The sequence below is a fragment of the Penicillium psychrosexuale genome, assembly GCF_028828465.1.
Source record: "Penicillium psychrosexuale strain IBT 29551 chromosome Unknown utg000006l, whole genome shotgun sequence".
Taxonomy (NCBI): Eukaryota; Fungi; Ascomycota; class Eurotiomycetes; order Eurotiales; family Aspergillaceae; genus Penicillium; species Penicillium psychrosexuale.
Window position 1 is genome coordinate 73,928 of NW_026643191.1, and position 203,088 is coordinate 277,015.

At 49.3% G+C, this 203,088-nt stretch overlaps 64 protein-coding genes across 64 annotated transcripts; 30 read left to right on the top strand and 34 right to left on the bottom strand.

The window, feature by feature from the left end:
• Positions 1 to 892: 892 nt before the first annotated feature.
• N7518_009880 (uncharacterized protein) lies at positions 893 to 2,635 on the bottom strand (the record flags this gene model as incomplete). The annotated part of the gene is made up of 1 exon (XM_057190806.1): positions 893 to 2,635. One exon carries the CDS (start codon positions 2,633 to 2,635, stop codon positions 893 to 895), a length of 1,743 nt encoding a protein of 580 aa, XP_057036942.1.
• A 1,380-nt stretch (positions 2,636 to 4,015) lies between these two features.
• Positions 4,016 to 5,489, top strand: N7518_009881 (uncharacterized protein; the record flags this gene model as incomplete). The annotated part of the gene is made up of 3 exons (XM_057190807.1): positions 4,016 to 4,358; positions 4,427 to 5,045; positions 5,102 to 5,489. The coding sequence occupies 3 exons, from the start codon at positions 4,016 to 4,018 to the stop codon at positions 5,487 to 5,489; spliced, it is 1,350 nt and encodes a 449-aa protein (XP_057036943.1).
• Positions 5,490 to 6,279: 790 nt separating this feature from the next.
• Positions 6,280 to 12,290, top strand: N7518_009882 (proteasome activator BLM10; the record flags this gene model as incomplete). Its single annotated transcript, XM_057190808.1, has 3 exons — positions 6,280 to 6,710; positions 6,770 to 12,167; positions 12,228 to 12,290. 3 exons carry the CDS (start codon positions 6,280 to 6,282, stop codon positions 12,288 to 12,290), a joined length of 5,892 nt encoding a protein of 1,963 aa, XP_057036944.1.
• An 827-nt stretch (positions 12,291 to 13,117) lies between these two features.
• Positions 13,118 to 15,412, top strand: N7518_009883 (DUF3405 domain-containing protein; the record flags this gene model as incomplete). Its single annotated transcript, XM_057190809.1, has 4 exons — positions 13,118 to 13,425; positions 13,495 to 14,331; positions 14,392 to 15,238; positions 15,311 to 15,412. The coding sequence occupies 4 exons, from the start codon at positions 13,118 to 13,120 to the stop codon at positions 15,410 to 15,412; spliced, it is 2,094 nt and encodes a 697-aa protein (XP_057036945.1).
• Positions 15,413 to 15,868: 456 nt separating this feature from the next.
• N7518_009884 (membrane morphogenesis protein VPS13) lies at positions 15,869 to 25,464 on the bottom strand (the record flags this gene model as incomplete). The annotated part of the gene is made up of 3 exons (XM_057190810.1): positions 15,869 to 15,909; positions 15,969 to 16,385; positions 16,440 to 25,464. The coding sequence occupies 3 exons, from the start codon at positions 25,462 to 25,464 to the stop codon at positions 15,869 to 15,871; spliced, it is 9,483 nt and encodes a 3,160-aa protein (XP_057036946.1).
• A 1,110-nt stretch (positions 25,465 to 26,574) lies between these two features.
• On the top strand, positions 26,575 to 27,689 carry N7518_009885 (DUF3429 domain-containing protein; the record flags this gene model as incomplete). The annotated part of the gene is made up of 4 exons (XM_057190811.1): positions 26,575 to 26,787; positions 26,859 to 26,909; positions 26,973 to 27,197; positions 27,261 to 27,689. The coding sequence occupies 4 exons, from the start codon at positions 26,575 to 26,577 to the stop codon at positions 27,687 to 27,689; spliced, it is 918 nt and encodes a 305-aa protein (XP_057036947.1).
• A 2,180-nt stretch (positions 27,690 to 29,869) lies between these two features.
• On the top strand, positions 29,870 to 31,801 carry N7518_009886 (glycerol kinase; the record flags this gene model as incomplete). The annotated part of the gene is made up of 4 exons (XM_057190812.1): positions 29,870 to 30,192; positions 30,264 to 31,258; positions 31,311 to 31,477; positions 31,535 to 31,801. 4 exons carry the CDS (start codon positions 29,870 to 29,872, stop codon positions 31,799 to 31,801), a joined length of 1,752 nt encoding a protein of 583 aa, XP_057036948.1.
• A 1,511-nt stretch (positions 31,802 to 33,312) lies between these two features.
• On the bottom strand, positions 33,313 to 35,933 carry N7518_009887 (i-AAA protease YME1; the record flags this gene model as incomplete). The annotated part of the gene is made up of 5 exons (XM_057190813.1): positions 33,313 to 33,708; positions 33,766 to 35,483; positions 35,541 to 35,655; positions 35,706 to 35,843; positions 35,904 to 35,933. The coding sequence occupies 5 exons, from the start codon at positions 35,931 to 35,933 to the stop codon at positions 33,313 to 33,315; spliced, it is 2,397 nt and encodes a 798-aa protein (XP_057036949.1).
• A 646-nt stretch (positions 35,934 to 36,579) lies between these two features.
• N7518_009888 (uncharacterized protein) lies at positions 36,580 to 37,614 on the top strand (the record flags this gene model as incomplete). Its single annotated transcript, XM_057190814.1, has 1 exon — positions 36,580 to 37,614. One exon carries the CDS (start codon positions 36,580 to 36,582, stop codon positions 37,612 to 37,614), a length of 1,035 nt encoding a protein of 344 aa, XP_057036950.1.
• A 677-nt stretch (positions 37,615 to 38,291) lies between these two features.
• On the top strand, positions 38,292 to 39,561 carry N7518_009889 (mannose-1-phosphate guanyltransferase; the record flags this gene model as incomplete). The annotated part of the gene is made up of 4 exons (XM_057190815.1): positions 38,292 to 38,298; positions 38,349 to 38,392; positions 38,461 to 39,484; positions 39,542 to 39,561. 4 exons carry the CDS (start codon positions 38,292 to 38,294, stop codon positions 39,559 to 39,561), a joined length of 1,095 nt encoding a protein of 364 aa, XP_057036951.1.
• A 749-nt stretch (positions 39,562 to 40,310) lies between these two features.
• Positions 40,311 to 41,690, bottom strand: N7518_009890 (3-keto-steroid reductase; the record flags this gene model as incomplete). The annotated part of the gene is made up of 2 exons (XM_057190816.1): positions 40,311 to 41,565; positions 41,626 to 41,690. The coding sequence occupies 2 exons, from the start codon at positions 41,688 to 41,690 to the stop codon at positions 40,311 to 40,313; spliced, it is 1,320 nt and encodes a 439-aa protein (XP_057036952.1).
• A 387-nt stretch (positions 41,691 to 42,077) lies between these two features.
• On the top strand, positions 42,078 to 43,322 carry N7518_009891 (uncharacterized protein; the record flags this gene model as incomplete). Its single annotated transcript, XM_057190817.1, has 1 exon — positions 42,078 to 43,322. One exon carries the CDS (start codon positions 42,078 to 42,080, stop codon positions 43,320 to 43,322), a length of 1,245 nt encoding a protein of 414 aa, XP_057036953.1.
• A 253-nt stretch (positions 43,323 to 43,575) lies between these two features.
• On the top strand, positions 43,576 to 44,775 carry N7518_009892 (sucrase/ferredoxin-like domain-containing protein; the record flags this gene model as incomplete). The annotated part of the gene is made up of 2 exons (XM_057190818.1): positions 43,576 to 43,968; positions 44,041 to 44,775. 2 exons carry the CDS (start codon positions 43,576 to 43,578, stop codon positions 44,773 to 44,775), a joined length of 1,128 nt encoding a protein of 375 aa, XP_057036954.1.
• A 7,495-nt stretch (positions 44,776 to 52,270) lies between these two features.
• Positions 52,271 to 53,331, top strand: N7518_009893 (putative C2H2 finger domain protein; the record flags this gene model as incomplete). The annotated part of the gene is made up of 4 exons (XM_057190819.1): positions 52,271 to 52,324; positions 52,373 to 52,564; positions 52,619 to 52,698; positions 52,758 to 53,331. 4 exons carry the CDS (start codon positions 52,271 to 52,273, stop codon positions 53,329 to 53,331), a joined length of 900 nt encoding a protein of 299 aa, XP_057036955.1.
• A 3,989-nt stretch (positions 53,332 to 57,320) lies between these two features.
• N7518_009894 (uncharacterized protein) lies at positions 57,321 to 57,653 on the bottom strand (the record flags this gene model as incomplete). The annotated part of the gene is made up of 2 exons (XM_057190820.1): positions 57,321 to 57,472; positions 57,587 to 57,653. 2 exons carry the CDS (start codon positions 57,651 to 57,653, stop codon positions 57,321 to 57,323), a joined length of 219 nt encoding a protein of 72 aa, XP_057036956.1.
• A 1,588-nt stretch (positions 57,654 to 59,241) lies between these two features.
• On the bottom strand, positions 59,242 to 60,853 carry N7518_009895 (pyridoxal phosphate-dependent aminotransferase; the record flags this gene model as incomplete). Its single annotated transcript, XM_057190821.1, has 4 exons — positions 59,242 to 59,843; positions 59,900 to 60,185; positions 60,238 to 60,713; positions 60,769 to 60,853. The coding sequence occupies 4 exons, from the start codon at positions 60,851 to 60,853 to the stop codon at positions 59,242 to 59,244; spliced, it is 1,449 nt and encodes a 482-aa protein (XP_057036957.1).
• A 1,020-nt stretch (positions 60,854 to 61,873) lies between these two features.
• On the bottom strand, positions 61,874 to 64,815 carry N7518_009896 (Rho family guanine nucleotide exchange factor CDC24; the record flags this gene model as incomplete). Its single annotated transcript, XM_057190822.1, has 4 exons — positions 61,874 to 63,231; positions 63,290 to 63,476; positions 63,536 to 63,784; positions 63,844 to 64,815. The coding sequence occupies 4 exons, from the start codon at positions 64,813 to 64,815 to the stop codon at positions 61,874 to 61,876; spliced, it is 2,766 nt and encodes a 921-aa protein (XP_057036958.1).
• Positions 64,816 to 66,994: 2,179 nt separating this feature from the next.
• Positions 66,995 to 69,566, top strand: N7518_009897 (F-box and WD domain protein; the record flags this gene model as incomplete). Its single annotated transcript, XM_057190823.1, has 2 exons — positions 66,995 to 67,232; positions 67,339 to 69,566. The coding sequence occupies 2 exons, from the start codon at positions 66,995 to 66,997 to the stop codon at positions 69,564 to 69,566; spliced, it is 2,466 nt and encodes an 821-aa protein (XP_057036959.1).
• A 1,389-nt stretch (positions 69,567 to 70,955) lies between these two features.
• Positions 70,956 to 71,835, top strand: N7518_009898 (uncharacterized protein; the record flags this gene model as incomplete). The annotated part of the gene is made up of 4 exons (XM_057190824.1): positions 70,956 to 70,976; positions 71,070 to 71,174; positions 71,411 to 71,587; positions 71,641 to 71,835. 4 exons carry the CDS (start codon positions 70,956 to 70,958, stop codon positions 71,833 to 71,835), a joined length of 498 nt encoding a protein of 165 aa, XP_057036960.1.
• A 706-nt stretch (positions 71,836 to 72,541) lies between these two features.
• Positions 72,542 to 74,025, top strand: N7518_009899 (alpha/beta hydrolase; the record flags this gene model as incomplete). The annotated part of the gene is made up of 4 exons (XM_057190825.1): positions 72,542 to 72,733; positions 72,789 to 72,921; positions 72,979 to 73,087; positions 73,158 to 74,025. 4 exons carry the CDS (start codon positions 72,542 to 72,544, stop codon positions 74,023 to 74,025), a joined length of 1,302 nt encoding a protein of 433 aa, XP_057036961.1.
• A 1,018-nt stretch (positions 74,026 to 75,043) lies between these two features.
• On the top strand, positions 75,044 to 76,293 carry N7518_009900 (uncharacterized protein; the record flags this gene model as incomplete). Its single annotated transcript, XM_057190826.1, has 2 exons — positions 75,044 to 75,211; positions 75,265 to 76,293. The coding sequence occupies 2 exons, from the start codon at positions 75,044 to 75,046 to the stop codon at positions 76,291 to 76,293; spliced, it is 1,197 nt and encodes a 398-aa protein (XP_057036962.1).
• Positions 76,294 to 76,839: 546 nt separating this feature from the next.
• N7518_009901 (uncharacterized protein) lies at positions 76,840 to 78,547 on the top strand (the record flags this gene model as incomplete). The annotated part of the gene is made up of 3 exons (XM_057190827.1): positions 76,840 to 76,984; positions 77,037 to 77,345; positions 77,421 to 78,547. The coding sequence occupies 3 exons, from the start codon at positions 76,840 to 76,842 to the stop codon at positions 78,545 to 78,547; spliced, it is 1,581 nt and encodes a 526-aa protein (XP_057036963.1).
• Positions 78,548 to 78,787: 240 nt separating this feature from the next.
• N7518_009902 (uncharacterized protein) lies at positions 78,788 to 81,766 on the bottom strand (the record flags this gene model as incomplete). Its single annotated transcript, XM_057190828.1, has 7 exons — positions 81,422 to 81,766; positions 80,979 to 81,347; positions 80,705 to 80,916; positions 80,168 to 80,639; positions 80,045 to 80,134; positions 79,799 to 79,989; positions 78,788 to 79,745 (listed from the first exon to the last, which is right to left on the bottom strand). Exons 1-7 carry the CDS (start codon positions 81,707 to 81,709, stop codon positions 78,788 to 78,790), a joined length of 2,580 nt encoding a protein of 859 aa, XP_057036964.1. The 5' UTR covers positions 81,710 to 81,766.
• Positions 81,767 to 84,178: 2,412 nt separating this feature from the next.
• On the top strand, positions 84,179 to 91,938 carry N7518_009903 (CAZyme family CE10; the record flags this gene model as incomplete). The annotated part of the gene is made up of 5 exons (XM_057190829.1): positions 84,179 to 84,814; positions 84,866 to 85,978; positions 86,044 to 86,419; positions 86,505 to 90,929; positions 91,004 to 91,938. 5 exons carry the CDS (start codon positions 84,179 to 84,181, stop codon positions 91,936 to 91,938), a joined length of 7,485 nt encoding a protein of 2,494 aa, XP_057036965.1.
• A 314-nt stretch (positions 91,939 to 92,252) lies between these two features.
• N7518_009904 (oxygenase MpaB family protein) lies at positions 92,253 to 93,641 on the bottom strand (the record flags this gene model as incomplete). The annotated part of the gene is made up of 3 exons (XM_057190830.1): positions 92,253 to 92,652; positions 92,707 to 93,293; positions 93,345 to 93,641. The coding sequence occupies 3 exons, from the start codon at positions 93,639 to 93,641 to the stop codon at positions 92,253 to 92,255; spliced, it is 1,284 nt and encodes a 427-aa protein (XP_057036966.1).
• Positions 93,642 to 94,727: 1,086 nt separating this feature from the next.
• N7518_009905 (4-hydroxybenzoate octaprenyltransferase) lies at positions 94,728 to 95,853 on the top strand (the record flags this gene model as incomplete). Its single annotated transcript, XM_057190831.1, has 3 exons — positions 94,728 to 94,833; positions 94,903 to 95,197; positions 95,277 to 95,853. 3 exons carry the CDS (start codon positions 94,728 to 94,730, stop codon positions 95,851 to 95,853), a joined length of 978 nt encoding a protein of 325 aa, XP_057036967.1.
• A 963-nt stretch (positions 95,854 to 96,816) lies between these two features.
• On the bottom strand, positions 96,817 to 97,394 carry N7518_009906 (ankyrin repeat domain-containing protein; the record flags this gene model as incomplete). Its single annotated transcript, XM_057190832.1, has 2 exons — positions 96,817 to 97,279; positions 97,378 to 97,394. The coding sequence occupies 2 exons, from the start codon at positions 97,392 to 97,394 to the stop codon at positions 96,817 to 96,819; spliced, it is 480 nt and encodes a 159-aa protein (XP_057036968.1).
• A 147-nt stretch (positions 97,395 to 97,541) lies between these two features.
• Positions 97,542 to 98,651, bottom strand: N7518_009907 (uncharacterized protein; the record flags this gene model as incomplete). The annotated part of the gene is made up of 3 exons (XM_057190833.1): positions 97,542 to 98,114; positions 98,223 to 98,469; positions 98,527 to 98,651. The coding sequence occupies 3 exons, from the start codon at positions 98,649 to 98,651 to the stop codon at positions 97,542 to 97,544; spliced, it is 945 nt and encodes a 314-aa protein (XP_057036969.1).
• Positions 98,652 to 98,825: 174 nt separating this feature from the next.
• On the bottom strand, positions 98,826 to 100,063 carry N7518_009908 (uncharacterized protein; the record flags this gene model as incomplete). The annotated part of the gene is made up of 3 exons (XM_057190834.1): positions 98,826 to 99,010; positions 99,072 to 99,827; positions 99,853 to 100,063. The coding sequence occupies 3 exons, from the start codon at positions 100,061 to 100,063 to the stop codon at positions 98,826 to 98,828; spliced, it is 1,152 nt and encodes a 383-aa protein (XP_057036970.1).
• Positions 100,064 to 100,607: 544 nt separating this feature from the next.
• On the top strand, positions 100,608 to 101,497 carry N7518_009909 (uncharacterized protein; the record flags this gene model as incomplete). Its single annotated transcript, XM_057190835.1, has 3 exons — positions 100,608 to 101,161; positions 101,212 to 101,283; positions 101,332 to 101,497. The coding sequence occupies 3 exons, from the start codon at positions 100,608 to 100,610 to the stop codon at positions 101,495 to 101,497; spliced, it is 792 nt and encodes a 263-aa protein (XP_057036971.1).
• A 2,347-nt stretch (positions 101,498 to 103,844) lies between these two features.
• N7518_009910 (ankyrin repeat protein) lies at positions 103,845 to 104,194 on the top strand (the record flags this gene model as incomplete). The annotated part of the gene is made up of 2 exons (XM_057190836.1): positions 103,845 to 103,897; positions 103,936 to 104,194. The coding sequence occupies 2 exons, from the start codon at positions 103,845 to 103,847 to the stop codon at positions 104,192 to 104,194; spliced, it is 312 nt and encodes a 103-aa protein (XP_057036972.1).
• A 715-nt stretch (positions 104,195 to 104,909) lies between these two features.
• On the top strand, positions 104,910 to 105,449 carry N7518_009911 (uncharacterized protein; the record flags this gene model as incomplete). The annotated part of the gene is made up of 1 exon (XM_057190837.1): positions 104,910 to 105,449. The coding sequence occupies one exon, from the start codon at positions 104,910 to 104,912 to the stop codon at positions 105,447 to 105,449; it is 540 nt and encodes a 179-aa protein (XP_057036973.1).
• Positions 105,450 to 105,852: 403 nt separating this feature from the next.
• Positions 105,853 to 107,403, bottom strand: N7518_009912 (uncharacterized protein; the record flags this gene model as incomplete). Its single annotated transcript, XM_057190838.1, has 1 exon — positions 105,853 to 107,403. The coding sequence occupies one exon, from the start codon at positions 107,401 to 107,403 to the stop codon at positions 105,853 to 105,855; it is 1,551 nt and encodes a 516-aa protein (XP_057036974.1).
• A 215-nt stretch (positions 107,404 to 107,618) lies between these two features.
• Positions 107,619 to 110,899, bottom strand: N7518_009913 (involucrin repeat protein; the record flags this gene model as incomplete). Its single annotated transcript, XM_057190839.1, has 3 exons — positions 107,619 to 107,729; positions 107,779 to 110,658; positions 110,723 to 110,899. 3 exons carry the CDS (start codon positions 110,897 to 110,899, stop codon positions 107,619 to 107,621), a joined length of 3,168 nt encoding a protein of 1,055 aa, XP_057036975.1.
• Positions 110,900 to 111,667: 768 nt separating this feature from the next.
• N7518_009914 (putative cell surface receptor/MFS transporter (FLVCR)) lies at positions 111,668 to 113,320 on the top strand (the record flags this gene model as incomplete). Its single annotated transcript, XM_057190840.1, has 4 exons — positions 111,668 to 111,787; positions 111,851 to 111,963; positions 112,055 to 112,403; positions 112,487 to 113,320. 4 exons carry the CDS (start codon positions 111,668 to 111,670, stop codon positions 113,318 to 113,320), a joined length of 1,416 nt encoding a protein of 471 aa, XP_057036976.1.
• Positions 113,321 to 114,076: 756 nt separating this feature from the next.
• On the bottom strand, positions 114,077 to 114,838 carry N7518_009915 (cytochrome b-c1 complex subunit 6 family protein; the record flags this gene model as incomplete). Its single annotated transcript, XM_057190841.1, has 3 exons — positions 114,077 to 114,141; positions 114,229 to 114,351; positions 114,559 to 114,838. 3 exons carry the CDS (start codon positions 114,836 to 114,838, stop codon positions 114,077 to 114,079), a joined length of 468 nt encoding a protein of 155 aa, XP_057036977.1.
• A 472-nt stretch (positions 114,839 to 115,310) lies between these two features.
• Positions 115,311 to 116,133, bottom strand: N7518_009916 (GRAM domain-containing protein; the record flags this gene model as incomplete). Its single annotated transcript, XM_057190842.1, has 3 exons — positions 115,311 to 115,817; positions 115,867 to 116,035; positions 116,123 to 116,133. 3 exons carry the CDS (start codon positions 116,131 to 116,133, stop codon positions 115,311 to 115,313), a joined length of 687 nt encoding a protein of 228 aa, XP_057036978.1.
• Positions 116,134 to 119,962: 3,829 nt separating this feature from the next.
• Positions 119,963 to 120,175, top strand: N7518_009917 (uncharacterized protein; the record flags this gene model as incomplete). Its single annotated transcript, XM_057190843.1, has 1 exon — positions 119,963 to 120,175. The coding sequence occupies one exon, from the start codon at positions 119,963 to 119,965 to the stop codon at positions 120,173 to 120,175; it is 213 nt and encodes a 70-aa protein (XP_057036979.1).
• A 799-nt stretch (positions 120,176 to 120,974) lies between these two features.
• Positions 120,975 to 121,997, bottom strand: N7518_009918 (uncharacterized protein; the record flags this gene model as incomplete). The annotated part of the gene is made up of 1 exon (XM_057190844.1): positions 120,975 to 121,997. The coding sequence occupies one exon, from the start codon at positions 121,995 to 121,997 to the stop codon at positions 120,975 to 120,977; it is 1,023 nt and encodes a 340-aa protein (XP_057036980.1).
• A 2,208-nt stretch (positions 121,998 to 124,205) lies between these two features.
• N7518_009919 (putative glycerol-3-phosphate acyltransferase Sct1) lies at positions 124,206 to 126,581 on the top strand (the record flags this gene model as incomplete). Its single annotated transcript, XM_057190845.1, has 4 exons — positions 124,206 to 124,379; positions 124,434 to 125,028; positions 125,079 to 125,347; positions 125,397 to 126,581. 4 exons carry the CDS (start codon positions 124,206 to 124,208, stop codon positions 126,579 to 126,581), a joined length of 2,223 nt encoding a protein of 740 aa, XP_057036981.1.
• An 857-nt stretch (positions 126,582 to 127,438) lies between these two features.
• N7518_009920 (undecaprenyl diphosphate synthase family protein) lies at positions 127,439 to 128,720 on the top strand (the record flags this gene model as incomplete). Its single annotated transcript, XM_057190846.1, has 2 exons — positions 127,439 to 127,663; positions 127,737 to 128,720. 2 exons carry the CDS (start codon positions 127,439 to 127,441, stop codon positions 128,718 to 128,720), a joined length of 1,209 nt encoding a protein of 402 aa, XP_057036982.1.
• Positions 128,721 to 129,230: 510 nt separating this feature from the next.
• On the top strand, positions 129,231 to 131,180 carry lys9 (saccharopine dehydrogenase (NADP+, L-glutamate-forming); the record flags this gene model as incomplete). The annotated part of the gene is made up of 11 exons (XM_057190847.1): positions 129,231 to 129,282; positions 129,388 to 129,441; positions 129,506 to 129,687; positions 129,743 to 129,863; positions 129,914 to 129,986; positions 130,039 to 130,081; positions 130,140 to 130,153; positions 130,209 to 130,255; positions 130,307 to 130,410; positions 130,464 to 131,027; positions 131,085 to 131,180. 11 exons carry the CDS (start codon positions 129,231 to 129,233, stop codon positions 131,178 to 131,180), a joined length of 1,350 nt encoding a protein of 449 aa, XP_057036983.1.
• Positions 131,181 to 132,757: 1,577 nt separating this feature from the next.
• Positions 132,758 to 134,103, bottom strand: N7518_009922 (AHA1 family protein; the record flags this gene model as incomplete). The annotated part of the gene is made up of 3 exons (XM_057190848.1): positions 132,758 to 133,645; positions 133,719 to 133,801; positions 133,881 to 134,103. The coding sequence occupies 3 exons, from the start codon at positions 134,101 to 134,103 to the stop codon at positions 132,758 to 132,760; spliced, it is 1,194 nt and encodes a 397-aa protein (XP_057036984.1).
• A 2,343-nt stretch (positions 134,104 to 136,446) lies between these two features.
• N7518_009923 (uncharacterized protein) lies at positions 136,447 to 140,472 on the bottom strand (the record flags this gene model as incomplete). Its single annotated transcript, XM_057190849.1, has 3 exons — positions 136,447 to 139,907; positions 139,981 to 140,393; positions 140,447 to 140,472. 3 exons carry the CDS (start codon positions 140,470 to 140,472, stop codon positions 136,447 to 136,449), a joined length of 3,900 nt encoding a protein of 1,299 aa, XP_057036985.1.
• Positions 140,473 to 142,864: 2,392 nt separating this feature from the next.
• On the bottom strand, positions 142,865 to 144,567 carry N7518_009924 (uncharacterized protein; the record flags this gene model as incomplete). The annotated part of the gene is made up of 5 exons (XM_057190850.1): positions 142,865 to 143,016; positions 143,076 to 143,703; positions 143,767 to 144,091; positions 144,152 to 144,191; positions 144,260 to 144,567. The coding sequence occupies 5 exons, from the start codon at positions 144,565 to 144,567 to the stop codon at positions 142,881 to 142,883; spliced, it is 1,437 nt and encodes a 478-aa protein (XP_057036986.1). The 3' UTR covers positions 142,865 to 142,880.
• A 739-nt stretch (positions 144,568 to 145,306) lies between these two features.
• On the bottom strand, positions 145,307 to 146,356 carry fbp1 (fructose 1,6-bisphosphate 1-phosphatase; the record flags this gene model as incomplete). Its single annotated transcript, XM_057190851.1, has 1 exon — positions 145,307 to 146,356. One exon carries the CDS (start codon positions 146,354 to 146,356, stop codon positions 145,307 to 145,309), a length of 1,050 nt encoding a protein of 349 aa, XP_057036987.1.
• Positions 146,357 to 147,087: 731 nt separating this feature from the next.
• Positions 147,088 to 149,753, bottom strand: N7518_009926 (H(+)-transporting V0 sector ATPase subunit a; the record flags this gene model as incomplete). Its single annotated transcript, XM_057190852.1, has 3 exons — positions 147,088 to 149,214; positions 149,262 to 149,576; positions 149,628 to 149,753. The coding sequence occupies 3 exons, from the start codon at positions 149,751 to 149,753 to the stop codon at positions 147,088 to 147,090; spliced, it is 2,568 nt and encodes an 855-aa protein (XP_057036988.1).
• A 930-nt stretch (positions 149,754 to 150,683) lies between these two features.
• Positions 150,684 to 151,004, bottom strand: N7518_009927 (uncharacterized protein; the record flags this gene model as incomplete). The annotated part of the gene is made up of 1 exon (XM_057190853.1): positions 150,684 to 151,004. One exon carries the CDS (start codon positions 151,002 to 151,004, stop codon positions 150,684 to 150,686), a length of 321 nt encoding a protein of 106 aa, XP_057036989.1.
• A 598-nt stretch (positions 151,005 to 151,602) lies between these two features.
• Positions 151,603 to 152,287, bottom strand: N7518_009928 (GNAT family N-acetyltransferase; the record flags this gene model as incomplete). The annotated part of the gene is made up of 2 exons (XM_057190854.1): positions 151,603 to 152,059; positions 152,136 to 152,287. 2 exons carry the CDS (start codon positions 152,285 to 152,287, stop codon positions 151,603 to 151,605), a joined length of 609 nt encoding a protein of 202 aa, XP_057036990.1.
• Positions 152,288 to 152,748: 461 nt separating this feature from the next.
• Positions 152,749 to 153,000, bottom strand: N7518_009929 (uncharacterized protein; the record flags this gene model as incomplete). Its single annotated transcript, XM_057190855.1, has 1 exon — positions 152,749 to 153,000. One exon carries the CDS (start codon positions 152,998 to 153,000, stop codon positions 152,749 to 152,751), a length of 252 nt encoding a protein of 83 aa, XP_057036991.1.
• A 4,188-nt stretch (positions 153,001 to 157,188) lies between these two features.
• Positions 157,189 to 158,896, top strand: N7518_009930 (uncharacterized protein; the record flags this gene model as incomplete). The annotated part of the gene is made up of 3 exons (XM_057190856.1): positions 157,189 to 157,415; positions 157,480 to 157,678; positions 157,733 to 158,896. The coding sequence occupies 3 exons, from the start codon at positions 157,189 to 157,191 to the stop codon at positions 158,894 to 158,896; spliced, it is 1,590 nt and encodes a 529-aa protein (XP_057036992.1).
• Positions 158,897 to 161,737: 2,841 nt separating this feature from the next.
• cpcA (amino acid starvation-responsive transcription factor GCN4) lies at positions 161,738 to 163,188 on the top strand (the record flags this gene model as incomplete). The annotated part of the gene is made up of 2 exons (XM_057190857.1): positions 161,738 to 161,741; positions 161,795 to 163,188. 2 exons carry the CDS (start codon positions 161,738 to 161,740, stop codon positions 163,186 to 163,188), a joined length of 1,398 nt encoding a protein of 465 aa, XP_057036993.1.
• A 1,186-nt stretch (positions 163,189 to 164,374) lies between these two features.
• Positions 164,375 to 166,178, bottom strand: N7518_009932 (asparagine synthetase domain-containing protein; the record flags this gene model as incomplete). Its single annotated transcript, XM_057190858.1, has 2 exons — positions 164,375 to 165,445; positions 165,495 to 166,178. 2 exons carry the CDS (start codon positions 166,176 to 166,178, stop codon positions 164,375 to 164,377), a joined length of 1,755 nt encoding a protein of 584 aa, XP_057036994.1.
• Positions 166,179 to 166,723: 545 nt separating this feature from the next.
• On the top strand, positions 166,724 to 169,154 carry N7518_009933 (guanine nucleotide exchange factor VPS9; the record flags this gene model as incomplete). Its single annotated transcript, XM_057190859.1, has 4 exons — positions 166,724 to 168,050; positions 168,110 to 168,363; positions 168,414 to 169,054; positions 169,109 to 169,154. 4 exons carry the CDS (start codon positions 166,724 to 166,726, stop codon positions 169,152 to 169,154), a joined length of 2,268 nt encoding a protein of 755 aa, XP_057036995.1.
• A 449-nt stretch (positions 169,155 to 169,603) lies between these two features.
• N7518_009934 (putative toxin biosynthesis protein) lies at positions 169,604 to 171,137 on the top strand (the record flags this gene model as incomplete). Its single annotated transcript, XM_057190860.1, has 4 exons — positions 169,604 to 169,795; positions 169,905 to 170,043; positions 170,096 to 170,204; positions 170,258 to 171,137. The coding sequence occupies 4 exons, from the start codon at positions 169,604 to 169,606 to the stop codon at positions 171,135 to 171,137; spliced, it is 1,320 nt and encodes a 439-aa protein (XP_057036996.1).
• A 460-nt stretch (positions 171,138 to 171,597) lies between these two features.
• N7518_009935 (ceramidase) lies at positions 171,598 to 172,822 on the bottom strand (the record flags this gene model as incomplete). The annotated part of the gene is made up of 4 exons (XM_057190861.1): positions 171,598 to 171,784; positions 171,846 to 172,362; positions 172,481 to 172,667; positions 172,733 to 172,822. 4 exons carry the CDS (start codon positions 172,820 to 172,822, stop codon positions 171,598 to 171,600), a joined length of 981 nt encoding a protein of 326 aa, XP_057036997.1.
• Positions 172,823 to 173,650: 828 nt separating this feature from the next.
• Positions 173,651 to 174,704, top strand: N7518_009936 (putative mitochondrial carrier protein; the record flags this gene model as incomplete). Its single annotated transcript, XM_057190862.1, has 2 exons — positions 173,651 to 173,705; positions 173,773 to 174,704. 2 exons carry the CDS (start codon positions 173,651 to 173,653, stop codon positions 174,702 to 174,704), a joined length of 987 nt encoding a protein of 328 aa, XP_057036998.1.
• Positions 174,705 to 175,278: 574 nt separating this feature from the next.
• Positions 175,279 to 177,095, bottom strand: N7518_009937 (uncharacterized protein; the record flags this gene model as incomplete). Its single annotated transcript, XM_057190863.1, has 3 exons — positions 175,279 to 175,488; positions 175,544 to 175,609; positions 175,668 to 177,095. 3 exons carry the CDS (start codon positions 177,093 to 177,095, stop codon positions 175,279 to 175,281), a joined length of 1,704 nt encoding a protein of 567 aa, XP_057036999.1.
• A 2,965-nt stretch (positions 177,096 to 180,060) lies between these two features.
• On the bottom strand, positions 180,061 to 180,760 carry N7518_009938 (putative prefoldin subunit 1; the record flags this gene model as incomplete). The annotated part of the gene is made up of 3 exons (XM_057190864.1): positions 180,061 to 180,226; positions 180,388 to 180,554; positions 180,731 to 180,760. 3 exons carry the CDS (start codon positions 180,758 to 180,760, stop codon positions 180,061 to 180,063), a joined length of 363 nt encoding a protein of 120 aa, XP_057037000.1.
• A 1,421-nt stretch (positions 180,761 to 182,181) lies between these two features.
• On the bottom strand, positions 182,182 to 183,790 carry N7518_009939 (transcriptional regulator family: HMG; the record flags this gene model as incomplete). Its single annotated transcript, XM_057190865.1, has 3 exons — positions 182,182 to 183,480; positions 183,528 to 183,587; positions 183,638 to 183,790. 3 exons carry the CDS (start codon positions 183,788 to 183,790, stop codon positions 182,182 to 182,184), a joined length of 1,512 nt encoding a protein of 503 aa, XP_057037001.1.
• Positions 183,791 to 185,271: 1,481 nt separating this feature from the next.
• On the bottom strand, positions 185,272 to 185,586 carry N7518_009940 (uncharacterized protein; the record flags this gene model as incomplete). Its single annotated transcript, XM_057190866.1, has 1 exon — positions 185,272 to 185,586. One exon carries the CDS (start codon positions 185,584 to 185,586, stop codon positions 185,272 to 185,274), a length of 315 nt encoding a protein of 104 aa, XP_057037002.1.
• A 6,909-nt stretch (positions 185,587 to 192,495) lies between these two features.
• Positions 192,496 to 195,318, bottom strand: N7518_009941 (putative PHD finger domain protein; the record flags this gene model as incomplete). The annotated part of the gene is made up of 5 exons (XM_057190867.1): positions 192,496 to 193,689; positions 193,739 to 194,581; positions 194,639 to 194,858; positions 194,924 to 195,021; positions 195,145 to 195,318. The coding sequence occupies 5 exons, from the start codon at positions 195,316 to 195,318 to the stop codon at positions 192,496 to 192,498; spliced, it is 2,529 nt and encodes an 842-aa protein (XP_057037003.1).
• A 983-nt stretch (positions 195,319 to 196,301) lies between these two features.
• N7518_009942 (Rcd1-like cell differentiation family protein) lies at positions 196,302 to 197,644 on the bottom strand (the record flags this gene model as incomplete). Its single annotated transcript, XM_057190868.1, has 4 exons — positions 196,302 to 196,473; positions 196,527 to 196,902; positions 196,964 to 197,119; positions 197,185 to 197,644. 4 exons carry the CDS (start codon positions 197,642 to 197,644, stop codon positions 196,302 to 196,304), a joined length of 1,164 nt encoding a protein of 387 aa, XP_057037004.1.
• Positions 197,645 to 198,383: 739 nt separating this feature from the next.
• On the bottom strand, positions 198,384 to 199,637 carry N7518_009943 (uncharacterized protein; the record flags this gene model as incomplete). The annotated part of the gene is made up of 1 exon (XM_057190869.1): positions 198,384 to 199,637. One exon carries the CDS (start codon positions 199,635 to 199,637, stop codon positions 198,384 to 198,386), a length of 1,254 nt encoding a protein of 417 aa, XP_057037005.1.
• Positions 199,638 to 203,088: the final 3,451 nt, after the last annotated feature.

Here is a 203,088-nt window from a genome sequence, read left to right on the forward strand (position 1 = left end):
TCGGAAGTATTCTCCTTTTCTGAGATCACATTCAGGCACCCCTACGGGGTAAGCATCCACTCGAACACCCACTCGAAACATCCACTGGCTCAGCCACACATTCTCGACAAATCACCCTTTACGGAGTGGGAAGTATACACCTCATAAGCCACCACCTTGGCAAAGGCTAGCTGGTATTCATCACATTTGGACAAGCGCATGCAGATCGCATTATTATTATCTTGGCGAACGCCAATTCGATCGAGATACTAGTAGATAACGGCGTGGCTTAGCGCCCAACACAGGACGATCCTTCCCCGATCTCCTCTAGCGCTTTATGACCTGGGAGGTGCAGATGGACGTTACTCCGAGGTCGCCGGTTTCATGCAGCAAGAGAATAGGCTGGCTCGCAACGAACTGACGGAAGGCAGAACTATTACATCTTTGACTTTGGTTCCTTGATAAGATTAGCAAGATATTTTGAGTCTTTACTTAAAATAGAAAGGCTTGTGGAATTCACTGTGAGTGATGGGTATTATATTCATATGTAGCGTGATTAGATAGATGGGTAGCAATGTGCACAAGTGAGATACAAGCATACATATTTTGACCTCAGGATATGGAAATGAAGATATGGTAAGAAGTAGGTAGGAAAAGAGAAGATGGAGGGGTGCGCAAAAAGCAAAGGATGCTAGATGCTAGTTGGAATGTGTGTGAGAGAGGGAGAGAGAGAGGGAACTAGAAGAAAAACAAACCGGCAAGGATTCGTACCAGACGAACCACACTGCCACGTATGAACGCCCAACTGATGCCAATTGAGATGAGACTCGAAAGAGGGGCTATGATGATGTCTACATGTAGACTAGCCACAAATATGATGCAGGGGTATAGATGGTGATGGGAAATGGAAAAGTCAATGAGTATCGTGTTTTCGGTGGAAAATGCCAAAGAATGTACTGAGGCGGCGGCTGAGTTTGCTTTTGGTTGAGTCGACAGCTCCAGGGAGCGGAGCATCCGACTTCTTCTTGCGGGTGCTATTATGGTGCATGAGGTGGGAATTTGAGGTAGGAGGATCTCGATCTGGCCGCGGTTTTGATCGAACGGTTTCTCTTTCCGGCTGGGCTTTTTCAGGAGACTTTGCTCTTGGATAAACAGCTCGAGATGAATCTTCCACCTCAGCGGACGGTGGGCGAGGGGAAGGGGGACGAGAGACAACGATATCGCGGCCGTTCTCGCCCGAAGTAGTGAACATGCTGTGTCGGTTCAGGCGAGTGCTCAGCCCAGAAGCGGATCGTCGTTTCGCTCGATCCATGAATGCAGCACCGGTGGAGTTGGAGCGCCTGGACAAACTACCTCCCTCCATAATGTTGGAACGGCGGATACTGGAAACTGACAAGCAGCGCTTGCCGTCTTCAGTGACATTCGGGAAAGAGTCGGTTTCATTCTTGGCGGTCGTCGGAGATGCATACTTCGCGGACGTTGGAGACGTATTCGACTTTGCGGGCGAAGACACCGGGTCGCCGTAGCGGAAATTGTCTGACCACCCCTCACGGAAGGCAACCCAGATGCCGGTGACGACAATCAAAGTTCGTAGTCCATCGTCAAGAATGACCGAGCTGCCATCGAGGGGAGTCTCGTCCGAGGCATCACTCACGACTGACATTCCTGAGCTTGGAGTCGTGGGGCCGGTGCCAGACCGAACAGCCGTGGAATATTCGTTATTGACTTCTAACTGATTTCGAGTCATGGACGCGAGCACGGGATGTCGGCGGGTGGTAGGATCGATGACACTGAAGGTGAAGCGCTTGCCGTCCTCGCGCGATTGTGTCGTTGCGGGCATAGTCATCCGTCGATTCCTCCCACCACGCAAAGCCCACCGCACGACTTGCACGCCGCTATCTGTCTGAGCGACAAACTCGTAAGACCCGCTTGGGAGAGGCGCAGCCTCCCAGATCGGCCCGAAGTTCAAGCATATCTCCGCCTTTCCATTCATTCGAGCATCTCCTTGATATTTTTGACAGACGGTGGCGACGACTTCGCGATGATCTTCGTCCTCATCCTCCGAGCTGACACGTTTCTCAGGAATGCTGTCCACCGCCCGGTCGTATTGTTCGCTCAACACCACGATGAGGTCATATGGACCCAATCCGTTTCTTGTTCGATAAATGGCTGGGAATTTGCGGGCCAGTAGCGGGAGGTAAGACGTCGATGGCAGAATGTCCACGACTGGTAGGGGCCGAGGGGTTTGCGACACCTGTTGTAGTTGTAGGAGGAGTTTAGGACGGAATCTGAATCGCTTGTGGCGAGCATGAGCGGCGGGGTGGGCGAATTGATACAATGTTTTGGGTCGAGACTTCCGACCTGTGTTTGAACGGGCAACTCGAGGCCTGGCGACCATGGCTGATTCTCTGGAGAGTTCGCCCGAGTCCGAGGCCGACTCAATCGAATCCATCGTCATAGCGGATACAAGGCCCGGACAATCAGTAGAACCATCAGGCAGCCTAGGAGGGCTGTAAAAGGAGTTCAACAATGGTAGAGCAGACAGTAAGAACGTAGGCGAGTAGGTAGTACACGTGGAAGGCTTGGCTTCTGGTTTCTTAGGTTCATTGGCATGGGCAGCTGCGGCATCCGCTGTGAGGCCAAGATTCAACAGCATGTCTAAGCCCTAGCAGAGCCACATTGGAGTGAGAGAATCAGATCTCTGTGGAATTTCACCCCGATCCGATGTACTACTCATAAACGGGCCGTATTCAAACGCGTCAGCTGCGGGGGTGGGAAGTTCAGCCCCAGAGCTATGTGTGGGGAAGGGCTTATGACGAGGTAAAATGGAACAGATGTAGAGACAAGAATGTGCAAGAGAAAGTATATGCAAGGGCAGTTGAAAGATTTGAAGAAGAGGAATGTTACTGCAGGAGCAATAAAGGACAAAGATGCTCAGTCTGAATGGGGCGGTCAGCCTTATGAAGCTATGTAAGAAAAAAAAAAAAAAAAAAAAAAGACCGAAAGGAACTAGTAAATAGAAATGTCGTAGTGGAACGCCATTTAGTTGCACAAAATCCCAGAATTGACCCCCCCAGTGTGTAATTTATGTTTAATAAACAAATTATAACTAGTCTATATCAAAGTACTCCTCCGTACTAGCAAAAATCGCAGTACGGAGTAGTTTAATGCACAAAACCGGAAGTTCAGCTCCTGTCAGCGGGCTCGGCCATATACGGCCTCCGACTCATCCGGATTCCGTGGCGATCATCAATCCCTACTTAGTATCCAGTCAGGTCTTTTTTGGCCTAAGATCGGGATGGTCTGCCCCTCTTGGCAAGCCCCATCTCATTGAAAAATCGGCAGATTGGTCCGAGGCTGGTTACCTCATGAGCCCATATACTAGGGAGAGCTCCATATATTTTTCTAGGCATGGTGGGACTATCACGTTCAGAAGTTGAATTTTCTTGGGGATAACTTTGAGCATTTCATATCTACGGAGTATGAAATCCGTTGATGACCCGTACACAATTTAACCTTGGAATCGGGCAAATTGTTGTGGCGCAAAGTCCGATGAACTAGCGCTTATGCTGGTAGCTCAGCCTTGGGAATAACGGAAATTCTTGGCAGATTGCTATTTACGATATGTACGGAGCACGACGGGTAGCTACGTCGTTTATTGATTCTGTGTTGATCATTTGTTTCACATATCTAAAATGCCCACAAGATAAAATTTGCTAGATGTCCCCAAATCGCCACGGGAGTAAAGTCCCTACCTCGCTGTGTCTAGCAGGTTCTCGCAAGGACGTCTCTTTTCATCAAACCTTGACGCCCGGTGGATCGGATGACTAATTATGCACAGTTATGCAGCCGAATATTTCAGCGTCCACCTCTTGGGAAGGTCGTAAGGTTACCTCGGTAGATCGGTCGACCACAACCCGGTGAATCGTGAGGTAAACATCCCGAAATCTAGACCGCTAGGCATCCCCTATTGGAAGAACTCCCGAGGTCTCATTTAAGTCACCCGCTTAGTGGCTGAGGTCACTGGAAACTTCTTATGGCTCCAGTTCAACCTACCACGAGGCCACCGCCGTTGTTTGCCACACTGCTACGATTGGACAACCCGATTCGAAGTTTGACGCTAGCATTTTGGGCATGGAAGGTTCTGTTGTATATCGTTGTTGTTGCCTGTCCAGGATCAGGTTATGATACCTCCACCTCCTTGATCTCATATGCTGCCAATCCAACGGCTACCCAGTCCGAGTCTCTCTCCGGACCCCTTAGATTTGCCAGATGGGACAGTATCTACTTCCTAGATATTGCCGAAAAGGGATACCTGTACGAGCAAGAATGGGCCTTTGGCTGGGGCTACACTAAGCTTCTGTCTATTTTTGTTTCAGGTACATAATTCCATCTGGGACTCTTCTAGCATCTCATCATCTCATTCTAACACTAATACTGGAAATAGGTATTCGTCTCTCTGGCGGAGATGCTGGACCCGCTAGCACTGCCATGGTGGCAGTGGTTCTCTCCCATGTCGCCCATTATTTGTCCGTATTGGCGCTCTATCGTCTGTCGGCCAATATCTTTGGCCATGCGACTGCCACCCAACACCTCATTTGTTTCCTATCTGCGGCTCTCCACATCATCTCGCCAGGGGGCGCTTTTCTTTCCGCGCCCTATGGAGAGTCGATAGTCTCTTTTCTCAACATAACTGGCTTTTACCTCTATTCATCGTCTCTCATTGCCGAGCGCAATGGGGCAACTCGTCTGCGAGATATTCGGGTTCTCACATCCGCGGTTCTATTCGCGGTTGCCACCATGGTCCGCAGTAATGGGGTTCTCAGCGGGTTCCTATTTGCTTATGATGCGGCAGTTCTGGGCTGGAAGATCTTGACTAAAGGACCTACACTGCACACCACTGTTCGACTTGCAGTGGTCATTGTCGGTGGCTGTATTGTAGGATCTGGGATAGTCATTCCTCAAATCCTAGCCTACCGCATGTACTGCATGTCCGAGGGCGATCTTCGGCCATGGTGTGAGTGGACTTTGCCTAGCATCTACGGCTGGGTCCAAAATCATTATTGGTAAGCAGTCATTCGCGTCCGAATACCACTGTCCTCGCTCTTACTGACTGCAATAGGAATGTGGGATTCTTGCGATATTGGACCGTCTCCAATATACCTCTTTTCCTGTTGGCGGCGCCCATGTTGGCCATTCTATGCCGATCTACGTTGTGGGCATTACAAAGTCCCTCTTCCTCCTCGACTAGCCCGGGCTCAATGCTCGCTCGCTTAGCGGTTCCCCAGGGTTTGCTGGCTGTCATGGCATTCACCAGCTACCATGTCCAGATCATCAACCGCATATCGTCAGGGTATCCCTTATGGTACTGGTATTTGGTTACCAGTGCGGTAGATCTCAGTTCAAGTACTCCCAAGCAAAGCCGGACTCTTGTAGCCGCTGTGTATAGCATGGTGGCCTATGCGTTGATCCAGGGTGTTCTTTTCGGTTCTTTCCTACCCCCGGCATGAAAAAGAATGACCAGCAGGGATGACCCGGCTCAATATTGGCCCGAGTCACCTGCTGTATACATTGATATGTGATTTAAGTTAGAAAACACGGCCTAGACTGCTTTGAATGACCACAAATGCCGCCTCCCGAGTGTTGGTTGGGCAAAATGCTTGCGTAAGGTGCCTGTCTGCCTAAACAGGGGTGGAAGCCGCAGTCGCCCACCAACTGAACTATTATAAATTGGAAAAGAGGGAAAGAAACGAATCTCACGCATCTTTTCAAACAACTATCAAAAACAAGTCCTACTATATCTTTAGTGTATCTTTCCACGCGGCTCACTCTGCCGGGCCCAAGCTTCGTTACGTATAATTATGTCATCACAACCTCGACTCTCTCCCGTTTGACCTCTTGACCTTCACCATTTAGGCATCTCAAGAAGAAGAGAAGAAACAGAGGCCGAAATCTTGAGCTGCTCAATTACCAAAAGAAATACGAGCCCGTCATATTTCCCCTCGCTTGCCAAGAAAAAAAGTACCCCATGCGAACACAGCCGTGTGAAATACAATAGTATTCGGTTCCAAATCCCGCGCTTTTCGGAGTAGGAGCTTCAGAGTTTCATTAAAAGTACGATTTCCTTCGAAACTTCTTCTATTATTGATAGGGCGCCGGAAAAAAAGATACCCTTGTGAAACATCGACGTTGCTGACATATTGCTTGCTTCTAGAGCTCACCCGACAGCAACGGCTACTCTTCCCTGACCTCCATACCCACCTCGTGTCGACCATTCCCTTCCCTATCCCCCATCCGACGATGGAAGCCTCTGTTCCCAAGGCGGTTCTCACATCCGACAATTTCCATCATGCACAAGAGCTCTCCCGGGCGACCTCGCCCGGTGGTGAGCCCGTCGCCGTGAATAGCGAAGGCGAACCGATAGCCCGCGTGCGCCCCCGTACCTATCCATACTTCAAATACCTCCCATACCACCTCGAGGATGAGAGTGAGCGGAATCAAAATCTGCGAGAGATTTTGAACCAGCTCTATATTGCAGTGGAGGCCGGCGACTTCAATCCCGGAGCCGTGCACTGGACACGCGAGCTACGCGGATGGCTGTCGCTCAAGTTCGATCCAACCAAGGCGCAGCGAATCAGCCTTGTAAAATTGTATTTTGAGCTTGCGCTTGCTCCTGGGATTGACCCATCGGTCGCTGAGCGGTTTGCGAGCATGTTCATGCTTCTCACGAAGTGAGATGGGTTCTCAGTGTTGGTTGCGAAAGTAATGCGGCTGCTAACACATCATTTAGGCGCAAGCATTATCTCAAACCAGTCCAAGATCTCATCTTAGATTGGAAGCCTCTATACAAGGAGCTCAAGGCTTTCGTCCTCCCCACCGAGTCCGGCCTCGTTCACTCGACCAACCTGAAGCGCAATGTTAAGACCTTGACCAAGCTTTGCGCATTCGCTCAATTATTCATTGACCCGTGTGAGCTCCCCGCTATGCTTGAGGAGTTCTTGCCTCATTATACCACATCATTCTCAGAAGGTGCCTTCGTTGTCGCCGGGCTCATTAATTTGTTGCTCCCGACATCCCCGGCTCCCGAATCGCGAGTCGATCTCCTACCGCAGAGCTATCTGCCTACACATTTCCATCTGTGGTCATTGGTCGGTCGGTCAAAAACATTTGACACAACATATCTGGACTATCTTTCCCGATTGGCCAGAGATTCTCTGCCGGCTGCTCACATTCCATTCTCCGAGCACGGTATCTTCACAAAGGAACAGTCCGCTCTCCTTTTCACTGCGATATTGAGGTTGTTGGAGATCCCCGTCGGGCAATCCACTTCCCCGTACAGTGCCTTGGTGGATATCTCGTCTGGTTTGGGTATCATGCTTGATCGAGATGGGCGGAAGCACCCTGTTGCTCATCATATTGCCCGGTGGATTGTGATGTCGCTTTCACCCGCTTGTGTAGATGCCGAGGTTTCAGTTCTCACACAGCTGGAAGGTCTAATCCAAGCTGTCGAGACGTTCTTCCACCCTTCAAACTCAGGTCATTGGACTAAGACCCTGTCCCAACTGGTTTATTACCTGACTGATTTCTTCGTCATGCGTTGGAATCGCGAACAAAGTGGTGAGCTGGAAGTCCCGCCCGAGCGACGATTGAATGAGGCTCTGAAGAGGCGGTTTGTCTTGTGCATCCGTGACGTAGTCTTCATGGGCATATATGCTAAGAGCGGCACTGCAATTACCTTCTCCCTGTCAACCTTGCAAGGTCTGGCCTACTTAGAACCGCATCTCATCCTACCCGGTGCTTTGCAGAGAATCTACCCTGCGATTCAAGGTCTTGTCGAAGTACACCGGACTGCGTCTTCTCTTCGGGCTATGACATCGCTGTCTCGTGTCATTTCGCGTACCAAGGGTTATCGTTGTCATATGACAACTTTGTTGGGTCTAACACTACCTGGAATTGACGCGAATGATCTTGAAAAATCGCTTCATGCTCTATCGTTCATCCAATCGGCCTGTTACAATATTCCAATGGTCGATTTGACCCAAGGGCGAGAGGATATCAACTGCAACATGCTTGCCATGCAATGGATCTCAGGTGAAATGGAGAGGATGGAAGAGCAAGGGTCCGATGTACAGCTTGGTTATGATACAGAGTTAGATGACGAGACCGAGGAATTGATCTTGCGTTCTTCGACATGTGGTTTCGGAGACTTCACGATAGCTTTCCTAGGTCGTGTCTTCACACTCTTGGAGAATCTGCCGGACGTATCCAGGGTTCGAAACGGTTCACCCGAAGAGAATATCGTGAACACTCTTCCCGCCACGTTCATGCCTTTGCTCGCTTCTCTCTCTCCAGAGTATTACGATATCGCCTTGGGGAAGATTGTGGATTTCGTGTCCAACCATGTCATCCACCAGGCTCGTGATGCAATGGCTTTCATCTGCAACGCCCTGTGCAAAGTCAACCCAGAGAAGGCCCTCAAGCGTTTCATCCCTGTCTTGACTTCAGCTATCCGCACTGAGATCGAAGATAATGGTGCTGGATCAACCCGAACCACAGGAACCGATGTTTTGCCTCGTGATCGAAGTCTAGTATGGAATGTCAGTATGCTGAGCATGTGCGTGGTGCATGTTGGCAGCGCCGTCATTAGTCACCGCCAAGAACTGTTTGACATTGCAGTCTATATGCAACAGAACTGCCGTGGCATTCCTACAGTTCATATTTCCAACTTCATTCACCACCTTTTGCTCAACCTGACTGGGACTTATACTAATGATTTCTCACTCTACGAACCTTCAGTCAAAGCGAACGGCATCGAGCCGAAGCTCTGGAGTTACCAAGCCGATGTGAACAACCTCACCATCAATTGGCATGTGCCGACGCACCAGGAAATTGAGTTTGCCGTCGACGTGTTCAAAATCCAAACAGAAACGGCTTTGAAGTCCCTATCTGCACTGACACATGAGACATCAACTGTCAAGCGTGATGGAAGCGGCAAGGACTGGTCAGATGAGGTCACTCGCAACCTCGTACTCCTGCGGCTCGTGTTGTCTGGAGTTTCTGTCCTCTTTGATTCCAAAGCCGCATCAATCACAACACAAGGACCCTCGAACGGTACCTCCGGGGATGTCGAGATGAAGGATGATTCGGGTGTTTCTAATGACCATGAGAATGATGAAGATGCTGTTCTGGACAGCTCTGATGATGCTATAATCAGACAGGCTTTCACATACCCCACTGGGTACGCTCTCAAGGAGGGAGACCCATTATACACCACCATCCATGGACTCCGTGAGCGAACTGGCTGGGTCTTACATGATGTACACCGGTTCTTGAGCGATAAGCAAGAGGATGATGTTCCTTGCTTCGGGGCTTTGTACTCTGCCTTTAGATCGTGGTTTGTTGATGTGGGCATTGAGAGGTCCGCTCATGTACTCGATCGAGTGACTCGCCTCTTAGCCGCGGACATTCATCCTTACAAGATGAGTGGTATGCGAAAAGATTACCCCAGACCCTTGCTTGTGCGCAGAGCCAACGTGTATCACCTCCAACGCCTACGACACAACGCTTCTCCCCGTCCTCGGTCTAAGCTTGATGAAATTCTTCTTCTTGATATTGCCGAATCCTGTGTCTCGCTCTACACAGAAACGCGCCGCAATGCTCAAAATGCAGGCGAATCGGCACTCAAAGCGGTCTATGGCGGCAGACTACTCGTCATTCCTCCTCTGCTCACGGCTCTGCAGAGGGGTGTCAAGGAAAATGATCATGCACGCATTAAGGGAGCACTCTACTCGCTACTTCTGAGCAGTGTAGCCAAGACTGTCGGGCGGCATTGGAAGTATGCGCCTGCCGTGGTCAGAACATTTATTGATGCCAGCGCCGTTGATAAGCCTTCTGTCCAGAAGATTTGCTCCACCGCAGTCTTCCAGGTCATGGATTACGGTCGCGCGATGGAGCGAATGGCTATCCTAGATCAAGAGATTGTAGAGGCAATTGCTCCTATTGAAGATGTCAGCGAGCAGATCGAGAAAAAGCGCGCAGTTGTCAACAGCAAGCGTGTTGCTATCGAGAAGAAGAAAGCCGACCTTTCCGAAGAGCTGGTCAACCTGGCGCGGGTGTCCCATTGGAAGATTGCCAGTCGCGCTGCAACCATCGTTATCACTATGGGTCTCCGCTTTGACTATATCGCCAGCGATAACTTGATCGAACTGATGACACTCGGGTCTATTGACGACCACCCTGGCTTGCGAGGCATGTACTCCCAGGCTCTCATAGCGCTGTTCACGATGATTGATGTGCGGGCCATCTGCACGCACGAGTACAAGAACTATATTCTTGGCCATCAGCGTTTCCCGTCCAAAATCAAGGTTGCAACAAAACCCTTTGAGAAAGGATACACTGAAGAATACCTTTCTAGCTTTGCAAAGCCTGAGGCGGAGTACTACGTTGATCACGACTTCCCGGGCTGGCTTGTGTGGGGCAAGACTATGCCGGCTTACAAGTCCAATGTAGCACGGGATATCGAGTATGACGATGTTGAATGGAAGGTTCGCACCAAGATGGGCAAGTTGTTTACTCGCGAGTGGTTCTCCAAATTCTTCATGTACTTGAAGCAAGAGCCACGGGACCCATCTGCTGACAAGTTCCGCATGTCCTGTGCTATGATGCTTCTCTACGCATTCGAGCTCATGATCCGAGATGGACTTACAGTCGTCTCGTTTGAGGAAATCCAAGAGGAGATTAAGGACGTCTTTGGAGACGGCAGTGATAAGCACCAACATCGTGCCACGGCTGAAATTCTCGGAGCTTTGATATCTTCGGTGACGGATACAGGCGTGGAGAAGCGGACTATGGTCTGGGAATATGCATTCCCTATTGTACGAAAGGTCTTCACCGATGGCCTCACTCCAGAGAACTCTGGCTATTGGACAACATTCCTTCACATGATCCTTCAATGTCGTGATCCCCGCCGCGCTTGGCCGTTGGTCGATTGGTTGTCCAGCTTCCGTCTTGATATGTCGACCAACGCAGCATTCAAGGAAAGCTCTAAGATCAACCTCCTGCATCAATGTATCATTGATTCCGGTTGGCACTACCAGCTCGAGAAGCCCATTGTGAAGGATTTCCTTGCGCATTTGGACCACCCGTACAAGGGCGTCCGTGAGGCAATGGGTCAAACTCTTGCAACGATTTATCGCACGAGATACCACGAGTCGTACCCTGATGTTCAGCATCTTCTCGAGGCCCAGAAATCATCCTCTTCTGTTGGCGCATACCCCTACCCGCCTACTGAAGACTTTACCAAGGTGATTCATGGGGTTTTCAGTCGAATCGAGGAATGGCGGAAGGCCAGAGCTCCTGGCCAACAGACACCCTCATCCTACACCTCGGGTAGCAAAACTGTTCTTCTTTGGTTGGACTCGACCTTGTCTTCTCATGAGTGTACCCAGCTTGTCCCATTTTTCCCTGATGTCTTCACCGCGCAGCTCCTGCACATGATGGATGTGAAGGAGGACCCAGAGCTTCAATCCCTTGCATACCACGTTTTCCGTCACCTCCCTAACATTCCGTACCCTGCGGAGAAAAACTCCGAATTCGTTCAATCTCTCATCCGCATCGGACAGTCATCCCCGTCATGGCACCAGCGCCTGCGTATTATGATCAACATCCAAATCATCTACTTCCGCCGCCTGTTCCTGCTCGACCCCGCAGACCGCGACAAGCTCTTCGAGTGTATCGCCTCCATGCTCGAAGACCCCCAGCACGAAGTCCGTGCTGGCGCCTCGGCCACATTATCCGGCATGGTTCGATGCTCGCCCGTCTTCCTGCGGGAAAAGATGGTCAGTCGCTTCCATGAACGCTTCACGAAGCTTTTGGCAGACAACCCCCTCCCTAAGAAACCGAAGAACTTCCGCTCTGGAATCGCCTCCTCCGCCGTCTCATCCGGCGCTGGAACCCCCACCCCCGAGCACAACCGCTTGATTATCATTCGCCATGGTGCTGTGCTGGGTCTTGGCGCTTTGATCCAGGCCTTCCCTTACAACAGTCCTCCGCCTCACTGGATGCCCGAGGCACTGACTACGCTAAGTATCCGCGCGGCCAACGATCCCGGCATCGTTGGTTCGAGCGTGAAGTCGATTATCAGCGAGTTTAAGAAGACTAGACAGGATACTTGGCATATTGATGCAAAGGTTCGTACTTATGATATAGGTTCAATCCTCGAAGCAAACGGCTAACGATTTTTAATATAGGCTTTCACCTCGGATCAGCTAGAGGACTTGTCAGGTGTTCTATGGAAGAGCTACTTTGCGTAAATGGAACTTGGGTATTTAATTTTCGTGGGTTTCTTTGGATTGGCGGCGGGTATCCTAATGACAATGTGATTAATGGCCGTTCGTACATATTCCAAGCTCTCTGATAGGGTGGTGTATCTTTAGTACGGAAATGAAAGACTTGTGCTATGCTTATTTGCTCTTTGTATAGATACTGTGGGTGGCCTATTGTGTTTAAAGGCTATAATTCACCGTGATAAGCGTCTTTTCTAATAAGCCCAAGAATTGAGTGTGACAAGTGAAAGAACAAGCCAAGCAGTGCTTCATATTCAACGAGCAGCCATATCAGGAAATGAGGGTGACATCCGCTCCTCAATGTAAGACTTTGGAAGTTCTCCTAGGATGTTGGTCACTTTCAATGAAGTATGGTATAGCTCCGAGACCTAATACTATTTACGAAGGACTTGTATCTCCCACGGCGTGATACATTGTATGACAATCACACAGGTCATATATTAGCGACATGATTATTCCAAGAGATATCCAACATATAGCTATTTGGCTTGTACAACTTCAGACAGAATCCTATTGTGTCTATCTATCACGTTGGATTCTAGTGGGCATTACCCAAATCTTAATCGGAGATGCAGTCAACACCGCGTAGTGATGACATCGTAGGACCAAAACCTTCCAGTCATTACGGTCAAACAGATCCGTTGGTTCCTTTCACTGATATATGCTTGTTCATACAGTCTGATTGCTCACCTCTGCACTTCCCTTTCCATCTTACCACGCACACCACGCACATCCCGTGGCTTTCAGAGCCAAAGAATGCAATTATCCGCCCTGTAACTTGACTGCCACTCACTATGAAACTCCTCAAGAGAAACAGGACGCCATCTCCGTTTTACATTAAGTCTTCTGTCTCTCCACGGGATCGCCGGTGGATCTGGTTGCGCTGGCTGGGGTATCTTACCTGTCTGGTCGCCGTTGTCCAAACTAGCTCATATCTCTTTGGGTACCCGGAGACAAACATAATCCAGACTGTCTATGCTTCGTTACAGGGCCCCGGGGTCCTTCGGCCTGGTCAGTATCATGGGAATGTTGGTTTGTGGGACAAGATAGCAGGCGACCACTCACCCGAGCCAGATGCGTTCGGCATGGCACATGATCGGAGGTTTGTACCTATCCCAAGTACCTTATGCGTGAGTTGATACAAGATTATGCTAACAATCAACCTTTGCAGAGACAAGCGATTCTATCAGGGCGGTACCCTAACCCTAACCAGCATCGAGTCTGTCAACGCCTCGCACCCAGTCCCACTTGTCTACGATCCATACCCAGCATACAACAGCCGAGAATGGAAGAAGCGATTCCATGGAAGGTTCCAGCCCTGCCTTGGCCCCAGGGGTCGTAATCTCAACCGCAGGTCTGCAGAAGATATGATGCAAGTCTACAAGGGTCAACAAGCCGGGTTCCCAGCAGCGCGATTCGGGTCATACGAGGCATTGGGCCTGGACGAAAATGTTTGCACGGACCGGTACTCCCGCTACGGGGCATATGGTTATGATGACGATGGCGAGGACGAGGTACCGGGTTTCACGCGCCTTCCCCCAGTTCCGTGGTGCGAGGTTGATTGGCATAGACTGCAAAACCTTTGCCTGGAAAGAAACGCCGACAGATACGAGTCCATTGCAACCGCTAATTCGTCAAACCAGAGCCCATTAGCCTTTGACCTTCCCCAGGATTCTCTCAAATCACGGGAGTCACCTGCAGGTGCTTCGGGTGTGAAGCAGTACCATCCTCGCTCGGCTGTGCTGATTCGGGCTTGGAATGGGCTCAATTGGAAGCCTCACCATCGTGAATACCTTCGGGCTTTGATTATGGAACTTTCTCTGCATTCTGGTGGAGAATATCAGATCTATCTCCTGTGTCATGTCAAGGAGGACGAGATGCCCATTTTCTCTGATATCAAGACCATCAACCGGCTCAGGAATGCTATCCCGAAGGAATTTCGGAATATGGCTCTGTTCTTCAATAACAAACTCTTAGAGGCTTGGTATCCCAAGATCGAAGAGCACAGGTGAATCAATCATCTCCCATTGACCGATGTTAAAGACACCCTTACTAACAGCACTTACAGTCCCCAACTCCAACACCACCAACCTCTGCAAATATTCTCCCAGCTGTACCCACACTTCGACTACTACTGGCAGCTAGAAATGGACGGTCGCCACACAGGACACATTTACCAATTCCTAGACAAAGCAGTTTCATTCGCACGCCAACAACCTCGCAAATACCTCTGGGAACGCAACGCCTACTTCTACACCCCCGGCGCACACGGCAACTGGAGCGAATTCAAACAAATGGTGCACGACAGCCTATCCGACAGGTCCAATCTCACAATATGGGGCCCAGTATCCGGCACCGGGATCAGACCAATGGGCCCAGTCCCACCAGTGCCATCCCCAGACTATGACAACTACACCTGGGGTGTCGGCGAAGAAGCAGACTTCATAACCTTCCTGCCAATATTCAACCCGCAAGGCACGCAGTGGACATTCCCCGATAAGGTCTGGAACTTCAGATACGGCCAGTACACGCCGCGCCGCGCCGCGGTCATCACCATGGGCCGGTACTCGAAACGTCTGCTAGATCTGATCCACAACGCGCAGGCAACGAAGGGTCTCGGACTTGCGTCGGAGATGACGGGTGTGTCGTGGGCTATGTTCCACGGCCTCAAGGCTGTGCATGTTCCTCACCCTATCTATGCGGATGGCCAGTGGACGCCGAGAGAACTCGCGCGCATCTACAACCCCGGTCCGCCGGAAAATGTTAATGGGGCTCCGGATAGTATCTGGAATTTCGATCACATGTTTGATCATATCATGTACCGGCTGTCGTATATGTTCACGACACATAGCGCGGAGGATTTGTACAGGCGTTGGCTGGGGTACAAGACTGCGGAGCATGAGGGTGGGAAAACAGTGAGTATATATATTCGTCAGCTGTTTTTTCTTTGGGATTATGGGATCAATTTACTGACTTGTCTTTTCTAGATATCCGAGGATCGCTACGGTCGACATTGTTTCCCGTCCATGTTTCTTCATACGATCAAGAACACGGCTCCACAAATGGGCCCAGACAGGGCTGTTCCATGATTCATATCCATTTACGGTGGTTGACTTGTTGACATCTCAGTTTCTTATGCTTTGACTTATCGGCGTTGATGTAGAAGGCACATACGACTTGCTTCACTGTCTAATTTAGAGAATCCGAAGTCATTTGATATCATTTGCATTAAGGAACCGCCCATTGTACTACGAAGAGATATTTTGCAAGGCAGATGATGGTTGCGCCATGTTGAACAAATCGTAGAATTGCACTAAAACTGAACTCTTCATCGCTGTATACAAAAAGGAGAAGCAGTAAAAGGCCATCAAAAAGGCCACGACGCAAAAAATTAGGCAACTTATGTACGTGACTGGAACAAGCTGATGAACCAAAAGCAATTTACCGTTCATATGCTCTGTGAATTTTGATAATCCCGGTCCCAAAAATGAAAGTAGTCCATCTCATGACATCATTAAGAACCCCGGGGGAGTGCCTCTTCCTCTCTATCCCCTGGAATTATACTTCTCGTTGAAAGCATTGACCGCTGGAAAAGGATCTGGTTAGCATATGACATCGTTTAGCATGATCGGAGTAACCACTTACCAACAGCAATCTGTCTATAGAGCCAGTTCCGTGAGCTTTCATCTTGGACAGGAATGAAAGGTCCGTTGGCACCACCCTTGAGCGTGATACTCATTCCCGTGCGCTCCTTGGAAATGGTCTGGATATCCGTGAGACGGATATCCCACTCGGTATACAGCTTCTTCGTGCGCACTAGCATGATACGTGCGTACGTCAACAGGACCAGCATATCTCGGCCAGGAAGCTCTAGGTGGGCAATGTAGTCTTCATCGAAGTATTTGCCGTCGTCCGTGGTCTTCAGCCAGAACTGTCCAAGAGCTTCGCGCTGCGAGTACGGCCGCACAATGCCATCGGTGCCAATAAAGCGGGTGAGTCGAACACGGTCGAGACCTTCGGCATCGAAAACGGTAGTGGTGTTTCGAACACCTTCTGCCAGATCTAGTAGGGATTGTTAGTGATGAATATCCAGAGAGAGGGAATGGTTCAACTTACTAGAGGCAAGATCGAATGCGCCGATTGCTGGCTTGGTAGCCAATCCAAGGACACCCTTTCCAACACCTTTGAAGAATCCTTGGATACCTTCTTTCTCCGCACCTTGCAGTGGATGACGTGCCAAGCCGCCGATACCGCTTGCAAGACTAGTTGCAAATGCACTGCCACCAGCCGTGATTCCATACAGAGCATGCTTGGGGCGGTTGCGCACTTTGGACATCCGACGCTGAGTTTGGAACTCCTTATCAAGAGTAGCGGCGGCGAGACCCTTGGACATACTTCCCGTAAGCTTGGCCATACTGTCCGAGAATCCGAAGATGGACTTCTTCATGAAGCTTGTGGCACCCTTTGCGATACCAAGACCCAGCTCTTGGGGACGGTCGGTCATGACCAAACCCTGATATGGCTCATAGAAGATAGCGGCGACACCAGAGCTGACATTGTTGAACAAACCGACAGGGTTACCCAAGAAGTCGGCCGAACCGAGAATGATATGGATCTGGCCCAGGAATTCTTGGGTATAGTGTGCACGGATATTGGCGACCAGGCTGGGGAAAGAAACACGGGCATTCTCGAGCATCAGAGCATTGAGTCGGACTGGTGCATCATTGACATTACCCATCGACATTGTCATGACGTTGACAAAGAACATCAACGGGTTGGAGGGCTGCATAGTATCTTCCACATTGACGCGCTCGGTGCGCATGAAAGAAATATCCATCTGCATCGGCTGGAGATGCAGGAGCTCAAAGTACACATCCTGCCCATTGTCTTCCTGTCGCGGCTCTGGAATGTTGAGGTCTTCATCGCACAGTTTGCCCTCTTGTTCCTCAGCCCATGAAGCACCTGGAATCTTGACAAAGTCAAGCATGGCAAGGACGAAGTCCTCATCCAGTTCAAGTGTCATTTGCTGCAATAGCAAGGTCGCGTACTTGATATAGAGAACACCGTACGAGTCGTCCTTGACACGTGTAACCATTGCATGGAAGATTGGGTGTGCTTCCATTTCCTTGCCAGTCTTCGGAACAACACTGGGGTAAAGCAAGATGGGGAAAATGCCACCGTAGAGCTGGTTGTCGATCTGGATCCATTTGATCGTTGCGTTTAGAGTCTGGTACAGCCTCGACTCCCTGAACTTGAACTCAATCTCGCGGAATGTGAGATACAGCAGCTCCTTCAGGTTCTGGTTGATCAATGAGATTCCAATGCCACCTAGGCGAAGTTGGGCCTTGAAGTTGACGTCCGAATTCATTTCCTTGATCTCGAACCCAGCGGTGGAGCCGACCTGGGAGGATTGTCTACTTTGTTGCTTGTACATACTCTTCGACGGTTTGAAGTTGGATAGCACAAGGGTCTGAGTGGGGCCATCAGCAGCAATGTTGATGTCAATGATCTTCTGGTGTTCGCCAGGCTGCGAAGCTGGAATCCGCATTGGGATCAGGTTTCCTATCTCGGCAAGCTTGATATGGCGCTCTTTGCCCTGGCAGGTCAACACGAGAGACTTGTTCTTCGTCGCCGGGTAGTCCCATGCATACGGCATGATGCTCCGCGCGGGAATTCGATACCGGATAGGCCTCCAGCCGCTAGTCTGGTCTTCTTCGTCATCATCTTCCACATTTGGATTGGCTTGGTAGAAAATGAACTCCATATCACTTTCGTTACGCATGGAGAACGGCCAATTGCGTTGCTCGAGGCTGAAGTGCAAGAAAAGAGTTGCTCCTTCCATGATGATATCAATCTTGATCAGCTTCTGCCGCTGGTTCGCCTTGGCTAGTTTAACGTGCACGGTTCCCACATCGGCGATGTTGAACGGGGAAGACCATTGGTTGTTGACTCCTGGGAAGCAGAGGCACAGCTGTTTCTCTTGTACTTGACGAAGGAAATGAAGTGGTACCAACTGCCCGTTTTTGACCTGGAGTACGTTGGACGAGCCTGGCTCGCGAGCCAGAAGATCTTCGTTGAGCTTGCTCTTTAGGATGAACCGTGGAGCAAGAGTAACCACCTTGGTCATCTTGTACTTGCCCTCGCCTTCGGCAACAGATACTCCGGAGTGGAACTCAGATCTACCTTGGCGATCGGGGAAGATGACCTCAAAGGTACTGCCAATAGCCTCGAAACTCTGCGGCTTACTCCATGCAGAATCGCTAACCTTCAGGATAGATCGGTTGCTTTGATCCTCGTTGGCATAAGAGTACATGTATGGAAGTGCGCGACCCTCGTCTCTTGGATCGGCTCTGAGTCCTTGACCAGCGGCATTTCTCGCAGACTGGAGGAATGCTTTGCTTTGAATGTCCATAGGAAGGCCAGTCTTGTTCAAGACAAGGTATGGGCTGTACACAGAAACCTTGAAAGCACCACCACTGTTAGGGATGTTGAAGTAATGAAGCTGTAACCTCAGTTGAAGACCTCGCTCATCCTTAAGAGTCAAGGTATGCTCTCTGCGGTAGTCTTGGGCATTGCCGTTGACAATAGCAAACTCGCTCTGGCGGAAGACCGAATCTTGCAGATCAATGCTGAGCAACAGCAAGTGGGAAAGCTCCACGACGTGGACCGGGCTGACGCCACCCTTCCTCAAGAAGTTCGTCCAATCCTTCTTGGTGTTCTTGTCGTAGATGCGGTACTTGAAATCGTAGGGCAACAGGTTCTGAATCTCCACGGGAGCGAATATTCGGATCCTCATGTAGGGATACACGCTCGTAAGCGAATCCTTGCTATCAAAAGTTGCGTTGACTTGGAAATAGAAAGGAGGAGCCTGCTGTCCGTTTTCGCTAACGCACTTGACAGTGCGTGTAGGTCGCTTGATGAGGTCCTTCCAGAACAATCGCTCATCTGACCAGTCATATCCGAAGCCCTGATCGGGACGAACAACGATAGAATGGAGGTATGCTGATCCAACGGGTGCCGGTCGGGCATCCCCAGGTAAAATCTTCTCAATCTTCAGCAAGTGGCCTTCTCCGGGGCTGAAAATGCCCAATTCCACAGGAATTTGGGTATTGTTCTCGATAAGAAGCGGCGAGCGGAATGTGATGTACTTGACATTATCGGGTCCCAGTTTGACTTCCACGAGTAGCCGGTGAAGAACACTTTCTTGCTTCGGCTTCAGAGCGTAGATAACCTCGCCCTCACGCACGACAGGAATGCGGCTGATACTATCGAAGCCACTGCCTTCCAATTTGACACCAACCACTCCGCCGTGGCCTTCTGGGGTGAGCGATTCACGGATAGCGGTGGAATCTTCAAATCGCCATGGGGCTTCTTCGCCGTCAGTAAGTTTCGCCGCTGGGCCTTCCACTCCTTCGCTGACATCGGCCCAAACACTGAGGTCAAATCCAGTGTAGTTGCGGATTCTGTATGGGGCATCAGCGCCTCTTGGCTTGGCAAGGACATCCTGATCAGTAGAAAGGAACTGGAAGGATTTGGATGCGAGTGCAATCGTGGCGGATGTTATGGTAAGCTCCATTGTCTTGTGCGAATACACATCGAAAGAGAAAACATCCGGGTTGATCTCCTTGGCCATGTGGAATCCTAGCTGCCAGGGCTCAATCAACGGCTCCCAGGCCGACTTCGAGAAGTTATACACATTCATAAACGTTTCGAAGTTGGTATCGGCATTCAATGTTGATGACCAGTCGCGTACGTCGATGTTGAATTTTTTGACGCTCCAATCGACCAAAGGTAGATCGTGTAGATCACCAATAAGAATGACTCTAACTCCGTCGATCTTGGCAGACATCTCTTCGCGCTTGAGGACAACCGAACTTTGTGACGCAGTTGTCCGATCCAGGTTTCCAGCTCCTTGACTCAAGCGGTTGGGTCTCTTAGCAACGGCAGAGGATGTCTTGCTAGAAGAACGCCCTCTGGTTGTCTTAGTGTCCGTGATTTTCTTCGCCTCTCCGCTCTCAGTCTGTTGGGCATTCTGGGTCATTTCAGAGGCCTTGTTGACAATCTGGATTGCCATCAGAATATCACGCAGAGACAAGCGAAGAACCAAAGGCTCAAGGTGCACCTCAATGGAGGTCAAAGCAGAGCCCTTATCTTGCGATCGGCTATCAATGGACATTTCAAGTGTGAAGTCATCCAGAATGCGGAGTCGAGACGTCTCAAATTTGTCCATGCGGCACAGGAACATGCCCACTTTTTGAATCTGTAGAGTCGACACATTTTGGTGGGAGATGAGAACTTCCTTGGTACCAAGTACGATAGCTTCGGAGTGAGGAATGGCAGGGTTGGCCACCATAATCACCTGAGCGTCGACAAGATTCACCCGGAACGAAACAGTCATAGCCGCTGCTGTGGCATCGCCCGAAGAAGCCTCGGTTATAGCCTTGTTGGAACTCACAACAGTATCGGACCCTGACTCAGACTCCTCGGGTGATTCGCTCTCATCCTCCACCACCTCTATCGGTCCTTCAGAGGCAAATGCAGACTGGCTGAATGACTGTAAAGCAGACAGATAATCCAAAGCAAACATAATGCGAGGGCTGTCAATAGTCAGCATCGCAATGAGGTGCTTCTCTGGTCCTCCAGACATGGACACGCTAGCCATAAACTGCTGTTGGACATCATTGTTGATCAAAGACATGATGTTTCTGAACTTGTTCGAGTCCTGCTTGCGGCTATCGCGGATGGAGAATGAATGAATGAGGAGCTCCGACTCCAATGAGCCATCTGTCAACATACGCAGCTTGACTCGAGTATCATTGAGAGAGAACTTGGACAGACTGGAGTCCTCTAGGCGGCCGACGGGCTGGTCGTCGTTCGCTAGGATAAGCTCCAAGCCGACACTGTCGACCTTAAAGATCATATCAAGTCGTACCCAAGTCTCTTTGTTTTCGTCATCAGGGGGTGCTCCTCCCGAGCCATTTTGTGCTTGGACGGCCTTTGAACTAGCCTCCCTAGTAGGTTCAGTCACCGACGAGGGCAGCGACTCCATAGCCTCGAGCTCTTGCTGTTCGGTATCTGTGGCAAACGCATTCGGTATCGACTTTGATAGCTCCAACAAGAACTTGAGCTGGCTCTGGGAGATACGGAGATTAATGGGAGATAGAGAACCCTCGATTTCCATGTCTGGGCGTGGGTTGTTTGCTTGATGCTCCAAATAGCAGATGCTGAACTCTAAGTTCACCTTCTGAATCATCTCCAGCTCTTCGGATGTACCGTCTTCGAAATGGAAGTTGGAGGTTAGGCGAATATTGCGGACACCAGTCGAGATGACGTTGACAGCAGGGCTGTCCTTTCCATCGTCCATGGGGACAAATTCATTCTTGGCGTAGATTTCACCAAGGTGAGCGATGATTGTGTCTCGAGGGCGGCCGTCCGTCATAACGCGAGGGAAAACTACAATGGGCGTCTTCACAATAATGTCAAGCCGTACACGTGAAGCATTCTCCTGGAGCTGGTTGGCCTGGCTGGCAGCGGCTTGGCGAGCTGCATTGAAAATGGCTTGCATCTTGCCAAACTTGACGAGGAAGTGGATGATCTTCCGGTAGGGCTCCTCTAGGAAATTGATCTTGATGGAGCCAGATCGCAGATAGACCTCGGAATCATAGCCGGGGTGTGTCTCACTATCGGGATCGAATGTCTCGTACTTGAAGTCCGCGAAATCATCTCCTTCTATGGTCAAAAGGCGTCGGATATCAGAGTCCTCCGCGGCACCCAGGTTGACATCGTCGACCAAAGTCAGACTGCCTATCCGAGACTGAATGAGCATCGAGCTGCCCACGAGGAAAACCCCAACGTCGGCAGTGTTCAAACTCAAAGTTGCCAAGCGGACTCCATCATTGTTGAGAATGAGCGCAATACTCTTGAGATTAGCCTTGATGCGAATCTTCCCAGCTTGCTCAGGCTTCTCTTCCACGCTGGCGGTCCCTTCAATAGCCTTGTCTGTTTCTGGGTTGGGTTGAGTCGGTTGTTGAGGATTTGTGAATGTCAGGAGGGTGAAGTCCAGAAGCGTGAGAAGTGTTTTTCTCGTCACGACAAGATTGATAGTGGAGACTGATATGTCAAGGTTCATGGCAACCCCTTCATATGTTGAGTCAAACTCAGGGGACTCGGGTTTAACCCGTACCATCTTCAGCTGGAACAGGTCCTTGTCTTCGTCGGCATCAAAGCCTTTAGAGGAAATGATTCTCTTGAATTCGGGAACCGGATTCTCCTCGATGTGATCATCCACGCTCAAGGACTTCAGAATGACCTCGGCGACCATGTCGTAGGGGCGCATGTAAAAGTCCAGCTCAAATCCTTCGGCAACCAGTTCAACCAGCAACTGATCCCGTTGCGGGTCATGGGGGTCAGAACGGGAGAGTGATCCACGTAGACGGCCAACAGTGAATTTGAATTCGAAGTCTCGGCGATGGATATTAGCCGGTGTATCGACGCGCTTCTTCGCATGTTCGCTGTCTACTTCATCCTCATCGTCGTCAACAACAGGGAGGTCACGTTGGACTGTTGGTTGGAAGGATGATGATCTGTCTCGTGTGGCTGGGGCTGCTTCTTCCTTGGCTGCCGCGGTAACTGAATCAGAGGCAGACTTTTCCGTATCGAATTCCGGGATTGCAATATCAATCAATTTCATCAAGCCCTTGTATTTGGTGTCTGATATTGATGCGTGAAGCTCTGGCAGATGTCCAGATATGCGCGTTCGGGTTAGCTGTGTCACGCTCGGTACGATACACATCTCCAAGGCAAAATCGACATTGATACGGTCGATGATGTGGAAATTCCTAGACTCGACATTCGTGTTGAGCTGCGCTTTGGTTGCATCAACGCCAGGTCCGATGAGGACTTGGGTGGAGTCCAGTTTGATGAGGAAGCGATCGTACATCAGATGCTCCAGTTGCTTGTAATCATCCTCCGCATATTGTTTTTTCTGCTTGGACTGAATTTCTCGCATCGCTTTGCGGTCGACCAATTCGCTGTTGACACTGGCATGACCGGCGTCGATAATCAAGCAAAGTGAACTTGGTTGTGTGATGCTTTCTGGTACAATAATCAAAGGCGCGTGGATATCGAATTGCGCATCAACCTTCTTGTGTTCTTGCAAGGCAAACTCGAGGCCGGCCCGGGTTTGCTGCCGCAGTCCTTCAACCGTGGCACCCGCGGTGTCTAAGAGAGCACCAATCGACTCCATGTGTCGCTCGGGTGGCTCAAAGAACTTCACAATTCCTACGAGGAATCGAGGGTTGTAAATGACCTCAATACTCTTCAGCTTGACCTTCACCGCCGTATCTGCATCGCTGTCGAGCGGGTTCTTCTCCAGCTGCAGATGGAACAAACTGTCCTCATCCTGAAGATCGTCTGCGCTGGTTTGCGAGGCAAGGTCATCATCGTCCTCGCTTAGCTCTTCAACCTTTGTAGATTCAGGGGGAGAATCCTTGACCTTGACGATCTGGGGATAAAGAGTCCCGGCAGTAGTGCCGTCATACATCTTCAGCCCTCCAAGGTCAAGATCAAGGAGATAGGAATCATGGCGTTGAAGTGCCTTGGCTCGGAAATTGTCAAACACTAGCTTCATGACCTCATTGGCCGACCCGTGAGGGTCCTGGATTAACGTAAAGCTACCAGCCCGAAGACTCCAGTTGACCTGGAGTTTAACCCATTCTCGAGGCACATCCACACTCTCGGTGATAGCCTTCTTTTCATCCCAGTCGATGGCGTTATACAACTCTTGTCGCTGCTCTTCAGTCATAGCGGTCTCCTCGGACTCCTCTTTCTTAGCGCCCCAGAGCCAGGCAGACCACGATTGTTGTTCTGCTGGCTTTTTGACCCCGACATTTTCTTTTCGTAGCTGGTTTCGTGCAAGTGAGCGCCAGAATCGGATATCCTCGTAGCTCAGTTTTGCTTCCAGTCTCTGCAGTTCCTTGGTTTCTTCGGGCGTGAAAGCCTCTTCCTTCTTCGTTTTTTTGAACAAGGCAATGTACGCTATGCGGTCATCTCTGCGCTCCTTGATATAGTCCCAGGTCCAGCGCCTGTTGCGTTCGTGGATCTTGCTCAGAACGGCTTCTCCTGCGAACCTCATCCATGCCCGGGGGTCTTCTTTTGGTGAGGCCTTAGGCTGGATTTTCTTATGTTCCTGGTGGCGAATGAAATAATGGAATAGATCGACCAGCATCAACGCGTCGCGATATTGTTTGTCATCAAGAACAAAGCCGAGCTCATCGAAGAGCAACCGTGCTTTGATTGCGGGCCGTTCGTATGTGCCTGACTTGTCCATTTCCAGTCCAGCACGGCCACTGACGGGGCGCAACATGAATTGGTTTCCTTCGTCGGCATCGATTGCAGTTCTCAGTTTCTCTATCAGATCAGCGCGGCTGATTCCCTGGGCCTCTGCGCCTATATCCGAGCCTCGCCCGGTTCCGAGCAATTTGGCATCCGTATTCCAATAAGCCGAAAGAGCACCGAGGACGGCCAGTTTATGCGTGACACTGGAGTCGGATTGGATGAAAGTCGGATTCCATTCCCCGTCTGTGCTGACGGCACTCAATTCCTTGAGTGTCACGCCGACAGCAAATGGGTGTCCAGGTGATGCGATAGAGTCTTCGTAGCGGAAATGCACATTCTTGATAGAAATCTGCAGGTTGTCCACCACGGCCGTGATCATGCTCTGTGTGAAGCTCTGATTCCGGCGCTGTTCCTCTTGGCTCATGCCTTCCGCATTGCGCTCGCGCAGAATTTCGGCGCTCTCAACCCGTTCCATCTTCAGCGCGTTCTCTCTCTTTGCTTCCTCTTCTGGGTCAAAGTCCGCATCTTCTCTGGGCGCCGCGAGTAGGAAGACATCTTGAATATCGACTTTCACCGGTTTGCCTCGTAGGTTTGACCATGGGATTGATAGTGTAAGCTCTCCGAGGTGGCCTTCGACGACGTTCAGAGGGAGACGTAGCTGATCGAGCGCTTCGCGGCGTAGTTCAAGGTTCCGTAGCTTGACGTCGCCGGACCAGATTCCGATGTTGAGCTGGGTCGCATCGAAATTCTTGACGTAGATTCCCAGGAACCGGTTCAGTAGGTTAGCAACCACTCCCTCCAACATGATTGCGGCGTGGAGCCGTTGACCGGGCCTGGTGGTCGGGCTCTATGGCCGGTGCGGGTGTCAATAGGTGGGGATTCCACGATAGTCTGTAATTGAAGGGATTTCGCAAGTCAGTGGCGATCCAAGTGAAAGGAAACAAGGGAGCCTCTTCATTAATTGGACTCTTACGCGATAGAAGGGCTGCTTTTATGAACCCTGGCTGATAGGGAACATCCAAGCCATCCAACTGAGAGCACGCGCGATACTGAGGTGGGACCTTTTTCCCCTCCAAGCAGAGCGGAAATCGGTTAAGATATGACTAGGTGTCAGATTAAGAAGGGATGTAGAGAAATCACAAGCGCTAATTGAGACAAAATGATGTTGGGTATTCCAGCCCAAGTTCAGGCAAGTTAATGGCCCTGATTGCGTGGATCAAAAGAGATGATATCTGTTACGCAAATTGTATGATCGAGGTACTCGATACAAACGGGGTACAGCTTCTTACGCCAGGGGCGGGTATCATTCCCGCCTACCACCAAGTATTTGCAAGGTACAGAGTACTCGAGACACGATACACTTGGCACTACGTGGGAAGTTGGGGGGCCAGTGGTAAGTATTTTGGTTACTTTCGTTATCAAAGCCGTTTACGCACGAGGCAATGGCCCTGAGAATCCCTGCAATATACTGTACCGTACTGGTGGATACACACTTGTTTACCCCAGGAGTGACGTAGCCTCCCTGGTTAGGGCAGCAGCCCCCCGAATTTGATTGGCTGGTGGAGGAATTGGTGCCTGAGGTAACTTTATCGACACCTGAGGCCAAAACCTCTGCATCGAGCTACAATCTGCACTTCTGGTCGCTGCGATCCGCCCTAAAGCACACCACACCTCATCACTCGGTCACTTCATTTCTGGATATTCTTATTTGTTCCCTCCCGGAAAGCCCACGCCGCCGACTTTCTGATCAAAGTCTTTTTCCGGGTGTATACCCTCAATCTCCACTCTTCTACTTCTGTCCAGCTTTTTTTTCAGGTCAATTGGGTGAGTTGACATTGCTGTCCGGCCGTACCCGAGGCTTTTCTCCTCCAACTTGCTAACCCGACGACAACGAAAAGCTCTATATCTCCCCGCCATGTACCGCAACGCCGCCGCCCGCTCCGCGCTCCGCGCATTCTCGAGCTCCAATGCCTCCGTGGCTCGCTCCGCTCTGAGCAAGCAGATCTGCAAGGCCCAGATGACCTCGTCGGCCCGCAGTCTGCTCCGTCCCTCCGTCTCGTGCTTCGCGCTCGCCGCCCACAAGCCCGTTACCACCGCTCTTGTGCGCTACTCGTCTTCTGCGGCTAAGGTGAGATACGGCATACGCCTTGTGATTTGTGATTTGCAAAAGACACTCAATGGCTAATGTCGATACAATAGGAGCACGATGATGATGATGTTGATGTTATGGCGGGTATGAAGTCCGAGGCTGTACGTATTTCCGTTCTCTGTGGATCCGGGTCTGCACATGCTAACTGCGCCTCGCCGATATAGAAAGTTATCAAGGATACCTTCAGCTTGAGTGAGGTCCCCAAGGAGGCCCTCTACCTCGGTATGGCCGGTGTCGTCCCCTATCTGGCCACCTCTCTGCAGACCGTCTTCCTCTCCTACGAGATCAACCGCGCTGCCGCTGTTGGCGAAGGTCTGATCTTCTCTGGCGAGAGTGCTGAGCTGATGCTGCACATGCTCGAGCCTGTCCAGATCGGATACGGTGCCGTCGTGAGTGATCCCGAGTGTCTTGAGTAATCAGTTAGAAGTTTGCTAATCGCCTTCTACGGTTAGATCCTTTCTTTCCTCGGTGCCATTCACTGGGGTCTTGAATGGGCTGGCTACGGCGGTAAGTTCGGTTACCGCCGCTACGCCGCCGGTGTGATCGCCCCCGCTGTGGCCTGGCCTACTCTGCTGCTCCCCGTCGAGTACGCTCTGATCAGCCAGTTCCTCGCTTTCACCTTCCTGTACTACAACGACGCGCGTGCTTCCGCCGCTGGCCGTGCTCCTCACTGGTACGGCATGTACCGTTTCGTGCTGACCTTCGTCGTCGGTGCCTCGATCGTGGCTACCCTGATCGGCCGTGAGCAGATCCAGCAGACCACCGCCTCCGAGCACAGCATCAAGGACAAGATCAACGCTCTGATCTTCTTGCAGAAGAAGGAGAAGGAGGAGGCTGCGGCTCGCCGTCTTCAGGCACTCGAGGTCGAGGATTCCGAGTAAATATGCCTTTTAAGGTGAGGGGCATGCCCCCGAGACTGATCTCGATGTTTGCATTACCGTGATTTCCTGTAGAATATACGCAGAACGAACGCACTAGGCCACTGAAATTTCTTTTGTTCAATTGAAGTGTCGTAGTTGGGACAAAGTATTCGAGTAAGAGTCTTATCGTGAGGGATCTGACATTCCGCATCGAGTGGGGGTAGATATAAGCGTACGGGTAGCAGGATATAGGTATCCATGGGATGCTCCCGCATTAAAATTTCTTTTCTTTTTCTTTTTTTCTTTTTTTCTTTTCTCCAACGGATTCAATAAAGCTACACACGTGCTTGGCATCAAATCTGAGTTAGAGCTGCAAGATTAGGTACGTACAATAGCTACTATATGTCGCAAAAGGGTACAATTGCTAACCGGCATCCTCCTCAGGTCACACGGGTTGCCGCAGATCGGAGAGGGATAATCCAAAGGGGTAAAACGAATCTCACGTACATACTCGAGCGGGTCGATCCCATTGAAACTGTCACGGGGTGCCGAAAATATCGACTAAAGATCTCACGGACGGCGCTAGTTGAAACGGCGCTGGAAATGGGAAAAAAAGAGGGTACTTTTGCCAAAGTGGCATGGCTTTCGTTGCTTTCCTTTGCTTGCAAACGGCTTCGAGGGAAGGTAAAGCGAGACCTGCATGCGAGGTACGCATAGTAGCGCCCAATGGCGCCAGAAAAAACAACGCTGGAATCCACCTGGATCGGCCTTTTCTTCTCTTTTTGTTTTTTTTGGTTTTGCTTATTTTTATTTTTTGGGCTGTTAATCTATGGAGTAATCGTCTACGGAGTCTTTTCGTATTGTAAGTTGTTAGGTACGGAGTACTTGTTCGCACGTCCCTGTTCCTGGCAGGTTTGACAACATCCGCTCTCTCCACGTCTGGAGATAATGGCCTCTTATAGGGCAATTAAGCCGGTTAACCAGACCAGTGCCAGTTCTCCGTGGGGGAAGGAACCTTGTACATACTAGATAACGTCATCTGCTGGGGGTTTATACAATGTACAGATTGGACTATTCTACATCAAGCATAAATGCCAATCTGCCAATCTGCCAATCTGCCCTGAGACAGGGATCTTGAATGAGACCCGGGAAGTAGGGAGTCAAGATCATAGGCAGTTCCCCGGAGGGGTTGACGCACTCGAATGTTCTTGGCCTGGACTAGCCCGTTCTCCAGATGGGATTTCCCTTTATTTCTCTCTCCCTCATAGGCTATATACCACATCCGAGAAAGCTAATAATTCAGTAATTCTTCCATATGGTGGGATGTGATATTCTCCATGAATAGGAATTTAATCATAGAATGTCAACTAATCAGAAAGGGGGGTTCTAGAACGACTCAAGTGAGGAAAAATGGACCGTGTCATGTGTACGATCGACGGGGCTTGTGGAGTGCCCAGGCTTGGATAGACGGGGTTGGAGTTGTATGTGTAATATATACAACATACGGATAGTGACTATGGTAACTACTAACTAGATAGTTATAGGACAGGATAGTTAGATATAGGATGTATAGTTAGTTATTAGATGCTCGCTGTTAATAAGATAGGATATAACCCTATATAAGAATAGATCAAGAATCCTAATCCTATAAACATCCTTCTCCAGCTAATCTCCCATTTATAAAGCCAAATAGTGGGGGAAAGTGACGAGGTCTTCTGATCAAAAAAAAAAATCCCCCGAACCGGATTTCTCATTTCCCCCCCCCACCTGGGCTTTTTCAATGGTCCACCCCTTTGGTTAAAGAGCGCTGCCCTGGTGCTTTGGGAGATCTTTCTTGTTTTCTCCCGATTCTTCCGTTTTCTCTATATACGACTTGATACTGGCGTATACCTCGACTATTTACCTCTTCTCCTTCTCCTTCTTCTCAACCTCTCACCCAATTCTCAACAATTTCCAATCTTCAATCTCCAATCTCACCTTTATCCTTTATAACGGTGAAAGTCAACTGCCATATTTCACTTCTATACCTTGGCCACTGCTCTGATACGTCACGCTCCACTTTTCTGCCACGGGAGCTGGTCCCCATATCCCCAACACCGCCACCTCGTAGTTCTCCTCCCCTCCGTTATTCCCCTCTTTAAATCCTGGACAGTAAAATCGCTCTCTCTCTTAATACCTCTCTTTTTCACACGTTCTGGAAGATGCGAAACCCATTCGATTTGGACTTTGATAGCCTCGATGGAGACTCCGAGCCCGCCCGGGATTTCGAGGCCCCCGAAGAACATGTGCACCAGCGAGTGGAGGACTTACAACGAGAACACCTGAACCTCAACTATCGTCCCAAACAGAGAGACGATGGAGACCGGTCGTTACTGCAGGACGAGGACGAGGATGAAATGAAGAGTCGATTCATTGGCACCATTGACCAGGGTACAACGAGTACACGATTCATCATCTTCGATTGCACAGGTGTCCCTGTCGCCAAATACCAGACTGAATTCCATCAGATTCATGAACATCCAGGGTAGGTGTCACAACCCATCCCTTTGAATCCTCCCCCCGACTCAAATATTAATTTGCCCCGCACCCCCACAGATGGCACGAACAAGACCCTTATGAATTGGTCGAGTCGGTCTATATCTGTATCGAAGAGGCCATGAAATCCTTCCTCGCCCTGGGCTACTCCACATCCGACATCGAAGCCATTGGCATCACCAGTCAAAGAGAAACTGCCCTGGTCTGGGACTGGGAGACCGGCGAGCCCCTGCACAACGCAATCACGTGGACCGATACTCGCACCGTCAACTTGGTCCGGGAACTGAAAGAAAGGCCCGGCGCCGATGAACTCCGTGATATTTGCGGCCTCCCCCTCTCCACATACCCCTCGTCCGTCACGCTACGATGGATGCTCGACCATTTGCCCGACGTCCGGTCGGCCTATGATGATGGCCGCGCTGCATTTGGAACCGTCGACAGCTGGCTCATCTACAACCTCAACGGTGGTCCGAAGAACAAGCTTCTGGTGACCGATGTGACCAATGCCTCCCGAACGATGTTCATGAACCTCGAAACCCTCCAATATGACGATCGCCTCTTGAAGTTCTTCGACATTGACCCGACCAAGATCCGTCTGCCCGAGATTCTGCCCTCGGCCGATCCCGATGGGTTTGGTAGAATGGCCGAAGGGCCGCTGGAGGGTGTTCCCATCACCAGTTGTCTGGGTGACCAGGCTTCGGCCTTGGTCGGTCACTGTGCCTTTTCTCCGGGAATGGCCAAGAACACTTATGGTACCGGATGCTTCCTTCTCTACAATGTGGGCGAGAAGCCGGTTATCTCAAAACACGGTCTCTTGGGCACCGTGGGCTTCCAATTAGGCCGAGACCGCAAGGCCGTCTACGCACTAGAAGGCAGTGTGGCCGTGGCGGGTAGTGGTGTCTCCTTCCTAATGAATAACCTTGGATTTTTCCGTGACTCACGGAAGGTCAGCGATTTGGCTGCCAGCGTGCCAGATAATGGAGGCTGCATTTTCGTCACTGCGTTCAGTGGTCTCTTTGCTCCTTACTGGATCGATGATGCCCAGGGAACTATCTGTGAGTCTGAACGTGCTCGTCTCGCAGAAACCTAAATCGCTAACACTGCCAGGGGGAATCACCGCCCACACACAAAAAGGACACATTGCCCGTGCAACCATGGAAGCGGCCTGCTTCCAAACTAAGGCTATCCTCGACGCCATGGCAATGGACAGTGGCAAGGGCCTGACAGAACTGGCTGTTGACGGCGGCATGAGTAACTCTGATATTTGCATGCAGGTACGTTGCAATGTGTTTACTCTTAACTCAGACCACACTAACGGTTATTTGTTCCAGACCCAAGCCGATATTATTCAAATCCCCGTCGAACGTCCCTCCATGCACGAAACCACTGCCCTCGGCGCCGCAATCGCCGCCGGCTTCGCCATCAATATTTGGAAGGATTTCTCCGAACTTAAGCACATGAACCGCGCCAACCGAGCCTCCTTCACCCCAACGATGTCCGTCAAAGCCAGCGGCCGCATGTATAAAAAGTGGTCCAAGGCCGTGGAGATGTCGCGCGGCTGGATGGCCGACGAGGACAGAGAGGAATACGACGAATAAACACCTTTTTTACATATCCCTTTGAGATGACCCCAATCGGGTCCGTCATCGACCCCGCGGCCCAGTTTGTGCAATTCATACCATGCACGATACATACACACGCGCAAGAAGCAAGAAGCAAGAGAGATTTGAGAGGTTTACATGAAGATCATATCAACCGGATATCGCACATATTCTCTCTTGGAGATACCCGGAATTTTTTCTTTTTCACAGGGACATCTGGAACACCTCGCGTGTCTTCCATTTATATATATTTAGAGAATTTCCAACCCCGACTAGAAAGTCCGTCCTAATAAGGCGTCTTAGCCGCCCACGCCGATGTCCCCCTCCAATCATGACCGTTATGACGGGAAGTCGTTATGACGGGAAGTCGTTTGTTCCAGAAGAAGAGCTGGGGATTTTAACTTTTTTTTTTTTTCATCTCATTTTGCTGTTGGCTAGCTTCCTCTCCTGGAACAAGCTCGACTTAACTACCACTTGTGTACATACAAACCGTTTTCGAGAAGAAATGAAAAAAAAAATTATACACATGTCATTCTCGTTCGTATGTTGGTTTGCAAATAAACAATGAAGCTTAAAACTTTATTACGACATTCCCACCCGGAATCGAGAATACCCCGGAATCCAGTTTCTGTCTCCGGATTGACGTAAACACCATGACATCATAACAGCGGGGTAGTAACTAACCAAGATTACTGGTTACTGGTTCTAACCAATAGTGGAGTGAGACATCTGGTGGTTCGGCGATGTGTTCAATACATACATAGCTTTTCAGATCACATGATCGCTTCAGCCTGTGGTGTCCTACCATAGTGAATAGATCGTAGAGGCCTCACTGTTGAACCCTTGGAAGTGGCTACGATCCATCTAATGCATGTAGAGAGAGATGTTGCCTGGGACATTTATATTCCCTGTCACAGCTTCATTCACGGAATAGGCCGACGAGATTTGGCAATCTGCTTAGGGTTTGGGTTGTTGCTATATTTGGCTCGGGTGCCTTGGGAGGGATATATATTGTACAACATATGTTCATCTACATGTGCACCGAAGTTGGAGTGGAATATATATTTATTTTCATGCTATATCTTCCCTCTCGGGCCTCTTCATGACCGGTTTGTAGATATAACCATATGTCTATAAGAGTACCAAAGAGGATTGGCAGCTTCATTCTACAAATGCGATCGTGGATCACGTGGTCACGTGCAAGAGGGTATATAGATGACCTCATATCGCGGTTATTACATGGCAAATTGACGTCAGATGATCTCCATTCGAGATCTTCAAGCGCGGAAAAGCAGCCGACGATAACCAGAGTCAAGCGTCAATCTGACTGAGACATGATATAGAAGAAAGAGAACCAAAGAGATATGGTATTTTCAATAGACGCCTGAATGATCGAGGATGCAAAATGGAGATGAGAAACAGGATACATAGGTGGTTGTTTGTTTGTAGAGCCAAGAAGAAAATAAGACAAGGAAATGAACAGAAAAGATTACAGAGTCGGAGATGACTTATTCATTGACCGTGGGTGCTCTTCCTGCCGCCGCGGACGAGTTGAGATTGGTCGACTGCAAAGCTCCAGGAAGCTTCAGCGGCGCACTGGGCAAGATCTTGAGTTTATTGATCTTCTCGCCCTTCAGCACCAGCTCCATCTCCTCCTTTGTGAGAGTTTCATATTCGATGAGCGCATTGGTCAGAAGCTCGAGTTCCTTGCGCTTTTCGGTTAGGATGGTGGTTGCTCGGTCACGGGCTTCTTCTATAAGCCGGCGCACTTCGCCCTCGATCTCTTGCTTGGTTTCCGACGATAGGCTGTCGTAATTTGTAGACAGGTCGACGTTGCCGAGTTTCTTGGAATATCCGAACCGGGTGATCAGCGTGAAGGCCGTCTCGGTGGCACTTTGAATATCCTAAAGAGACCATTAGTACTGAGAAAAGAACAAAGACAACTAACTAGTAAGACTTACAGCTGAGATGCCACTAGTGACATTGTCGTGGCCGAAAACCAGCTCTTCAGCAGCCTTGCCACCCATAGAGACGGCGATGTCTGCCAAGTATTCGGTGTAGTTCCTTGAAACGGTATCCATCTCCGGAAGGAAGTGAGTAATACCCAGAGCCATACCACGGGGAACAATGGTGATCTTATACAGAGGAGTGGAGGAAGGAGAGAAGTGTGCAACAAGGGCATGACCAGCCTCGTGGTACGCAGTCAAGAGCTTGTCCTTATCTTGAATGATGCGACTGCGAGCCTCAGCGCCCATCATAATCTTGTCCTTGGCCCAATCGAAGTCGAACGGCCCAACATTAGCCTTGCGGTCACGGCTGGCATGGACGGCAGCTTGGTTGACCAAGTTCTCCAAATCAGCACCAGAGAAGCCGGGAGTGCCTCGCGCAATGACTCCGACGTCAACATCAGGACCGTACTGAATTTCCTTCATGTGATGTCTCAAGATGTCCATTCGGCCGCGAACATCAGGAAGGTCCACAACGACCCGACGATCGAACCGACCAGGTCGAGTGAGTGCCTTGTCCAGCAGTTGAGGGTAATTGGTAGCAGCGATGATGATGACACCGGTAGTCTGGGAGAATCCGTCGAGTTCCGTGAGCAACTGGTTGAGTGTTTGCTTGACATAAGCAGCATCGCGCTCGTTTCGCTTTCCACCTATCGCATCCAGTTCATCAATGAAAATGATAGCCGGAGCCTTGGCACGGGCCTGAGCGAACAAATCACGGACACGCTTGGCACCAACACCGACGTATACCTCATCGAATTCAGATCCAGACATGTAGAAGAATGGGACACCCGCTTCGCCTGCAACAGCACGCGCAAGCAAGGTTTTACCAGTACCGGGAGGACCGACCAAGAGAACACCCTTGGGCAGCTTACCGCCTAGGGAAGAGAAACGCTCTGGGTTGAGAAGAAATTCCACCAGCTCCTGCAGCTCATCTTTAGCCTCGTCACAGCCATGCACATCACTGAAACGAGCGGTTTGCTGCTCAGGCTGAGCTTCTTTATCCTGCGCACCACGAACGTTCTTCAGAACGCCAGTGGTCTCAACCAAGATAGTGACCGTGACCAGAGAGATGTAAGTGAAAAAGCCGAAAATGAGCAAGAATTTGACCCAGCGGAACACTGTGCTTCCGAGAGACTCATCGACCACGACGTAGAGAGGAGCATCCTTGGCACCGGTACCGTTTTGTTTTCCCATTCCGATTTGACTGCCAGTAGCCCGAGCAGCGACCGCTTGACCGACTGCCTGGAGCTGTTCAGGGCTCAGATTGTGGTTTGACCCGCCGAAAGCTCCAGCTCCGGCGTCGGCGCCACCGACGATTGACTGGGCCTGTTGGACTAATGCTTCAGTTGTGAGATCTCCTGCAAAATAACCGCTCCGGTGTCGTTCGAGAACTATGCCCGGCATTTTAGCACGCAAAAGAGCCGAATAAAGAGCATTTTGAGCATCTGCGTTGTTGGGACTTTGATTGGCGACCTTCTCCTTCTGGGCTAGTACATGATGCCAGGACCCGCCGAACAGGAACCGTTGCTGCTGTATCTTCGAAAGACCATTGACCTTCGGGGCCGCGCGGAGGGAGTTAAGACGGAATGGAGTTAAAGTTGAGTATGAACGAGCACCGGGGATAGCATAGCGGATCGGCATAAAAGATGAGGTGGCCCGAAGTGCGTTGTCTGTTATCAATGGTTAGATATGATTCATCAAAGCAATTTTCTCAAGCCAAAACATACTTTGATTGAGCAATGAAGACCACGTTTGCTGCGAAGGCCGGCTGATGATCTCCGCTCGTAGGGCTTCAGTGGAAACGCCTTCCAGGTATTCAGGCAAGGTTGCGCGTTGAGAGATCTGTCTCTATCAGCATGAAGACGCCAAGTGGATAATAGGTTATGCCATACTGTTTCAGTTCCTCGGCTAATATTGCGCCGGAAAGACTCGCTGACATTGGCCGTCGTCGTTCGCCCGGTCTGCTTCCAGGGAGCAGCCAAGATGTTATACATTGAAGGCCAGAGATCCGATGTCACGGCAGCGACATTCTAGCAGATTTTTTGGGTCAGTTGTGGGATCTGGATGAGAAACCGCGGAGTGGTACTCACAGGCATGGGGACCGAGACTTGGAAGGCCATGACTCTCCGATATACAGCGGCACGCGGCCGGATGCGAGGATGGGCGTGTGCTCCTCTTGGTCGATTTACAGCCGGAAATCAAAATTGAATCTGTTAAGCCCGGGTTGAAGAGACTGTCATTGCTGACGCAAGAATGAAGGTAGAGAAGAAGATAGGATGTTCCGCTTTGATGCGGCGAATGGCGACGGCCACTTATGTCCGAATAGGCGACCGAATATATATCACGTGATCTTAAGTGGCACGTGCACGGCATAGCCGGACGCTTCTTATAGCGTCATCAGCTCTGGTCAGCTCCGATGAAGGATGGAAGGACATCTAATGGGGAAAATTTGTATGAATTAATTATGTATGGGCGATTTGGCAGAGCAAATTGGTAGCAAACGGGTAATAGTAGCCGGGAAGGGCCAGGTACACCAGGGCTGTTGCCTTTGACAGAAGCTGCCCATGGTTCGCGCACCTCGATCTTTACAAATTGCAACGTCTTGACGTCCACGAGCATTTGAACTTCATCACCTTCTTGAGGCTCTTAAAAAGGGCCCTGTGACCCCCCTGCTCAATGGCTCCATCGACATTTCGGCCTACGCTTTTTCTCAAGGACAAGCTCCCCTTGACTTGCATATTCATAATTCTTTAAGACAGACTTGCTATGTCTCGAAAATATATCTTCTTGGTAGGAGCTCCGTTGCCAGCAAGTCTGAATTGGGATACAGACGAGCTTCTCAACACGCCCATACCTCCATTTTACGAGAATACGACGAGCACAGAACAACAGCTATCTCTGGAGCAACCACCTGTAAGATGGAGAGTGTTACGGTCAGCATCAGTCGACAAGCTAGGTGAAAATTATGACTCTTTCCAATACTATGAGGACCCGGCCTTTTTCATCTCGCATCAACTGGCTGTTGCGACAGATGCGACACAAGGATCAGAAGATTCGATTCTTCAATTCTACGACCATTCTTTCGCCGTCCACGAAACGTCCGAGGTAGCTGGCTCAGATGTGTACGTAGCAGATTCCACGCAGGAGAGCAGTTTGGACGAGGACAGCATGTTGGCTAGCACTACGGGGCTGGACAAGACAGACACTCCGAGGTCACCTCGCATTCTCCATATCCCTGGGTCCCTCAGCGATTTGAAAGATCTTCCCACGGCCAGGTACATCCAATCGATCGCACCGCAAACGATGACGGTGAATATGATTGTGGGAGTGCTGGCAGTTCACCCCCCACGTCGCATAGTAACGCGACAATGGAAAACCGAACTGGACCTCATCGAGCTTGTCGTTGGAGACGAGACAAGGGCTGGGTTTGGAGTCAATTTTTGGCTCAAGCCAGAGAAGCCGACCGCCAAAAACAATGAACCGGATCGTCTAGGTCGTTCATTGGCATCACTTCGACCTCGCGACATCGTTTTGCTCCGGACCGTCGGACTCAGTACATTCCAAGACCGGGTGTACGGACAAAGTCTGCGCCGAGGGATGACCACGGTCGAGCTGTTGCATCGACAACCGGTGGATGTGACGGATGCAGTTGGATTCTATCAGGGCAGAATGCAAGAAATTAGCTCCCAGGATGATCCGCCGGTCCTTAAGGCCCGCAGAGTACGAAATTGGATGCTGCGGTTTGTGACGGATTCGGTTGGAATGTCGCATCCATGTGGACTACCTCCGGATACGCAGTAGTTAGTTAATTGGTTCAACTAGTAACTATTATTGCTTTCATGCTTTATGTGAAATGTTAACTTGATATCCGTAGATTCCGCAGAGATGTGTCTTTAGTGTACGTACTAGCGCCAGACCAATTGTATCTGAAACGGAAGAGGGGAAACAGGGAATATCCCCCCACCACCAATCTCCCCATCACCTACGGAGGACTCCGTATATGTAGGTTTCAGGGGCGATACCTCATGACCGTAGGAAATTGAAGTTTAGTTTTGCGCCATCTGCATTGTCGTACAAATCATGCGATAGCATTGGACATATTGGCCGGGGATGGCTGAACTAGACCTCAGGAGATCAGAGACTTCACGCGTCAGAGCGGCCTGGTTCCTTGGAATGTGATTAGAGGAAGGCCTAATCCATTCATAGCAAGCAAAGTACAAAGTCATTTCATCCCAAACATCCCAAAGCAGTCACAACAGCTCTAAACAGCCGAAGTCGAAGTATATGGCCCCCTTTTCCCGCAAACAGGCCCCTCCAATCACCGCCACTCACGTGCCCCCACTTGGACAAAAATAAATCCATCAACGGCCAGGTGTTCCCTAAATAACAGAGCGTCTCTCCTTTTGCTTCTCCTAGCCTCTCTACTCTATTCCTAATTTTCTCTAATTTTTCACTATTACTTTCAATTCCAATACATCATGAAGGGTATGTGCTATTGTCAATGCTTCCACGTCTCCCCGCTAACCCCTCTACAGCTCTCATTCTTGTTGGAGGGTTCGGAACCCGTCTGCGTCCTCTGGTAAATATCCCGATTATTATTTTATGGCCTATTGTCTATCTGGCAATACTAATACTGATTTATTTTAGACCCTCACCCTTCCTAAGCCATTGGTGGAGTTCGGAAACCGGCCCATGATCTTGCACCAGGTCGAGAGCTTGGCCGCTGCGGGTGTTACTGATATCGTTCTTGCCGTCAACTACCGCCCGGATGTGATGGTCGCAGCTCTAAAGAAGTACGAGGAGCAATACGGAGTCAACATTGAGTTCTCCGTCGAGTCCGAACCGCTGGGCACGGCTGGCCCGCTCAAGCTGGCGGAGGAGATCCTAGGCAAGGACGATTCGCCTTTCTTCGTGCTCAACTCGGATGTTATTTGCGATTACCCCTTCAAAGAGCTTGCCGAATTCCACAAAAGCCACGGTGATGAGGGCACCATTGTCGTCACTAAAGTTGACGAGCCCTCCAAGTATGGCGTTGTCGTGCACAAGCCCAACCATGCCTCGCGCATCGACCGCTTTGTCGAGAAACCCGTCGAATTCGTCGGAAACCGCATCAACGCCGGTATTTATATTCTGAACCCTAGTGTTCTAAAGCGCATTGAGCTCCGCCCGACCTCCATCGAGCAGGAGACCTTCCCCGCCATCTGTAAGGAGGGCCAGCTTCACTCCTACGATCTCGAGGGCTTCTGGATGGACGTCGGTCAGCCCAAGGATTTCCTCACCGGTACTTGCCTGTACCTTACTTCCCTGGCCAAGCGCAACCCCAAGATGCTTGCCCCTCACACAGAGCCTTACGTTTACGGCGGAAATGTCATGGTTGACCCCACCGCCAAGATCGGCAAGAACTGCCGTATTGGTCCTAATGTAGTCATTGGGCCCAACGTCGTTGTCGGCGACGGTGTCCGTCTTCAACGCTGCGTTATAATGGAGAACTGCAAGGTCAAGGACCACGCTTGGATCAAGTCCACCATTGTTGGCTGGAACAGCTCTGTTGGACGCTGGGCGCGTCTGGAGAACGTTACAGTTCTCGGGGACGACGTTACCATCGCCGACGAGGTATATGTCAACGGTGGCTCGATTCTGCCCCACAAGAGCATCAAGCAGAACATTGATGGTAAGTTTTCGTTTTTGATCACTATCCCTAACAAACATATACTAATTAATTGTACAGTTCCCGCGATCATCATGTAATCCCTTTCCTACTTCCCCCTCTTCCTTCACGTCGCTATGCCTTTTGAAATACCTCCCTTCAACTCTCGTGCCGATACCACCCTCCAGTCCGCCCTCTTGATGCATAGAACCGGAGTCGTTTACTGCGTTTCTTCTGTCTTCTCTTCTATTGTCGGCTTGCCTTTTTCTTCCTTGACGGTTTATCGCCCTCACAACTTCCTCCCTTCCGTCCGATAATGCACTTAGAAACCTAGATGGTGAAAGCGTGCGATTTCGGCTGTTTTGCAAGAAATAACTTCTTTTAGTTTTGTTCGTCTACGTTTATCCTTCGAGCTATCCCCGTTTTAGTGCTACATATTGAGGGTTTCGTGGCTACATCCCCGCTCCCCTGCGCTTGGCCACTTGTTTTCATTCAATTTTTTCGATTTTTTTTTTTATTACTGCTAGTCTTCTGGCAATTGATGGGCAAAGAAATCATGCCATATCCGTTTTAATGAGAACATGGGCGTGGGCTGGTTCTGTTGATGTAAATAATGGGAGGCGAAATTCGCAAAAAAAGATACAAGTTTAGTTGATCTTTAACACGATTCTTCAGATGTTTCATATCAGATATCTTTGTAGAAGTATCATGGGTGGACTATTAGATACATATCTGGGGATAAATTACATACAGTCATTGAAGCTGTTCTGCTTGAATCAGTTAAGCAGGAAACTGACTTAAGAGAAGCATATTGTGTCTTTGACAAAGTCGTTATTTGTCTTTGAACTGTCTAGGAATGAGCCTCAGCTCGATCCAGGATCTCATCCCACTGAATTCTCAACTCTTCCATCTGCTTCCAGCACTGGCGTCCAAGTTCCTCGAACTCTTCTCTCTTTTCCTTGGTAAGATCTTCTGCGCCGCGCTTACGACGTCGGAGCTGATCAGCCTCAACAACAGGTGTGCCGATAACACCTCCATGTCCCCAGCCGTCGACCTCAGTAGAAACCGCGCTTTCAATGCCAAGACGCCCGCAAGAAGAACCCCATTTCGCTCTACCACCACCAGCCCGGTGGTAAGGCTCTTCGGCCGCTTCCACGTCAGCCTGCGATGCCAGCGCGAGGAAGACAGGAGCACATGCGCCGAGATAAGTAGACAATGGATGCCAGGGCGAACCCAGCATCCTCGCAGTCCAGAAAGCAGCGATCATCGCCCACGCAAGGGGAAGAATAAGCGGGATGATCGATGTGGCGCAGATACCAGGGTGGGAGAGATACATGCGCGGGGTCGCGTCGGGGGCATTTGTGTGGATAGCATGTGTGTCAAGTTCCGTCTCGGATTGCAAGAAGCTATCGACGACCCAGGGGGCCGTACTCGGCAGATTGGAAGTCAGCGCGAGGATGTCAGTGAGAGCCTTAGAAGACTCATACGGCGCATCAGTGCGCAAACCCTGAATATCGTCGATTTTGAAAAAGTTCCAAGTCGCTTCGAGACTGGAAACCCAGACCACACGGCCAGGCCCGTTTGTGTGCGCCCGCTTCAGCAGTGGAACCAGGTTGTGCGCTAGCATATAGTGCCCGAAGACATTTGCGCAAAAGACTGCTCCGAGCGCGGGCTCTTCTTCCGTCTTTGTTTGTTTGTCTGTTAACACGCCCGTCGGCGCGAGCTTATAGGATGGCCAAGTCACCGCGTGGAGGAGATCGGTGCAAACCTCCCAAATGGCCGTAGGCCAACTGATGCCGGACCAGCCGCCCAGCCCGGCATTCAGAACAATCGAGTCGAGTCGGGGGAGAGTGTGCACTAGTTTTCGGGAAAGTTCGCGCACTGAGCGGAGATCGCCGAGGTCGACGCTCTCTGAGACGAAGTGGACGCGCGCGGCGGCAGATGCGGAGGGGGAGGTTGATTGGAGGTGTGCTTCTAGTCTGCGAATTGTCTCTTGAGCTTTGCGCGCGCTTCGAGTTGTGAATATTATGGTGAGGGATTCGGATTCTGGGTGGGAGGAGAGGAATTCGTCGGCAAGGCGGCAGCATATAGAGAATCCGAGGCCGCTGGATGGTCTAAGTTAGTATAGGGAATTGAGCTGAGTTGGCATATTGAGAGGTTTGCACCTGTTGGCTCCTGTCACCAGGATGTGCAACATATTTTGCTGCTCAGCGGACTTGACCTGATCCATGGCTTGTTGCTTCGGCGAGTTTGTTGACTCGGCAATTTTCTTGATATCGGAGATAGGGGTTAACGTGATAAGATGCTCAACGATTGAAGCTGAAGCTGGAGGGGTTGTTGCGCGTTGTCGCAATGGAAAAGACACGCGGCAATCAGCAGCACCTGAGATGAAATGAATCCCCCGAAGTGAGCACTGTCAATGTCTCTTGTTGAAAATCCACCGAACGGGGAAAGTGCCCATCGCACAGATCACGTGTTCAACTTTAATCTTATCGTTATCGGATTCGTAGTCCAGGACGGGTTGTTCCAAGGTTCCCGTCATACTCGCTTCTCACGCTTTATGGCTGAGATCTGCTAAATCTCACCCAAATGTCGTGCAGCTGGCATACAGGAAGCCATGGTAGTCAGAATTGAGCGGTTTCTCAACACAACCGGTTTCTTCTTCTTCGCTATCGTCCTTTTCTGCCTCATCCTCCTTACACCAGCGGACGCCATCTACCAATGCTACGAGACTAATCGACTCACAAACATCTTCTTCATTACCGGCGCATATGTGATCACCTTCCTATTTGCAGTCCTCATCTATGCGACACGCATCTACACGAATCGCAGTACACTCACCGGCATACCCAAAGCCTGGATCCCCGTGGAAAAGGAAGATGTGAACAAGAGCGTTAGGCGACTGGTAAAGGAAGGCCTCGTCCGTAGCGCCGTCATCGCATATCAAGCCCGCCCGCGCGACGTCTCCACCGATGAGGACAGCTTCCAAAAATACAGATCGCTTCTCATCGACCCCGAACGACCCCCATGGGGCCATGTCGAGCACCCCGGCTGGTCTTCGCCAGACTCGCCAGACTTACCGAATCTACCATACCGCACAGTCATACACGAACTCCCCAGCTTGATTGAAGCCAAAGCTGTCTCCCTTGCCCCTATTGATTCATTATCGTCTGCGCCCACATACCACTTCGATCCGTCAGGCGACCTTATGATACAGTCTCTCCCGGATACACGCGTGGTGGAAGTATTACAACGTTCAGCGTCAATGGGTCTGAGAGAATATATCCGCCATCTGACGTCCCTCGGGGCTATCAATCCGCCAGAACTCGGTGCGGATTTCCTTGCGCTGTACGAACGAGCCAGATTCTCGACGCGCGATCTACACGAGACGGAATTCCGCGACCTGATGCATTTCTTCGCGGAGATTCTGAGGGGGATGACATCCCTTGCACCACCGATCCTGGATGAAATTCGCGACAGCGCTAGCTCCCGGCGAGCCTATAGCGAATCTAGCATTGAGTCCTCGGATGATGAGAGAGAAACAGATACCGGGACTTATGGTTATGACGGGACTCTAGGGTACATGCGAAGTAACAGCCTTCGCCCATCGAATACGTCTACCTGGGAGACCCAGTCCGGGTACGACACTGCGCCCGCAAGGCAAGGTGCCGCATCGGAATTGTCAACGGACAGTGGATCCTCCGTGGCACGAAGCTCTCTTCATACGCCTTCTACGAGGTCTCTACGACGCGTGGCCTCGGGCCAATCCGGCAGTTCGGGAGGGAGTGTTATTCGTCTGAGGCAGCCACGAGATCCGACAGATTTGCCGTATACAATTGACTACGCTGGACGTAGGCAATGATAATATTCCATTCACACTTGTATATTACCTATAGAGCAACGCTATTTGGACACGCAATTGCGCCAACGGAGCCTTGGAAGTGGGGATGGACTTAGTCAGGCGGAAAACATTCCGAGTCCTGTCCTTGGCAAAACCTGCAAAATGATTGATAAGATCAGTTTATCATTCGACGACTCGTCATCAAAAAAAGAGTCCAAACTAGCAGATCTTCTCCTTTTTTCCACTGTTGAAGAAGATATCAATATCCTGTAAAATGCATCTCTTCCGTCGCGGGACTTCCTCCCTCTTTAGCTCCTCCAATGTCTCTGCCGCCTCCTCCAGGACCGACATCACCACCGACGCTGTGGGTGACAATACCCTCGCTGCAGATGGCTTCCAAAAAGTCTCGTCGAGCGATAAGCTCTTCAAAAAGGTCGATCCAGCGGTAGACGGCGAAGACTGCCTGCACGATTGCGCGACATGTACGATCAAATACCCCGCAAAATTCGATGTCGATCAGCAAGACGAACTATACGGACAAGTCAACGGATGGGCGACACATATGCTCGTCGCAACGGGCAAGTCAGATTGGGTGCGAGATGTGGCAGACGAGAAAGGGAGCGTCATGGAAGCCATTGAGAAGGGAGGACTGGAACCGAGCAACGGGGTATGACAATATCCCGACATCCCTATTCCTACCAAAGTCAATGACATAGAGACTAACAACCCCTTTTCACAGCGACTCAAGCTGTCAGCATCCAATATGCCCGTCCCAGATGAATACCACATAGCCGACGCAGGCAAGCAGCCCACCAACGTGCTCCTGCTGCCGAGCTTCACCGTCGTCGAGAACGTCACCCCACAGCTAGTTCCAGATCTGATCGAGAACTTCATCAATCGGACCCTAACAACAACGACGCCACTAGGTGCAATTCCAGAGAAACCAACAGAGGCCGACCAAAACCAAGACCAAGACCCTACGCAAACAGACCTCCCACACCCATCCACAACATCAGTCCCCACCTCCCTCAAGTCCCACCCCAGCCCGCACGCAGCCGTAATCCTGCTCTGCTCGCAGCGCACGCGTGATGCGCGCTGCGGACAATCTGCACCCCTCCTGCGCCGCGAGTTCGAGCGCCACCTGCGCCCACTCGGTCTATATCGCGACATGGACGACCAACGGCCCGGCGGCGTAGGTATCTACTTCATCAGCCATGTCGGCGGTCACAAGTACTCCGCGAATGTGATTGTGTACCGCCGCCGCAACTTCGATTGGTACAAGCGGGATGCTCCTGCGGACGGGGAGGGGCGGGCCCCTGATGAGGGTGCGGCGCAGGGAATCTGGCTGGCGCGTGTGCGGCCCGAAGAGTGTGAGAATATTATTCGATATACGGTCTTGCAGGGGAAGTTGCTCAAGCCCGGGCAGCAGTTGCGGGCTGGGTTTGATCGTGAGCGTGGGGTGACGAGTTGGTAAAGTTCGAGCTGGGTTGGTTAGTTGGTACTTTGGAGTTGGTTTAGTGGATATCACGGACATATTGCTATTCTCGGCTGAGGTTGATTGCCTGATGTATCTGATTTGTGCTTTTGTCTTAGTATTCTATACATGTGGCGCTGCGCCCCAGGTCAGATCTGCCTTGCGCATCACGCTAATAGCTTTACTCCGTATTCGCAGGCTCTGTACTCCGTATTGTATTTATTATTACGATTGTACGGATTTCAGAAAAGAGGTGTATGCTGGAGGTATCTCCAGTCTCATCAACCCTTGGCCTTGTTTCGCCTCGCGCGCCTCACAGGATGTCATTCGCCACTTGACTACAGTGATATCTATGTACACTTCTATTAGATGAAACATCTACCAACGCCGACAAGCAATCGATGGCTATAGCTGCTCAGGCTCCAGACACGTGCACCATGTCAGCCATGCAAGCCAGATTAACTGCAAGGTCGGCATTTGCCAGCCCTACAGCCATATCAACCGCAAATCTCGGATCTCCCTCTCTTATTATAGACTATAACTAGTTTGTTATGTATGAAATGCAGACAGACACCTTACGTAAACATAACCAAGCGATTACCTAACCTCCCACCTGGACCGTGCACCGGTGGACCTCCCGTACCCGGCGGACCTCAGGGGGCGTGCTCAATTTTACTCGGACGGAACACCACTATATCCCAAGCATCCACCAAAGGATTATAAAGCCACGCTATCGAATGTGCTCCATAGCACGTTAGTTGCAGCAAAGGCGTGCATGCGTACCCGACGGCCGAGACGGCCCTACAAAGAAAAACCCATAGAAAAACGTCATCCACTGCGAATGAGCAAGGTTCATTGCCCATGGCTGGACATCAGATGACTGGCAAATGATGCAAGGCCAAGGCAACACCAGCCGCTAGTTATCCCTCAACCCTCGGGTTTCTCGCTCGCCAGGCTCCACCGGGCTTGTTTGAAAGTAACCTGGGACGGTGATGGTACAGAATAGAGCCGATGTTCCCCCGTGTGTTGCGGTTATCAACACCCCCTTGCACGGAAAACGGTGGGTTGCGGGAATTTCGTACATATTGTTGTCTTATTTTTGCGGGGGAGGACGGAATCAGCTCCAAACGCCAAACTCCAATACGTCATTTCTGGTTTTTCTTTTCTCGCGAGGTATCTTGTATCTTCTATATTTACATATTCGTGCTAGATAGGAGCTCGGAGATAGTGTCTCTTACGGCAAGACACACCCGGGCGTTCAGTAAGGAGGACCGAATTCCTTTGCTGTCAGCTGTGATAGGGGCTTGCGGTAAGTTTTCCGCTCATTTGATCACATTCTTCTCTTCTTCTCACTGGCGTTGTTGGCTTTCAGAACCAACATGTGGTGTCTAACTTCGAAACCAGAGTCAAAATGCCTGCAAGGGGTCAAGTGGTGGCTGTTCGCCTTGTCGCAACATCCTGGCCGGTAAGTTATCATCGAGCGCTGATAGGCAAAGCCCGGCGTTGACCGACATTCGCGCAACGAGAACGAGAGAATGGGAAATGGCGCAGAAGGGCCGAAAAATGCGAGGAATTTGTTCCGGCCTATTCCACTCCGGGGATATTAACATCGATCATCGACCGTACGCACGCTTGGAAAAAACATGACCACATTCATACCGTCTACCGCCTCCTTGGTGAGAAAGCTCGCGGAGTAAACAGCCAGATTGCCGAATCAGAGTCCACAGGTCTCTTAGCTTCCTTAGGTCTAAAGTGGGGGATATGGATAGTCCAATGAGCTGCTCTTATTACTGCGTCGCCATGCGCGCGTCGGAGATTAATTTAGTGGCTTTTCGGAGCATGTGGAGGATATTTGTTTTGGTCCTTGGAGCTGGTAAACTTTTTCCCAATCTTCACATGGGTATAGGTGATCGACATGGAGATATGTCCGATCTGTTTATTTCACGCTGTGAATCCGTTTTGATTGGACTCCGTACTAGGTACTTCGTACATTCGAATGATTCATATTTCGTATACGACCAATTACCAACAATTACCAACAATTACCAATCCTGTTAGCGGCAGACTAAGAGGGCCAAATCAGAGAGCTCCCCGACAGCGTCATATCCTCTCTTAATCGCCAAGATGAAACAAAATGCGGGGTAGTCAGAGCTTCTCAGATCAAGGGGAAAAGGTAGAGGAAAAAGAAAATAGCGAAAAACAGAGTCCCTTATCGAACTCTATGGTAACCGCTTGAAAGCCATTGTCCTTGCGTGATGTGATGCGCATGCAGCTTCGAACAGCTTTCCAACAGCTTCCGACTCCCTTCTCCTGCATTTTACCTATTTCAATCACTTGGGCAAGACGGTGGAGTTATCAATATCCAAATTCCAAATATGATATGGCCCCCAAACGAGCCCGTCCCTATTTGGAAGCCATCCACTCCACAAATAAGACTAGTCTGCACGCGAGAACAAAGAATCCGAACACCAGGCTCATGGGTATCTCTGAATGACGCCTCATTTCTTTTATCTTTTATTCTTTTTTTCGCATGCAAGCACACCGGTTTTGATTTTCTCTTGCCCTACTAGCCGCGCCCTGCTTTACGGCACTATATTTTACTATATTGTATGGAGTATGGAAATATGCATATGTGCCTCAAGTGGAGCATGCATGTGCTGTAGGTACCTACCTGATCACCCTACACTTATCATAGCCGAGCGATTACCGTTTCATGTAGCGTGTATTCAGGGAACCGATAGTCGCGGTTTATCTATGATCGGCGGAGACATTGGCGCTCTTTTCTGATCGGTGGTTTCTGGTCGATGTTTCGTGTTGACAAATCTGGACCCTTAGGGAAATGGTGGGCTGTGCAAGTTTTATGTACACTATACAACATACAATAGCATTTCTTAGTATTATCTCCATTCGTCTTTCTTACAACCGTTTATCTCCATAATTCATTTCCAATTATATTTTGATTCCTATGTCATGTTCGATTACCTCAATGGCTGAGCCGGGCTGCCTCCATTAGCCACTCAAGAGCATTTGTGTGGGTCCAATCCACACATGCTGCTTGCCTCGTACACTGCGTGCATCATCACGATCCGGATATGCAGCACTATTGGTCCTTCGAACGAGATCTACTTCACTCCGCCTACCAAGTAAGCTACCCGCAACAGATCTGCACACGTTAGGCGAAGCTCTTCGAAGTACTTTATACATCCCTCCATACCTTGTAAACAGGGTTTGTCGATCACGCAAAGCGAGCAAGAAGTGCAAAAAAAAAATACAGGGAATCCATAGGTCGGGCCTCATTACTCCGGTGTATTAAGGTTGTAAGATCAGAAGATCACCGCAGTGAAGATGAGCGCGAATGGATTGCCACGTTCAGTAGGAGTAGTAAGTAGTGGTGGTCACCAAAACGCCTCTTCTATTTTCGTTCAGCTGTTGGACTTTGCCAGGAGATCTCTAGCCCGCTCTGGCATTTTCGGCTCTGATCACCGCAGTTGTTGCGCGAATCTCGAAGCCTCTTGCGACACCTTTCGTTGAGTTTATCGATTGGCGATGGGTGACATCCCGCGCTAACCGAGTCTACCCGATGCGCCTTGTGAGGCGACATGCTATCTGTTGGATGCTGAGATGGGTTTGCCACTGGATTTTATTAGAGTCAACGTGTGGATGGGAAGCTAAGTGGTCTATACAACAGACTTTGGATGCGAAGGGGGCTAAGTGATCGACCCAGCTATGGATAAAAAGCAAATATTGTGATTGGCGCTACGGGAGTACGGTGAGAGTAGTGCCTGTTCAGGGATAGCATGGGTATATCAAAGTCTATGGATTGACCATGTGAATGTAAGAAGTACAACATCCAACATATACATATAACATATACACTACAATATACACAGACACAGACACAGACACATACAATTTAGAACAAGTGGAGAGACGGGAACAGCCCCAACCTTATGGAAATGGGACCCGAAGCCTTGGGGTTGTTCGGGGTGGACAAGCGGGAGAGCTGGGGTACCTGATCCATTTGCGAACACCGTTACGGGGTGCAGACGCCGCGTCATAGGACATCCCTTGCATTTGTCGTTTTGTTTCTTACTATGATTTATGTACTTCTTCCTACCTAAGTAATGTTGCAAGTTTTTTTGTGGTTCTTTGTATGGAGACGCGGATATTAATGGAGTCCTTCTAGACCCTAGGGAAATTACTGACTACGGAGTTCTGCACCGCCAATCCCATTTACTTCCTGGAGAAGATCGTTTTTAGCGTCGGTGACCTTACTCCGTAGTGACCCTCTCTCATTTGGAAACTAGATCGGAGGAGTTCGGCCGCGGCTAACCTTGGGAAATTGGCTTGGCTTGATTGTGTAAGTTGTTATTTGGGAGTCTTTGAATGGACGGATTCCCGACCCCCCCCAATGAATGGAGAGGTACATAGTACGGAGGTATATGATATCATCTACATAAGTTATTTGGTGGCTTCTTTAGGATTGTAATTGTATACAGTATATATTCAGTCTCTTATACAATATAATAGTGTTATAGTTAACTAACTAACGTAATTCACATACGAGCCGCCACCACATACGACCCGCCACCCCATCCAAAAACGCGTCCATGAATTAGCACCTAGTTAATTCAACCACCCACCATGCCACCAAAACGCTCTCAATCCTCTAAAGATTCAATAGAGAAAGAGGGTAGGATCTTATTAGCTATCCAGGCTTTTAAGAATCAAGAATTTTCCAATATTTCTACTACCGCCCGCACTTTTAACGTACCGCGTTCAACCCTTCGGGACCGCCTCAGTGGTATACAACAACGCGCGACTTCTCGCGCCAACTTGACTAAATTGACCGCAATTGAAGAGGAATCTCTTCGAAAATGGATAATCTCTATGGATTCTTGTGGATCGGCCCCCCGGCCCTCTATGGTACGAGAAATGGCGGATCTTCTTCTTAAACAACGCGGAACCACCCCGGTTATTTCAGTTGGCCAAAATTGGGTTATACATTTTGTTAAACGGTACCCTACCCTTATATCCCGATTCTCAAGACATTATAATTACGAGCGCGCGAAATGTGAAGACCTAAGGATTATTGGAGAGTGGTTTGATCTGGTTCAAAAAACCATTCTTTAGTATAGAATCGATCCGGACGATGTTTATAACTTTGACGAGATAGGTTTTGCTATAGGATTGACCGTAACGGCAAAGGTTATAACTAGAAGTGAATACTACGGTCGGAGATCACTTTTACAACCTGGAAATCGCGAGTAGGTAACTATGATTGAATGTACAAATGCGGCAGGGTGGGCGCTTCCTCCATGCGTGATTTTTAAAGGCAAAGTCTTTATTGAATCTTGGTTCAACGGCCTTCCAGATGATTAGCGTTTTGAAATTAGTCCAAACGGTTGGACTTCTGATAAAATTGGACTTCGCTGGCTTCAGAAACTCTTTATACCATCGACTTTATCGCATATGGTGGGAAGGTATCGACTTTTAATACTCGACGGCCATGGAAGCCATTTAACACCAAAATTCGATGAAATTTGCGAGTAAAACGATATTATACCAATTTATATGCCACTGCATTCCTCTCACCTTTTACAACCGCTCGATATCGGCTGTTTTGCGGTCTCAAAACGTATATATAGTCGGTTGGTTGAAACGAAAATACAGCACGGGATCAACCATATTGATAAACTCGACTTTCTCGAAGCATACCCCACTATACGAATTGAAGCTTTTAAATCGGAGACAATTAAAAATAGCTTCTCAACAGCCGGTTTAGTACCCTTTTCACCCAATCGGGTACTTTCGAAGCTAAATATCCAGCTTCGAACACCTACCCCCCTCCAAGCCGGGGTAGTGACTCAAGCCGGAATTTTACACCAAAAACCCCTGCTACCGGGAAAGATCTACGTCGATAGGCTTCGTTAATCAATGCTTTACTTCGTACACAATCTCGAAGCCCAACAAGTCCTTCTAAACGTGCATTAAACCAACTTATCAAAGGCTGCCAAGTTGCAATACATAACGCTATTCTACTAGCGAAAGAAAATAAGGAGTTACGGGATGAAAATGAGAAGAAGAAGCAAAAACGGACCCGATCTAGAAGGCAGATACCCACCGAAGAAGGCCTCTCTGTTCAAGAAGCATCTGCATTAATTATGCAGCAACAAGAAGCAATTGAAGCACCTCCCCCCGGCCCCGGCATACCTAGAGAATCGACTATTCAACCACGTACGCGCCCCCCGGGGGTGTGGAATATGCAGATTGCCAGGGCATAGAAGAGAAACATATCCAGATAGACCACTTAGTTAGTTGATTTAATTTAATGGCGTTATGGTTGAGATAAATGTATTTAAAAACTAGATTATTGAATGGGGTGGCGGGTCGTATGTGGTGGCGGCTCGTATGTGAATTACGTTACCAAGTTAGTTAGTTAGGTAGTTCGATATTAAAGGGGCCAAGAACTGGTTTCAAAAATACGGTCATATACACCGTATCCATACCATACCATACCATGCCCAGTCCGGTTAGCATGTCTTGTCATTCGGGGGCCGAGGTGGGGCATTGGTACAGTGGCGTTTCATTAATATTTAAACCCCAGTACTTCCACCACTGACCGCTCTTTTATACCGCCTGCCTATTCCTACTAGTATACACCTCCCGTGCGCACTACGCGTTAGTAGTTACTAGTCAGTATATAGGGGGTTTGAATGTGAAGTTTCCTACCGGCAGAAAATAAGTGGGTCCTCGGCCTTCCGATGTACTGGGGTTTAAATATTAATGAAACATGACTGTAAATAAGCTGGTAATGTGGGGGTTTCTTTTTTTCCATGGGCTATCGCAATTTACCGGTTTTCACTTTCACGCTTTGAGAGGTATCCCGTTGACAGTCAAAGTTTGAGTCTGAAGGTTTAGAAATAAATTACCTCCACAGGTATTAGACGGTTTGCCGATGTGTTACCCTGTCGAGTTGAGACATGTATTTCTTTGTACAAATTGGGAATGAATTAGGAAGAGAAAGAGAGTGTCGAGCTAGGCAGTGATATTTAAGCTGCTCGCTGATAGGCCTGTTCGTATATAGGATATATCAACGAGTGTACCTGGTACCTCAGGGAAATAATAATATAATAAATAATATATATATAATAAAAGAAAATATAATAAATAACCGATATAAAACCAAAATAAAATAAATATGCTCTTCTACGGTCCCATCCGCGCCGTTTTTCCTCCCCCTTCAAGGTTATATTCTAATACTTGAGGCTCCCCTCTTCTGGATCTTGATCTCTGTCAGCGCATTTCGTTTATATTATGCTCTGCATTCGCAACATCCCGGCTACCAATCCAGCCTGACCAGGGATCTCTTTCTCTGATTTCAAGGTCGTCTGCGATCGCATATGCGCTTACGTTCTTTCCCCTCTCCCCCCCTTTGTCTATTTCCTGGCTTTTCAAGTCCACGCTTTAGCTATTCGCGCTCTCGGATCTCACCATGGCTCCAGGCAGTGGGCGCGACTTTAACTGCTCGTGGGAGCATTGTGCGAAGGTGGGTGTCTCTCCGCGGGCTCTACTCGTCATCCTCTAACCGGTTTAGTCTTTCAATCGCAAATCCGATCTCTGTCGCCATTATCGCATTCACACCAATGAGCGGCCGTATCATTGCACTGTAAAGGACTGCAACAAGAGCTTTATTCAGCGCAGTGCCTTGACCGTACACTCGAGGACCCACACTGGCGAGAAGCCCCATGTCTGTGACCATGAAGGCTGTCAGAAGGCATTTTCAGATGTAAGGGCTTGAATCTGTATGTTGCGCATTTACTCCATTTACTGATTATTATAGTCGTCGAGTTTGGCCCGTCATCGCCGAATCCACACCGGCAAGCGACCATATATATGCCATGAACCTACCTGCGAACGCAGGTAAGTACTCTGCGTGGAAAGTCGACAGCACTATTCTAATTGTCTTGTTGAAACTGCAGTTTTTGTCGCAAGACCACCCTCACCAAACACCAACATCGCTCCCACCCCCCAGGGAGCTTGACCCGACCATCCTCAGAAGATGCGACCTCCGAGCACTCGTACCACCAAACACCCGTGCCGGTCTCGGGCCCAGGTGAGCAGTACATGCTCGGCCAGCAACCGTATTACCCGCAATCGGCGACGCCGAGTCATGAGTATTACTCGCCACAGAGCGTGCCGATGGGCTCCGTGCCGGTTCACGAAGCTGCCCCTCCGATCGTGCCGCAGCCTGTACCTGGATCCTCGCCGGTAAACATGCCACACCCGCAACAGCCACACCCGCAGCACCATGCGCATCCGCAGCAGCAGCAGCACCAACAATATCTACAGATGATGCAACAGCGTTACGAGACCAGTCCGCGTGCCAACTACCTCCCAGAACAATACCAACATCCGTCTTTTCAAGGCCATCAACTGCCACCCGAACAGCCAATGATGGTTTCATACCACCCAAACTATGCGTACAAACCCCCAGGCTCCCGTCTCTTGAACCAAGCCGAAGGGACTGACTGGGGCTTTTTGGGAGTAGGCTAAGACGAGACTCCACCTAGATTGTGGACCCAATGTGTGTTTAATGCCCGTTACGACTTTCCCTGCTTTCTCCGGCTGTGCCTTTGCTTTTTTTGCAGATCAGAAATCCGCATATGTTTGTTTCTGGTTCTGGTTCCTATCTCTGCTCCATTTCTAGGTTTCGGCGCTTTGATTATGGATTCCCCCTCGATATTATGTTATTCTTTTTTCTATATATTGTCATTTTAAACGGAGGCAAAGGTGTTACCCTTCTCGGCGAATCTTTTCTTGATACCTGAACATGGGATGTTTTCTTCTTTCTTCTTTTTTTCTGTTCTATTCCCTACCCCTGCGTGTATTGGTCGTCTATTTTCACCCAAGAATTTCCTTAAGACGGACATTCTGATATTGCCCAATGATATATCAGCAACAGCTAGTTGTTTCCCAGGAATATTACTGCGATGGAAACTGCACTCTGATTGGCTCCAAGACTTAGCCTTTGAACAGAAATCCTTTCCACATCGTATATTCACTTCTCTTCTCAGCCTCTCATATTATCCTACATCCTCGAACTAGTTCTCGAACTACGGAGTACATAGTTCATAGAGCATCATGTCTGATTGATCGAAATAAATTACATGGCATGACTCGTGGGCTTCTCCATTCCTTCTGTTCCAGATTCTTTTCTTTTTTTTTTTTTTTACACGCGGTGGCCCCATTTTCCTCGGAAAGCCAAGGACAGAGCCAAGGGCCAAGGGAAATTCGAGGAGCGCAACCCTGTCTCGCTAACAAAGACGTTTTTTTTTCTCGCAATCGTTTTCGCTTACCCTTCTAGAATCGGTGACAATTATATTGATTAATATTCTCTTTTAGGAAGGACACTTCAGAGATCTAGACAAATATTTCCATGACTCGCTAACTACTCTCTAACTAACTACAACATAACTAGTTACAGTATCATGATTCATTTGTCTGCCTTCAACAACACCCCTGTAGAATCCATTCGGCCCCTTCCCCGAAATCCCGAATGCAACAACAAGTTGTTTTATCCCTCAGACATATTCCGTAGTTACCTATTACCTATTACCTACTAGACGAATCCTGGTGGATATCTCGGTAGGGATCTATCTCTACCAGACTACTTAGTCTCCACCAAAGCGGACACGCACTAGTTCCCTGCTCTGCATAGTTATTGAGTAACCGATTTCGATTCATATCCAACGTTGCACTCTGCCTAGAACAATATCGCCACTGGTAGCAAATCAAAATACCACTCGACAGCTCCGTGGGGGTACCGGGTCCAGAATAGTCCTTGGTTAACTAGTGTGTTAGTATTAGTGTTAGTGTTAATGTAGTTACATGGCTCTGGCCCTGGCCCTGGACAGGCCGTGTGGCGAATAGGAAAATTTCTCTCTTTTTTTCTAACAAGGGTCTGTTTGCCTTTGCCGCTTCTCGAGACGAGACGAGACCTTGGTGAGACATCTGCGTACTAGGGAGGTTGTGTAGGTTTGTTTGATTGTATACGGGGTTGGGTTGGGTTGGAAGGTACGTACAAGGTACTTGGGATTCATTGGCATAGAGATATATATACGATGCAGCCAATCAGAATCGAGGAATGGAGGGGAAATGCCAGGAAGTAGATTTAATTCGAATATCTGACCCAAAATAATTGAATTAAAACAACATTCGATCGGACGAGTAGCCCACGCCATTGTACATAGTGCAAATATCGACATCCTTCTATTCGACTATCGTCTGCAGCCCGAAACCGGTTTTCTTTTGGGTTGTCAGGCTACTGTAAGGCTCTCAAACTACAGGCGGATACCATTTCCGATTTGAAATAGAATGGAATACTACAGCCTCTCCTGATGACTGTCTGTCGTTTTACCTCTCCTTTTCGTTTCGCGGGGATCTCTTTCCCTGAATATTCAAACGGGGTCTCCGGTCTTTTGGGCCTAGACACCAACGCAGATCCATAGTCACAGGGGGAGGGGGGGCAGGAGGGGGCACCAAAGCCGTCCGAGAGTGGGGAGATAAACCCCGGTGAACGTGTGGAAGGTGAAAGGGCCGGTAGATCCCGCCTCCAGAAGGATCACCAATTTATTTCCAGCCGGAGGAGAATAAGGACACAAAGACCCGGCCTGTCGGGCCTTTTCCCGGCGGACTGGATGGTATGTATGTATGTACCTGCGCACTATTCCGGACGCTACTACTCTATACTACTCTATAATCTATGTAGGTGGACGCAAAAAGCCTCATATTACTTACTTCGAGCCGAGGTGATCTACGATTTATCTCGTATACTAGTAACAATATAAGTGCCTCCGTGGTGTGTTTCCTCGTGTTTTTCTCGTGTTTCATGGGGCCCCTCCCACATGCAAGTCACAAAACTAACTACGCAAACTGGGCGTTGTGCTAGCCTTGAAAACGGGGTCTGGTTTGACTAGTTGTCTCCAATACCCCCAATCGTGGAGTCTTGACGGGGTCCCGAGAGTTGTTCATCTCGCTTCTACCATCTGAGACTTTAATTTACTGATCCTAGCCTAGCTACTCCGTAGTTAGTGATGTATACTACTAGTATTCATTTTATCTCCCTCCAATCGATCTACCAAATCACAAAGTGGCGCTCCCGTCCTGCGATGGGGCCCAACTTCCCGAGCCGCCATGCAATATAATATAACTAGGTAGTAGGTAAGTAAGTAAGGCTGGACTCCGTGCTCCGTACCCCGTAGCTCCGTAGAGAATCCGCCCCGGCGAATGCAAATCCAGACTTCGGGCGATGATCAGGACTGGAAATGGCATTGGGCGGGCGTACCGGAGTTTCAAGTTCGCTTAACGGGGCAGCTACTCCCGTGGGCGCATATACATTCCCTGGCGAGACTAGGATCTAATCTAATCGCTTGCTGGGTTATATTGTATCAGGATATGTCGGGGTGGGATGAGAGGGAATATGCGCGATGGTGATTGGTTCAATCTTGCGTGTATATGGTGGAAGACGCAAATTTGATGGAACATGCAATCCGAAAACGAAACAAGCTGATTCACTGAATCGAGAAATCAAATGAGGCATGATATCCAGCGACTGCCCAATCCAAGCCAAGCCTTTTCTCCTCGTATCAGGCTACTCGGCCTTGATTTTTCTCCAGGGGCAGGCAATAGATGGAGGACATCATACGAGCGACATCGAAGCACAGCAGTATTTTTGAAACCTATTTTGCAACAAGCGCAATACCGGAGCAGAGAGAAATAGGACAAGAACTGCAAGCCTCAAGGGTTGGAAGGGAAGAGCTATGCGCAACTATTTCCGCTTGTGGGTTGATCGGCTATGGACTCATTTCCTGATTGCAATCTAATACTTATAGTAGGTATAGGAGAGTAAGTAAGTACTCCGTACTCCGTAATAAGCTCCGCTGTGAGATCCCTAGGGTCGGTCCTAAGAGTCGGTGTGGGGGTATTTTCTAACGGCGATCTAAGGGGGATTAGGAGGATGGACCCACCGAAGCTGGACTGCCGTGTGAATATTCAGAGAGCTCGATATGAAGTGCTAGAACCAGGAATTATGATGTGTATGTGTATTTTGTATAGTTATAATGGATATCCCTATGCTGTATATTGTGTATAGGTTCTGGATAGAAAAATGGAAGATGACGACACAGAATGTAACTATATAGCTAGTGTCGGAGTTAGGACATAGGCTATTTCCTATTCCGCACTCCGGAGTACTCCGTAAAACAAAAGTAATTAATAGTAGGCGCCGTTGCACGGAGTCTGGCTTGCCGGTGTTGACGCGGGGTGGAGACGTCAGCTTTTAACTACTTTCCTAAAGGGGTATGTAGTGTGTAAGAACCCCTGGTCGGGTAGTTATCTGAATCGGGGTTATTTCAAACCTATCAAAAGGAAGTATGTAAATGATATACGTACTTGCATTCTATACTATACTGTATACTGTATACGGTAACTACAATATATACTATATACTGTATACTTACTATGTATGTATGTTGTATCCAAAGTCAGGAGCTTGGGCCTTCGGGAGCACCGGGGTACACGGCACAGAACCTGGTAGGTGCGGGTATGGTATTGTCACAACGCTTGACATTGCGGACGCTATGGACCGTTCCCGAAGGTCCACTGGACTCCGGTACTGGTGTATTGGAACGGTAATCTAGTATATTATCGTACTGAATAATCGACCGAACCACATTGGCCCAAAAGCAACAGGAAAGAAACACTTGGCAAATCCACAATGTAACCTGTCAAAGACAATTCGAAACCTCACCTCTTAGCCGGTGAGTTTCTGGTTCCATGTGGTCCCCGATAAGACCTGCGCCGTCTACATCGGGCATGGTAAGAAAAGAGGAGTCCAAGGAGAAGTGGAGTATCCAGTTCGATTCCATTATATTATACATAATGTGAGAATCCCCAACTCATGACCTATTCTATCTAGAGTCAGACTAGCCCGATCCATGAGACCTCCGAAACAAGCTTTGTGGAATGGGGTAGAGGACGCGTTCATCTCAGATCGGGGTTTATCCAATGAGTTGGACGCGAAGTCGTTTCCGAATCGAGGCGATGTCCAGGTACAATGAAGCCGTGGGTCGGACCTTGAAATGGTAAGTTGGATACGAGCGATCGACGGATTTCAGTCCGTTCGGGTATTTTTGCGGCTCAGGCCGATCTCAAAGTTCGAATTTGGTTTTGGAAACGACAATACACAGAAAAAAACAGCGAAAAAACAAATACATCTGAAATTACCGCTCGGCTAGAAAGTTTCAACGTTCTAAAATTATATCTTCTGGAAAGGAGTTCGATGAACCAGAGTTCGTATTGAAGGGATGTCTGGTCTAGATTACGCGGGATCCATAGATCAACATCTTAAAGTGAAGCTATGTGTGCCGAGGAGATACAACATAGACATTCTGTTACATCAGATCAACCCACTCTATCTGGTTCTTCCACCCTAAGGCGTGCTAACCAGATCTGTTTTCAGATCGGATCCTCGTTTTATACGGTTTCTATCGTGACACGAATGAGTCTTAATACGAGTAGTACATGTCCGTCATTCAAGTCCAAATGCAAATCATCTCCTCAGCATTAAAATACAGGACGCCATAGTTAACTAACTTGTAGCCATCCCGTTCTCTGAATTCTCAAGAGATGCCCCAGGCACTCACCCTAACCGCATCTGGAAACTTTAGACGAAAATACCGGCGCCTATCACAGTGTGTGTATCCATATCACGTCCATATCCATATCCACCTGGGCGTACAATAACTTACTCCTACCCCGTACAGTTAATAATAATATAGTTGATCTCAGTGTACGACGCTGGTAACGGCTGCGTTTATAAGCCTTTTTTCGTGCGACGTCATCCGGGCTGGATAAAGATGTTGTACCATGTAGACCAGGCTCCTATCTAGGAATAGCTATCCTGGCACAGATACAAGATGCGAATACCAGTCTTGGATTCCCGAGGTTAAGGCTGATCGGAGATTTTTGGAAATGGGGGCTGATGTGGCTTGGCTGGGGAAATTGGGTAACTGGGGAAATTGGGTAACTAGTTAAGGCTCTCAGTAGTCAGAATGTCAGATTGTCAGATTGTCAGAATGTCGCGAGCACATGGTGAATGGCTTTTTGACCGAGGCTAGCTGGGAGGAGATTGGGCCGGTGCGATATTGACCACCCCTCCTCAGCTTGAACACGAGCACAAGTTGCGTGATATCGGTACTTGCGTGGTACATGCAATGCTGACCTCGTGTTCCGTTATGTTAGGTCGTTATGTTAGGTATGGTTATTCGAGAAAAGACAAGACGCAGTCTGAAATATGTGCATGAATACTCTAACGTAGCTTCTCTAAGCCTTCCTATAAACCCCTTTCCAGCTACCAGCCGAGCTAGCAAGTTGGTGTTGACACAAAAGGTGAAAGTAAAAAGCCTACTCATCCGCAACAGCAACCTCAGCATCCCACTTGGGCGCGCCCATCAGACGAGCACGCTTAACAACACGCTCAATACCATCAAGACCCCGCTTCAACACATCCATCTTAGGCCCGTAACTCAGACGAACGAAGTGGTGACACGGGCTGTCGAAGAGATCGCGACGCTTGGCCGGGTTCAAGTCGAAGAAGATACCAGGCACAACGATGACCTTCTGGGTCAGCAGTGCACTGAAGAAGTTCAGACCGTCGGAAATGTTAGCCTCCTCAGGCAGAGGGGGTTCGATGGAAGTCAGATCGAGCCAGACGTAGAAGGTCGCGCCGGGGACGTCCTGGACACGGAAACCGATATCGTACAGACGGCCCAGGACGTAATCGCGCTTCTCCATAAAGTGCTGCTGCAGCGCCTTCATCTCCGTGCGCACCAGCCACGGCTCCAGCATCGGGATCGCGGCTTCTTGGAATGGCACGTTGGCACCACCGTCGAGGTACGATCCTGCGGAACCCAGGGCGTTGACAAAATCCTTGGGTCCGACCACCCACGCAATTCGCCAGCCCGGAAGGCGGAACCGCTTTGTGAGCCCATCGATCAGGAGAACGTCTATGGGTCCGGTTAGCCCATGATCAAAAATTAGGTTTTCGGCGCGGGTATCGTACCATCCTTGTCAACGTCGACAACGTTCGATGCACCACTGATCGTTGATCCGTCGCAGCCCGTTGTGTAGTTGTATCCGCCGTAGAACTCGTCCAGAATCAGAGTCGCGCGGTCACGGCAGAGGTCCTGGATTTGTTGCAACTCGTCTTGTGGCATGAAGTGGCCCGTGGGGTTACGGGGGTTGGAGGTCAGCAACACCTGGGTGCCACGGGCGATTTCCTCGGCGATCTTGTTGGGGTGGATGTGGTAGTGGTCCTCCTTGGAGAGAGGCAGGGGAATGGGAGCAATCTGCAGGGAATCAGTAAACGGCAATATTCCGGGCTCAGCTCTTCTAACGCACGTTCTTGAACAGAGACAACATCTCCGAGTACGCAGAGTAATCGGGGATGGGGAAGGACAGATACGAGTTTCCGAGAATGGCAGCAATGCGAATCAGACCCGCACGGCCACCGGGGACAATGCAAACATTCTCCCAGGTATACTGGCTCTCCTTGCCCTGGCGGTAGTGGTCGTTGTACAGACGAGCGACGGCCGCGCGTAATGGCTTGATACCGGCGGTCGGGCCATATTCCCGGGAAGCGGATGTGATGGGAATAGCAGTCGGGCGAGGGAAACTTCCCTCAATGCCGTCGTCAGCCTCGGGGGCTCCCTGACCTAGATTGGCCCAGCTGGAAGGATCATCGGCGTAGCCATGCTCGCAGGCTCGCTCTGTGCACCAGACGACACCGGTGGAGGCACGGGAAGCGTCGAGACCGGCGTGGGGACGGTGACCTTCGTGAGCCTCTCGAAATTGCCGATGGGTTTCTGAGTTGAGTTCTGAGGGTTTCCAAAGTTAGAAAGCTAGAAATGTCAGAAACGTGTCATTGCATACCGTTATCCGACAGGTCCTTCTTGGCCGAGGGATTGCGGTTCTCGGACGGGCGTAGGATGCTCAGGCGGCGGCCGGAGAACGACATTCTTGCGAGTTTTCTGGTTTGATTATAAAAATGATTACAGCTCCTTTCTTATAAGGAAAATAGGGAACTCTCGGAAGTGGGAGGGGCAAAAGTGAAGAAAAAAGCCATCTGCAGCGAGCCGGGTCTCTTTTATAGGACGCAAAGGCCGCTTGCCAACACATACTAGGACGAGCTCACCGACTCGACTCCTATTCATAATTCCCTCAATCCTCAGGGGCAACAGGCGCTCCGCGCATATATTAATAGCGCAGACCAATACGGTGTGATCTTGAGATATTTCCTATTTAGTCTTTTAGTGGGCGATCTTCCGAATGGTAGCCGGGAGTGCCGGAACTACGTTTCGGGTATAATATTCAGCTGCTAATATAAATATAGCTATTCCCATACAGAGCTATAACACAGAGCTATAGCTACTCCGTATACATCGTAGCTGTACGGAGTAGACTAACCTGGCCTTGCCAAGAATATCGGCTATCCGACCTGCTCCGGCATCCCGATCTGATAGGCATGTGGATACGGATTATAGGTCTGGTATAAATTCCACCGGAAAATATAGAAAAATAGGCATATATATCATATGGAAGCTTCGTACGTTCGTGGACATTGAGATACTAGTAGATCAGTAAAGAAGATAACAATCCGCGAAATGGGAACGCAAAATCAGAAAAAAAGAAACGGGACGTCTTTATCCCTTCACCTCGTCACCAGGACATCATTCATGCCGTAAACAAATCATTAGATGCTCGCCTGGAGACGCCACAGTCCAACTACATGTTTGCCACGGCGTGGCTCGCTGAAAGTCACAAAGAAGAAGGGGAGATAGAAAGAAGTATCTCCCCCGAGAACGGCTGCTCAACAGTTTCAGGCCAAATCCAGTTGGGTAATAAGGGTCAGGATGGGAGAACGAGCGCCACAGGCGATGCAAAGCATTGAAACGACGAGGATCAATCCTCGCCGGGGGGAATCAAGGGAGGGTATTAAGTCAAGAATGAGCGGAAAGCAAACAAGAAAACGAAGGATCTAATCGACCACCTGGCAGTAGAGTTGAATCTCTCCCACCAAGCCCTTGGCGAGCATATCACGATGTTGTTCCCGCCATTCCAGGAAAGCGAGCTGGACCGCCTCGTCGCTATCGATCGTGACGAAATCACCGTCTTCATCCCGGTAGCGCAGCCGGACGCTTTTGCTCCCGATGGATCGATCAGTGAACCGAGCGAGTTTGGCATCCACGCGGTCCGTCAATGACCGGAACATAATGTTGGTCGCAATTACCAGCGTGACATAGTTGTCCTCAAAATTCACCTTGGCCTTGAGTTGAGTGGGCATGTAGTCTCCTTCCTCTGGCTCTTGGGTCAGGGGCGATGTGGCAGGATCGGAGATTTGCCCAGAATTGCGGGTATCATTATATTCCGGCTCGTTAAAGTGCGTCGTGTGGAGTTGGGGCTGGGTACGAATGGGGAGCTGGGTGTTGGTGGGCGAACCGTTCTGGCTGCGGTTGACGGGGGTTATCATGTTGGCCATGTGCGCAGGGATCGGTGGCACGGGGACATTGTCGACGGTCTGCATAGTGTGCACTCCCATATAACGCCGTGACTCCGGATTGTTACTGTGATGATGAATATCAGGGCTACTAGCCGATCGCATCCGCTGGGCCATGCCATTTGCGTGAGACTGCGAGGCTGAGAGTGGAGGCAATGACGGACGCTGAGCACCTCTTGGAATAGGCTGAGGTGGGAAATATCCGCCAGAGGTTGTTCCATCCCGCGATGTTACACGAGACAACGCTGGTGCTGTGTAGCGAAGGGTATCCTCATTCCAGACCGATGATTGAGTGGTGGAATTGGTATTCTGACGACTGAAGGAGAACCCTGCGGATTGAGAACTCGATCTTGTGGAAGGAGTCTCGGTCGTGGGGGAAAAGTAGGAGCTTACGTTTCGATCACCGGGGGACATGCTTTCGCTCCCGGGGAACTGAGTGTGCAGCGCAATCGTTGGATCGGTTCCCGCATAGCGCGGTCGGGTATTGGGGTGAGCAGCAGAGATGGCGCTACCATTGGTGGCAGATCGGTTTCTCAGACTAGTACTGGACGGATTTCGGCTCATGGGGAATTCGGATTGATATGGATCTTTGTTGCTGGCATCATCGGTATCATACTCTTGTTGATAGGGATTGGGAATGTGCGGCATGCCCTCCATGTATGTGAACTCGCTGTCGGATGTACCGGTATTGCGCATAGTGCGTCGCTCCGCTTGAATCACCCGTTGGGTGTCAATGTCCTTGTACCAAGTCCGCATGGTGTTCTCGTTAATATATCGGATGATAAAATTGTCAACGACACCAGGGTCTCCTTTCCAGAAAATCTGAATACGATAGAGTCCTGTGGGAACCGATTAGAGGTATATTTCTTAACTTAAGAAGCCAAGCGTGATCCTTACCAGGCTTTTGAAGACAAACAATATCTGTAACGTTGGCCATGTAGATTCGACCTTTCAGTTGAAGACGAGCCTTTCCTTTCGCATTCAAAGACGGCTTATCTTTTTGCATCATAAGCTTGGACTTTTGCTTGTTGGGATTGATATCTTTGCAACAGAGAAGTATTCGCTCGAAGAGATAGATATGGAACTAAGAGCCATGTTAGTGACGTGCCATTTTGGGAAACAAAGCACAAGATCAGACAGTACCTCTCTTTCGCTATCCTTTCCACTGTCTCCCTTGACAACTTGGAAGGTACCAAATCGAAGAAGATCTCCGAATGACTCCATTTTCAATGCTTTCCAGTCATCCACGCGCTCGGATAAATCAAGTACCGCCGCAGTCAAATGTTCTTTGTGGATTGCCTCGTTAGCAAAGTCCAACACAGTCTGGATGCAATTGACTGCACGCGTGATATCGGCCTGCAGTTGCTCGTCTTCTAATTGTTTGCGTAGCTCCTGAAAAGGTACAGTTATATTAGCTCGTTGGTCTTGAACCTAGCATTCAGCAAACTTACCAAAAGCATCAGCGGGTATCGAGTCAAACGCTGGAAGGGTTTCACAAAGAATCCATTGAGCGTTTTCGGCTGAGCGACCATTTGCTGCAGATCTATATGGCGTGGCGCACTTTGGATTTTGTCCCAATCCTTCATACAAGCTTCATCACAACGCATCTGGTTGGCAATGAAAGGCTCATACTGCCGGAAAGCATCTTCATGCAGGAAGAAAAGGTGACCCCAGTTCTGCATTTCTTCTGGCAGGGCGTAGTGCTGCTCCATGCGAATCAGGAACCGTTGGGCAAAGTCTAGTAGGTTGTTTAAATTGAGGAAAATCTGATGGCTCGCATCACCTGTCAAAGCACCTGTCTCTTCCAGTTCCTTCTTGAGCGCTTGGAGATTCTGCAGGTGATGAACATAATCACGCTCCGTCTCCAAAAGTTCCTTGAGGATATGCTCTCGCTTGGTAAGCTTCACATTGGTTTTCGCGCTGGGAGCCTCTAGAACCTCGGATTGCTTTAGTTGACCTTGCATCTCGAGAATGTCTACCACGCGGTTGACCATTTTGATCACTTTGATGAATCCAGTGGTACTCTCGCCGTAAAGGTCGGTGATCAAAAAGCAATCCTGCTGAGGGAATGCCAGCTCTTGTAAACAGGCCTGTAGGAACTTGAAGGTCGCCGCTTTGGGACGCTTCGCCTCAGTTACCTTCCCAGGATCAATTTCCAGCGGCTCGTCGGGACCAGATGCATTATAGATGCTCAATAGTGGATAGCCATTTCTGAGACAATTCCACAAGGAAGCCACCGGATCTGTATTTCCTCTTATGCGATCATCATCATCCATCTCTTGCAAGTATGACTCAAAGTTGGGAACTTCGGATAGCCGTCGTCTCAGATTGACACAGCTCTGGTAGATCGATTCGCCACCACGGCGGTTGATGATGTTATCCTCGGCGACCGGAGCGCCGCTCATGGCTGAAGAGTCAATCATATCTTTCCTCGGGGGCCAGATATAGATGAGTTAGACCAGCCAGGCTCAACTTAAATCTGCACAGCAGACCCAAGAGGGATAGGTTCGGAAGGATCGACGGGCGTCGGAAGTGGAGAGATGACGATCATGAGTTCCCCGGGGGCGTAAGCTGCGCGGCGCAGGGGGTGTCAAACGAGAGTTTCGAAATTCCGACAGCGATCCGATCAGTTGTCGTAGGTGTGATTTTTGAAATATACGGATCCCGGGAAGCGCTCTCGAGATTAGAGATACCTATATATTTGTTCGAACCAATAGCGCGAATATCAAGTACGATGCACCGTAACTTGAAAAGGAGGGGCTCGAGTATAATCCGACCTTCAGCCAGCCCCAATCGATGGGGTTTGGGGATTCGAGTGTTTAAAGGACCGCTGCAGCCGGGCAGGGGAGTCAAATCAAGTAAAAGAGAATTTGGAGGAACACCTTTGCGAAAGGGCCAGTCACTAGGACACGACGGAGGACAATCGAAGTCCCGAGAAAAAGGGGGCGCACGGAATAATAGGATAAGAGAAGCCAGAACAAGAAGGGCTCGGTAGTTAGATGAAGTCAATAACCAGAACGACAGGAGCAAGCACAACAGCTGAGAGTTCTGCTGATGGAACAGAGGAATAGGGATCCTTGGGGCCGAAGGAGTCTGGTCAGTTTCCTCAAAGGGTTTAGCGTGTGTTTTATGGGGCGGTGTGGTGTGGAGAGGGGCAGCTGTGTCAGCAGCCCTCCACCTCCCAAGGTTGGGGGTCAGGGCTGGGCAGCCTAGGCCCTAGGATAAGGCTGGGAACTGGAGGGCTGGTGATTTGGGGTGCTGGAGAGAGCTAGAGGGTTGGAAAAGAGAGCTAGTAATGCTGGAGTAGTTATGTACATTCGTACCTTTTGTAGGGGGTTTGCATACAAAAGGTACATTCACTGAGATATATACTTACACCTGCACTATTACAATCTTTCTGCCCTCAAACGTTAGTATCCCCTGTCTTGAGCGCCTAGGAATGGTCCGTGCAATTATAAGACAGCCCTGATTTTGTCGGTTCCCTTTGTGACATAGCACTACGGAGTATATATTAAGTGACAGTATTTTGGAAAATGCAATCGGTACTATCTTTTTCTCTCACCTAGACATGGGGTTTCTCTCCAATCATAGTTATGGCATGGGGAATTTGAATCCAACCTTGGAATGGAACAGGCTATAGTACATATTGGATACCATGAGTTGTTCCCTAGCATATTTCTACAGCAATAGTTACAATACTACATAAGACATTGAGGAATCGGCTCATTATAGACCTCCTCGCTCTTATTTGACATACTGATATACTGACATCTTCATTGTATTTTCAGCGCTTGCTTTTCTCATGAAGGAGTTAAATACATGTAGTTATGTAGGTCTTGCTATAGTTCTATGAGAAATCCTACGGACACACCCCCGCTAGCTACTTCAGGTATCTTCACTGCTGGCCACAATTATCAATCATATATATCCCTACAGGATTCTTAACACTCGCGCCATGACACCATTGAAGTACCTTTCTATACCTATTTAGAGATCACCTGATCTACACTATAAAGCAATCTAGATTAACAAGAATACTAGCAGTTTTTTTATATGTCTTTTAATAGGCATTAAAAGGTACTTCAATGGTGCGGTCGGGTTATAGTGACCTACACAACCTGGTGGACAATTGCGGCCAGCGGCGGATATACCCGAAGTAGCTAGCGGGGAGTTCTATACTCGAACCACGTGACTCGCGGGGGCAACAACTATAGGCTCTTGAGGATGACTCTGTATTTAAATATAAACTCTACTGAAATTCTACTTTTCTTCTGCGTCGAATTTAAATCGAATCTCTTATTTCTATTCAGTTTGCGACTGAAGTTCGTGATAATTGCGCTCTATCAATCAATCTCCAGGGCTGGTGGGCCTTGCCTCGTCCAAACCTGACGTGACATGCACCGAGGCCAACCCATCTGCTCAACCTCCTTCTCCTTCCTTTCCCCACAACCTTCATCTTGCAAAGGACCTTACCTCATTTATTAATTTTCTATAATCTCTTCACGGAAAGTTCCTTGCAGGATTTCGCAGCCATCGCGCGACGCCATTGATCTCGGCGTTCCATTCATCAACCCGGCGCAGACCCCTCTGAAACCCGCATCAATGGAGGGCGAGCCCTTGCCCGATGCTCCCGATGCCGCTGATGCTCGAATCTCCCCTACACTGCAATTGCAGACGACTACCGTTTCCGAGTTCCCCGCGCTTTCTTTGTCACCCTCGTTTAAGCTAGATGAAGGCTACTCGGATGATACTCGAAGCCAGGCCGACAAAGACCTGGGATCGGACAATGTGATGGCGCTTCCAAGTTGGTTGCTCGCCCAGTCCGAGACCGGTAGAGCTGGTAAGATTACCCTATTCCCCTTGCCCCCTGTGGTAATTGCCAAGCATCAGCCTCTTGCTTGTCACTTTGCGATTGTCCTTGCTAACTGAGGGTTCACCACTCCCAGAACTCGCATACAGCCTTCTTCGGTCTTTACCAACTTCGAGCATCGCGGCAGTAGTTGATCGACTCAACCCAATCTTCCATATTGACCCATGTGTCAGGCTTCCCCCGGAAGTCACATGGCAGGTTTTTACCTACCTCGACGCCCGGACGCTTCTGAATGCTTCGCTTGCATCCCGCTCATGGCGTGAACGTATCCTTGACTCAGGTCTGTGGAAATTCAAATACATCCACGAAGGTTGGGGCATGGACACGGGCGCAATTCGTGCGTTTGAACAAGAACATTCCGAGGCCATGTCGCCCCAGACTCGGAAGTCTCGCCTACGACACTCGGAACCAGATCTCGGGGAACCTAAGCATAAAAAGCGCGTGCCGTCGACCTGGCTCAATTCCCGAAGCGATGAAAACCAAAGACCGACCGTGTTTGGCCCTACACTCCCGGTGGCCGACAGTGAAGGTGATCACCACATGACTGATGATGACGATCAGACTACACCTTCGTTCGCCGACGACCCGGAGTTGATTATGCCAACCAATACCTCCCAATCTCCTTCGCCACTGTACCCACCTCTACGATCGCATCTTCTCATTCGGGATACCGACGGAAGTGCTAAGGTCAACTATTTTCATATCTACAAGCAACGCAGGCGGCTCGAAGCAAATTGGCATCAAGGCCGATACACTAATTTCCAACTTCCTGACCCTTCTCACCCAGAGGAGGCCCACCGGGAATGCGTATATGCGATCCAGTTTGAAGGCCGATGGCTAGTCAGTGGCAGCCGAGACAAGACTTTGCGAGTCTGGAACCTGGATACCAAACGACTGTGGCATCCCCCGCTGGTGGGACATATAAAGTCCGTACTTTGTCTGCAATTTGATCCTCGACCCGAGGAAGACATCATCATCTCTGGCAGCAGCGACAAGTCTGTCATTATATGGAAATTCTCCACCGGAGAAAAGATTCATCAAATCGAAGACGCGCATCTTGATTCGGTGCTCAATCTCAAATTCGACCATCGTTACCTTGTAACATGTTCTAAGGACCGAACTGTGAAGGTATGGAACCGCCGAGCTCTTCTACCGAATAGCAAGGATTATCCGCATATCTGCCATGGATCAGGCGCCACATATCCTACATGGATAATAGATTTGAACACGATTCCACCGAGCGTTCTCGAAGCTGGCATTGCGCATGATCAATACAAAGTCCTAGAGCCTTACACGTTGCTTATGACCGTGGAAGGACATGGAGCCGCCGTGAATGCAATGCAGATCCATGGTGATGATATTGTGACGGCGTCTGGAGATCGTGTTATCAAGGTCTGGAACATCCGGACTGGTGCTTGCTCAAAGTCCTTGCTGGGCCACGAGAAAGGCATCGCATGTGTTGAATTCGACAGCCGAAGGATCATCAGTGGCAGCAATGATAACTCTGTTCGCATCTACGATCATGCCACCGGAGCCGAGGTGGCGTGTCTGCGAGCCCACAGTAATCTCGTCCGCACCCTTCAAGCAGGGTTCGGTGATGCTCCGGGAGCCGATGAAACCTTGCGCGAAGAAGCGATAGCGTGTGAAACTGCGTTTTTCGCCGCTCAAGAGGCCGGATTGGACGTCGACATGGGTCATCGGGAGCAACGCCGCAATGGCTACCAACCGAACACGGCGGGATCGCGGGACCCTCGTGATATCCCTGCTCTGGGGGCAAAAATTCCACCCGGTGGGGGAGGTAGTAGCTGGGCCCGTATCGTGTCCGGTTCCTATGACGAGTCAATCTTAATCTGGCACAAAGACCGTAATAACAAGTGGACAACGGATCATCAACTGCGACACAGTGATGCCATCGCCAATTCCGCTCGTGCGAACCTCAGCCAAGTGGCAAGAAACACTGTTGCGGCCCAGGCCCAGGCTCAGCAATTGCAAGCGGCACAGGCTCTGGCGACACTTGGGCAAAATCCCAATATCAACCCCCACGCTGGTCGTGCCAACCCACAATTTCTGCCTCCTCTGGTTATCAATGCCTTGCCACTCGCCCCACTTCCTGCTCACCATCATCACCACCATGGCCATCAACGCAGACCTCAAGGGTCCTCGACAGCTGCGAGAGTGTTCAAACTCCAGTTTGACGCACGGAAGCTCATTTGTGCCAGCGTGGACCCTCGCATTGTGGGATGGGACTTTGCCTGCGATGATCAAGATATCATTGAGGCGAGTCCATTCTTTAAGGGGCTTTAATATTTCCCTCGCCTTTACGATTTTTAATACTAGCACCTGTTCTTCTTTTACTTCAGTGCATCTCCTGCATCGTCCTCACTGGGCGCGAATTGTGAGCTTTCCAATGAACAGACGGCTCAATTCACTTGACGATTTCCTATTATTAGCATCCATGCGATCGCGTTGTGCTTTCTTTGCCTGGTGCATTGCTCCTTGCTCTCCCGCTTTCTCTGTCTCTCTCCGTGTCCCCTTTCCTCTCCTTACCCATCTTCTCAATGTCGTGTCATATACATACGATGGGCCCCTGCTTTCCGTTTAATGGTGCATTTCTTATCTTGACTTCCATATTAGGAGTCATTCCTGGCTACCCAGGTCACATATTCTTTCCAGAGTTTTTTTTTTATATCTCTTCGATCTCATTATTATCTTTCTTGCATGGCGCCGGTGTGGCATTCTATCCATAGCATTATGATTAGCATCAATCAGAAACCTTCGACTACCAAGTCAATATCACTTTATGGATATAAAACCACGGCATACTAGCCTCGGTCTCAATTGGAAGTAGGCCTTGACAGGTGCTGCGGGACTACGGCAATTTTGGTGCTGTTTTACGGTACTGCGGCACCAAGTGCTGCAGCACCGAACCAATGGCCTAGTGCTGCAGCACTTGTCAGGCCTAATTGGAAGGAAGTCCCCCCATACAGTATGGTGTGTTTCCGAGGGATTGGTCTTCCTCAGTCTCTAGGTGAGGATTATATGAAGAATACTGACCCATACTAATACATATACTATGTAAATGCCCAGGTGTTCATTGGATGCTCACTGATTACTCAGGGAGGGCGGTCAACTGATCGCGTCCCAATCCGGCAGAAAATGGAATTCTCTCACGTAAGCAACAAAAGTGGGGCCGAGAGATCGACGCACGACCCGCTCCCCACTTGGCGTCTATCAATTCTATGCCATGCGCCTTTCCAAAATGGCAAAGAGAAATCGATCAGCTTCACCCTCCAACACGACGCGTCCCCAATGAGCTATACGTCAATTAGCAAGAGCGTCCCCGTCCACAGCACCCCGCGGACTGTCAACACTCTCTACAGACTCACTGACCAGCTTGGAGAAAGGCGCCCGGGAGCACGTCGATACAGTTGCCTTCCACTCTCGATCAACCGGAAACGCGTGACCCCTCGTTCGCGGCACAGCTCCAATTTCGGGAAAACTATCGCTGTGTGACAACGGGCCAACTGAACACCGATCAATGGGAGCACGAAGGGGAACCAGTGGTCACATGCCCTATATATTGGTGGGACCCAGCAGAAGTAACTTACCTTTGTAAACTCCCCATTTTCACTCTGCCTCTCCTTTTTTTTCATAATAACAACTATTCCTCTCGTTGTTCTCTTCCTCGGCAAAATGCCATCTGGGGATTCAGCTGTAAGTGTTGATATCTCCAATACCTCTCTGTCAGACTTCTATTATAACCATCATCCTGATTAATAATTTGTTGGGACGTTTACTGATAGATAGAGCAGCCCCCATTCTGCGATTTCTGTCGCCGGCTTGGCCATTCTGTGGTCGAATGCCGTCTTGGCCGGCGTGGCCATGATGAACGCGACTTCTATTACGTCGCGCGTAAGATCCATATACTCATCCCTCAAATAGAGGGGAGATGTCAATTTCAGGTGACGAAGCAGGCTAACGTTCCAAATCGCCGTAAGCCACGCTACGGCTCCCGCTCTAAAGAGGCCAAGAAGGGCATGTCGTGTTATTTTATTATATCGAGCTACCCAGTCTATGATACCTCGCACTTGCCTCTTACTTGCCTAAGGGGGCTCATATAATACCTTCTGCGTTTACCTCTTGGCCAGGCGTATCCGGAGCTCCAAGAGATACATCAAGCCCCTGGACCTAACTGTATAAGTATTTCCCTGCGCTACAAAAAAATACTTTCAGCGAAGGAGATTAATACTCTTCGCAACGGGATCATTCTTCGAGACTCGGTGCATACCCAGTTTGTCAAATTTACAATTGCCCTAAAGCCTACCGTAAGCAGGCAATGATCTACCATGAAACCATTTATACTCACTCTTCTTATTAGGACATCGGAAATGAGTATGAGGGAAAGACTTACAAGTGCTATCCCCGGGCTGATATCCCGGCCATTCCCTCCGGTCGGCGCGTCCTATTTTTACCAAACACAGAGTATGAGATTCCAAGCCCCGCAATTCTCGATTCGCATTGGAGAGTGTGCGAGATCTTCAATGCATCTGCGATGGGAGAGACCATTGAATGACGTTTTCGGGACTGGGAAGAGTTGAGAGGCTCTGAATGCGCTGTTATTAGAGAGGACGGTACGACTGATCTCGCCAGTCTGCTGGATATCGCGCTATGGGGCCAAGTTTCCACATGAATACACGCTTTACACTTCTGTATTAGTATTTGGTTAGGTCTGAGCCAATCTTAGCTTTATGAAGTCACCTTCAATTACCATCCTCACCACCCTTCATGTGAGAATACCGGTGATCGATTCAAGAAAAGGCGAGACACATCTCGAGCCCACTTTCGATATTGGATCTGTACACCATTCAGGAGTAGAGAAGCATACAAAATCCTAATCAGGGGCGTACTCAATTTTACTCTGAAATCAAAAAGCGGCAAGAGGTGAGCGCTTAAATAGAAGGGGAAAGGTCTCGAGTGCCAGGCATTATCTGGTACATATGTGGCTTCCAGACACGGCAAAGGTGCAAGGAGATAAATAAAACATCAAAAGGTAGATACCTGCACCCAGTTAGACTTACTGATCATAGTATATGCAACCGAAAAAGAAAAGAAGAGAAGGGGTTAGGAGCCCTGCAGGGAAAAGAGGGGAAGATACGTGTCTAGGTAGCTTAGGAAGACTAGCAGGGATATTAGTAAATTAGTAAATTCCTACCTTTTCCGCATGCAATTCCCTGTTTTATTTTCCCTCTTCATTCTGTATCCGAGTTCCAATATTCGCAATGTCAAGCGAGAAGTTCACCGTTACTGAGCATCTTGTCCCGGGCAGTTATATTAGAGAATACCCAGGGAGCACCGTCACGCAGGAAGATGTACTGAAAATTCATGTCAAACAATATACCCCCAAACACGAAGGTCCCGTCCCGGCGGATGCAATTACTTTCATTGCCGCTCATGGAGTCGGTCTCCCGAAGGTGACCCTATCTTTAACCTGATAATTCGTCTCATGTGCTCAAAAATTGGACACAGGAACTGTACGAACCGCTGTGGGACGAGCTGCTGGAACGAGCTAATGGCTTCCACATTCATGGCATCTGGGTGGCCGACGTCGCCAGTATGAACCAGAGCGGGATCCAGAATGAGGACAAGCTCAGTATGGATTGTATGTGCTTCCCATTTGATTCTTGATACATCTCCCCGATATTAACAATTATCCTAGGTTCTTGGATGGATCACCCGCGAGACCTCTTCTTGATGATCAACCATTTTCGTGAGCAGATGCCACGTCCTCTCGTCGGAGTTGGCCACAGTTTTGGCGGGAATATCATGTTTGTGACGAATAACCCTCTCAATTTTGAGAAGTCAATGAATGGGATACTGATCATTTTTTTTTTCCAGCACAAATCTTGCCTATCTACATCCACGCCTGTTTACAACCCTCCTCCTTATCGATCCACTCATTCAGCTAAGCCCTCCCTCGATGGGCTTCGGCACCGACCCTCCAGGCCCGATCAACTACACTCTCTGGCGAAATGACGTCTGGCCCAGTCGCGAGGCAGCCATACGTGCCAACCGTGGTCTCATCCACGGCTGGGATCCCCGGTGCGTAGATCGTATGGCGAAATACTTCTTTCGCGATCTACCGACACCGCTGTATCCGGATGTCGAGGCCGTTAAGGCGCGCTTTGATGCGGCCACTGATACTACTGCCACCCCGGTCACCCTAGCGACGCCCAAGTACCACGAGCTTATAGCGCAAATACGGCAGAACTTCAACGCCCGGGACCCGACCACGGGCCGGATCGAAATCCCACGAGCCACCCATGCCGATATGGATCCATTGGTAGCGTCTATTCCTTTATACCGGCCAGAACCTCGAAGTACGTTCCGCCGCTTAGAGACACTCCGACCTTCATGCCTGTGGATTGTGGGCGGGGCGACGTTTTTGAATGTCGATGAGATTCATGAAGGTGTCAAGATATGCGGGTCAGGAATCGGCGGGAGTGGAGGTGTGTCTGAGGGAAGAGTGAAAGAGGTTACCTTACCTGGATTGGGGCATTTGATGCCATTTCAGGAGATTGGGACTGTTGCAGGGCCATGTGTGGCCTGGTTACAGCAGGAGATGGATCGATTCCGGCAGATGGAGAGTGAGTGGGAAGAAGAGAGGAAAGGCAAGAGTCATCTAGTGCTAGAGGAGAACTGGTATAAAGTCTTGAAACCAATGCCTAGTGGACGTGGCAAGGGTGGGAGAAAGGAAAAGTTGTAGATAGATGGGTCAAATGTCGACTTTTTCAATTTTATGTTATCGAGATATCCTTGTAAAACCCAACAACCCTTGATTATCCGTCTACATTTCCACAGATCGCCTAACATTAGCAATCAAGTGAGGTCTAGTGCACAGGATTGATATGTCGCGGGATTTATGCAAAGGTCCGGGTGGTCCTGGAGAAACCCAGCAGACAACAGGGCGAGATCGACATCCTTACAATAACCCCGCTTCCCACACTGCTGGAATTATATCCCTCATTCTAACCAGCGGTCTCACATCAGCTCTTTCATATACCATCCGTTTACCGTATGTAACTTTATATGTATGTTGTCGATCCCAAACAAAACGTACATTTTCATTGGCCCGTAGCAAGGGTACCGAAATGGGGGAGGTTACCCGACATATGCATGCACGTTTTTGTTCTAAACCATTTTTGCTACATGTAATATTAAATAACAGAATAATAGAATAATAGAATAATAGTTTAATAATAGTTTTATATCCTTTACATGTATTTTTACCCAAAGATACCTCGGATCGGATTTGAACCTTCCGTCCGACCCAAATTCGACGGAAATTTACTAGAATAGGATTGGGGCGGGTGACCCAGCACCAGTCACCCGCCTAACACCGTATTACCGCCCCAATATTTACATGTACATACAGCATACATGACTTGGATGGAAATTTCATACATACACGCTAAAAAGGCAGAGACAAAATCCTTTTAATTTAAACCCCAGTCGTATTATCAAAATTGGAGAAACTTGAAAAGTACTAGACATCATGGCAGAAGCAACGAGGCAGACCAAAAACATCCATGGACAGCCCCCAGGTTCCACCTAGCGTCGACTATACATCGAGAGACCCGATTTCCGTTTAGGACAGCATGTGAGAGGCTTTGGTGTCGCCAGACACGGCTACAAATATAATAGGTCATCTTCCAATTTTAACATGATATTGTGTACACCTTTCTCCCATATTCTCTGCGTTGAAATCGTTCATCAAAAGCACCATGCCCACCAAGTCTGTGATCTCCATCCTCCAAGGGATTACCTTGGCAGCCAAAGAATTTGAGAACAATGAAGCTGGTGCAAGGGAATCCCTCATTGCTCATAGTAGAGCTCTGATATCCGCCCTTGAAGTTCCGAGCGAGTTTATTCAGCACACTTTCTGGTCTCAGGTAAGCTTGATTTGGCGGGGTAAGACTAGAAACTATTGCTGATGTTCATATAGCCAGCACTGTCTGCTATTATCAGGCTTGCTGCTGATGTCAATATGTTTCAACACTTGAAAGATGCCGCGGGTAAGGGGATAGATTGTGAAGCTCTGTCTATGAAGACGGGCGTTGATGCCAGCCTTCTATCGCGCTTGGCCAGACATCTCGTGGCTATGAATGTGATTACGTTTCAAAATGGAGCATTCCATGGCACAGACCTGAGCGATAGCCTTGCCGCCGAGAACTATCAACACTCCATCCGCTTTTGTCATGATGTGTCCAGGCCCTCGTTCAATGAATTCCCGGAATTCTTCAAGAGCAATGGGTACAAGACCCCGACGCTGAGTGGAACCGATGGTCCATTCCAAGCCGCTCATAAGACCGCGTTCACCTTTCCGCATTGGCTTGTCAACACACCCCCCTATCTGCAGTATTTCCACTCTTACATGAGTGCCTACCGTGCTGGAAAACCAAACTGGTGCGACACCGGTTTCTACCCTGTCTCAGAGCGTCTCCTTTCCGGGTTCGATGCCTCTGTCAGCGATGTTGTGCTGGTTGATGTGGGCGGTGGTCGAGGGCACGACCTCGAGACATTTGCCTCTAAATTCAGTCCTCTTCCAGGAAGGCTCGTGCTTCAGGATCGAGAACAAACCATTGCTAGCATGCCGGCCGATGAATCCCGCCAATTTGAAGCGACGGCTCATAACATCTTCACACCGCAGCCGGTCAAATACGCTCGGGCGTACTACATGCACTCTGTTCCCCATGGCTTCGGAGACGAGGATGCAATCAAGATTATGGCAAACCTGGTGCCTGCGCTGGCGAAGGGATACTCCCGAGTTCTTTTGAATGAGATTGTCGTCAGCGAGGAGAAGCCAATTCTAGCGGCAACTAATATGGATATGATTATGTTGGCCCACTTGGCAGTGAAGGAAAGAACAGAAGCTGAATGGAGATATATCTTCACCCAGGCGGGATTGAAGGTGATCAAGATATATTCGTATCCGGGCGTGGCGGAGAGTTTGATTGAAGCAGAGCTCGCCTAAACGTCACCAATTTCTATAGGTTAGGTTGGCTACATATCGAGGAAATCAGAATCAGACTCCGCCGAGACAATATAGGAAATAAAAACCCGAATCCCGAATCGGCAAATCTAGGCTCCGCCTTGGAAGGTTAGCGCATTTAAATTTTCGGTTCTGTGGGGCCGGCGGCCGCAGCCCTACTCCCTACGGTATACCCAAGTTTAAGCCTGTAACAAAAACGCGTTCTTTACGGAGAAGTCCGAACTCCGTAGATAAAAAATCCTTCTGAGACAATCCATGGATTAAACCGGTCATTGTGGGGTGTAGATCATCAAAAGAAAGAAAACGAAAGGCCTTTCGCTAAAAATACCTGCGATGAAAGAGGGAGAGAGTTGTTTTCCCTGGAGGGTTGGTGCCTGCCGCACCGGACTGATGGTCAGGTGACCACCGCATCCAACAATCTTAAAAGGCCGTCCCTCCCCTGCCCCTCTGACTTCCTTTGGGAATCACCCCCCCATTCCCATTACCTATTAGTTTTTTTTTTCCTATTTTTTTTTTAAAATCAGCATTATGGTCGAAATTCTGGATTATACCAAGGCTTCAGAAGTGCTCAAGGAGTATCCTGGAGATGGCCTCCACGTCGATACTCTCCTCGATTCGGATAGTCATGGAGCCTTGACTTACAATGACTTCCTGATTTTGCCCGGTTCTATCAGTAAGGCAATGAACATTATCTCATAGGTCGTTCTCTCTAATCGTACGAACAGCCTTCCCGGCATCGGATGTTTCGTTGGAAACCAGAGTAACCCGGCGGTTCACCATCAAGGCCCCTCTACTGTCTTCTCCCATGGACACTGTGACCGAACACAGCATGGCCATCCATATGGCTCTCCTGGGGGGTCTGGGTGTTATCCACAATAACTGCCCACCAGACGAGCAGGCTGAGATGGTGAGGAAGGTGAAACGCTATGAGAATGGCTTCATCCAGGACCCTATCGTTCTGTCTCCGGAGACGACAGTTGGAGAAGCAAAGGAACTGAAGACTAAATGGGGATTCGGCGGGTTCCCAGTGACTGGTTAGTTGGATTTCTCCTTGGTGGCTCTTTTTCTTTTTGTTTCGTTTGGTGATCCTTACCTTGTTTCGTTCATAGAAAAGGGAACCCTCCACTCGAAGCTTCTCGGAATCGTCACCAGCCGAGATATCCAGTTTCACAAGAACCACGAGGATCCAGTCACGGCTGTCATGGCGACAGACCTCGTCACCGCACCGGCAGGCACTACTCTCGCCGAAGCCAACGAGGTCCTCCGGAGTTCGAAGAAGGGTAAACTGCCAATTGTGGACAAGGATGGATCCCTGATCTCCCTGCTCTCCCGGAGTGACTTGATGAAGAACATTCATTACCCTCTTGCATCAAAGCTTCCATCCAAGCAGCTGCTCTGCGCCGCGGCCATCAGCACTCACGACGCGGATAAGGTCCGTCTCCAGAAGCTCGTCGATGCCGGTCTGGACATTGTCGTCGTGGATAGCAGCCAGGGCCACAGCGTTTTCCAAATTGCTATGATCAAATATATCAAGCAGACCTTCCCCGACATTGACGTTATCGGCGGTAATATTGTTACCCGTGAGCAAGCCGCGGCATTGATCGCTGCTGGTGCAGACGGTCTTCGTATCGGCATGGGCAGTGGCTCTGCGTGTATCACGCAGGAAGTCATGGCCGCTGGTCGTCCCCAGGCTGCAGCCGTACGCAGTGTATCTACCTTCGCCGCGCGTTTCGGTGTTCCCACTATTGCTGACGGTGGTGTCCAGAACCTGGGCCACATCGTCAAGGGACTTGCGCTGGGTGCCTCGGCAGTTATGATGGGAAGTCTGCTTGCTGGCACTACCGAGTCTCCTGGTGAGTACTTTATGAGCAGTGAAGGCCAGTTGGTCAAGGCTTTCCGTGGTATGGGCAGTATTGCGGTTATGGAGGACAAAAGCAAGAGCGGCGCTGGGAACAACGCCGGTGCTTCTCGGTACTTCTCTGAGAATGATAAGGTCAAGGTTGCGCAGGGTGTTGCGGGCTCCGTTATTGATCGTGGCTCTATCACCCAGTATGTCCCTTACCTTGTTGCTGGTGTGCAGCATTCTCTCCAGGATATTGGTGTCCAGAACCTTGATGCCTTGCGTGAAGGGGTGAACAATGGAACAGTTCGCTTTGAGATGAGAAGCGCTAGCGCGCAGACCGAGGGTAATGTCCACGGCTTGCACACCCACGAGAAGAAGTTGTACTCTTCTTGAATGCGGCGTCTCTGTTTTCGTCGACTGTTGTCTAGAGTTCCTTTCATCTAGTACATCAGTCCAAAAGTTAGTCAATACACTCTTTTTGATAATCTGCCATAAGCAAATTGTTCTCAAGCATTTTGAAAAGCCTAGAATAGAAATCTAGTGATTATACAAGATTTAAGGGGTACAGAGAGCTCATGAAGCATATTTTTTTTAAAGAGTAAGGTTTATGAAATTCAAAATTCAAATACATCTCTACTTGGTCCCTTCCATAGCGTCTTCAAGATCTTTGTAAAACAGCCACTTTGTCTGCTTGCCGTACCCTTTTGCCTTCCAATCATTGATAGTCAAAGGATAAAAGTCCATATTCCCTTTCAAGGTACTATCATGAGCAAGAATCACAAATACATTGTCGTATGCATCGAGCTCTTTGATATTGTCGACTGTCTTCAGCGCCGCGTCGTAATCAGAAGGAAGCACAGGCGACAAGGTGAAAACGGATTCTGATTCAGACGAAAGCGGAATGTGAGAAGAGTGAGACGGACAAGGAAGATATTTTGAAGGTCGAAGAACACCAGCATGGTGGCAGGAATCTCCACCCATGAATACGAACGAGTCCGGCGAGGTGGTAACCCGCGCGAAGGCGCCTATATGACCGATGGAATGGCCTGCGGCGTTTAGAATATAGAAAGATCCGTCACCGAAATAGTCCAGCGCGTCGAACGAGCCTATCTTGATGGCTTCCTTTCCTGTCTTTTCGAAGGAGATTTCCCGCACCTTGCGACCTTGGATGTCCGAGTTGAGATTAATCGCGTCCGGGTTAGTTGGGAACCCGGGCCAGTGGGTGTCCCGGATGCCAGGACCGGCGACGAGCTCGGTAGACAGTGGGAAAGTGGACGGGTCGCCGATATGGTCAAAATGGGCATGCGACCAGATAATGGCTTCGATGTCTGTGCTGCGGATGCCTAAGGATGATGCGTCAGAGTCCAGAATATCCGAGATGTTGCGCGGGTTCTGGATGGTTGTCTGTGATTTGATCATGGCTACAACGGATGGCGGAAGGTTTTCCCAGTCCTGTCGAACTCCTAAGTCAAATAAAACATGGCGAGTGCCGGCCGAGATTAAGAAGCAGTAAGTTGGCGCTGTCACCTTTTTAAGGCCTGGCAGTTCGGGTTGCCAGAATAGATCAGGTCGTAGGTCAAGGAGTGTTCCTCTGCAATTATTAGGTCAATTGGTTCCCATGGATACGACGAGGTAGGACCTTACGGGTCGATCACTCGCACATCGACGGTCGATGATGAAGGAGGAATATTCAAGACAGGTGGAAGAGTGGGCTTTTCCTTGTTACTGGAACCTCTCTCCATTTTCGCCCGCTTGCGAATCACTGCTTGTAGTCCCATCTGCTTGAAGAACCAAGCATTCTCGGTTTTGTAGTTCTCCGGGTTGACGATTTGTATCTGGCACGGAACACATTAGGAAGAGCACATGCCTGAATTGAAGCAAAGTACTCACATCGTAGTTCAAAAGCAGCACCGGAATTAACTTCTTGATCTCAAGGATGGCGATATTCTTCCCCAGACAAGTACGACGGCCCGCTCCAAACTATATCTCAAGATTAGTAAGCGTATGTCTGACGTAGACGAAGTTTAGACCCACAGTCAACAAGCTATTCTCCAGCCTCTTTCGGTCTTCATAGCTCAGGCCTAGCCATCTCTCGGGTCTCCATTCGTCCGCATCATTACCAAAGGTTTCTTTATCCCGGTTGGCCATATACGGGCTGATTCCGACAATGGTCCCTGCTGGAAGATATGTCTCGCAAACAGTCAAACCACCGCCAGGAACAACTCGCTCAAAAGGTAGACAAAATGGAGGATGCAGCCTTAAAGCCTCTAGAACGCACGCGTCGAGGTACGGCAACTCTCTCACTTTCTCCCACGAGGGACACGTACGAGAAAGACCATTTCTGCTCTCGGATTCCATAAGCTCATCTTGCAGACGGCTCAGCGTGTCCCGATGAACCAAGAGATTATACATAATTGTACGCATGACATTTGCAGTCGAGTCTGAGCCAGCCATGATATTAGAGAAAGTCCAGGCTCTTGGGGCCCTAGGTATGAGTTAGCCGGATATAAGGCAAGAGATAGAAATTGATCAGCGGGAAGATTTTTTTACCAAGGCATAACATCAGGGTTTGAGGCCTGTATATTGAGAAACTGGGAGAGCATATCCTTCTCGTCCGAAACCTCGCCTTTTTCACGAGGGGCCAAGCGCTGCGATATAAACTTATCGACTACCTTTAACACCCCAAACCCTGTCGGTGACCTGAACAATGCTATAAACGGGTTCGTATTACAGAACTCGTCAAACCACGGAATTTGGCCCATCTAAGAAAGTCATACGCATTAGAAACCAACGGTAGCACGACGTGCACAGAGCTAGAACCCACCATGGAAACTCTCTTCATAAACTTCCAAATCTCGCCCAAGATTCCATTCATATCGCGGCCTTGTTCGAGGAATCCATATCGTCGAGAGAACGTCAATGTCCCCATCGAATCAAACGCAAAATACTGGAGCCAGCTCCCCAGATCAAACGGAACATCGTTGCTGTCTAGGAACCGATCATCGAGCTGTTTCAACAGTACCGCGAGGGTTTGATCGACAAATGACTCGAGCTTCACCACATTTGTCATGGAATATAGAGGAGCAATCGGGCTTCGAAGCCTTTTATGAAGGTCCTCGTCTTGGGAATTGAACACCGCCGGCATGGCGCCCTTGTTTGGCGTGTAGGGCTTCTGTGTGCGATAAAAGTCGCTCTGGGTGTGGCGATGTTAGCGATTGAAATCCAATTATGACTGCACGCAATAACTCTGGTACTACCATCACTGACCTTGGGAAATCCGGGCCTACTAGGGTAGATAGCCGGGATGGCGCGAGGATCCGAGATAGAGACCATATTTGGACCGAATCGAACGACAGACCCATACACAGCATGCATCTGACGGTGGTATTCATGGGCTCGTCCGGATTTTACCCACCACACGCGTTGCAGATTTGTGAACTTCGCAAACAACGGACCTGGTACATTTTGCAGATGCAAGTATAGACAACAAACGTAGCGGGTGAGATATAGCACAACAGCAACAGCTGTGATACGTATTATGATCAGATAGTCCATAGTATATAAGTTTATGTCCTGTACGTATACTTGTGCTGGAGGATTGAGAACGAAAATGAACGAGACTTTCAAGGTTGAGACCAATCGTCTAGTATCTATTCACCGAAGCATATTGCTATTGATAGAACAACAAACTAATAGCCTAAAGGGACAGAGTCCATTTGCACACACCTCGCCTCTTTACACAGCTGGATTGAGTTCGTATCAATACAGTTTATGGAAATTAGATATTTCGTAATCTATAGGCGGTTGCCTAATTTGTGCCTCAGTGCATCTCCACCTCCAAATCTAGAATGCTCCCACATATAGCCCCGCGCTACTGCGTATACCTCACGCGAATCAGGACTATACATAATAACACTCCACAAAAAGTGAAGCGGACTACCCCGCGTATAATATAACAAGTGCGTGACATTCAAGCCTTGGCATATCTTACTGCATTGTATACCTGCTCCACTCGAATTCGATATCGATTGTTCGGGCGATCGTAATAGGATGACGCCTGGCTGCCCGGTGTAGGCACCTTAGTCTATACCTGCATATGGGTTCAAGTTGATAAGCCTCAATAGGTAGCCCGACGGGGTTACGTACGCTTTGTGCAGGTCAGGAATAACATACCACTCCACATCCCACTCCACATCCCAAAATACCCACAGGTGAGATAAGCACTAGAGCGGCATACTTCGTACATGTAACGCTTCATATCGCCAAAAGTCTGGCCTACATTGCCAAGAATATACAATCGGATCCACTCTAACTTATCGCGCATATCGCCCCCGGCCTCAACGCGCATTATACGAGAAGCATTCGTGGCAGTGTTAGAAAGCAGATAGGATCTCCCAGAATTAACAGAATGAATTGATTTGCAATCGCTCTTTTACCTTTACGGAAGTATCCTAGATAACAAACACAAAATATATGCGGTGTATACGGGATCCTACCAGTGAACAAGTAAAGGGCAGTATATATTAAGAATGGCGCCCATAGAGCGTTTTTGGTTCGTATTTCCGCACTATTGACAATCCCAGAGGGACGCCTGGTGCCGACAGGGGAGGCCGAATAGAGGAAATTCAAGGAAGTGGCGAAGGAAGAATTTTTTGCGACATTACATCAACTCTACAAGGTTTATTCCAAGGTTGCTACCGCGTCAGATGCACCGCTCGAAAAGTATGATCTACTTTTCGGGGGCCAATCTTAGTATGTAAGCTACAAACTGTAAATGTAATGCAAAACGCTCCTTCCAGAACTGAGACATCACCCCACCTCTACGCAACTTCCAAAATTTGGAATGGATGTCAGCCTCGTTAAAGTACTCCGATCGGCAGGAGATGATTGCTGCGCGGGACGCCCCTTGCGGGCCGCATAACCGTAATCGTGCCCAAGTCGGAGACGGGCCGGCCCCCACGGGGAAAAACGTACCGCCAATACCGCCTTCCTGAACGCGAATTATAGAACCTTTCTAGAACACAAGCTGTACGCAAGCCGTTTTTTTCGTGAAAAAAAAACATTATTATTTTCTTATAAATTTCTTAATCTATTGCTTATTTTTTTACGCCATATAAATAGAGATAATTATAATGCATGGAGTGATTCTGCTGGCAAAATATTATGTAATCTATGCGGTGTGGGGCCGGGGGCTAATACATATGTCCGCTGACGGTACTATAGCTTACTTGCAGGTATGTGAAAGGTATAGAACTAGATCATGAGACCCCCACTTTCAGTTCAGCGAGATAAGAGACGATCATCAAAGCGGGAAAACAAGACTCGGGAGGGGTCGAGGCGCCACGAGGTCGCATGCATCAAAATGCGTAAAATACCGGGATTTGGACCATTCTATAGTCCGCTTTGTACTAGCATTGCATGATGGTTATTTTCGTCTCACCTTCTGTATTGAGATTGCAACTCCGGAGAGTAGTATGTATGTATGAGCCCTGTTACATGACTTCCCAAATCATGGAGTAAGGCTAAATTTGAAAGCCGGCACACCATTATATAACTCTAGAAGGGTTGGTGGTCAATAGGGTTGTCTAGCTGCTTAGAATATGGGAGATGAAGTAAGTTTCTAGGTTATATTACTAAATGGTTTGAATAACACAGCCGAAGCATCTCACTACCTAACTTTCAGGCAATCTATCAGTTTGTAATGTAACAAAATTCTGATTTTTAATACCTTCAACCTCAGAGATTTGAAGCCCATGAAAATGGTGTGCTTCCTTGTATTAATTCAGTAATTTACACTCTTGGCCGCCTGCAGAGGCTCTAGCTGGCCCCCCTCCGTAAATAGGAGATTGATAGTTTTGTAGCGGACTAGGCCTCTCGTTTTTTGCCTTATATCAATCAGACTTATATCCTCTCCCGAACCAAGTTTCTTATAGATCTGTAAATATACTATATACTGTACGTGAAGGGCGTACCAGGAACTTATTACATTCTTACATCTATCGTTTCTTCATTGAGTTTCATATCATGTCATTGAATACAGAGCATTCAAAAGGAGGCCTTCGTCTTCTCTTCGGACCACAATGCTCTGAAATGGAAGGCTCCATCGCCCACATCCGGGATGCCGTATACAAAGATTCAGCCGGTCTGGGGTTCTTATCTGATATTCTTGACGAGCTTCCCTCCTTATGGCCCGTCATAACTTCTGCCTGGCCAGCCCTACGGAAGGTGCAGGGGGAGAAGCAACTAGCTGCACTGGGGCGGCGTTTTGAGAATGGATCTCCAGATAGCGAAGCAGAACCCTCAAGTCTCATCATGACTCCAGTCACGGTGATGAGACATCTAGTCGAGTTTTGGAATCTCCAAAATATTGCGACACATCCGGCGTTCCCATCCTCGCCATTATCACGGACCGCAGCCCCAAGGATAATCGACTCACAGGGGTTCTGTGTGGGTATTCTGGCGGCAATTGCTGTGGCCTGCTCCCGGGATACACGGGAATTCCAGTCTTTGGCTTCGAACGCCATACGGCTCGCTGTCTGTATTGGGGCGTTGGTGGACTTCGATGAGATCGTGTCGGGCAAGGCCAAGTCAATTGCAGTGCGGTGGGAGTCTCCAGCGGACCATGACTATCTTGAACAGACCTTGACAAAAAATCCCAATGTTAGTTTCTCCTCATGGAAAGAAAAGGAAACAAAAGCAAAAAACTGATAGACATCCAAGGTTTATATCTCCTGCTATACAGACGTTAACAGCGTCACTATCACTCTCCCCGGTGATACTGCACAACGGGTGAAATTGAAACAGGAGCTTAGCGGCAGTGGTCTGCACACAAAGCAAATCCCCCTCCAAGGCCGCTTCCACCACCAGCAAGCACACCGCGAAGGCATCCAGCACATAATGAATCTATGTGTGAAGGATCCTCGCTTTCAACTCCCTCACAGCAACGCGTTAATACTACCCCTTCGATCAAGTCACAATGGGCAGGTGCTCATAAATGCAGCTATATTGCACATCGTCGCCTTGGAATCGATCCTCTCTGTCAAGGCAGACTGGTGGGGAACAGTCTCCGCATTACTGAACAGCGCCGATATGGAAGTTGATGAGTCCCGTCTTCTATCCATCGGCCAGGAAGAGTTCGTCCCACGATCAGCTAGAAGACGTCTGGTAGCCAGGAGCAACCTTGATGTCTACGGGACAGGAGTGCTTGCTAACGGAAACACGTCGGCTCGCTCCGCAGTGTCGCTGCAGAATGGCACGAACACCCTCAATGGTAGTCCACAGGCAGCTGAGATGCCGCCTATTGCCATTACCGGCATGGCTTGTAGATATTCTAACGCAGACACCACGAGCGAGCTATGGGATTTGCTGGAGCTGGGGGTATGTACAGTGGAGAAGGCCCCTGGGAGTCGGTTCCGGATGCCAGACTTGCAGCGGGAGCCCAAGGGCCCATTTTGGGGTCACTTCCTCGACCGGCCAGATGCGTTCGACCATCGTTTTTTTAACATCTCAGCGCGAGAGGCCGAGTCCATGGATCCACAACAACGTGTGTTGCTGCAAGTAGCATATGAAGCCATGGAGTCTGCCGGATACTGCGGATGGCAGCACACTGAGCTACCGGACGATATCGGCTGCTATGTGGGAGTGGGATCTGAGGACTATACCGAGAATGTGGCGTCGCGGCATGCGAATGCCTTCTCAGCTACAGGAACCCTGCAGTCATTTATAGCTGGCCGTATCAGCCATCATTTCGGCTGGTCGGGCCCGTCGATTACGCTGGATACAGCATGTTCATCCGCAGCAGTGGCTATCCATATGGCATGCAAGGTACGATATGAGACTCAGGTTGACTTATTTCAAAGTGCAATGGCTAACTGGTGTATGAATAATAGGCCCTGCAAACAAAGGAGTGCTCGATTGCTGTGGCTGGCGGTGTGAATATTCTAACAAACCCCAGAGTGTACCAGAACCTGGCTGCTGCTTCTTTCCTGTCATCTACGGGAGCATGTAAGTCGTTTGATGCCTCTGCGGATGGATATTGCCGGGGAGAGGGCGCTGGCCTCGTTGTCCTTCGGCCGTTGCAGGATGCGATTGACAACGGCGACCCTATCCTCGGCGTGATCGCTGGCTCAGCCGTCAACCAGGGCTCGAACAGGTCACCCATCACCGTCCCCGATGCGGAGTCTCAACAATCACTGTATAACAAAGCTTTGTCACTCGCTGGGGTTGCCCCGGATGAGGTCACCTATGTGGAGGCCCATGGCACTGGTATGTATCCTGCTTTCTTTCTACCCTTGGTCTCCTCTATTCTGCCCTCTTCTATTTCGCCTGCAGTTTAGTAACAATGTCAAAGGCACACAAGTTGGAGATCCGATTGAACTGGAAAGCCTTCGCAAGGCATTTGGAAACCCACTCCGAAGACAGAGTCTCCATGTTGGGTCCATCAAGGGTAACATCGGACACACTGAGACCTCCTCGGGGGTCGCCGGGCTGTTGAAGACGATCCTCATGCTCCAGAAGCAACGAATACCGAAGCAGGCAAACTTCAGGCAGTTGAATCCCAAGGTCAAGCCTCCGCTCGAGAACGACCGATTGGTGATTCCCGTAGAGTCAACCAAATGGGCTTCAGCGAGACGGGTTGCCATGGTCAGCAATTACGGGGCATCGGGGAGCAACGCTGCGCTTATAGTGAGAGACCACACTCCTAGCCTATCGGGACAGGAGAGGGCAATGATGGAATACATTCGAGATATGCCTATCTTGATTTCTGCACGGTCTGAAGAATCTATTCGGGCCTATTGCGGCGCCCTTCGCACCACCCTATTGAGGCACCCACAGTCCAATATCGTCGTCCAGGAATTGGCGTACAACGTCGCAATGAAGCAGAATCGAACACTGCCGTTTACTCTTACCTTTTCAACCTCTTCTGATCCGACATCACTGAGCACCCGCTTGGAGGCTATCGCCGCAGGCAAGTCTGCCGATATTATCCAGAAGCGGGCATCCAACGAGCCTCCAATCGTTTTGTGTTTCGGCGGTCAGAATGGAGTTACATCGAGCATTTCACAAGAACTTTACGACAGCTGTGTCCTTTTACAGACGCACCTCATGGCGTGCGAGCAAGCAGGCCAGAAGCTGGGCCTTCCCAGTCTTTTCCCAACTATATTCACATCAGACCCCATCGTGAATACCGTTCACCTGCACTTCATGCTCTTCTCTATACAGTACGCATCCGCCAGAGCCTGGATCGACTCAGGACTGCGTGTAGACCGTATCGTGGGCCATAGCTTTGGTCAGCTCACTGCGCTATCCGTGGCTGGCAGTTTGAGTGTTCATGACGGCATCCGCCTGGTTACCGAGCGTGCACGCCTGATCCAGTCAAACTGGGGCCCAGAGTCTGGGGTGATGCTCGCTGTGGAGGGTACGCAGACCGAGGTCCAGCGGGTGCTAGAGCAGACAGGCCACCGTGCTGAAATTGCCTGCTATAATGGACCACGGCAGCAAGTGCTTGCCGGCACGGGGGAATCCATCCGAGCGGTTGAAGACGCTCTCGCTGCAAACCCATTGACAAGCAACGTCAGGGTCAGACGTTTGGACAACTCGCATGCCTTCCACTCTAGACTTGTTGATAGCATTGTGCCCGGCCTCACAGAGCTCGCAGAGTCCTTTGTCTACCAAGCACCAGCTATCCCCATCGAAGCCTGTTCGGCGACTGGCGACTGGTCGATCGTCACCCCGGCAAAGATCGTCGAGCACAGCCGCATGCCTGTGCACTTCCAACGCGCTGTCGAAAGAATAGCCCAAAAACTACAAGTTCCCGCTGTCTGGCTCGAAGCCGGCTCAGCCTCGCCTATCATCCCCATGGTGCGTCGAGTGCTGGAGAAATCGTCCGCAACTCATGCATACCACAAGGTTAACCTCGATGGGTCGGACGGAAGCGGGAATTTGGCAACTGTCACCAGCGCCCTCTGGGGTCAGGGCGTCCATGTCCAGTTCTGGCCCTTCCATCACTCGCAGCGTGGGACCTTCGGCTGGATGAACCTTCCGCCGTATCAGTTCGCGAAGAACAGACACTGGGTTGACTTTGACCCTACTGCTTTCTCCTTTTCCGGCTCCTCCACGGAACCGCAACGTGGCAGTCAGGAGCGGGCTGGCCTGTTGCGCAAGTTGAGCAACGGCTCAGAGGAGTATCTGTTTGCCGTTAATACCCAAGATGCATTGTATAGGTCATGCACGAAGGGGCACGCGGTATTGGATCAGACGTTGTGTCCCGCATCCATGTATATGGAGATGGTCCTGCGGGCAGCAACTTCCGTATTCACCTTGGGTGAATCCTCGACGCTGACTATGTCTCATATCGAGGACCTGGTGATATCATCCCCCTTAGTATTAGATCCGCAAGGAAGCGTGTTCGTACGACTGATCCCAGAGGGAGTGGCTTCTTCCCAGACGTGGTCATTCTCGGTCTTTAGCAGTAGCGAGACGGGTAGCGAGTCGTCGATTCATGCTACAGGCAGTGTCTGCTTATGCAATGAGAGGTCCAGGGCTCTGTCCCACTTTCAGTCCATGAATCGGTTGATGGACCCGGCACGGGCAAGAGGAATTGAGGATCATCTGGCATCAAACGGACTGAAAGGATCGACGGTTTACTCTGCCCTCGAACAGGTCACCAATTATGCAGACTACTTCCGCGGAGTGAGGCAGGTGTTTGCAAATGGCCGTGAGGCTGCGGGGCTGGTCAGTATGGCACCGTCAGCCACGGAGACCACGTGCAACCCCATCCTCCTGGACAACTTTCTGCAAGTTGCAGGAATTCACGTCAACTGCCTCTCTGGTCGCGAAGCAGAGGAAGTATTCGTGTGCAATGCTATCGGGGAAACGTATGTTAGCGATTCGTTGGTCAAAAAGGAAGACGGAGCTATTCCGTTATCATGGAAGGTATATACCAACTACGTCCGGCCGTTCAAGAACGAGATCGTGTGCGATATCTACGTGATGAACTCTCAAGGAGACGGACTTACTGCCGCAATTATGGGCGTTCGGTTCATGAGTGTCTCCATCCGCTCTCTCACTCGCGCACTAGCCAAGCTGAACAACAATTTCCCTGACGTCCCACAACTCCCGCCCACGACCCAGCCAGCAATTGTGACAGCCGATTATGATGAAGCCAGTGACAATGTAAATGTGGATAGCGACCTTGCTGCTGTCCAAGAAATGCTTTGCGAGCTGTTTGGAGTTGGTGTCGAAGAGGTATCTCCATCAGTCTCGCTGATAGATATCGGAGTGGACTCGCTCATAAGCACAGAAGTGCTCTCCGAAATCAAGAGGAGATTCCATAAGGATATTTCCTATTCCACCTTGGTGGATATTCCCAACATCCAGGGTTTGACAGAGCATATCTTCCCGGGACATTCTCACCTAGCTCCTTCCCGGATTGTGATCAAACCAGTACGGCAGCAGACAGTGATACCGCAAACTGTAACTTCTCTGCCCGTGCCAGCTGACGCCGGACCATCGCTAGTCTCAGTAGCACACCAATGCTTCTATGAGACTCACACCGCGGTATCCCACACACACAATGCCGACTGGGCCGGCTTCTTCAATGCCATCTATCCGCAGCAAATGACACTCATCACGGCGTACATCCTGGAAGCATTCCGCGCCTTGGGCTCCCCGCTAGAGTCCAGTCAGCCAGATGAGGTCCTTCCTATTATTTCCATCCTACCACGCCACGAGCAGTTGAAGAAACACCTGTATACAATTTTGGAATCCGTCAACCTCGTGCGTCAAACTCCAACTGGTCAACTCGTGCGCACAGCGACACCCATCTCGCCGCTCCCATCGCACGCCTTGCATGCTCAGATCCGGGATGAACACCCTCCATATGCACTGGAGCACGATCTTCTCCAGATCACAGGCTCGCGGTTGGCTGAGTGCCTGACCGGGCAAGCGGACGGGGTATCGCTAATCTTCCAGGATTCCCAGACTCGGCGCCTGGTAGGAGATGTCTATACGGACTCCCCGGTGTTCAAGTCGGGTAACCTCTACCTCGCACAGTATCTCACGGATGTCATCCAAGCTCTCGGCAACGGTCGGCATGTTAAAATCCTCGAGATCGGGGCCGGCACAGGAGGCACTACCAAGAATCTCCTCGAGCAGCTCTCGGCCCTCCCCGGAATGGCGACACGCATGGAGTATACCTTCACGGATATCTCGCCATCGCTTGTTGCAGCCGCGCGGAAGAAGTTTTCCAAGTATGATTTCGTACGGTACGAAACTATTAACGTGGAGAGTAGCCCTCCCTCGCTCTTGCACGCCCAGTACGACATTGTGCTGTCGACCAACTGCGTCCATGCTACCCGAAATCTCGTCGAGTCCTGCTCAAATATCCGCAAGCTCCTCCGGCCTGATGGGATCTTGTGTCTCGTTGAGCTGACGCGTGACATATTCTGGTTGGATCTTGTGTTCGGACTCCTGGAGGGCTGGTGGCGGTTTGAGGACGGTCGGAAGCACGCGCTGGCCACTGAAGATCTTTGGGATCAGACGCTTCGCCAATCTGGCTTCGAGTGGGTGGGCTGGACGAATAATGAGGCTGTAGAGTCAAATGCTCTGCGTGTTATTGTCGCATCGCCGACGAAGGCCCCTTCTGCTCTGGAGATTTGCTCCAAGCCGGCAAACATGGAAACTGTTGTTTGGGGCGAAAGGGATGGTCTGCAGCTGCTGGCTGATATATTTTATCCCGACGTGGTTGACACCACGCAGAAACGACGACCAATTGGTAAGTTCAGATTCATCTTTTGTCCCTTGTAATAACTCCATTTCATACTTTCATTTGCTAACCCTCCTCTTCAGCTCTGATGGTTCATGGAGGTGGCCACGTCATGCTATCTCGTAAAGACATCCGTCCTGCCCAGACACAGACCCTTCTCGACGCCGGATTCCTGCCCATCAGTGTTGACTACCGCCTGTGCCCTGAGGTTAGCCTTTCAGAAGGCCCTATGGCCGACGTGCGCGACGCCCTAGGTTGGGTGCGCCGCATCCTCCCAAATATCCCCTTGCTGCGTCCAGATATCCGACCGGACGGGAACCAGGTTGTGGCTATCGGGTGGTCCACTGGTGGTCATCTCGCAATGACGCTGGCTTTTACCGCTCCCGCTGTGGGTATCGCCGCTCCAGAGGCCATATTGGCTTTCTACTGTCCAACCGATTATGAAGATCCATTTTGGTCGAGGCCAAACTTCCCCTTTGGACAGACTGTCGCGTCAAATGATATGGAGTACGATGTCTGGGAAGGCGTGCAGAGCGCCCCGATCAAAGGCTATAATCCAGCGTTCAAGGAACGGCCACTAGGGGGCTGGATGTCAACCAGCGACCCGCGCAGTCGAATTGCATTGCACATGAATTGGACGGGACAAACCCTTCCTGTGCTGTTGGGAGGCATGCACAAAGAGGTTCGCATACCCAATAAACTACCTCGTCCGACAGACGAAGAGATTCAGGCAGTTAGTCCAAACTATCAGATCCGCATCGGGCGGTACCGAACACCTACGTTTATGGTTCATGGAACAAGCGATGACCTTGTCCCGTGCGCGCAGACCGAGTCAACATATAACGCGTTGGCCGAAAACGGCATTGAGGCAGATATCAGGGTGGTGCAGGGAGCGGTGCATTTATTTGATCTTTATCCGAGCTCTCATGCTGGCCAGAATGTGAAGGAAGCAGTGGCTGATGGGTATGAATTTTTGAAAAGACACGTTCACTCTAAGGGTTACAGCGACGAGGATTAGATTTAGATTCAAAGTTTGCTTCCGCATTGAATATTACAATTTGAGGATTATATTGAGGTCTTTCTATATCTACAACATCCAGAACGGGCGAGAAAATGGATATGTTCGGGTTCACTAACGCTGGAGCATTTGACAAGTTGGAACACGACGGTGTGCCAGTAAGCGGCCATGGCCGCAACAAGGAGGAAGAAAACGAAGTTACTCTGTCTTTCAGTTTACAATCTAAGAGTTTAGTAGGCTGTACAGATCTGCTTTTCTTCCAAGTATCCCATGCGGTCTGAAATACTTCACTAAATCATAAAAGTTGCTTTAAACTAATGAAAAGGACACTTTCCCGTCCTAGAAATCTTCAGTTCCTTCATCATCTCCTCAATTGCCTTCTGCCCCTTTCCTTCAAAATACTTCGGCCCGATATCTTGAATATGATACCCCTTCGGATAGTACTTCTCACCCTGGTCGCCCGGGACAGGATGACCGAGCGCCCAGGAAACCCACGCCATTGGACCCCATCTATTCCAAAATGTTGGTTTCACGTAGTAGGGAAGTGCGTCCCAAGATTTGCGGTGATAGCGGTTGTTTGTATCGGGTTGCTTAGCTGTATTTGACACCGCGAAGATCAAAGGTCGTGGGGGTGTTAGGTGGCGGAGAATGAATTTGCGGGTTATTAGGATGGCAGAGAAGACTTTTGTCCAGAAGGGCGTTGGTGGTTCGTATCTAGTTGATGTTAGCGCTCGATATTTCGTTATATAAAATCGGATCTTGACATACAACATAGCCTTCCTCAGCCGGTCATCCATCATGAACGAAGTGAACTGCAATCCCACCGGATGGAATACCTTGGGCAAATTATAAAGCAACACAGCTGTTGCCTGATCCGCTGATTCCCGATTCTGAGCATCTGGAACCATATACTTGGCCTCATACTCCTGACTCCAAGTATCCACCTCCTCGAGCCAATGAATTCCATCCCTAAACCCCGTCTTACCTGACGGGAGGATGTCAGAACTAATACCTAGCGCGTCACCTAGACTCTTCCAAAACGTTCCAATAGCACAGCGTTCCAAATCACTTAGCGGCCGCCACTCGAATGCCGCGATGAAATTTACAGGCTGGACCGCAAAGAGCGCAAGTGTGTAGAGCAAATCTGTATCAAGGATCTTGCCTGAAGCTTGGTAGCCGCTGTGTAGGAAACGCGTGCGGGCTACAGAGAGAAAAGCCCGTTGCGAGGTAGGGCTATTTTCTACCATTTCGCCGATAAGGGCGGCTGTGTCTGTATAGCGCTTGAAGGAGGTTTCTGGTTTAGAAAATTGCCCTGTCTTTGTGAGAAGGTGGGAGATTGTTGGAATGCCGTAAGTCTAGAGGAGGTTAGAATAAGAAAAATAAGATTGGTGTATATATTTGCGTACCCGAAATAAAGCAAACTGCCCTGCTTTCACAAACATGAATGGGAATTCTAGCTGCGCCGTTTCTTTTTGAATCTGGAATGCTTCTTCGTCTGTCATCTTAGCCATAGACTCGCGTGTCGGGAAGTAGAACTTTTTTTGTAGCTTTTTAAGTCGTCTATGGCGCAGCGAATTGATGAGAAGGGGGTACGCAATCAACAAGCCCACGGCAAATGAAAACCATTGCGGCATGGTATCGAAAATAGCTCTGGTGGTCGCAGAGAACGGTGGTGTCGTAAAGAAAGATGTGCCTTTCTCCATAACGTGGATATTGTAGTTTTGAAGGGTATCTCAATCCCGTATAGAAAGCTATGATATTTGAATGATTACTGGCCCCAAGGCCCATAGAAAGGGGCTATTTATGTGGAACCATTCACATGTAACTAGCTGGTCGTGATACAAGTACTTTGAAGCAAAGCCCGAATTATTCTTGATCGTTAGGTGATTGTATACTATCCGTCTCTCCTTGCACCCAATTATACGCAAGATACACTGAAAAAAAGACACGAGGCAACTATTCTATTTTAACCGTAGACCCGGGGTATCACATGTACCGTGGACGTCTAAAACAAAGATGATATTATATTTATCTTATTCGAGATTTTCCGTAACTGTTTTACATCTTTGTATTATTACCCTTCCACATGTATGCACATGTATGGATCTAGTAAGCATTCTGCAAAGGATGGAGTCCCGCGGGGTTGTATCGTGGGGCTAATCTTATACCCATCGAGTCGCCTGGATAGTCATACGCAACTAGTTAGACTGCAACAGGTTAATTGAACTTTGATTGATTGATACCCATCGAGTCTCTTGCATGGGCCTGGCTGGCCCCCTATTATTATTTATTCAGATATACTATACAGTGCTTTTCCAAAAGTACATACATGTACGGTAAATACTGCCCGCATATTACCTCGTACTTTGGTGTAGATGCATTGGTGTAGATGCATTATGGTATAGGAAGCAGCTCGGTCACGATAGGCTCCACGGTGGCTCTCGCTGCGGTAAGACGGAGCATTCCTCGTCACTCATGCACCCGTTCCACCGTCTATGTTATTCTCATGCATGGTCATTAGAAATTCATTTGTCTGATAGTCATCATAACGTGGATACGGCAACGTGGGGGCAGAAAACTGCAGGATGATGCGGCAATGTGGAAAAACCGGGTCTCTTATAGTACAGGATGTCTCCCCTAGAAGTGTTCTCTGCTGCGATACCGGGTATAGCTTTTGATAGTTCTCAAGGACAGCCCAATTTTCTAGCTCATCTGCAAAGTTTTTCGAGTTTCCGTCTTTGAATGATATTTGCCATTTTCTAACACTTTATTGCATTGCATTCACCAACATGGTTAGTTCAATGGAGAAGCCTGGTTCATGGGACCTTGCCTGTCTTCTGATCAGCACCTCGCGGTTCAATCGATATATGCCCTACTACACGATGATGGCCGCTGGTAAGGAGGACTCCATTCCAAGCTCTCTCATGAATAAAGTATTAACTTCGAATTTCCGTTACAAAACAGTATGGTCTACCTTAATTGCTGGCGCTTTGAAGTTGCAAGACGATCCCGCCAGTCTCTCCGTCGAGTACATCTTCTTCAAAGCCGGCCTGTGCTTTGTTCACTGCTTGTTACTATGCGGTGCTGGGAACACATGGAACGACCTGATAGACCGTGATATTGACGCCAGGGTGGAAAGGACAAAAATGCGGCCGTTGGCATCTGGAAAAGTCTCAACCGTCGAGGCCCTAGTATGGATGGTCGGTCAGTATTTTCTGTCGGTGAAAATGCTACACTTGATATTGGATAACAGAAGCATGTAAGTCCTACATTCAGTGTTATAAAACTCCGGTCGCATGGAAGAGCCCAACTTGATTAACCCCGTCCATCCCTCTTAGATGGGGCCTAATGCTGCCTTTGACAGCCAGTATCATGCTGTATCCCTACTTGAAACGACCCGTATTCAGCAGAGTCTTCATCTACCCCCAGTATATCCTTGGCTTGGCCGTCGCCTACCCATCGATAACAGGTTGGGCCTCAATCAACGGGCAAGAGCAGTCCATGTCTGAGATCTTCACACATTGCACCCCGATCTGCCTTCTCATATTCTTCTGGTGCCTCTATTTCAACACCGCCTACAGTCACCAGGACAGCGTCGACGACCGGAAGATGAATATCAATTCTGCCTATGTGGTCGCGGGGCAACGCATCCGGTTATTCCTCGCCTTCCTGGGTGCTCTACCACTCGCGGTGATTCCGTATGTTGTGTTGAAAATCAACTCTCCCTGGCTGTGGTTCTCTTGGATGGCGGTTTGGACCGTTTCTATTGTGATGCAGATTGTTCGGTTCGATTCGAAGAAGCTTGAAAGTGGCGGGCGTATTCATTGGGACAACTTTCTTTTGGGACTGTGGACTACCGTTGCTTGCATAGTCGAGGTCGGTCTGCAGAAAGTAGAGTTCTGGAACATAATCTAATATAAAGTAGTATAAGATATTCTAAATTCATTCTTTTTAATTTATAGTTAACTAGTTAGTTAATTCCCCATAATTATTAATATGATCACCTGATCTATCAAACATGAAGCTATTCAGAGATCACCTGATCTAGCTTACTTGCTTCTTTGCTTACTTGCTTACTGTTTGCATTCAATGCATTGTTTACATTGTTTGCTAGATAGCTAAGCAAGATATGCGGTGTTTGCACTGTTTGCATGCAAATAGACAGCTATATATACAGGCTTCCTCCCACTTTGCAACTTGCTTCTTCTTTCTCTCCACCATTATGCCTGAAGCTGCCATTATGCCTGCTACCACCGAGGATTCTACCATGCTTTCCATTACCACTGCCACCACCGAGGATTCCACCATGCCTGCGATACCATAGTAAATGGTCCGTGTATTTGAAAATGGAGTGCCAAGAGTGACCTTGCCTAATTAGGTTAGACCCCTGTGCCAACAGTATTTTATGTTGAATTTCGTACAGCGTAATTTACCACTAGACCATAACAAAAACCAAGGTTCTTGTTTAAGGCCTAGAGGGGCCATATCCCATTCTTGACATCTTACTTCATGAGAGGAAAGGTCTTTAATTGAGTGAGACAAAGGTTGATCGACTGAGAAGACCAAGCAGGTTTATTTGGTTTCAGTACTTCTTATACCATTATTGTTTAAATGGCTGGATCAAGGATTATGGATCATGGACAAACTATTTCAGTACTGAGAGGAAGAACCACAGCACAACTACCTAGGGAGAGAAAACCAATTTAGATATCGGGGTACTAGAAAAATTTGAGTTGAACATGGTAAGTGGGATCATGATGAAACCTTGAGCCTTTTGGAAAGGGGAGGTTGGGAGGTCGACTGATCAGGACAATGCTGTCCTTGGAGAAGTTTCACTATATTGTGGTGCCCTCCCCGACGAGCCGCTTGGAGGGCATTTCAGTATCCTCCACCCTGGGCGTTGACATCGGCTCCCCGCTCTAGCAGTATCTGTGCGATCTTATCGTGTCCATTAACACAAGCAGCCTGGAGGGCATTTCCGTATTCACCACCCTGAGCGTTAACATCGGCTCCTCGCTCTAGCAGTATCTGTACAATCGTGTTGTGTCCTCTAGTACAAGCAGCTTGAAGGGCATTTCCGTAATATCCACCCTGGGTATTAATATCGGCTCCTTGCTCTAGCAGCATCTGTACAATCTTATCGTGTCCATTAACACAAGCAGTCTGCAGGGCATTTCTGTATCCGTAGTGTCCACTCTGGGCGTCAATATCGACTCCTCGCTCTAGCAGCATCTGTGCGATCTTGTCGTTTCCTTCAGCACAAGCAGCCTGGAGAGCATTTCCGTGGTGTCCACCCTGGACGTTGATATCGGCTCCTCGATCTAGTATAAGTTCCACAGTCCTATCATGTCCATTTAATGAAGCCCATATGATCGGGTATGTTCTTGTATCATCAGGTGTATTGACATCACTTTTATCCCTACCAAGTATTGAATGTACCTCCTGTTCATGGCCATTGAATGCTGCCAGATGTAGTGTACTCATTACAGGAGTTCTTTCGTATGGTCTGACTGTCTTCCAAAAAATGGGAAACCACATTAAGAACGGTTTGTCGGTTATGTCGTATAATCGATGTACTCGGTAGGTTTCTTTTTGGGTTGAAGTCAAACCCTCTTTCGTATGTGATCAGGCCAATGTGCTGCTGAATATTCTAAGAAACTTCGAGTATAGGGGCGCGAGTCATCTTCATCATATTCTAAATCCTCTATCAATAAGTATCTCAAATAAATCTCAGCCATCTGATCTTCCGTATCAGTCAGGCTGTTCCAGTATACAGAATTGAGATTGCTGGAATTTTTCTTCGCTATGAGAAATTCTCTGGCTGTTTGATAGATAAGATAGATTTTCGTGTTGTTTGTAAAGATAAATAGGCCGTACCATCGCCGAAGCTTGCTGTCTAAACTAATTGGATCTAGCCCAGCCTGTTTGGTTGTTAGTGATCCTGAGCTAGTAGCAATTCCTAATGCCATAGCTATCTCTCTTATGGTCAGAGGACGCTGTGCCGCTACGATGATCTCTAGGATCTTCTTGACTCTATCTATTAGATCGGCTGGGACTCGACAGAGTATCTTCTCATATACTGTATTCACAGAAGGCGGAATCAGTGTGATCCAATCCTCTGTAGGCCGAAGGCTGTTTTTGAAGGTATTGCGGATATTATTAATGGCTAGGTGTAGCTAAAGATATATATAGTGTTCCATTTGAAGCAGCTGCTGTTCGATTCGATGATGAAGCTCTGTTGATAGTGGCACTGTCTCAACTAGTTCTCTCACTCGAATCCTTACTACTAGATCAATCTTATTATGAATTTGATCATTCTGCTCCTTCCCCTTGATATGTATATGTGGGAATGAATCGGTGATTGCTCGAAAGTGGTCCTGTATATGATCGTAGGGACGACTGGTGACCAGGAATTTCAAATAGGTTTCCTCTGTTGATGAAGATGGCTGGCGATGAAACGCTTTAAGCTTTTCAATTAATCGGCGCTGATCCGTTTCACAATATTCATTGTGTATCGAATATGCAAATCGTCTTACACGATATATCAGCTGATGTTGCCGCTATTAAGATCCGCTAAAGCTTATCAACTTCTTGTCGGAGTGTCCCCCCATTCTTTTCCTAGGCCGGAATGGTATATTGTAATAGATGAGGCTGCTAGCTGAATAGCTGATGAAGTACCGAATATAGTGCCGTAGTAAGATTGTTCTGTTCATTATTGTCTTTGAAGAAAAAGTAACATATTCTTACAGCTGGATGAGAGGTCTCTGAGTAATCATCGATTATTGATCTGACTAGGACAGACTTGCCACAGCCTGGGTCAGCCGATACCCAGAGAAGGTCGTTGTAATTGCTCTCCTACTAACGGATATATTCAGAGCTCTGGAAAGCTATCGATAGGTGCCCTTGGCTCGATTTGGGTTTATGTTCTTTTGCTCTGTGTAGTTAACGATCTTGAACACTTGGAAATAACGGCGCTGCTGATCCGTTAAGACTCTTGCTTTCTGTTTACTAAAGTGCCGCTCGTTTTGACTATATGCTTGATCTAATCGATGTTGAATGCCTTTTAGCTCCTCTAAGTAGTGCTTAGGTCAATATTTGCTGACGGAATAATTATAAGACTGTATAAGACTAACCAGATACAATAGCACTTATCCTCTCCTTAGCTTCAATTCTGTTGAGAGGGATCCTCTTTAGAAGGTCTTTGGTATATGCAGCTGCCACCATAGCTGTATACCCTTGCCACTCTTTGTTCTTATGTGAGTCCGAGTAATCGCAGATACCCCGGATGACGAGATATGGGAAAGTGTTTATCAGCCCCGCGGCTTCCATTTCAAAACAAAGGATGTCTTTTTCCGCGGCAAGCTGATCTCGAATCAAAGCATTCTTTATTAACTGATTGCCGGAAGCAATCAGGCCATGGTGAATGGCAGGGTTATCTTTGTCGTCGGCCCGCTCACTCTGTAGTACCAACTTTGAAGGATCAACCGCACATTTAGCACAGTCTACTTGGTGATAGATAACTTCAGGAAGAAACAGCCTATCCGTTATTAGCTCTGGCCTTTCGTACTTCCGACATAGCCTCATGTTCTTTTCAATGATGCCGTTGATGGCCTCCTCGAGCTGATGCCCTTTTCTCTCGTAGTGAGTTTGAATACCTAGCATTGCAGTGCGTAATATAGCTGGTGGCTGGTTCAGAAACCGTGTATGCTGAAAACTTTGGTCCTGGATCGACTTGCCAAAATTGTATTGAAACACACCACTCTCGCTACCCCGAGACGCACTGACCACAATATCGCCCAATCGGATATCATGGTTTTCGCTTGGTACACCCCCCACCCCCCCCCGGCCCCCCAATCCCGACCATAAGGCCGATCCTGATGTTGTAGAAACTGCTGAGCATATTTGTTGCTACACTGGCCGCGGAAGCTGTTCCATATTCACCATCGGGTAAGACGGCAATGACGACGTTGTGTTCGCCCATCTTGCCTAACGTATAGTCGTTGGCATCGTTTGGCGACACGAAGCTCGGTCTGTCGTGCTCTTCATCGAGAAACTCTTGTGCGGCAATGTATTCCACGGGTAAGGCGCAAATCCAGCCCACAGTGTACCCCGCAGGATCTGACATGGCTTCAACGCGAGAGAAAAAGCCCGAAAATCAGTTACCCGCGTGACCTTTCGAAAGTCCTGACGTCCGGTGTGCAATAGAGGCCTAAGTTATGGGGACAATATATGCGGCTGTGAGTAAAGGAGAGGGGAGGAGGCTTGAGAGAAGGAAAGAAGCCCTAGAAGGTAGAGAGAAAATGTTTGCCAACCGGGGGGACTCAGCCTCATGATGTACACGATGTGCAGCAGCGAGCGGTAAGAGAAAAGATGCTATTGGCAGGAGCCGTCTTCTCCATCCCCTCGAAGCAAAGAAATGCTAAGATCAGCCTTGGAATGCACTCATATGGTCCGTAATTTCGCTGTAAATTACAGCCAAATACATTCAGGGGCCAGCAAACCACGTAAACATCTAACAACCCTAAAGGCGGAAACATCTAGCAGAAAACTCTACAAGCGGTCAACAACGGCCGATCATCTAGATCGTCACACCCGCTTTTACTCTCCACTTTTGTCTTTCCCTTTCCCCACCTGTTTGACTCCTTTACCCAATCCACTCCCACCTCTCGATGAGTACTTCGATTCTTTCCGGTCTCCTTGGCACCAAGGTCACCGTCGACTTATGGCCCCTACCAATTACTGGCCCTGCGTTTGAAACCTGGGAAATTACCGAAAAAATCGACGAAGACATGTGCGCCATGCATGAAATCGAATCGAATAATGGTACGCGACCAGCCTACGTGCTTGGCATATTCCGGTGCCGGTCTACCGATGACAATGACAATGGGAAGAAGCTTGGCATTATGAAAGTTTATAAGCAAATTCCATTCGTTGGCACCGAGCTTTACGACTATGAATATCGCAAGCAACAAGCCGTTGAGCCCTACGAACCAACAGAGCTGATCGCCCTAAAGGCCTTAAAGCGCCGACGCTGCGTTATTGTTCCGGAATTGCTTGGCTATCGTCTTACTAAGCAAAATGCCATGGAGACCGTGCCCAGAGGGTGCCTTATGTACATTGTGTGGAAGCAAGTCCCGGGGAAGCCCCTGACTCAAGAAGCCTTCTGGCAAGCTCCCCTCGCGGAGCGCAATGATATTCGGTCCCGATTTCGCCACACCTACCAGTATATCTTCAAAGCACTTACTTGATATATTTACGGCTAACAGGATATAGGCAGCTTGTTGAGTATGAGCCAAGTATCGGTGATATTCGGAAGATTATCTATGACTGGATAACAGGAGAGATGTATGTCGGTACTCAACTCACAACATCCACCGAGCTAATAGTCTCTAGGCATATCTGTGGGTTCTGGGATGCCGAGTTACTAGACGGTTATGCAAAATGGGATGACTACCTCTTTGTGCAGTTTGACCTTATATCGGACAGCAAGTCAGATGAACGGTACTTTAATATCCCTGCCATTGATACCTATCACGATGAAAAGGGCTGGAGATGGTAGACGAAGGTCTCATAACAAAGTAAGGAATAGGGATACTTTTTGCTTGTTCTAATTATAAATAATCGCTTGACCAGTCCAACTCTGACTCTCTGATTTAATCAAATCCTCACTGAGCCCTGCATGAATTACTTGAGCTATTCCCGTAAGGTAGGCATTTGTAACAAACTCATGTTTACGAATGGGAACAGGTTAGTGACTGAGAGTCACGTGGCTTCTCTCTCTCTGTTAGTACTCTTCAATGCTTTCTAGATAGCATTGGATATAGACCCGAAGTACTTGTTAGGAGAGGTCTACTTGGTGGATGTCAAAGTGCATGGTGCAATGTGAGATATTATTGAGTTGTTGAAGAAGTTAAGTTACAGAGTGTGTGAAATCCAACAGTACTCTTCGGTAAAAGGCCACTTTAATGGATAGGCGTCAAATGTCGGCGCTCGGATTGGTGAGGCCAAGGAGAGATACGAAGCTATAGTATAGGAAGCTTGTTGGGAGTATACTGGGATCAATGAAGACGGAACCTGTGTTCCGAGATGGTGCGCTTAAAGAAGTATCGATATTTTTGTGCGATGCATATGAGCTTTTTTGTTGGCTGTTTCTAGTGGATTGTGGACCATGACTCTCATTTCGACAATGTCGTTACTGTGCTCTAGAATAGGGGGTACTGTTGAGTCTAATACAATTGAATTTTACATTGAATGCACTATTCATGATCTGTGCCCTCGGATGCTCTATTCGATCCTCATCATCATCAGCTCCATCCTCCATCGGCCCCTCCATCGACGCCGCCACCACTATCGACATCATCGTCACCATCGACATCACCGGCCAGGCCACACACATAAATACCTACTAGTTTCGACACTAGCAAACGGTATCACCAAGTGCCTCTCTCCATTCGACGCAAACACAACAGCTTCATTAGCGCCTCTCTCGACGACGCGCCTACCGGCCAGGCCACCTACCTACGAGCACCTACTTAGTTTCGATACTAGCAAACGGTCTCAACGTGCCCCTCTCCTTCGACGATCATCACTATAATAAACGCGCATAGGTTTTCAGCCCTTATCAAGCGCTATCATCCCCCAAAGTACCTCTCTCCTTCGACGTACCCTATAACAACCTAGTGCTTCTCTCCTTCGACGCACCTCATAACAACAAAGTGCCTCTCCATTCGACGCACACACCTCACAACCATAGTGCCTCTCTCGCTTGGTACGCATCTTGCTCGTGATTAAGCGGGGTTAGAGTGACAAAGCGAAGCTGGAGAGATGAAAATGGACGGGGAAAGGAAGGATACTTGTAGCTTTTTTGGTCATGATGAAAATGTACCTTTTGCTGTACGGGCTGAATATTCGGGTGAGGAATATTCAGGTAGGTGAATATCTGCTCTGAGTGCCCTGGATAGAGCGTCGAGCCGCCCACGCCCGAACCGTGGGCGCTAGGTGACCACGGTCATACTCATGCTGTTGTATGTCTGCATTCACCTATTTCTTTTTAATTCGTTCGGAAACTTCCTTTTGCCGCCCTAGTCCCAACTTAGTGGCCTAAGCTGTTCCTAATCGAAGCTGATCGCAGAAAATAGTGTGGCTATTATAACTGTCTGGTCTGGTCATAGTTATCTCTTCCTTAAGGATGTAGTGAAGATTCTGACTAAAGAAGAGGTGCGGAAACGGATGGCTCGCTGTAATGGAAATAACCACAATTGAAGAGCTCTCCTATGGCCGAACGCATGGGGTACTTTCGAAGATTAACTGGGGACCGTTTTTGTTCTCCTGGATGGAACCCCACTAAGAAGGACCCTAGCGCTCTATATCCGGGGAAACGATCTATACTCTTAGGCCTATTGGGTTATTGGTTCTTATATTCCCTACGGGGATCTGGTAGATATTAATATACTAGTGTTTAATTAACTACAGAGTACTCGCTAGCAGACTTTCTACTTATTAGGTACTTGTCTAATCCTATATATTAAGATAGACGGGATGAGAAAGTAGTAGGTTTCGCATGGATTTAGGCATCAGTTAGGTATACCTAAGTGACTCAGGATGGGGGCTGTAGATTATGGCGTGAATTCCGAGCTGTATACAGGTCTGATGTGACAAAACCCTATAAGGCCGAATATACTTAGCCCATGACCCGGTAATAGAAGTGGGATTTTGAGAGAATTCTCCCCTTCTTTTCGCTTGATAGCACCAATCTTCCTCTGTATATGGGGCTTTACCTTGCCTTTGAGTCGTTATTACCTACTTTGAATCAAACTAGAGCCCTGTAATCGACCGGAACCGACTACGGCTGATTAATATCGATATTGACCTTCGGTAGCCTAAAGGCCTGGTCCAGTCCTCTTACAATGACTGCGCAGATGGGTACCGAACCCAGAACTCATAAGGAATACGTTCTGGGGTAGGTATGTGCATCGCATCGGGAAACTAGGTTATTAGGGATGCTGCTTTCCGAAACAAACTTAACAAAGATCTTGGTGGCCATCTCCTTTGCATCGAAATGGAAGCAGCGGGGCTGGTGAACAACTTCCTGTGTATCATTATCCGAGGAATCTACGATTACGCGGACTTATATAAGAACAAAGATTGGCAGGAATACGCTGCGGCTGTTACCGCAGCATTTGTAAAAGAATTTCTGGCATTCTTGCAACCAACTGATGTTGAGGGAGAGCGGCTAGTGAAAGAAATACTTGGGTAGGGTTAGTCAACTTTAAGATCTTTTTACTAAGTTTTGATAGCCTTCTAATAATATAGATTTAGTTCTTAACGCTATATCCTAGTCTAGGGTAAACGTTAAAAAGATAAGTAGCTATTTAGTATAAAAGGAAGAGCTTAAGATACTTAACTAGATTATACTGATTAACTATAGGCCTTAATAAAGCGATTACTTAGGAAGAAGATAACATAGAACTGGCCAGTAGATTCTAGAGTCGATACAGTTCAAGATATAGAAGGCGAGTAAGAACTAGACAATGTTTTATCCCAGAATTCCTAGAGCTGGTAAAACTATTATTAGCTTAATTGTAGTCGACCATCTCGACCAGGAGTTTTAAGCAGACCTAGCAATTAGTATCGCTTATATATACTGCGACTTTAAGCGGCAGGACGACTAGAAGATTAAGGATATACTAGCAGGCTTACTAAAACAGCTAGCTAGGCAGTGCTAGCCTCTCCTAAATAGCGTTAAAGAGCTCTATAAGTACTATAAAGCCAGAGGAATACGACTATTAGCCGAAGAAATTTCCAAAGTTCTCCTAATTGTAGTAGCGACATTTTCAAAACTCTTTATTATTATTGATATACTTGACAAATGCCAGGCATCTGACCGGCGGCATTTTGTATCAGAGCTTTTCAACCTTCAGACATAACACAGCGCAAATATCTTTGCGACATCGCGATTCATATCAGAAATTATGGATCAATTCAAAGACGCCTTATCGTTAGAGATCTGTGCGACCAGCGAGGACGTTGGGATGTACCTGGAAAGCCATATGAGACAACTACGACCTTGTGTTCTAGAGAATCGCCAACTGCAGGAGGAGATTAAAACTACGATCTCAGATGCAGTCGATGGAATGTTTCTGTTGGCACAAATTTATCTTGATTTCCTCGATGACAAATTGACCACAAATGATATCAAGAGGTCATTGAAAAACTTTCGGAAGCAAGATCGAGGATCAAGTGAAGATGAGAAGACTGAGATATTGAGCCATGCCTATGATCAAGTGATGGAGAGAATTGATCAACAGCGGCCGGGTTTAAAACAACTCGCAGTGAAGGTTTTGTCATGGATCATCTATGCGAAGCGGCCGCTCAGTATACAAGAACTTCAGTATGCCCTGGCAATAAAGGAGGGAAAGTTCCAGCTTGACAAAGGAGACCTGCCACATATCGAAGATATGGTATCAGTTTGTTGTGGATTGATCACTATCGATGAGGAAAGTAGTGACTAGACTTATGTACCTCTTTTAAAAAGGTATCACTTAAGGCAGAAATGCTAAGAAGAACGGACGATGCGTAGAATTCCTAGGATTAAAATGAAATAGCTATGGACCCTTAGAAGTTTAGTAATACCGATCACTCTTGATGGCTTGTCTTCAGTTTACGACCTACTGAGCAATGGCGCGAAAGACATGACGTTATTCGCTCAGAAAAGCGGCGAGAAGTGAGCACTAAAACGGAAAGGGAAAGGTCTCGAGTGCCAGGTATTATCCGGTACATATGTACAGGACGTTCGAGTTAATGATAGACCATCAAGCAAGTGCGTTCATGCACTGAGCATTCACAAAAGAAAGAAACTAGCACCACAGTATTAGTGCAAGGGGTCATGGAGATGCATATACTTCGAATGAAAGACTAAACAGCGGCAGGGGTGATAGGGGTCGGAAACATGACACCGTACAAAGATGAGATCCATGTCTGGAAGCCATGGAGATGAGTATTCCCACCACTGCCCTCGTTCTGAGATCCAGCAGGCGATACCTGGCTCTGCGCGGTTACATATGTGTCCCGTGAGCTGGTTGCTCCAAGCGAATCATCCGGCTCCTCATGGCTGCCCGGGCAGCAGAAGAGGAAAGACTGCGCTTTCACCCACGACAGAACGTCCGGACATACGGGCATGTTTGTGTGAGGGCCTTCATTTGCACTGCCGCCGCAGACAGTCATCGTGAAAACCGACTGCAACCGCGATGGACTAGGAGGGATGTGGTCGCCAGTTGCCCTCGTTCCTTGGGCAGTAGACTCCACCGAATTTGTAGGACCGTTTGAGCTAGCCAGATTGCGCGACAAGCTGAGAAGTGTATTAGCTCTGGGCCGCGGTGGGCGATTTACTACAGCAGGGGCCGGGTTCGATGGAGAGGGAAAATGTCGTCTAGAGGACCTAGCCAGAGGCTGGGTACGCCTGCTTGGGTTTCTCCCAATGCTACCTTTTGTGTGTGCACCTTCACCATAACGATCGTAGCTTGTATATGTGGCTTCGCGGTGGGCAACGGGAAGATTGCGTTGGTGGAAAGGGTGGTCCTGCAGCGGTCGACCCATGTTCATTCCATGTCCACTTTGCCGATGGGGGAACCGGCCCTGTACTAGCGTACCATCCTCGGCTCTTCCTATCCCATTAACGGAAATCCCACTAGCATGAGACACAGAAGACGGCAAGCCAAAGAATCTCCTTAGGGTGTCGCCATACGAGGTGCCACGCTGACCACTAGTAGGACCTCCAGGTTGCATGTTTCCGGATGGCCGTGCATTGTTATCTGGGATGATGAACCGCGCAGATATACTCATAGCTTCTGATGTGCCGAAGGAGGGAAGGCCAGGGGGTGTAGGCGATCTTTCTGGCGGTGGATATCGAGGTTGGACAACCGCTACTGCAGGGCCCAAGTTCCCAGGCCATTTAGGCCTACGGATACTATCATCACCGAGGGAAACAGCCTTGCGATGTAAAGGCGGACGGCGGTCTGATACCGATGTATTTCCACTCAAAGGAGGTCTCGACCGGTGTGTGGCTTGCCAGTACTGGTCAGATAAAAGCTTGGTGTGATTCCCAAGCTTCCTTGCCATTCTCTGTCGTCTTCCTTGCCTGGCTGGCACAGTCATCGGAGTATGATCATCCTGTGAATCTGAAGGAACGAATCTGGCCATGTTTACCGCTAGGCCTTGCTCGTGAACGAGGTTCTCTTGCAGGAGAGACGCGTAGAAACGAGGGCTGGAATCATTTGGCGTGGTGACTCTGATCGCATTGTATATAGATCGTTCATCACTTAGGGTGGACTCAAATGAGTCTGGGTTATCGTATGGCGAAGTGGAGTCGGAATCGCGAGGGTGCTTTCCACGTCGGAGGCTCTGTGATGCTAAAACAAACTGTGAATGAGGGTTACTAGACTGATCGATTCTTCCTCGGGCCATCATCTTGAAGGCAAAGGAGCGAAGCCTGGTCAAGATAAAAATATACTGGGAGAAAGTAATAGATGGGAATACCCAAAGAAGAGTATGTGATTTCCCTGAAAACCCTCATCGTGCCTGCCGAGATTAAGCCAAAAAAAATATTATACAAAACAAAACAATCTATATGTACACTCTCAAATGAATATGCGCTCTAAACCCGAAAACGTTGGATGTCATGATCATAATGGAGTGCCACCTGGGCTGGGAATTGGCTTGCCAGTCACCTGGGCGTGCTCCTTTCTTAGGGCTCGCAGCAACCCTTCAAGTCTGCGACGCTCTTCTTGTTCGGCCTAGGAGGTGTTAGTTAGAAAAGAGAGAAAGGTACAAAAGACAACTCACCCTCAGTATCTTCATGTTCTCGTTGCGTGTGTCACGCATCATCTTCTTGAACTCATTCTTGAGCACCATGGTAGATGTCGTCTCAGAAGTGCCATCGCGGCCAACAGATGTGGGACTACTCAAGTTCATCCAGCTGATACGTTCTTCCGCTAGTTGTGTCTCGAGTTGCTCGCAACGATCCCGGAGAGTGTCAATGAAAATTTCGAAGCGTTCGCGTTCCTTCTCAAACTCGATGCTGGCTTTTGTCATGGCTTCGTAGTCATCGATAATCTCACGAAGTTCTCTTTCAAGGTTATCCGCCCGCTGCTGAAGATCGGCACCTCCGCGGTGGCTCTTCAGAGAGGCCAGTTCTTCGGTGAGCTCGATATTTCGGGTAACCAGAGCATCGTTCTCCCTTTGGACATTAGGGTTGGAAGCCACCTCTGCCGCGCGCTCGGCTCGGCTACCATAGGCACCATCCAGCTCTGCCTTGGCCATTGTCAGTTCAGTTGTGACTCGCACAATCTCGCCTTCAAGTTCAGTCAACTCATTCTGCAGGCGAGTGACGTTCTGGTCGGACTGCGCGCGCTGATCATCTGCTTCCTTAATGCGGGCATCAGATTGAATCCGGATCTGTTGGATTGCGGCTTCGAGTTGAGCCACCTCTTGCTCTGCACGGTCACGGGCACCCCTGACCTCCTCTGATCTGGAATCGCTATCGTTCTGCAGCGTTTCAATGACGCTCTGTAGGCGTTGAACCTCGTTCTCCGCGCGGTCCCGGGCTTCCTTGACGTCCTCGCCTTTAGCACCGTGCTCGTCTTGCAGAGACCCAATGATGATATGTAGACGCTTGGATTCATCTTCCGCATGGGCGTGGGCCTCTCTGGCCTCTTCGGTCTTAGCGTCGAGATCATTTTGCAATGATGAGATGACCACCTCTAGACGGTTGACTTCGTCTTCCGCACGGTCGCGGGCGTCTCGAGCCTCTTGGCTCTTAGCGTCGGTATCATTCTCCAACGATGCAATGAGGACCTGTAGGCGCTTCACTTCGTCTTCCGCATGGTCGCAAGCCTCTCTGGCTTCTCTTGCTTCTTCACCCTTAGTGGCATTGTCATTCTGCAACGACGCAATGATGACCTCTAGACGCTTGACTTCGTCTTCCGCATGGTCGCGGGCCTCTCTGGCTTCTTTGGCCTCTTCACTCTTAGTGTCATTATCATTTTGCAATGATGAAAGGACGACCTCTAGACGCTTGACTTCGTCTTCCGCACGGTCGCGGGCCTCTCTGGCCTCTTGGCTCTTAGCGTCGGTATCAATCTCCAACGACGCAATGACGGCCTGTAGACGCTTGGCCTCGCCTTCTGCGCGGTCGCGGGAATCACTGAGTTCCTCGGCCTTAGTATCGTTGTCTCTCTGCACTTCGTCGATGTATTGTTCTAGGCGCTTAATCTCGGCCTCTGCTTGATCCTGGGCATCCCGGGCATCGCTAACTTCGTTGGTCCTGGCATCAGCTTCGCTGTGCAACGAGGTAATAACGCTTTGCAAGCGCGCGACTTCGCCCTCGGCTTGAACCAGAGTCGCCTTGGCTTCTTCCTGAGAAGAGCCACTGTGGCGCATTTCGTTGAGCTGCGCCATGACAAGAGCCAGCTCGTCGCGGTTGGCGTTGTTTTCACGCTCGGATACTTCGAGCTCTTTGCGAACTTGGGTCAACTGTTCCGTCAGTTCTCCGATCTGGGCATCGCGTTCGGCATCCGACTTGGAGTTGAGTTCGCGTTGCTGCTGGATTTGTGTGGTCAGAATACTCTTCTGCTCAAGTACTCCATCCACTCGACTTTCCAGACCATCTACACCAGCTTGAAGGTATGAGAGTTGTTCTTCCAGCCCCTCACCGTGAGATGCATCAGGGGGTGGAGGCAAGGTGGGCGAACGGGTCAAACCAAACCGATCAACAATGGTTTGCACTCGATTGTTGATTTCGGTGAGTTGGTGCTTCCAAGCGTACTCGACTTCAGGTACGATATCGCGAGAAGCCACGGGAGCAGGAACGTTTCCCCTGTGCAAGACGATATTATCCATGTTATTCTTGATATAGTCCAAGTGAGCGTCGACCGTTGCTGTAGGATTGACAGGCCCTCCATCCTCTGACAGCTGCGGGGGAGGGTCAATGGATTCACCGGGGTTGGACTGTATCATCATGTTATGCATGCGCGCGCTTAGTTCCTCCAATCGTCGTTCTGTAGCCTGCATAGCCTCGGTATTCATTACGACGGCCGCGTTGGTCTCGATCTTCCCGTTCAAGCCAAAGTTATCCAAATTCTCAGTTGTCCGGTAGAGACTGCGATCGTCGAATTTGTCATAGGTGCTATCCGAAGTGCTCGGAGCAGGGCTCTTACGGCCCTTCTTCAGACCCTTGTGTGTCATCTGCAAGACACCCGCAGTGTGCTCCAGCAAGCGCTGGCAGATCGTCTGGGACCTCTTCTCCAGCCTCCAGAGTTCCTGCGCCAACTCCTCACATCGTCGCTGGCTGACCGCGAGTTCGGAGTCGCTCTTTTCGAGGGCCTCAGAAGCCCCACTGCGACCAAATATGCCCCGGCTCATCCGGTTCGAGTTCGAACCACCATTGGTATTGTATTCGCCGCTGCTCCGTGGACTGGGCGGGCTGTAGAGCCTACCGAGAGACTGCGCCGCATCACGCAGTTTTGTTTCGACCGTCAGTTTCCGCTTCGTGCCCTGGATGCGAATGGACAGCAGTGTCATTTCCTTCTTCAGCTCTTCCACCTCTTCCAAGGACAGGACTTCGTAATTCGTGCTATCTCCTATCGCGGTCTCGGTCAACATGTACATGGCCACGGGGTCGTTGGCATTAAGGAGAGCCGAGCTTCGCGGGTGGTCCGGATTGAGCTACCAAAAACAAAGGAACCATGGTCAGCTAGAGTCCGGGTTGGTGTGTTGTGTCGCTACTCACAGGGTTGTACCGCGACCGGTCCTCATGTTGGGGGTCTAGAGTATCTCGATACCCGTCCACTAGTGTCTTTCCAAGCGGCGGCACCGGACCTGGAGCATCGGAGGCGTTTATGCTCATATTCGATGGATACCGCGAGTCCCCGTAGGAGGACTGGCTGGAGCGCATACTTGAATTCATGGTCGTTCAATGGCCAGGGTCTCTCCGATTGGAATTCGTAAGAGAAATTCAGGAACAGGCGTCGGGCATCATGAGGCCCTGGAGTTTGCGATCGGAGAGAAATGTAGTAGGGGTCACTATGGGTTAGGGGAAGAGTGGAGAGGGATCTGTATTTAGCGAAGGCACGGAGTAGCTAATATTAAAAGATGGCGGGGAGCAAAGGAGAAAATATACGATCGGCATCACCTTAGGGTTCAGCCACGGCAATTTACTGTGTAAGATGTTCGATTTGTATTCTACACGTACGGCGTAGATATCATAGATTTACAGATTCAAGGTTCAGATTCATAGATTTAGATGTATGGAGTCAATACCCCTGAATACGTATACGAGATCCAAGGTTGGTCATTCCACTTTCTTTGTCTTCAGAGGTGATTCGTTTAGAGAAATCCACTATATTGTACAGATACACTCTACTATACACCTTCTGTGCACCCACTGTGCTATATCCGACGACTATATTAGTTGAAACTAAGATAAGCCGACTTCACTTGGTTCGACGATCAACCCCGCTGTGTATCTCCAGTAGTACTTGATAGTACTTGCGTAATGCAGCGTCATCGTAGGGCTGGTCAGGTACCGCCAAGTACCCGGTTGCGTGTACCTCGGATCCCCCAGAGTCACATTGAAAAAGCCAAGAGACTAAAAGGATGGGAGACGCCGCTTTGTTTCTCTTTATTATAGAGGCCCACACAGAATGAATTTGGTCTGTCACACTTCGCTGTGGACATGTCGAATTTTGGCTCTTCAGATACCGAGCAGGGCTCTCGACCTACCTACAAGGTCTATAAGCGACGCTTCTGGGGCTTAGCCCAACTGGTATTGCTGAATATTGTCGTCAGTTGGGATGTATGCGCGCCCTCGTGATCGATCCATATATCGATTTCGCATGTCGCTGACGCTCGTAAACAGTGGTTAACATTCTCGTCCATCTCGACAACGGCTGCGGAGTATTTCGATGTCTCGGAGAGCGCTATTAACTGGATGAGCACTGGCTACCTCTTCGCCTTCTGTGCTGTTAGCCCGTAAGTAGACATGAATCGCCTGTTCTGAAACAGCAAAAGAAAATAAAAGTATCCGCTCCAAGTATCCCACATTCACTAACTATATTCCCAGCATCGTCATCTGGATCCTGAACAAAAGCAGCCCCAAACCAGCTATAGTCACCACCGCCGCACTCCTGCTAGTCGGCAACTGGCTCAGATATGCCGGCACTAGAGCCAACGGCGGCATCTTCGGGCTCGCTATGCTCGGCCAGATCATAATAGGGTTCGCGCAGCCCTTCTGCCTATGCGCACCAACCCGATACAGCGAGCTCTGGTTCTCAGATCAAGGCCGCACGAGCGCAACAGCGGTCGCCAGTCTAGCAAACCCACTCGGCGCAGCCCTCGGCCAGTTAATCGACTCAGAATGGGCGTCGAAACCCTCCGATATCCCAAATATGGTCCTGTACATCACGATCATCGTACGTGAAACCCCATCCCAAAAACCTAAACCCACCCACCCATTGGTTAATTCTCGCTCTCGCTCACCACGTAAACACAATAGTCCACCGTCGCATCAATCCCATCATTCTTCCTCCCCGCCTCACCACCAACACCAGCAAGCGCATCCGCCGCAAAGCCGCACACGCCCCTAGGGGCCGCAGTGCGCAAACTAATCACCACGCGGGAATTCTGGCAGATCTTCATCCCATTCGCCGTATACGTGGGCTTCTTCAACAGCGTCTCCTCACTGCTAAACCAAATTCTCAGTCCGCACGGGTTCTCCGAGACAGAAGCCGGCATTGCGGGAGCGATCCTGATCGTGGTGGGACTCGTCACGTCGGCAATCATGTCGCCGATAACAGACCGGTACAAGCACTACCTGGGCAGTATCCGGGTGCTAGTGCCCATAGTGGCAGCCACGTATATCGGGCTTATTTTCGCGCCAGGCAGTGCGGCGGGAATCCCGCCCTCGTATGTGGTTATGGCGCTGCTAGGCGCGGCGTCGTTCGCTATGCTGCCGATTGCGCTGGAATACCTTGCCGAAATTACTTATCCGCTGTCGTCCGAGATTGGGAGTACTATCTGCTGGACGGGCGGGCAGTTGCTTGGTGCGTGCTTTATTCTTATCCAGGATGCGTTGAAGGCTGGGGCTGGGGCTGCGCCGCCGTATAATATGCGGAATGCGTTGGTGTTTTCGGCTGTCGTTGCTGTTGTGGCTGCGCCGTTTCCGTTGACGATTGGGCTTTTTGGGAGGGAGGTTCATCGTCGTAGGTGGGAGGTTGATCGGGGTGTTGAGATGCAGACCGTAGCGGAGGTGATTGGGTCCGTTGATGATGTTAAGAGGGTTACGTCTGATGATTCTGCCGTGGATACTGATACTCTGATCAAGACATGAGAGGATATGTGTATCAGATTTGTTTTGGGATGAGCGATTCATCCATCTCAGTTCGGAAGAGCAGTTGACGTTTTGTTCTTTTTATTTATGATGTGCCACGATGCACTTGACGAGTCTTTATTTGTTGTCCCTGGTCAGCCCGAGTTATACCTCGTCCATATTACCTTAATACATTTTGAATCTATGACCACCCACAGGGACTTGAGTCGATACATCAGTATTAGCAAATCGAGCATACTTGTAAATAATCTGACCATGATAATAACGAGCCGAGTTATCTGAATCCTATAGTCGGATATGGCTAAGCCTAGTCTACCAGAGTACAATGCAATCTAGACAGATGAGATTCGTTTTAAAACAAGAGAATAACAAAAGCACAGTTTGAACAGGCGGAAGACCAGCTATCTGTACACGCAAGGCTGAGAGAGGAGGGCGAATGATCTATTATTCTGTTTCTTCCTCTGGGCCCTCCTCCCTACCTTGAAAACACAATACATATGCGAACACATACACGCAAGGAACGACCAAAAACATGATTTTGTAGATCGATCCTGCGTTCTCAATCCAAGGCGGCAAGCTACCAGGCTATCAGTCCGCCTTGGCAGCCATCATAAAAACGGGATTGGTTTTTCTTCCGGCGTTTCGGTCCAAGGGTTTCCCCGGTATCAATGCGGTGGAGAGCGAAGGTTATTCGAGGGCCGGATCGATGCAAGGGTTGGATGGAACGCCGAAATCAAGACTCAATGGAAGAGTCGTTTACTTCAGCTCCTTCCAGAGCTTGGGGGCAGCGCAGGCAGTGACGCAGTGAGTAAGGTGGAAGACTGGGTTTTGTTAGTTGCACAATCCGGACTCGATGGAAGGCAATTCCATGTTTTTCTGAATCCATCGTTGATGTTAATTGCACTTACACTCCTCGACGCAGTCCTCCTTGGGGCCCTTGTAGTCCTCATCCTCCTCCTGGCGGGTGACGCGCTCAACGCACTCGTCGTAGTGGTGCTTGTAGGGAGCGCAGACGGCGGAGTGGGCGCACTCTGAGAGTGATAGTTAGTCTCTGATCGAGATAGCCGGTGGAATTCCTCTTTGCAATGCCATTGGCGGTTTTGTCAACCACGCGCGGATCCTGACACATAAAACCAATTGGTACGAACAATAGCCTATGTCCAACGATCGCATGACAGAGGCGAGAATAAAACGCGAATAAAAAAGTAAAAGTCAGGAAAAACAACAAGGTCACTCACCATCCTCGAGCTTGGGCTTGATGTCCTCGGGCTCTTCATCTTCTTCCTCCTCTTCTTCCTCTTCTTCCTCCTCGGCCTCACCCTCCTCAGCCTCCTCGGAAGGCTCCTCTTCGGTGGCGGCCTCCTCGGCGGACTCGCTCGAGGTGGAAGCGGACTCTTCCTTCTCGGTGGGCTCTTCCTGGGTGGTCTCGGTTTCGGTGTCTTGGGCGGGAGCCTCAGCCTGGGCCTCGGTGAAACCGAAGGAGGAGACGACGTCAGAGAAAAATTCGGAGAGACCCATTGCGACAGAGATCAATTAAATGATGACCGGAGGTCTTGTGTGGGGGTGGAAAAGCGGAAGGGGGTTGTAATTGAAGGAGGTTGTTGGTTTTGCCCAAGAGCTGCTTCTTTCGGACTGGAAAATCGGAAAGGCCCGGCCGCTGAGAGACACCAATTATGCCGCACGTGATTGGCCAATGGGCTCCGACGCCATTCAGGACTTGACAAGTGCAGTTTATGAGGAAGTTAGTACTAGAGTTATTTCTGCTTGGTTTAAGGATCTCGGAGGTATGGGATAATTCTACTATTGTTCGTTGAGACCCAACGTTGGCGAACATATAAACTCTTCGTTTCTCCATTTCTAAGTGCGGAAGCACCGCTTTCGTGTCGCTAATTGCTAATTGACGGGGACATAATGTACATAAGATAGAGAATAGAAAGGAGCTAATTCAAATATGTGATAGAAGGACATATTGAAATAGATTCCCGAAAATTCAGGTGGCCCGTCGTAGCCTCTCCTCCAGCTCGTGGGCTACACTCTGCGACTGAACCTCCTCGTAGCATGGAGGCGGTTCCATGGGTTCGTTTCCGGCGTCAGATGCTCGACTGTTTTCTGATTCTGTTGGTGTCTCACTGGGTCTAGCATGGCCAGGAGTAGGGGGAGCTTCATATGCAGGCAGCTCTTCCAGATGAACTGCTGAGAGATCCACGTTTTGTCGGGCCCGAGTGCTTTCGCCTGTGTTCTCAACAGCCTGCTCGAGTCGTTCCTTGATCCGTTCGAAGTTGGTATGGAAATCAAAGGCTCCGCCCTCCTTGAATGTCACTTTCAACTGAACGGCAGGCAGAGACGGTGAAATGCCACCCCCAGATACTGGTTGTATCAGAGCTGTCCATACATTGGGTCCAAAGAATGGTGCCGATACATGGGAGTCACGGACATTTAACAGGGGTGACGAGAAGGACTGGAAGTCATCGCTTCTAGATGCGGGAAGGTAGACAACCTGACGAGGGTTAAAATGGTCGGGGGCATGGACACGGATGAATACTGACTCTTTGATTGGTGAGGTGGATGCAGCCAGCGCTGCTTTGGACTGAAAGTTTCTCTGCGCCTTTGTATCCGGACGGTGGAGTCAAAGAGACACTAGTACGAGGAGGGGAAGAGTAGATTAAACGCTCGTTGGGAAGACGGACGAAGCCCTGGTCATCAAGCATTACCCAACTAGGCAGTCAGTATAGATGCTTTAAGTTATATGGGTCTGGTCCTGGCCGGCCCCGGGGAGAAACAGCTATGGAGGCAGATGCATACTTGAGAGCCATGATGTGGGATCATTCCAGTCGCATGTGACACTGCTTTTAATCAGCCCAACTCTCAGGAGAAATGGTGGTCGGGTTCAATGCCGACCTTCGAAGATGTAAGGTGTGGATAGTGCTGGGAGGGATCAAAGCAAGATCTGTAGATTTCCCCAAAGACAAGATCAAAAAGCCACCCTTTCAGAGGGTTTCAAATGAAATGCAGACTTACAATTATCAAATCGAGGAAAGTGGAAGTGGAAAGGCGGGGCAAGCGCAGGCGGGGAGATAAAGCTGCAGGGCAAACTTCGGCGTTGCACGTTGTACGGGGAAACCGATCACTTTTTTCTTCCAGCACTCTCAAATATACAATTGTGAAAATGTTATACAGCTTCGCAGTAGTTGTGGCAATGAAAATCTCGACCCTGCAATTATCGGAGACGAGTCAAAGAATGTAGTTAAGTTGTGTCCCGCGGAACGTGATCCGTCCTTAAGTCAGCATAGTGCCAGTTCGATAATCTAAGTTAAACTAATAACTATCAATGTCTCAAAACACCCGGGAGAGTCTCTGATATATGTGGGCCCAAGTTTCGATATTATTCAAGCTGGCATAGGTTTTGGATATGCAATATCTGGCAGTGAGAATTAACATGCTGATCAAGTTAGTAAAGGCCAGGGAGAGCCTGTACAATTTACAGGGAATTTTGACTGCGACCAAACGTTAAAGGCGAAAGAGAAGAAGAGAAGAAAAAGAAAAGAGTCATTGTTGTAGTATACTACTCCGTTCGGAGTATTCAACCGTCTATATAAAACACATTGTCTCCACCGTGTTGAGCTTAATGCTTCGCAATACGCTTGGCTATAGCATCCAGGCCGATTTCAACCAAAAACCCGGAATAGCCTGACGCTTTGATCAACCCCAACACCCCGCATATATATAGCACTATGTACCGGATTTTAGGCCGCGGATGCGAATTTCCCGATCGGGGTGGCCGCCGCTTTATGAGGGCGCTCAGGCCTGGTCATAGGTTACTTAACAGCAAAGGGTAACCAACCAATGAAGCGGGGGAAGAATCCTCAAGTGGTAGCCTAATATTTCAGGCCGAGACAAAGTTTAGTTAACTAGTTAACTAGTTAGTTAACTAGTTAACTGTGCCAATAGTGATTACCTTACTCCGTAGTCAGGGGCCTGCCTTCGTGTGAACTAGAATCCCAGAGAAGAAGATAGACCAGTCACTACTCACAGAATGAAAAAGGAGTTTACAGGATGTTGTTGCATTAGGAGACAAGGACGTCTACTACGGTCTGTATGATCCCTATGCTTGCTAGCTGACCTCCCTGGATGGTTCGTGTTGTTGTGTCGCTCTCGTCTTGTCTGTCTGGCCAGACTGCCCATCGTGCATATCCCTCTTCATTAGTTACTTACTTTGCTTAATAACCAATGAGACAACGGGCCCGGAGAGACCTTAAGTATACCGTATAGGTCATTTGCTTCATTCCAGAAATGTGCCATTTCATTCCTTCCTTTCGCAAATGCTTACTCGCTATACAGCTTTGAGATAGGTATCCGTGACCATAATAGGCCCCAATTTGCATTAGAACTACTCCTTATCATCATTGCCCTTAGCCACGGCGCGATTTACGGAAATCAATACCATAGAAGATTTAGCCCAAAAGTTGCTCCTCGAAGGGGAGGATAAACTACCCTTAAGGTAGAAAGATGACGCCATAGCCTATTTTTAGAACGTAACTACTGAAATTTGACGTTGACAATAGAAAGATTCTATCATTTTCTTCGCCAAGTCTTTAGAAAAGTAGAGTATGCCAAGGATCCTATAGTATATGATAGCACTCGGAAAAAAGGTCAATAGCAAGGCGCTTCTGATACCCTAATTCTTACCATCGAGGCTTACACCTGATAGGACGATACGGCTCAGCATTGGTTTCACAATTATATGGTCATAAATATGGGAAACCCTATCCAACGAACTATATAGCCTATTGCTTGTCCATTGATACTATCGCTTGCGTTCTTGATGAGGAGGGAGACGATCGCCATATCGAATACTTTCAAGGCTATAAGCAATTCCGTGAAACCAGTTTGCCTGGTAATTGGCCCGCTGGGATTGACTAATATATCCTGGAAAGCGATGAGCTTGCTGAAATAAGAAGCCATATTGGTTTGGCAGATGAATTTTACGATAAAGATCGAGGAAATTACGAGAGAAAATACAATATAAGAATACTCATACTCGCCTTCGCCTTTCAGCTCTTACAACTTACCGGTCCGAGTGGGTTCGCGATAGGAGAGACTGGAGAGTTTTGCCAGGAGGGCAAAAATACCCGACGACCCAGAAAAGAATGCCTCCACGCATCCTTAGAACATGCCATAGCCCAGCTGACAGTGGCGGCACTATTTCTCATCTTCCAAGAGACGGCCAGATATCTGCACCAGGGTCGCTTCGACGTTTGCTTTCTCGCTGTCCAGGAAATTCCAGAATCTGGTCCTATCCCACGGGCCACGGCCAGGTTGAAGAAATCCTATCGCGAGACTTATATTGCCCTATGCCCCCGGCCGAAAGACGCATCCATTTTCCCCAACATTCAATATGATTTCAGGCCAATCAAGCCAAGGGAAGAATTGACACGCTATATGGAAGATCGATACGGGAAGATGGTTGTTGCCGGTAATGCTTGCTCCTGCTCCTTTCCATCATTCTCGATGTACGTGTGCGTTGTTGTTCTTCTCTCCGTTCATCCTTTTTTTCTGTCATGGTGTACTTGATATCTTCATCGTTAACGAAATTGGTATCAGTGTGTGCTGGTCTATTCATTCGTGGGAAAATAGTCGAGTACCTACGATTGGTTGATCTGTATCACGTTGATAATACGTTCGTTGTATAGCTACAGTACTAGTGAGCCACAGGAGAGGAGGAGGATAGCAAGTTTAAGTTATCTTGTCTCGCCCGAGGGCTCGGAATAGAGGAGTGGTCCTTGCAACCAGGCTGAATTAATTTCGGGCCAGAGACCTGGGGGGTGCGAAAGTATTATGAATTGCACGGATCTGCGCTTGAGGTGGGGAAGGGGCTCTAATATTTTCAGTCCTGCTGTACTTCAACCACGCTGTACCTCGGACGATGCTCACTACACGGGCCGCTGAGCCCGTATTAGGGCTGATTTCGGGTGCTCGAGCCAACGCCAGGGTCTATGGCACAGCCTCGAGCTAGCTAATGCATCCAATGGCAGTCAGTATGTAGCCGCCAGTCCCTTTTCCGCTAACTCGTTCGAGTGCTTATATGCATATTTCTCGTGTGCAAAACCGCGTGCTGCAGGCCACACCAGCAGGAAACCCAGTTCGGAAACCTTCAGGCCAATAATAGGTGGCTATCATATCCTGCGTCTTAGCTTTTTTTCATCTGGAGTGGATCTTTGCTCTAGGAATGAACTATTAGACGTTGCAATCTTGGACTTTATCGAAACCGCTTTGGGTGACAGGGTTCCCCGCTCGCCCTCGCCCCAGCTCGAGCAATGTTGATGGCAAAGGATCAACCGAGCGTTTCTTAGGTAGATAAATACGGCCTTCCTTTTAATCTGCTTTTTTTCCATTATCTCCAGGTCCAGGTGCCTAGCGCAAATTTCAAAGCATATAGATTATCCCCGCTTGTTGTGGGCTTCATATCTCCACGTCACGAGAAGGTATCGTATATTCCGTTCAATATCACCCAAGCATCATTCCTGCCCTATCGTTATCGATATACATAGTAATATATAGGTGCTTGAGTCACCTAGATTTGCCACTGTCCTTCAAGCAGTAATTGCTAACACCAATGATATAACAGTGAGACCTGCCGATATAATGGCAGTCGCAGTAGAGAGTGCTATCTTGGATGTCCCCTCTTTCAATGCAATCAAGACCTTCGAAGAACAGGAAAAGGAGGTGGATAAGGCGACCTTGAGAGCTATAGCGAATATCTTTGTCAGTCATAACATGCATATGAAGCTAGGAGCCGGGCTTCTCTATCGCCACGATACACTCCAAGACCGAACTGTGATGTTCCACGAGGTCTAATCCCCTGACTATGATATCTGTATCCCGAAAGCTCTTTCGAGCATCCACATGGACCAATCGCGCCGAACTCGTGGTTCCTTAACCAAGCTGGCCTGTTCTAGGCATTCGAGTACGATGCCAGCGGCGAGGTAACTTAGATCGACACAGCTTTCGCTTCAGAACTTGCCGGCTTTCTCAAAGCTCACAGCCTAGAGAAACGGATCTCAATAATCCCGAACCCTGCAGACAGAGAAGACTTCATTGAGTTCACACATCCTAGTGGACGCGGCACTATCAGTGTCCCTCTTCGCCTTATCTCCGAACAAGAGATTCAGACGACTGAACCTGTCATTACTGGATGGAGCTTCCATGTCAATGAGCATGGGGTTATCGAGTGTAAGGGAAATAACGTCTGTTCCCCCATGAATACTGGCAATCACAAAGTGTTTACGGACACGAAGCCCTATACGGAGCATGAAGTCAAGGTTATACCGCGGTTGGATGTTGCTGGAGAAGAATCTTAGTTTTGCAAATCCTTAGCAACATTCTCTCAAATCCTTAGCAACATTCTCTCCCTCTTCTTGAAGTTCATTCTTTTGTCAGGATGCCACTTCGTGTATTCGTTTAGCTATATCTGCAGAATCAGAAATTGAACACATGCCCTACCATACCGAGAATCCAATAAATTGATATTGTGCTAGGTCTGGGGCAATCTTTCCTTATTATTTTCCTATTTCCTCGGAAGCCGGCATGGCTCTTAATATCCTTTCGAATATACATAGTCTTGACTCCCATATACCAAGGGTCCGTCTATATACAGCTAATACGATAACATGAACCCGTCCATGAAAGATAAACCGCGAAGATACCCCTCTAGATAGTGCTCGGCTCGTTGGTCTTTGAACTTGAGAAGCCGCTCCACGCCGTATTGTAATACCCCGATTGCCTTCTGCAACTCCAGTTGCTCTTTTGTTATTCCCCTAAGTCCCTGGGTAGCAAGACTAGCCAGAACCCGATCGTAAAACGCTCCCTCTAGTTCCTGACGATCCCCGTTATCTTGCCAACCACTTGGGGTCATAAACCCGAGAAGACTATCCATGAAATAGAAATTTGACCCAACTGGGAGGTATACAGCACCATCCCAGTCTAGTACAGCTTGAACTCGGCCCGTGGAGTCGTCGATAAGGTAATTGAATGGGGTGAGGTCCTGGTGGGTAAGGGTGACGGGAAGAGCGGCGAGATCGTGTAGGTGTGGCAGGAGTTTGCTAATACAAGTAGAAATGCTGTTTCTGAGAGTTGTATTTCGAAAAGTATAGTTATCAACCTTATGACGGATTTTATCAAGAGTAGAAGTAAGGTCGGATGTAGTGGTATTCGCTCTAGCTCCCCGAGTCATAAGGTCTGCAAGGTCCGTGATAGTCGCTATCTTCTTCTGGAGCGGTAGTTCAAAGCCCTGAGAAGACATCAAGACACTGATATACGGTATCCCTTCTGTAAAAGGGGATGTATATACGAATAACCCTTCGTATATGCCCTGGTATGTTACCAAGGGTACAATGGGTCCATGAATGCGGCTAGCTTCAGTAACTCCAAAGAGGTCTTGCTTATCGCTTCGGAACTGGACAACAATGCGATGATCGGCGTGGGTGGAGTGAACATATAATATAGCGGTATAGCTCATGCTTCCCTGGAAAGGGCTGGGTTGAACGTCTACCTTACCGGTAGCGTTGGGAAAAAGGACCGGGGTAACATGGTGCAGGACAAACTGGTGACACGATATCTGAGAGATGTTTGGCAGTGGCTCGAAGAATTGAGCCACGACGAGTGTCTGGTAATCGTCCATTGTCTGGCATACAATTTATTCTTTCTGTTAAACGTGAAGGCGAGGAGGAGTACGCTGCTGTATCATTATCGTTTAAAGGAAGGGATGACTCTCAACTTGAAAAACCACTTGGCCAGAATAATTTGCGGATTATTATTCATCCGACGATCACGAGATCTCCGGGAAGTCATGTCACAACTTGAATTTTGGGTTCTGAACCAGTATTGTATCATAGACAAATATCAGTCTAGACCATGTTTGAAAGAAAAGCTCAGCTATCTCACAGTCATTGGTATATGTCGGGGTCTGGGAATTGATCTAGAAGAACTGGTACCATGTATCAAGCTTGATCGAGGGAAGCACACTACACCTGGCTTGATATTTGCGTCTAGGCGAAGGACAAAAAGAGCATGTGCAAGTAAAAGTGGGCTTGACACGATGTACTATACTATACTTGGGAATCGAGTAAGGATCTGTTCTCTCTCGGTTATTAGTGGATTTACTGAATTCTTAGCTGTAAGAGCCCTGCGAATTCCCACGCTCTCGAATAAGAATGAACCCAAAGCTCAAGCATATGTAGGAAAAGGCCTTGCAACGCTCACCGGGTGTGAAATATGTCCACCGAAATCGACCAGGTTGTCAATTTTCTTTGCGATATCAGACAATCTGTATACAAGTACTCCGTATCATGTTAGGCTTTTACTCTGGCTGAGGGGTTGTGTTTGGTAAACTTATGAGCAAACTTCATGAGACCTTTGTGAGGCGCCAGATCGATCTTGAACAAGAAAGGGTACATTCAACTAAATAACGAAGATGGAGAGGATGAAGAAGCAAGTTGCAAAGTGGGAAGCAGGCAGTTGATATAGCTGATCACTTTGCAAACGTTGCAAACCTCGAACCTTCTCGCTTAGCTATCTAGCAAACAATTTATCTAATGAAGAGGGGACCCCTGAGGGGCACCGACAGCCCTGCCTGCGAAACAGGTGTGAGAGCAGAGTCGTCACTGGGAGTAGTAGGGTGCTAGAGAGGAGAACACCATGGGGTGACTACTGAGAAGAGAGGTGGAAAGGTGTCTGCGTTGCTATCTAGGCCTCGGGAGTGCTTTTATGTCACATAGCCGCTTAGTCATCCTGCTCTGGAAACCCCCACTGCACTAATGAAGTAAACGATGCTAAGCGAGCGAGCAAACGAGCGAGCAAATAAATATGAAGTATCTGATAGCGATCTATCGTAGATCGTGATAACCTTGAGGAGAAATGCGTGAACCTTAGATACTTCCACCCTAGGAGGAGAGATGAGTGTTTCTTTTGTATATACATTGACTCTTAGCATTCATTATTCCTAGGAACAAGCAGCAGACAGCAAGGAGTGAGATCTCATTAAAACACTAAACTGGATTTGTAAACCATTCAATTGGGGTCTTCTTGTGACATGCTAGGTCTATCGATGAAGCAATCAAAAAACAAAAAAAAAAAAAACTAAGATGGAGAAGGAAAGGTAATGATAACATAATACTCGGAGGTTTACTCGACCAAAAAAGCGGCAAGGGGTGAGCACTCAAGTGGAAACGGAAATCTAACTTGCGCGGCCTAAATCCGGTGTACCAGGTATATGTATGTGTTGAGATGTTTGTTGGAAAGTCGGAATGATCTCATACTGGGGATCTTATCTAATGTCGCAAATGATGCAAGATCGGGCCTGTGCTCACCTAGAAGGGGCTAACTATGTACAACATAGTCAAGAGCTTTTCTGGTGTGACTGATCATATCAACTTATGTATCATGTAAAATTTGGAATTTACACAGAGAGAGATCAAGAGAATAATGAATTCAAAGTCGAAGTTCAATCGTAACATTGAACTTGCCTTGTTCCAACATGTCACGTTCTAGAAGCGTCCGAGTCAAAGCGCGCGCTAAGACTCAAACCTTTCAGTTTCGCATTTCAGCTTTTCCCCTCTTCTTGTGTTTCTCCCTTGATTTCATGCTGATACCCTGTCTATCGGATATATTGGATAGTTCGTGCTGATCTGAGGCTTGAAACAGCCAAGTAGGTGGATCCCCACCTGGGCAAGCTCTTCCGGTTAGCCGTACTCATATTCATCTCTTCGCTAGGGACTTCATGTCGAGATCATAACCCTTTCCCGATTCTTTCACGATTCTTTGACGATCCCTCGACGACCCTCGAGCCTTCTTTCCTCCGAAAAATTGCCCATCGGGCTTCTACGGCACAATGGGAGAAAAGGGCCAGTACATCCCACCCCTCGTTGGGTGGATGTATGACTTGGTCCTATGGTCATTCTCCGTGCTCATCGACCTCTTCTTCCGCGAAGTCCACCCTCGAGGCTCATGGAAGATCCCCCGCCGCGGTCCCATCATTCTGGTGGCAGCTCCCCATGCGAACCAGGTATGCCGCTCGCTTCCGGTCATACACACAAGATACTAATGGATGTTCGCCCAGTTCGTGGATTCTTTGGTATTGATGCGCGTCATTCGCAGCGAAGCGCACCGTCGGATCTCATGGCTTATCGCAGAAAAGTCTTTCAAACGGAAATTTATCGGGTTTCTGGCGAGAGCAGTTGGAACACTGCCTGTGGCACGTGCTATGGACAACTTGAAACCCGGGACCGGCACCATCTATCTTCCCGACCCGGTCAACCAGCCAACTCTGCTACGAGGTGTGGGAACCAACTTTGAAGGGAAAGGCTTCCAAAAGGACGGAACTATTGCCCTACCCACCATCAACGGAACATCATACAGCACTGCGATCGCCGAGATCAAGGGACCAGAGGAATTGATACTCAAGAAGGCTTTCACCAGCAAGGATGCGCTAACCCAGCTTACTGGACGGCAAGACATTGACCGTGATGGGAATTTCACTGGCGATGCATCCGCGCAGGATCCAGATTTCAAGGGTACCAAATTCAAAGTCGCTCCGCATGTGGATCAGACCGCAGTCTACCAGGCAGTATTCAAAAGGCTAGGCGCAGGCGGCTGTGTCGGTATCTTCCCGGAAGGTGGAAGCCATGATCGCACTACACTGCTTCCCTTGAAAGGTAAGCTCTTCGTATTCAAGAGGTACAGCAGATTTACTGACATGATACAGCTGGTGTCGCCCTGATGGCTCTAGGCACCCTGGCTGAAAACCCGGACTGTGGTCTGAAGATTGTGCCTTGTGGCATGAACTATTTCCATGCCCACAAGTTCCGTTCCAGGGCCGTTATTGAGTTTGGTAATCCAATTGAGATCCCCTCGGAGTTGGTGGAGCAGTTCAAGCAAGGTGAACGACGAGAGTCTGTCGGTGCTTTACTGGAAATCATCTACGGAAGTCTCGTCTCGGTCACTGTCATTAGTCCCGATTATGACACTCTTATGGTAAGTTTCTTTCTATCTCAGGAAAGTTGCTTCCGCTAACAATTCAAAGGTCATCCAAGCTGCCCGTCGTCTGTACAACACCAAAGGAAAAAATCTTCCTCTTCCTATGGTTGTGGAGCTGAACCGCCGTCTTGTCAAAGGTTACGCCCACTTCAAAGACGATCCCCGGATTGTCGCCCTACGCAAGTCTATTGTAGGATATAACAAACAGCTTCGTCTTCTTGGAATTCGGGATCATCAAGTGGCCTACGCCAAGTTCACCATTTTGCAGGTGGTGGCCACGTTGATTTATCGCCTAGGCAAATTAGCGCTCTTGACAATCGGGACGCTCCCCGGTTTCCTGCTATTTACCCCGGTTTTCATCGCGACTAAGTACATTTCTGCAAAGAAGTCCAGGGAAGCACTGGCTGCTTCTACAGTGAAACTTCAAGGCCGAGATGTCATGGCCACATGGAAGCTTCTTATTGCCCTTGCATTTGCTCCGGCGCTCTATGCCTTTTACACTGCTGCCCTCACTTATTGGACGTACTGGAACCGAGTCAATGGAATTGTTCCAGATTGGGTGCCACTTTGGTCGATAGTGGTGATCGGCATGGTACTCTTCCCCACAGTCACGTTTGCGGCTCTTCGGATCGGTGAAGTGGGCATGGACATCATCAAATCACTTCGCCCGCTTGTTCTATCTCTGAACCCATCGTCGGCCAACACGCTGGTGAAACTTCGAGCGAGACGCGTTGCACTGGCTCAGCAAGTGACAGACGCGATCAATACCATGGGACCTGAGCTATTCCCCGACTTTGATGCCGCTCGGATTGTCACAGATCCATTCCGAGATGCGGGCGACACCGGTACCAAGGCGGACAACGGACTACCGGCGATCAGAAGAACCAGCGTGCCAGAACATGGCGAGAAAATGCCCTCGTCAGAGCCCCTCCCCCGCAACGAATCCTTCCACAACCTGGCCAACATTGGCTTCTTCTCCACACGACCTCCTAGTCGTAATCGTAGCCGCAGCCGATCTTCTAGCGCCCGACCTGGGTCTCGGCACGGGCTGAAGCCGCTCAGCACTCTCACCCCGAAAGACCCGCTCGAGGATGTCAGTTCACGGATCCGTGATGCCATGAGGGAGCGCGGAGAACGTCGTCGGCGTCGAAGTGAAGATGGAAGCTGGGATATGGCCAGCTCAGGCCCTGGGACACCATCCAGCGGTGATGAGTCCCGAAAAGATCTTTGAGACGTGTACTGCCTTGACTATTTAATCATTTCTCATCTCGACCATCAACCATGGTGTGGTGTTCGGCGCAAATCTGTGTACGTATTTACTCTTATATAACCATACACGATATCCTTTGTTTTTTTTTTATTATGAATGTTATAGGTAGTGCATATCTGCTAAATCGGAAGCCTTTGGTATGATAATTAGCAGATGTCTAGAAAGATGCATCATGCTTGACGCCATTGGACTTGCATACTATGCGACGTACTTGCTCGATCCACGACAGCAGAAAGCTCGATTTCTAGCTTGGCGCCACCTGATCACTCATTCCCGATAGAGATGGGTATAAAATATCGCGTAAGTAATACTGTGTTTTATAGATGAAGATTGAAACTTCGGATCAGCCAATGCATTAAGATATTTGTATTGGCAGATAAATAACTATAGTATCACTAGAACTTAGACAGATAGAACCGCAATATATCATACTTTAAGACTATACGCACCATCCGAGTGTGTCAACCAATTACGAAGATGTTAGCTGTTGCCCAGAGCTGATGTTGACCGATTCATTTTCGCCTCGCCACTTCCACAGGGCCAGGTGAGGCGCAGGAGCAGAAATAAGGCCATAGGATCTAAAATTGCACATGAAAATGGTGCAGCCTACGAATTTAATTACGACGCCTCAAATTGTTCTAGAAATTGCCGGCAAAGACTGTCATCATAACTGACCACGTCGCGTTTCGTAGTACAAAGCCGAATCCGGTCAGCCGCTGACCGTGCACCTTTTATCTTCTGCTCTCCAGTTTCTACCCCAACTTCTTGTTTTTTTTCTGCGGAGTTTAGGGGTCTTATCTTCTTTTCACACATCCATCATGCCGGGCTCATTGCATATGTCACGCCTCCGGAACTGGTTCCTCGCCTCTCCGCCTGCCGAGTACGCCATCACAAGCCTCAAGGAACTGCTGATCGGCGCGCTCCAACAGGGCCCTATCCCCCAGCATGTGGCCTTTGTCATGGATGGAAACAGGCGATTCGCCCGATCACATGGAATTGAGACAGTGGAGGGACATAATCTGGGATTTGAAGCTCTTGCAAGAGTGAGTGCTACATTTTGGCAGCTCGGCGTTACACGGCAGCACCCGTCTTGTGGCCGAATCTAACGACTGATAGATCCTCGAAGTCTGCTATAAGAGCGGAGTGAAGGTAGTCACGATCTATGCGTTCAGCATTGAAAACTTCAAACGCTCAAAATTCGAGGTGGATGCGCTCATGGAAATGGCCAAGGTGAAGCTGTCACAGATGGCTCAACACGGAGACCTGCTCGATCGATACGGAGCAAAGGTTCGCGTCCTCGGCCGTCTTGACATGCTCAAACCCGACGTCCTGGAGGCCGTCAACAAAGCCGTCGACATGACCAGCCGCAACGGAGACCGCGTCCTGAATATCTGCTTCCCCTATACCTCCCGCGACGAGATCGCCTCAGCTATCCGCGAGACGGTCGAGGATTATACCACGCCTATCCAACACGGTCACTCCACGGCTGCCGCTTCCCGGAATCCCTTCTCGGAATCCCATATCGCACATAATATCCGCGCCCAGACACACGGCTCGACAACACATGAATCACACAGTGATTCTGAGTCTACGTCGGGCTCTTCGGGGCAGGATGATGACGCATCGGTTCAACACGACCACCTCGACCGAGTCTACGGATCCATGTCTTCCTGTTCGTCCTCCACAACCCTCCACCTCGGAAATCAGCAAGATCCCAAGGGCGGCTCACTTGCGACTGGGGCAGATAGCCCGGTCTATATCTCCCCCGAAACCATTACACGTCAGACTTTGAACGACCACATGTTGACCAAGGGTACTCCACCCCTGGATATCCTGATCCGCACTTCGGGTGTCGAACGCCTGAGCGACTTTATGCTCTGGCAGACCCACGAGAACACGGAGATTGTGTTCCTCAATGTCATGTGGCCAGAGTTCGACCTGTGGCACTTCTTGCCCGTGATGCTCGGATGGCAAAGGCGAATTTCCAAGTCCCGGCAGGACCCCAATGCAGAGGGGAACTTTGCCGGTGAAGCAAAACAAAGTGATGAAGGACTAGACGCGATGCTGTGGCGTCAAGGGGGAAAGGTCAAAGATATTTAGTGATCTCTCTGTTTATATACCCTGTGTCTACTTGCTTTTGTTCAGCTTCAGCATCACTGGCGTCTTGCTTTTTGCGGAGTTTCTGTTGGGCACGCCTGACTTGGTATCAGCATATATCTATGCATCGCCGTACACTACATCGGTCTTCGGTAAATAAAATATCATTTACTTCCTAATCCTCGACTTCCTATACGCCAGATCCGTACATGGATGCCCACATTTGATGTATGAGCATAGGGGCTTGCTTCTGCGGCTTTTTTTCTTCCACGAATCATGGATTATCTTTCTTATCCATCTCTCCTCCTATTACTCTGTACTATAGATCATAATACAGGGATGTCCTTCTTAGTGAGAACATTTAGCCACAAGCAGCAGGCGGTAAAAACATTTTGATGTCCACCCCGCGCCGATACCGGTTCACGTGATGTTGAGTCACCGTATACCGGTCCCACAGAGAAGAACCTCCAGTTGAACCACCCGAACATCATCTATCATACCAATTAATTCAAAATGGTCAAGCAAATCGCCGGTTCCAAGGCCCTCCTTTTGGGTTCAGGCTTCGGTATGCCCCGCGCCTCTCTTCCAAATCCCCCAGACCTAAATGCGTGATGCTGCCCCGCATCGAACTTGTAGAGTCGGACATTTGCTAATCTCTGATTTCTCATAGTCACCAAGCCCACTGTTGATGTTCTCAGCAAGGCTGGCGTCGAGGTCACTGTCGGTACGTCCAATTGAATCTATACGAACACATATTGCATTGAACATCGCTGATAATGCGGTAACAGCCTGCCGTACCCTCGAGAGTGCCCAGGCCCTGGCCTCTGGCTTCAAGAACGCCAAGGCCATCTCCCTTGATGTCAACGACGATGCCGCTCTCGACGCTGCCCTGAACCAGGCCGATGTTGTGATTTCGCTTATCCCGTACACTTTCCACGCTACCGTCATCAAGTCTGCTATCCGCACTAAGGTAACTATTCTTTCAGAGGAGAGAAAGCGAGCACTGTACTAATTCGCTACAATAGACCAACGTGGTCACGACGTCCTATGTTTCCCCTGCGATGATGGAGTTGGATGAGCAGTGTCGCGAGGCTGGTATCACAGTCATGAACGAGATCGGTCTCGACCCTGGTCTCGATCACCTCTGTAAGTGTCTATGCCATGGATTCAAACAGACCGACGCTGATAAGGAATAGACGCTGTCAAGACCATTCACGAGGTCCACGCTGCCGGCGGCAAGGTTACCTCATTTGTCTCCTTCTGCGGAGGGTTCGTTCGACCAGTCCCATGTTGTATAGCGGATGTAGCTAACAAACAACAGCTTGCCCGCCCCCGAATGCTCCAACAACCCCTTGGGATACAAGGTTAGCAAAAGTCCCATTCCACCAATTTGATAAGTGACTGACGAATGGCTGTTTCAAGTTCTCCTGGTCTAGGTTAGCAACGGTCCAATGCTGAGTTTTTGCTTGAACAAATGACTAACTAGCTCAGCCGCGGTGTGCTTCTTGCCCTCCGTAACGCCGCCAAGATCTACAAAGGTACGTGCTTTATTCACTCTAACAGGAACCGAGTATTAATGCAGAATACAGATGGTGAGATCGTGTCCATCGACGGCCCCGATCTGATGGCTACCGCTAAGCCCTTCTTCATCTACCCCGGATTCGCCTTCGTCGGCTACCCTAACCGCGATTCTGTATGATATTTATGCATTCAAACGCTTTGGTTTCAGTCAACTAATCTTTCCAGACTCCCTTCCGCGAGCGCTACGGTATCCCCGAGGCCCAGACCGTTATCCGCGGTACCCTTCGCTACCAGGGCTTCCCCGAGATGATCAAGGTCCTTGTCGACATTGGTTTCCTCAGCGATGCGCCTAACAGCGTCTTCGATAAGGCCACTTCATGGAAGGAGGCCACCAAGGAGGTTCTCGGCGCTACTTCGTCCTCCGAGAAGGATCTGCAGTGGGCCATCGCATCCAAGACTAAGTTCCCTAACAACGACGAGCGCGATCGTCTCCTTTCCGGCCTGCGCTGGATTGGTCTCTTCTCCGATGAGCAGACTATCCCCCGCGGAAACGCCCTCGACACCCTCTGCGCTACCCTCGAGCAGAAGATGCAGTACGGTCCCGGCGAGCGTGACCTTGTTATGCTCCAGCACAAGTTCGAGATCGAGAACAAGGACGGCTCCAAGGAGACCCGTACCTCCACCCTGTGCGAGTACGGTACCGCCGAGACCTCCGCTATGGCCCGCACCGTTGGTATTCCTTGCGGTGTTGCTGTTAAGCAGGTTCTCGATGGTACTATCAGCAAGACCGTATGTTTATCCGTATCCCCTTTGCTCTCGAGATTCTCTATACTCACTTCATTATAGGGTGTTCTCGCTCCCGTGACTTGGGACATCTGTGCTCCTCTTATCAAGACCCTGAAGGAGGATTACGATATGGAGCTCATTGAACGCACTCTGTAAGGGTGTAGTCGGATCTTAATGAATATACTTCTAGTAAAAAATATAGGATTCACATAGACGATGAATGAATACCAAAGTGTGCATTGCTATTCTATATTCCACTCAACCATGGTATAGACCAGTTCAATATTCACTTGGACGTATATTCTCTTCAAGGCTACTCTGTAATCACCTAGTCATTGTGGTCACATGATCTGAGTCTTTAAGTCATTGTGAGCCATCTGATTGGATCCGAATGATCCAATTGCCACATTGGCACTCTTGCGTATCCGTACTTCGATGTATACAGCATCCTGATACTCCCGGAGACTACGGAATCATGCAATCCTTTCTGCATCACACTCGGCATTGACTTCTTGATAATCTACGTCTTTATCTTGCTTGGACACGTTATTGATATTTGAATATATTCAACTAACCACCTCATCTAATAGGTTACTTCACCCACGATATCCGCCCTCGTACGATAAAGGATTTCTATGACTTTATAACCCGAGACCCCCCTCCCTGCGATCCCAGAAAGCCTGGATATCTATGAGCGTGATTATGATGACCAATTTCACCTGGCATGTGAAATCAGAAAGAAGCATCAGCCAATGCTCATCACGGAATCTGTAAACCGTGAGCAGAACACAAGGACCTACTGGAACACTTCCACAAAGTAGGTCAGGAATACCAGATAATTGTGATAATTATCCGAAAAGATCCTACCGAAACAGAGTTAAGAGGTTGAACGAGAGTCTGTATCTGGTATGATACTAGATACAGTTAGCAAAGAGGAGAAAGAGGCTGGGCCTCTACTGGGTGGTTGTCGACTTGCCTTCTGATATAACCCACCTAATGGATATACTGAAAGAGGAGGTTATTGGTATACAGTGGGTATGAAGCGCAACAGGGCTTAAGCGAAGGCGGTCTAATTATGCCGAGTCATCCGAGGATGCTCTTACATATTGTATAGTTAAGAAGGCGTACTACACGTTAAAGAGGAAATGTGATTTTTAACCTGATTTGGGATTGATTTTTGATCTGATTATTGTTCGTAGTTAGTACAGTGCTGCGGAAAACAGAGCTTACACGGGCTTCTTTATCAGAAGCAGAACGCAGGGCTCCATCCATCTTGCTATCAGCTATGTTGGAAGGATGTCCTGGGTGTTTTTCAAAGGACACCCGACGGCAGGCTCGATTTGAAAGTCGGCCATCTTATAATTTCCGATATGCTCGAAGGCCCGAAGCTACCACAACGGCAAACAAAGAGCGGCAAATATAAGAGTAACCAGCACGCCATCTATCAAAGGAGCTCGAGCAGATCAAAACGTAAACTTATCTTCATTATCATAGACATAACACCATTTCTCTTATCATAGCATCATTGCCCAGGTGTGCCCCAGCAGGCCCCAACGTACAACCGCAAGCGGGGGCCACACGAGTGGAAAAGAAAGACACGAAGTGAAAAAGAAAGCAGAGCGAATAATCTAGCTGCTTGCGCTTTTTGCAATCTTTATCTGTGGCCAATTCACGGAGAGATAAAAAGAGGAAAGAAGTCTTTTCGGACGTATGCATTGTTTTTTGTGTGTCTTTCACGCCACCGGTAAGAGATGTATTCGATCAGAGAATACTGCCAAACCTACACCAAGGAAAAGAACGAGGATGATTAGTAACTGATTCCAGTATCGCGAGGGGTTTGACGGAGGTTGAGATCTGTAGACAGAGGCCAGATTGGCAAAGAAGTCCAGAAGAGAGGGATAATCCGAAAGAGATGAATGTGTAGACAAAACAAAGAAAGGGGGAGAAAGAAAAGGAGAAATGACATACCCAAAAGTCTGCTTAATGCTGCGAACATAGTACGTGTCCCAATTCTGCTTGGTGACATCCTCCTGGCCAACCGGAACACCAGACCAAGAAACACGCATCTGAGTAACACCATCGATATCATTCTGGTCGAAGTTGATCTCCTGCGAACTGAAGTGACCCTCGGGCCATTGAGCAAGACGCCACTTCTGGACAATCTGCTTGGGCTCGTTGAGCGTGACAAACTCGCCGGTCACGTTTCCGTCAAAGATGGCGAACTTGCCGCCAACATTGGCGCCATCGAACTGGCGCGGCACGCCGCGCGTGAACGCTGCGATGCGCTGCGGGTCCGTGAAGGTGGTGTAGAGCTCGGCGGCTGTGGTGCGGAACTCGTCCGAGGCCGACACGGTGGTTGTGTTGACGGCGACCTTACCGGTCTTGGAGGTGGTGGTCTTCGCGGCTGGGGTGTCGGCCTTGGTGTGCGGGTGGACGACGGCCTTGGGGAAGCCGCTGGATGGGTTCTCGCCCGGGGCGTGCTGGAGGTCCTTGCCGTGCTCGTTGATCAGGGCGGGGGTGAGGCCGGACAGGGCCTTGCGGATTTCGACAGTAAGCTTTGTGCGCACCAGGTCCTTTACGGGTTGCTTGGAGTTGGAGTCGGCGCGGTTTTCAATCTCGAACTGCAGACGGGGGTTTACATGGTTAGTATTACAGATCACCTTGGCGATTGGGGAATGGGTCAATTGAACATACGACGTACTCATCTTCCTCGGTGTCGTGGGCTACCTCGGGAATGTTGATGGTGCCGGTGACGTCCTCATCGTCCTTGGTCTTACCTATGGAAGCGTCTCAGCTGCCAGGTCCACAAAGAAAACAAGAAACCGAAATAAAATGAATTGATATTGGACTACAAACCTGAGTATTCTAGCGAGACCTTGACATCGAACAGAGTGATGACCTTGCCCTTGCGCTGGCTGACATCTACGTCGCCATCCATGGACACCAGCTTGTCTACTTTGGCTGACACGCCCCCTTCCTCGACACTGAGGCCGACAAGGTTCTTTTGCAGGAACTCCTTGGCCCAGCCAGAGGCATCCTTGTTGACCCAGTGCCAGTTGTTGGGGTTGTGAAGGACCATGATGAATGTTGACTAGGGGAATGAAAGAAAACTCTGATTTGGGGTTGGAAAGTGGATTGCTTCCTGTTTTTGAGAAAAAATAGTGCTAAAAGTTCTGTTGGAAATTCCTGTTAGCCATGATCTTTCGCAGTGGATGAAAGTTGCATGTGTAAGGAAAGGCCAATGTCAGGTCTCGGGGCGTATCCCGGACTTGTTAAGCGTTGTCCGCAAGTAGATGGAGAATCATCTCTCAGACTGGTGCCAGCTGAAGTCTCTTCATGTAAGGCCAATTGAGTGATCCCGAGGGGCAGGTTGAAACCCCACACCCCTCGTTGCACTCAAGGGTGAACGTAGTAAAAGCACAAGGTGAAACTTACAGTTGGTGTAATCAAGTCCAAAACATCAAGGACATCAAGGACTCTGAGGTGAAGTAAAAGAAAGAAGAGTCGAGGGGAAAGAGAGCTATTTGAAGGGCCGACGGAAGACTCTAGAAGGTGCACGTGACTGTGGATAACGCTAACGATTTCTCTATCGCCATTCTTCTTCGCTACCAGCTGTATTCTTTGGATTTCCATCTTTTTCCAGTTGAAATGAGCTAGAATATCATCAAAGTCTAGGGAGAATGACCTAAAACCACCTTGCTTTACGGTAAACGACGTTATATTTTCGTGTGTAGGCTGGTCATTTGAATATAAGTATCCACAGGTATCATACCACATGGCGCTCCTCTACGGATGGTTTGACTATGGTTTGCTTGCTTGCGATTTGCGATTTGCTTCTTTCCTTTTATGGTAGATTTTCTACTAGCTAAGCGAAAAATCGATGGTTTCATGTTTGCAGAAGTGGCCAGCTATATATAACCCATTTCAGCACCTGCTCTCTCTCTCTCTTTCTCTCTCCGTTTTAGTTATTCTAAACTGATACACTCTTTATGATCTAGCATGTCACACCTCGTACTCAGGCTAATCTACATCCCAAAGTATGATCGGGTTGCTGATCTCTGACAGGTCTATGACACCCATGGATATGTGCGTGTCATAGTAGTATGTGTCATACTATATCAATCCCTCTCCCCTCCCACAAAATATCACGCCTTGAAGATAGTAATTGAATGAATGCTCACTATGGCTCGACGTTCTTATATATCTTTTCGCAATATTTTGCGACTCCGCGATCCACCCAGGGTCGAACCGGTCGAACCCAAGAGGTCCAAGACACTCTGGAAGATCCCAGCAGAAATAGTGGAAATGATCTTCCAGCTTCTTTCCGATCTAGACCGAGCCTGCTTTGCACTGAGTTGTAAGAGGCTGCATGCCTGCTATGTCTCATATAACAAACAACGTGGAATATCTGTACTATCGAAATTGCCCAGGACGTTACTACTTCGTCGCCTTCAAAACGAACGCTGGGTATACTGTCATAGATGTCAAAACCTTCACCAGAACTCCAGATGGCGGTTTCTTAGCTGGAAATGTGATCCCGAGCCCGCTATATCCGAATGCAATGCTTGGTGCGATGTCCAACACGATGACAGAGTTGACATATGTCCATGCTCGAGTATCACATTCCACCAGAAGCAACATCCAATTGAGTACTTTCGATCTCAACAGGAGATTTTAGAAAAATCAGATTATCAGAAATTATCTGGGACATTTACACATCTATGCACTGTTGAGCATCCTCTGGCACGGGTGACTATCCTAACTACAGCTCGGTTGAACAAATTTACCAAGAATTTCCAGGTGGAAAATCAGTTGGTCTTCCAGACTTCTAAAGAAACAGCTTCGTCGGAGCTGTTCCAAAAGATCGGCTCTAGACCAAGCAGGTATGAAACCGGACTCTGGCTAAAGAACTTCTTCCATGATCAATCCAACTTCTTCATTGGGGATGAAAGCTCTAACTGGTATCAATGCCATGGCTGGAACATTGCAAAGGGCAAGCCATATAACTTCAAGATAACGCTACATAGAGACCTAGGGGGCGACAGGAGGCCTAGCAAAGGGTGGGAAGATAATTGTCACAACTAGCAGATGTCGTCTTCTAGATTGCTCTTTTTGCTAGCCAGCCTTGGTTTTTCAATTTGTATTAACTTCTTTATTTCGGTTTCATACTTCTTGTTATGTGTTTTTGCATAGAACATGTAGGTACTACAGTTAGTTCACTGCCAGCTATATATTCTTCAAGATATATCTTTTTTCCGGTTGAAATATGTATATTCAACTCTCACATCCCTGAAGGAGACCGAAAACTCAAGTGTCGCAGGCACTGCCTCGCGTCAATCTATAACGAACGAATGGGGATATCACGCTGCCAAGTACATGGCCAAAAAAAAAAAAAATCACAAAAGCCACTCTTCTATTCCTCCTATTCCTCCAATTGCTCCAATTCCTCCCAGCCATCTTCACTCATAAGCTGTTCCTTCACCCGTTCTCTCAATCCCTCGATCTGGCTCCCCAGCGCCTCAGTCCACTGACCCTCAACGGTAGCAACCTTATCCTTAAGATCCGTCGTCAGAGCCAGTTCTTCATCAGCACTCGTCTCCTGCATTTCTCTCCTCACATCCTCCTCCGTCTCCCCACGCTTAATCCGCTGCGCCTCCACCAGCTTCTGACTAGCCCGCATAACAGCAGACCGCACCTCATGCAACAGACACAGCAGATTCGTCTGCGACTCAATGAACTGGTAGCTCGATTTCTCCGCATGCGACAGCAACGTATACAGATACTGCAGCGGATGCTCATGGTAGCTCGGGTTTTCCTCGTATTCGTCTGCCGGGATCTGCACCCGGAAGCCGCACAGGTCCTCGGGCGCCTGCTGCACGAGAGCGAGGAGGGACGGGGCGATATCCCAGAATGCGGAGAGCTGCACCTCGACGCCGCGCATGACGTTCTGCTCGATGACGTCCAGGAAGGTCTCGAGCCGGGTTAGCGCCTCGGTTTCGTACTGGACGCGGCGGTCGAGTGCGTCCTGCGTGAAGAAGGCTTGCGTCTCCCGGAGCTTGTCTTCGTTTTTGGTCTGCTTGTAGGGGAGTAGCGCGACGGCTTTGTATTTGTCGTCGCGGTCGCTGATTAGGTCGAAGGACTCGCGGTGGAGCTGCTCGCGGGCTTCGAAGAGCCATTTTAGTTGCGTTAGTTTTTCGAGGAGCTCGGGCTTCTCGTCGCCTTCTTCCTGTGTTTGATCTGGTGTCCCGCTCTGTGCGTCGTCTGAGAGCATGCTGCTCAGCTGGTCGATGCAGGCTGTGGCTCTGTTGATTCTGTCGACGAGAATGGCGTGCATTGGCTTGAGTACTGTTTCTTGGTACGTGTCTAGCTGGCGTTTGACCATTATCCTTTCTCGCTCGTTTTCTTCGGCAATCATTGCTGCCTCGGCCTCGGCTGCTTCCGCAAAGGTGAGACTGCCTTCTTGGATCTGGCTTTGGATGTTCGACCTGAAGTGGCGATGGCCCTCGTCGACTTGTTGTTGGTGTTCTTGAAGCATTCGCTCCACGTCGGCCTTATATCGATGTCTGGTGGTTTTGATCTCCGCGAGATCAGTAATTGACCGGACGGTAGTCCGATGAGTAACCAAATCAGGATGGCTATTATTCACAGCAGGATGATGGCGGGGATAAGGCGGAGGTAGGGTGATCAACCGCGAGATATCTAAATTGCGGCTTTCTTGGCGATATCCAGTCTCGATGGAATTCCTGGGAGAATCTTCAGGCCAGCTGACTTTCTCAGGCGGATACTCATCAGAGCCATACTCCGTACTCGCATAGTTCATGCTCACATCTTTGGGCTGAGAAGGGGTCAACTCCTGGTCCCCTAGCATGGCCTCCCGAGGCAAGCCCATGTACTTCGATTCCCGCTTGGATCGTTGAACCCGTCTCTCACCCCCCTCGCCGCTGGAGCCGGTTGCCGACTCCCACCAGCGACTTGGTGCACGGCCTCGAGAGCTCTCCTCGTTGCTCATGTTAAGGCTGGCAATCGGCGACAGACAAGGCTGATAGTTGTTCCACCACGCAGACTCCGGTCGACCTGCTCGGTTTTGTGGGATATCGAGCTTTGGCTGGGGCTTGGGCTTGGGCTTCGGTGGTTGCTTCACCGGCAATTCGAAAAGATTGCGGCGCACATCCTCCACTTGAAAAGATTCCCAGACCTTGGAGTACCGCTGGCGCCGGATCTGAGATTCGGCGAGCATGTAGTCCGCAAATATTTTGAGTGCTTCAGTATCATCCTCGGCACTGGCTTCTTTATCAATAAAGGTCTTGTGCCTTTGAATCGCATCCTGTAGGAAAGCAGGATCTTGTCTAAGGATCGATTCCATCGACACCTGCGTCGTTTGCTGTCCCGGCGTCCGACGTGGCGATAGGGGTTTCATTATCGATACGGCATCATTAGGCATATGGAGAATGTGAGAGATTGGACGGTCTTCCGGTCCTCGGGATGCTGTACGGGAGCGTGAGCGTGGCCGGACCTCCTTCGCTGAATTGAGAGGGGGAGTCGGTAGTGCCTTTGGCGGTACCGCTTGGGTGGCTTCTTTGGGATATGCTGACGAGCCCAGTCCATTTGGATTTGGCGAAAATGGAGGCGTATGTGCAAATGCAGCCGAGGGACCAGCAGAGCTGGGTAGTTGTCTGGGAGTCGTGTAGGGTGATTGTTCTGTAACGACAGCGCTGGACGATGCTCGAGGCCGCGTGGCAATATGTTGTCCTTCTGGTTTAACGCTGCGGGTACTTCCAGGTGTTTGATTGTACTTGCCCGACGTCGGATGACGATCTTGACCTGGGCTATTGGTCTGGTCTGGTAGAATCAGGTTTGACGGTTTGATTTGCTCAAGAGCATCGGCCCAAGGATTGCCATTTGACGATACCGCACTTGGGGGTTCAAAGACCTGACTTTGCCGGTTACGTCGTTCAATTCGCCTTTCACGGATGCCCTTCGCACTCGGATCGCGGACTGCTGGGCTGCGGAAAAGACCGCCACTACCGGGAGTTCTTTGATTCGACGAATCGTGGGGATCTCCATCTGTCGGCTCTGGTGCCTTGGCCGCTTTTGCCGTGTCAACATATAAATTCTCGGTTGGTCGACTGTTCAAATATCCCTCGTCTATCCAGTCAGCTGGTGTAGGCGGGATGCTTCCCAGTCCTGTTCCTAGCACGGGAGGTCCTCTTCTCGTCGTCCTGTTCGAGCTCTGGGGCGTTCTCAGAGATGATTCCGATGAGCCACTCACGCTGACAGACCTCGCAGCGGGAGGAGGCCCTGGAGGTGGCGGCGGAAGTGGCATCCCGGGCTCCCATGTACTATTTGACGGCGATCGGTTTCGCGACTGACTCGTTGCCCTTGATGATCCCGCACTGCTTACCACAGCCCCAGCAGATGCGGCTCTTCGGGATCCAGGGGCACGCGACGGTGTCTCAAAGTGAGCAGGTGTTAGAGGCATATGCTCGTTAAAGCCAGGTGACGGTTGGCCCTGGTCATACTGTGCGAGCCGAGGCCTAAGACTAGCTGCAGCATTATATTGCGTTTGGTCATTATAGGGCATGCCATGGTACTCCACTCGACCTTGAGAAACAGATCTACTCGCTGGATGTCCCTGCAGGGGAGGTGGGGGAGGTAGCGACTGGCGCTGAGACCCCAAGTCAGACGGGTAAGCCATAGATAGTGGCCGTGGCCGATTTGAGCGTCTTTGATACTGGGCAGGCATATCAAAGCCACCCGCCCTGTTGTCCGGTGGAGAAGGCGTTCCGGCAAAGTTAGAATTTGGCTGCCCAGAAAAGTCCGGGGACGTTCGATTTTGGTTGCTGGGAGGTGAGTATGGCGGAGGAGGTGAAGACAACGGCACATCTACCAAAGGATCAATATCAATTCAAGCAGGTCATGGGATACCACTGGTCTGCAGAGACATGACGAGACTCACCCGGATTATTTCGTTGCGGCGTCACACGATGCATAGCGCCTGGCTGAAGATACGGGGCCTGCGACTGGGGCCTGCCCGGAGGCCCCCAGTCCTGAGGATTATAAGGAACATTGTATGCGTTCCTAGACGCCATGGAAGACAATGAAACCGATCTGCCGTTAACAGGCGACGGAACAGCAGGCGATAGACTGTGCGTGAATGGGCTCGAAAGCGAGGTTGACGATGAAGGCGTCGGTGTTAGTCCTAGACCCTGGTATTGAGGGCCGCTCAGTGCTGTTGTCAACAATGGCGGCTGTACAGCATGCTCTCGGCGAGGTGACGGCTGATTGCTAGGACCCGCAGCTGTCGATGACCAGCCGGGGTAATGGTTGCTCAGCGGCTGCTCGACACCTGCATGATTTGGACCCAGCCAGCTAGAGAGGGAGGATCAGTATATAGAAATGCCCGAGAATAAGACGGGTCGCACCTATTCATATTGGACTGTGCATCCATTTAGGAGGCCCGTTCCGAAGCCATGACCGCCTGGAATGAAAGAGGATAAGCCAACAAAACAGAGAAAAAGCTATTAGCTTGAAACAGGCGAGACGCTAAATTTTTCTATTCTTTGCAACTGCGGAGAGCAAGGTTAGGGAAACGATAGCCTAGCCTATACGGAGGCGTGCTCCGTACGGGCAGAGTCTGATGGACCATACGATGTACGGGAAACGAGATCTAAATTTGGAACGGAAGAAAGAAGAACTCGATCGAGAACAAATGAGCGCAGGAGGAAGCGGGGGATTGTTATGCACCTGAGGGCATTCTCATCACATTCGCGGCCCAAGCTCAGCGCTTATCGTTCTCCATGAGAGGCCCAACGACGGTGTCCCCGCAATAAGACAACAAAAAGGGCAGGGAATATCTAAAAAAAGATCATAGTTTCATACATTTTAAGTAGGGATCAGAGGTTTCTTGAATTCTTATTGGTATTTTCCATTAAACTCCCAACTAATGCAGCCTTCCATAAAGGAAGACCAGGATATTATCATCTGCCATGTGCCGAGGCACCAGGGGACTGCTCCGATATCTTCAAACTGTTCTGAAAATCGATATTAGTGTCAAGACTAACAAGCGATGGCAAGAAACATAATGTGTTTGGACAAATTTCAGATAAAGCCTTGTCACAGGCGATGGTCGTCAATGTTAAATCCTTACGTTGACCGTCGTGATAAATTGAAGTGAATCATCATAAAAGGATGAGGGAAGAAAGAGAAAGAAAAGAGGTCAAAACTTACAGAAAGAAGGCAAAGCAGACCGCCATTGGCGTCTGCAATTATTAGTTCACTGAATTGTTTCTGTTCGAGATCCATCAGCGTCGAGTACTGAATGGACATTGCAGCAATGTTGAGACATCGTGAATTGATCAGGCATGACAGTTTCTCGTCTTCGCCAGCAAGCTGACTAGGACATATGCTTGTCTTTTATGTCGTTTCATCATGTAAAGTCGGGAAGGGAAGGAGACAAGGTGTACATACACCCACGGTCAAGACAAGACAAGAGAGCTCTTGGTAGTTCAAGGAGAATATCTGTCTTCAAAGAATCATTAGCACTAGCCAAGGAAATTTGATGAGTGAAATTTTGTGTAGGAATGAATGTCAGAAAGGCATGAATGGTTATTAAAAAGATTGTGTCAGCATCGAAAACTCGAATCAGACTCGTCATCTAAAGGGTATCATCATAGAAGGTAGGGCAGCAATAACAACAAGACTCAGTCGCATACCTTCTACAGTTACAGTTGGATCTCAATCGGGCACAATCAAAAAGGCTTCTATTCAAAGGGTTAGTGACTGTGTCACGCAACCGTCTCACGAGTCGATGAATATATGGTATGTCTCAGTGGGCGAGGTTTTCTAGGCCTGCCGCAAAAAGGCGTCTCCAATCATGACCGGACATTTTTTTAAACGCCGTCGGAGCCCAGTGCCGTTTCATCTTCGGACAGAGAGTCGTGTAGGGAAGGTGCTTTTGTCTTACCATTTGAGCCAGTAGCGCAGTAACCTATAGGTCTTCGGAACATTAGCTTATGGTCTGAAAAGAATTTTCATGCAAATGTTGAAACAAGGTAGAGATCAGAAATAGCCATTTGTATCATCACCGACCCGAAGGTCTGAGACGGTAATTTCCAGCGTATTTTCATACACATCGCGTTCATCATGATAGAGGGTAAAGGTAGGGTAAAGAGAGCAAGGTAACTCACCATCTGCGCTTGTTGTGGGAGTGGTATCTGCAACCGATAAGATGTATTTACTATCATTTCTGGAAAGGCAAGTTAGCTCAGTCCAACTCAAGGTTTGTGTGATAGTTCAAAGCAATGATGTGAGATCAGCCTGACGTGCAATAACATAAGTTTCATTCCCCGGAGGGTCAAAGACTCTAGTTTGTATTTGGTTAAAGGTATCATCATGTTGGGAGGTGCATAGATGTGTTGGGAATGAAGAGGACAAAATCTTACCATCGTTGCAGATCCTGTCGGGCGGCTATTGGTTAGTGGGAAACACATTGTGTCAAGTATTATGGTTGGCTCAATGCCAGATATCAATCGACCTCAGTCTCCGTGTGCATTGGAAGCATTAACCATGCTGGAGATGAGGGTAGGATGATGAAGGAGAAAAGAGTGAAAACAGAAATTTGTACTTTTTTCAAGCTCTGACGGCGCGGAATCACCTTCAGCCGGACCTAGCCTATATTGGGACTAGCCTTGACATAGGCGAGTTCTGCTTATGTCAACCCAACGGCCCGGCCTGCCGACTTGGGAATAATATGGAGACTGCTACAACATACAATATACAACACATGGAGGAAAAGCCAAAATCTAATGAACAAATTATCACAATCTATTGTTTTACAGCTGCCAGCATAATACCCATCTATGCATGAGAGCGCTTCTTTTCGCGGGCCCAGAACTGATATAGAACAGCCAGCATAGCTAGCATGCACACATCAAGGGCAATAGTCCAGTTATATCCAATAAGGTACCTTGGAGCATCAACAGTCTTCCATACGCTAGACAAGAAAAAAGATTAGTATAAAGTTCAGGATCAGCAGATTGCACCGACACTCACAAGAGCGGAATCCAAGCCCCAAAGGTATTACCAATGGTGTTCATAGCACTGATGACAATAGCACGCTCCTCAGCACTGTGGGCACAGATCTCATTTGCCCAGGCATAGATAATAGCTGCGATACCATCCGCCGTGCCAGACAGGAAGAACGCAAAGAACTTCAGTCCAATAGGGACATTCCAGATCGCTAGCACAATGCAAGCAAAGATATTCAGCAAAGCAGTGGCAGCAATCAAGCTAGCCTTCGCATCGTACACATCAGAGAGAACACCACAGATCACAGATGCCACAATAGTGACCGCCGGCGAGACTGTCGTGATCGTGTTGATGCTCTCGACCGAGTATCCCTCATCCTTAAGCCAGATCGGCAAGCCGCTGTTCGATGATACACCGTCGGCCTGCGAGAAGAAGAATGCAAACCCAACTAGAACCCACAACCGCCAACCTTTCAGGATCTGGAGAACCCTCGACTTGGTGAAGGGTTGGCGGGCTTCGCGGTTCTCGGATGCCATGCGCTCTTGCGCGAGGCGGACTTCGTCGGCGCTGAGGAAGCGCGAGTTGCATTTGTCTGGTGTGCTGGGGAGGAGGCATAGGCCTAGGAACGCGATAGGAATTGTGCATGCAAAGCCTGATATCATTAGTCTGTGTTTCTTTTGTTCCTTCCTTTGTGGGACACTTGGTATACACTCACAAATAATGTACAGCCATCTCCACCCTTCAATCCCGTACCGACCGTCAAGCCTGGCATAAGCTCCCGCTTGAATGTATCCCGAACTCATGCTGCCGACTTGAGAAGCAATGAAGAAGATCGCGCCTCGACGAGACAATTCTGAGCGCTTATACCAACTACCCAGGTACCATTGCACGGCAGGGAAGAAGAAGCCCCCGAGGGCACCAACGAAGAAGCGGAGAGCGTAGAGCTGGGTGACATTGCTAGCCTTGTACTGTGCCAGGGTGAAGACACCCCAGAATAGATCGGCGACAGGCAGGAAATAGTTCACAGGACAGCGTGTCATCTATGAAGGACAGTCAGTAAATCATTGTCTCCATGGGGTAGATTGTAAGTGACAACGAACCAACAGAGTCAAAGGAATCTGCATCGTGATGAACCCAACCCTATACCAAGTCAACATCGAACCTCAAATTCCACTCCCCACCATCACCAACCCAACGAATAGACATACATGTAGACCGTCTGTAGATAATTCAATTGGTTCCCATAGAGCTTCAAATCCTCCTTCATGCCAGACACATAGGCTGTACTCGTAGCCGAGGAATCCAAGACCTTAGCCCAGTACGCCAGGAAGACGAAGACGATGATCAATCCATCGAGCTTGAGGATCAGCCGCCGCTCGGCAGGGGTATCCGTCGGCGCAAACCATTCATACCATTTCTGGCGTGCGGGTTCAGAGCCGGACGGATGCTCTGTTTTCGTGGGGTTTTCCTCGGCTCCCATTGTCCGCGGGACTTTCTCGATAGGTAGAGAAGACATAGTCGAGTATCTACCTCTAGGGCTATGTATATCTTTATGACAACACCGCTAGCCTCTGGGGTATGGGGATACGATACCGCCGATCAGATATCTGGAATCGCTTCATTTTTTTTCCCTTGGGGGCTTTGAGCTGTTATAGGGCTGAATCAGAGCACGCCATCGGCCGCTAGAATGAGGAGTCAATCAAATTCGCCGGTAAATTTTGACGCTATCGCCAGAAATTGCATCAAGCAATGCCAAGCTCCGTTCTGATTCGTTGGGGCCTTGGGGTTTGACCCGGGGAAAATCCATGGATAAGTGTTGAGATGGTCAAGTTTCGAACTTGAAGAAGGCCGGTATTGCTGCGGCCTGAGCTGTTGTGAAATTAGTCAAGGATACTCGTAGATGTCAAATCGAGTAAGCGTGTTAGCTAGCGTTGGAGCTATGCAGGTGTAGATGCTTTGTGGGACCAGATCTGGTGGCGTACCCATCTCTGCACGGAGATACTCCGTTGATAGCACAAGAGAATAATATGATTTAAGATTTTATTTTATTTTTAATCCCAACTTGTGCAGGTATAACTATCGTAAAGCGCTGAAAAGAACAAGACTGCAACGAGGCAGAGGTCGGGAAACCAAAATGTAAAATCCGACCAAAATCATCATGTCCAAGAATGAGGTAGGAATAAATAGTGTTAAGAGGGAATATGCAGGGGGAAACCAGCATCCTGAAAGAATGAAAGAACGTCTCAGCGAGACGCTTATTTCTTGTACTTGTTGTACGTATCAATGACCTTCTGGACCTCATTCTTGGAGCCAAGGAAGACACCACTCTTATCGTGGATAGTCTCAGGAACAACCTCCATCAACCGCTCCATGCGCGAGTTGACAGCAAGGCCGCCTGCATTCTCGAAGACCATAGCCATGGGCGCACACTCGTACAGGATACGAAGCTTGCCCTTGGGGCTCTTCGAGTCAGCCGGGTAGGCGAAGATACCGCCGTACAGCAAAGTGCGGTAAGCATCGGCGACCATGCTACCAATGTAACGGGCGCTGTAAGGCTTGCCACCGTCTTCGGGATACTTGAGGCTGTGGAAGTAGGCGTTGCACCACTCGTCCCAGTACTTGCTGTTGCCCTCGTTGACAGAGTAGATGGAGCGCGACTCGGGCAGTCTCATGTTGGGGTGGGTGAGGATGAACTCGCCGAGCGAGTTCTCGAGCGTGAAGCCGTTGACACCGCCACCGCGCATCGTAATCACCAGCTGCGCTGAGGCGCCGTACATGGTAAAGCCGGACGCCACCAGGCTAGTACCCGGGTGGAGCAGGTCCTCTGGGCCGACGGTCTTGTTGGGACCCAGGAGCTCGTCGGGAAGCTGGAAGACACCAAAGATGGTGCCGACAGACACACCGGCGTCCAAGTTGGAGGAACCGTCGATGGGGTCGCAGACAACGGCGTAGCGAGCATCGGGGTGCTCGTCGAACCTGATCACTTCCTCTTCTTCTTCTGAGACGATAATGCGGCACTTGCCGGAGCCACGCATGGCAGAGATGAAGATGTCATTGCCGATCACGTCCAGCTTCTTCTGGTCATCACCGGTTATGTTCGAGGAACCAGCGAGTCCGGTAAGGTTGATCAAGGAAGCACGACGAATGTAGTAGGCAATTGACTTGAAGGAGAATTGAAGGGCATGGCACAGGAGTGTGAAATCTCCAGAGGCTTCTGGGTGCTTGATCTGTTCTTCTGTGAAGAATCGAGAAAGTGTGACAATATCAGTGTTGATGTTCTCCGCTCCAACGGGTGCTGAAGCCATTTTGGGGTATTGTTAGGAGGATATAGGATATAAAGATTAAAAAGCGTAGCAATTGGGTTTCAGGTGAAGAGTAGCTTAAGTAGCAGGAGTGTGGCAATCTTGAAACAAGGCAGACAAGGTAGGAGAAGCAGTTTAACGTCAGTGAGCGGGGGGGGAATTAAACCGGGTAGAAGTATGGGGAGTGACCTCAGTCCCGTTTTCGTCATTTGCCCCGCGTGACCTGCCCGGGCCCTCGTCCTTCGCCCCTCGCCCGGTTTTCCCCCTCCCTCGCCGGGAACGCCCGTCTCTTAAGTATGAAGCTTCCTATCAAAAATCACTATTTTTGGTGATTGCTGCACGAATTGGACCTTGTAGCGATAAACCCCTATTCCCTCCCAAATTAGCTTCACGCCCATACAAATATGTCCAAGCTAATCTGAGATGTGCTGCCCAATGATCTAGATCCTCCCGGTCTGTCCCTTGGCCGACTCGGCCTCGGGATCAGCAGCGGAAGAAGAAATCCCTATACCCCACCCACAGTCATGCGCACGTGAAAAGATCCTGAGATTTAGGTAATGCCATTGTTGTGCCCAATTAAAGGGGGATATCTACGCTATGGTGATAGTTCAGTGTGGATATATGTGGGATAGATCGGTACAATATAGATAATGTATAATTCTAGACCCTTTACAATACAAAAAAAGAAACACGGAGTGAGATAATCCCGTGTTGTAGAAATAAGAACGAATGGACTAGTCCACGGGGTCCTCCTCCAACAGGGTCTTGAAGCTGAAAGGCAGGAAAGGAATACCCTCACCAACGAAATGCTTGCTCATTGCCTCAACCCAGTGAAGACGGAGCGAGTGCAACATGGCACTGGTACCTTCCATCACACACAGAATGCAAATCGTCAGCACAAACCAGAGGTAGAAGCTGACAACAATCATGATCACACGGGTCACGGGGTTCTCCTGGTCAAAGGCACCACCAATGGTCATGGTCCAGAGAACGATCGAAAGTTGCTGGTGGGCAAGCGACAGAGCCCACAAACGAAGGTAAGAAGCAGTGTGAGAGATACAGTTGAGGCAGAATTCGATGGTGTGGATGACTTGGTGGATCATGATGTCGCCAAAGTCGAACTCCTCATGCTCTTCGCTTTCATCGATGTCCTGAGAAAGCATGGCCACGCCTTCTCCGTCGCTAGCCACACTGTCACGACCCAGCCCGCCGTCCACGTCACCATCAGCGTCCAGTGCGCTCACCCGGGAGTTCTCGCCGAGGCCGCGGTAGCCCAAGACACGAGCGCGGTTGTGTTCATAGCGGAGCCAGAGAGGCTTGAGGAAGAGCATGACAGGTACCTGGGCCACAGCGAGGAGGAGCAGAAGAACCTGAACCATGCTCTGGCCAGGATAGAGTTGTTCATCCACCGTACCAGGGCTGAGGAACATGAAAATGAGCATGTTGAGGAGACCGGGAGGGTTCACACCCTTCTCCTGCCAGTTCACGGTCCACTTGTAGAGTATAGTGAGGACAAGGTAACCAAAGATTGACTGGAAGAAGAGCAATCCAGGAACAAAATTTCCCCAGATGTCAACCTTAGATCTGAAGTACCGTCCATTGACGTACTGCAAGCAAAGGGCATAGGTCATGTGGCACCATCCAAGGAGAACGCTCATCTTCATCTTCATACTGTTCGAAAATAGCAAGGAGTTGTCTGCTTCGTGCCAGTTCCAGTCCAGACCAATTGGAAAGCGATAGCCTCCTTTCAATGTTGCCTCGACCATTTTGCCAGGCTTGATGTCCTCGGGCCATTCCCACTGACTGGGGAAGAAGGTGAAAGATTTGGAGAAAATATCGTTGTAAATAAAACCGGTGTAGATCGAGAACAGACCCATCATCAACATAATATACCGTCCATAGAATGCCATGTATGTCAGTTCATCCAGTTTAGTCCGCGCCAGCTTCTTTTCCCAGAAAATCATAGCAGAAGCGGCTAGAGTCATCAGTGCACCGTGACCGCAATCACCAAACATGACTGCGAACAAGAAGGGAAAGGTGACGACCGTGTACAGGCCAGGGTTGACTTCCGAATACTTAGGGATACCGTAAGCATTCACGATTGTTTGGAACCCTTCGGTGAACTTGTTCGTCCTGACAAAAGTCGGAGGGGTCTTGTTTGTTCGGATCTGGTTGACGATTGTAGGAACAGTGAGGCCCGCGCGGTCGTTCACGTCCTGGAGGGTCGACTTGATCAGAGCAAGAGAGTTTGTCGGGCACCACGCCTCGGCAATGAGCGTCTTCCGCGCTTGGTCGTATGAGAATTTGTTCAAGGTATCATAAACGGCCTTCTCCTTCTTGACAATGATCATCCAGGCGGCGAGCGAGCGAGCGATTTGGGAAAGTTCCGCATCAAGGGTGTTCTTGGTGTTACGGAGCACATTGCCAACATCGCCGAGACGGGTGTTGACTTCGTGAATCTGGTCCCTCCTCAACTCACTGTTCTCATCGACACCGTACAAGGAGGCGTTGAGCGACTCCGAGATCTTGCGGATCTTAGCAAGGATGTTCTTGCCATGAGCGAAGATGACGAAAACATTCTTGTGGACTTCCTCGTTCGTCATTGGGTCGATAATGGGCTCCGGAATCTCGGACTGGTTCATGTAAAGATTTCCGCGCAGGGTACGCCAGAGGATACGCTCAAAGGCTCCGATGCGATCCCGGGGAATAACACCAGCAACGAATCCAATGTTCATTTCCGAGAAGCTCTGCTGACCCTGAGTGTCTCCATTTTGATGGGGGGCGTGATGCTCAATATCACGGAGCAGAGGAGCTTCATCGTTGTCCAAGGACTGACGAATGTCTTCTGTTTGTGTATGGGCCTATTCAGTTAGCCTTGTCTGTCAACGGTATACTCGAGGCAACTTACCCGATCGAAAAATCCACCGGCCTCTCTAAGTACCCATCGCCATTCGCTCAGCTCGACTTCACGTTTCTTCAAAGTCTCATAGCTATCGTTCAGAGAGATAATCCGCTGTTCAAGGCTCTCACTGCGATCAGCCAACTCATCGATCTCCGACGCCAAGGGGGCGGCCAATGTATCGGAGAAATCCGTGGAAGATCTCATAGGGATTGCGGCCTTTTCCGTCTGTTGGTGGAAATAGCGGAGCTGTCTTTCGACATTGTCCAGGCGGCGGATTTCTTTTGTAAAGGTTCTTTGGAAAGCGTTCGTGTCCGGGTTGAGCTAGAAAGACGTTAGCGGGAGTATCAAAGCAAAGCGTTCTTCGTCACTTACATCTCGGAACTGAACCTGGCCAACTTCACCCAATGCACTAACAACTTCTCTTCCGATCTCGTTGGCAATATAGAGCTGGGTCAAGCTCATATCCGCCGAGCGGAAGAAGGTGTCCCGTGGAACCATGGTGTAATGAGGCTACCAGGAGCCGTGTCTTTTGGGAGAAAGACAGGGAAAAGTAAGAGGCAAAGAGCGACAGTAATAGATAGATTCAAATGAGAGGCACAGATCCTCGGCTCTGTTGTTGCGAATAGTCCGGGCTCTACTTGCACTCGTTCTCGGGTGGCTCTGTCAAGCTGGCTGCATCCAGCCACGTGATTTAGTTTGCACGTGATCGCGTGGGACGACTAAACTAAACAAAATGTCTACAATATAACCAACAACTAAATTTCTTTAAACTGCTCCTGGGCAGATGAACTGATGGCTTATTATCATGCTTCGTCTTTTTTTTATTCCAGGAGTCTGAATCAGCAGGAGATCTGTCCTAATCGCCTATCGGTGAATAAGAGCTGCTTGCCCTAACCGATCATAGTTGAGGAACGAGTATGCCATCTCATACTGCAAATTATTGGTAGTAAGGTTTATTGGGACCCGTATATACTGCCACGGTGCTATCGGAATAAGCTGATGCTTTCTATCTATGTTGTTTTTCTATAATCCTTCGATCGAGTCCGTAGTTGACGTTTCCACTTGTTAGGATTAACGACCTACACATGTATGTACCTCTTAAGATCTATATCTACGACATAAGACTCGTCGTTCTGCCTAAAATCCCTTACCTACATACCATCCAATAGCTGGGTTTATCTCGAATCCGATTCTACGCTTCACTACCTCGACGATGAGTCTCTACAGTCCAGGTCCATGCTGTCTTAATGAGTCTCATATCATTTGTGGGCACTCTGAAGGCCGTGGGAGCTTCTGTAGGCTTTAGAACTAAAGGTTCTTCTCCCGTTTCTCTTTTGACCTCATAGCAGATGCTACACTGGGGGAACTTGAATAGCTAGCTTGAAAGACGTCGTCCTCCATAGGCCACTGACATGTCGTGATAGTCTCTCATTGCTCCTTCTTCTCTGCCTGCTCCTCTTCATCGTCTTCCTCATCGTCTTCCTCATCGTCCTCGTCGTCGTCCTTGTCGTCTTCCTCATCATCTTTCTCCTCATCTTCCCTGTCATCTCCCTCGTCGTTTCTCTTTTTGTCCTCCAAACAAATACGCTCCATGATTTCCAACAGTTCGAGAACTTGAAGTCTCGCAAAGTTCATACCAATTTTATTCACAAGTTGTTGTGTTTTAGTAGGTCCTTCATTGAGATAGTCGAGTATGTCAGGAAGAATGCTTTTGAAAGTCTCTTCGAGATTCTGTAGTGTTTGTTCCATTTTGGCCACATTTCCTTGGAGAACCGATATGCAGCGATCCATTTGTATCAGATCCCTGTATAAGGTTGAGTTTTGTTCAGTTTTCAAGGCCTTACTTTATTGAGAACGGCTATGTTCGTTGGCTCACATGATTGCGTTGGAGGTCTGACGCTGATAGGTAAGTGTTGATGCAGCTGTGGATGTGTGGTGTGTTGCAGATGATGTTCCAGAGGACTGGGGTCTTGAGGAAGGATGAAGAAGGAAGAAAGAAGCTCTTTTTCTTGAATCATATTCCGAAAGGGAAAATGGCACGTGAATGCCCAGGTGTTCAGTTAGTGTTTGTTATTGAACACAATATAATTTCGCGACAGCCAATTCAAATAAGGTGTCAAAATCATAGTGTCAGGGTCTCAACAGCTATTTCCTCGCGTCAAAAGGTTGCAAAGTCATCTAGAAGATCTTTCAATAGAATATTGAAGTACTCGGTTCCCTAAAATATTGAATATTTTCCTACTATGCCACCCCCCCAGTGGGGCTTCATGTTTAGAGAGTATGGCTAACTACCCAGACCTTCCAGCGTTATAATATTACCAAATGAGTCGATGTTCCATCTACCCTACTACCTGGTGGACTTCTCCAACTCAAAAAGTGCAACCACATCACCTTCGATCGACTGCTCGCGGTAGATACTAAACCCAGTCCTCTGCAGCACCTTCACACTGCCAACATTCGCTCTATTGCACGCCGCAAACAGCTTCTCCTTTTTCAAATCCGATCCAGTCCCGTCGAAAGCTATCCTGCCAAGCTTCCACCACGCATCTATAATACCAGCAACGGCCTCCGTGGCATAGCCCTTACCCCAGAAGTCAGGATGGATATTATACCCCACTGACGGGGCTGGACTAAGAGCATTGATTCCCGCTCCTCCAATAACCGTCTGTGACGAGTCCTCGGAACGGATAATGGCGAAGAAGAACTTCCGCCCAATGGCACCTGATGCATCCGGTGTTGTGAATGTCTTTTTGGTAATGAGGGCCTCGGACTCTGATATGTCTTTGTGGGGCACTTTGGGCCAGCTACATATAATAGTTACTAGTCAGTGTATAACTCTCCCGGGTTATTGTGGTGGTTGTTGTTTGGATGTAATCTTACAGCCAGTCCGCTACGTCTTGTCGTCGGCGGATCTCAAAAATGGCCGTGGCGTCAGCTACCGTCAGCGGTCGTAGATACAGGCGACTTGTGTGGATAGGTCTTAAATCGGCCGGGAGGATCACGGATGTAGCTTGATCAGGGTAGAAGCTCATGTTGACAGAATATGCGATGTTCTTGGAAGCTGGTTCTTGTTGGGTATTGAAACTACAGTTATATATATTTCGCGTGAGTCATTCGCGGGGCTGGCTGGTCTGGCTGGTCTACAACAATATCCCATACCAGCGATATATACAACACATAATAGAGATGCAACACAACAGGACAGCGAATACATTTTGAACAGACCTCACAGAAATATATTGCTATCTAGCTTCGACCACCACGCCGGGATTGCGCATCTTAATGCTTTCGAAGCTCCGATATACAGTGCAGCCTCATCAATTCAGAAGCTCGGAAATTCAAATCAAAATAGTTTGAAATTAATCATTTACACTCATAATACATAGTCGGTGGAAAAAACGAAAACCCAACTCCATCGTCACGGATAGACAGCAGCTCCCATAGAGTGGAGTCGACGAGCACACAGAATGTACAGCCACAGATCAGCCTCGACTTAGGCACCGCCATCCCTCTTCGCGTATTCATCCTCCATCCGCTCCTCGTACAGGCGATCGGCCTCCTCCTTGGTCAGAGAGCGACCACTATCAGCATTCTGCGACGGGCTGGCTGAGTTTCCAGGCGCGGTCCCGAAATAGCTGTTGTTGTTGATGTGGTCAGGGGCAGTGTGTGAAGCGGAGCTCGGAGGTTGCGTGCAGTTGGCTTGGCTTTGTTGCTTGTCAAAGAGATCGGCAGTGGGGACGGGCATCTTGGTTGAGGTTGAGTGTTTTGAGTCGCGAGTGCGGCAGTGGTTTCGAGGAAATTATATTCAAGGAAGTGAGTGAGGATGGTAGACTAGGACTCGAGCTGTCGTGAGTTTTGGCTTCAGTAGGATTTCATGCTGGTTTTATGCTGGCAAGAGTTGGTCTGGGGTCGCCACAGGTGTGGCGACGCCAGTGTGAGTCAGACGTCATATCAACAAAACGTAGCTGAGAAGTGAGATTCAGCATTGTACGGTTGGTAGGGGGACTGGGGACTGGGGACTGGACGCTGGAGATTGGATGCTAGACCCTGGACACGAAGCACCGGAGAATGAAGACGAGATGAACATGCCATCATTTATTTACTGATCGCGATACGCGACAAGCCGTTGTTGATGCGTGCCGAGGGACGTGGGGACTTGGCGCAATGGTCGCACCAGCGTAAGGGTGTTCCAAGGGACAAGGTTACAATTACAAGGAAATAATAATTGCCATTAGAGCTTATTGCTATGATCTACGAATTACATCTCTTCTCCAAACTCGAGCCACTGGCTCAAGGTTGATGAAAAGAGTTCCACGAAGGAGAGTGCCAAAGAATGCGCCTGTCAATGACCACGAGAGCCATTGAACAAACTGTTCCACCACGATGTGCAATGCAGGGACCAATCTGTGGTGACACGTCTTATTGATCACGGTCACCCAAACAAGGTAAGTATGAAGAAGAAAGAAAAAAAGAGGAACCGGTCTGGGAAAACGCGGATATATATACACTTGCTAGAAGGCGGTGGCAGAATCCCAGATTCGCCACCTCCCACTGATTAGCCAGCAACCGAAGCAAATGATAGCACGTGACATTGCCAAGGCCCAACAGCATGTGATATGACTCATCCACCTCCCTTTTTGGACATTTCAGACCTGTCAGGTCAGGGCGAGGAATGACGCTACGGAGGTATGTACAGTGCAACGTGCAGGACACAGGTACCATGCATTTATTTCCTAGGTTTCATACTTGCGCCAGAGCGAGAATGAAATTTTTTGAACCATGAACCAACACACAGACCTCAAACATGAATCAATAATTGAAACCTCCTTGGTCGAGACGCCTCAAAAACAAGCCAGACTCCATACCCGACCCGAGCTTGTGTGGATCCTCCCCTATCCCACAACTTTGTATTGTGGCTCTCACGTCCCGTACTACTCAAAAAGTCCGAAAGACGTTTGGATCACAACTTGTTTGGAATACGGTCTGTCGGAAGTATACCCTTATTCAGAGGGTTCTACAAGATTAACTCGGGTGAGGAACCCACAGTTAATATCGAATAGCAAGTAAACGCCCATCCTTATCAAAGTGTGCCATGGTTTGAGTCGATCTAGTGGACGCTAGAGTCATCGGGGGCTTAAATGGACGGGAAATCTGTCCCTTGTGTACACCGCAGGTCAAGTTGGCGCTTGGCGGGAGGTATTACGATTAATTTACTCGGTAATGAGCTCGGGAGATATATTTTGTTCATGAAAGTAGAGTCCTGCTGTGGTACTATATTTTAGTTTTTTTTTTTCCCTGCTCAAAACCTATAGTTACATGCATCATGTACGGTGCAAATGTAAGTCCCTGGAACAATCACAACTACAACGAGTAATATGGAGCCATATGTACTCCGTATTCCGTATATGCATCCCGAAAAAGCGGGAAAGAATCCCTAGGCGCCCGGGTTCCGCTATGCATGGCACTTGCATGGTGTCAAAATTTAGCCCAACAACAAGAGAGGAGCAAAGATCGACAAGCTGACTTGGAACAATGATGTGATCGTCGACGAGCGGTAAACGCCAACCATTCATGGGATGCAGCAGGAGGAGGGTTGAACCTAGGACCTCGCGACCGCAAAAAAAGGGCGAAAACGGTAGGGTTGGTACGGACATGACTGGTGCTTAATCGCCCTAAAGGCCTAACGGGTGCAAAAGGGGGGCCATGATAGGGCATGATGAGATACCGAGAAGGGGGTGGATTCCCCGTGCGGCTATCATTACTGGAAATGTTTCAATGGCCACATTCTGGCAGCCAGTGTTGGGCTGACCTGATAGTGCTTGTCCTGAGGTAGTTGTAGATCATACCACCTACCTCCGGAGATATAAGGTGGTGCCATAGGACATTGTACGAGAAGAACAGCGTATTAAGGCACTTTCCGTTCTCCTGCAGACACTATCTTGTCGATGAACCGTGGAAATGAGGAAATGAACCGAATAAAGTGCTTGATACCTGCACTGAGTTTGTAGGGCTGGCCCCTTATTCGCTAAGACTCGAAACTAGATGCGTAGTCCGGTGGAGACTACTCCGTACTTCGTGTTGTACGTACTTTTTTGATATATTATTACCACTAAGAAATCTACGGGGAAAACATAGGGGGACATAAAGGGTGACAGAAAAGGGGCTTAATTAGGGGCATATTGTCCAAGCGTGTATGTTGTAGATCGTGTTTTCAGTTTCAACTATGTTGTAGTTATGTTCTTGCAATACCATAAGAGTTACTTTGTACTCCGTATGCTGTACTCCGTGGATTAGAAGTATGAGACGATCCTGGTATGGAATGATGCGCATATCACGTAAAGAGGCGACACTCTGTTAATGTGCTGCGATTGGCCAGACGAAAAGATCATGGGACCTTTCCCGCAGCGCGGCGAAGACAGTTGATACGCCGATAGGGACGTACATCAAAGCCAGAGTCAAGAAGGAGGGGTTGTATCACTGCTGGTTGGTTGTCCACGAGGGTTCGCACGCCACTACATCATAGAGTTGATATTCGGTCATGGGGCCTGAGTAACGATTGGAAGTCGTGATGGCCAACCATTGTAGAACCTAAAGATGAGTGCATGGCCCGGTAGCCAATACCCGACCTAAGCCATGTAAATGCGACAAAGTTCATCTAGACGGCGCACTAGGCTGATCATGACGAAGCAAAATGACGGGCTGCCTTGTGGTGATATGGTGGGGGTGGGCATGGAGTACAGGGATGCCCCTCCAAAGGGATATATTCTAGTGCCGATATAGCCCTTCCGAGGGATGGAGAGGCTTGCAAGGTCGGATCTACTTTTTGACTACGGAGTACGGAGTATGCGGAGTAATACAGAAGAACCATCGAAACATCTAGTTGATTTGACAATGAATGGATTCGGTAATTCCAACGGCAACGCCCCCCTTGAACTGTGTAACGGCGTAGTTGAATGATGTGGAATGAGCGCCAACGGTGTGGCGACCCACCGAACAATAGAACCTCCTTACGGGCCAGGAAGTCACTAACTAACTAAGTATACTTTTCTTGTGTCTGATGACCTGACAATCTAAGATAACCCCGCCATGACGATATATATTTTTTGTATACGTTCATAGAATATGAAACGAACAGAAGTTGACTTTCAAATCGGTAGGAGCATCCGAAGTACATGGAGTAATTAGCGAGATGTGACCGTTGATTCAAGCTGCATGGCCGATCATGGCCTATGGTGTGATGGTTTCATACAGTGCAAGGCCAAGAATTGCAGAGTTTTCCTTCTCCTATTTGCTGTTTAGTTCCTAAATTTAGTTCGATCAGGTCTAGCGTCATGGACAAAGAAGTTCGTGTTATCGTAAGTATCCTTAGGGCATAGATTGGCACACTTCCAAGGTTGTCCATGGCTGTTCCACTTGCAAAGTTAGTTGCAAAGCGTATTTCGTGTTACATAGGAGACTGATAGAGTGCAAAAACAGAATAGAATTAAAAAAAAACATGTCAAAAGGTAATGAGAATGAGAAAACACAGCATCCATGGATGAAAAAAACATGGCCCGTAAAAATATAACGAAAATAACGGAAAATGACAAAAAGAAACCAAAAAAAAAAAAAAACAAAAAACAAAAAAAACCAATTAACCCCTGAAGCGCCATTAGCTAATCTTTTTGTGGGTCCCCTGAGCTCTGGGCTCCCTGCAGGTCCTTTCCTTTTCAGGGAGGACGCCATCAACAACCCTCTGACTCTTTTTTTTTCCCTTTTCCTCTTCTCTCTCTTCTCTCTTCTTCCTCCCACAAAGCAAAATACCCTTACTTCGTGATACCCGAGCTATTGTGCTCTAATTTCTTTTGCTTTCTTTTGAGATACCCTATACCCAACACGCCTATTTTACCCCTACGAAGCCCAGCTTCTTTAATACCCGTTTATTATTTTAATCATGTCTGAAGTCCAGAAGACTGTTGAGGAGACCCCGGTCGTCCCTACCGTTGAACCCGCCGTTGAGACTCCTGCCACCGAGACAGCGGTCGAAGCCCCCAAGGAGACCACTGAGGAACCCACAGCCACTCCCGCCATTGAGAGCACCGAGGCTTCGGAGCCCGCCAAGGAGGAGGTGAAGCCCGCTAGCGAGGGTGTTCTGGGCCACAAAGGCCCTGGTCTGGTCAAGTAAGTTGCGACTGAGATCACAAATGCGACACGGAGACTGACAGGTATTCTTTGTTTCTTTTAGGGGCTTCCGCTTCGTCAAGCGCTTCTTCTACTTCAACGAGGAGGCCACTGAGAGCAAGCACCTCTCTGTCTTCCACCAGAACGAGAAGTCCTCCGTCGCCAACCCCATCGCCGCCTGGGCCACCCAGACCGGCAAGGGTCTCCTTTTCTTCACCAAGCGCGCTGAGGACAAGGCCACCCCCGCTGGCATTTTCAACCTCGTGAGTGCTTTGGCAACTGTGATTTGATGCGGCAAACTCTAACACACCGAATAGGCCGATGTCTCTGACGTGACTAAGGAAGGTACACACGAGTTCCTCTTCAAGGTTGGTGGCCACAAGCACACCTTCCAGGCCGCCAACACCGCCGAGCGTGACAGCTGGGTTGTCGCCATCGAGGCTCAGGCCACCGAAGCTAAGGCCGAGAAGGAGACCATCATCTCCAGCGAGGGCTACAAGGCTGAGCTCGAGAAGCTGACCAAGCCTGCCGTTGTCATTGCTGCCGCCAAGAAGACCGAGGAGGAGACCCCCGCTGTGGCTGGTGAGGCTGCCCAGGAGGAGCCCAAGGAGGAGAAGAAGGAGAAGGCCACCAAGAGCCGCTCCCAGTCTCGCAAGCGCGCCAGCATCTTCGGTTCGCTCCTGCCCAAGAAGGAGGCCGAGGAAAAGAAGGAGGAGACTCCCGCTGGTGAGGAGACCAAGGCTGCTGAGCCGACTGCTGAGCCCTCCGTTGAGGCTCCTGCTCCCGTCGTTGCTGAGACCTCTGAGACTGCTGCTGCCCCCACTGAGGTTACTGAGCCTACTGCTGAGACCCCTGCTGAGACTACCGAATCTGCCAAGGAGGAGAAGAAGGCCGAGAAGAAGGCCAAGCGTGCTTCCATCTTCGGTAACTTCTTCCAGAAAGTCACCAGCCCTTCCCAGGAGAAGTCCGAGAAGGAGGCTAACTCCTTCCCTACCGAGGAGACTCCCGTCGCTAGCACTGCTCCTCAGCTCGAGCACCCCGTCGAGGAGGCCGCTGCCACCCCCGAGGCCGAGGCCTCGACTACCCCCGCTGAGGCTGTGGAGACCCCTACCATTGAGACTCCCGCCGCCGAGCCCGTCTCCACCCCCAAGGAGAAGCGCCGCACTTCTTTCTTCGGCAACCTTGGCATCAAGAAGGAGAAGAAGGACTCCTCCGACAACGAGCTCACTGATGGTGAGGCCAAGGAATCCAAGCCCAAGAAGCTCGGCAGTCTTTTCCGCAAGCCCAGCAAGGCTGTCAAGCTTGACAAGGAGGAGGCTACTGCCACTGAGACTGAGGCCAAGGCTGACGCCGCTGAGGAGGCCCCCGCCGTCCCTGCCAAGGAGACTGAAATCCAGGAGACCCCCAAGCCCGTCGAGACCGCTGAGGACTCCAACAATGTCAACGTTGCCGTCTCCACCCCTGTTCAGGCTGCCGCATGAGATGCGACTCGGAGTCCTGTGGAGTTTGAACGGTGGTGGGACGTGTCCTATCCGCCGCCCGCTCGCGATATACCTGACGGGCTGATTCAGTCTTGAAGATGCAACTTTGATACCACTTGCTCCAATTGTTTTGCTTTTCCCTCGCCACTGTCGTTATCTTCAGTCCACGGTCCCCGTTTATGTTTGGGCCTGGACCTGAGATGACGACAATGAGATACCCGCTGTCGCTTTTTTTTTCTTTGATTTTCTCTAAAATAATACCATCAGCGTCAACGACGCCCCCAGACTTTGGACTGCGGCTCATTCCTTTACGACCTGCGTCCCGCGATTGTGACTCTGTTCGCGCCGCGACTATGTGTTACGTGGTTTGTCGTCCGACTAGATTGATACCACTCTGCCTTTTCTTTTTTGGTTACTTGCTTTTGTGTTTGATACCCTGTGGGGAGGATGGGTGCTCTTTTTGCTTGTTGCTTGAGCTTTGGATCTGGTCTGTTGACTTGTTTCTCCCTGCAACCCAAATTGGCCCTGTAATGTTGTCTACCGTTGTTGTCCCGAACGGCTGGTTTATATTCCGCCGTGGAGGTGGCATACCTGGCGATAGGTAATACTTAATAGAATCTCTCAATTTTGCTTTACGTGGTCATTATATTGTAGTATTGAGCTTGGTCGATACGTTGAGCAGGCGAGAATCCTTGCGGCCGGGGTAGTAGTTTATGGTACTGGGGTCTCCCTCTTTTACTTGTCTCTTTCTTTTCATATACCCATTCTCGAGGGTCTCGTATAACCGCAAAGTGGTTTTGTTCGTTGTATTTGCTATGCTATCCGCCCACCATCAATACCAACGCGGAGACTTAGCAGTCCTTTCCCGCATCGTTTAAAAAAGTGTCATCGCAGGCTCTATCCTCACGACGTGCACTACTTCAATGACGAACCTCTTAGAGTGGCACTTACCAACACACTATTGTGTCGTTCAATCCCGGGTAAGACTTCGTGGCCCTAATAATACAGCCACCTGAATATCCTCATCCCCGTTCAAATGCTCCTCGGGCTCTTCCTCTAGTTCATCACGTTCGGCTACCGCGGGCTTGATGACAACACACGGTCTCCACAAATCCCTAAGTAACCAAGATCATCCAGGTTTCAGTGGAGGCACTGGCTTCCATGCATTCCAAGTGGCTGTTCAGAGAACGTTGAGTGTGGCAGATGTCAACCTGGGATTACAAGGGCCATGCTAGTCGGCAGAATACCAAGGTTATATTCACGAAGCGGTTGTGGATGACCTTGCCCTCCGCATTGAAAGCACCACATTCATTCAAGCATTGGATTTTAAACTATCGTTCATAGTCGTAGGGATATCCATTTCTACACCTAGAAAAGACCCACCTGGGAAAAAGAAAAAATCGGGTCCATACCGTTGCATATGTATATGCAAGCAATACTCATAGTTGAGGATCTAACGACCCATCGTGATGTCTTGGCAGTCTGGGGTGCAGCCTTCCATGTTGGCACTTAAACTGCACTAGATATGTAGCTTCATTTAGGAAACCACCATTAGATTATTGGATCAGGCACGGACGTACTCCGTACTCCGTATGGTGCCCGTGAATATCCGTGAGATCGGCCTCTAACACGAGCTCAAATCGCGGTTACCTACGTTTAACATTTGCAATATGATGCTATATTGATTGTAGCAAGATCGACAGCAGTCTAGACTTGAAGGTCTACTGTTCTCTATGCTAGGCAATAATGACATGTTCTTTTCCAGTGCATCGCACATGTCTGCAAGGTGTCCGGCGGGCACCATTTCGGTAAAGCCTCGGCCCTTGGAGGTACGTCGGCATTATCGCAGGAGAAATGAAAAATCAATAAATTGGGTCTGGGTTACGCAGTGCGCCGTATTCGTATTGACTTTAAAGTATATCGGTATTCTGTTGAGTTATTTTTTGGACTCGAGTTTAGGATGAGTATAGAATGAAGACTGGTTTAGCATGTTATATATCTACTGAGTACTCCGTCTATATAGTTGTACTGTACTCCGTCTATATATTCTACTCCGTACTCCGAGTCTCCGACAATGGAATTCCGGAAACAAATGTTAAAAGTCAATTTCACGCCCTTCGGCAAGACTAAGGAAACGTGAGCCTCTCATAGGACATTGGCGACGGACTCAGCCCACCGGAACGAGATTGGGAAAGGATCGGTGGATCCGGTGCATTTTTCTCATTGCCCTCATGGAGAACGGCTGTGTCTCCCCGGGTCTATGTACAACCTCATACCTAGGTACAAGGGAGGAATTGTGTGGTGCCTGGATGGAATTGATTTCCAAAGAAGCTCAGAAGCTTGGTTGTGTGGGTTTTGAGAGATTTTGGGTGCAAAAAACCAATTGAGGAAAAAGCAAGTTAAATTAAAAAAGAAAATGAATGCCTTGGGATTCCGGGAGGGATAGGAATATGAGCACTGATTGGTCAATTCGAAAGGAAGCGGAGAGGATCCTGGGGACAGATACTTGAAAGATACCTGACTTATGTATGCAGATGCAGGCCAAGTGCAGGTACCATCTGATGTACTGCAGTCTCGATGGATGCCTGTCCGATGTAACCAATCAGACCCACGGATGCAGGCTGTGACTCACACCCCGTGACTTCCAGGACTAAGCCCCGTGCGGCTCCGGACCACCGATTGGTCAGCACCAGGGCACACAGCCCTTAAGAAGTGCCTGAGTTCCCCCTCCCCGTTTGCCTGATTTTTTTCTCCCTATACCCGTCTCTTTTTTACACACATACACATAAACCGCCAAATTGCTGCCACACCAGAACTATTTACAACTTCACTATCGCCAAAATGGGTTCCCAATAAGTTCCCCGTCTTTCACCAGCCAGTCTATCTCAACTGAGGCAGACATTATTTCTCCATCCGGAAACAGCCCTTTCATCTCCTCTCTACCCCCTTCAGAGCCTCCTTTTGGATCTCTGAACTTTAGCATCGCGTCGCGTAGCTCCAGTTCTCCCAACAAATTTACCCCGATCGACTTAACGTCGTTCACCACGGATTACCACCAGCAACCATGGCTTCCATCACCCCCACCTCCACAGCCCTTGGCTTCCAATCAGAACAACAGCAACAACAACAGCAACAACAACAGTGCACTCGAGGACTTTGTGCTTTATCCATCAGCCACACCACACCCGCAGCCCCGCTTGCGTGTGCCTGTGAACACAACCCATAGACCTTCTGCACTCCAGCCATTCTTGGCGCAGAATAACCCCCGACGACACTCTTTCAGTCTGCAGTTGCACCGACATCTCCAGCAGCAGTTCTCTGGTTCACCTGTCCCAGACCCCAGAGTGACCCAGCTTGCCCGGTCCCCCTCTTATTGGTCCCGTCCTACGTTCACGCACCACCGTTCTAATACGGCTTCTGTGCCTTCCGATTCTCCAAACACCAACCGCCCACCCATCCCGCTTTTTAACGGTCAAAACCAAAACACGCAAACATATCGACGTGTCATGTCTACTCCCAACTTCATGGAAGGTAATTTATTCATGTCGCCCTGTGATAGCGAGTATATCGCTAACTTTTTGAAAGCTAACGAGGTTGACCTGTTTGGTCTCCCCTCGGGCGACTTCGCCGCTGGCATGGATTCAGCTCTTTCATTCAACGATCTCGGCCTGGCCAACTTCTCCCCTGAAGGTCCCCCGGGCACTATCTCGCCGAGGGATCTCATGATGGATGCGTCTGTTCCTCCCTCCGGTACTTTCACCGACCTGAGCACTCCCTCATTCGAGTCGCCCGGCAACTTCAGCCAAAACACCTCGCCCATGTTCACCGACATGGATATTGCCGGCCACGAAGAATGGCCCTCTCTTTTCGATCACTCGTCAGACCCACTTAATGCCTTCGACCTTGCTACCTTGGATGTCGCAGCTGCCTTCACTGAACCAAAGAAGCCAGCCATGTCGACAATCCCCATGTCTCCTGTCTCCCCCCGCGCCAAGCGGTCGACGGCATCCTCGCCTGTTCCCGCCTCCGGTACCGCCAAGCACTCCAGCGTCGCAGGTGTCAATGCGCGATCGCGCAAGAACCTGTCGCCTGTTGAGTTCGACCCCAATGATCCTATTGCTGCTAAGCGCGCTCGTAACACCGAAGCGGCCCGCAAGTCGCGTGCCAAGAAGATGGAGCGCCAGTTCAGCTCCGAGCGCCGCATCGAGGATCTCCAGAAGATCATCGCCGAACGCGACGCGGAGATTGCCAAGCTTAAGGCTCAGCTCCAGATTCAAAACGCCTACCAGTAATGGTGCTCCTTTTTCTATTCTTGGTCATTCAAAATTTGAGACACGGGTCTTTGCATTATGGCCCCCTTCGGTGATTCTGACGATTGTAACGATTGGGCATTCCGTCTTCATGTTTTTGTTTCGTTTCGACCCTCTGGGTATTGTGGTAGGCGCGGGTGATGGGTAAAGCCTAGCCCCGACGTCTCACCGAGATCAGATGGACGCGATTTGCTTCGTCGCATCTGATTCTCTAAAAGTTTGAGACAAGTTCCTCAGTCAATGTTTCTTTTTTTTCCTTCTGATCTGTGTTTCTCACTTTTGCGCTCTGCTGCTTCAGCTTACCTACTTCGGTTTTTGATTACTTTTGTTAGGCCGGTTCTGATTGTCTCCCTCTTATGGGATTGACTCGTGGCTCTCTTAATATGTTATTTGTCTCTGTTTGAATCAATCATATTGCTCTATCTCTTCTACGTGTATTGTAAACTATCCTAGTAGACTACTCCGTGCTTCTAAAGACTATGTATAACTCCCCAGTACCATATCCTTCCCTCATAGATATACGACCGAACGATAATCTATCTGCATCTCCCTCAAGTGAAAGTGAAAGTAATCTAGTCCAGCTCAGACTTGCCTTTAAAATGCCTCATAAACACACCCCGATCCCCCCAACCACCCTCCATCTCATACCACCCACACTCACAACCCATCTCCCATCTCCCCCTCCCTGTACCAAAACCCTAAACAGCACTCCCTTCCTCCGCATCTCGCCCGCTTCCATTCAACACGAGCAACGCACCGTCCGAGGACTGCTATTGCTCTATGCATGAACGAAAGAGGGTGGGAGACACAGGAGATGGGGCGTTTGAGGTTCTGGTGTGCAGATGCGGGTATTTGAGATGGGTGGATGGGTGTGTCTGTGGATGTGATGTATAGAAATGAAGGAAGGTTGTTGGGTGAGGTGGAGGTTTCGGAAGTATCTGATTCCATGTTCTGTCATCATAGCTGGTGGAGGGAGAGATAGGGATGGAGATGGAGATGGAGTAGAGGGGGAAAATGAAAGGAAGAAAAGGAGGAATCTATAATGGAGGATAGAAAGAAAGAGTAGGTAGATGGATGGATGTGTAGGAAGAAGAAGTGGATACGCATGCGTAAAGCACCTCAGAACGAAACAAACAAGCAGCAGAAATCCATCCGCCACAAGTCTCCTTCAGCTCAAAGCATCCGTACCCCTCGACCTCCCCGTCTCCATCTTCGCCGTCCGCGCGCCAAACTGAATAGCCCTCTTCTTCTCACGAGAAACTTTCACCAAGCCCAGCCGCAGAGCAACCAGACGCAGCGCCAGCTTCTCGGCATCGATACCAGCCGTAGCCTCGATTTCCGGGAGTCCGAACCCGCACTTCTCCCACACAGGAGCCCGCAGCGTCCAAGCCACGAACTCCTCGTCCAGGAATGGGAAGCGCGTTTCGCGGCCCCAGTGCGAGAGGACGCGGTCGTCGCGGCCGAGGTTGCGCGAACCGAGTCGACTGACGTCGAGCTCGATCTCGGCGATTAGGTCTTTGAAGCCGCCGCGGTTGAAGGCCACGCTGTGTCGGCCGTAGCCGGCGAAGAGCTCGTCGGCGCCGAGGCCGGAGAGGAGGACGCGGGAGGAGGTTGTGTACGTGGGTGAGGGAGTGTCTGGGGTGGGGAGTTCGGCTGAGGGGTTGGGTTGGGCTGTGCCTTGGCCGCGGGATGCGAAGTACAAGGCGCATGCGATGGACATGTCCATTTCTGTGTTGTGGGGTCTCATTAGGCGCTTGACTTGGTCTCGGTGTGCGAGGGTTTCTGTGTAGGGGATGTCGATGGCGATGAAGCGCCATGTGCGGCCTGGACAGGTTGCTTGGAGCTCGATGTGGGCGGACCGGCCGGTTATCCGGTCTGGGCAGTTTTCGTATATTGAGAGGGGTGGGGAGGAGGGGGATTTTTGTTGGTTGGCTTTTGCGGCGGCTGCCACTCGCGGGTTTTCGAATGCTACATTGAGGAGATCGATTGGTTCTTCGAGGGGGAGAATATCGTGAGAGAGTCTGGCGAGAAGTGTGCAGTCTAAACCACCGGAGAAGAGAACGGCGGTTTTGGCAGTCTGGCCTACAATGTAGCCTGGAGGCTCGGGAATGTTCTGTATTCTCAATTCGAGGGATTGGCGCAGTTTTGACTCAAGCTCCTGGACGAATACTGAGTCTGTTGTCAGTGCAGGAGGCTGCTCTGTTGGTAATGATGTGTTCATGGGTGGGATTGATTTTCTCTTGGTCTCTTGTCAGTTGCTGCTCGCGGGAAAGATATGGTAGACATACAATGTGATCAGCTGGAAGTGAAGCAGCAGAGCTCCATGGCAAGGTCTCGATTTTGCACAACTCTCTGGCAGGTAAAGAAGGATCTTGATAGCGAGCTAGGTCAATCGTACAAACGCCCTCGGTGCCCACTTCCTTGAAGCAATCCTGCGATGCACTGTCACAAATGCTGCAAATCTTCAAATTTCCATTTTCATCAAATCCCTCGAGGAGAGATCGCCTCCCAAGACAATCCCTGCTGTAGAAGAGCCTTGAGTTGACCGCATCATAGAAGACAAAGGCAAATGGCCCAGAGAGACTTGCAATGGCCTCAGCCATTCTCTCAACAGAATCATTCTGATCACCCTTCACTGCCTGTAGAAATAAGTTGAAAACGCGTTCGGTATCATTGCCTTGGACGCGCTCCCCAGCGATCTTCCAGGCTTCTCCGTTCCAGCAGAGCACAGACTGGGTTGTGGGGTCTACAAGTGGTTGTGTGTACACATGGTCACCTCTCAATGAGAGCACTGTGGATGTGAAGGTGAGATAATAGGAAAGGGGCGGAGACACTCCATCCTGTGCGTTGATATCTTTTTGCGCCGTATGAGTTTTGTAACTGTCTGGTCCTCGCTTTTGGAGCAGAGTGCAGGTCTCCTGTGTCGGTGGTGTCAACTTTGACGAGCTCAATGAAAAGAAAATTCCACACATGGCGGAGGGGCAGGGTGGGAGTGTTGTTTATTCTGAGATGGTCAGCTTGGGCTTTTTTGGATATAGTGGTGCCTGAGGCATTAAGGCATTAGTCATTATATCCACATCCCGACTTACGACGGATTGGACGATGTTGAACTCGTAGATGGTTTCTTACTAGGTAGCATTTTTCTTTTAATACTGAGTTTGACTCTGAAATCCGTGAAAGGAGATGGGCATCATTCAAGTACCTATCTGCGAAGGTATGGAGTACACAGGCTGAGCAATATTAGAACTACATATAGGTACGGAGTAGTAAATACATCTCTTGCCGAGTGAGAAATCCATAATGATACTGTTAAGTCAGTCTCCTTAAGATAAACCAACCATCTGGGCACTCATTCCTCTATACATTATTAATAGACATCGCCTGAATCGAGAAGCGGACTACCTCGGTTGAATGATGATCCGTACATCAATATGAGGAGCCGCATGAGCATACTCGGAGTCTTCATGACCCCCTGAATCTATTTTTTTTGCCCGGGCGCATATGACTAACATAGCTTATGTCGGCCACAGAATCCCCGTCCTCTCCGGCTCCCGATACGAGAGACGTCCCCCATATCCATGAACACACCGAAACGCCGGCCGCTTCAACCGACCGCCTAGCTCAAACACAGGACGGTCTCGTCAGACCAGACAGCAGTCAAACAGTCCAAATGAGCGCGCAGGATACAACAGAGGCACATGCCGCGGCTGCTCCCTCCGATCCCGCCGCGATGGACTTGACGGCTGCCCAACCATCACAAGCTGAGCAACAGCAACTTGCGGGGCAGCTGGAAGGACTGTCGGTCTCCGGAGATGCGACTCCAAATCTGCCATCCAGCGCAAATACTCCTCCGCCCCCTCCGCCCCAAAAGGACGATGTCTACCTCAACCTGACAAGTTCTACGACCACTGCGCCAACACTGCCATCCATCGACACAAACCACACCCTCAGCCCCGAAAAAGAGCTCCCAGATGTGCCTAGTGACAGTGACCCGGAATCTAAACGAGCTGGTCAGGCCGAAGGACCTCGGGACGATAATGCCTCCCAGCCAGAGATTCAAAGTATCATGGGACAATTCCAGGACCCCGCGCAGAGTACCGACCAAAATGTGATCATGTCACCACGGCTTGAGCTTGCTGAGCAACTGCGAAGCGGTCCAACATATTTCCCGCCACGCCAATCCAGTTTGGACCATGCGGCTTCCACCGAGTCCGTGACCGCTCCGGTCGCTACCCCGGAGAAACAGCCTGTATCGCAACGTCCGCAGATGCCCGAATCGCCGGTACCAAACCGGAGAGCATCCACCTCGACGATCCTACCACTGCCGGAACCAGAGCCTGACCAACCATTCGATTTCCACCGCTTCCTAGAACAGCTGCGACACCGCACCGCCGACCCCGTAGCCAAGTTTCTGCGGTCATTCCTCATGGAGTTTGGCAAGAAGCAATGGATGGTTCACGAGCAAGTCAAGATCATCAGCGATTTCTTGACGTTTATCACAAATAAGATGGCCATGTGCGAGATCTGGCGAGATGTTTCGGATAGCGAATTCGACAATGCCAAGGAAGGCATGGAGAAACTTGTTATGAATCGTCTGTATTCGCAGACTTTCGCTCCAGCCATTCCATCTCCACCGACGATACCTAGAAGCGCAAGCCGGACCCGACGGAGAGAGCTAGAGAGGCTCCATGGGCCGTGGCGACGTGGCCAGCATCAGGAGGACGTCGAGCGAGACGATATCCTAGCTCAGAAGATACGCATTTACAGCTGGGTCAACGAAACACATCTGGACATCCCGACTGTGAGCGGCGGTGGACGCCGTTTCTTGAATCTGGCACAGCAAGGTATGTACTGTGTGCTATCTTGGAGATTTCCAAGTTGACTCTCTGACTTTGCTTGACAGAAATATCAAAAATCAATGGCTACCGGGCTCCTCGAGACAAGGTCATTTGCATCTTGAACTGCTGCAAAGTCATATTTGGTTTATTAAAGAATTCCAAAAAGGCCGACACATCTGCCGACTCTTTCATCCCCCTCCTGATCTATGTGGTTTTGCATGCAAACCCTGATCATCTTGTTTCTAACATCCAATACATTCTTCGATTCCGCAACCAGGATAAACTAGGCGGAGAAGCAGGTTATTATATCTCATCTTTGGTATGTTTGACTTCCATACTGCCCTAGATATCCAAACTAACCTCTCTTAGTCTGGAGCAATCCAGTTCATCGAGACTCTCGACCGCACAAGTTTAACAGTCAGCGACGAGGAATTCGAACGCAACGTCGAAGCCGCCGTGTCCGCTATCGCAGAACAAAACCGGGAATCAGAAACCTTCGAAGAAAAGCCTCCCACTCAACCCCCTCCATCTCAGCCCCAGGCTGGACCAAGCCGCAAAGAAACTACTCAATCCAGTGACGAAGACACCGCCCCAGTCGCAGGACTACTACGCACTATCCAAAACCCCCTCTCCACCATCGGCCGCATCTTCTCCGACGACGGGGATTCAGGCTCCGCCCCTCAAGAACGTCCTCAGCCTGTCCCGACACCCCAACCAGGTGTTGCTCCTCCGCGTCTCACTCCGAATGTCTACCAGCCACCCCGCGCAAGCAGCGAGGACCGCCGCTCAGGCGATGAGCGTGCCCGCGGTAGCGGAACCTCTGCGAAGAAGAATCTAAGCCGTGTGCTCGACGCTCAGGATGCTGCCGCACGCCAGGCTAGTGCTGAAGATGCGGAGGCGCGTCGCATCCAACGCGCTGAACATAATAATGTTGTCGAGACACTTTCGAACATGTTTCCCAACCTAGATCATGATCTTATTGACGACGTCGTTAAGATGAAAGAGGGGAGGTGAGTACTTGAAAAGGTTTATTCTATGGGATCTTTACTAACTGTTGCTCATAGGGTTGGTCTAGCCGTTGATGCTTGTCTTGCTCTCAGCGCAGAGTAGTATATAGAATAATGTAGCATCTTTGCTTGTTCGGGGATAACATGTCAGGAACAGTCTCAGCGGCAATTCTGTCTCTCATCTTTGACTTGAAATCAAATAACCCCAGAGGTGTATCTTTCCTAAAAATATAATATCGCCTCCTCGCCCGGCAGAGGTACGTCCACCAACCGGAACTATAAATTATTGCAGCTGCTAGACCGAAGTATCCATTTAATTGAAATAATATATTCCTATGCGCCTATGTATAAGCTGTTAAAAAGGGATGGTCATCGGCAGTTGAACAGCGACGAATGCCTCAAACCCCAGAGATCCTCGGCTCTTCCCCGCAAAACCGCGGTCTCTCGGAATTTTAGTGAACTCATTCTCCTTTACAGATTACATCTTATAATAATTCCGATCTGGAATAAGTACAATCTCTTCTCCTCTCTAGAAGGGCAAAATTGCACACCATGTCGTCCCCCTTTCGCATCATTGAGCATGTCGTGCCCACTCAGCACATCAGGGAGTATCCTGGCGCCACGGCCAACGACCAGGAAGAGCCCCTATATCTGGCCGTGAAACAATATATCCCACTCGACAATCTCAATCCACAACCAGGCGACATTACCATCCTTGGTGCCCACGCGAATGGCTTCCCCAAGGTATGGCATACAAGTACCGAGGTCCAGACCCGCTTTTGGGCTGCGCGCATGGCGATGGCCCTAGAAGCATACAACTTAGAATCGGCGATATACTGATCATTTCTCGCAGGAACTATATGAACCACTTTGGGAGGAGATATACGCCCGATCTAAGCAGAATGGGATGCGCATTCGCGGTATCTGGATGGCCGACGTGGCGCAAGAAGGCCAGAGCAGCGTGATCAATGAAGACTCCCTCGGAAATGACCGTATGTAATATGAATGTCTTATGAGAAGCAATTGGTGCTAACTATACCACAGCTAGTTGGTTTGACCACCCCCGAGACCTCCTCCACCTAATCAACGTCAAGCGGGCTGAAATGCCCCGGCCTATTGTTGGCATAGGGCATAGCATGGGAGGCGCCCATCTGTAAGTTTCAATAACCAGGACATTCACGCAGCAGCTAGCTAACATACCCCTAGCGCACAACTGTGCCTAATGCACCCCCGACTCATCCACACACTAGTCCTCCTAGACCCAGTGATCCAGCGCCAAACCACTCAACTAGACAGTCTCAGCCTGCAAATAAACAAGCGCGTGATCGCCAAAACAACCCAACTATCAACCCACCGGCGCGATCTCTGGCCCTCCCGCCAAGCAGCCGCAGAAAGCTTCCGCCGCAGCCCCTTCTACCAAACCTGGGACCCACGAGTGCTATCCCGCTGGATCGAGTACGGCCTGCGCGACCTCCCAACAGCCATCTACCCCAAGACCCCGACAGACAAAACCACCGGGCCCCCAGTAACACTCCGAACTACACTGCACCAAGAAGTGTTCACCTTCTCGCGGCCAAACTACACAAACATCCCCAACAGCACCAAGCCCGTCAACCGCGTGACACACCCAGACCTAGACGCAACCCACGCGCACAGCTACCCCTTCTACCGACCAGAGCCAGCCCGCATCTTCACTCAGATTCCTTTCCTGCGTCCTAGCGTGTTGTACATCTTCGCCGGCAAGTCGGACATGTGCGTGCCCGCTATGCGCGCCGACAAGCTCGCTAACACCGGTACCGGGCTGGGCGGCAGTGGCGGCGTGGCTGCGGGCCGTGTGCGTGATGTCTTCCTCGAGGATTTTGGTCATCTCCTTGCCCAGGAGGCTGTGAATGAATGCGCTGATGCGGCGGTTTGTTGGCTTGCGCCAGAGATCCGTCGCTGGCAGGCTGAAGAGGAGAGTTTCCGCGGGGCTTGGAGTCGGAAGTCTAAGGTTGAGAAGGTTACTGTTGATGCGGAGTGGTTGGAGAATGTTCCTGCGCCAGCGCGTAGGCCGAAGGCGGTACAGAATGGGGAGTCGAAGCTATAGGTGAATAATTCGTTCGTAGAAGTATAAACCATATATAGTTTGCTTTTAGATTATTCTACAACGAATATAGAGCGGCCAAGGCTCGTCTGAGTGGTTTTCTATTTCTTTCAGGCTCTATGAATGAGTTCGCCGAATCAACGACTATAATAGTTCACAAGTCTGACCCCGTTCTATAGCAACGACCCCGTGCGCCCCCAATTAAAAAGCAAGAGCAAAAGGTATCTCTATGGTCCAAGCCAAAAGATCCGTCTCCGGGACGAATGGTGTTCGCGAAAGCAACGCCAAGAAGATTATAAAGAAAACAGTGCTCTGCTCCGAGTCTCACGGCAAAGGACAGACAGGAGCGTGGTATCTATTTTATGTCGAGGGTCACATTTGCAAGAGTGTGGTATATCGCCACCTATAAAAAATGGGTGCGAGTAATGAACCAACTGGGAGAGAGAATGTCTCGGCAGCTGTTTCACGTTGACTTCTTGGCTCGGGCTACCGCGGATTCGGATGGCACACCCGAGGTGCGGACCACTTCGGGAATCTGCCAGAAGTACACCCAGCGCAGGTGGTATTCGTCTTGTTCGTTGTTGAGGCAGTGGCGGAGCCAGATTCCCCATGTGATATAGAGATAAGCACCGATGCCAGTCATGATATGCCTGCAAGTGAGAATGAATTAGCAAACAGACCATAGCAATTCATAGTAGGTTAAGCACATACCACCAACCATGCCCTTCCAAAAGTAGACCCCATGGAAGACCAACAGAGCGGCGATACCGACGGATCTCAGAGCAAAATATGTTGTCCAAGCCCCAGATGAAGAAACCGCCCAAAAACATGCTCAGTCCATATATCACCATGAACCACATGGTCTTGAGGGTCTTCATGTCGCGCACATTCTCGTAGTTCTGGCGCTCCTTTGTCGGAACGGGAAGACCCATCCTCTGGCGTGCTAGGCGGTCCTCTTCCGTTGAGTGGCGCCATCTGGGTCGGAGGGTTGTTTCCATAGTGTGCATGCTGCGGAAGACGACGACGGTAGTCAGGCATGCGTATGCATTCTGGTGGAAGACTGGGTCTTGGAGATAGTGGTAGTACAGGGTGATGAATATAGCGAGACCTGTGAGCGTAATTCCGAGAAAGACTCGTACGGTGTTGGTCCGGGAGTACGAGAATGAGGCATATGCCATAAGGCAGGTGGTATAGATCATCGAAAGTTCGTCCACTAGTTGCATAGGGTCTGTTGTAGGGTTCACCGGTCAGTATTGCTCTTGCGATCACTCATATCGTTCAAGGCATCTTTGGTGGGGGCCCGCCGCCCTTGACCACATCTTGGGGTTAGTGTATAGGAAACTTACACTTGAGGGTCGAGTGAAACAGAAAGCTTCCTGTTCCGACTACTAGGTAGCCAACGAGGGCGACCGTGAAGATTTGGTCATGTCCATTACGACGGCAGCTGCGAATGCCCTGGACTCCAAGCCACATGAACAGCAAATTCGTGAGTGTGTTGACAATCTCCGCGGCATATGGGGTAGCATAATAGTCCTGCGCAAAGACATATATCAGCCTAGTTCTTGCCTCTGCGCTTCCTTGTGGTTAGAAATACACACCTCTTCGCACCAGTTCAAGGTGGAAGTGACAGGCTCCCAGTATCCGGCCTTTGCGGTCGGATACGGAAAGAAGGGCAAAGACCAAGGCATTTATGCTGTATACCAAGGTAATATAGATGTCGACTCTGTAAGGTCTGTAAGGTCTGTAAGCCCTATAATGTCCTCGAAATTCAAAGAGAAGGGAAAAGAGAAAAGAACAACAAAAAGCACATGACGTCGATAACCCACGGGCTCGTTGGTCCGTGCACACTCCGCGAGATGCCGGATGCAGTTGATTTCTTCACTCGAGGGCTATTTATTGACATATTTGTAATTAAATTTCTATATTTACTCCGATATCGACTTCTGTATTTGTGTTTATATGTTTCTGCTTGCGTTTGGGGCTGTAAAACAGTATGCATATGCGTTGGAATGATCTACATAAAGTACCCCGTACTCCGAACATACAACAGCCTTACGGTCAAAGAGCCGCATGTGGGATAGTATAGCAGTCATACTATGTAGTTGACTTTAGAGTGCTCTACTAATCTTCTACTCCGAATATTGTACAATGTATAAAATCAACATAAAATGCCAAGCGGTGTGGCTTATCGATAGCCATTGCTGACCCTGATGACTTCACTGTCTTTCAACGTCTGTCGGCGACCTCGGCAAGGCCCAGCACTTGCATTTGCTCTCGATCTTGTTCAATTCTATTTCCCCTCGTTGAATCCCTGGTGGAATGCAAGCTAGTGCCCACATTCAACTGTGATCGTCTTTGTGGACCTCTCTTGTTTTTTTTTTCCGCATCCGGTGGATACGCCTGCTTGACCGCTACGCATACGCGACATCCATGGAGCTCGATCTGGCATTGAATCTTCTACCTTTCAAATAAATATATTCACCGTCGCCGAAGTCGCGGTCCAGGTTGACCCAGAAATGTCGCAAAATAGCACCCTAACGGTGCCACAGGTGAAAACCAACACCTCAACAAGTATGTTTCTGTCCAAGCTCCAATCATTTTAATTTCATTGCTAATCGTAATCTGCTTACTGCTATAGCCTCAAAAACACCCTTTCACTTTGCCGCTGGTCTTTGTTCTGGCCTTACCTCCTCCATCCTCCTCCAACCCGCCGACCTCCTCAAAACCCGAGTCCAACAGTCCCAGGGAGCCGCCCTCCTCCCGACTTTGAAGGCTATTATATCCTCTCCGCATCCAATCCGCGGATTATGGCGGGGTACACTTCCTTCAGCCCTCCGCACCGGCTTCGGGTCGGCAATATACTTCACCAGTCTCAACGCATTACGCCAAGCCGTTGCACAAACCAACCCAAAAGCCTTGACAAATCCGGTAACAAGCGCTAGGTCATCCTCCGTCCTCCCCAAACTCTCCAACACAGCCAATCTCACCACGGGAGCCGTCGCAAGAGTCGCCGCAGGCTTCGTGATGATGCCCGTGACCGTGATCAAGGTCCGTTACGAGTCGGACTACTACGCATATCGCAGCTTAATGGGCGCAGGCCGGGATATTGTCCGCACGGAAGGCCTGCGTGGGCTCTTCGCAGGATTCGGCGCTACTGCCGCTCGCGATGCCCCATATGCGGGTCTTTATGTTCTCTTCTACGAGCAATTGAAGCGACGGTTCGCCTTGATGGCCGCAAAACCCTCTAATAATGGCGAGGCACCAACTGCTGTTTCGTCCTCGTCAATACACTTCGTCTCTGGTGGAGCGGCCGCCGGCATGGCGACTGCAATCACCAATCCTTTTGATGCCGTCAAGACCCGGTTGCAGCTGATGCCTGCCAAATATGGGAACATGGTGCATGCTACGCGCTTGATGATCCACGAGGATGGCATGCGCAGTCTCTTTGGTGGACTTGGTATCCGCATGGCTCGCAAGGCTATTAGCTCCGCGCTGGCATGGACTGTTTATGAGGAGCTCATCCTGCGCGCTGAGAGACGGTGGGAGACGAATCCCCAGATGGGTCTTTAGGCTTGTGTTTCCTGCCTTTCCTGCCCTTGGCTATCTCCCTCCCTCACATCATACCCATTCCACTTTCTGTATTATAGTCCGTTAAGACCCCATTCTAGCTCGCATCTGGGTCCATGCTTAAAGATGCATACCTGCATTGAGATTGACCCAATGGGGGTTTTTTACACAAGGCCGAGGCCTGACATGTATATTGTACGCATCTGCACATATTGCTTATCATATCATCCCCGACCCCATCTTTTCCATTTATACTAGGGGTATGCCCCAACCTAGCTGTACCAAGCCTATGCGCATGAGATGTTCACACACGTAGATTAGACAGGGTATACAAAGTAGCCGGTACGATGAGAGAAGATAGAATCAGAATAAAAACATAGTCATCAGTTCATATCGCGTTACTATACTACCACATGCTCTGTGATATAAAAAGAAACACCAAAAAAAAAACAAATCTTAACAAAACACAACTTGACACAATCTCAACAAGAAACCAATAACAACGTTTACATATACCGGAATCCAAATTTCTTGTCACACATCAATCATAGGCAAAACAGTGCCGAATAGAAGACATTTATGCGAAGACGCGCACGCGGCCCGAAGGGCTCTTCTTCCGGACCAGGAACATCTTGTCCTTTCGGCGGTCGTTGACTTTCAGTTCGGTCATCGAGTGGGATGTCTCGGTGAGCATCTTGGTCTCGCGTAAACGTCGAGTGTGGGCGAAGAGCTGTTCCTGGAAATCGTCGTCGATCCACTTCTTGATGATGATGTAGTTGTTGTCATGCTGGGGACGTGTTAGTCTTCATTGCACACACACACACGGGGGGTTTGGTTCTTACCTCATCCCAATCCCAAGGCAGGCCGTAGGCTATCAAGGTCTCTGGCATCAAGTGCTTGCGATGGACCTGGTATAGTGTCAGTTGAAGCCCTAGTGTATAGAGGTATGTATAGAGTACTCCATACCTTGATCCATGTGATCTTCTCTTCCTTCCTCTCGTCCCTTCGCTCTTCCCTCCTATCTTCCCTCCTGTCTTCTTCCTTCTCTTTCTTGTCTTCTTTTTTCTTCTCGTCGTGTTTTTTCTTATTGATGATGCCATCGATCTCCTCCTCGGAATAGCCAATGCTGCGGAGGTGCTCGCGGAACTCCCTCGCCTTTTGCATGGCCTCCTCAGCCTCCTTCTGCTTCCTCCGCTCCTGTTCAAGCTTCCACTCTTCAACAGCAGCAGCCTTGACAGCGAGCTCCTTCTTCCTCTTCTCCTCGGCTTCCCTTGCCTTTCGCATATCCTCATCTCGGATCTGCTGAATGAGCTTTTCGCGCTCCTCCTCTTCTTCCTTCTCCCGGGCAAGCCGTTTCCACTTCTCCTCTCGCACAAGCTTGTCCCGCGCCTCTTGCTCCTCCGTCAACCTTGCAAGCTCCTTCCACTTTTCCTCCCGCACGAGCTTCTCCCTCTGTATTTTCTCATCCTGAGCGCGCGCAATGTCCTTCAACCGCTCCTCCATCAGTTTGCGTTTAACCTCCTCTTGCTCAGCAGCGGCTCTTTTCTCCGCCGCCAGCTGCTTGAGCTGGTAGCGCTCCCCAGCCTTGCGCTCCTCCTCCTCGGATAGATGCTTACGCTCGAAGTGCTGCAGCTTACGCAGCCGATCCGAGATCTCTTCCTCGTACTCTAGCTCCTCCCTGAGCATGCGAGAGTCGTGCGGATCGGGCTGGTTCACAATAATTTGCTCGCGCGAACGTGAATGCTCATGTGAACGCTCCTGCTCGGCGCGCCGAGACTTTTGCAGCTCCCGCTGGAGCCGTTCGATCTCCTGCTGATGCTTCCAGAGATCCATGTCCTGGCGGAGATCATTGCGCTCCAGCAATTGTTGGCCTATGTCTTGCCGAATGTCGTTGCGCTCCATCATGTGTTGGTTCATAGCCAGCTCGTGATCACGTTGGAGGGGAGAGGCTGTGCGCGAGACGTTGCTGACGGCGCGCTCACGGCGGCGCGGGGCGACAGGCACCTGCACGATATCTTCCTCCTCTTCATCCTCGAAGCGGTTGACGTTGTACTTATCGCTGAACCGCTGCTGCACTCGTCGAGACTGGGGCTTGTTCTCCGACCGGCTCTCTGATTTCAGCCCTTGCTCGTTGAAAATCATTACCGCCGGTGCGGTTGGTGCCACTGGTAGTTCATACTCGCGGTGTCGGCTACTGATCGAGGCCGACCGGGGTACACGGGTTTGGATAGGTGGTGTTATGTACTCGCGTGTGATGATTTCCGGGCGGCGCTGGCGAGAAACAGAGCGCTCGCGGATATGGGTTCTGACACCTGTTCGCCGGGTGGAGACGTCGGTCTCAAACTCCGAGTCGTGAGAAGAATATTCGTCGTCATACATTGCTCGTACGGGCATTTTTGGCTGGGTTGCGACCAGTCGGGTATTGATAATATAGATTCCCTGATAGAGGGGCGCTGGGCGGGGTTATCGCAGCAGAAGATACGAGAGATACCCCAAGAGAAAGCGAGAGAAATGAGAAGTAAGCTGAAGAATAAAAACTGGCTGAAATACTCGAGATTTGTGTACGAGAAGTTGTGCGCTTAGATCTTCAGCCAAAGCGGGGGAGGGGTTGGGGAGAAAGAGAAAAGGAAAAAGGAGGAAAGCCAGGGAGTGCCCTTTTATTTTGTTCAGGCGTCATGGGCGTCATTTTTAATTCACACTGTATTTCAGCCTCATGCATAATCTTTGGATTCGACTCGAGAATCTTTTCCTTCGACAGACTCCACCCTCTTTCTTATATTCCCTTCTATCCTTCATATACTATTTCCAGATTTCCTCTCTGTTGTACTCGGTACATTGTCCACACTCTCTACTCCCACTCCAGCGTTGGGATACCATCATCACCAAGGCCCCACTTCGAGTCCATTCTCGAGGATTGATGTTAGCGCCGTTGACACCGAGGCACTCTAATATTAGTTCTTCTAGACCGCACATTAGGCAGTGTCGCGACACAGACCCGCGACACATGAAACCACATTCTTTGTATACGGAACTCAAACCAGACCCTTCGCACTAACTTTGAACGAGACGTTGAGCACGCATCCAGGAGACATCAGGCGGTTACTGAAACCGTGTTTGTTATGATCTCGTTTTCCTGTGGATCACCGAGTCGCGTCTTGAACTTGTACGGAGCACTTAAACTGGGTCCCCTTTAGCGCTGAGTCTTTCGACCTAATATGTTGTATCCATAATTGGGACATCGAGATACCATTCGCTGCAACACTGCATTGGGCACCAACAATGTCTCATGTCTTCTCCATCCCAGGCTCCATCCACGGTTGATCTATATCCATTTTAACACACAGTAGCTCGCCGGGTGGGGCTTTGCACCCATGGATATTAGTCGCCGCTTTTACGGGGGCGAAGGATTGCGCCCACTGGGCCCAATCTATTGGGCGAAAAGCGGCGGGAAAACAGCCGGAAATGGAAATTTCATGGCTGGGAACGTGATGCTATCCATGGAACGCAGCGGTGAACCTGTGGACGAGGTCGGGTGCTCCCGTGACATGACCCATGGACTGCTGACTCCCGCACCCGACTGGCCTTTCTTGTTTCTTCGTCACGTCTATAGATACTACTATTTGACTACATTTCAAATATCTAGTCCTTGAAGACCAGAATCTATGGAAGTTGTACACAGCCGTGTCGGTGCGAGTCTCCAATACCCCACTACATCAGTCATTTGACTGTACGGAGTAATTCAAAGCGACTACTCCGTAAGTGGAATATCACTAGTTATATTCCTACCACATGATTGGATGAAAGAGGGGGGCAGTCACGTATATCCATCTTTCTGACACCCTAGGCTAAAGCTATGGAGCTGGACAACGCATAGCTGCAAATAATATCACAATCCTTTCTAATTGCCACTGGCCCAAGGGTTGGCACGACATTTCTATCCAAGGCAAAAGACACAATATCAGAACCATGGGAAGCCAGAGATTGATATAACTACACTCCACTTAAGCATTGCTATCAAACTTAATGTTGAGACACCTAACCCGGAAATCCTCTGAGGCCTGATCCTCGTACTCCAGAATCATCAATTTCAATTACGAAGCTAGTACCAATGTGATCGAGGTCTGTTGCTAGATTGATCCACTTGCAGATTCCAAAGATGGAGCAGACAAGGCCTGCTTGGCTGTCGTACGATTACGATTCAAACCGATATACCCATCCCCATAGTCTCGCCCATTCTATTCTCGAATCTATTAATTCACTGCGTAGAGCGGATTCCATTCGGCTTCTCCGAGATGAACTCATGCTGCCATGAGGGAAGGACAAGGTTTTTTTTTTCTTTCTAGGATAAAGGTCAGAGCTCATATGGACGAGTACGTGCCCGACTAATACAACATAGTACCACAGACCAACGCCATTGGCGTCATCTCTGTAGCCAGGCCCATTTTACCCGGAAAATGACGTAGATATTGGCAGCATAGGCGCTCATTCCTGGAATGAGAACTGATAAGACATGATTCATGTGACAATACCAAATGGAAATGTTTTCTGTGGACTTCGCGCTACTGACCTTTTCTACCTTGGATCCTTGAGGACCTTGTTGAAGTATACTTTCGATCAGACCCCTCTGCATATCAGCCCTATCAAATTGCCATTTTGGTGAGATACTAAAAGATATTAGGCACCTATGTTGTACGCACCTTATTGCATGTCGTGTAATACTAGACAGCTTGAAAAGAAGTAAATTTAAACGTGCTTCGCATTTGACCCTTGCATCGTCGGAAATGGCAGCTGCAGCACCATGAGCTACTACCCCACAAAGCGCTTTTTGATTGGGATGTTGACACCGAGGCTACGTATTTCTCTCGTTAGACGAAGATCAATCAACTCTTGGATTCAGGATTGGGATTAGGCATGGACAAGAAACCACAAAAGGGGAGGATACCTGTGTAAGCAAAGAGATTATAATGGTACGCTCTTTCCTCGCTTGATTCATTCAAGAAAGACATTTTTGCAAACAATAACTCCGGGTATCTAAGTCACCAGCCGGCAATCCAAGTATGTATGTATAGTCGCCAGAATGTGACCAGGAGCCGGACATAGAAGGGCAGATATTGTACCTTCCGTGCATCTCCCCGGCATAGTGTATCATAACCACCAACCCATCCACGTATCGCAGGTCCGCCCGGAAGAAAATGACAGAGCAGAATCAGCCTTGTCCGTTCCTTCCCATTAAGATTCACATTCGCGAGAATCGCTAAACCTTTGGTATAAAGATACCACAATCAAGGATACCCGCCACATGGGAGCGCATCGCGTTCGCGTCTCGCTCTCGTCTCATATTCTTATTTCAACAATTTGCTCACGCCCTCCCAGACTTGAGAATCTGCTCCAAGTTCTCGCGACTCTTCTGGTTCGTCGTCTCGTGATATTGCAGCTTCTTCTCGAGGTTGGAGATCTCAGCCGTGGCCTCGCCACTCTCGCGCACAAGACGCTTGTTGACTATGCCGACGGGAACGTTGACAAACCTAGAACAGGGCGACAAGTCAGTCTCATTTCACGAGAAAAGGGGCCAATGAGCAATCTCGACTGTCTCACTGTTTCGGAGTTGCGAGATTAAAAACAAGAAAAGAGAAACATGATAAGAAACAAAAAACCAAGATAGGAAAGAGAGAAACAAAAAGCTCACATTTTCCCGACACCCTCATAAACATTCGTATCAGAAGGCAACTCAGACAACTCCTTCGATGTAAGCTGTAGCATGCGGATATCGCGCTGCTTGGCCGTCATATGAGCCTTGGTGATACTGATCTGCTGCTGCGAGGAGATCGCACGGGTCTCAATCTCCTGGAAGAGCTGTAGTTGTTTGAAGCCATTAGCATTTGCACGCCTTTATTGGAAATTGATATCCTCAACCGGAAACAGAGACAAGAGGCTGAGTGAGACCGAATTGACTTGGCACACCGCTTCCCATGACCATCTACTCGCGGTATCCGACCCAAATATGTAAAATGATTCAGCCTGAGACATACCTTCTGGAGAGCTTCGTTGGGAATCGACATCTTGGCTGTGGATTGTCTTCGGAGCTTGAATGCGGTTGAGGGGTAGGAGGGGTGCGGAGGACGGGCGGAGGTGAAATTGTTTTGTTGTGGACTCCGGATTAGAGATTTGGGTTTCTCGCTGGAGGAAATGGGTATCGATCAATTGGTTTTTATTGAACTGTTTCGCACGGGTGTCTCTGTCAAATGTCTTGGTCAACAGAACCAATTCGACTTGCTCGGCGAAGCTTTGGGGTTAAGGCGGTGGGCAGGCGGGGCGGTGGAGTATTGCCTGACTTAGGGCTCGAGGTATACGAGAGGTATACGAGAGGTGTTTCAGGTCTTAGAGAAAGCGTGGAGTTTGTGTTAGGCAAGGCAGACTGATGTATCTGCCTCTTTTATGTGCCTCTTTGGTTGAGAGGATCTAACTGGATTAGATCAAGATTCTTCAGACATTCACACCGAACTGATGTTTAGGAAGCGCGAGTTTAACACAGGCTCAATACAACTAGAGCCCCTTGAGTTAAAAAGAAAAATTAAGATAAGAGGTTCTTCAGTGTCCAAACCAATTTGTTAGAAAGAAGCACCTATATATACTTCCCAGCAGGAAGGACATAAATCCATACAAAAATTGTATGTACCAGGCCCATCAGATATTTTGGACTTGAATAGCTTCATTCAAAGTGAATAATCCCATTTCAAATCATAAATAAAGAAATCTAGCAGTTTTACTTCAAGGGGCTAAACAAGGTTGCAAAATCTGGCGAACCCATAAAGATATGGAAATTACTAGGACCATTGCCCCATCGAGACCTTCTAGCATATGGCAACCGCACGTGAATCTCTCAAGTAGCGGTGTAATAGAGTATGATAGAACGAGACATCATAATATTCCCTGCAAGCCATGAGATCTAAGATCTGTAGGGACATCACTGCCCGTTTACAGCATGTGAAGACCCGTAGGCTAATCTATCTAAGACCGGTGACAATCAAAAGCTTTTACCTGATGTCTACTGGCTTCAAGATACAGAGTAGAGAAAGATTCGAATGGATATTTGCGAAAAAAAAACCAATGGGCATTAAAAAAAATCACGATTCCCCCCAGTGCATAATTCCTTCAGCGTGAAAATATCAGAAATCTAAAGACCAGACCCTAAGTATCGAATCGATTTCCAGCCAGATCCGAAACCAAATGAAGTAAGACGAAGTCCAGATTGATGGGCATGACAGTATGAAAAGTAAAAGACCGAACCAAGGAGATTATTCATGGACCCCGTACGACCAAACTCCGTCTCCCGCTGGGCTTTTTTTTGGAAAGCCGTTGGCGTGGCCAACTCTGCTCATGTTCTCATCCAGGAGTAAGCAGCAAGAAGCTGGTCAGCCAGTTTAATAACGTGGGAGACTATGAAAGGCCCGTGAGATAGCCATGGGCATTGTTTGAGTGCTTAGTAGTTGTTAGAGTTGGGCTCAGTGGAGCACCACATCTCGAACTCAGAGCTGGTAGGGTCAGCCATGCTTTCATGGCGAGCCATATCCCATGATGGATCCCGGCCTTCGAGGCTCTGCATGCTGGGGAGGTAGGCAGAGGTCATGCTAGAATGCGCGTATGAAACGGCGCCGGAAGACATGGCCGGCGCCGATGAGGCTGTGTAATAGCCAGTTGGAGTCTCGTCGGCCCAGGTATATGAGCCAGGATTGGCATAGGAAGGACCGGCCATGGCGGAAACTCCAGACTCCCCGTTGCTGAGAAGACGAGGGTCCATGTCGTGCATGGGGAGACCGTGCGAGTGGGTAAGCTGAGGCTGGAGCAACTCGTGGTGGGTAGCACCAGGGAGACCGGCGAGGGAAGAGCCATATGCCATATCCTGTTGAGGGCTGTTGGAGCGGTAGTGCATGTCTCCGTAGGATTCGGTGGGCTGCATCATTGGGAGACCACTGGGGTGGCTTGTGTTCTGCCAGGAGGGGTGAATATATCCGGGTGTCATCATAGAGTCAGGCCCAAATGGTGAGGAATCCCGGCTACTATCGTAGTAGGCCTCTTCGAAACTTTGGGATCGTGAGTGGGCGTAAGGAGACCCGCGATACGTAGTCGATCCAAGGTCACTTTCCATGTCAGAGAAACCGCCTTCATCGGCGACGTGTCCTGGCGTGAGGGCAGGAGAGCCACTATCACGTCGGCTGGCAGTGGTTGCGGCTTTGTTGGGGGAGAACTTGTAGTTAGGATGTGTTGCGGCATGGTTGTCGCGTTCTAGCTTCGCTAGATCTTCGTATTTCCGTCGGATCTCAACCGGCTCTAGCTTCCAGCCCTGGCCAGCGATCTTGGAGACGATCTGGTGGTTGTTCGCACCCACTAGTCGCTTGGTGCGCTCGGCATATGCAGACCGATAAAGCATGAAGGAATTCATGGGTCGAGAGATCTTCCCGTTCTTCTTGCGGACCTCGTCCTGTCGCTCAGAGGCAGATCGAGACACCCAGGCGTCCATGTCTTTGATAGGAGTAGTGTGAAAAGATTCAGTAAGTTGACTGATGGGTCCCTCAAGCTGGATACCCGAATCGGAGAGTTCTCTCCGGTTACGGTTGCGTCGCTGTCGGGCTGCCCTGACTGGAGCGTCTCTGACTGGTGTTTTAGCACGAGAACTCGGGGACCGTGACCAAGCTGGCGAAGGGGTCCTGGTAGGTGACCCCATTGGGATGAGGTCTTCATCAGATACCGGAGGAGGCGTGGTGACCTGGCCAGACATGATCTATCTTGGTCAGTTTCGGTCAATGGAAAGATGGGAGTAAAACTTACCGATTGAGGAGGCATGTGAGGATAAACGGGGGCGGTATAAAACGGAGGAGACCCGTAATGCTGAGATGGTTAGCATTGCTATCAGGCAACAGCCAGAAGATCAGACTCACTATTTCTTGACCACTGTTGATTTCACCAGACATCTGCATGTTGATGCACATTGATCGGTACGTTTCAGGGCCTTGGAAGGAGTCTTCGGGCAAGGGATGTCCGTCTGTAGACTGAGGAGGCGTAGGAGGAATGGGTCTTGCAACCAAAGTCATTGTTGTGATGCTGATGAGATAGGATAAAAAGATGATATGGGTTGAAAGCTAGACGAGAGTAAAGAAGAGAAAGAGGATTTCCAGAAAGAGGCAAGAAGTGGAAGAGATGTAGAATAAAGATATTCTCTGCTGTCCTACGCAGATGGGTTTGTCTCGCAGTTACGCTCTCCTGAAAGAGAGGTCTCAAACACGACTGCAGATGCACCCGGTGGCAGGTGAGACAAGCACTGCAACAATCCAATTGGATGTGTGAGTGTAGGTAAGTATGAAGACACTAGGTATGGAGATCAAGTGGATATGTTCTTCAAAGAGGAAAGACAAAAGCCAAAGACTTGGATATTGCAGATTGAAAGATGGGCGGGTCTCGCAATAAATAGAGGAGGGGGAGAGCAGGCAAGTAGCCAGAGAGGCTGAAACCTCCAGAAGAAGGCCTGGAATACAATCCGCACTTGGATCTAGTTCTGGATGTGATTTTGAGATTATTTTGGATTAAATAGAAATAGAAATGCAATTTAATATTTCTAATTAATTCCATTAATCTCATTTCACAGATTTATTTAATTGGATTTCGCATTTCTTTATTTGATTTCCTTTCCTTTCCCTTTTCTACTCTAAATCCAGTGGAGGCGTTCATGGCAGATTATTTACCACTTTGGTCCTAGTCCGTGCTATTGGCGTGATAGGCTGCATTTTCAATATTCCATTCAATGCTGAAATAGTATGGATATAGATCTGTGACTGCAATCCTGGCCATATCTCAAACATATTGTCTTTGTGCCAAATTTGGAGACCTACAAGTAGCCTGGAGAGAAAGAAAAAGGTTCGGCTGGGTGACGATGTATGGCTCCAGTATGGAGCCATTACACTAGGGCAGACTAGACCATGGGCCTGTAGGAACTTTCCACCGCCCGATACCCGGGGATGCAATAGGCCCAATTAAAATGGAATGGAAAGGAGACATCCGGAGCCGGGGTAGTTGGAAATGTAGTGTGATCTTAGCTTGGATGCAGGGTCGTTGGGAGATTTCTTTTTTTTTAATTATTTTTAATATTTTTATACTTGACACTGACATTCGAAAAAGCAACCACGGGGAGGCGTATAGTTAGCAGATGCAAGTAACCAGAAAGACACTAGCTCGGACAGAAACGGGAAAATGAAGCACTAGTTGCATGTCATTCGTCGCTGTCAAGCGCGATATACGTGATACTGTATGGCAGACGTTTAGAGAACGTCGTAGAGTCAAGCCAAGCCTGCAAGACATGCGAAGGATCATGACAATACCAGTAACCTCCACTCGCTATCACACCGATTCGCTCGTCTCCTCCGTACGAGTCATGAACGACCACTTCTATCGCGGCATATCCGGTCCAACCAACCAGGCGACAAAACTGCTTCCCTTCAAAGTTCCCCAGTCAGCCTGCGCAGACCAAACCATGGATGGCTATGCAGAAAAAGGCAGCAGTCTCGACAGCCGGTGTGTATCATTGGGTCCCGGGGATTCGGGGAGTCGGGGGGGCATTTTTCCCTTTTCCCCTTCTGCCGTCTTCATTAATGTAGGTCTGAGCTTCGGGGGGAATCTCTTGTCCCGGTCTATCGCGGCTGTAGTGGAGTGGACCCGCGCTGATCGACGGTAACCTGCCATCGCGTCCAGGGTTGAAATCGATATCGTGACCGGCAAATCCACGGGGAAGTCCAGAGCGCCACATCCACGCTGATTGGCTGGCTCCGACCGGCGTAATGTATCCGGCGAAGGCCCAAGCCAGGAATGGCTCAATTGATTGTGGCACGGGGGCCATTTGCTGGGCGTGACCTGCCGTGCCCTCATTTCCATCACTGCTCGGATTCCCTTCCGTGGATACGTCTCGGATCGTGCCATTTAACTAGATGGTACGGGGTAGATTGAGCTTTAACTTGCACGGAAGCGCCGATCTATAATTTGTAATCTTCTCATCGGATTTCGCCTTGTCCAGGTCTCCAGATTCATCCGTCAATGTTAAAAACCCAACGCCACGGGAAGTCATGAACTCATTGAACGCATGGAAGATCTCCCCGGCCAGTCTTGTCGAATCTCGCCATTCCATACATGCACGGCGGTTCGCGCTTACTCGGGGACATACTCTGAACTCATTTCCAAATCAAGATTAGCAGATACGAGCAATTGCTTTGACGGTGCCCCAGGCCAGACCGGATAGGCCATGGCATACAAGGATGTTGCCAAAGACTGGATGTGGCTGTTTACAAGTACGACGAGAGACCAACCAAGCCCTGCAGTTTTTCTAGAAGACTATCATTCCCCGCGGACTGGCTCGTGGGCTACTTGGGACCTTGGACGCAGGAACCAGCCACGTTATTGCATGCCTCTCGCCGTGTGGCAGTCTTAGCCATGCATGTTTTCTTTGTCTGGCCCTCCCCCCTGTCCTTGTCGGGCACTCGAAAACCGCCTAGAGAGACTCAGTACGTCAATCAATTGCTAGAATAGTGGAGTGCAGATGCCATGTGTGATCTACAACTGTTGAAGGCTGAGACCTGCAGCATATCCATGTGGGTTTTACCCCTGGCTCAAAGAAGGTGGGGAGAGTTGATACAAGCCTGCGCATTGAGCTTATCTTTTGGCCTTTTTTTAATCCCCAGGTGGCCCTGTAAGCATCTTATTCGTTCTGGTCCATATGCCGGGATGGTATGGGGCTGAGCCAAAACGGATTCCACGTGTTTTTGAATGATCAAAGCGATCAAAGAAATAACATTGAGACCGCAACAAAGCTCTTTCCGCCGACTCGGAGGAAAGCATTTGGACTCACTTGGTAGTGCTTCGTATACCAAATCCCACTCCTTAGTCGAAATGCCTCCAATGCCTTATCCTTGAAGTCGTATAACCCTTAGCTTTGATGCAGGCATATCCTCAATTCCAAATCTCGAGGACCAAAAATGAGGGATCAATAGAGTATTCTCCGCCGTACCGGGGGATCATCGGTGCCAATAACTAAGGCGCTGTCAACCGGAATTCCAAATCCCGTTCCCAACAAGGCTAATCGACGACGAATGAGGTGCGCAGGCGTCCGAGCCATTGCTGCAACTGGCTGCGCACTCACGAACTCTTCTCTATCACGTATGAACCAGATTGACAGCTAGGATCACCCCGCTCAAGCCTCCACTGATTTCCTTCGAAGACCTTCTAGAAGTCCAGTGCCCCGACAGAAGAGGATAAGCCCCAACTCTAACCGTCCGTTGGTCGCAGTTCAGTCTGCTGACTCGACTGCTTTCGGATTGCACAATGTGCACAGACTCAGTCTCACTGGCTAACGGCGTTTCATGTTAGTCCTTCTCTTTCATCCCTGATCGCCCGTTCAAGTGTTCAAGTGTTTCGAGTGTTTCTAAAGATATCCTCGTTTCAAGTTATTCTCACGTTCATTGTTGCTATTTTCATAGCGATAGCAATGATAGCACGAGAGAAAGAGAAAGGGGGCCGGGGACCGATCAGCATGGGGAAAGAAGATCTACATTTGATAATGAAAACCAGCATAAAAGAGAGGTGAAGGGGCGGACTAGCCTCAGCAACTTTGTTACTCACACTCTCATTCGATGCCATCTGGACATGTTCCCCGATACCCCGATGCTCATGTCCGATACCCTGAACCTTGCACCCTAGTCCCTATAGTCCCACGCCTTCAGCAGGGGCCCTGGTCAAATTGGCCAAATATGGCTGCTGCTCTTGTTATCTTGCGATCTGCTTGTCCTTACCTAACAGATAATCGACCATGAAAGGGCCTGCGTGTGTTTAACTTCGGGCGTAGCTGCATTCGATCATCACACACGAACGCCATGCCACCTGTTGACCAGGTTCTCGAACTCAATTGCGAGTTGCCTCACCAAAAGTCGACCACGGCCCGCGGCCAGGCCGCGATGGATTACGAGAGCCAGAAAGAGCGGGGAGAAGTTGCACACCGGGATTGACGAAACTAAAAGTAGACCCGTAGACTGTAGACCGGAGTTAGCCAGCAGCCAACGGTGAAATCACGCGCAAACGGCGGATCGTCATTTGACGTTCGCCCGTGGGCCGTGATGGGCCTTGACTCTTCTTCGAGCCCCATAAAACCTAACTCCATCCTATCAAACCCTGACTTTTGAGAAAACTATCGTGGAAAAGAAAAAAAAAGACCAATAAATGTCCCATACAAGCGACGACCGACATGGGTGGATAAGATGGTGAGATCAGATCTGGGTTCCCCAATTCCCAGACCGCCACGAGGCAGTCCTCCTGCGCAACCTTACACAACAGCGGCTAGATTTAATTTGTCATGGTTGTATACCGGGGTCTGATGCGCTTGATACCCAAAAGGGAGAATGAGCTGCGTGCAATAATCTGCAAGCCTCAGCCATATAGCCAGAATATAGTCATGGCAGCAGCCAACAGTTGGGATTTCCTCACGATTGGTGCAAATTTGGGATCGTTGACGGTTTATCTGCCAGAATACGGGCGAGAAGCTATCTAGTTTTTGAGGCGTACTTCGTGCTGCGTACGGGGTACTCCGTAGATGCATGTCGTTTGTCCTGCGCTATTTTCCTGCTATTACATCTAACCGATTGTGGTTAATGTATAAGCTGTAGAAGTCATGTTATCCCTGGCCAACATTGACTACACGTCTTCGTTCCTCCCCCTCTCCCCTCTATTTTCTCTCTTTTAATATTTTATTTTGCCAATTCCCACTAGTTTTACATAGGGGCTGTAACGGACGTCGATCTTCATGTCGAGGATTCGGGGGAATAGACTTTCCATCCCCTCCAACCCCTCAGATGTGGAAAGTTGATATGTGTGATTTGGTTGTCACAACTCTAACGCCCGACGACCCGTTCCTCGGAGATCGGACTGCCCGGGACGCTAGGTATGGTTCTTGTTTCTGATTGATTAACTTGTATAGACTGACATTCGCTTGTATTGTCCAAGATCGGTCGAGATGGTACCGTGTTTCCTACGGGGAGCAAAGCCCAGACCAAGAGAAAGGAGTCAGAGAGATGCTACTAGGAGAAATTGCCAGAGATGCTAGATTTGGATTCTCAGGTATAGCGGTCTATTTTCTGTCTTTTCTGTCTTTTCTGTCTTTTCCGTGGTCAAGATACTTGATTTGGTTATCGAACCATTGTTTTTTTCAATGGTCAACATTCTCCGCGGTCAACACCAGTTCTCCACCCTCAGAATCACTGAAATCAACAAGTACAATCGAATGACCAGAAGTTAGCCGGATGAACCGAGACCCGATCACTAATACTAGCAACTCAAAAGTCCCTATGCTCCATCGACCAGGACCCTGGTCGGCTTGGCTTCCGGTCACCTGTTCAGAGATCGTCCGCGGACATAGCTATCTCCGGACCACCCATAGCCCTACTGTACCTTTTACAATGTACGTTGTCCAGATATGACTAGATCGGCGAGGCGCGTTACTCAATTTGTTCAAATCATGGGCATTAGAGTTCGCCGAAAGCTGAATTCCATGACTCAGACTAATCAGAGACATGTGGCATGAGCTAGAAAGGGCGAGGCCAGGCGACGACAAGAGCGAAGATCGTGGGTATCAGAGTTTCGCGCGACGTATGGCGATAGTGTCACCCATCCGTCACATCCAACGGCGCCTTGACTACGGAGTACGGAGTACGGAGGGCCTAGTGCAGGGTAGGACTGCTCCACTGCGGGTATCGGTGCACTAACTATGTTGTATAAGTGGGTTCAGTATGCGGGCTTTCGGCTACGGATTCTGGCGTACCTATGTCGGTACTGATTCCCAGGGAAAACGGAACGAATACGGGATACGAGGGGTTTCTCTATGCGCTAAGAGAAATTAATGGCTGCCTCATCGCGAAACATCCTGGTCGTTATCCAAATTGGAATGGGAATCCCGATCTCCAATTTGTAGGACGGGTTGGGTTCCTAGTTGGGTCTGGTGGATTTGAGGGGCAAAAGATGGGACAGAGGGATTCTCCGCTTGGGAATATGAGGAGTTGACTCTTGAAGCAGGGACCAGTGCTTGGTATAATATTATGCTCATTATTAATATAGTTATATGTTGTAGAAGTATAGAAGTAGATATTGTACCTGATCTATGCATATGGTGGAGTACGTACTTTGATCAAAGAAAGAGATCTCCAAAGACAAATGCAATTGTCTTTCCTTTCGTTCAAGCAGACTAGCCTACTAGCCTAATGGCTTACTGGCTTACTGGCTTAGCTAGGTAGTGGGGGGTAAATAGTCTGTGGCCACCCGTGTCGTTGACAAATACTTCCCTGCTCGCATTCCATTCTTAGACTTCCTTTCCTATTTTATGTTTTATAATCATGACGTCTGTATTCATTCTATGATGTATAGCTCTCCCCATATTCTATAGCTATAGCACTATAGCACTATCTTTGTAAGCATCTAACTCAGAACAGCAGCCACCTCTATGAGTGGCCGGGCCAGACTGCGAAACTCCACTCTCGCTGTTCTCCCACATTTTCTTCCACATTTCTAGACAAGAGGCTATGAGCTGCATGAGTGGAGAAAAGGATCAAGAACGCTTGGATCATGATCGTGTCTGCCGTGTGAACCTAATAATATGTCTATGTGCCGTACTTAGATTGCCCTAAGCTTATTCTGGCAATGACACGAAAGGAGCTACGGAGTTATGCAGTGTGGAGTACATATGGAGTACGGAGTTTCCGGAACGAACAGACTAAAATCTCTAGATCCCGAAAAGCGAACCCCGGGACGATCTTCTGATTGGATCGGTGAGCTTCATTTCAATAGCTAATCATTGCCTTCCAATTAATATATCCGTCCCTGTCGGTCTCGATTCTCAGCCACTAGAAGGCGAACTAAGTGGCTACTCCGCACGGCAATGAGACATACAACATCATGGAGCTCGCCGTCTGTAGAATCCGGATATTGCGGATATTGTAGTCTATGGGGTATACACTCACCTGTGTTGGGTTCATTTCCCTAAATCGTTCATTTTATTAGAAGTTTCTCTATTTTCATCATTAGCCTAAGTGCTCCATACATCCACAATATCCGTGCCCAACCCCCTAGAGTAAACTTATGACAGCAATGACAGGACGGCAGATCAACTAGTTAGTCCTGTTACCTGTATTACAAACCCAAATAGCTGATAGGGGGGCAAGGGATGAGCATGCTGCTAGCGCTACGACATACACGATTCAATGCATGATCTACGTCGATCGCCTCCGGTTAGCGCCTGGGCTAATCGCTCGCAAGTAGGATGTAAGTTGACTGCGCCGCATGCTAGACCCGACCGAGTAGGCTAGATGCTATCGCCATACTTTTTCCAACGGCTTTAGTGTATCGGCAATATGTCCAGAGTCGTACGGCGTATCCGTACATGGGTACAATCGTGGAGTGGGACATTACGATGGGCGGGAAGGACGTTCTTTTGTCACTCCTTTTTTTGGGTCTCTCCTTTTTGTTATTATTATTTATCTCCGGAGCCGATGCTTAGGCTCTATTGTGTTTGTGATAAATGAAATGAGACAATTAAATAAAGAAATGGCATAATATGATTGAGAGACAGGGGCTGGAGCTGGTTTAAACGCTGTGAGCCGCATTCCGTGGTAGCACGGTGTACCTAGCTAGGTATGTAGCTCGGTATGTTAGTAGGCGTATACTGTTGGCTGTGCAGCTGGGTAGGACTGCGTTTAGGTATTGCTTTTGCAGCAAGGGGTATATGTCGATCGACGTATCGGTCGATTTGGATCTGGACTGGGCGTCAGACTTTTGTGTTGACTACCACGTTGTTTTCGATAGTCGATAGGATGGATATGCAGCCATCTTGTAAAGGAAGTAGATGTTGATCTGCTTTATTTGATCGACTGAAATGGTTTACAATAGGTTAAACCGTAAGCACTTAGTTTAGTGATTTGCATATGTGGCTCTACTACTTGGACAGGGCTGCATATATAGATCTAAGATGTATACAGCCTTATCCAAACATTTCCCATCTACCCTCCCATCAACTTCATCAATTATCGAGTATGTAGTTCAAGATTAAAATCAAATAACATTGTCTATTAAAATACACTTGTCCTTGTCCACCAAATGGTGCCCAGGGCCAGACCATCTGAAAACGCCGCTCGAATCCCCATCCACCTTAATGCATTGTAAAACAGGAAAGGAACAAACAAAAAAGGGTTCAAAACGCCAGCCCACCAACAGTTTCAAGCAGCCAGTATTCCCACGAGACAGACCCCCGAGACGAACGACAAGGGGAAATCTCGCTATCAAAACACGGCCATTCAACAAGTTTGACTGCAATCGCAGAACTTCTGGAAGAGGCAAAAGGAAGAACATAAGACCACGAGGGTCCGCCAGGCCAAGAAGGCTTCATTAGACAGATATGAAGTTCGATGTACGAAATGTCGTCTCCAAAGGGAAAATGACTCCGGATCGCCTGGAAAAGGATACCGGATGGATACCATTCGCGCGCAATGATCCACTTGCGCAACGTTCTGCAAAAGCTAAAACAGACGTTGAAAAACAATACGAAAGCACAGATCAAATCTGCTCAAAACGCACGGTACGACTTGTGGCTTTGGGTTCCGATGCTTTCAGGATATATCCATAACGGTGATTAGATGTTCGGAGACTCAAAAAGCCAAGAAAGGGGTCAATAGAAAGGGTATTTGGAGAAAACACATGCTGTTCACACCGTTGCGCTAGAAACTCATTGGTTTTGGCCATTGCTTTCACGCCGAGGCAAAGGAACAGGATCCGGGTACTGGGACGTCCCAGAGGCCAAGGGAGGAATGCGACTTAGCGATGGCGACGACATCAGATGCTGGCCATTGCTCTGGTAGTGGTGGCTCTGGTGTAGCATTGAAGCATTCTCTCTCAGCCGGCGTTCCTCCTGCTCAGGTGTCATGCATTTGACAGGCGGGGGGATCGGAGCATCTGGAGAGCTGCGGCCCATGAGCTTTGGGCTCGGCTCCAGTCTGCGGATGGGCGGCAGGACTGGTGCGCCTGCCATGCTACTGCCAGTAAGCGGACGAGGTGACTGCTTGGTTGGGCTAATTCCAGACATAGCCATGCCGTGAGAACTTTGAGGAGGCGAAGAGTGGTTACCGTTGGGCGTCGTGGCAGAGAAAGATGGATAGTGGTGAGACATCGACGGAGTAGCTGCATGACCTGATTGCGGACGCGGAGTCTCGAAAGAACTCCATGGAGATGTATGGCTTGAAACAGACGGGAAGCCGGCAATAGGGCCAACCTCAGGGTTGCCCTGGGTTGGTGACATAGATGGTTGATTTTGAACAGGACTTTGGGCAGAGTGAGAGGAGGAGGGCCGCACAGGGAACGATCCAACGGGCGGGAGTTGAGGAGCTGATTGCATAGGCGGGAAGGAGTGCTGAGAGGATGATGGCCGCGTGTGCTGCTCAGTGGTATGCAGCAAGCCATTCATGCCCTTTGGCGGGGAGACTGGTGGGCGAGGAGGGCTTGAAGATGGAAGGGGAGTGTGATCTGTATTGTGGACCCGGCGCTGTGGAGACGCAGGAGGATAGAAGTTGCCATGACTAACAGCGGACGAGTGTAGAGTGGGTTGTGTTCTTGAGGGTTCGTTTTGAATATTAGATAGAGCCAGATGCGATTTTTTCACAGGCGAGGGCGGAGCACGATCTTCGTCATCCTCTAACTTCGGCTTCTTACCGGCTGGAGGAGCAGCTGAAGGAGATGCTGAGGCGCTGACCCGGAATCTGAGGGGTGGGAGTTTGGGCTTGATGGAATCTTCCTCTTTTTGCTTGCAGTCTCGGCAGACAAAGTGAAAGTCTTCCTTTTCGGCCGCTTCCTGTGAGATACCAAGACACTTGCTATGCTGCCAAACATTGCATTTTTCGCAGGCAACACTGTGACTTCCATCATCCTAGGAAAATGTTAGGCTAAGGCTCATGTGCTTGGAGACTGAAACTCACCAAGTTCTCGCCATATACTCCACAGCCAGAGCAATCAAAGATCCATTGATCATCTTGGGTAAGCCCTGCCAGGTTCTTCTGGGACTTCTCCAGGTCAGCCTGGAGGTTTCGGGCAGACACCCTACTTTCACCCCTATCAATTCTTTCTTGTTCTTCAGCGATCCTTTCCAGCTCAGCCTCGTGCAGCAGTCGCTTCTGTTCACGGTCTCTGATGCGGTGCTCGCGAGTCATTGTACGCGACTGTCGATCTTCTTCAAGCTGATTTTGCCGAGCCTGCTCCTTACGAGCCTCGGCTAGGTCGTTTTCACGCTTTTGGGCGGCTTCAGCAGCCTCTCGATCCTGTCGTTCTTTTTCTTCCTTGGCGGCAAGTCGACTAGATCTCTTAGCACCGGCGACAAGCTGCATATTCAGAAGCTCCTTTTCACGCTTCTGACGCTTGCGCTGCTGCGTTTCCTCTGCCTTCTCGAGGATAGGCAGGACATGCTCAACTATGCTATCGCGTAGGTATTTCTCGTCCGCGTCCTTGGTTTTCTGGATTGTCTCCAAGAAAGCCTGGTATTCCTGGAGTGTGACAGCCACACACTCCCACTTGAAAGGGTCTTTAGAGAAGGCCGCGACGGCTGCATCGTTGGTATCCTTGCTTTCCTCGTCGGAACCCTCTTCCGCCGCTGCCGTAGATGTACGCTTTGACGTTCTTGATACTCGAGAAGACCGGCTCTTTGCCTTCTTCTTGAGACGCTGAGGAGGGGGAGGTGGAGGAGGGTCGGTGCGACGATAGAGGCGGTTGTCATCTAGCACGTAGTATGATCGCCCTTCGCGATCCCAGCCAAACTCTTCAATACGCTGGGAGAGGTCAGTATGCGACAGTCAGGGGTCAAATCTATACGAGAGATAGCCTACCCATTCTGTCTGCTCGGTTTCCTTCTTTTCGGGCATCTTGTCGCGAATGCGGTCCGCGTTCCAGAATGTCCATACCGTCAGCTGGTGGAGGACACGGATCTTGGTGAAAACATCGAAATACAAGAACTTGTTTGGTTCTTCATCGTAGCCGAAGGGATTAGTGATATTAGGTGCTTTCGCATTGTACTGGCGTCGGGTGTATTCATCGAAATTGTCGAATCTGCCAACATAGTAGTGTCAGTGAAACCGCCCAGGATAGCAGAAAATGTGTTCTAGTAAACATACGTAAGACCGCGATGCGACGAAATCCACTTGAGAAGACACAATCCAATCTCCAGTAGTTTATGAGAGGGCTCGGGTTTGAGACATTCGACTTCTAGATCCTGGCGGGGGCAAAAGACATCAGCGATAATTCAATCAAGTGAGACCTGCTCGTGTGTTTTCTCATCAATGCGACAAAAAGCGCACAGCATTGATCTCAATCCAGACCATGCTAATAGACATACCTCAATCCCAAAGTCCTCGTCAATCTTCATGACCTGGCCAAAGATAGCAATGTATTGCATGAGGCTTGCAAATGCCCAGTTGCTCCTGAGCTGTGAAAGCAAACCAGGCTCTTCTGGTGCCTGTTGCTCGGCCACCGAGGCGACCTCGGAGTGGGTGCGCTTTCGCGATCCCATCGCGGCGGGACAACCGTTAAGGCCGGTTTTCTCAAGGGTGTCAATGAGGGGGTTCCCTGGAACGAAAATGTGGCGGAGATGAAAGCCAGAGAGTGTCCAACTTCCAAATGAGAAATTCGAGCGTAAAAATTGAAAAGGGCCTAAGAAATACGAAGGTTGAGTCTGGACTTTTTTTCGTGTCGTGAGGCAAGACGATCAGTAAGGCGGCGCGTCAAGGACCGTGTCACGTGAACAGATGCGTTTGTCGAATTTAGCAAGGGGAGAAGTGAGGATGATAGCTGAAGAGAAAATTTAGGGGATCATATCAAATTGGTCTAATCTTATTCTTAAAGTTTACGAGAAGGAATCTATACAATGAGATTATGCAAACAATGGAAGATCGAATATTCATGAATCGGAGACAAGTACATCCATGCTTTTGAGAACAAAGTCGCATATACACAGGTAAAACAGAAAAGAAAAAAAAAACAAAGCAGACGCCTGGATCTTTGGATATCTCTCGCTTTCAAAGGTCTATCTCACACAGAGCAGTTGGGGTTCGTCAAAGACGAGGAGAAAATGCACACAGACGACAGCGCCAACCAGAATTCGCGCCACGACAGAAGAATTCCGTCGAAAATGAAGATCAATGAACAATCAGAAGACAAGAAGCATATTTCCCACAAGCAAAATGCAAAGCAAAGATAGAAAAAGAAGAGAAGAAGAAAAAGAAAGGGACAAGAATACATTAAACCTCCCCCAACGCAGATTACCGAACCCTCAAGAAACCCAGTATAAATGCGGTAAAGAGAGAAACAACCAGGAATGAAGAAAAAATGAACTTGGATCCGATGCCCTCAATCGATGACATACCTCATGCGCTGGATCCATCTAGTTCTTCAACCACAATTTTGCGCCTTGTGCCCGTTAATCGCCAGAAGCATTTCCCATGCATATCATAAAGTAAAATATTTCGGGAGAAAGAAACAGATGCTTTTCGTATGTTACATTGCCGGGGCTCCATCCGAGACGGTGTCGGACAAGTTGATGAGGAGTTGAGCCAGGCAGCGCTTGGTGGCTGCATCGTCACGGAGGACCGAGGAGAAGGTGGCGTCCCGGAGAGGTTCGGGGAGACATTGCCGCAAGGCCTCTCGGGCCCGACTGTTGTCACTGAGGCTGTATCTGCTGTTAGAGACACCTACGAAGAGGGATATTGCACAAGGACTCACCGAAGGAAGCAGCGCACAACATGCTTAAGTAGACGGACAGTCTGTTGCTCCACCAACTGAGTAACCATGTTGCTCAGGACAGTGCCCACGGCATAGAATCTTTCATATGTGGCGCAAATGTAGCCCAAGCCTATATCATCAAGAAGAATTTTCTGTACGATAAAGATAGCAACAGTTTTGCTCAGCTCTGAGCCCGTTTCCATGATGCGAAGGCAGAGAGGGATGATCTCCGTAGTTAGGAGGAAGTTGATCACGTCAGAGGAGTCATTCTTCACCAATGCGCCGATGACGCCCAGCGATGTTAGTCGGAGGTATTCGAAGGGACGAGACTTGGAGGTGGTGTTGAGGAATGGGTAGAGGAAAAGAGGGATATGAGCTGAACGAGGAGATATATTAGCAACCAAGTTTGCAGGGGTCATGGTAGATATTTTACTCACCGTTCAAGAAGAGAGTGCGGGTCTCATTGTGGGAGGCGACGCATTGCAAAAGCGCCAGCGCATTGCAGACTCGATTTGACGCGGCGGCAGTCAACTGAGAAGGGTTCAAGAGCGGATATACCGAGATGATCTCTTGAAGGAGTGCAGTCATGACACCTGCAAGTTTCCGACCGTTAGTTACTGTAGACAGGGCTGGGCGCACGTTGGGAATGGAGCCATACCAAAAGAATGCCAGATGACCAGAGCCAGTTCGGGGACCTGCTCCCGCTTCTTGCTCAGCTCCATCAAAGCGGATTCCCTGCGGGTTGGATCTAATAGCTCGGCGACCCAAATGAAGACCTTGCGATTCTCCTCGCTGATTCCACCGTCCATGGCGGAGACCGCATTTGACATACCATCTCCACCCATACCACCGGCGCCACCGGCTCCCTGCGCATGGTTCCCACCACCATTCCCGCTCATGGCAATGCGGCCATAGTGTTGTTGCTGTGCGGCGACTGCGGCGGCTTGCACCTGGGCGTGCTGTTGGGCGACCAGGGAAGCGTGCTGCTGCTGCGATTGGTGTGGGTGCGGCTGAGCCTGGTGGTGCTGTTGCTGTTGCTGATGTTGCATCCACGAAGGGTCGGCCTGGGGATATTGATGTTGGTGGGAGAAGACGTGTTGGGTCTGCGCTTGAAGCATGGTGGGTGATGAGTCGTTTCGGAGACTCGTAATACTCCGAAGGATCGGAACTCTAGCGAAGCGACGGCAAAATTGGGTCTGGGATAAAGTTGAAATGGGGTTAATAAGGTCAGGAGTTTAATCCTGAGACTGAAATCATTGATGACTGAAGACAAGTTGCAAGAATAGTGGTAGAATGGGCAGATTGGGTCGAATAGGTCGAACAGAGGAGTGTGGAGGAGGGAAAAGGCGGAAGTGAAGGCGGGGAGATAAAGTGCCTCCCCTAAGTTTTGTGTGGTCTTTTTTGGCCCTGGGCATGTCTGTCCTACGGAGTCCTTGTTCTATAGCTCTATAATTATTTTCTTTGCTGGTCTTTATCTTTTGTCTCATTAGACTCGGATTGAATTTGCATTCTTGGTGTTGTCAAACCTGCAGGGCATCCAAACAGAGCACATTGTTTTCTGCAGGCCAAACAGCTTTCTGCAGCCATTACGATTTCCCATGCAGTTCCAAGGTTGCTCATAGTTATTTCATGCCGGTGCCCGGGGAGCAATTACAGCTATCAGACAGTAATAAACAAGTCCAAGAATCATCATATTCTCGTGTCGGGTTTGTACTCGTAATCTCATATGTACATCGTAGTGCCAAACATAAATCTCATATCGACATCGAAACAGGGCAATATCGTCAATCCTAGATCAAATCCAAAAAAAATCATAGTGTAAATCATAGTGTAAATCATAGTGATACATCAGTCACATTATAAATGCAGCGCCATAAATGCATAATCAAACCGAGGTCGTCGAACTGAAGACAGAAGCGACAAGACTCTATCATGGACGGGTGCGCGACTGTCGTGACCGTCGCGTATCCCTCGTTCGTCTGTCAGAACTTCGGCTACCTGTGAAAGAGAAAACGTCAGTAAAGACCCTTCGTTATGGGGATAAATGGGGGCAGACGCACTACTCCCTGAGTAATAGTCGGAATAGTAGTAGTATGAACTTGGGTAGGAGGACTCGGTCTTGGCGTCATCGTGCTCTCTCGATCTCCTCAATCCCAAACACAGAGCAAGAGCACCGAAGATAATGGCAATTGTGCCCCAGCCCCATTTGGACTCTTTCTTTTCGCTAACGTCACTGCCTTCCGCGGCTGGTCTGGATCCGAACCACGTTCGCCGGGCAGGAGCAGGAGGAGGCCGACTACCATGCGAGTGGTGGGAATGGCGCTCTTCAACATAGGTTGTTTCCTGTCTGCGGCGCTTCTTGCCAATGCCGAGTGCTGCAAGCAAGCCAGCCAAGACGCCCCTGAAGCAGATGCAGGCGCAGAGGAGTAGCAACAAGAACGCACCGACGATACTGCCGATGACAATTCCTGCAATGGCACCACCACTCAGTCCGCCGCCTGAGGCTTGGGCCCCAATCAAATCCGCCCCGTCTGTTCCAACCGGCGCTGTGAATCCCTCCGTGGTGGTTGGGGCAGAGGTTGCTGTCACGGTGCTTGCCCCATTGCTCGTCCCTCGCACGCCCGGCGTGGCTTCTGACCCGGAATCTGTTTCTGTAGCAGTAGCAGTCACAATAACCGAAGAGCTTTCAGCGACACATTGACCATTGTCACATTCTTGCGCAGCGTCACAACAAGTCGTGCCGCACGTCGTCTCGCCGAGGTCGGCTCTACACGTGCCCGCGCTTGTAGTAGCAGCTATCTGGCTGCTCCATACAGAGGTAACAGTTGTGAGGTCGGTATTGGTGAGCACGTAGGTCGTTGTGTAATATTGATAGTCTCCACTGCTGCTATCTGCACAGACGGCCTCTTGGGCACTGTTGGTACTGCACGTCTGACCGGTCTCACAGCAAAGCCAGTCATTATAGCCACATGGATTATCGCAGCGCTTTTCCAGCCTGTTTTCTCCGAAGATGTCTGCTTCAGCTGCGAGCGGGGTTGCGGCTGTGTGGAGCGCGTAGTTGAGGAGTAGGGAAAGTGTCGAGAGCACTGGCAAGACGGATAAAGATCGCATCGCAAAGGAAAAGCGAGGCAACGCTTGCCAAAATTCAGTGGTGAAATCACTCGAGTCGGAGAGCCTGTGGTTTAGACTGGAGCGGTGTTGGTAGTCTTATCTCACTCGTATACTGGAGAGATCTTGTAGATCACAGACAAAGATCACCAAATTCTTGAGACGTCAAGATATGATCGGAATGCAGGCAAAGAATAAAGAAGAATGAGAGAAGTCAAGAGAAAAGAGTTCTAGTTTGTTAGCTACACAACATCTCCCAGCCTCTCCAGTATACCCAACCACCCGATTTCCTACCAATCGCCTGAGACTTTCTTTTTATCCGGTGGCTGGGACTCGGATTAAATGAAATTTACTGCATTCCGATTAGTCCAACGCTATTTTCCGCCTCGAATAACAAGCCCTGGGTTGCCCCCCTACCGGCGTCCTGTCAGAAGCGATCAACGGGTTGGATGCAGGTTCCACCCCGCATGGCAGCAATCCGCTTCCAAGGCTATGTCCAACACCGCCATTTCAGAATTGCCATGACTCAGGTCTAACACTAAAGAGGAACAATCCACTTGTATACGTTGGGCAGCCAAGAGTCTCGTAAATTGCAGCGAAGCGTGAATATTGTGGATGTCGGATATTCCGTGCCACCAATGGCAGCCCAACGACGAATTGTCCAATCCGTTGAAGACCCTGACATCCGATTAAACAGGCACAGGCACCCAGGCCCCGGAGGGCTGCTAGAGGGAAATATTCTCTACCTTGAAAGCGATCGAAGAATCAAAGCTTACCCAAGCGAATTATTCTAACGATAATTACTACTCTGTCATGCCACTCACTTGCTAGTGTCGTTCTTTTCTTGCTACAACATACGGAAATATCTCCAACAACCCATAGTTGCGTATTGACCGCTATTTCTATGGCTCAGAGCTAGCGATAATATCAATGACCCATTCCAGCCGGTGCGGTCTGCTATCGCCCCCAAAGCCAGTGTTTTATCGTCAGACTGCTTGTGTGAGGTCATCCATGGATGGCGAGACTCCTCGCATCGCCAATATTGGCCACATTCAAAATGTGCTTCGGACTATCCACGATCTTGCTCCCTGCCGCCTCATGTCAAGCATCCTGCCGAAGCCTTGAGGTATTCTTAGTCTGTGCGTCTGCCGGTTGGATGAGATTTTGAACCCGGCTACATAACCCAGCTGGCATGCGGACTGGATGCGATGAACTGGGCAAAACCCTTCTGGGAGTCCGAAGACCATTTCAACATCGAGTAAGAAGTGCCCGTGCAATGAAGGAATTAAAACAGGCCCTAATGTTGCGGAGCATATCTAATCAATTTCCCACTGTTGACAATAACGCCATCAACCATTTCTATGCTCACCAACCACATGGTCATGGAGTGAACAGCAATATGTAGTCTAGTTGTTTCACCTTGAATTGTTACTGTCTGATCTATGGTCCATTACCAACCAAGAATGAATTCTCGTTGATTGAATTACCGAGATTGTTACGCAATTAGCTTGACCTGCTAAAAGACATACTAGGAATGTGTTGCAATGAGCTTTGGGCAATACTTGTGAATCAACCAAAGACATTTCTTTGCCTGTAAATAAACTATAAATTATTTAACTAGTACCAGACATCAAGCTTACACCGAGAAAAGGCGTTCGTAATTATGGAATAGATTATCAAACTATGTATCATTCAAATTCACACATTCATCTTGACAAACAAACCTCTTACTAGACTCTGCCACTGCCTTGTCTATACATATGTACTCCGTATAGTTGTAGGCGGTCATTTTCTGCCCCCAAACAGGGATTATATTGAACTCTCATACAACAGAGACACTATGCCTGCTGTAGGATAGGTATAGAGATCGTCTTCCGACGAGTGCCGGCAGAGCCAGCAGCTTTGGCTATCGCAGGAGATTCGGAATTATTATATAGATAAAAAGACCAGAAGAATAGGTCTAGAGATCATGGAAAAGCAGAAGAGGAAAGGCAGTAATTATATTACGACCGTAACTGTCCGCAGCAAAACATCAAAGGAAAGCGATTATGCCCCGAATGACAGCCGTCGTAAGCATGTCCCCTTACACAGACGCCTACAAAGAATCTGGCTATGGAGACAAAATTCGCACTTCTTTGAATCCCCTCATCCGCTGGGAAATCCTGAATGAAAGCCAGCTTAATATGGTTTTCATATCGAAAATGCCACTAAACAAATCACCAGTATCCCGCAGAACACAGCCTTCAAGAAGAGTGGGCGCTATGTAAGGAATCAGCATAGGATCGGAAGTGAAGTCCAGAAGTTGCATAATGTCTCTCTACCTTACGGAAAAATGTGCGCCAATATGCTATCGGCCTTAAAGAAAATGTAACGTTTGCATAGCCACACTCCCAAAGAAAACACGAAACACGGAGTATGCATCCTGTCACTTACTTTCCTTTCAAGTTATTACATACAACTTCCTTTTCTTTAACGCATCCACTTCACTTTCTTTGACGTGATATCTCCCCGCTGCCTCCCAGATTCTTTGTCCTTTCGTCCTTTGACATTCATGTTTACACACGGATGAGGACATCCGCACAGGGAGAGGGAGATTCTTGTAACGCGAGCCCCGCTAATTCCCGATGAGATCTTAATCAAACGCAGTGGACTTACGAGCAGGGCCATTTATGGAGTTTGAGGAGTGGACAGGGGCTTTCCACAGCTTAACTAGTTGAAAAGAATGTCGTCCAGCCTGGATAGTAATAAGAACAAAAACCATAATAACGTAACGTGCGTATATCCTTTTTGTTAAAGTAAAGAAACATGAACTTACCAGTATCAAATTTGAGGTCATTCTCACCTTCCTTTTGCTTCTGGAATATCGAATAAAAGGTCACCTGACCTCTATTGTTTGCTCCTGCTACTTATTCCACAAACCTGTAGATAGTTTCTTCCTTCTTACACGCAACTGAGGTATTCTATAAGTCATCTATTTCACCAAGTGGATTCTATTATTATCTATATATGCCCTCTCTCAACATCATTCATATACCTTACCCCATTCACATCTATTGAGTCATCATCTATACATCTTGGGTTCATATATCACAAACTTCATCGTCCCACTATCTATATATAAACCGAGCAATGTGAGTCTCCTGGAGTCTAAGATGAATGTATCTCTGACATTTGAACAGCGAGTATATCGAAGGATTCTACCTGTTCCCCCACGTCTTCCGACGTGGGGGCTCTTGAACCACGCGGTGGATGAGCCCGTCGAATCGGAATGGCATCCAAACACTCGGTGCGGTGATAGCGACTACGAATATCAACATCCGTCTTGGTGATCACAAGTCGGCGGGTACCTCTTATCGGAAAACCCCAGATATGGCAATGGTCTTGCGAACATCCCCGGTAGCTCTGAAGGTCGTCGGAGAAATGAAGGTGCCATAACTGTCACATGGAAGACGGC